Source organism: Desmodus rotundus, chromosome 4, assembly GCF_022682495.2.
Source record: "Desmodus rotundus isolate HL8 chromosome 4, HLdesRot8A.1, whole genome shotgun sequence".
Lineage (NCBI taxonomy): Eukaryota > Metazoa > Chordata > Mammalia > Chiroptera > Phyllostomidae > Desmodus > Desmodus rotundus.
In genome coordinates, this window is record NC_071390.1 from 148,920,671 (window position 1) to 149,209,028 (window position 288,358).

The 288,358-nt window shown below is 39.8% G+C and overlaps 3 protein-coding genes, 1 non-coding gene and 2 pseudogenes across 15 annotated transcripts; 2 read left to right on the plus strand and 4 right to left on the minus strand.

Moving 5' to 3' along the window:
* Positions 1-16,591: 16,591 nt before the first annotated feature.
* Positions 16,592-139,630, minus strand: ARHGAP12 (Rho GTPase activating protein 12). Of its 10 annotated transcripts, XM_024573863.4 has the most exons (19): positions 139,494-139,629; positions 118,862-118,896; positions 116,298-117,044; positions 81,591-81,854; positions 74,828-74,968; positions 73,271-73,351; positions 63,553-63,678; positions 60,187-60,261; positions 53,220-53,281; positions 46,599-46,680; positions 40,434-40,535; positions 37,631-37,729; positions 34,654-34,756; positions 33,275-33,391; positions 31,509-31,607; positions 30,159-30,236; positions 29,921-30,055; positions 29,588-29,690; positions 16,592-28,739 (listed from the first exon to the last, which is right to left on the minus strand). In XM_024573863.4, the coding sequence occupies exons 3-19, from the start codon at positions 116,973-116,975 to the stop codon at positions 28,565-28,567; spliced, it is 2,520 nt and encodes an 839-aa protein (XP_024429631.1). In that variant the 5' UTR covers positions 116,976-117,044; positions 118,862-118,896; positions 139,494-139,629; the 3' UTR covers positions 16,592-28,564. The 10 variants fall into 10 exon arrangements, with proteins under 10 accessions (XP_024429631.1, XP_045038994.1, XP_045038996.1 ...); XM_045183059.3 differs by lacking the exon at positions 33,275-33,391 and having other exon boundaries at positions 139,494-139,630; XM_045183061.3 differs by lacking the exon at positions 81,591-81,854.
* A 42,097-nt stretch (positions 139,631-181,727) lies between these two features.
* LOC112316783 (uncharacterized) lies at positions 181,728-186,310 on the minus strand. The gene is made up of 4 exons (XM_053923109.1): positions 185,785-186,310; positions 183,656-184,528; positions 182,420-182,560; positions 181,728-181,811 (listed from the first exon to the last, which is right to left on the minus strand). The coding sequence occupies exons 1-4, from the start codon at positions 185,961-185,963 to the stop codon at positions 181,766-181,768; spliced, it is 1,239 nt and encodes a 412-aa protein (XP_053779084.1). The 5' UTR covers positions 185,964-186,310; the 3' UTR covers positions 181,728-181,765.
* Positions 186,311-186,321: 11 nt separating this feature from the next.
* On the minus strand, positions 186,322-211,500 carry SRD5A3 (steroid 5 alpha-reductase 3). Of its 3 annotated transcripts, none has more exons than XM_053923110.1 (8): positions 211,201-211,500; positions 206,193-206,335; positions 203,881-204,078; positions 202,590-202,724; positions 198,296-200,820; positions 195,819-195,901; positions 194,962-195,231; positions 186,322-187,868 (listed from the first exon to the last, which is right to left on the minus strand). In XM_053923110.1, exons 1-5 carry the CDS (start codon positions 211,419-211,421, stop codon positions 200,561-200,563), a joined length of 957 nt encoding a protein of 318 aa, XP_053779085.1. In that variant the 5' UTR covers positions 211,422-211,500; the 3' UTR covers positions 186,322-187,868; positions 194,962-195,231; positions 195,819-195,901; positions 198,296-200,560. The 3 variants fall into 3 exon arrangements, with proteins under 3 accessions (XP_053779085.1, XP_024429463.2, XP_053779086.1); XM_053923111.2 differs by lacking the exon at positions 186,322-187,868 and adding an exon at positions 191,259-192,532; XM_024573695.3 differs by lacking the exon at positions 195,819-195,901 and having other exon boundaries at positions 186,323-187,868; positions 194,962-195,161.
* LOC128780723 (10 kDa heat shock protein, mitochondrial-like) lies at positions 201,337-201,877 on the plus strand (annotated as a pseudogene).
* A 1,855-nt stretch (positions 211,501-213,355) lies between the features above and the next one.
* On the minus strand, positions 213,356-213,482 carry LOC112316953 (small nucleolar RNA SNORA25). The gene has a single exon (XR_002976055.2). It is a non-coding gene; the product is annotated as a small nucleolar RNA SNORA25 (small nucleolar RNA).
* A 687-nt stretch (positions 213,483-214,169) lies between these two features.
* Positions 214,170-215,651, plus strand: LOC112316780 (bifunctional phosphoribosylaminoimidazole carboxylase/phosphoribosylaminoimidazole succinocarboxamide synthetase pseudogene; annotated as a pseudogene).
* Positions 215,652-288,358: the final 72,707 nt, after the last annotated feature.

A 288,358-nucleotide genomic window follows, 5' to 3' on the forward strand; every position in this document is an offset into this window, starting at 1 on the left:
ACAAATATGTACATATATGATATTATGCAGCAATAAAAAAGAATGGACTCTTGCCTTTTGGGACAACAGGGATGTCTCTAAAAGGATTATGCTAAATGAAGTAAGTCAGGCAGAGAAAGACAAATACCATATGGTTTCACTTGTATGTGGAATCTAAAAACAAAACGAAGCCTTACAGAAACAGAGACCAGAGGAATGGTCACCCGAATGGAGGGTGGAGGACAGGGGAAAAGGGAGGAGAATACGGTCGATAACGGAATAATCGTGCACGGTGGCAGATGATTCCTATTGACAGAAGTGGTGGAGCAATCACATTATAATTAAAAATATATTGAATCACCGTACTGCACACCTGAAACTAATATAACCAATACAAGTTTATATACCAATTATACTTGAATTTAGAAAAAATTTTTAAAAGCATATTTTCTGATTAAACATTTCTACTTTTAGGAATTTAATCCCAGAAAATAAGCAGGGATGTGGCAAAAGGGAAAAAATGGGAAACACCCTGAGTGCCCAATAACAGGGGATTAAATAATATTAAATAGTTTCTTGTACTTTGAGTCAACAGATACCTACCCCTATGAAACATAAATTTTGAGTACACATCCTAATAAATCAATGTGTGTATTTATTTTTAATAAGTTATATATGGGTGCTGTTGGAATATAAATGTTATATGCATTAAAAACATACAATAAGGATATTTTAAGGATTATTTTAAATTTTTTGAATTTTATTTTATCCACTAACACTACAGAATTATTTAAGCAAGGAGAGAGCAATGTGATTTTGACACTGCTCAATTATTTCCAAAGTCTTAGCCAACATTTGCTACAACGGTTGAAAGTTCAATATATTTGTGTACTTGCTTGTAATAGTTGCCATAATTGAAAACCATCTTTTATAAAACAAAGAGGAGAAAAGCATAACTGGACATACTTAATAAATCGAATTAATTTTTCATGCTCATATACTAAGTATACAGAGATTTTTATTGAAATTAGACTAAGTAAATTTCTCCTTCTATGATGCCAAGCACAGGTCTTATATTTTTTATTGTTAACAAATGTGTCCAAAACACTAAGATTTTTATTGAAAGATGTTTAAAGAACTTAGAAAATTCTGGTTCTAATTTTAAATGGGCCAATATGAGAGTTTTTCTCCTGCACTTTTTCTCCAGCAATAAGATCACATAACATTGGAAGTCAAAATTTCTCTCAAAAAGCATTATCTCATTAATTGTTGTTTAAAAATGTCACTATAACTTGAAGGGACAAATCCCACGTACTTATTTTGAAAGTTAAGTAACATTAATATGGAAAGCCACAAAACTTGCAAATCATCTTTATATCCCTCAAGTCTTTAAAGTAACTTGCTATATCATACACGTCCAGCTTTTGTGTATGTAAAAGATTTTTTCTCATCCTCTCTATTCTTAAAAAAAATATTATAAAGATTCTAGTATAGCTTTAAAGCTTCATTTTACAAATTAAACCGCATCACTAACATTTGCACTGCCTGTTTCAAATCTTTGCTACAGCAATTTGTAGATAAATTTCAAGTGTGGTGTCAATTGTCAGCTGGTACATGTTGAGCACTTATTACGTGTCAGGCATCGTTTCAGCACTTCACATACATTAATTCACTTAACTTTTGCCACTACCCCTCATGTAGGTACAGTGACTATCTCCGTTTTACAGGTGAGGAAACTGAGGGACCCGGAGGTTGTGAGATGGCTTGCCCAAGGTCACAGAGCGAGCGCGCAGCAGGACTAGAATCGGGACTGCGACGGTATGGGTCTAGAGACAGTGCGATTCCCCACCAGGCCGGACCATTCTCTGTGGGCCTCTATCTGCTGACGCTCAGGGAACTTGTTGTAGCCAAAGCAGGCATCATGTAGCACTGAGAATATATACCCCCCCCATTAGCCTTCCTGTAGTGGCTTAGAAGAACATAATTCATGTGTTTTGTTTTTGAAACAGAATCTAGCAAAGGCCGTAACTGAATCAGGTTGGAAACATACGTACTTTCATCCGTGGTATGACAAAACGCCCACACTGTGTTCTGTGTTCTAAAGAATACTTGTTTCTTCAAATATTTGGCAATTGCTTTCTATGCATTTTCCAATCGAATTTTCTGACACAAGACTACATTTGGTCTACCCCCACGTTTTTTCCGTGTGTTCTCTTGACCAGTTTTACCATGGTATGGGGCTTTTAAGCTCCGAAACATTTATTAGTAGTAGTGTGGTAAAAAAAAAAAAAATCTTTAAGTACTGAAAGATTGCATGACTTTAAACATTGGTGGGAAATATTGAAATCTGTCTTTATGTTCTTTTTATATCACATTTTTAAAATGTCTTGTCTCTGGTGACATTCTCATTAGCTCTTAAGGTAGAATATACACTTTCGGGTAAGGTCATTAAGAATGAAATGGCTAATATATCCATTATTGTTTCAAAGTGTTAATCTTCCCAAGATGCTAATCCAATTTTGGCTGACTTCTTTCCAGATCTGATTACATTGTTGTTTTAATATGGAATAGGAATTACAATGCACTCATCCAAGAAGCCAAAGAAGAATCCACTCTGCCATTTTGTTGTTTTCCACTCATGTTCTGCATTTTCTTTGCAGGATGCTTTTTAAGCCACCTGTCCATTTTGTGAGGCTTATTGGTTAGAAGAATGCAGTCTGGAAATATCTTTAACCAAAGCTCATAAACTGCAGTACATTGCAATCCGTAAAAGCACACAAATTATCAAACTCCCACACCCGGGGCAGCGCCGGGGCGAGCACAGGCATGAGAACGTCAAGAAAGCTTGATTTCTTTCGTACTTTTGGATAAAAAGCAATGTGAAAGGAAGTTGCAATATTTTCATCCTTCACCCCAGTGGATTGTCTTGCAGGCACCTCACATCGGGGACCACAAGGGGATACTTTGCAGTCATTAAAAATTATATTGTAGAAGGACCACATACAAGGACACAGGAAAGCAGTCACAATATGCTGAATGGTGAAAATAAGGTTCAAACCGGATATATAGGACAATTTTTATTTTATATGTAAAAGTATACACACACGTAAATGACATTCATTCACATGCATGCCATGTGCCAAATCAAAATGTATGTCATGCTGTCACCCTGTGACAGTCTGCACCCTTTGGGGCTGAGGGGGTGTGGGGTGCACACATCACCTGGAAGAGTGGGAGAACACGTCTGGCCCTCAGCATTGACACAGCAGCAGAGCTGAGCTTATGCCACTGGGGGCTGGGCAGGCGAGGAGGGGCTGCAGTCAGGACTCCCATGTAGGTGAGCAGCCCAGGTGAGCCATGAGCTGCCGGAGGGTAGGCACCAGGTGCCTGGGGGGAAGGGGATAGAAAGCAGGTGTGTTTCCCAGCTTCTGGCTGTGTCCTGGGGCAGGATCTCTGGCAGCCTGTTCTTAAGCAATGACCTGTGTTATTTTAACATGGTTCTTCCACAGGAACCTCAAAGGCTTCATGTCCTGTCCTCCTCACATGCCAGGCAACGTGGTTTGGGTCCTCACACCAGGGAGAGAAAGCTGCTCTTCACGTACTACACAGGAATGAAGCATCAGGTGTCTGGGAAACATTAGGCCTTTGGCCTGAAGCTGTGGGTCTCAAACTCCTTGTTCCCTCCGGTTCTGCTCAGCCCTTCAGTCCCTGTGGCCCTCATCTCCACATCTCTCTCCACTGGGGCAGCGGCTTCTTTGTTCTCTTGCCCATTCGGACACCAAACAGCTGCTCAGCACTTCTAGCCTCTCTGCTGATATCTGTTTTAGCAGCTCTTCTAGGCCTGACAGGCACCCAGGGCAGACCCCTGAGGTGACTCAGGACTGACCACAGGCCCTTGGCCAGCACGGCCATAGCCATTCAGAGCCCCACGTGTTTCTTCTCCTCCTGCACTGGCCACAGTCAGACACCCCAGGATCAAAGGGGAGAACAAGGAAGCCCAAAAGATTAGGGAATGAGCCAGAAGCCTGAGTTGCCCGTCATCACTGCACCCTGGGGCTTCCTTGACACATGCAGAAGGTGAGGCTTTCACTGGCTGCTGCTGAAACCAGAGCTGGGTGCATCAGCATTTGTGCTGATAGGTGTCCCCTCTCCCTGGGGTCAAAGCCTTGGCCCAAAGAGAAAAGAAAATAATATGTATTATAGCTGCTGTGTATTGAGCCCCAATAAAGTAACAGGTGCTAAACATGAATTCTTTCTCTTAATCTTATCAACATTCACTAGAGGATACACTCTTTCATCTTCATTTTTAGAGATGAGGAAACTACGGCTCAGAGAGGTTAGATAATTTGCCCAAGGTTTCATAGACAGGAAGTATAGAAGCTAGGACCTGGTGACTCTGTCTGGGAACCCTGTGTCCCTTCCTCTAGGTAGCACTGCTCAAGTCTGACCAGCCAGCAGGTAATTTTAGGGCCCTGTTTAGGGCCCAGGTAAGTTTAGGGCCCTCTGGTGGCCACTGAGAAAAGCAGCAGATGGTATGGCGCTTGCCGGCCAGGGTCTGACTGTCAGAGACACTGCCAACCCACTCAGAGGTATTCCACTCTACAACCCAGCTGCGGCTTCCAGCGCAGATGTCCCTGGACCAGGCCTAATCAAATGCTCAGAACTTCCCTGACGTCTGCTAGGGGACTGGTAGAAGGCGCAGATTTGAAAGTAGAGGGAAAGCCGTGATGGAAGGAAAGGGGAGGCCGAGGCCTGGATAGAAGCATTTCTGAACACCCAATCTGCAGTGGCCCCTTGGAGCTGACAAGGCAGTTTCCTAGGACCCAGAGCTCAGCCTACTGAGGCCCAAACTTCAGACGTGTATGAGGGAGTGTGTGGGCACACATGCACCGTGAATGTGAGTGTTCATGTGTGGGTGAGTGTGCATGCAGGTGTGTTTTGAGGGGAACACAGAGTCTCACCGGTGAGTTGGGGTTTGTACCCAGAGACACCAAAGGCCAAACACCTGCTCTGTGCTCTAGCCAGCTCTGGGGCCTCTGTCTAAAGCTGCCTCTTTTATGGATGAGAACAAAAGCCCCATGCGATTTAAGAGGCCACCAGGAGAGCTGGTTATGATTTTTAAGAGCTAATGCTACCACCCATGACTCGGTGTTTATAAATGACCTTTGCTTACCATCACTATGTAAACTGTGCATGACATTGTATCCACGTGGGCCACCGAAGCCCTTGGTGGGCAGGGCCAGGCAACACTAATCCAGGTGTGGGAGGAGAAAGCATCCCACCCCACTGCGCCAGAGGAGATGAGAGCCGGGAAAGCAGCTGCTCCTGTGCGAAGCTGTGGGGCCTCTATTGAGGAGACAGAGCCCGTTAAGTTCTGCAGCCAGGCACACACCGAGGAGCCGGCACCCGTAAATCAGCCACAGGCTCACATGTTCTGGAAGACTCCTGCAAGCCTGGGGGCTCAGACAGGCCGGCTGCCTGGGTAAAGAGGAAGAAAACAAAGGAAGAAGGGGTGGGGGGACCAAGGGTCTGAGCGGCAGAGGTGGGATCCCTGCAGACTCCTGCTCCAGAGCCCTGAAGGGTGCAGGGCGCTGGAACCCTAGGGCTGCTGAGCTGGGCCCAAGGCTGCCCGACCTGGTGCAGGGAGTCCTGCAGCCTGGAGGGGAGATGAGGGTGAGTTTGTTTCTGCTCCTGGACCTGCCTCAGCTAAAAGGCACTTCTGGTCAAGAGCCAGATGGAATTTATCTGCAAAGTAAAGCCCACCCTTCAAACTCCTCCTTCCAGCTCCTCCAATGGTCCAGAACATTGAGATAAGACTCCCCCTGACTGATGGAAGGAACAGGGTCCCTCCACTTGGGGCACCAAGAAACCTCAGCAGGCATGGAGCCCCCCTCCTTCAGAGTCACAGACACACCCTGGGTTAATGAGGAAGCTGAGAGCAGGGTCCCAGACTCCTGGTGGTCGGCCCAGCGCCCAGAGCAATGAGATGACGCACTCAGGGCCCTGCTCTGCGGCTGCAAAATTCCTGAGAGGCACTTGCTGTCTGAAATGACGATACTGAAATACAGCCTAACAGGTTTATAGCCTAAAATAGTGTGTTTGGTTAAAAAAAAATTCGCCGTCAGCTCCAGCTCTGTATTTTGCTTTGGCTCCCCCACCCCCACAGCCATCACCCACGGCAGACAAAAGCAGGAATTAATCACCGTTATTCACAGAGCAGCACGGGGCCTGCGGGCGTCATCCACAGACACTCATTCCTCTGGGAGGAGGTGAGCAGCGACAGCGCGTGCGGACTTTCAACACTATGGAAACAGAGAGGGGAGTGAGGGTAGAGGAAGGAGACAATGACAGGGAAATGGACAGACAGGCTCCAGTTCTGCAGCTTACATTCTCTCTCCCACAGCCCACGGTCGGCCATGTCTGTCTGTTTTATTTGCAATGCCATGAAAGCTTACAACAATCACAAACATTGGGGAACAGTCGGCTTCCTTAAGGTAAAACTCCTTTTAGTATTAAGAAAGTCATAATCTCTTTTGGCTCTAAATAAAGATCTTTTCAACACTCATGGGAACTTTGTGCCACAATGTTAATGAAATGATGTCATGGAAATGCTCTTACAGATGGTTAAATGGTAAATTTTATGTTTATATTATGTATATTTTACCACATTTCTTAGTCTTCACCCAAGAGAGAGAAACACTGATGGGAGAGAGAAGTGCTGATTAGTTGTCTTCTATATATCCCAGACCGGGGATTGTGTGAGCCAGGATGGGAACCGAACTCACCGACCAGGCGTTGCCCTGACAGGAAATCAAACCCACAACCCTTTGGTTATGGGATGATGCTCCATGCAACTGAGCCACACCAGCCAGGGCTTACCACAACTTTGAAAAAGAAAAAAAAAGGCCCTGATGGGAATGAAAAGAAAAGTGAACACATCTAGCCTCTGGGAAGATTAGATAAGCTCTCTGGTGCTCATCAGAGCACAGAAAACCCTGAGCTCCTAGCCCTGGCACATGATAGTGCCCAGAGGGGGCACAACTCACTTTTGGGCATCCTTAAAATCCAGGGCAGGTAGATCTAAGGCTCTGGTGTCCACAGAACTAGGGTGTGGGTGTGGGTGAGCTCAGAGCATTCAGTCCAGTTTGCTTCTGCACTAACTATAGGAAGGAGACAGGCCAGTAAACCAGGATGAGTGGAACAGGGAACCCGAGACAGACAGCGGAACAAACTGGCCGAGCAATTCACAGCCAGATATGCAAGGTCAGCCCCCGAGAGAGAACATGCAGGCCTCAGTCATGTTTCAGTTCCAGGTCCAGAAGGGCAGCCAAAACCAGGTGGGCAACACCAGGATCATTCGCAGTGACTAAAAGCTCTGTCATAGACCTATCAGTGGGGACCACGACCCTGAAACAGCACACCTGGAAAACTGATGGACATTCTACTGAACCACCCTCCCCCCCGAGACCTCCCCTAAGATTCCCGCCTGCAAGACAGATAAAAGCCCCAGGAAAAGGTGCCCAGCACACGCCTGCCCTCCTTGTGGGGAGCAGCCCGAGGTATTCCCTTCCCCCACTTCTTCCCCCGTAGGCACACATGTCCTAAACTCTAAGGGTCCCCACAAGACTTGCAACCAGGGGAGCAATGGGCAGCAGCAGCTTGTCCCTGACTAACCCCTGAACCTGTCGCCAAGAGCCCCTTTCCTCTGACTTCCCAAGAGGCTAAGGCAGCCCCCCAAGACTCATTTCTTTCCCGGAGTATTCCCAGAGAGCCAAGGAAGACCTGCTTAGGCTCCCCTGTTGCTTTTTCTATGCTAAGCCCTTCCGTGTTTCACTGTCCCCGGCTTTAATAAAAGTACCCTCGTGGTCACCTGGACTCGTGTTGTGAAATCTTTCCTGCACTAAGTCAAGAACCCACAGACTAGCGGCTGGCCATAGGTGGGCCCGCTCAGCGCCGGGTTCCCTGACTGGGAACAGGTGAGGGGGGAGCTGATTCTCAGGGACTGTGTCCCAAGGCCACACCCTGCAGGGCAGGCTGTAAACACACTCCTCAAAAGGTGGGTCACACAAGACACAGACCTTCCCTCCTGGAACCCCTGGGAGATGCATGTAAGTACAATCTGTGTGGTCACAGGGCCAGGGAAGGGGTTACCGGAGCACACAGTGGAGACACTGTCCCAGAGAGAAGGAGGTTGGAGGACCTGTGCTGGTAGGGGCCCAGGGGCAGAAAGCTCATGTCCTAAAAAGTGACTTCAAAACATACATGATTAGTTCCTCCAAAAGTAGAACGCAGATTTACTATATGACCTAGCAATTCCACTCCTAGTTAGAGACCCAAAGGAACTGACAGCAGGGGCTCAGATACCTGGACACCAATGTTCACAGCAGCATTATTCACGACAGCCAAAGGCGGAAACGACCCACGTGTCCATCCGTGGATGAACAGATCCCAGAACTGATAGATGTGGAAGTAGATGTGGATGCAGATATATAGTGGAATGATCCCTCAACCATAAAACGGATCGAAATCCTGACACAAGCTACAGCGTGGATGAACCTTGAAAACATGATGCTGGGTGAAGCAAGCCAGACACACCCTGTGTGATTCCCTTTCCGTGAGGCCCCCGGAGGAGTGGAACTCACAGAGACAGGGATCAGAGGTCACCTAGGATAGAGGTTACCTAGGGCTGGCAGAGGGGAGTGGGGGGTGATGAGAGGGAGTAATTGTTTAAATGGGGACACAATTTCTATTTGGATGATGAAAAAGTTCTAGTGATAGTTGCAGGACACTGTGAACGTACTTAATGACACCGAGTTACACAGGTGAAATGGTTAAAATGGTAAATTTTATGTTATGTATCTTTTACCACAATAAAACTTTTTTTTTTCAGTTACTTCGCTCCCGAGAGGAAAGACCCCGCGTCACTCCCAGACGACGTAAGGTTCCCACAGGCTGAGGGAGAAGACACAGGCCTAGAGTTCGGTGGACTTTGAGGCCTGCAGCGGCACACCAGACCTAGACCAAATTGCCCCCTGGGATAAACAAATACTGGACAAAATACACGCAAACTCCCTGAAAACATCAATAAGCTGATCAGAGAGTAACTACCAGGTTAGAGTCTAAGGGGACGTGGGAACCCCTTAGACTCTGGGAAGGTGGCAGAACATCAAAGCATCTAAGTTGCTTTTATTCTGAAGGCTGTCGCTAAAATGGGCAAACTAAATGCGCTTTATTTTTAACCATCTCTGGAGCAAAGCAAGAGAAAGCAAGCCCTGGGCCCCCACCAAGATGGGGAACCGAGCAGGACACTTTTCCACACGGAGGCCCGTCGCCCCTTGGGCCTGCACCCACCCTCTTTCCCACACTCACACACGCCCGAGAGCTCACAGGGTAAATTGGCGATGCTGCTTGCAAGGCAAGGAAAGCAAGAAGGAAAAGGAAAGGGAACAGCACATCCCTGGCCACAGGCCCCGGTGTGGATGAACCTTGAAACTCCACAGGGAAACTCCAGCTAAGGATTTGGTGTACGTGGTTCCTGATGGGCCCGGCCTGCTTGGCGTGCACAAGGTCAATAAATGTTAGCCACCCCCATCACCACCTCCACCCTCCTTTCTGCCTTTCCTGTCCTCCCCCACGCTGGCTTCCGCCAGGTTCCTGGAAGAAACCATGCTCACCTGCCCCTGGCCTTCCCCTGGGGCTCTACATTCTCTCAGTGACCAGCTAGCTGCCATTCATCCTTCAGGCCTGACTCCTGTGTCATTTCCTCAGGAAGTTTGCTCTGACCCAAGTCTAAACTAGATCCTTTTGTAAATACACCTTTTCAGACCTTTTGTCCTTATGTTCAGAGCACTTAAACCAGTTTTGAATCACACATTACTGGGGTTATCTGATTAACATCCCTCCCTAGACTATAAACACCCTGATAGCAGGAAATATGTCTGGCACCATTCATCACAAACTCCACCCAGTCTAACCCCACTTCCGTGGCGCCCTTCATCAAGCACTGATCTTTTGGAAAATTAGATTCTCCTCTTGTATGATGGAATAACAAGATCAACCTACCTATCTTCTAGGCCTTTTATAAGGGCCAGGTAAAAGCCAATATATAAAAAATGTAAAGAGGTTTTTGAGGATTGTAGCTGGAGTAATATCAAATTTTGCTATTTAACTAACACCAGGTTCTTATTATAAAGCAGGCACAATGAAAAGTGCTTCAAACACAGTATCTCATTTAACTCTTATTTTAAAAACTGTGAAGATGTTGTCTGAATTCTACAAAGAAACCAAAGTCCTAAAAAGTTCAAGAAATTTGCTTTGGCTCTAATCCTGGAATTAGGGATCTGAACTCAGGTCTCTCTGACCCTGGCACTCTCTTAACCCCTTGCTTCGGTCTCATCCCAGTGCTCCGTGTCCCCCAGCGCTGCTCTGGGGCAGCAACTGCCACTGAGGATGGTGTGGTTGACTAGCAATAAGGGAGGGGACATCAGAAGTCCCCTTATCCATGTTCTTCCCAACTCACTGAAATAGATTCAGAGTTACCCAAGCATAGCATTCCCTAGTACAAAGGCAATTTGGCAAGAATCTGCATGTGCTGGGGAAACCCAGTTCCACAAAGCATCCCAACACCTGCCACCTCACAGAGGCCCCCCTAGACTATGGTGATGGAGCCACCTGCCCCGTCTTGCCCAAGATCTTCAGCGCATGATGGCTTCCTATTGCCCCCCACCTGCAGGCAGCGCTGAGTGTCCTAAAGATCACTGAAGGAGAGGCTGACGCTAGAGGAAGTTCTTTTTCAGTTAACAAAAGGTAAAAAAAAAAAATATTTTTCAACGTTAAGACAAAAACCAGCTTTAAATTTTTGCCACTGTCTCCAGATCCAAAAGTAGTGTTTCCTAAGTTCTTGAAGAGAACTGCACTTCCGTCTACTCTGGACCCAGAGTTTCCATTTGGTTCTTTGGAAGGCCTTCCTGTATTTATGGCCAAGCTGTTTTCCACCCCCGTCTCCAGGAGCAGCCTCGTGTTCGGTGCCCCGCCTGGAGATGTACGCCCTTCAGATCTCTGGGTCAAAAGATGAAGAGCAGCACAGCTGCTTAAGTTTCAATTTACACACCCTAAGTTTACTTTCTGCAAAGAGGCATTTCCAAGGAACTCAAACCACCACCACACACACACACACCCATCCCAAACGTATTTTCACCAAAGATAATGAACAGAGCAGACAAGTCCATCTGACAGGTAATTTACCACTCACAGTTTGACTTCATCAGTCCAGCCACAATGCATCGTGAACCACGAGAACTGAACAAGTCAAAAGGATGATAGTATCAGTGCTTAATGCTTATGTTCCATTACCTAGCAGCACAATTATTCTCAATGAAATATAACCATTTTCTCAGAGAAAAACTTGAAGCAGTACAGCTAATAAGAGAGTACCGTTCAAGTTTCAAGCAGATTCAGCTACTTGGAGAAAGAGATCAAGTGCCTGTTACTGACAACAGGTGCGACAGCTCAACAGCCCTGCTGATTTATCCCTTTGTTCGGGTGAAATGGAGGGAAATGGCACTCTCCGGACGGATCACCTCTACATTCACTAAATGAAAGATGTTTTTCTCCTTCCCTTTGAATGTCATACAAAATGCAGTCATTCATAAAATGAGCTGACAGGTCTGTGTCCATTACTCTCACCCAAAGCAACCCAGGACGAGCTGTTAAAAACGCATGTCAGTATGAAGTAGATCAAGCATGTCACGCACACGCTGGTACGCTAAGCCCGGTGTAAGCTCATCCGAAAATGACTGAGGCAAGAGTCTTAACAGACCCCACTGCCTATCAGAATTTTCAGAAACCGAGTTTTCCAAAACAGGTAGGTTGTTGGAGATTAGCCTCAGATACAAAGACAGCTGTTGTATGGGGAAATTTTCTTCCCAATGATCGGTCTGGAAAGAATACTGGAATAAAACTTTGAAAAAATTTAGATTCCTTAAACTTCAAATGTAATTTAAAGGTCCCCAATGTTACCATTGTGTCTCCTTTAGCCAGGCATCAAAAGCAGGCATCAAAGGGAGCAGCTAAGAATCCAAGAGCAGCATCATTTCAGGATAGTGTCTTCTCGGAAGAGGAAAGATAAAAATAACAGCAATGCCTAAAGGATGTAAAATGCAGTTTCTAAAACTTACAAGGTCGGTCTTAGCTCCTTCTACCAAAAAGAAGAATAAATTGAGGGCTCATATAAGGGGAGGAGGAGGACTCGCCATCATCACCACCACCACCACCACCATCATCATCTGCATGGAGGGCTACAGTCTACAGGAAGCAAAGCACATAAAACTGGAAGGGTCAAAAGCGGGTGGAGCATATATTCTCATTCAGCTCTCACCAAATAGTTCAGCATCCGTCAGATGACTCTTGCCTGAGTCATTTATTACTTTCGTGGTTGCTATTCCCTTCTTTCCTTTGTTCATTTTTTAACTGTATTGTTGGTCTTTTATTTCTTAATTTCTTAGGGGTCTTTAAACATGAGGAAGATTAGCCCTTTTTCTAGAACACATTCTCTTTGCTTTCTTTTGTGTCAGTCTTGGAAAGTTTTTTCCCCCTGGATTTTGTCCATGTTATCTGAATTTTCAAATTTATTGGTGTATTTCCATAGAAATCCTATTACCTTTTAGATACCTCTAAACGTTCTGATGATGTCCAACCCTTGTTTTATTCTTAATATGGGTTGTGTTCTCTCTTTCTCCATAGATGTATCATCAGCTTTAATCATTTATTCAAAGAACCATCTTTTGGCTTTACCAATTCCTTCTATATTGCATTTACCTTTTACTTTTTTTTCATTTAACTTCATTATTTTCTTTCTTTTACTTCTTTGGGTTTAACTTGCTCTTCCTTATTAATTTACATTAAGGTGAACAGTCATGCTTTCATATCATTCAGTTAAAGTATTTTTAAATTTCCATTTGATTTCTTCTTGGACCTATTGAGAAAGCAAAGGGATTTGGACCCAGGAATAGAAAGTACCAGGTGGCCAGGAAGCCAAGTTAAGACCAGGTGGTCGGGAGGAACTCAGGCAAAACTGTCACCCCTCCTCCCTTCCCACTCAAAAACACAGAGAGAGCTTATCTTCTCTCCCTTCTGTATATTTCTAAGTTTTGGTTTTGTTTTGTTTTCAGAGCATCTTTATGGCTCTGAAGAGATTTCAGGAACTGAGGGCCAGAGAACAAATATTGTGACAAAAGATGCTTCCATTGGTATTATTGCTTAGGAAATTCCAAGGGTTTGGGGAGCTGTGAGCCTGGAACTATAAACAAAGACCAAATTTTCTCATAAGTGACAATATCGCAAGTGTAGAATTCCAGGTTGGCAGGTTACGCTCACCACTTTACTATTTTTGATGATAAGTCAGCAATTTTATTGCTCCTTTCAAAGTATCATGACCCCTTTTTGTCTTTATTTTTGGCAGTTTCCCTGTGATGTCCCTAAGGTGTGGTTTTCTTTATATTTATATTGTGTTTGTAGAGCTTCCTCAATCTATGGCTTGCTGTCTTTCAACCTATTTTGGAAAAATTCCAGCCATTATCTCTTCAAATAGTGCCTCTGCCATATTCTCTCCCCTTTCCTGGACTTCCTACTGAATATAGGCTAATTTTTTTCATCATGTCCCATATAAACTTTATGTTTACTTTATTTTCTATTATTTTGTCTCACCAAGTTTCAGTCTGGACATTTTCTTTTGACGTATCTTCTGGAATAATTCTCTCTTTGGCTGTATCTAATCTGTAAACTCATCAACTGAGTTCTTAATTTCAGTTAACTGTATTTTTCAATCCCAGAATTTTCATATGAATCTTACTATAATTCCTAGTTCTCTGCTGAAATTCTCAATCTTTTCATTTAATGTTCTGAACATACTAATCACAGCTTTTGTAAAACAGGGCAATTCTAATATTAGGAGCTCACATGTAATTCTATTGTCTGGGTTTTTCTTGTACTGATTTGGTCAATTATTGCTTTATTTTCTGGTTATTTTTTACAAAATGACAGACATTGTACATAAAAAAATTGTGAGTTAGATGTTCTGAATGACACATAGTCCAGCAAACTGAGTTTCTTTCTTTCTTTTTTTATTGTGTCATAATTTACATGTGACAACACAGAGATCTTAAGTGAATAGTTCAATAAACTTTGACAAATACATCAAAATATGGCACATTTTAGCACTCCTCATGCCTCCTTCCCAATAACTTGCCTCTCCCCACAAAATTAATTTCAAGAGATGAATGTATACACAAATTGTGGTATAGACACACCATAGAATACTACTCAGCAGTAAAAAGACTATGATACACACCTGGGTGGATCGCAACATTATTCTGAGTCAAAGAAGTTGGACAGAAAAGAATATATGCCGTATGGTTACATTTATGTGAACCTCTAGAAAAGTCGAGCCTAGTCTGTAGTTACAGAAATCCCGTCAGTAGCTGCCTGGGACCAGAAGTGGAGGGTACTGGCTGAAAAGGGGCACGTGGAACTTCTGAAGACGACAGAATGTTCCTTGTCGTGATGTGATAGTGGTTTTCACAGGTGTATATATTTGACACTACTAATCACAATCAAACTCAAAATGGGTTCATTTTATTGTATGTAAATTATGAGTCAACAATATTGACTTTAAAAGTGTTAGCTTCTCTAGTTCTTAGCAGGACGGTTCACCTGATCAAAGTTAATCTGCTGCAGCCAGAAGCATGTCTATTAATATACTGTATTTTGCATATAATGCACACATTTTTGCACACATTTTTTAGTGAAAAATAAGAATATGCATTATACATGGGTAGTATCTGAAATGCCTTGTGTTTAGTAATTCTTGTGTTTAGTAATTGTTACGTAAAATTTCTTGCACCATAATGTTAAAAAATAAATGCTAAAATTCCTTTATAATACAAAAACCAAGTATCTAAATAAAAATACAAAATTGAATTTAAAAATTAAAACAAAGGATTTTCCCCCCAAAAGTTTGGGCCAAAAATGTGGATGTGCGTTACGCATGGCAAAATACAGTAATTTTGCATGTGATTATGTCAGCCATATTGGTTAATATTCCCAGTTCCATATTATCTGCATATTTTATGCTTTAAGTTATCAATAAAAAAACTTAACCACATGGTATGAAGACAAAGCTCAGGTCGCTCCAAGATCCTTGTGGTATATCACTAAGCTACTTTAAGTAACACTCACTATTTAGCAGCTGGTTGTTTCTCTACAAGTACCAGACACTAAGTTATTTCTCTCTCTATCCACAGGATATTGTGCGCAATTTTGTCAAGGTTTTGCTCAACCCAGGATTGTATTTATAGCATTCCTTTCATTGACCTACCCATTTTTTCCTTAACTTGGGGAAAAAATGTCCATTTTGAGACTTCTGAATATTGTCTCTATTATGTATCAGACATAGCAACATATGTTCTCGAATTCCACCTGCAAGTTTTTCGGGAAGCAGGAGCATACTGGGATGTGGTTGGTCTGGTCCTGGAGCTGGGTCATTTAAGACTTTTCATGGCTTTTCTGGGTTGTCTATTTGAAGATTATTTTACTTGCTGGGGATAAAAGCCTTTCTTGTGTTGTACTTCTTGATCTGCATATATTTTAAGGCATTTTTTATTAACTAGCACTTTAAAAAAATTCATTGGGAATTTAAACCTTCTGATAGTTTTATAAACTAGAACTATTATATGATCATTTTGATTATATGCCCCATAGTCAACTTTAGTTCATCGTTTGGACTCTTGTGTTCCTCAGAGGGCTTCCTAGGCAAGCATACCAGTTTCTTTAGTTTCCTTCTCTTCCCACTTTGCCTCTCAATAACTGTGCACTTGAAATCTCGTATTTTTATACTTTCCCAGGAATTCATGGGACTATTCACTGTTTTTTAATCCTCACCTGAGGATATATTTATTGATTGTAGAAAGGGAGAAACAACGATTTGAGAAACATCAATCGGTCGCCTCCAGTAGGCTCCCCGACCGGGGATCGAACTCAAAACCTACCTATGTGGTCTGACTTGGGATGGTACCTAAAAACCTTTGCTGTACAGGATGATGCTTCCGACAACTGACCCACCCTTCCAGGGCTGGACTGTTCACTTTTAAACTCTCAAACCCTAAGATGGTTTGGCTATGTGTTCTTCCAAGAGGAATGAAGTTATCTAGTTATTTATCTTTTCATGATGCTAGTAGCCATTGATGCTTAACACTTATATTAACTCAATGGGGGCATAAAATGGGTATTATATTTATTTTTTGAATTATAATTTAGTTGGAATACTTCTTTATATACTTTCCCTATCTGCCATTTACTCACCCAAGTGCATACAGAAAAGACAAGATAAATGCTTCCTTCCCTTTATTTGCTAGCCTGAAGGAAGATAATTATTGGCCCCTTACCTTCCTGTTAAGGCGATTACCTTTTTAAATATCATTTTGATAAATTAACGGGTTAAAACATATTAATGGATCTCAATTAACTGCAATCATTCTCATCATTGAAGTTCACGTATTCTGTATTTGGCCAGCGGGAATCCTTTTCAAGTTGCTTCCAGATCCTTTTGACAATATCCTTGCAATATCTGATAGTTTCCTTGCTATACATAGCAAGATCTTGCAGAGTCACCATGTACATTTCCTGTCCCAGACCTGGAATCAGCCATATCTCTAAAAATCATTTATTTTTTTAAATTAAATTTATTGGGGTGACATTGGTTAATAGGGTCATGTAGATTTCAAGTGCGTAATTTCTGTGATACATGACCTGTGCATTGCATTGTGCGCCCATCACCCAAAGTCAAAATATTCTGTCACCATATATTCGACTTCCTTTACTCTTCACTCCCCTCCCACTCCCTTCCCTCTGGTAACCACCATACTGTTGTCTGTGTCTACGAGTTTCAGTTTTATATCCTACACGAGTGAAATCATATGGTTCTTAGTTTTTGTCTGACTTATTTCACTTAGCATAAAATTCTCAGGGTCTACCCATGTTGTTGCAAATGGCAGTTTCATCTTTTCTCATGGCTGAGTAGTATTCCGTAATATATAGGCACCATATCTTCTTTATCCAGTTCTCTCACAAAGGACACTGTCGCTATCTCCATGTCTTGGCCACCGTGAATAATGCTGCAGTGAACATAAGGGTGCATAAATCCTTGCAAATAAATGGTTTTTAGTTTTTTGGGTAGATACCCAGAAGAGGGACTGCCGGGTCATGTGATAACTAGTTTTTTGAGGAACCCCATATTATTTTCCATAGCAGCTGTGCCAGTTTTCTTTCCCACCAACAGTGAATGAAGGTTCCTTTTCTCCCTCTCCAACACTTGTTACTTGTCGGTAATACCCATTCTAACAGGTGTGAGATGGTATCTTATTGGAGTTTTGATTTGCATTTTCCTAGTCACTAGTGAAGTTGAGCATCTTTGCATATATCTGAGTCATTTGCATGTCTTCTTGGGAGGGATGTCTGTTCAGGTCCTCTGCCCACTTTTTTAATTGAAGTTTTGGTGGTGTTTTTAAGTATGTTTTGGATGTTAACCCCTTGTTGCCACTGTTGTTTACAAATATTCTCTCTCATTCAGTTGCTTGCCTTTTTGTTTGGTTGGTTTCTTTTGCTGTGCAGAAGCTTTTTAATTTGATATGGTCCCATTCATTTATTTTTTACCTTTACTTCCCTTGGCCTTGTGATCAAATTTATTAAATGTTTTCTACGACCAATAATGTTTTCTTCTATGTGCTTTATTATTTCAGATCTTATATTTAGCTAAGTCTTTGATCCATTTGTACATGGGGACAAACTATAATCTATGTTTATTCTTTTGCATGTGGCTTTCCAATTCCCCCAACGCCATTTATTGAAGAGGCTTTCTTCTTTCTTTTCTCCATTGTGTGTTTTTGGTTCCTTTGTCAAAAATTATTTGCCCGTATACCTGTGATTTCATTTCTGGGCTTTCAATTCTGTTCCACTGGTGTGTTGTGTTCTTCTGCTGCCAATGCCATGCTGTTTTGGTTATTATAGCTCTGCAGTACAACTTGAAGGCAAGTAGTGTGACACCTCCAGCTTTGTTCTTTCTCAAGACTGCTTTGGCTATTTAGGGTCTTATGTGGTTCCAGACAAATCTGATGATTTTTTCTTCTATTTCTTTTTCTTTTTTTTTTTTTTTTTGAGTGCGAGGTCATCTTCTATTTCTTTAAAAAATGACACCGAGATTTTGAAGGGGGTTACATTAAATCTGTTTATTGCTTTGGGTAGTAGAGATAGTTTAACTATGTTGATTCTTCCAGCCCATGAACACGGAGTATCTTTCCATTTGTGTTTGTGTCTTTTAATAATCCTTTGCAGTTTTCAGTATAAAGGTCTTCCCCATCCTTTAAGTTCATTCCTGGGCATTTTATTCTCTTGGTTGTAACTGCAAAAGGAATTGTCGTGTTTCACTCATTTTCCTGAAGTGTCACTGTTAGTATATAGGAAAGCAGTGGGTTTCTGTTCACTGATTCTGCACCCTGCAACCTCACGGCACGCGTTTGTTGTTTCTAATAGCTTCGCTGGTGGACTCTGGAGGGCTTCCCATATGCAGAGTCATCGTCTACAAAAACTGCCACACACTTCTTCCTTCCTACTTTGGATGCTTTTTATTTCCCTCTCTTGCCTAACTGCTCTGGCTAGAACTTCCAGAATTATATTGAATAAGAGTGAAAGTGGGCATCCTTATCTTGTTCCTGATTTTAGAGGAAGAGCTTTCAGTTTTTTCCTATTGAGAGGATATTGGTTGAGGGTTTGTCAAATATGGCCTTTCCCTGGCTAGACTGACTAAAGGAAAAAAGAGAAAAGACCCACATAAACAAAATCAGAAATGAAAGAGAAGCTACCACAGACATCACAAATATACACAGAATCAGAATACTATGAAAGGCTATACGCCACCAAATCAATAACCTAGAAGAAATGGGTAAGTTCCTAGAAATATACAACCTTCCTAGACCGAATCATGAAGAAACAGAAAACCTAAATAGACTGATGAACAGTGAGGAAATTGACACAACCATCAAAAACCTCTCAAAAAAATAAAATTCCAGTACCAAAAGTCTTCATTAGCGAATTCTGCCAAACATTCAAAAAAGATTTGATACCTATCCTTCTCAAACTCTTCCAAAAAATTGGAAAGGCAATACTTCCTAACACATTTTATGAGGCCAACATAACCCTGATACCAAAACCTGGTGAGGACAACACAAAAATAAAACTACAGACCAATAGGAATGCAAAAACCCTAAACAAAATACTAGCAAATTGACTATAACAATACATCAAGAAACAATACATCATGATCGAGTGGGGTTCATTCCAGGGGCACAGGATAGAGCAACATATGCAAATTGATCAAGGTAATCCACCATGTTAACAAAACAAAGGATAAAGATTATACATATGATCTTATAAATAGATGCAGGAAAAGCACTTGATAAGATATATCCATTTATGATTAAAATAATAAAATGGGTATGGAAGGAAAATCTTTGATGAGAAATTACATTTCAAGGTCAAAGTTTAGGTACCAGAGATGCTCCTGGGTCGGTCATTCTCCTAGGTCTTTTCAGTGGGCACTTATCGAGAACACACATCTCCCTACACACACGTAGATATACCGCCTCATGACTTCACACCAATACTCCCAATCCAAATTAAGACTACAGTGTCTTATTTATTACAGCTGTGCCTACCGTTTTCAAGGATCCTGATGCTCAAGGGCTCAAGGGATAGAATACTCCATAAATATTCATTTGCTTGATTTCCTATTACATACACAACAATCGGAATACCACCCAAAATGAGCACTGGTAACATGAAAACGTTTGCATGTTCTCATTCTTCTATTGTAAATAAAATATACTAAACCATCAGTTGTAAGGGCATATATGGCCACTAAGGACTGTATATTCTTTGTTGGCCCTCATTTAGTCTTATTTCTCTAAGTAATTAAATATTTAATGCTCAAACAGCAGTTACTATGTTGATGTCTCTAATACATTTCAATAGCCTGAAACTGATTCTGTATAGATTTTTTTAAAAAGATTTTATTTTCAGACAGAGAACAGAGGGCGAGAAACATCAATATTTGAAACATTGATTGGTTGCCTGTTGCTCGCCACCTGCTTGCCCACAACCCAGGCATGTGCCCTGACAGGGAATGGAACTGGCAACCTTTTGGTTTGCAGGCAGGTACTCAACCCACTGAGCCACACCAGCTCGGGCTCATTCTGTAACAGATTCTTAAAGATGGGATCATGGCAAGTAGTTTTGAATCCATAAATGCTGATAACAATTTGTACCTTTTATACTTGTTGGAGGGAAAGTCCTTGAGTGACTTTCCTTGAGAATCTTAAAGCACATTGCTCCATTTTCATCTGGTAGAGTTTTATAAGTTCTGATAATCTAACACTTTCCCTTACAAATCACGTGCTCTTTTTAAACAGATGCCTGAAAGATTTGCTTTTCCTTCACAGTTCGCTAATTTCACTGGCATGTCCGAATATTGGTCATTTTAGGTCAGTGTTAATTAGCTGGTGTGCTCTTACTACACATAATTTCTTTTCCCATTTCAGGAAAGTATTCTAGTGTTTTGCTTGCCTTTTCATCTTTACGAACCCCTGTTAATTTTGTTTTGCCTATCTTCAACATCACTTTTTAATTTAAAAAAATCTTTAAACTCTTTAAAAATTTTTAAACTTTCTGCTTCTTTTCGGGCATTATCTAATTTGTCTTATGTTTCTATTTACAATTCTGAAATATTTCTAATTCTTTCCTGAGTTTTGGCATCTTATTGTTCAGTTCTTATAACCAGATTTATGTTCTTTCATATTTCTTATAGACGTGGAGCTCATTTTAACAGATTCTAGTTTTTTGTGGGCATGTGTTTCTAGCAGGCTTCTAGTTTCCATAGGAATGTTGCTTGTTTCTATACTTTTATATGGAATTTGGCCTTGATACTATTACTTTACTCTTTTTTATGTAAAATTAACTTTCCTGAACTTTTGGAACCAGACAGAATTCAGGAAAGCTTCATTAACGTCAGATTCATTCCTGTTTTTACATTGTGTTAAAAAACATGGCAGCTTGATTCCCGGGATTTCCTGGCTCTACCTACCCTTCCCCACTCTGACCCAGATGGTCTCTCTTGTCTACTGTCTGTATCCTGTTCCATTTTGATTCCACTCTTAGCAACCTTCCCATGTGAGGCGTTGTCCTGGAAGGGAGCTGTGCAGTTGTGACAAGTCCTAGGGCCTAGTATTCCAGCCCCTTCATTTTTGATCATATTGCAGTTCTCCCGTGTCCAGGTCTCTCAGAGGCTACCGTATTGCTTCTCTCTTGTCCCTCTCTCACAGACACCAGTGTCATCGGAGCTGTTGGAGCTTTGCCCCACCTGCTCATATTTCGGGGGTTGTGAGGTTACCTTGTTACCTAGTTTTGCTGTCATTGTCATTATGCTGTATTAATGTGGAAATTAAAAAAACTATTGTTTCACCACGACTATGTTCCCAGAACCCTCCATATATTTAACTTTAATACAGAAGTATGATGTTGGTTACTTGTGTGGCCATTACTAATTGTCAAATCCATGCTTTTCCCGATACTTTATTGAGACTGTCCCATTCCACATTCTATTGCTTCATGCCAGGATGTTCCATCTATTTAAAAGTAGGCCTTCATCAAAGCCTTCAACATTATTTTGTACTTGACAAACCCGCCTTACTCCAACTCAACAAGTACTCAAGAATTATGTCACTCACATGCTGCTCAACTGTGTAGAATAAATCTTAGCCCAGTCTCAGTAGGCAGGCATGACCACAACATGAGTGGCTCGCTTGAAAGGCACACTAACAAAACTACTGAGATTGACCATTCTGAGTTCGCTTACTCAATATGGGTATGTCAGAACTGAATTTATACTGTTTGACATATTACCAATCTCAACACCGTAAACATAAAAGCAGGAATTCTGTTTTGCTCACCATTGTATCCCTAGAAGTTAACACTATGCCTGAACACCTAAAACGAATTCACCACATTTGTTGAATAAATGGGACCTTAGCAGACTGTTTATATTAAGTCTCTTTCCAACCTTTCTTCAGTGGGAGATGTTTCCATACTACCCATTATTTAAAATAGTAATCTCATATTGTCTGATGCTGTTTTGGGGGAACCATTAGTGCCAACAGCACAGGCACTTACGAGAGTGATAGGACGGGCAAGAAGGTTCATTGTTACTGGCAATGCTCAGGCAATTAATTTGGTTTGTATGACAGGTCAAGAGACAGGGACATAATCAGAGTGGGCAGTTAAAAAATGTAGTCAGATGTCAGACATGACATCAGATCAAGGGTTGAATTCAGGGAACCTCATAGTCAGAACTTGTCATCCAAAGATACTGGATTCCCTCTTAGAAAAGATTTAGTTTCCTTCTCAGCAGAGCAGTGCTGGCTTCCTGGAGGCCTCTGATTCCTCTTTAAATTCGCCCTCTGTGGGAAACATGGCACTTTGGACATGAAGGCCTCAAGAAGTCCCAACAAAGTCTCTGTGAGTAGCCAGTCATGTGACTGTCTAACGTAACCATTAACTGCTGAGCTGGGAGGGGAGGGAAGATAAAGGGAAGGCAGAAGATGACACGACACAGAAGTATTTCATGTTTCAATGAGAAGATGGGAGGAGAGTCTGGGAGTTCATTTTACTGGACTGCAAAGCTTCTCCACCCTAGGATTTGCTTAAGTCTGAACTAAAGCACTTAGTGTCAATGGAAACTACTGTTCTACCTGCCTAGGAATTTTAATAGAAATTATTTTAGAAATAGAATTTTAACAGAAAGCCTTTACAACAGGGTTGAAAATACATCAGCACCATCTTCTTCAATGTGAGCATTGCATATGTCAACAATGCATAGAAGAGCTCTGAAAAAAAAAATAAATAAAAAATAAAAAAAAACTGGCCTGGAACCCTTACAATAAACAATCATCTTGATAAAAAACAGAAACTGCTAAGTCATCATGGACTCTATGGGATCTGTATACCATGTCCCTTGTCCTTACTTTAGCAGGCAGCTGGTGAAATCATGTGAGACCTACTGAAGTGCTTTGAGACTACCAACCATTTCCCTGTATCTGTGGCTGTATTTCAGTTCCCATTTAAAGGGAAATTTTGTATGTAGCTCTTCAAGACCTTCTCTGCTTCGTATGTAGCATCATTAGAAATCAGGAGTAAATACAAGGTGAAGTAGCTTGGATCCCAAGGGAAAGCTCTAATAAGAACCATTTCTTTCATTAATTGTTTATAGACGGTTTCTAAAATAGGATTTCAGAAGAATCTTTCCCACTGAACTGAAAATTCCTGGAATCTAAATGTAGGAATACTGCCACATAAACCTCGGAAATGTTATAGGACGGCATTCCTAAGTGTCCCAGAGCGCGCTATCAACTGAGGCTTTTTTAAGCCACAGTTCTGAACCGGTTTACAGCAAACTGAAAGCATCCTGCCCGGAGTGGTATCAAAGTCGTCACATTTACCATCCTCCCAACCGCCAACGTGAGAGCCCACAGCAGGACAGATAATCGGCTTGGCAGGCCTGTTATTGGAAATCTCTCTCTCCTTGCTTTTAAACTCTCCCAGGGTCATATACTTAAGAGACAAGCATGAGAGAGAGACCTTTTACAGCATGTATTCCTCATAACCAACCTTCTAAACGGGACTGTCCAGAATTTTCTGCGAGGATGGAAATGTTCCATAACTGCCCTGTCCAATATGGTAGCCATTGACTCCACGTCACTACTGAACATTTGAAATGCGGCTACTGTGACTAACTGAATTTTTAAGATTTATTTAATTTCAATGAAATTTAAATTGCTACAAGACAATTTAATTGGTGGCTACAGTAATGGAAAGCATAGTTCCAGAACACGAGTGAAAGCAGATATCCGTATTAAATAAAGATTAACGTACGCAGTGGCCTGCCCAGATGTCAGTGGGTAGAAACAGAAGCGTTCACATCTGATTATTTGCCCGGGAGGGAGAAGAATGCGGGCTTACTATCTATATAACTAGAACTTCAGCAGAAAGCAATACCAACCCTCTGCCAAGCTCTGCTTTGTCAGAGATATACATGATATATATAAAAGAGAAAACAGAAGTTTCAATATGCCACATAAAAATTAGCTTAAAAACAGATGCCCATAATAGGTAGACAAATTGCTAGTTTCTTCTTCAAATGGTATTATTTTAACATGCCAGACTATGCCTTACTTAAATTGATCACAAACTTAAAATAAGGTAACCAAGATAATTCTTCCAGTCAGCCTTAAGCTTATCATTTTGTACCACTGACCATATGGCCTTAAGCATTCACAATAATTCTGGGCCTCCCTAAAACAGAACTGTGAATGTGAGGGTTCCTGTTGGTCCTGCTTTATCAACTGATGAGACTCAGTTTTACTTCAGTGTCTAAGATTCCCACTTCTCTTGCCAGAATATAAATAATCTTACAAAATGCCCAGGAGAATAAAGGCGGCCTTGAATGCAATGCTGCGTCTACCCCAGGTACTCTACCGTGACCTCATGGTGGTTCTGATTTCTCCCTCTGCAAAGGCCCTGCTGATAAGCGCTCCTGCATAGAGCACCACTGGCTGTTCTGACGGCACTGTGGGTTTAACCAGCATTACAAGGTTTAATGCTATTGCAGTGTGAGCCACAGCTATCAGGACCATGGAAAAGATCAGGCTACCAGAATTAATGATTACAAACCTTAACTGAAACTCCTTTTCTGAAAACACTGAGAAGTAGTAAAATAAAAGCATGGTGGTGTGGGGTGAGGGTAGGGGGGCAGTGCGGGGAGACAGGGGAGGTTGATGTGAAAAATTGAGGAACCAGATTTTTCTAAATCCATATTGCAGTGGTTTATTAACCAGCTCCCTTAGTCTATAAGTGCTCTGTTTATGAGAGTACTATGAAAGTGTTCTTTTCTTTCCTTTTTTCCTGTGGGAGAGGGAAGCAATGAAGGAAATGAAAGAGTTCATTTAAGTGCCATAGTCACATAAAGCTAATTTGTAAAAGCTCACTCCAGCTGAATATATTTACAGCCACCACTGGTCCACAAAACTTCAGTTGAGAAGACTAATTGAGATTCTTCAGCAGAACTGCCTTGTCTGTAGCAGTGACAGAATGTCTCATTAGGCATCTGTGCCTCCCCTTCTCCAGAATACGGGTCTGCCTCCGCTTGCCTGGGTTTACAGCGTGTGTATTTCCCGTAGATCCGGACGCTCCGTTAGTGTAAGACTGTGGATTTTGTTTGGCAGCACTTACACTTTTTTTTTTTGGTTGCCAACTAAAGTTGCATTTAATAGGACTGTATTAGTTATACTGCAGTACTGTTTAAAAAACATAAATAACAACTATGCCCCCCCTCCAGGACTGTAACTGTAACATACAGGCTGCTCAGGTCCCTATTTACCACCTTTTCTAGCTCACATCAGAGAAGTGCTTTCTGCAAAAAGAGAATCATTAAAGCTGATGGCTGGAGTTCCGAGACTAGCAAACTCCATAAAATCTTATTTTCTACCCATTTTCAATTCTATATTTAGATACAGTATTTGAGCATTTGACTTTTAGTAGACCACGAGAGTGTGACGCCCATCTGACTGTTTTTATTTTCCCATTTGACTATTTTCTTCTTTACTAAAATGACATGTGACAGGCTTCTCTGTGTACTTTTTTAAAAAATGCGTAAAAAGGGAGAAATTCGTGTCATGGAAAACCACTTGTTTGCTTTAAATATTTAATTAGAAGCCTCTCCCATAAGGTGAAAAAAATCTCCTGGCATAAATATGGAATAACATTTTTTCCCTTTCACAGCTGATATCTAGTATCTAATATTACAGGCTTACAAAAAAAGCATGTGATGAAACAAACTAACACAGTATCAAAGTCTCAAGGTCTCTGCCCTTACAGTTATCAATGAATTTTCATTTGCACGAAAGCCATGGCACGCGCACACACAGCCATTTACATACGTGTGTGTGTGTGTGTGTATGTGTATATAATGCCTAAGTCTCAAGTTTGGCTTCATTATTCCATTTGCGCTTTTCATTTAAGAAAAAAATATCTATAGACTTGCCTCTGTCTGAAAGGTAACATCATTTTTTAGGAAATATTTCATAATTAACTTTTTCAAGTAAAAGGTGAAATTTCTTACTGCTTTAAAATGTAAATTATTTTTCTTCCAACTGGAATGTAATAACACTTCAATACATTTTTTCTTTCAATTTCTAACTACCTTTTTTTATGACATGCTAAAGTAAATTTAGTAAATGAAATTCCACTGACAATTTATTTCAGCCTTTAATACAGTTTCTACTAAAACTCAAGCTGTTGAGACAGGAAAACATTACTGGTTTTGTCATTACAAAAAAACAAGTGAGAAATTTCAATTCACAAGGATGGAAACACAAGACACTGACCTCACTGTGCATACAATATTCCAGCACGCTGGTTAGCTACAGACTGGTAAAACACTGAAGACCACATACACACATATGTACTTTGAAACAAGAAATACAGGACAGTATTAATCACTGATACATCTGTAACTACTGAGAGAACATCGCGGATTCTAGTCTAATTGTTTTCCTGGCACACGATCACTACACAGGACAGTCCTAAATCATGTATTGGTAAGGATATCTTTAGGCAAATATAAACATTCTCTTTGGGGGTTTATTCTCCCTGCCCAAAACAATTTGCTTTCCCATAGCCTGGTTTGTCATCAATTGAACAAGATCACAACAACTAACAATAGTTTTTATCACAAACTCAGGTGAGAGGTTTTTAAGATAGATCATACAAAAAATATTTGTTCCCAAGGAAGGCAATCTATAAATTATAAATGCGATGCTAAGAAAAGCAGACTTTGTTATAAATCATTCACTTTCAAATACTGATGAAGAAATAAAAAACTGGGGTGGGGAAGGCAAACAAGGCATTGTTATGGAGTGGGTAGGAAAGATGTAAAATGAGGAAAATACATTTGCCATAGAAAATATAGATTCAGTTGATTTTTAAAATGAGGTATGCCAGTAAATGCAAAAACAAAAACACTAAAAACTAAAATAAGCATTTCTAATGGAAAAAATCTCTACACCTCGTATAGTTTTCTTTATTCAGATTAGACATTTCATATACAGCAGTTAATCTAGAAAAATACATTTTAAAAAATTTTCAACAGACCATGCTCTCTGTAACAAAATCTTCCAAACCCTGTTTTTATTGTACAAACCAGTCTACATTAGTAATGTAAAAAGAAATTCTCAAATTTAGCAATGTCATTTTCCATCTGACATATACATCTAATTTGCATATAGGTTTCCACTATTCATACTGCAGTTAGAATTCTGTAATAAATTGTTTTCTAATGTATTCTGTACATATTAAATAACCTAAAAGGCTCCTCTTGTAGTGCATTTACCATTTAGCAAGTCTATTCAGTATTGTTCCAGTACCATTTGCATTACAGTGATTTGCCTGTAAATGTAATTAAAAGCTAAAAGTGCACACAGTTAACTTTCTCAAATAGTGACTTATTTTGGAAGGAAACCTAATATTCACAGAAAAGATTGCCAATATAATGATTAGAAATGTAGGGTCAGAATGTACTGTGAGGCTATACAACACAATTATATACATACACTGAAGGATATTAAGTCTTCAGCCTATATTTACATAAGATAACGACTGTTTCCACAGGGTCATACCAAAACTTCAGTATGGCACTAGATATAATTACGATTGTTAGCTAAATCAGTGTTAGCACAGACAGCCCCAAAATACCCTGAACTGAACTATGCTAAACTAAACTCCAGTATATCACAGTGTTTTAAGTAATATTAGTGTGCTGCTCAAACAAGCAACTAAGACAGCCCATAAGGATGCTGTGCAACCCGGGAAAAGACAGCAAGCCTCCATCAAGGAGTTATGTCTGGGTTATGATCAATTTTAGCACTTAGGCTGCACTGCATGCAAAAACCCTGAACAAGAAATACACAGTTTTCAGAACAGATATACTTCATTTTGTTTAAAATGCCCAGGAGTGATTTCAAAATAACTGATAGTAAATATTGATCTATCATGTGATGAACCTAACAAATCACGAGAAGAAGTTCTACATTATCCAATTTGAGGGGAAAAAATGTAGATTTCTTACCAAATTATCCAGTGTATATGACTGGTTAGAATTGCAAGTTTTGATTTTTACTGAAATTCAGAATATGAAATGCAAACATTCAGGATAAAATTAATTGAAAATTACACACAGTTATATGACCTTGCAACAAAGCAGCAAATATGAGGGCCTAATACCCATCTTGACTCTTCCAGTCCCTTCTGATCCCTCAAAAAAGTGCAAAATCAAAGGGTCACTGCTTGGTCCAAAACCAAAATACGACATGTATAAGGATTTGAAATCTGATAGAATCCGGCTCCTATTCCACAGGTTGTCTTCAAAAAGAAATCAACGTCCGAAGATGGAATTAATTTCCAGCAGAATTAATTCTACAATCTGGTTCTGGTAGACAGTATGAACTGCAATATTGCCAGTTTCCTTCTCTGGCTTTAACAGAGTGGGGCCAAAAACAATTGCTATACTCTGACAGGTCATTCGGTTTTTTTCTCCGTTTTCTATAACTCTAAGGGGGAAAAAATACATTGTTAAAAGAGAAAACTTTTCAAAAGCGGTAAATTCTTCAAACTGTATTACAAATATAAACACTTTGCATTTAGAAATGAGGACAAGTGCTCATTTCCCTAAGGTACACATAAACTGTTTAGCCAAACAGAACACAGACCAAATGTCATATGAAGCTTGCTTCTGGACACACACAGCTGGACGATGTAATTATACATACTCTAACAGATTTAAAAGTGTGTTATTTTGGCTTAGTGTTTAAAGTAAGACAAACTTAAAATCAGTTATAATTCAGGTAACAATGCTTACTCCACTAGATTGACAGGGACAAAAAATTTCATTAGGGCACAGAGACCAAACTTGGAATTTTACCCATTTTATAGTTTATTTTAAAAATCTCTTCCACTGAGTCATTTATTTTAGTGTTCTAGTGGTCTTTCAGAAGGAAAAATATCAGTTATCAAGGTAGCTACGTAGGTAACTTAGAGCAATGATGGCTTTATTTTAAGGTGACTGAATAGTCCTCGTTTAATAACCAATCTCATCTTCACATTAACTTTAGTAACAACTTTTGAAGACCTACTACATGTTTGCTAGGCACTATGTAAGTACTACACACATAATATCTACTTTAATGTATTCTTTGTACCAAGCCATTTTCTCCATGAGAAACTGAGTTGGCTCAAAGGAGCTATCTTTTTCAAGTTGCAAAGACAGTAAGTAGCACAGCTGGGATCTGAACCTGCATCTGGCCCCATGGATACACTACATCATGTCTCGTAACTATGCAGTTCTCTTATTTTTTGTTTTCCCAAATATTATTTCTCTTTTGTGCTGAGACTTTATTACCTTTTCAGATGTCTAAAAAGGATCTGCATTGTATCTTGATTTGGCTTTGGCAACTGTTTGATTAGGTCCTTAACAGCAGCGACTCGCTGTCTTGGTTCTTGCTCTGCAAAAAGATAATAACTAGAAATATTGCATGGAAACTAAAAGCAGTGACATAGTTTTGAACCTGATATTTGGTGATACACAGTGACATCTGGTGGTCGCTTTTATAATTTCTGGAGTAAAACAATCCACTGAACAAACTTAAAAAGATGAAACAGAATGTAGTGACTGAATCTGTGGAGAGGATTTTCAACATCTAAGAAAAAAATAGAAGTAGAATTACACACTTACTAATTGCATTCACAAAATCATTAAAGTGAATAAACGTAAAAAGAGGTTCTGGTAATTCTCGAAAAAACATTTTGAGTGCTCCAGTAATGACATGAATATCTTCCCATTTACTATCATTCAAGTCCAATTTCTCATCTGAAAAAAACAGTAGAGATAGAAAAAAATTTATATTACTGTAACTAATTCTAATAGCTATGAGTGATTATTCTGGATATAACAACAGGGAATGTGATCTTACCATGATTGACTGCAAATCTCAGCTTCTGAATGACTGCAAGGTTGCCACTCACTCTGTATATCCCATCGACATCCAGACCTAAGAGACAAATAATATTTTTACACTTAAAGTACTTGTTTGCCTCTTCTAGAAACACGTCCATGCTTCAGAATTCTTATTAATATTAGCCTACATCAAATGGGCAAATATTCTTTTCCTCTAAACAGCTTTTTCCAGAAGCTTGACACAGAAAGGGGTAAAAATTCACTCTGAATTCTGTTTAATAAATAGCAACAACTCTATTTTATCATCAAGGAAACTACCTCATTAAACTTTAAATGCCAACAATTGAAGATAAACTTCTGTAGACACCTGGGGATGGTTCTACAAGAGAGCCAGCAGATAAAATCAGCCCACCCACTTTTTACATGCCTTCTTATAATGTAAATGCACATATTAAAGTACTCTCTTAAAAATGTTTTGAGAGTATTAATGTCATATTAATATTGATTATGATACATAAATTCATATGTGCTAGCAACTAAAATAATGGTTCTACAAAAACAATCGATAATTTGAATATTTAGCAACTTCTTTTATGTGTGAAATAGAACCATTTGAAATTCACACAATTAAGCCTAAACATTTAAATATTCATTAGATAATAATGTTGGACACATTCGACAAAGCTATTCATTGAACTTCAAATAAAGGCGAGCAGCAGGGCGTCTGCACCGCTGCACTGACAAGCAGAGCAGGGAGATCTGTAACCGGCAGAAATGACGAACAGAGCAAATAACTGTACAAGATGTTTCTCATAATACACAGGTATAAGTTAATGATTAGTCAAGACTTGTTAATTTACATAAAACTAGGATAAATATTATAAACATTTAAGAATTAATCAAAATATAAATTAGTTTGTCTTATTTTATAGTAAATGACATAAAAAGGATTGGATAACTTTCTAGTTGATTTAAGTTTTAAAATACCTCATTTTTATTAAAAACAGAAGAAACTTTCTCTTAGTGAACACAATCTCCTCATATCCTCTACATTGTCAAATAATTTCTTAATAAACTCAGTTTCACAATCACTACTTGTTCATTTTAAGCAAATAAATGCCAACTCCAAATGGCTTAAAAGAATACTCATCAATCATAAGTGAACATTTAATAGATGCCTACAAAGGTCTTAATTAAAAACAAGTACAAACAAGTATAAGTTTTTTGCAAACAAGATGGTTTTCTTAACATCTTCCAACTTTAAGGAACTTTTGGTTGCATCACTCAAAATCATAAAATCCTAGGGATTTTGATGGCAAAATGATGGGCTGGTATGCTTAACATTAAAAAAAAATCATTTTCTTACCATACTCTTCCACATGTTCAATGCATAACTTCACAAATTTCGGCACTGTGCCATTCTCTCTCTGACAAAGATTAGCAAGGTTGGCTCCAAATACCTGATCTGAAAGAGATTTGTTTTTTACAATGAACCACTTTGCTAAAATTTAGTTCACAAAATAGCTAAACCATTCACACTGCAACAGAAGCCATTCAACGCATCCGGAATTGCTTACCATAACTTACGTTTTACATGACCTGCCCTCTGCCTCCCCCCTCCCATCTCATTTCAGATAATTCTTCTTCTTTACTAAATTCCATGAGCCCCCCAACTTATATTTGCTTGATAACCTTATTATCTTCTACCCCATGTGCAGAGATCAACACGCCCCTAAATTCAGCTCCTCCTCATCTCATTACTGCTGGTCTCAGCTAAATGTCATCTCCATTGGAAAACCCTCTGAACACTGTATCTATCACCCAGTCACTCTATTTTATTACAAGGTGAGATTCTTCATAGTACACATCACGCTTTTAAGTTATCTTGTCCATCTCTCATTTTTATATGTTTCCTGAGGGCAGGGACCTTGCAAGTCTTGAACACCAACAGGTGTTCATGCCTAGCACTTAGATACTCGAGTACTCAAACAAGCATATGCATGCTCAGGTGTCAACACCTGATTTCACAAAATATGTTTCAAAGGCTGTTCTATTAATTTTTCAACCCAAAGTTTTGAAATGCCACATCTGTGCTAAGCATTCAGGAAAACAAAATATGTGAAGTGGTGAGTAACACCATAAAATGGCAACTGTTTCTATTTTTCATTGAACAGGCCCCGCGAACAAACCAGTGGCCATATCCATTTCAATTAATTTGTCAGCTGTTTTCCTTTTTAAGATTCCAAACTCAAAATGCCAAATTTGTATGATTATCTGGAAGTACTTGTTTGTCTATAACTCTTCAGGTTGTTAATCTGAAACACTTCACTAGCTGAACTCTTCCTAGAAGTTTTAAATATCTTTTAAATAAAACCCACTTGTGTATTTTAATTTAGATGCTTTCCAAACAGAGGTTCCAATGATGGTCTTTGTCATAAACTGTGCAATCAGACACAAAAAGATATATATCTTTTACCTGTATCTTTATTTACAAATAACTATCACTGTTTTGAGTCATGAGTCATCTTTGGACTTAAACATGCTTGTGAGAACTAAAGGTATACCCGCGTATATTGTGTATTCTTTAAAATCCTATTTTGTATTTCTAAAGAATGCCTTCTTACAAAGACAAGATCTCATTATGGTGCTTTTGAAATAAGCACATGTATAAATTAGGGAAAAACACCTTATACTAATTTTTAAATTATGTTAAATGAGAACTGAAAACAATCAAGAACAAAATTGCTTGTTCAATATTTTTCTTCTTTCTACTATGTTAATGATTGTTTATTTAAAATTTCTTCTGATCAGTGCATCTCAAAACTAAAAATCAGGTCTTGTAAAAATCTGCCACCCATCTGACCGAGTTCATGCAGTTAGTCCCTCTTGCACAGGGTTCCTAAAAACTCAGTCTGGTATTTGTGTCTGCTCAATGCTTTAGTTAAAATAAATTCTTCATGTACATAAAAAACTCAATTCTAATTACTCGAATATATTTTAATCACTGAAGTTATTACAAACTTCATGAATAAGGAATAAGAACATTTTTACAGTTTGAAAAATTTTCAGGTTTTAAATGTCTTATTTCTGATTATGGCCAAGTTCATTATCACAGACATCACTTCTACCTACCTTTAATATAACCCTTTTCACGAACAGCTTGCAAAGTGGGGCGCCGTGTAAGAAACTTCTTTAAGTTTTTCTTGGTTTTTTTCTGTTCTGAAGAATCAATGCTAGACACTTTCATGGCTTAAAACAGATATTAAGTACTTCATAAAATAAAAACTTTTTTGAAAAAAGTATTTTCAACTAACTCAAAATATATTAATCTCATATGTAAAAGTCACAATATAAATTCAGTTGTTCTAACTTTAATATGGTTTAGAGTAACATGAAAGATCAAACAAATGCAGACCCAATTTCAAAGTGGTAAATCAAACAAGACGTTTTTTTGAATCACTAAGCACTGACCTCATACTATATGCCTTCTATGGTGTATGTATTAAGGCATCCCTAAGTTACTCTAATTTATATTCACTATTTCATAAATGATATAACTTATCTTCTTTGACCCTCCATCAGTTTTAGAAGGTTAAAAAAAAAAGACCAACAAAAAGAATCATAAAACATAAACAAAAAGTCCCTATTCTTCCCTATCCTTACTGAACTAAGGTGGGAGAGAGAAAGACAAAGATCATAATTATTTGTAGTTTAGACTAAGTCTCATCATAATTATCTGTACTCTGAACTAAGAATACTCTGGAAAATGTTCTATGTTGCCTTTAGTACTGATTTCAATTACAATAACAAAAATTCAAAAAATAAATTTCTTGAAAAATAACTACATTTGAGGAAATGATATATTAGTAAAGAATTACAATGATAACATTTTTATCTGTTTACATTGTTATATGGTGACAATGTCAGCAATCGGCCTGAACTTCATTGGAAATATGTAAGTTTGTTAAAGTAGATTAAACAAAGTTCAGAGGCAGAGCTAACAGCCTATTTAAACAGTGTAATTCACAAGGGGCCCACATTAGACAATGCTATTCTTAAAAGTAGCTACACTTGCAGAGACACACCCTAGTGCAGAGGAAGCTGCCTGGTGTCCACTGTATACATGGAACCATCGTATATATCCCATGACTTTGGACTTTTTAAAGTGTAAGATTCTACCTAGAATCATAAACAGTAATTACATGTTTTTAAATCAATGAAGTTCACCTTTGTAGAGACCTCAAAAGAAGTATATCCTAACATGTTTTTTTCCTCTTGAAGTATCACAGTATTTCAAAACTAGTAGGACTCTCTAGGGATGCACACGATGAGGCTGAACAGTAACACTGAGTTAACAAGGAGAGGACTGAAATATTGAGATTGCAGGTACTTAACCTTATAACTTTCTTGACACACTGGAGATTTCACTCAGATATTTATTTAAAATGTTTGAAAAGCAAAGAGAATAAGCTCACTCAAACCAACAGCCAAATAAAGAAAGAATAACTTACAACGAAGTTTTTTAGGATCCTTATGGTCCTTTTCTTTATCATGCTTTTCTATTCCTGGTGAATCCGGTATCTCCTCTTCAACTGCTTCTTCAGCTTCTACTGTCTGTGGGTTAGAGATTTTCCAAACACATTACTTTGATATTACTTTAGATTTAACACACAAGATCAGTGACTAGCTCTTCCAAATGATTTTAGGGAACTAAATAGCATATATACAGCAGGTATGATTTAGATATTTGATGAATCATTTAAAATATTCCTTTTCCCCTTAGATGGCATTAATTCTGAATTCCCAATAATAAAACATTACTGATAAGTCACAGGACAATGGGTTTACATTGACAGCGAAGCAATCTTGCCTCACTTTTGATCGACTACACATTGAGTGACAGAAATAACAGTTAAAAGGCCAGGCTACAGTCTGTGTTGACAGAACAGGATGAAGCTACATACTGAGAAAACAGTGTAAGATACAAGAAAGTCGAACAGCCAATGGTGCATTAATTTTTCACACCAACGAGCTTTTTAAACTTTTTCAGTTACAGTTTGGGCCAATAGTTCATCCTTGCTCACAGACTTGTGAATGTTAGGCACTGAAAGAAACGCTAGAGATCCTTGCCCACAGTCTAACCACGATCACTTTTCCAGGTTAGAAAACTAGACTGAGGTCCCAAAGCCAACTTGGCTTTGCCTTTCCCACAGAGACATTTACTCCACTAAGGATTTACTTTTGTGTGTAATGTCAGGGAAGGTTCATACTTCTTTTTGCATGTCCAGTTGACCCAGCCTCATTTACTAAAACGTTTCTTCTTCCGCACTGTTCTACAGCGCTCTATCCGGCATAAAGTGTCCAAAGGTACGAGGGTTTATTCCACAGATCTTTGTATCTATCCTGGTATGGACACGGCACTGCATGAGTGATCTTGGTATATGCTAGATCAAGCTGTTGTGCATTCTTCTTCAAAGAAGTCTTGGATATTTTTAGCCCGTTGCGTTTCTATATGAATTTTAGAATAAGCTTCTGATGTTCCACCAGAAAACCTAATGGGATTTTGAATGAGATTCAAAAATCTCAAATCTATAAATTTATAAATCATTTGGAAGTATATTATATATTTTTACATTATTGAGACTTTTAGTCTCAATGAACATAACAGTCCATGAACATGGTAATACTTCTCATTTAATTAGGTTTTCTTTAATACCTCTTGATAAAGTTTTCTAATTTTCCCTACAAAGGTTTTGCAGGTCTTGTATTTATTCCTCAGTCTCTTTTGCCACTCAGTAAACAGTACATATTTTAAAATTTCATAGTCAGTAACACATTCCTCTCTTTTACTTGGTTTACTCCCAGACCCTAAAGGGTTAAATTTAAGAAAAACAAAACCAAACCCACTTTTTCTGCAAGGTCTTCCCTGACCCCTATACTAAGTTAGCCCCTATTTCATCAGTGTTTTTATAGTATGTTGTACATCCTGTAACATCATGAAAACTCATCACATGTCATTATATGAACTGTTCAGCTGTCTGTCCTGAGTAGTCTTCTGTCTTTACTGGCAAGCTCCACGTAGAGGTGTAGCATCTGGCTGTGTGCTGCTCTATCACCCAGTGTGCACGGCATGCACGCATTTGTCAAATGAATGCAGCCAGACTTGCTTTCGAGAAACAGCGAGCAGATTACTGTGACTGGAGCTGAAAGCCCATATTGGGTAGAGTGGATGGCACAACTAAAAAGACAGATTGGGTTCAGGTTGTTGAATTTTAATGGGAGTCACAGAAGGTTTCTAAGCAGGAGAGGACTATAAAATTGACATTAGGAGGTTTCATATAGCGATGGCATTGTGGAGGGATTGATGGGACATGAGATGAAGTAAGGAAAACTGTTTGTCGGTTACTCTTAGTATAAACATATAAAGGCCTGTGCTGGTTTCAGGAATAAGTGAAAAGGAAGGAACAGGATACAGAAATATTATAGAATATTATAAACTACAAAGGAAGAATATATATACTGTAGACAGACTGATGAGTCATGTGCTAGAGGAAGTAAAAGTTAAGAGGAAAAGTTAACTATACTCAGATTCCAAATCTGGATGTTCTGAACTTGAGTGAATCACAGACTTTGGAGCTTGAAAAGATACTTAGAGGCAATCAAATCCAACCTCCCTACTTTATAAGTGAAATGCTGGGGCCCATGGTGGTAGAAAACCTTGATAAGATCACAAAATATTAACTATGAGGCTTCACCTATAAATTCTCTCAAAGACATCTTAATCCCTACTAAAGCCAGTCATTCCTAACTTTTTTAAGTCTTCACTTAGTTTAAAAACCACAACGCAAGCATTTTTGTCAATGGCATATGGTCCTTATTTAGGAGCCATGCCCCCGTACAGTGAGCAGCTAAGAATATAGTCTAAGAAGGTAGAGCCCTGAGTATAATCTGAGGTTCTTTTTGGCTGCTATGAATGCAGGAAGATGTTTACCAGGAACATGAGGGCACTGTTGGGGGAGGGGCAGAGCTGGACACCTGAGGACCCCTTGGGGGACGGGTACAAGAGAAGTGTCACTAGGAAAGAAAAAGTACTAATTAAGAGACTATAGCTTTATTCATTTCACAATTTTGCATAGGACCTGTTTCCGCCAAATAGTACTATTTCCAACTCATTCAGACACTGAATAAATACTATGTACTAGGCACAATCTGACTGTCTCTTCTTATTGAAATATTTCTTTTTGGACCAATGTCTCATGGGAAAATTAATTAAAATGACTTAAATATTTTAAGCAGTTAAGCACTACATAAATGAAGTTAAATCATTTACCAGCCCCTAGGAATTACTAAGGTGACCATCATCTTCCCCACCACTGTAAAATGTGTTTTTTCATATAACTTGGAACCTAGATATGCAGCAACCAATGAAAAAGCCAAAGAGAAAAGCTGCTCTGAAGTAAAAAAAATTTACCTAAGTCAAACACATACCTGATTATTGATGGTAGTACTAAGAACTTTAAACCAATCATTAATAAAAGTGTCATTATCAGACTGAATTAGCAGTTCTGTTCCTTGACGGGTTTTCAGCTTTAAAGAAAAAGAAAAAAAGAATGGTTAGTGCTTTCAACCAGATAAATGAATACATTTATATTCAAACTCTATAAAACCACCAGCAGAAAATTAGATGCCATATATTACATTATGTGATGAAAGGTTCAAGTACTACACAGCAATGGAATATCTTTTATTTTAGTATAAACCACGACCTGAATTATTTTATAAAACATGAAGTTTTTCTCACAGTAAATTCTCAGTGAAAATCCAGTACTTTAGAATCCCAAATTCCATCATGTAAATGCCAGAAAGTGCTGAATCTAATACTTTATCACTAAAAAATATGTTGGTAAGTATCAAAGAAAGCTATACAGTTTAAATTAGAACTGAAACACACACAATTCATTTATAAAGAAATAAAACACATGGTATTTTTACATAAATCTGAGAACTTTTTTCCCTCTGATTAAAAACGTAGGAAAAGAATGTATTGGGTTGGCCAAAAAGTCCATTTAGTTTTTTTCTGTAAAATAAAAGACAAATTTTTCATTTTCACCTATAACTTTATTGATTTGGGTATTTTGAGTATGTTGGCTATGTCCTGCTATTGGCTTCTAGCCGGTAGAGGCCAGAGGTGCTGCTAAACGTCTTCCAATGCATAAGACAGCCCCATGGCAAAGAATTATTTGGCTAAAATGTCAAGAGTAACAAGAAACTTCGCAAACCACTTTTGATACATTTAATCAATGACAGCATCTTTTCCATACACTGCACAAATCTTTGTGTGTTTCAGTTGTTTTTACCTTTCTTGAAATAATAAAGCATAATATGTCAAAAAATACTGCACATTATCTTCCATCTTCAATATTAAAATGGCTGCAAAAAAATTCACCAATTTGGTGTTTTTTTTTAATGCATGCTGATACAACAACTGTCACAATACAATCTAACAAAATTGTTTTGAATGGAGACAGACAACTAAGCACTGCTAGAGACACTGTATGGAAAAAACTAAATGAACTTTTTGTTCAACCCAAAACAAAGAGTTAGACCTTCCTTATCCCCAATTTAATAGGCCAATATAATGACTTAGTACAGAGAGAGTACAGATAATATATGTCACATCCCTTTGGGGCATACACATTACTAAATTTACTAAGTAAAGTGTCAAATCATAAGCTAACTCAAGTAAAGATACTACTGTATTATGCTATATGAAAGTAATAATCAATTTATGTAAAATTTCTTTGGTTCAAAGTTTCTTATCACTTGATTGAGGAAGAATTTCAAGGTAGTTGGAGAAAGCATTTCCCCTATTTTCTGGTTGATAACTGTTTTTATTTTTTCCTACAGGAACACATGGCAGTGTTTCTCAAACAACATTTGGAGACATATGCCTCAAACTCAGTTCCTGAAGTGATGTTCAGAAAAGGTATCTGACCATGGAACCCTTTACATTCTGGAATCAGTTACTGACACTGCAAGACTAACTGAGGAAACAGCGACTTTCTCATTTCTTTCTAGAGTGGGTCAAATCAGTCAACTGATACCCCACATTCAGTGCACATAAGATAACTCTGTTAGAGGTTCTTACAGATAAAGAAAAATATAGTGTCTTTGCTTAAAAGGACATAAAAAACCCCCTTACAAATGATGATAACTCAAGGTACTCTAAAATAAATGCTATTTAAAAGCATAAACAAAGAAGCAGCAGTAGTGTTATGGTAACGTATCTTATGGGCTTGAAAGATCCGTAACCTTTGACAAGCAGAGACTGGCATGGGTCAGCACCCAAGGCAAAATAATAAAGAGTGAAAACCATAGAGGGAGGAAAAGAGCAACTAATCCAACCTGCCTAGACAACAAGCTAGGAAAAGACTAAAACATGGGTAGGTTAGGATCTGGAAGACGGTCTGCAAAGACAGCCTCAAAAATTCATCCTATCTCTATATCCGTACTAATCTAGAATGTGACTTAGCTGCTCCTTAATCAGCGGGTGGACTCCAGCTCCCCACGACCCTGAATACTTGGCTGGCCTACTGACTTGTTTTCACCAACGGATACTGACATGTGACTTCTAAATTTAGTCCTCAAGAAGCCTTGCAGCTTCTCTCCCCCACTCCTGGAACCCTGATACCATCAGGTAAAGAAGCCTGGGGTAGACTCCTTGAGAGTGAAAGCTCTTCTGGAGAAAGAAGCCTAGCAAACAGCTGGCACCAATACCAGACATGAACTAGACCATCCAGCCCCAGTCAAGCCACTGGATGACTGAAGCCTCATGAAAGCTTCCAGGTGAGATCAGAAGAATCACTCAGCTCATTACAGGCCAAACAGAGCAAATAAAATGATTCCTTTCTTAAGCTGCTAAATTGTGGAGTAGTCTGACTACAGCAATAAATAAATGATGCAGAATCATATATTATTGGGGAGAGTTTTTAATGACAAAATGTATTTTTTAATATTAGATTTTGTAGGTAAAGGAAACCTTACCCTTTTTATTGTTGCTGGGGAAAAGCAAGATTTGTGAAACAAAAGCTTGTAATATATAGTCTGAGATCCAATAATTTATGCAAATAAGCCCTGATATTCATATTAGCTTTTTAAAAAAATAAAAACTGACTTAATGACCAAATTTGCCCAAACTAGTCACATTAAAAGACCATTTTCTAACATAACTCAAAAAGATCCAATTACTACAGTTAAGAATGTGTATTATACTTAGAAAGAAATTTATTACCTCCAATACATTCTTTTTGCTGGATTTATCCTTTGAAGCCATCTCAATCGTTGCCCCCTTAAGGTCCACTGTGAACTCTGGTTTGGACTGATTACTCCCAAACTTCATTCAGAAGAAAGGAAAAACCTTTATGTGATGTTCACGTACATGTGTACATTCAAAAAGACTTAAGAATGGTTTCATATTATTAACAGTAAATCAAACAGGTGATTATCTCAAAGACTTCTTTCTCTATTATAAAATAACAATTCCAACCTTAAAATTGAAAAATATCTGTAAGATATGAATATGGAGTCACAGAAAAGGAAATGAAATGGCTCAACTTCTATCATAAGAAAAATACAGCTGTATTAAAATCTTTTCACCCAACAGTGTAGCACAAGAAAGAAAGAAAAGAAGGAAGTCCCAACATTTGATGAAAACCTAGGTTGGTGAGGCCCTCCTATGAAAGCGGGGTATAAATTGGAACAACTCCTAGAGAGGGAAAACTGGTAATTCTGTATTTACAAATTTACAAACATATGTATTCTTTGGCTTAGCAATTCCATTTCACTTCTTGGCATTTATCCTAGACTTAACATGAATATAAAATAATGTGTTCAAGAGGTGAGGCAATATATGTATAAATAATATCTGGCAGATATTCAACCTAATAAACATTCTCTGAATCTTGATTTTGTGATTTCAAGAGTTATTTCCTTATCAACTATTTATGTTGTCAGCAACCAACAATAATTTATGAAATAAGAAAACTCTAAGCCCCATGTTCTTTTATTCAACCTTTGTTAGAAATTATAACTAGAGCCAGATGCTATAAAGCCTTAGCAATTAATTTAATGAGGAACCATGAAAAGAATAGGAAGATAGTTAACATAGGTGGTTTGAGAAGAAAAAGCACTTAACTAGCTATTTAGTAAAGCATGTAAAAGAGAGAAGAGCAAATAGCAGAAAATCTATGTTAAATGTAGTCCGACACTGTACTTGCTATCATTAACTTAAATTTTTGTTTAGTCTGTTAACTAAGAATAGAAAACAGCTTATTAAAAGATTTGGAGGTTTTAAAATCTCTAAGGGCTGATGACCTGTATGTAATCTTAAAGTCATAAAGATTTGTTAGAGGCAATTTCATTTCCTTAAATATTTTTAAGTCAAATTAGGTTTGTCATTGGAAATGGATCTTACCCACCAACCTTGTGATAACTTATTCACTATTCGTAATGTCAGTGAGTCTACTCAATAGCTTCACATTTAATAAATGGTTCACTTCATCTTTATTCTTAATCCATCTTTGTAGCTAGCAATGTGACATAAGTACTTGTTACAACAAAAATTTAAGATACTATATGGAATTTTTATTAGTGTACTCAAAATAAAAATGATAAAAATTTAAACTATTCTACAAATTTTTGGCTCTCTTAAGTACCTTTTGTCATTCAAAAGACATTCAATTAACCATAAAGCTTACAATGGACATAGATAACTTTCTGAGCAAAAATGATAAATCTCCGAAGTTATTAAAACTTAAACGTATATACATTTAACAAAATGATAAAAACCAATTTGCCATTACATGCTCTGTAGATGGTTTGCTACATATAAACTAAGGTATAAATAGCTAACCAAATGAGAAATAACAACCAAATAAAATACAGCAACATGACAAGGAATGCTAGCAAGATGCATTCAATATGGTTGGCAAAATCTTGTGTTTGTTATGCGTTCTTTATGAAAATCTAGTCTCGGTTTTCTCCACTGTAATCATCCTCTACTGTAATGAAATTCATGGCAAAGAATACAATTCCTGTGGCAAGGGGCATGCAACAAGAACACACAGAGTGAGAGCTGACACAGGACCAGATATTACATGATGTGACAGCAGACCGCTGACTGACAGAATTTTTTCCAAGAAGGAAGCAGCGAATGCAAGAGCTCAGAGGCTGAGCCCTGGTGGCAGAATGACTTGATGGAAAAGGGGAGAAAATGACGAGGTCTAACACAGCACAATGGCAAAATGCCACCCAAGAGAAAAGCACAGTGGAACCAAATTAAGACAAAAATACAATTCTACAAGCAGACACAACATGGAAAGCTGAACTTCCAAATACTTCTGCAAAGGTCCTAATTTTATCTCAGAATATTTTATGATTTTGTTGTTACATACATTCACACTTTATTTTTAAGATTAATGCTTGATAGAACATTGTACATTAAACAGACCTGTCTTGGCTATAATCACACCAAAGGCCTTCTGGGGTAACAGAAGTCATTTCTGGTCCTCTGCCATCTTGCTCAGTCCCCTCCTCAGAAATTCCTAAGCTTCCTCCTCCTGATCTGGTCAATGGCCTCTGGTAACCCTTTCTACGTTTTGGATGGCCCTATCATCTAGGTTGCCTTCTCCTTCCTCTAGGAAAGTAGTTTCATACAGAGGTGATTTTGTCCCCCAAAGCACATTTGGCAATGTCTGGGGACACTTTTAGTTGTCACATCAGGAGGGATGGATGGGACGGATGGGTGCTACTATCATCTCCTAATTACCCTGTAATGCATAGGACAGCCCCTACAACAAAGAATTATCAGCCCTCAAAGGTGACTATTTGTAGAAATTTGAATAACACTACCTGTATAATTTGTAAGAGACTCAAGGAGCATGATGAATGTTATCTGAGATAGAGCACATGACACATTGTATTGAATCAATACACTCACAGTTATAATACAACTGTGAATGTGCTGATTTTCCCCATTATAATGTAAGCTATGGAAACAGAAACCATGTAATTTATTTCCAAACCCCAAGGTTCAACTCAATGCCCAGAACATAGCAGCTTTTCATGTGTGTTGAACAAATGAGGTGAAACGAGGTAAGAAAAAAGTATAATTTATATTACTGATATAACTAGCAAATAACTAATATTTTCCAGAAAACTAGTGGAATGTATCTATCCTTATGGAGAAGAAATAGCTCACTGGATGTTTGGATGCTTCAGCATCTATGCAAACATAAATCTTCTATAGTGGAGTTGCATCCACACATATACATTTCATTTGTTCAATTTTAGCTATCCATGGAACCAAAAATAAGCACAAAGCATGAATGAGTTTGATCAGCATTCTATCAATACCTGGAGTGAGTATAAAATATGAACCTACTTCTTCATGTAGATCTTGGTTTAGGTTTTTGCACTGGGTAAATCTAATTTTCAAAGAACCATTCTTCTATAACATGACCCCTAGCATAAACCATCCAAATTCAACTAAAGGAAAATCTACCTATTCCAACATTAAAGGAAAAATTTAGCTTTGCTAGAGACTGAGTTCTAACACAGTATTTTCCAAAGAGATGCAAGGGCAATTTTTACGATAGGTATAGGTGATTTTTGTCTTACACGATAGCATTAGCATCTCATCCTCAGGTAAGAGGTTACATTCTACCTACAACAGATCTAACTGGTCTGAGCAGAGAAACAAAGGGTTCTTTGAAATCTCTTTTGTACAATCATTATTACAGAGTTAATAAAGAAGCATCTAACTGGTGCTCTGTAACAGAAAAATTAGGAAACAACCTCAATGTCCAACCTTAGAACAAATTATGAAACATCTGCATAATGTAATATTATTTAACCCTAAAAAAGATTGAAGAAGATTGTTATGGGCTGAGTGGAGTGATTTCCAATATAAATTCCTAAGAGAAAAAAGAAGCAAAGTACCAAAGTATACATAATGTGACAGCTTTTGTCTATAAAAGAAAGAAAATATAAGATATATATTGTATTTGCTGATTTTTGCATGAAGAAACACAGAAAGAATTAACCAGAAATTAATAAAAATTGCTACAAAAAATAAACATCCTGCATGTTGAATCAATTTTTTAATACTTACGAATGTTGTATATGCCGAAATACATTATACACAGACATTTTTATTTGAATAAACTTACTTGCTTTTACTAAGGCCATTTAAATTAGTTTTTATTCCCTTAATATGTGTTACATATAGGAAGAAAAAAGCTAGGAACTCTGAGATTTTTATATTTGCCATAAAATAAAAATTAAGAACTGACTGCATAACCAAGCATTTTATCATATTCCAAATCCGTTTAGCTTTTATTGAGACTACAAAACACAGTGTAACTGTATTTTATTTAATTATATTGATCTGAAATTATTATTATTTATTATTTTAATCCTCACCCATATGAGACATACTCATTGATATTTACAGGGGCAGGGAAGAGGGAGAGAGGGAGAGAAACATCGACATGAGAAACATTGACTGGTTGTCTCTCTTACATGCCCCGACCAGGGACTGAACCCACAACCTAGGCATGTGCCCTGACCAGGAATCAAACCCATGACCTCTTGGTTTACAGGATGAAGCTCCAACCAACTGAGCCACATTGGTCAGGGTGATTATTAGATGATGTCTGTCCAGAAAATGTCCAGCCACTATTAATGTAACGAGAACAGTTTGTATGACATCAATGTAACCTGGCAGCCAAGGAGAGTGGGCTAGAATGTACATGTGTAAACAATGATGACTTCACTGTACTAGTCAGTGGGGGTAGTAGATGGCATTGAGTGAACATGTGTACTGTGTGGCCATTGCATTCAAAATGGCTGAACAAGTAAAGCAACGAATCTGCATCAAATTGTGCGTTAAACTTGAACATTCCTCCGTGGAAACTATTTGGATGACTCAGAAGGTTGGATGATTCAGAAGGCTGCAACTGTGGGCAACTGGTGGTTGGCAGCTTCATCATGACAACGTGCCCGCTCATGTATCTTGTTTTGTGCAGAGTTTTTTGGTTAAACATCATATTACCCAAGTGACTCAGTTCCACTATAGCCCAAATTTGGCACTCTGAGATCTCTGGCTTTTTCCAGAACTAAAATCACCTTTGAAAGGGAAGAGATTTCAGACCCTCGATGAGATTCAGGAAAATACGACGGGGTAGCTAATGGCAACTGGGAGAACTGTGTGAGGTCCCAAGGTGCCTACATTGAAGGGGACTGAGGCATCACTGTCCTATGTACAATGTTTTTTGTATCTTGTATTTTCTTCAATAAATGTCTCTATTTTTCATATTACATGGCTGGATACCTTTGGACAGACCTCGTGTATTAACAACATAGTAATAAAATTTAAATAAAGGCAAAAATTCAAACAGTAAACCCCTAAAGGTAAAATTTCATTAAGAATTCTACAATTTCAATATTGACTAAGTCACTGAACTTTAAACTGTGTTTCTCGAATTGCACTTAATTATACCTAATACAAGTAATGGTGATATTTCTTTTTCTTGTGAAAGCTGGCTGATATTATATTAGACACAAACACCTGAGTCATTGGCTAGTATCCAGGGGTCAGATCACAGTTCAGGGTGGAGTTTGACACAGTCTGCTTATTTTCTGACTAAAGATCTCAAATAGCAAAGTCACAAACATAAGAGAGCTTTAACATCCTGAAAATGGATCAGGAAACTTATTTGTTTTATCATGCCTAAGTAGTAAGGTCATCTTTCAGTTCAATGGATAAAACAGAATTTGTTGATTTTAATACAACTACTAACTAGACTTTTCTAATTAGCCCTCTTATTACTCTGATGAGCCAAAATGCATCTTTTACTAAGAAAACTTTCATTTAGTTTTTCTTTAATTTTATTAAATTTATTGGTGTGACACTGGTTAATAACACTGTATAAGTTTCAGGTGTGTAATTCTATTATATATCGTCTGTATGTTGCATTGTGTGTTCGCCACCCAAAGTCAAGTCTCCTTCCATCACCATATATTTGGCTCCCTTCACTCTCTCCTACCTCCTCCTCCCACCTCCCATTGTCTCTGGTAGTTACCATACTGCTGTTTGTGTCTGTGAGGTTTTATTCATTTAGCTTGTTTGATTGCTGTTTTCTCTTTTATATCCCACATGTGAATGAAACCATGTTTGGCTTTTTCCATCAGACTTACTTCACTTAGCATAATATTCTCAAGATCCAGCCATATTGTTGCAGATGGCAGGATTTCATCTTTTCATTTACTTTTATTGTCACATGAGCTATAGCTACAAGGACTGTGGAATACTTCATGAACTTCAGGAACAATAAATAACATCCACATAACTTAAGTGTATTGCAATATAAAGCCTCCAAAGAAAAGAAATACTTACCCAACTTGTGCTACTTCCTTGAGTTTTGGTAAAGAGTAAAGATGAACCCTGCAAGACGGCCCAGGAAGACAGCCAGTTCTTTCTGTAATTATAAAGATAACCAGCAAAAGTTCAACTCCCCAGTTTTTCCAACTAAACTTTAAAAATTAAAGGCTAGTCAATGGTTATCAAGGTTGACCACAAGTCACAGTCATTATTGAGATTCTAATTGTTTTTACTGGGGACATAGGCTTATTGGAAATCAGTAATTTTATGGTCCCAGCCTGACCATAAAGGCCCCAAAACAAATGAAATTAATCAGATACAAGTTATCAGAATAACTATATACCTAATTATTCTTACATGGTACTAATCCAGCACTCTGAATATAAAAATGCATAAAGGAAAAGTCCATTTATTCTCATTCAATCCACAATCCAAAGGTTACCAATGTTTACCCTTTAAGGGAAGTCAATTGCTGGCAGACTAAAATTGATGTCAAATATGTGTACTACAGGAATTTATTAATGCTTACATTACAGCCAAACATGTGGCCAGCTTTTGAAAACTCTATAGGCACTCAAAAAAAGGTTTATTCTCCATTTGTAGAATGCAGAATTTAGTATCTATCGATTAGACCTACATTATTATTTTATTTCTTTTTATATCTAAACTTCAAGTTTATTAAGAAAAAATAGTTTATTACTACTCAAATAGTATTTCACAAGAATACGCAATGGAAAAATACAATCTTTTCAATAAATGGTGTTGGGATACCTGGATATTCACACTTAAAATAATGAAACTGGACCCATATCTTAAAATACTCAACAAAAATTAACTCCAAATGGATTAAAGACCTGAATGTACACCCTGAAACCATGAAACTCCTAGACAAGAACACAGAATAAAACCCCTTGACATAAGTCCTGGTAATACTTTTAAAAATGACACTTAAAGCACAAGCACAGAGTAAAAAATAAACCAGTGGGACTACATCACACTAAAAAGCTCTGCATAGTGAAAGAAACCAACAAAGTGAAAAGGCAACCTATGAAACGGGGAAAACATTTACAAACCATAAATCTGATAAGGGGTTAATATCCAAAATACATAAAAAAATTATACAACTGAACAGCAAAAAACCGAATAACCCAATTGAAAAGTGCATGAAAAATCTCAACAGGCATTTCTTCAAAGAAGGCATACAGAAGGCTAACAGGCACATGAAAAGATGCTCAAATCACTATAGCAAATTAAACCGCAATGAGATATCACCTCATACCTGTTAGAAAGACAAAAAGACAAGAAATAACGAGTGATGTGGAGAAACTGTATGCACTGCTGGTGGGACTATAAGCTGGCACAGCCACTAGGGAAAACAGTATGGAGGTTCCCCCCAAAATTAAGTATAGAACTACTTCATGATCCAGCAATTCCACTTTTGGGAATATATCCAAATGAAACAAAAACACTAACTCGGAAAGATATTTGCACCCCCAAGTTCATAGTAACATTATTGACAATAGCCCAGACAAGGAATCAACCTACGTGTGCTGACTGATGGATGAATGAGTAAAGAAGCTGCGGTTTATATACATATAATAGCATATTATGCAGCCATTAAAAAAAAACAAAAACAAAAAACAAGGAAATCCTGCCATTTGTGACAACATGAATAGAACTTGAAGGCATGTGCTAAGTGAAATATGTCAGACACAGAAAGACAAATACTGTGTAATTTCACTTATATGTGGAATCTTAGAAACAAAACAAAACAAAATAAAACCTCATGGAAAAAAAGCAGAGGGGAGGGGAAATTGGAGGGGAAGTTCACAGTTGTAACATAAGTAAGTACTAGGCATATGATGCGCAACAGGACGATTGCAGCTAACACTGCTTTATGATCTACAGGGAAGCTGTTCAGAGTAAATCCTGTGAGTTCTCATCACAAGGAGAAAACTTTTCCCCTTTTTTCTTTCCTTTTTATTGTATCTATATGAGAAGATGGATGTTAACTGACCTACTGAAGTAATCATTTCACAATATATGTAAAACGAACCATTATGCTGCATGCCTTAAATTTATGCAGTGATGTATGGCAATTATTTCTCAATAAAATAAGGAAAAAAGAAAAAAATTTAATTAAGAAAAAGTTTACTACTAACAAGTTTCTCTTTATTTTTCTTGTTATTTCCTGTTCTTTTTGCTTATGGTTGTTCCTGCATCTGTTGAATGGCTAGTCTTAATGATTAATATTCACAGTAGATTTATTCACAGTGCTTCATCACTTTAAGTACTCATCTTGTGATGCTTAATGCTTTTACCCTGAATTGAATTTGCCTGGTATTAAGTTCCCTATTCCTGCTTTTGCTCCAGCTACCTTTGACAAGTGTTGTTTTTTTAATTTTTCTGGATCATTTTAGATGTCTCTTTTGTATATAATATTTACTGGGGTTTTATTTTGTGCTTCAGTCTGAGCACCTTTTACTTTCAATAGATGAGTCATTTACATCTGTTGATACTGATACGAGAGATATGTTTGGCATTTGTTCTGCCATCATTTTGTTATATTTTCATTTTATTTTACTATTTTGTTTTGTGTTGATATCTTAAAATATTTTGGAAAAATTTATTTTTATTTTTAAATTTTTATATTCAATCTCTCCCCTTAAATAATGTCTACTGAGTCCCTACACTGAAAAATGCTAATATGTATTTCCATTTAAAATAAACTTGTTTAATTTTCAAAATAAAAACTATAAAATAAATATATATATGTATGAGAATATTGAAATTTGAACACTGATTAACAACAGCTGCCTCAAGAACTGAAGCACTTTGTGTGAATGTGTTACAAACAGAATTAGTCACATTTTTTTCACGGGATGCAAATTTTTGCCCGAAAAAGACTGATGGACACACTATGGTTATTTAGACTTGACTATTTGGCAAATAGACATTTCCTCAAAAATAAATAAAGATCTCAAAAATAAATCTCTTTCATTTCAAAGACAATAAATAATAGTGTTTTTTGACATGTTAGATGTTCAAGCAGATTCAGGAAAAAAGGCACTCAAGATCTAATTGCTAGTATTCACTGGATGCTGGAGTGCCACAGTGAATTTCAGAAGGTTGGTCTACATTTTACAGATCCTTCGCGTGGATCATGAAAAGCTCTGGGTTGCTCTAAAAAAAAAATGGGTGTGTGCCTCAGTGCTGGACTGTCCTGATGTGTAACCTGTACTGTGGGCAGGAAGATAAATGTCAGCACAGAATGGTTTCCTACAGGAAAATGTGTCCAACAAGGATACATTTTATTTCCCTATTTGTTTAATTTGTATGTACAATGTACCATACAAAAAACTAGGCTAGACTCAAGAGGAAGGAGAAGTGAAAATTGTGGAAGAAATATCAGTAATGTAAGATAACAGTAAGATATGCAGATGACACCACCTTACTGGTGGAAAGGAGCAACGATTTGAAACATCTGATGAAAGTTAAAGAAGAAAGCACCAAAGCAGGACTGCACTGGAACATTAAGAAGACAAAAATCATGCCTACAGAACAAATACACAATTTTAACATAGACAACGAAGACACTAATATTGTTAAAGATTTTGCTTACCTTGGTTCACTCATCAATTCAAATGAAGAATGCAGCCAAGAAATGCAGAGAAGGCTGAGACTCAGAAGGGCAGCAACGGAAGAATTAGGGAAGATCACTAAGAGCAAGGATGTGTCATTAGAGACCAAGGCTAAGATCATCCACACCCTGGTATCACTAATTACTAGTACAGATGCAAAAGTTAGACAGTGAAGAAGGCTGACAGGGAAAAAATGGATGCACTTGAAATATGGTGTTGAAGAGGAGCTCTCAGAACACCACAGACTGCCAGAAAGAAGAACAAGGGGGTCCTAGAGCCAGTCAAGCCTGAAACACCATTGGAGGCAAAATCACAAAACTTAAACTGTCTTACTTCAAGTTAAAACATTATGAGAAGGCAGGGTTCTCTGGAAAATACAATAATGCTGGAAAAATTGGAAGGCAGCAGGAAATGAGGAAGACCAAATATGACATGAATTGAGTCCATAAAAGAAGTCACAGGTGTTGAGTCTACAGGAGCTGAGCAGGGTAGTTGAGTACAGGACATAATGGATGTTACTCATTCATCCTCGGTGGCCAAGAGTCAGAGCTAACTCAATGGCATATTATAAACTTTTGTTAGACAACTAAAAGTTAAAGGTTACAAAGAAAAAGTAGATTTCAGAAAACATGGCTTTATCTGCCACTGTTAAGGTTGGCAATTTTCTAATATTTAGTGACTTTTCTGACGATATTTCTGATTTGTGATTCTTTGATATTATAAAATAAAATGTGTCAACATTTGCAATCAGCAAACTTTGTAAACTGATATTTTTCAAATGACCTACAATACAAGATGCTACAAAATTATGCACAGGTAAAGATTCATTCAAAGTGCAACCCAGACCTATGGATTTTAACGTAACTGAGTCTGAACACTTCACTGACGGGTTTTTAGATTCTTCACTGCAATTACATTTGTGGGGTTTCAGTGCAGCAGGAAAAATAGGCACAATTATCTCAGAAGGCTATTAAAATATTCCTCCCTTTTCCAACTTTATCTGTTTAAGGGAGGATTTTATTCATATAGTTCAACCAAAATCGTATGTCACAACAAACTGGCTGCAGGCAGAGACGAGAATCCAGCTTATCTTTCTCCATTAAGACAGATATTAAAAATTTGTGAAAATGTAAAACAAGGCTATTCTTCTCATAGAAATTGTTTTTTTTATTAGAAAATGGGTTTTTCTTCATAAAAATGTTATCCATGTTAACATGTAACAGATCATTAGTTTTAAGAGTTAATAAATATTCTGAAATTTCTGCTTTAATTTCTCATAGTATATATATCTGTAAACTATATGAACAAAAGTCCTTTGCAGTGATTAACGATTTTTAAGAGGTTAAAGAGGTCCTCAGATCATGATATATGTGAACCACTAATACACTGGAAATTCAAAGCCTATTTTGCTCAACTCTATGTAAATAAATTTGAAGATGATGAAATGGATGATATTCTTAGGAAAACATAAACCACCAAATATATTCCAAAAGAGGCAGAAAATCTAAAATTATCACAGTTGAAACAACAATAAAGACAAAGTGGCCAAAGAATTATCTGCACTGTATACATAAAAAAGAGAGAAAGAAAAGTAAAGACCCAATTTACAGGTGACTTCTACTACAGAACAGTTCAAGGAACAGATAATTGCAGTATTTGTGAAGCTATTTCAGAGCATTTAAAACTTCTAAGTACTAAAATCTAACAAAGTTCAATCAAAGCACAGGTTTGATTGTTCACTAACATAGATTTGAAAGCTCAACTACATTAGATTTTAAACTTTCTTAAGCAGACTGATCTCATTTTGATTATAAAACCTCACAAAAAAAATTTACCAAAATAACTGACATCCAATAGAACAAAGGGCATGAGCTGACAATTCAACAACAAAAAAAGAAATACAAACGGCTTACAACACTCTACACCCCCCCACACAAAGGCAAATGAAAATACCATTTTCTTTCTAATCTCTATTAGCAAAAATCAAAGAATCTGACAACATATTAAACTGACAAAGGTGTGGAGAAATCCACTGCTATTGGGAGGTAGGGACTGATTTAATGCTTCAGAGAAATATTTGGAACTCTCTATCAAAATGAGCACTGCTGTGGCTTAGCAATTCTACTTTGGTAAAATTTACTGTACAGGCCTAGTTACATACCTGCAAAATAATCTATGCCAAGATACTAGGTACAGTTTTCTTAGTAATAGCGCAAAAAAAAAAAAGGTAAACACCCTGAATGTCTACCAACAGATAGGCACAATTACATTTTTGCAAATAACTAAGTTAAATGAACTGTGATGCAGCCATACGTATATAACAAAGCAGCAGTTAGAAACACTGTGGCAGCTCTACGTGCAATAAAAAAATGAACCATTTCCAAGACAAACTGTCAAAATTGTGTTTAAAAAATTAATCTATGCACACACAAACATAAATATCCTATCTCTGAAGGAAAACACTGTATTTCATCAGATTGCTAGGTGACTGAGTTTTAATTAGATATTGTGCATACCTTTGGTTTTTGTCATGTGCATTTATTACTTATTGAAAAAAATTGTCAGTTGATGTCAAAAATAGTGACACAGCTTTATCATCAAACCCTGTAAAGGCAAAAGTCACTATGCTCAAGTTCAACGTTTTCTTAAAATTCTTCCTGGTGGAACTAAAGAAGCACTTTCTCATTGCTTCAGCTTCCTATATATTCAAATGAATTTAATCCAAATCATTGTGCCTATAGTAATCATCAACAAAGTTAATTCTTGGTCAGAATCCTCTGCTTTTTCACCTCTGAATTTAATTTCACCTTAATATGTCAAGACACAAAAAAGTTTTCATACATTTCATGACAATCCTACATACACTATACTAGAAAATATATTATTTGAAATTCTTATGAAGCTTCTAAACATTTATACTAGAATATAATTATATCTATAGTTTTTATTGCAATCAGATGAAGCATGTCAGAAGATTTATGATTTGTGTACTTACCGAACCTTTTTTCCATTTTCTGTAATTTTCGTTACATTTAATAATCCATATTTCTCTTGACCCTATGGAACAGAATAATACTGGATATATATATCATTCACATAGACAATGAAGTCCAAAGCCTTACATGTAACTGAATCAAAATGATCTGATACTTTAAAAATTAGCTGAAAAGATTAATATGTAATGTAATGTGTTTAGTTTTTCTTAGAATATAATTTCCTAATATAAGGAAATTATAGTTTCCTTGTATGTAGTTTCAGTAATTCTGTAACTAAAAGCTTAGCTCCAGTTTCAGTAATTTAGTTTCAGTAATTCTATAACTAAAAGCTTCCTCTTTTCAAGTCATAGCAGCCATAAGGTATTTTGCTATCAAATTAGATTTCCATATAAATGCTACAAGTCAGCACTGGAAAAAAAATTACTTCCTGTTCAAAGAAACTAATACAATGCTATTATAAATACCACAAAAAATGAATTATTTATTTTGTTGTTACTTTACAATACAGTCTGAAAATTATTTAAGCTACTATCCCACTTTGTGAGAATGCAGAAAATAGAGTGAACAAATGTAGTGATGTATTTAATAAACTATTAAAAAGTAATGGTACTGTGCATACAACTGGCCTTAATCTGGCATAACAAATTGAGTATGTGTTTCATTAAACACACTATCAGATGGTAAATTGGGCTCTGGAAAAAAACTAGATATATTTATTAGTCAGTTGATGTCAAAAATAGTGACACAGCTTTATCATCAAACCCTGTAAAGGCAAAAGTCACTATGCTCAAGTTAAATGTTATCTTAAAATTCTTCCTGGTGGAACTAAAGAAGCACTTTCTCACTGCTTCAGCTTCCTATATATTCAAATGAACTTAATCCAAATCACTGTGCCTATAGTAATCATCAACATCAGGAAGTACTGTAGGTACATGATGGAGCAGTCAATTTTATTTCAACTGAAACACACATATACATACAGAAAAGATTACTCCCAATCCAGAATTTATTTCAGACTATTTAATTCACACCTCAGCTATTTTCTCCATGTACTTTCATTAGAATAAATAAATAATTTATTTTTCTTGTATGTAAGATAATATTAAATATTTTCTTAATGTCTAAAAAATAATGCTTGAAAGTTTTACCTGTCTGATAAAAATTCACATCTATAAACAAAGCTGACGTACTGTTGCTGATCCACATTTTTGATATACTGAGAACTTGGGAAATACTCACATGAAGTTTTTCTACAATTTTTTCATAAACCATAGGTTAGATCTCCTTAGATATGCAAGTCTGATACATTCTATAAGAGCTCTTTGTTGTCTCTCAAGAAAAACACTGAGCACACAGTCATAAGTATGCACAAGATGTTCAGTAAGAACATTCCTCCATTTACTATCCAAAGCAGGGAGGAAAAATAAAAACTTTCAATGATGTAGGAACTAAGTAACAACATTAATCTGAGAGGATGGAGACTGGTTATGTGAGCATGGGAACTGCAAGGGCAGAGAAACAGGAATCAAGCCTATAAATTTTATGCCCAAACTGAAACTCACAGGGCAACAAAGCAGAGGCAGAAAGGAAATACAGGTCTCAAAATGTAGAGGGACAGCCACAGTAACACACAACCTAAGCCTAAGGATGAGAGAGAGACTTTAAATCAGGGATTCTTAGCTAAATCATCAGGTGGACTGAAACTGGTACTAAATTGTGTATGTATATGCCTCATTAAAGGAAAGGGTCCGAAACTTTCACTAAATTCTCACAGGGTCAAGGCCCAAGAAGTATTAAACACTCTAACTTGAACATAAAGTAAGAACAAAACCTGCCATATCCAAAATGTGCAAAGACAAAAATGATTACCATATAATGTGATGAGTGCTATGAGAAAGATGGATCTAATACAGCCTGGGAGAGAGAAGGCTTCCTGGAGACTGATACTTGAGCTAAGGAGTGAGAGTTGGCTAGATGAAAACAGGAGATGAAAAAACAAAACCAAACAAAAACAGACAAAAGCTAGAGAGAGCATATCACAGTGAGGCCCTTAAAGTTTACTGGGTGGGGTGGTAGCAAGCAATGAGGCAGTGGAAAAAATAAACTAAGAAAGGGTGGCAGACTGGGATCTACTAGAATACTATGCTACTGTAGTAATTTCCATACGAGATGTTGAAGACCTGAGCTAGGGCAGTGAGAGAGTGAAGAGGGCCCAAATTTGAGTGAGATTTAGAAGAGAGATGGGCAGGAACTGAATGTGAGGGTGAGAAGGAAGATCTGAAGGAAACTCCCAAGCCTGAGCAAACTGCGTAGATGGTCATATCTCAATTCAGTGACACCTTTTAAGAGCAGCATTCCCTGACCATTTGTAAGTAGGAGCTCCTCTGCCTCCCCCATTATTTACTACTGCCTCCAGTTTGTTTTTTCATTGTACTTAATGCAAAGTACAACTACATAACTATTATTTATTCACTGTCTACTCCATTAGGTTGTACACTGGGACCACATCTATTATATTAATCAATGTAAGACCAGTGCCTAGTACAGCATCTAACATTGTACTTCAATACCTATTTGTTGCAGTAATAAACTAACAGATTAGCAGCGCTATCACAAGAAAGAAATATAAGCTTTAACTTTCAAACACTGAAGATTCTGAATCTGACAAAAAAGGCCAAGTGGGATAGATGAATAATAGAGGTTTGGTTACACAGGTGAGAGATTTGTGGGAAAAAAATTAGAAGTTTATTTCAAACTACCTGATGTACTTTCTCTACTGAATATAATTAAAAATTAACTAATGTTTTTGTGTTGATTACTAAAAATAACTTCATAAAAATATCTTTAATCCAGTAAAAAAAATCACTCATTTTCATAAATGAATATATCTTAGTCTAAATATGGTTGATACTCAAAACTTCATAAAAAAAAGCAAATGTTTTATTAAGGATTAGCAAAATGTGGTTAAATTTTAACCAAAAAGATTGTAATAAGATTATCCTATCCCAGTAAGGCAAGGAAATAATACAATGTCAGTTCTATTAAATAATTTGAGAAAACTTCCACAGGTTCATAATCACTTTGCAGCCTCCAGAAATTGTGATCAATGTGGCATTCATTTAGTAAATAGGCATTTCACACTTCCGGCTTCTAAGTATTATGCACCCAAATCAATACTGTCTAGTTCTGGCCAAGTGGCTCTGCTGGCCGGAGCATCATCCCGCACACCGGAAGACTGTGTCTTTGATCGCCAGTCAGGGCACACACCTAAGTTGCAAGTTTGATCCCCAGTTGGGGCGTGTATAAGAGGCAACTGATCAGTGTTCTCTCTCAAATCAATAAACATACCCTTGGGTGAGGATTTAAAAAAAAATCAATACAGTTCATCAAAATCCTTATGTTCGGTTAATCATATCATAATTGTTTAATACTAAGGTTCTTATAATACAGAAAAAGTAAGCTTGCACAATGACACAGTGTTGAAAAAGCGCCAGAAGCTTCCAGAACATGTAAACCCACAGAGATAGAGGGCAAACTAGTGGGGAAACCAGTGGCCGCCAGGAGGAGAGGGAGGGAGATGTGGAAACGGATGTACACTGACTGCTTGAGTGTGCGAGCTTCCCCGCAGGGACGGGGATGTGTGAAACCAGGTAGAAGGGATAGCTGTACGCTGCAGATATGTGAAATGTCACTGAGCCGTGCGGTTTAAGATGGTTCATGTTTAATTTTCTTCACGAATTTCACTTTAATAAAAAAGTTGAAACTAGTGTTATTAAAACTTAGATATTCAAATTATGTTTTTTAAAAGTCTTTCAAATAGTATTATTCAATGGGAAAAAACACCTATTTTTTCCATTAATACTTTCCTTAAAGAAATGTTGAAAATGTCTTTTACTCTAATACCATAATTGGGAATACAGGTTGAAAAGTGCAAGTTCCAAACTGTATATTCTAAAATTTTATTCAGAATTTAGCAATTTAGAACTTTAAAATGCATATTCTAATATGCACACTGGGACAAAGAGATTAGGTTCTATATCAGCCCGTAAAATCATATTCAGTCCATACGGTAGTCATATTGTAGAAAATACACTAACTTTTTAAAATGTATATACTGCCATTTCCAAAAATGATATGCAGGAACTATGAAAAACAATGCATTTTAAGATGAAATGAAATAAAAATGAACATGTTTAAAATTTATATTAAGAAATGGAGTTTTAAATCTGGTTTGATTAGAAGAGAGATGAAAATACGTGAGCAAGGCCTGTCAAAAAAGATGTTTTATATGATTCTATTCATATGAAATGTCCAGAATATGCAAATCTAGTGATCGGAAAGATGACGACTGGTTACTTAAGGATGCGCACAGACAGGGTTTCTTTCTGAGATGATGAAAACCGTCTCAAGTTGACTGTGATGATGGCTGCACATATCTGCATGTACTAAAAACAACTGAAGTACACACTTTAAATGGGTGAACTGCATGGTATTAAATTACATTTCAATAAAGCTTTGATTAAAAAAAGAAGTTTGAAGAGGTAGACGGGCAATTTGCAGAGATTGTAAGATGCCATCAATAGCTAATGCTGATTATTATATCATTTTCATCTCTTAAATTTGTAGCTTCCTTTTTCTTACCACTAAAGGCTTTATACCAACCATATTTTAACGCACAAAAAAAAAGGGGGGAGAAATCTCCTTGTATTAACACAGTAAGAGTGGGAAAGACAGACAAGACTAGGTGGAATCGGGGCAAAAGGAGAACATAGAGCAAAGGGAGAGGCAGGAAGGAGAAGTCAAGGAGAGCAGAAGCCTCAGTGGGGAAGGGCTGACAGCATCCATGAGGCACGTTTCCCAGCATTCCCCATTCCATGGGAAAGGAGTGGCTGTGTGGAAGACAACTGGCCTCAGGTAAATTAACTGAGTTGTTCACTGTTTCGTTTTTTTGTTTTTTTTTCCACTTGAAGATACAAAGAATGAAAAAAAGAAACACTGGTGAGGCACTTCCCTGTGATGGCCATCAGAGGGTATCATGAATCCAGGATGGTCTAGTTGCTTTCAAACTCTTCAGAAAATGGCTAATACATGGAAAAATAATTTGCAAACAGTCCTTTGTACCTCTATATAGAACATTTACGAAGTCCTATTTCTAAGGTTACCTAGAAATTCCCTTTTACCAAAATAGAAACAATTTATAAAAGGTCTTATTATAAATTATTACCTATATTTAAAATAAGTTAAAAAGAGGTTTCTGCTTTTTTTCTAGATGGACTGATAAAGAGTATGGTAGTAATAGCACCTTAGATCCATACAGTAATTCTTTACAAATCATGCGGAGATCAGTCTGGACACTGGAGATAGGGGAACACCTAAGCAATGTCGGAGGGAAACATGTACAACAAGTGACACAAACCATGGATGACCTGACAAGGTTAAGGAATGGAGAAGGAGTTAGAAAAGTAAAATTCGGCGTCTGTGGAAATCCTTGCCTTTGACTAAGCAATTGGAAGTATCCTAATAAATAAGTATTATAGTTTCATAAAGTAAGAAAGTAACAAAGTTTGTTTTAAAAAGCTTTAAAGGTTTCATTTATTCATTCAACAAGCATTTAATATACACCTACCACCTGGTGCTGCAATAGGTATTGGGGTGATGCCGCTCCTTCTCTAATGAAGCTTTTCTTTGTATGATGGGGAAGATAGGTTATTAACAGAGGGTTCAGGACTCCACTCTTACATAAGAAACGAAGAGTTACTCAATTTCACGTAATCAAGTATCATATAATTAAATGACATGAAGAGTTTTACAGGGAAACCTAACCAAATATAGAAGATTTAAATAAAATTCTCTGAGGAAGCATAGTTTCAACTGAGCTCCAATGAATAAACAGAAGTTAATCAGGCAAAAAGATGTGGGAGAAAAATGTTTCAGTGGGCAGGGGAATGACAGTGCAAGGACCTCGAGCTGAAAAGCAGGCTCCTTTGAGGAATGGATAGAAGGGCAGTGTAGTCTGAGGAAAACAAGCCAGGAGAAAAGATGAGGACCAAGAAGTATGAGGTGAGGCTGGAGAAGCAGTCAAGAGGCAGAGGATGCAAGATTTTGTAGTCCTCATTAAAAATTGCAGTCTTTATTCTAAAAGAAAAGAAAAGCCACTAATGGGGAAAGGCAGGGTCAACAAATTACAGAAAAGACTGGGAGGAACTTCAGATACAGAGATCAAGTACGATTTCATCTCAGTTAAGACAGGTCCCTAGAGAAAGGTCACTTGGAGGTTTGTCAGTTTAAGGAAAATTTAAAGTTGAGTTTCATCTCTCCAATACTCAGCTAGCATAGACTGAGCAATGTATTTTATAGCATAGGAAAAAAAAATGGCATCTATGCTCATTAAGCAGGAGGGAAATGCTTCTTACCTTTGGACTGCTGGCCTGAGGGGAAAAAGGTCAAGTATAATTTGATAGGATTCTCCAGGGATCTTTATATTTATTTTTAAAAACCAAAGAAATGTCACTTACAAGTATGGCATATAAATTAATCATTAAAATACCATACTTTGCACAGAAAGGGGCTTTTAAATCAATAAAATCTGATTTTGAATTTAAACCTATTTCAATTGTAATTATTACTCTTTTTTTCATCCTCACCCAAGGGTATGTTTGATTTTTTTTTTTGAGAGAGACAGACAGACACATTGACGTGAGAGAGAAACATATGGGAGACTTGATGCCTCCCATACAAGCCCCTACTGGAGACCATACCCGCAACCTTCTGGTGTACAGGGCGGTGCTCCACCTAACTGAGCCCCCCACCAGGGCTAATTGTAATTATTTTTAAAAAGAAAAAAAACCAATGAAATTTAATAGAAGCCCAAGAAATATTTAAATATTATACTTAGAGAAGATTAATTTATTGAAATTGATTGAAATAGCTAGACTAAATTTTACTACAAGCTGCTATCATACTAACTGTATCTTGGTGCTTTGGTGAAGAGGGAGAAGACTCATTTTCAGGAAAGCAGGGTTTTGAGGCAGGTGGAGATTCCTATAAGAAATAAGTAATGAAAAATGTTACTCTATTTTATATAATTATATTACTCCTTCTACTCACAGTGGGAGAGCTTAATAGGGGAAGCTAAGAAAATTATTTTCCTAGTTATTTTCCTTCTATATTGAGCTCTGAAACTAATATGGTACTGATTTGAAAACTATAGATATCATAAAGTTTATAAAATATGGCATATTTTACCAATTACAGTTAAATTTAAATACTCCATACAGAATTACTCAAAGAAATGATGCATGTTGAGTTAAAATTGATGTTATATCAGCTTGAGTTAACCATATTTAAAATATGTAAAATCTAAAAACTGGATAAAAATGTATAGTTACCATACTGACTTGCTCTTGGTATGGTAAGTATGAATATCCAGGATTAGGCAAAGAACAGTCACAAGAATTACTTGACAACTGCCAGAATGAGAACTTTATTTTAATCAACAGCTATGTAAGAAATTAAATTACTATTAATATTTAAAATAATTTACAGCTAACTTTCCAATTATTAGAAGTCAGATTTTTTAAAAGCAAAAAAGACACCTCAGATTTAAAGATTAATAACTCACCAGAAAAAAATTTTAACATCTAAGCCTACAGGAATAAAACAGGGACAAACCAATAATGTGCATTTCTAAAGCAATTATTAAAACATGGTTTGTGATTTTTAACACCAATGTTTGTAAGAATATTCATGAAAGATAAGGCTGAAGAAACAGTTTTTTGGTATCAACAGCCAAACTCCATTTAAATTTTCTCCATTCCCCTAAAGGCTTTGAATAATTCCAAGAATAGAGAATTTTAAAAATCATATAACAATACGTATTATTAATTTCCCTATAAAACCAAATAATCTCTTTGAACATTCATCTTCACATCTGTATCAGTCTACTCTTCTATGCTTATGAAACTGGATAAGGTACTGTTAACAAACTTAGAGATTTCTATTCAATCATAATGCAAAATTGTTAACATCCATTCAATTGGGGGAAACTCTTCAGATTTATTATCTTATATAATATGTAAATGGAGAAACTAGGCAGTAGTGCAAGTTTACAGGAAAAACCCTTGAAGGGGCAACCTTCTAAATCAAACATCCTTGGTCTATACTATTAATACAGAAAATATTAAAATCATACCAAATTTATCTTTACAAAAAGAAATTATACTTAATGTCCAAATTTCTGTTTAGCCTAATTTTTTCTGACAGCCTCAGATGTTTCCCTTGTCAATTTCTTAACTTCTAAGAGTGTCTAATATTAAAATAGTCTGAGAAAACGAGGAAAGATTTGATGACCCACAAACTAGAAAATAAGCAAATGAATAAAATGAATGGTAAGTATAATTAATTTTTTCATAGCGTTAGTCCTACAAAAATAAAAACCACATCAAATGGAGTAATTATGTGTAACAATTTTAACTGTAACAAGAAACAATTTTGCATTTACACATTCATCCATGTATACTTATAAATGTATATGCACATATAAATATACACTGGAGTCTCCAGACAGCAGGTTTTGGTAAAAACCATACACAGGCAGAAACAAACAGATGCACCACATACACACACACAACATACACATATCTCCCTCCTCCAAGGTTGTCTCATCGTAACATTTGCTACACAGCAGGTTTCTATGATTACATTTCAAGTTATGCACACTTTACCCCTTTGTATCAGTGAGGTAGTCTGTTCTGGTTTAATTCCTCTTTCATAGCCTCAAATCTTAAAAAGGTATTATTAGGCGATGATAAAAAGAAAAGTTTACTGGGTGAAGCAATTATCTATGATTCCATTTATAAACGATAGGTAGGGAAAAAAGACATTTCTACCAAAAAAGGGGGAATATCTGGTCTCAAGACAATCATGTCCTTACAACTCTGAAACAACCAGATGAAAATGGAAATATAAGAACTTCATGAAAGTTATTCTATTTGACTGAAAATAAATTTCAAGAAAGATTAAAAAGGAGTAAGAAACTGTAAGTCTATATTACCAAAATAATCATCCTTTTTGCTCAGCCTTAAGAGGCAGTGGAGTTGGTTCAACAGTGGTTTTTACATTAGAGCATTATATACGGTATTTAGCAGGTTTCTCTATACCCGGAATTGTAATCTGGTTCTTGGAGTAAAATGAGTTTTTCTATTAAAATCTCTAGAAATCTTACCCCCTCAGGTTAATCTCAATGCTAATATATTTTCAAGCATTCTTCAACAGCACAAACCCCAGCATTTCAATCCTTTAATATGCCCTCTACATTCAACCTTACAAAACAAAAATCAGAAACTCATCTACTACTTTCATTGCAGTTCTATTAGTCCATCTCACAATGTGTGTAGACTATTTCTACAGCTCCACAAAAATCCTCCTTTTAATTAAACAAAGATGAATTTCAGTCACTTGTAGTACTTTAAAAAACCACAAAACTTGTCTTGACTGATGGATTGACATAATTTATAAAGGAATTTAAGACAAAGTATCCTAATACAGAGAAATATGCCTTAGGAGAGTTCATTGTTTTCAGTAACACACCTAAAAATGTAAGAAACCTGTAAATTATGTCAAAAGAAGAGCCTGATAGTAAATTTTTTTAAATTCTCATTAATAAATATCTTTCTAAAATAATTTATTTAGTATTGGGATTTACCGCCACATTTTAATATTTAGTATGTATGCTTATGTTCTGTGAATTTGTACTGATTTCCTACTCCATGCCCAAAATGAAGCTACATGAAAAGATGTAACTAGGAAGTTAAAAACTTTATGACTTTTCCATTCTGAAGTTTCCATCAAAATTCATTCCCTGTATGAAATAGAGACTATTACTTCTCTGATAAAAGCAGCACTATATGCAGAGAGCATTTAGGGAAATAAAGGGCAATCTTTAGGATTGCCCTTTATTTATCTTTAAGATTGCAATCACAGGATTGCAATCTTCCCCAGGATGGAGAAAATTAATTAAATGTATGCACTATAAAACCTCCTACAGACTGAAGACAATTAACAGGTATGTGACTTTAAAATAGGGTTATCCAACAAAACAAAACCTGTCGACTAGTAGGCTCAAATGTATCAAGGTATATTTACGTCATTAAGCTACAGATGAGAAGGTCTACTGTGCAAAACTCCACTTCAAAACCAAAACCTACTCCAAGACCAACTGATGCAACATATAATAAAACGCTAGTCACCAAGGTTATGAGATTCAACCAAGGAGAAAATAAAATAATAAAGAATTTGCCAAAATTCTCAACAGATTTTCTCAGAAAGTCTTACCTTGTCATTGGTGTCCAGGACAATGGTGCTATGTCTCCACTTTGTTAATACTATTGGTTCTTGTAGCCTCCTATCCAGGCTTCTACTTTTAATTATTTCTCTTTGTTGCTGGGATGAAGCATTATACTAAAGAAAAAAAATGTACTTCATAAATAATAGAAACAAAACCAGAATCTAAACATGCTGGCTCCCAATGACACATAAGTTTAGGTCAAGTTCATTATATGACACTAACGTGAATGTTCTGGCCTCAGTTTTCTCACCTCTGACCAACACTTTTGTATTGGATGGACCAAGTTAATACTATCTTTGGCAAAATATTAAATCTTCCTAAGTTTCACCAACTGTAAAACAGATATAACAGAAATATCTAATTCACAGAGTTGATATAAGGATTGAACAAAGTAATAGAAGTAGCAAATATTGCCCTGATAGTAGATTCTCAATAAATATTAGTTATCATAACTTACAAAACGAAGTCATCAGACAACTTTTTAGGTTCCTGTTACTTCTAAAAGCCACATGAATTCAAATTTCAGTTTAGGTTTTTGCTTACATACACTGTAAAGTACTCTTCACATTTAAAGGGATTTTTGTACATTTGTTTTCACTTCTGTTTTTACTTACAGGCCAAACACACTATTATTTGTTTCTCTGAAGTGGTAAAATATAACCAGGTTAAAAGGCAGAGGTGGTCCTAACTCTAAAGAACATTCCTAAATCTATTAGTGGTGAACAAATGATGAACTGTCAAGAAAATTGCATATAAAATAAGGCATTAAATCACTTAAATGTTTGAAATGTCAAGCATATCACCAAGCATAAACATTTCAGAAATGTGAGGTTTAAAAGTTATGCTGTTTTATACAGGTAATTTAGTAAATGATACATTATAATAAAGTAACAAAAGAAATCTTCTTTTTAAGGGTTACATTCTTCTACTGAAACCAAAAGATATCTAATATATCTATTACCTCTGCTCCTAAAAAGCCCAGTAAATCTTAAAATTTAATGACTGGCTGTAATTTCAATTAAAGTATCTTTGGTACTTTTTAATATTTTAAGGTGTTTTTAATGTTCCAATATCTTTCTCCACAATATGCCACTTATTCTCTCCAAAATGAATCCATACAGTCCCCTCTCAAACTGTCTCCCAAAACTGTTATTTCATTCTTCACATTAAAATTTGCCAAAGCCAGGTAATCAAGGTAGGTGTTTGTTATTAATTCACTGTGGCTAATCTTAAAATTGATCACAGTTCACTTAGGGATCATTTCTAGAATAAACAAGTTTAAAGGCTACCAAAAAAATTCTGTGCCAGAAATCTCTAAGTGAAAAGAGACCCAATTATTAAAGAGTGCTATATTACCCTTTCAAGATAACCATCGTTAGCAATAATGAAAATTAATACTTGTGTGAAAGCTTACACATGAATATCGTTACTTATCCTAGCTTTTGACCTTTACAATTATCACAACTATTTAAAAAACCCTTTCTATGTGGCAACAAAAATAATGTAAAGTTAAACTAGGTAATAATCACAATTTTAAATGTGCTAATTGTTTTACTAGGCAATAGTATGTTCATAAAAGCCATTAAAAAGCATATATGAAACATAAAATCTAGTGTAGACAGAATACAAAAATAAAGTGTGATAATTAGAGAAACGAAATATAAGACCCCACAACACACACACGCACACCCCTACTTTAACCACATGGCTAAAAAACATTTTCCTAATCCCTTTAAAAATATTTTTATTTAAAAAAATTTAACTGAAATTTTATTTGAATTATGTCAAACTTATACAAAACAATAGAGACTATAATGAAAATCTACCATCAAGCCTTAACATCTCTAACATTAAGACATTTGCTTCAGGTACCTTTTAAAAAAAAAGAAAACAAGAGACTAAAGCCGTATTAGAGGCTCTACATGTCATACAGCTTCCAGATTCCATTCCTCTCTCACCCTCCCCAGCAGTAAGTACCACGTAATTCAGTGGTCATTATTCTCATGCATTTTATAATTTGATACATACTTATGTATATGTAAATGTATGTATTACTTGTTTTAAAGTTTATATAAATGGAATCATATACACGTATTCTTCAACTTGCTCTTTTCATTCAATGTTTTCATTTTTAAAAATGTATCCACATTAGTGAGTATGCAGGGCTAACTCATTTACTTTTATTTCTACAAAATGGCTATAAATGGATACGCCCACGGTGGTAATACTAATTTACACTCTCACCAGCAGCATATCATGCATATCATGCTGCTGGTGAGAGTGTAAATTAGTGCCTTGCACTGCTCTACTTGGTATTGTTGAACTCATATGCATTTATGTATACAAAATAAATGTATGTATATTTGCAAACATTTAAAAAATCTATCTGAAGGGTAAAATGCTCTCTCAGTGTTTTAATTCACATTTTCCTAGGTACTTGTAAAACTGAGTATCTTTTCGCGTACTTATTTCAAGTACCTCCTCTTCTGTGTATTGCTTAGTCATGTACTTGGCCTATTTTCAACTGGATTATCTTTCTCTTATTGGTAGGTATAAAAGAACAGGATGTTCTCTTGGGATCCTAAACCTTTGTAGCTGAGTTGAAGACATCTTTTCCTAGTCTGCAGCTCACCTTTTCTCCTTTGTGTATTGTGTTTTTTACATTAGAAGACATTTCGTTTAATTTTGATGCAGTCACATATGTTAATCTGTCCTTTCATAGTTTTTCCTTATCTAGTATTGTTTAAGAAATCCTTCCTACTTTGAAGTCAAAGATATTCTTTGATAAATCCTTCTATAGCCTTTATGTGCCTATTATATTTATATCTCTAATCTACCTGGAAGTGTTAAATCAGGTCAAGGTTTACGTTTAGTTATTTTTCTCTCTCATGTGAATAACCAATAATCCTAGCAGTTTATTGCACAGTACATGCCTAACCCGCTGATTCGTAATGCCACATCTGAGCTTCCTATTTTGTTCTGGTCTATTTCTCTACACATGTCCCCATACTACCGCATCTTAATCACCGCAGCTGGAATCCCATCCCTCCTGTGTACCCCACCCAACACACACACATTCTCCCTACTCAGAAATATTTTGTTTCTTCACAGAACTGTTTGCAAATAGAATTTAGCACGAGTTGCAAAAAGATGGGGAGGGAGATGGTAAATGGAAATGCAGTGAATTTTACAGACTAACATGGCCACTATTATAAAATTAACTCCCAATGCAACATCATAATGGTATACTGCACCATTTATTCAGGTCTTCTTTTGTCCTTCACTTCTGCTCTGAAGTTTTACTTAAGATCTTACAAACTTTTAACAGGCATCTTCTTAGTCAAGATTCTCCTTTAGCTGCTGCTGCGGCTAATGCAAAGAGGAACTTTATTTCCATCACATTTTCAAACTGACTACTTACTAGAGAAACGAGTAGTTTTTACATTGATTTTATACCCAGCAATTCTACTGAACTCTCATCAGTTGTTAGTTTGTGGATTCTCTTAATTTTCTAGTAATCAAAGAAAAAAAAAAAAAACCAACCAACTGTATCTTTCTTTTCAATTCTACTATAGGTATCCCCTACTTTCCACAAGTTTGTATTATGCCACTTCCCTTTTATAAAAGACCTATACTTGTTTTCACCAGCAGAAAAAAAGATCCAAAGAAAAATTTTGCTTTTCATGAAAAAGCTGTCATGTACTCTATTTTATGCCACTTTGGCTTATGGAAGGTTTCATAGGAACGTTCTACTTTCTGAAAGCAGGAAAAACTAGTATTTCTTTTTCTTTCTCTTATTTTATAGTTGACCAGAGGCAGTGATAGAGAAGTTCTAATCTAGTTACTAATTCTAATGGAAAAGCTTCTGTAATCTCACCACATACTACGAGATTTACTGCATATTATTTGATAACCTTTAGCATGATGTAATATATCATTACATTTGAAGTGATTTTTCTTGTAGAAGCATATAGTTGGGTCATAGTTTTTTATCCATTCTGAAAATCTTTTAACAGATATGTCTAGGACATTTATATTTAATGTAATTATTTATGTTAGGATTAAGTCTGTTTTCTGTTCTGTTTACATCCCTGTTTCTCCTTTTCTGCCTTTCTGTGGGCTACTGCTATATTTTAATTTATCTATATAGATGTTCCCAGACTTACTTACAATGGGGTTACTTCCCCAAAAAACCATCAGAAGTTATAAATATTGGAAGTTGAAAATGCATTTAATACACCCAATCTACTGAACAGCATAGCTAAGTTGAGCCTACCTTAAACATTCTCAGAACACAATACCCCCCAAACAAAAAAACAAACAAAAACTGCTGGCAACACAGCACACCGTGGAGTATCTGTTGTTTACCCTCATGATCACGTGCCTGGCTGAGAGCTGTACTCCAGGCAGGAGCCCCGCATCACGAGAGAGGACTGTGTGTGTATCTCTAGCCCGTCAAAATGCAAAATGTGAAGTACGGTTTCTCCTGAATGCCAACCACTTTCACACCATCATAAGGTAGAAAAACCGTAACTCAGGACCATTTGTAGTTTTTTTCTTTCCTTCTTTTAAGGATTTTATTTATTTACTTATTTTCAGAGAGGGGAAAGGAGAGAGAAAGAGAGGGAGAGAAACATCGATGTGAGCTACACGGGCCAAGTGTAGTTTCTCGAATTTATCTCTTGTTATGGTTTTTAGTGCTTGCTCTAGGGATTACACTTGACATACTTAATGCCATCAGTCTACTACTATCAGCATTTTATTCCTTCAAGTGGAATGTAGAAACCTTACTCAAAATTACATTACTCTCCCCTCTTTTTGATATAGTTGTCTTAAACATCTCTACAAGGGGGCCCCCAAAACCAGTATATGTAATAAAGAGTGTATTTATTCTTACATGTTTAAACTTCAGTCACCTTTAAAGTACTCTCCATTTGATACAATACACCTAATTGAGATGTTTCTTCCACTGCTGAAAACAGTTTTTGGATTTGTCTATTTTGATGCCTTTTTGTTCTGCTGTTTTTTGTTTCATCTCTTCCACATTGGCAAAACATTTCCCTTTAAGGACTTTTTTCAATGGGGAAACAAACAAAGTGTCACTCAAGGCAAGATCAGGTGAATGTGGAGGGTGGGCACAGGGATCATGACATTTTTGGTCAAAAACCGCTGAACACTCAGTGCGGTTTGAGCAGGCGCACTCACAGATCACCCAGCATGAGACTGGCCAACGCAAATGCACTGAGTCTTCAAAAAAAAATTCACCGAAGCTGAATGCAGCCTCTCACAACAAGGCTACTTAGTGCACTGATACAGATGGGCTCCCAGAACCCTCACCTGGGGGGGAAGCCTGTACTACAAGGGGGGAAGTCTCCAGAAAGGTAATTTTTGTTCTGAGTATCAAACATAATTTTTGAATTCAGGACAAAGTCTCCTCAGATATTCAGCCTTCCAACTGTTTCTCCATTCCCGATGTTCCAAATTTTCGTCAGTTAGCATTTCCCTTTTGTTTATAGCAATTTTTTCAGAAAAAGATGGCTAGTGCTAAATCTCTCAATTTACTTTCATCTAAAAATGTCTTTATTTTATTTGCATTCCTGAAGGAAATTTTTGCTGGATACACAATTATGGATTAACAGGTCTTCTCTTTCAACACCTGAAAAATGCTATACCACTTCCTTCTGGCTTCACAGTTTCTAAGAAGACTGCCATTCAACTCATTATTACCCTACAGGTAATGTGCTGTTTCACTGAGATGCTTTCAAGATTGGAGGGGGCCGGGGTGACGGTAGTGAAGTCCTTAAGTTTTCAGAAATTGGATTACAATGCTGACGTGGATTTCTTTGGGTCTATCCTGTCTACTGTTTCCTCAGCTTCTTGAATCTGTTGGGTTTGCCTTTTACCAAATTTGGAACATTTTCAAACAGTATTTCTTCAAATGTTTTTCAGCCTTGCACTCTTTCTCCTCTCCTGGAACTCCAATAAAACAAATGTTAGATCTTTTGTATTTTCCCACAGACTCTGAGGCTTTGTTTATTTATTTATTTAAAAAAATCTATTTTTCCTGGGACCAGTAGCCTGACCTGGCATATTCTTCTCATGGCGATGGCAGAGGTGAAAGAACAAGCCCTGTACAGAAGCCCATCTCACTTCGATGCTTTCTGATAGGTTTGCTCACATTCCATCAGTGAAAGCAAGTCACATGACTGAACTCAGTTAACAGAATGACAACATACCCCACCCACAGTGGGAGGCCACTACACAGCAAAAGGTGCACAGGAAAGAGCACTGATACAGCAGTGGGTAAAGGACGGCCTCAGTGGCTCAATGATGCAATCCACCCAGGTAGGTAATCTCATCTTTAACCCTTTGATGGCTTTCACGATGGTCTCCCTATAATGATGTCCTGTAGACCCAGTAAACTTTGTCAACACATGGATTTCCACCTATCCTTCCTTTAGCTTTAGAAAACACCTGTAAGTCATATTTCTATATATTATTTCTCTACCATTTCCTCCATTTACTTCCTAGTATGAGTATAGAAAACTCTACCTATCTTCCATTTCCCTTAACTATGCATTAATGTTACCTTCCTCTGTCTCTTCTGTAGTTTATGCTACCCACTGTACTTTTTATTTCAATGACTATCTTTTTTATCTCAAAAACTTCTAGTTTATATGAACAGTAAAATGACAACAAACTTACAACTATCAACAACTGACTCTAAAAAACAAAAACTAAGCAAACACGTAGAACAGGAACAGAACCGGAGAAATGGAGATCACATGGAAGGTTATCAGTGGGGAAGGGAAGGGAGAAAATGGTGGGGAGGTACAGGGAATAAGAAGCATAATTGGTAGGCATAAAATAAACGGGGAGAGGTTAAGAATGGTATAGGAAACAGAGAAGCCAAAGAACTTATATGTACGACCCATGGACATGAACTAAGGAGGAAGGAATGATGGAGGGTTGGGGGGTGCAGGCTGGAGTGGGGATAAAGGGAGAAAAAAAATTGAGAAAACTGTAACAGCATAATCAATGAAATATACTTAAAAATAAAAAAACAAAACATAAACCTTATTTAAAACAAACGAAGCAATTTCATTTTAAAAAACCCTTTTTTTATTCTTTATTCCATTTACCTGTTCATGTAACATTTGTTTCGATTTTTTTGGTTCCTCATTTAAATCTTTGAAAATCTACAACATATAAAGTCTTTATCATCTAGAGTACAATGATCTCTTGATTTTCTCATGTCTATAATAGCATCAGTTTTTTATGTCTTTTTTAAAAAAAATTCTAAATGGCATTCATTTTGAGAGATATTTTGTTTCTTTGCTCTTTATTCATCCCTCTTTATTTTTCCTTACCAATCCTTCCTCTTGTCTTTGGGCTTACATTCCCTTCACCTATGCCCAATCTAGAACCAGATGTATATAATGTGTGTGTACAAGTTCTATCTTCCTTAGCTGGCATATGAACATGTTTCTCCTTTCCAAATTTATAACAAAGTCCTTGAGGGGAAAGACCAGGCTCTATGCATTTGTATCTTGTAGAACACCTACACAGTACCGAGCATCAAAGATGTATTCAGAAAATAGTGGTTAAGTTTCTAATCTCTGTATTGAGGGTTACAAATCTGCCTGACAGAACTTATTTAAGACTTACTTTCATTGTTAGATTTCTTAGGATACTGAATTTAATCTGTAATTTTCTTTATCTTATATTAAGAATCCATTAAATAGTGGTTCCAAAACATTTTTCCTTATTCCCGCTGTACCCAACTTGAGCCTCCTCTACATATCAAATTTAATTGGAAATTCAAGAAATTGCCTAGACCTTCTGACACTTTATTCTAAGTGGCATATGGCGGCAGAAAATAAGATAATATCACAGAACTAATAACACTGGTCACAATCGGCATCCATTTCCATTTCTGTAAAACTAACTACCCTTTAAGGTTTTGATATAACTCAAGTTCCTTGCCTCTCATCTCCCTTTCACCCAGGGCATCTCCAGAAGTTAGTTTCCTAATATTGAGCCTATATATCTTCTTAAATACAATACTTAAAAAATACTTAAAAAAACAACACTTAAAAAAACAATGATACTGTCTAAATGTAAACTTTAATATGACTTCTAATTAGAAAATGTTAATTTAAACAACACAGTGGTTAAAAATATGAAATAGTTTTAGTTCTGCTGAGATGGGCAAAAAAGAAAGTACCTATGGAAAATGCGTGATAAAGTACCCAAAAATGCTTATTTGAAGACTTTACAAAGCTTTTTTAACTACAAGAGAATTCTAGGGCTATATTTGACAGCCAAATTAACCAGTAAGAACCAATATTTCCTTCATCCCTCTCTCCCTAACCCCCACCAAGTTTCCATTATAGCAACCTACATTGTTCCTTGAGATCCGTGGAGGTTGATCAACATAACATTTTAAAGCCATCAGAATTATAATGGAGCTCTTTTGCTACTGGCTCAACACAGATGCACAAGGCATGTTCTTAGAAATGAACTACAGGCTGTATATATCATCTTATTTCATGAGTATCAAGCCAGATAACACTCACATAGGAAAAAAACTACTGTTAGCACCAGTTCACTAGATTAGTAACACCTAGTAATTTTTTTCTATATCCCCATGTATTTATTTATACCAAATATTTTTTCTTTAAATGGACTTATTTTAGGGAAAAGAAATTTCTTTAAAAACTAAAGTCTATCTGATAATTGATGCCAGACATGCTAATTATAGTTGTTTTCTAAAGTATTAAAGTAATGTACTAATTAAAATCTAAGTGTTTGCTCAGATATCATTCAAACTTAGCCCTGATGTCAGTCTGAAGAGAGATACCCCGCCCGACGACACCCCAGCAGATCTTATCACTGTGACACGCTGCCTCTCAGCCAGTAACTGACTGGGTTACAACACACGCTGCATGAATAAACTTGAATAGTGAGTTGATTTTCTTTCTCTTCAAAATAAAGATTAAATATAAGACCAATTTCAAGTAGAAAATTTAATGTATTCAAGATAACTAGATACAAGATGGCACTATTGGCAATGAAGAGAAATCTTATTCCAAGAATAATTAAAAACAAATTTCACGTTAAACCAAAACAATTTTTAATAGGAATAATCAATAATATCTACAAAAATAATGTACGTTTTAGAAAATTTTAGCCAATCACAAGATTCTTGATGAATTCTGAAGAAATTAATTTTGTTGCTTTTTAAAAAGTTGAACAGATTAAGCAAAGAAAAAAAAAACTTACAGATGCAGACAACAGTATGGTAATTACAAGAGGAAAAGAAGGTAAAGTGGGAATAAATGGTGATGGAAGCACACCTGACTTGGGATGAACACACAATACAATATGCAGATGGTATATTACAGAACTGTATACCTTAAACCTATATAATTTTATTGACCAATGTTACCCCAATAAATTCAGTAAAAAATTAATAAAATAAAAACGTCGAGTATGTATGAGGGACCCACGGACAGAGCCAAACGAGTGTGGGATTGAGGGCGGGAGGTGGGTGTGGGAAAATGGAGACAACTGTATTCGAACATCAATAAAAAAAAGTAAAAAAAAAGTTGAATAAAAATTTAAAAATAAATCTACTGAAACCATTTTCATATTATTTCATCCACTATTTTTAAACAGAAATTCAGTGTTAAGGTTTATTACCTTTGGCAATTCCCACTCCGACCTAGATCCATCGGCACTGTAGTAATATTGTCTACCTTGATCATCAACATGCTTGAGCCACTATAAAAACAGAACAGTGGTATCTTTTAATTTAAGTAAAAGAGAGTTTAGGCTTTTATAATCAGAGACATCAGATATTATTCTTCTAAGTTCTAGTCTACTTGCTTTAGAAAGCTGCAAAAAACAATTTATCAACCTGAGGCTAATACTTACATTTTAAGTTTAGAAAGAGTAAATGAACTCAATATTAAATGTAAGCTTATTTTCCCTCCCTTTCATCCAAAGTCAAGCTAGTAGTTCAAGTACCACTGAAAACATAAGAAATACTCTTATATAACATAAAGATAGAGATACATGTGCACTGAACACAGGGCCACACCCACCCCCAAAACAGGATTGAAAATTTAACAGAAGAGGATTTTTCTTCAATCTTTAAGTAGAAAACTACTGAACAATTTAAGCCAAACTTCATGTAGCCAACATATCTTACTCACTATGATTAAATAATCATAGCAAAACTATTTCATACAATGTAATACAGAGAATGTGAAGAGGGAAAGCCTACTGCTAATACAAACATGTGATCTTGACTGTAATATATGTGAATACTACCATTTCCTCACATTCAAATAATTAAAGCAGAAATGGGGGAGGGGGCGGGGGTAAAACCCTACCTCCTCCATTCTTTCCCAAGGGCCTATCCTCTAAACCAGCCCAATCAACTCAGTTACTTTCTCTGATGATCTGAGATGCAATACACACATAAAACTTCAATATGCATTTCCAAACTAGTTAATTAATCATAAGATACTAGATTCATCATGACTGTTTTTTTTATATAACTTGGTTATAAAAGAAAAAGGAGTATAGGAAGTGAGGTAGTATGTCATAACAACAAGCTAAGAAAACTAGTATTACCAAAAATCTATTCCCCAAGAAAAATACAGTCAGTCCTTTGTATCCTCAGGTTTCCCACCCACAGATTTAACCAACTGCAGACTGAAAATATCCCTCCCCATTCCCCAAATCCCAGAAAGTTCCAAAAAGCAAAATTTAGATTTGCCACATGCCAAACTCTACACTGAATCCTGCGAACGAAGTGATACGTAGGCAGACTCTGCTGTAGGCCATGTGCAAACACTGTACCATTTTACATAACCCAAGGACCTGAGCACCCTTGGATTATGGTATCTGTGGGGGGAAAAGAGGGTCCTGGAACCAACCCCTCAAGGATACTAAGGGATGACTGTATAAAGCAGTATGTTTACTGAAGAAGTCTAAACAGAATGACACTCAACAAGCCTACTCTTAAAAAGGTCTGTCTTAAGTTCTGACGCCATAAAAATCAATGTAATTGGGTGCAGTTCAAAACCATGAGTCAGTAGTTAGACACTGAGTTTTCATGTTGTCAATCTACATGACTACAAATTACAATGAAAAGTATTTTGAGTGTTTTTTAAATACTAATAAATTTCAGTACACGATTTTACAAGAGGATTTAACCAAGAAAACTAGAGGAGAAAAAAAAGAATGTACCTTTTCATTAGTATAGTCACTGGTATACAAGGTATGCCCACGTTCATCCAACTCTTCTGACCAACCCCTTGGAGGAGAACCACACTGCCTATCTGACTGGCTGTAACAAATGCTGTGGAAGTTTTCTTCTGATGAAAGAAGCTACAAATAGTCAGAAATATAAGGATTTTTCTTCTTTGACAATGTAAGTATGCAGTAGTTGAAAATCTAAGAGATTAAGCAACTGTATTTGACTATAAATACAAAAATAACCTGAATATATTTTAATAATTTTCAAAACAAATAGTTCACTCTTTTTAATGGTATACTGTAAGTGTTAAGGTGAAATTAATAGTAGTTATTTCATCCCATTAATGCAACCCTAGAAAAGTTCACCACCCTGGCAAGGTAGCTCAGTAGATTACAGTGTCATCCCAATACACCACGGTTGTGGGCTCAGTCTCCAGTCAGGGCACATACAAATAATCAACCAATGACTGCAAAAATAAGCAGAAGGACAAATGGATGTTTCCTTCTGTCCCTTTCTCTCTCTCTAAAAAAACAATAAACAAATTTCAAAGAAAAGTTCACCATAATAAAATTGAAAACAACGTTTTCACAGAGACAAAAATGCTACCTTTTATTTAATGCTGCCTTTGAACTGAAATCAGGTTGAAAAATGACACAGGAGTGTACGCACAAACACGCCTCTGTACCAGCAAAGCAGGTGATGAAGGGCACCGAGTATCTTCACATTCTCACTCACCTGTGAGTCTGTCACAAGTTCCTAGTCAAATGCCTGGCAAACAACAGTGCTCCATCAGTGTAACTTAAACTATTTTTAAAAAGTGTGTGGGAGACATGGGAGAAAAGATACTACCTTGGTAACACTATTTTATGTTCTAATTTATTGGCAAGTTTTCCTAACTCACTCAACCAAATGCTTATTAAAGACAGTTGGAAACTAAACTTTAAAACAAAACAAAAACAAAAAATCAAGCACAAAGATTAAGAAGTTCAGTGTACAAATAATTTAGGTATGCTTTACTTTAAAAAGCACAATAAACTCCAGACATATAAGACACTGAAAAAAAAAAGACTGAGAAAAGTTAATCTCTGCTTTTTCAAATACAAGGCACCATAATGTGGCTAAGTAGCAATTTGGCTGCACTTCACTCATTCAATAAATATCTACTGGGTTAATTCTCACGTGCAAATAACTCTTCCAGGGTCACTTTCAGGTAAAAGGGTTTTTGTAATTAAATCTTAACCATGTATTTTCTACCACTGTAATTTGATCTGTAACACTAAGGTAGATTCTAAATGTTGCAGAAGTAATTTAAAAACAAAGAGCCTAATATTAATACATTCACAAGTACTGACAAAGATAATGCTGCAGAAGCCTTGCAAGTGAGCTGCGTATGTTTTAATAGTAACATTTAAAAAAATTGGAGTCCTGACTGGTGTGGCTCAGTGGGTTGGGTGTCATCCCACAAACCGAAAGGTTGCATGTTCGATTCCAGGTCACGGCACATGCCTGGGTTGTGGGCCAGGTCCCCGGTTGGGGGTGTGCAAGAGGTAACCAATTGACATTTCTCTTGAACATCAATCTCTCTCTCTCTCTCCCTTTGTTCCCTTCTCTCTGAAAATAAAACCTTTTTTTTTAAAAAAAGGAAAACCTAATTTAAACATCAGGAATTTTTTCAATTTAATAGAGACCACTTAAAATGTAAGCTCAGGTATGCAAAGGGCAATAAAATCTTTTAGCAACAGAATAAAAGGCAATCTAATTAATAAAATTAATCTAAGAAACACTGAATATTTTTCATAAATATGATTTTTGAGTTGACAAAATGCTCACCACAATTTCCCAATTTTTGAGCAAAAAAGAGACTCCTTTCTGCCATAAAAAGTAAGAAACAGGAGTAGCTTTAAGATCTTGATATTTATACTGTTAGGAAAGAGCCATTTAATGGCAATGAAATAAAAACTAAGAGTATTTTTGGCAAGGATTCTCCAAACATTAACTGCTCTATACTAAATACTTCTACTCAACAGGATACCTGGCTCAGGAACTTTGGGGTATATACCCTGCAGCACATGTAGCCTAGCAGATATGTGAGAGGGCTTTAAAAATGTTCCATTTATAGCATACTAAAAGGTAGGTACCCAACTGATCATCTGGATGAAACATTTTTAAAAATCATTAATGAGCGAGAGGTTAGTTAAGTAATACCTTGGAGGACAAAAACTAAGTAGAAGAATCCAAAAAGATAAGGAAAGACCAGCTTTCTCCTCGAAGGCGTTTGCCAAACCTCGAACTAGAACGTTAGTTTTCAAGGCCATGCAGAAGTATTAAGGAACAGGACTCAGGACCACCAAAGACAGGGACTCTAAAAGGACACCCTACAATACAAAACTGGAACCGCCAAGAATTAAACCCACAGACTATGGGTGAGCCAGAAGGAAATTTTGTCCCTTTATTCAACACTAGGGAAATCACAGGAATCCTCCCCAGTAATGGGGGGAAATTAGGGAAATCCTTAATCACAAACCCATCTTCAAGTAATACAAATTACCTACCTAAGTGGCCAGTAAAGACTAAAGCTACAAACTTAGTTTCAAATGTTCAGAGGATACTAGTTTGCCTAAGCACCTGGCAGACACAACAGCAAACACTCTCTAAAGGAAGAAACTTCCAACCCCAGCATTAAAGACTTCTTATACATGATACCCTGGCCAGTGTGGCTCAGTTGGCTGGAGCATCGTCCTGGTATCCTAAAGGTCACAGGTTCAATTCCCGGTCAGAGCACATACCTAGGTTGTGGGTTTTATCCAGTCTGAGAAAGGACGATCCCCTGTCTCAGCACATAAGATCCCCCATCCGGGCACGTACCAATGCTTCTCTCTCTTCTTTTCTCTCTCTCCCTCTCTAACAGTAATGAAAAAATGTCCTCAGGTGAGGATTAAAAAAACTTCCTATATATGAATTTCTAAGAACTATAATCTCATGTTAAGACACACACACACACGCCTGTGCCATGAGGTGAAGCAACACACCATGAGTGACAGCAGAAAAACAGACAGCATGCTCAGATTTTCAATGACTTTATATACCAGAATTATCAAAAACAAAAATATAAGACTAAAAAAAGATATAACAAATAAATGCAACAGATGACCCTTCACTGGATCCTTCATCGCAGGAAAGAAACTATAAAGGACATTACTTAAAAAGTCAGAAACATAGGATATTAACTGCATATTAAACAATACATTAGCATTAAATTGTTTCTGTGATAAATCTATTTTCACCAAAAAAGAGGTTTTACTGGAAAATGTCCACATACTTAAGAGAATTAAAAAAATTATGTTGTCTTCTCCAAATGGTTCAAAATAAGTTACTAGAAGATGGAAGGAGGGAGAGAAAAATCAAGCAAATGTAGCAAAACACTAACAACTGGTAACCTATGTGAAGAGTCTGGTACACGGATTCTCACTATACTGTCTTTCTAGTTTTTTGTAGGCTTAAAACTTTTCAAAGTAATAAGAGGGGAAGCTACCAAACAAATAAAAATAACACATTTTTAAAATTCAAGGACTGGTTTATCATCAAGTAAAAATGTAGATGAAGAAAATAGTGAACAGGAGCTACATCTAGCAGTCACTGAGAATGAATCAAAGAGCCATAGAGATAACAGTTTTAAATATAAGGGAAATCAAGAGACATGACAGAGTGAGCAGACAAAATGTTCATCTACTCAACATTCCAGAACAAGAAGAAAGGGAAAACGGAGCAGAAGCTGTAGAGAGATAACGGCTAAGAATTTTCCAAAACTGATCAAAGATAGGACTCCTCAAATTCAGGGGTCCCAACAAAGCCCTGGCAGGAAATAGAAAAGATACTTCGTCTAATCACATGGTGGTGAAAATGACAGATAAGTCTTTAAAAGCTGCCAGCATGCAGCAACAAGCTGTCCTTGAGATGAAGACCATCAACTGACAACTAAATTGTCATCACTAGCCATGGAAGCCTGGAGACATGAGAATAAAATCTTTAATAAATTAGGGGAAAAAACAAACAAGTAAACATTCAACTTAGATCTGTATACCCAGTAAAGACATTCTTCAAATACAAGGATGAAATAAGTAAATTTCCAAATAAACAAAAGCTAAGACTCTATCACTAAGCGATCCTCACCAAGGAAATTTAAAAGTATGTACTTAAGACGGCAGAAAAGTTATCCAAGATAATCTAATTTTTGCAAAGAAATATGACTTTAAAAGGTGGTAAATCTGACAATTAATTTTAAGAGTCACCCTGTACAACAATAACAAGGGGGCTAAAAATAGAAACAAAATATAAAGACAACAATGGCACAAAAATATGTACAGTTCCTGCACAGCTTTAAGGAGCAAGAAGATACTAACTTTAGAATTTGATAGTGTGCACGTCAAAATTTCTAAGGCAGGCTTCTCAACAGCAGCACCACTGACATTTAGAGCCAGATACTGTGTGTGGGGGGTGTCTTGTGACTCACAGACTATTCCACAGCATCTCTGGCCTCCATCCCCTGGAGACCAGGGGCGCTCTCCCAGCTGCAACAACCAAAATTGTCTTCACATCGTCTAACCCCTACCCCTCAGGCGAACTGTCCCCAGTTGAGAATCTTTGCTCTAGTGTGAACACTGAAATAATAAGCCTCAAAGTTAAGATGAAAGACTGAACACTTGCTCAATTTCAAACCCCACTAAAATAAAAATAGTATGTTTTAAAAGACCTAAACCCACAAGAAGAGTCACGAAACTCTGAAAGCTGAGCAGAACAACAAAGCAGAATCTAAACTGGTGAGAGTGGGGAGTGGAGTTGTGAAGGGAAGATGAAATCCAACAAGTTTATAAAGAATCTTCAAACGGCGCAGGAACTGAAAGTATCATGTATTCCCGGAACTGGAGGTGAATGCAGGGGTACTAAAGTAAGGACTAAGATTGCCAGAACCCCCTTTTTCACACCTAGCTGCTGGACGCTCACCTCTCCCTTATACCAGAAGCACAGTATTTGTTCCCTCTCAAGAGGGAAAAACGGTAAGATTCTGAGCTGGAAGACAACAACTCAGACATCATAATTGAGACAAGGGTACTAAACAGAAAGAGGAGACACCACGGATTGTACGCAAAATTGAATGCTAACTATGCACACCCTCGCAGCCCTGACTTTCTAGAGAGATTTTAAAACTTCTGTGGAAACTTTGGTTAGTCTAAAAGGAAAGGCCTAATGATTCTAACACTAGGAACTCCCCAACAAGTAGCTGACCCAGCCTGCCAAAAAGTAAAGTTCAAAATGCCTTACATTCAGGAAAACTAGCAATTATATATGAGAGCACAATACAGACATTTTCACAAAGTCTCAACTTTGCCTCCCATGCACAACCCTTCTCAAAAAGTTACTGGGAGATGTGTTCCAGCCACTTTGGAAACACCTATTTTTACGATTTGTGCAGAGACTGGCAGTGTAAGCTGAGACTCTGATATACAAATCACTCTTTCATTTATTGAGATAGAAAGCTAAAAAACATATTGTTAAAAGTTCCTGTGTGTCCTTTAAATTCCTTTAAATCACTCTATAACTTAGTCCTTTCCCCAACTCTCCCAAATTACAAGATTTTACTTTACTGTTGATACACAGGATAATTCATTTTCAAATCTTTCTAGATCTACATTTCAAATTAATCTTCCTAACACCTTTCTTATTACAGTAACCAGAAATAATTTCTCTCACTATTCTCAATCTCATTCTTGAACACTAAAGTACAAGTTACCACCACACCAACGCTATAAATAACCAACCAAAAAATGGGACAAGAAGAGGGATTATTAACACAAAAAGCTTTTAGAATCTGCTAAATACTGGTGTTACCTGATTTTTTCAGCTCCCGTTTTTTATTGTACAAGCCAGCTGCTCTTTGTAAGAGCAGGGTGTCCTATGCAGGCCAGGACCCTGACTATGGAACAGCAGGATTTAGCACCAGTATGTCAACCCCAACCAAACTTTCCCGGCATATCTAAGACAACCCCAGGAATCTCTACAGGCCTCTGAGGTAAGTATGTGTCAAAACAAAGCTGGCCAATTCACCACACCACCCTTCATCAAGAAGTGTGGGGAAAGGTGAAACCAAGGCAGGGAGGGGAAAGATAGTATGAACACCTGTCAGAGAAAACAATGACCGTAGAACGCATTGTCAAACTTACAGGATGATCCATTTTTAGCACAGACGTAAGATTATATTTATTTCCCTTCCATGTAAACAAAAAGTGATCTTGAACATATGACTGACAGGAACTGAGAAGTTATCCTGCTCACAGACCAAATCAATCAAGTGTGTGTTTGAATCAGTTAAATATCTGCCGTTATGTATTTGGCTAAGACACATTATTTCTTTCCATCTTTTTCTAAAAAAAAGTCACTGCTTGGGCAATAACAGTGATTTAACTATCTTCTAGCACATCAGCACATGAAGGAAATCATTGGCACCATGCAGCTTTAGTAGAGTTAATTCTGCAACTAGTAAGCACACTACAAGGTTAGCTACTGTCTACTAGTTAAGAGATTAGGCAGTAACTAGCATTAACATAATAAAATTTGGAAAGAAGATTTGGTATCTTAGAGATTTCAAGTGTTCTATTATTTCAGTACAAAGATACAAACCTATTCCCTCCTTTTGTCTCTGAATAATGAAAAAACCAAAGTTCGGTAACTCACTGATGGACTTCCTGATTCTCATACCTCTGGTTCTCCTGGACTTTGAAAATCTCCTTTGCCCATGCTCGTATCACGAGTCCATCGAGGGGGTTTCCAAGTTCTTTCCTGTGTTCCTCTGTTATAGTAATAACTACGTCCTGAACTATCTTTATGAGTTTCCCATTCTCCATTAATCTGAATTGCTGGGCTCCCAGGAAGTGGAGGGAGAGCAGACTGGGATAGTTTCAGTTCTTGAAGGTTAGCATACACAGGAGAATCTGGACGTCCTTGATTTGGAGGTGTTGTTGCCTGTGAAAATTTTGAAATATTCATATTTAAACTGGCATAAAATAAATTAAAATTAAGTAACACACAGGATATATAAACATATATACTAAAATTCATTTTAGAACATATATAGGTATATATACTCTATCTGAGGAAGTAACAGTTTCAATATTCAGAGTTTGAAAAAAATTAAAGATTCAAATAGAATCCAAAGTGTGATTAAAAACTTTCCCTCACCCTGAAAGAATATACGACTAGAAGTCAAGAGGTGTGGGTGCCAGTCCACGATCTGGCAATAACCAGTTGTGTGACACTGGATCGGATCACTTCACCTCTCTAAATACGGATTTTGTAATAGCTCTAAATGAGAAACCTGGGTTAAACAACCTAGGTCTGCTTTGGCTCTAAAATTCTATGACTTTAGACAATTTTTAAAACACAAAAAGCCTCATGAGTTACATGAGTAACTCAGCAATTATTCAGAAAACTATCAAAAGAAATATTTTTATATTCAAAACTTTAATATTAAATCGGGAATATAAATGAAAGATCTTTAAAGGAGATAGATTACTTCAGCTAACAATTTATTACATTCTATTCCTTCTCAGTTATGATTTCTTAGTGGTCATAAACAAATCATTTAATTTATTCCTAGTTCCCTTAATTGTGAATTTCCTAATAGTGGAAAAATAAGAATGAGCAGCAACTCTGATTTACATGCTTGATCTTAACCTACATTTTTTAGTTTTAAATGTTTCACTAGATGTCAAGAGCAGAATACTCTTCACACACTTTGCATAAGGACATTGTAAACTGTTATAATTTAGTTGCTGGAAAAAAGCGCACGTCTACGAATACCTTTTTGTATTTGTGTATTCATAGTTTTGTATGTATCTTTCTTTTTATGACAGGGGTTCTCAACCTCAGCACCTCTGCATTTTGGGACAGATCATTCTTTGTTGTGGAGCCTGTCCTGCACGTCACAGAATGTTCACCAGCATCTTTGGCCTCTACCCCCTACACAACGGTGGCATTCCCTCACCCTCCATTAGGACAACTACAAAGTCTCCAGACACTGCCAAATGTCCCCTGGGGATAAAACTCTCCTTGGTTTAGAACCACTGCTTTATCACATAAATCCTAGAGTTACGTTCATATGTTCAATACCTCAATAACATACCCATTATTGTATGAATGCTTAAAAATGTTGAATTAGAAAGGGAAATGTAGAGATATACTGAACCAGTTTTACTGAAATTAAAGTACTGTAACTTCTGAAAAAATTATTTGCCTATAAAACAATTACAACGAATCTAAATTACATAATAAGCTTTGAAATAGAAAACACTAAAAATAATCCACAACTTGAATACATTTGTAAAATGTTTACCTTTGGTCTTTTTATACATGGTAATTATGGCCAATACAGTTTACTCAATGATACAAATTAGACTGATACAAATTATAATCATACAAATCAACATATTTCTAAAAATGCTAGCTTTGACTTTAGACTACTGCTGAATGGCATCTTCCTATGAGGAAAATCTATCCCCAAAGACAAATTTCCATGTATTTCTCTTCCAAACTAATTATGTATCCTGTTGAATTCACTAGGATAACAATGCTACTCTGACTAAAATAAACTGTTAATAATTCTATATAGTAAATCATTTCCCAGAAACGTATCAAGAGACTATTTATTCAACAAGTATTAAAAGAAAAAAGCTCTTACTTTGTTCCTGATTCTTTTCCAGACTTGGGGAAATAAAGATACCAAGAAACAGCCTCTTTCTAAATGTTGTTTATGGACAAATTCTACTACATTTTAAAGAAACAACTAGTTCCTGTTGTTTAAAAAGTTCAAATTTAAAGTTTTTCTAATTTAAAAATTAGACTACTTAAACACAGTTTGTAAAGTTAATGTAATTCTGAAATAAAAGCAGGGAAGAATTAAATGTGAGAAAATTATAAACCAATCTCACTTATAAATGACAATATACCAAATAAAACATTAGCAGTCAGAGTGGCCATCATAACCAAATCAACAAACAAGTGCTGGAGAGGCTGTGCAGAAAAGGGAACCCTAGTGCAGTGTTGGTGGGAATGCAGACTGGTGCAGCCACAATGGAAAACAGTATGGAATTTCCTCAGAAAACTAAAAATGGAACTGCCTTTTGACCTAGCAACACCACTACTGGGATTATATCCTAAGAATCCTGAAACACCAATTCAAAAGAACCTATGCACCCCAATGTTCATAGCAGCACAATTTACAGTAGCCAAGTGCTGGAAGCAACCTAAGTGCCCATCAGTAAATGAGTGGATCAAAAAAAGATGGTACATTTACACAATGGAATTCTATGCAGCAGAAAGAAAGAAGGAGCTCCTACCCTTTCCAACAGCATGGATGGAAATGGAGAGTGTTATGCTAAGTGAAATAAGCCAGGTGGTGAAAGACAAATACCGTATGATCTCACCTGTAAGTGGAACCTAATCAACAAAACAAATAAGCAAGCAAAATATAACCAGAAACACTGAAATAAAGAACAAACTGATAGTAACAAGAGGGAACAGGGGAGAAGGATAATGGGGGAAAATAGAGGAAGGTTCATCAAGGAACATGTATGAAGGACACATGGACAAAGCCAAAGGAGGTAGGTTTGAGGGTGGGAGGTGGGACAGGGGCCGTGGTGGGATGAAAATGGAGACAACTGTACTTCAACAACAATAAAAAAATAATAATAAAATAATACTAAATAAATAAATAGAAAACTTCTGACTTATATGTGGCTGATATAAGAGGTAAGGGTGCACACAAAAAAACTGGCAATCAAATCCAGAACTGCATTAAATAAATCAGGAAAAGAGCAGGTATGTTAAGAAACTCTTGTCTTTAGGAAATCTCTCACTGTAATCCTTTGCATTGACAGACTAACATGGTCATCTCCACAGACCAACAAAGTATTTGGTAAAATTCAATATGGATTCAGGATAAAACTCAGCAAGTGAGGAACAGATGATGTCTCCTCAATTTGACTTTTAAAAATTATTTAGAATAAACATCATTCTTAGCATGACATTGATGGAAAGCATTTTCATTAAAATGAAGAATAATACTAAGATGCTTTTATTCAACATTGTACTGGAGTTCCTAAGCAATGTACCAAGATATGAAAAATGAAACTTAAATAAATACCAAAAAGAAAAACCCTGGTATATGTCATTGATATAATCAATATCTGAAAACCAAAGTCCATGAAAACTACTAAATTTAATTACGTGGCCAGATATAAGATCATTTCATCAGTTTCCCATATGTGAGCAATAAGTTAGAATTAACAGAATAAAAAAATCTCATTTATAATGGGAGAAAAACTGTTTAACACAAATAAGCTCTAACAAAAATATAGAAAACCAAGTGAGGAATACTTATAAAACTTTCCTTAGGCCCCGAAAAATATATTTGAATAGATGAACTTGTGCTCCCAAATGGAAAAACTGAACTTTGTAAACATTACTGCTCCAAAAATTGATCTATAAATTTTATAAATTCAATACAATGTTCAGCCCATAACATGGTCAGTACACTGCACCTAGCGCACAGTCACACTTAATGAGATTTGTTGAATGGACAAACAAACGAACAAGTGCAAACACATATGCCCAACTAAAAGCAAAATTAAGGACTCTGGTTACATGTGAGGAAACTAGGAAAACACCCACATTTCCAGTTTGGGAAATAGAATGAACAGTTGTGCCAGCACCTAAGATAGAAACTACCTAAAAATGAATTGAGTGTCAAGTTCTCAGCTAGGTGCTAATATTAAAACTATGAATAAAAAAATGTCTTTTGTTCTAGGACCTCATAGGAAAAGAAAGTGTAACAAAAATCATTTAAATGCATATTAGACACAATGCTAGAACTACACAAGGGATACCATAGAGCAAAAAGGAAGAGACCTGGAAACAAGTAACTACACCTCAGAAATTCAAAAGTTAGCCAGGTAAAAGCTGAGGATACAGGAGGAGCACGAAAAAAGTTTGAGGTGATAAAAAAAGCATGGTACAGTCGGGAATGATGCTGACTTACAGAGTAGGCAAAAGGAGCAGCAAGAGAAATATCTAAGGGGAAGCAAATGACAATAAGGAAAGTTGGCATGTCATGTTAAAAAACAGCCATATCCAGTAGCATTTAGGGAACCAGTGAATACTTTAAGTCAGAAGTACACTCTGATTTAAAATTTAGAAATATTACAGATTTTAGAGGGACACAACTAAAGGCACAGATCATTTAGGAGGCTGGAAGAACAGGACAGACACAAAAATGCAGAAAGCTGCAAGAGGACAAGAGTAGAAGGAATGGAAAAGCAGGGCCAGAGTCGAGAATAATTAGAAGGTTAAATTAACAGACAGATTGTATCTTTGTTTATGTGAAGCATATGTTTTGTTGTATGTGTTTTTAACTATAGATTAAATAACGTCAAGATGAAGAATAGGATAAAAAGAGAGAAGCCAAGAAGAGTTCCATTTAGACTGCATTTAGACACGCCTTTTGAAAATCCAGGTGAAAATGCTCAGACTGTTAGATACACAGATTGGGAGCTCAGCACAGAAATCGGGGCTGAAAGTATAAATGTAAAAGTCATTATCCTATAGGTGGAGCCCTACAGAATGAGAGCAGGAGGAAGACAGAACCCTGAAGAACACTGAGCAGCTGTTTCATGAATTAAAGTTATAACGTAAGTACACAGCACAAGGACTGGCACGGTGACTTCTACTATTGTTATCATTGAAATTAATATAATTAAGTTATCAAAGTAAGAGGATGTAGTAAAGGAGGCAAAACAGGAAGTCTGAAGTAGAAGGTATAACCGGAAAAAGTATTTAGAAGTCAAGGAGGAGGAAAATTTCAAGAAGGGGGGAAACCTGATGGTACCAATCCAAAGACTTCACCATAAAGGCTCTGAAACCACGACCAGGTTCAGCGATTAAGAAGTCATTAAAAGACTTCAGCTTCCAGCCTCAAGGATCAGAAATTATCTTCCTTCTGCAAACAACTAGAAAAGTCAATAAAACACAGAAAATTATTTTTACGTATGTACAACAAGTAGCCCAGGACTGTGATTCCTGAGAAGAAAAAAAGGTGGGCGCTGCCACTGCCATCCTTTTTGCCTGGAGGTGGTTTCCAGAGGCAGCCCAGGGATGAGAAGGCCAAACGGAGTCTAGCAAACTCAGTAAGTGAACAGGACAGAAACACACTTATTACACGTATTACTCAGAGTAACAAAAATAATAGAAGAAACAAAACTAATTAGATAAATATCAAGCACTGCAGAAAGGAAAAAGGGAAGAGAATGGTCTCCTTTTTTAAAAATCAGGAAATTTTCAAGTGTGGTATTCTTCAAAATTGATAAACCAAGAAATAAAGGCAGCAATGATGATGTCTGATCAAGATATACAAAGTAATCCTAAGTAGAAGAACATGTAGTTAGAAGAGGTTTATTGGCAAGGAATGAATGGTTAAACTTTATTTAATATTTTACCTTCTCCCTTTCCACCAGTTAAATTTTTTGATGGTCATTTGAAATATTGTTCATTCACTATTAGAAAGGGTTTCTTAATGAATTTGTTTTCTTTAATGAACTCAAAATCAGCTTCAACTTTCAATTCCAAAGTGTATGGAAGAAACAGGTGAACCCTCAGTATTTTTGTTAATAATCTCATTTCTGGCAAAAGGGAACTGTCCATGCTTATTACCAACAGCTCCGACCACTGAGAAAACTTCAAGGTACTTACCATTGATTGATCACTAATGATTTTTTTCCTCAACAACTTGTGAAAGGATACATTCATGGTAGAAAAAAACTTAATATAAAATATCAAACTAATTTTTACATATATACAAAACATATTTACAACAAGGGATGGTTAAGCAACTATACGCCATTTCGTCTAGTGAAGCAAAAATAGAGTTTTTTTTTTTAAATACTGGATGCTGGTAAAGGTACAATGTAACAATTTTAGTTTACTGGTAGTAATTTTAATTAGCTGAACCTTTTTGGAAAAGTTTGGCAGTATGTTTCAAAGCTTTTAAAAATATTTGGACTCTCAGCCAAGTAGGGGAGGGAATCTTAGATACAGGAAAAAAAAGGTTTTCTCCCACAAAGACGATCATTCCAATATTATTTATTAGATCTAAAAATCCAACAGAAGAATGGTTAAGCAAATAAATATCCAATATATGAGGCAATACTATACAAGCAATGAAAATGTCAATGATTTTTAATAACATAATAAAAAATTTTATGAGGTTAATGAGAAAAAAAATATATGAAACTGCTTTTAACTTCCAACTAAACTCTAACTAAAAATTTCTTTTTTGGGATGATTTTTAAAATTGTTTATGCTATTACAGTTGTACCAATTTTTCCCTAACTAAAAATTTCAAAGTATGAAGAAAAACAAACTAAAACATTCTCAGAGTTCTCTGGACAATGGGATTATATATGATTCTTTTTCTATGTGCTTTATTTCCCAATTTTTGTTACAATGAGAATTATTACCTTTGGAGTTTGATTAGGGGAAGAATCTGGGGCACATGCCTAGCCCACTGACTCATAAAAGTGAAGGCAACAGTATTAACACTAATTTCTTAAGGGGTGGTAAATCGATCATCTATATCAGACTCACCTAGAGATGCTGACTAAAATTCTTGGGTCATATCCCATCATATCCCAGAGTTACCGTGGTAGGGACAGTGGTGGGGGCAGTTAGTCAAGAATTGGTATATCTTAAGTAACTTATGTGATTTTTATGTACACTACTGTTCAGAAGACACTACCTGAATGACTTAGGGCTAACTGTTCACCATGCCTCAATAAATTTGTATTATAAAATATATAAGTATTTAAAAAGACAATTCTAAAGTCCACACCACCAGTTGCTTCTTACTCTGAAAGTCAAAGGAAGAAGAGTTAAAAATGTTTAAAAAACAACAAAAAGTGTTTTCATAAATGAATCAAATAAAAATTAGTTTACTAATTATTTTTAAGTATTCTGCACTTAAACAGAACAACCTTGTTCATGAATTGTCACCAACAAAATCAAGTGGATTTTTCACGCCCTCCCCCCCAAAAAAAGACCTTTTAAAAGAACAACAAAAAAGTTAATTTTATGGGCCACATCTGTCATTAATTAACAACTGAATTGGGACTAGTACCTCTGCACATGACCTAATTTTGTATTTAAAAAAAGACTTGGCCTGTTCCACTTTATCTATACATAGACTAGCACAGCCCTCCCACTATTCATGGAAAGAAAAAATAAAGAAGGTAAGTTTAAACTTAGTTTGTACCCGAATCCTTACTTTTTTAACAACAACAAGATTGAGATTTGTCCCCTTTTTACTTTTGACATTACGTAGCTCAAGAACTGCTTCTAAAATAAACTTCAGAGAATGTCAGAATACATAATAACTGAGGAGCTACACCTCTTTTCTCAGCATATGCTACTTGGGACTAATATTTAGGTATCTACTGTACTCTAAGTGTAAGATGATAGTTATACTGAATGATTAATATAAGTCCTTACAGCCTGTAATCATAACTTTTAGATTTATGAAGAAAAAAATTTACCGAAGTATCAGACTCCATATTAAAATTATTTTTAATTTTATTTTAATTCATTTGGAAAAAGACATATATGTACCTTCAGTAACTTATCTGCTTAAATTCTGCCTTATTGTAATGGTTAATTATTATAACATTGGTGAACACAATAGAAGACAAAAAGAAAAAAACTGTCAACCAGCCAATATTCAGTAAATAGAAGACTAAAATTTTAGTTTCATTGCTAAAAATTGCATATCAATGTTAACTGAAAAATGTAACTTTCTAAAAGGCCATCTTTCCACTAAAAGCCAAATTTTAGGGGGAAAAACGTATTACCCTTTAATTATTTTAAAATATAAAATCTGCCCCGGCTGGTGTTGCTCAGTGGGTTGCACATTGTCCTGCAAACCAAAAGGTTGCTGGATAGATCCCTGGTCAGGGCACACGCCTGGGTTGTGGGCCAGGTCCCTGGTAGGGGGCGTGAGAAAGGCAAATGATGGACCTCTCTCTCGCATATCAATGTTTCTCTCCCTCTTTCTTCCTCCCTCCCCTCTCTCTAAAAATAAATAAAATCTTAAAAAAAGAAATAAAATATAAAATCTTACAAACTATAGTGTTCACATCTTAAAGCATGACTGCATTAGGAGTACAGTGATATTTTCTATGATTTACCTGTTTAGCTAACATTTAAAAACTAATTATGAGCTAGGTGGCAGATGAAAATAAGAGTCCCTGTCCTTAAGAGTGAGCAGCCTAGCATAAAGAGGAGGAGGAAGGTAAGAAAATGATTCCAGTGGCATGAGCTAAACACTACGGAGAGATGTGTGTACAGGTGGTCTGGGAGCATAATAAAAGAGGCACTGAACAGGGAGAAGGGTGGGACATGGTGTTCAGAAAGGGTTCACAGCACAGTTTAACTAGATCTGTAAAGTAAGGCAGGAGGAAGCCCAAAGAGCAAAGAGTAGTGATGGTCTCTCGAAGAACATTCAAAATCTATTTTTAGCTGATATAACACAAAAATATGAAAAGCAGCCTTTCAATAATGAAACTGTGAAAAGCTTTAATAGCTATCATTTTCATGGTAAATGAATTCTTTTCCTTAGTTTTTTTTTCAAGTGGTTAGTTATTGCAGCTCAAGGTTGCTCAACTCCTATAGGGTTTGATACCTTATTTTTATATACTAAAACTTCTCCAGTGCCAACAACCTGAGCAACTGCTTCACACCATCATAGGCCTGTCACCATTTCTGCCTTCTCCCCTGACACAGACAGTAACAAGGCAGGTCCCAAGTAGGAAAGCTGTGAAACTTAGCAAATGTTTATCTGTAGAAAGCCATACACAAACGTACTGATGAAGTTATTTCCATGCTACCTATCTGCAGTAATAGCTGCAAACAGACAACAGTACAATCATGATAAAAAGGGCCACACTATAAAGTAAAAACATTGGTAGCTAAAGACTATCTGTACTCAGAGGGTGGGTAGGTAAGAGGTGATGCACGCCATAGTGAAAAGCCCTGGGGGGAAAGGGAAGAGCAATACACAGTCAAAAGGGTGTGTGCAATTAAAAAAAAATGCCAAAAAGGAATAAAAGACAAATTTACCCATCAAGGCCAAGCCCACACCTTTGCATAGTCATTTTCTGTAAGAACTCAGTATGTCCCGAGTACTCCCTTCTCTCTCTCTCTCTCTCTCTCTCTCTCTGCCTTTCCCATAAGACACGGCCCTTGCATATTCACCAGTTCTAATCAACAGCATCATAAGCTACTTACTTGGAAATTTCAACGTTATCTTGTGTCTCTTCTCTTTACCCCAACAAAGTTCTACTAATCTTCCTCTTAACACCCCCTGAATACGTTAGGGACGCTACCTTTTTTTTGCTGAATGGTTAATGCCTCTATTTCTTCACCTTGTCCAACTGATCTTTCAAGTACAACAGTTATTCTCTAAAAACACAAATCGGCTTAAAGACATCAAAAAATACTTCATTGACTATGAAATGGCTCAAATATCAAAGCAGAGATTTTAAGGCTCTTGATCACACCAGTCCCAAAAAAGTTTTTCTGCCTCATTTATTATCCTCTCTTTCTCTTTACATTCTTTGCTTCAAAGCCCCCATATTACTCACAATTCTACTATTAATGTCAGGCTACCTCTTTCTCCCAATTACCTTCAAATCTTTTCTTTTTCCTTCTGTCTAGGACAGGGGTGTCAAATGCCTTGCGGTTGCCTTCAAAGGGCCAAATGTAATTTTAGGGCTGTATAAATGTAACTACTCCTTAACAGTTAAGGGAGAGCTCGGAGCTGCCACTGGGTAGAAACAAGGTGCCTGCTGGATAAAACAAGGTGGAGGGCCCACGGGCCTTGTGTTTGCCACCTGTGATCTACGATATCCTTGTCCCCAAACAGCAACTAGTAAACCACACATAAAACCACGTAAAGCTGGTTCGAAGGTCACCTTCTCTTTCAGATGCTCCTCTATTCTTAAACAGCAGAACTCATACACTTCCTGTGCATCTAGAGCAGCACTAACACAAATACTAAACTAAGCCAGGAAACTGCTTTCCCAATCCATAAAATATTTTAAGAAATATTAAGTAAAGGAGACAGCTGCTATAAACTAGTATTTATTGATGAAATCTCATTACTAATTTGTGTTGAAAATATTCAACCAGATGTTTGTCCTTGGTCAGTGAAACTAACAGACTTCTCCAATTGAGACGTAATGCTGAGATAGCAAGACTCAGTTACTATTTTATGCTGATGAAGCAACATGCACAGGCCTGGTATACTGCCGGTTACTCCAAACCTCCCTCCCTCCAGACGTGAATGGTAACTGTATGATCAGCATTCAGAGGATGAGTAAAGATTACTCTGTTGCTAAACTTTCTAGAGACTAAAAAGTTTACAGTAAAATTACAAATGAAAAAATGCATCTGTGTTTACTTGTAGGAAACATGTATGAACAAATTTAAGCTTAGAACTTAAGGTTTCTGGCAACAACAAAAAAATAATAAATTTCAGAAAGATACAAATATTAATCCACAGTAATATGGTACACATTTACACAGCTGACATACTATCCTTCCTCTCATTTTCTGATAAATGACTATTCTTTTTTGTTTTTTCAAAAATAAGATTCTCACATAGTATTTCAAAAACCTCTAACTATCTAAGGAAAAGAATTTATAAATTGTCACTTCAAATGAACACAACCCAATAAATGGGTTTTTAATTCACCACATGTACCAATTCACTAACAAGTCTGCATGCCCACACTGTAATACAGTTGTTTGGATAATCTATTATGTTAATTCCAAACTGGGTGCATAGTTACAAAGTTTAAAACATTTCCATAAAGCGGTATTGAAAATCTCATACAAACCACATAAAAAGTAAATGACTGTTCATTGTTTCAGAGGCAATTCTACTCTAAAGCAACAAATAACTAAGCCTTGAATTCCATAAGAGATATTCAAAATAGTTAGACACAAATGAGTCAATAAATATAAAAATATACTCACACACACACATCTATGCATTAAAAAATCAAGACTGAAAGTTTTTGTAATTTACTTCATGGAATTAGAGCTGATTTTGTTTTGCTTTTGTTTGTATTTTCTAATTTATTCTCAATGAGTACACTTATTTTGAAGTGAGAGAAAAAGAAAAGAAATTGTGGGGAAAAAAGACCATTAGTTTTAAAACCATGTAACAATTCTAGAACGGTATTTAGTAAGTTCTACAATCTAAGCTACAGAGGCAAGAACATGCGATACCCATGGAGGCCAATATTAAATTCAAGTTTACCCAGAAAATACAGAGTAGGCAAGGAGGAAAAGCTGGTGCAGTCACAGATATTTAGGGTTCACTGTAAGTCAGAAACGTAGTCACCATACTTAAAATTATAATCCTCATAATAAGCTACAATGTGAATAGCCACTCCTATTAGCAAGATCTCCAAATTACTAATGGATAAAACAGTAGGAAAAGGAAAGGGCAAAGACAGGTGAGGTAGAGTGGGGCTGTGCCATTATGACAGTGGTCCAAAGTCTAGCACCTCTTTGAGTGAGCTGTTCATCCTAAAGCTTCAGAAACGGAGGCCTGTCCTGACACCAGCTAATCATTCCAGACCTCCTCTCCTTGCAAGCATCACCACTATCCATCTCCAGAACTTTTTCATCTTGCAAAACTAAAACTCTGTACATGTTTACCCTATAAACTCTCCATCTCCCTGTGCCCCAGCCTCTGGCAACCAACATTCTACTTTCTGTCTCTATGAATCTGACTACTGTAGCTGCCTCATATAAATGAATCATGTAGTATCTGCCTCTTTGTGAACGGCTTATTTCACTTAGCATATTGTCCTCAAGATTCATCCATGCTGTAGCATGTGTCAAAATTTCCTTCCTTTTTCAGGCTGAATAAAATTCCACTACATGTACATACCACATTTTCTTTATTTATCCAATGATGGAAACTTAGGATGCTTCCACCTTTTGGCTATTATGAATAATGCTGTTATAAACGTGGACATATGAATATCTGTTCGAGTCACTGCTTTCAATTCTTTTCCGTACTGTGATGATTAATGTTATGTGTCAATTTCACTCAGCTAAGGGGATGCCCAGATAGCAGGACATTGTTTCTGGGTATATTTTAAGGGTGTCTCCAGAAGAGCTTAGTATCTGAATAAGTAGACTGAGTATAGAAGATTGTCCTTACCAGGGGGGATGAGCACCCTATAATCCATTAAGGGCCAAAATAGAAAAAAGAGGCAGAGGAAGGGCAAGTTCATATTCTCACTTGAGCTGAGACATCCACCACCACCTGCCCTATGACATTGGCTCTTCTGGTTCTCAGGCCTCACGACTCAAACAGGAAAGTATGCTCAGCCCACTCCAGTTCCCAGACCTTCAGACTTGTACTTTATCACATTACTGGCTTTCCTGGTCATCCAGGCTACAGACGACAGATGGTGGGACTTCTCAAGCCTCCATAAGTGCGTGGGCCAGTTCCTACAATTAATCTTCTTACGTATCCTCCTATTGGTTTGGTTTCTCTGGAGAAGGCTGACTTACACAGATTTATACATTTTTGAAACTCCTCAAATGTAACTTACCATTAGCACTAAAGGTCATCATTTTAAAAATCACAGTTGAGTTTACATGCTTCCATTCCAACATCTTACATACTCACTAAAGACCATTAATCCAAAAGAGGGGGAAAATCAGCAGCTAAATTTAAAAGCAATTTAATTTTGTTTCTTTCAACCTCCTCCTATATCCCTAATTCCCAGGAAGAAAACTGTAAAACATCTACTTATATTTTGAAGTGCAGGAGACAAAATCATCTAATAAACACTCTTGAATAAAACTGTAGCTTGTTTTCCAACATTCTTAGTCTCCTGTTAGGACCCTTCCCAATACTCTTTCTCATCAAAACTAGCTCTCAGTTCAGGATTTTTAGAAAAGATTCTTAAATACAAAGATACATTGCCCGTACATATTAACACCTGACCCCACTCTAAAGACTCAGAATTACTCTACATTGTTCTAAAGCTCACTTGAGACATGCCAGCTCCCTTTGATCCCAAGTCAGTTATTTATATGCTTGTTACTTTTCATTGGGTATCTGAACATTCACGGGAGAAATAAAAATGTTTTCATTCAGACTTCAAGAGTCTCTACATATAAAACAGACAAATGAGAAAATCTGTGACAGAGATCTAAATTCAGTTAAAATTTACTAATTTCTTAACTAGTGTGTCCTTTTAGGATACTGTTACTCTTCAGAATGAGACATACTGAAAGTGCCATAAACATGTCTGGTTCCTTTTAATAGAAGTGCTAGCCATAAGAAAAGCAAGTCTGGTTATCACACTTTTCAGTCTTCATATTCTATTTTAGTAAATACACTAACAAAAAATGATTATGTATCAATAACGATATATCAGAGCAAATAAGTACTGTAGGAGTATCCATACCATTTTTATAATTACATTTAGTTACTAGAGAAACATTGAGATTTATTAATTCCCCTCTAAATATTTAAATCTGTAGCTGAGAAATTAAAAAGATCCCATTCTTTCCCACTTGAGTATGTCTAAAGAAAATCTGGTTATTAAGTTACATAACTGATAAACAGATTTTTCCATAACTTATTTAAATTATAGTAACTAAAATGTTGATAAAGAAAAAATTACTTTAACTGATATATGGAATAGTTGTTCTTCATAAAAAAAGTTCAATCCGGATGTACGCACTAGCAATACTATCCGCCTAACATGAGTGCGTAACAATGCTTTTCAATAAAAAGCATGATAAATCAAGTAAAGGAAAACTTGACATTCCTAAGGGAGATATTTAGCAGATAATAAAACTTTAAAACCACACTTTACTAACTAGAAAAGTGATGCAGTGAGTTGCACAAAATGTTAGATTTCCTCTTCTTTAAATTATAAAATATACCTTAGGTAAAAGAGATCAAAAATAGTAATCTAGTTTTTTTAAAAAATTGGAAAACAGAGAATAAGGCTAAAAAGAAAAAAAAAACCCTCCAGAGAAATCTACTACTCCAGTATAATCTGTTGATATCTTGAATGAAGTTTTAGTAACAGATACAGGCTGTGGACCCTTACTTAGAACTTTTACCTTTCAAACATCTTGCACTTCCATATTGTCATAATGAAACTCCTGAGCTTCCTTTAATAGAAAAATATGAACTGGCTTATACCAGCTGATGAACTTTTTGAGAAATCAAATAATGGCAATGTGCACAAAAAGGGGCCACTTACCAAGCCTGACAAGCTCTGAGGGGGCCTGGGTGCAAACTCACCTAAAGAAACCACATAGGATGGTCTGAAATTAAAAGCTTTCTAACTAAAATCAGGTCATGGCAGTCAGTCCTGTCCAAGGCTAGACTCTTCCCTGACAAAAGTCAATCTTTACCTTAATTGAGCCTGTCTACTGTCTTTCTGTATCTATGATAACATACCTTTGGAATGTCAAATTTCTTTTTTCCAGAGTCTTCAAAGCACAGGTACCACACCAGAGTGAGACCACAAATCCCCTCACTGTTGTTGTTATCCTGTTAGTTGTTGACTCTTAGCTGCCTTATTTTGCTGTGCATAATGTGCACCTGTTTTTGGCACAAACTTTCAGGAAAAAAATCTTTAATTTTAAATTTTTAATTCAATTTTTTATTTACTTGTAATTAGAAACAAAACCTATTATTGTATTCCAGGATATTATTTGGGACACAGATAGCATTATTGCTTCCTAGAGTTACATTTTTTACACATAAACATAAGTAAAAGAATTAAAACATTTATAAAGATATGGAATAAACACTGCCCATATATAATGTGCACCGCCATTTCCCCTCAAAATTTGGGCAAAGTGTGCATTATACAAGGCAAAAGACAGTTTGTTGTACCCACCTATATAAAAGATGTGTCTATCATGTTACTTTTTACCCAATCCCAGAGGTTCCCCCACCCCTGCCTTGCCTTCTCCAGGCTCCCTAAACTATCACTAATGGCTTTTCATGTAACCCACTTAACATCTTCTCTTTTGATTGTAATGCATAATTTAAGGGACAAAACTGCCATTTTTCCAGAGTATTTTCTCAATTCGGTCAGGTTTTGCTTCCCTGAAATTGTCAGTTTGGCTCAAATAAAATCATAAAAATTATTCCAGGTCTGGGTGTTTCTTACATTGACAGCAACAATTCTCTCTCAGAAGCCTGAGGCATTATGTGTATGGCAATGCCTGCACAATTTTATATTTGAGCATTTTACTGTATTTTACACTCACTAAATGAGGCAAAAAAACGAAAAGTGAAAAAAATAGTACAGCACTTCCGTATATTTCCTCTTAGTTAAAGGGATAAGCAAACCCTGGTTCAAATGCAGCCTGTGGCCTGTTTTTGTAAATAAAATTGTATTGAAACATAGCCATACATATGCCTCTGTTTGCCTATTGCTGAAAACTTGTGAGAGATACCATTAGCTCACAAAACCTAAAATGTCTACTATCTGGTTCTTTACAGAAAAAGTTTGTCAACTCTTGTGAAAATGCTCTCCCCATTTTACGCTACATTTTATGAAAAGCACACAAGACTTAGATGAGTATTATACTGCATCCTTCCAAAATAACTACTTCAAATAGTTACAAAATTTAGATCCCTTCAACACTGGCATTGTCCTATAAACCTCAGAAAAGATGAACAGAAAATGCAATCTTCAGCTTTGTAAAAATGTTTTTTTGTTAACAGTAAGTTTCAACTGATTTTCTTAAATGAGCTGTATATTTTAATACCTATTTAAAAGACAAAATGTTTCTTTTGCTTAACTAGGGAAACAATTATCACAAAGAACATTAGTGGTTTCCTTTAACAAAGCAAAATTTTATTTTAAAAATGTAACTTTATTAGTACCTAGCCCAAATAGAAGAGACACAGAAATTAAATGCAAAATCTCTGGCTTTAGTAACTGTTCAACTTACTTAACTTTTTCTTCCCAGCATATTTTTCCTCTGACCTCATATTTTACATTATCCTATTTACTTTCTTATCATACTATTACCTAAATCCCAAGAAATCACCTAAAATGCTCACACTTGCTCTAGTCTGGAAGAAAAAAAGTCAATACAGATTAAAAGACTGACACTAGGCTGGCAGTTTTCTTACCAAATAAATCCCGTAAGTAAACTCATCACCATCTATACTACCAAAGTCATGTTAGAATACCCTATATAATTCCCTAGTGGTTACAATAAGGGCTTCTACATGCTTCTACAAGGTTTTTGGCCATTCTCTGCAGGTGCTTTTAGCAACACCCAGAGGTCAGGGAATGCCCACATTTTTTGTTATGAGACGTAACAGAGAAGCAGCAGAAACAGTCCTATATAGGTGTCTAGTAATCATTCACAAGGCATGGTTCTATTACAAGACATATTTGTTCACCATCCTATCTCCAGAACCCTGCACATACAAGGTACACAGCTGGTGGTGCATATTTATTTAATGAATGCATAAATCAATTATTCAAGTAAATCTAAAGTCATAATTTTTGCTTTATTTTATTCTTCTCTATTGGTGTTTTTTTCTTCCTTTCCAAATAAAAATGATTAAAATAGTTTAACAAATGTTATGAAAAAATGTAACAGTTCTTTAAAGTCCCTAGTTCACAATAAATATTTAAAAACTAGACTTCCGGCCAAGGCAGAGGCATAGGAAGATACACTTTGCATCCTCACACAACAAGGAGGAGGACAACAACAAATCTAAATACAAACAATAACCAAAACTGCCAGAAAATCAAACTGTATAGAAGTCCAACAACCAAGGAGTTAAAGAAGAAACATTCATCCAGACCAGTAGGAGGGACAGAGATAGGCAGCTGGGTGGAGAGCACTCTTGGCAAGGCGGTGGTCCCATATTTACATGCAGATAACCAGGAGGAACAACCACGGAGTGAAACAAACCACGCAACCCAGGGTTCCAGCACAGGGAAATGAATCCTCAAAACCTCTGACTGAAAAAACCTGTGAGTGTCTCAGCAGATGGAGAAACTCCCAGCCTCCCATGAGAGTTCACTGGAGAGACCCACAGGGTCCTAAAACGTACATAAAACCACCCCCCTGGGAATCAGCACCAGAAGGGTCCAAGTTGCTTGTGGGTGGCGGATGAAGTAATTGAAAGCCGCTCTTGGACCCCTCTCCCACATACAGCACCACGAAACAGCGATGTGGGTTGCCCGGAACTGGTGAATACCTAAGGTTCTGGCCCTTACTATGTAACAGGCTCCCAGAGTCAAAAAATATGGTCCATATGAAAGAATAGATAAAAGCTCCAGAAAAAAATAAACTAAGGGATGAAAAGATAGCCAACCTATCAGATGCAGAGTTCAAAACACTGGTAATCAGGATGCTCACAGAAATGATTGAGTATGGTTACAAAATAGAGGAAAAAATGAAGGCTATGAAAAGTGAAATAAAGGAAAACGTACAGGGAACCAACAGTGACAGGAAGGAAAATGGGATTCAGATTAACGGTTTGGACCAGAAAGAAGAAAGAAACATTCAACCAGAACAGAATGAAGAAACAAGAATTCAAAAAAAATGAGGAGACTCTTAGGAACCTCCAGAACAACTTTAAATGTTCCAACATCCAAATCACAGGGGTGCTAGAAGAAGAACAGCAAAAAATTGAAAGCTTATTTGAACAAATAATGAAGGAGAACTTTCTTAATCTGGCAAAGGTAACAGACTTCCAGAAGTCCCGGAAGCTCAGAGTCCCAAAGAAATTGGACCCAAGAAGCATGCACCAAGGCACATCGTAATTACATTACCCAGGATTAAAGATAAGAGAAATCTTAAAAGCAGCAAGAGAAAAGGAGAGAGTTACTTACAAAGGAGTTTCCATAAGACTATCAGCTGATTTCTCAAAAGAAACCTTGCAGGCAAGAAGGGGCTGCAAAGAAGTATTCCAAGTCATGAAAGGCAAGGACCTACATCCAACATTACTCTATCCAGCAAAGCTATCATTTAGAATGCAAGGGCAGATAAAGTGCTTCCCAGATAAGGTCAAGTTAAAGGAGTTCATCATCACCAAGCCCTTATTATATGAAATGTTAAAGGGACTTGCAGACAACTGTACTTGAGCAACAATATTAATTTTAAAAAAAGAAAAAGATCACAACTATGAATAGTAAAATGACAATAAACTCACAACTATCAACAACCTAAAAATAACAAAAACAAACTAAGCAAACAACTAGAACAGGGACAGAATTACAGAAATGGAGGTCACAGGGAGGGTTATGAGCAGGGAGCTACAGTAGGGAGAATGGGGGAAAAGGTACAGGGAATAAGAAGTATAAATGGTGGGTACAAAATAGGTGGGAAGGTTAAAAATAGTATAGGAAATGTAGAAGCCAAAGAACTTGGAAGTACAACCCATGGACATGAACTAGGGGGATGGGGAAGTGCAGAGTGGAGGGCAATAAAGGGGAGAAAAAAATGGGACAACTGTAGTAGTATAATCAACAAAATATACTTAAAAAAATAAAAACTATTGTTTAATTTGATGGGTTCAAGCTTCTCTGAAATAGAGGAAGTCAATGCAGATTCTGTTTTCAAATATTTGTCTTGTCAGTCACAGAAAAATTCTTATGTAGAAAACAGCCCCACATCACTTCATATAAACATCCACATCAGATTATCCCCAGTGATTAAGTTACACCTTTAATACTTCAACCAGATAGATCATATACTTCTATTCCTTTTGTAAGTCATACAGTCACTTGCTAAGTAAATTTTAATTTCCTAAGTATTAAAGTAGTCTTAAGCTATTTCCCCTTTTTTCTCTTTTTAATTAAAATGTCAAAAAATATATAGTGCTATCTGTATGGCTGATATCAAAGTAACCCAAGTACATCCATACATAACCATTTATATACTATATTTTGTGAGCAAGGCACTATTCTAAGTACTTATACTAATTCATTTAATTTTCATAAAACCCCTATGACATATTACTATTATCATTCTCATTTTACAGATGGAGAAATAGTTCCAGAAAAATTTGAGTCCTGTCCAGCCAGGGTCAAACAAGGAGAAAGTGACCAATCTAGACTTTGAATCAAAGCAAGCTGGCTTCAGAATCTGTGTCTGTGTTCTTTGCCTCTCTTATACTATGTTACCTTTACACTTTATTAATGGGTAAAAAAATTATTCAAGTTATAAATGTAACATAGTAAGTTTTTAGAAAGGGTTAACAGTTATATGATACAGAAAGTAAACCACAACAAAATTCAAGTCCTCTTTAGAAGTACATTACAGATTAAATTGGAAAAACAAGAAAAGGACCAGTACCAGTAAAATATATACATATGTATATATTTGTTTTACAATGTATACTATATTATTTAGGAAATAGAACTGAAAAGTCATATTCTTTAATGTCCAGGTCTTTTGAGTTCACTGGTAGTCTTTTATGCCCTCTTTCATTCATTTTTATACTCAGGAAATATGCAATAAATATATACATTCCTGATTGAAGGGGTAGAAAAAGTAACAGACAAATCTCTGTCCTTGAGAAACAAGACTCGAAACAGTAAAGTGGGCTTCCGAGACTAGATCACAAGTTCCCCCAAAACTTATGATACCAGTTTTCCATAAGAATATTAAAATTGACAAAGTATTAGAAAACATAAAATAAATGTAGTGAGCAATGCCCTGTTAAAAATTTTGTTTGATACACCTAAACTATTATCAATAAGACAAGCAATACCAAGTGTTGAAGAGGATGTAGAGAAAAGGGAACCCTTGTACACTTCTGGTGGGGATATAAATTGGTGCATCCACTATGGAAAACAGTATGGAGGTTCCTCAAGAAATGAAGAATAGAATTAGCATATGACCCAGCAATCCCTCTTCTGGGTATCTACCTGAAAATTCTGGAAACACTTATTCATAAAGATGTATGTACCACTATGTTCACTGCAGCTTATTCACAATAGCCAAGACATAGAAACACTCTAAGTGTCCTCTGACCAATGAAAGGACAAAGAAGATATGTTACATTTATACAATGGAATACTAGTCAGCCATAAAAAGATGAAGTACTGCCACCTCCAACAGCATGGAGAGCTCTTAAGAAATTAAACTAACAGAAAGAAGTCACACACAAAAAAGGACAAGAACCATATGATTTCACTCACATGTGGAATATAAAACAAAAGCAACAAATACATTCATAGACACAGACAACAGACAAGTAGTTACCAGAGTGGTAGAGGGGTGAGGGGAGGATGAGGAGGGTAAAGGGGGTGAAATTTTCAGTGACAAAAGGAGACTAGACTTGGAGCAGTGAGCATACAATGGAGTATACAATACAGATGTTGTATTATAAAGTTGTACACCTGAAATTTATACAATGTTATTAAACCAATGTCACCCCAATAAATGTAATTTTTAAAAAACTTGTCTAAAGCAATGATATTGTCCATACAAGCTGAAAAACAAAAATAAATGCTATGGGCCCCCAAATATATTACAGAGGCATAATTCAGTACACAAATTACATGAAGCACACAGCCAAACAGATTCTAATCCAATATACTAACTGTACATTAAAAAATTTCTGCTTGCCTACTTAGAGGTTAAGAAAAGCTCTTCTGAGAGTCTAAAATAGAAATTCACAGTTGCAAACTGTCTTCTTTTCAATAAAATTTTCCTTTGGCAGTAACAAAAATAAAATATAGCAATTAATATTGTTCAAGCAAACCCACTGTTTGAGGCTGTTGACTTTACTCATCTCGTTAATCTCTCACACCCAGGAGTTAATTATTCCTCCTCATAAGGAAGTTGCTGAACCAAGATTCACAACTACATCTATTTGATTTCAAAGTTCAGGCTATTACTCACTACCTATGTTGTACCTACCAAATAGAACTGTAATAATTTCTTAAAGCTTTGTTTAATAAACTTTTTGGTTACCACAGTGTAAAATAATTTTCAAATTTAAGAACTGGCACATTTTTTCTCCCTGAAGCTACATCAGAAAAACACTAAACAAGAAATATTGTGTTATCAACTTTAATTTCAGTTTGCCTATTTTTACTAAAAGATTTGAAAATAATGTCCTGCTTCCTAAAATATGCATAGCAGAGCATAAGTAATCAATAAATATTTTAAATAATTAAATAACATGATCCACTCTATGAGAACGGCCACTATCCAGCTTACTTCAGATTTCAAATATTGCCCCTCACTGTTTCCAGAAGTACATTCTCACTTCTCACAATCATCAGAACAAATGTTCTGATTTTTGGTTCGGAAAGTATAGTCATCATATCTATGACACTATCCAAAATCCAAGCTCAAAATGTTTCTAACTCTCCAACTGATTTTTCTGTGCAAAATAAAAGCAAGATGGTCAACAGTGTAAAAATGCGTTCCACTAGGAAGCAGGTTATTTGATCCAACACACAGAATCATCCAACTTACTGAGTGCTAATAAGTTTGGGGTACTAGGTAGGTTTAAGCAGGAAAAAAGAAAACTTTGAACATTAATTTTCATAGTTCTTCAGTATTCTAAAGTAATAAAAAAAATCACTCGAATATTAGAAAATAACTGCCAAGACACACCCACCGAATTCTTTTAAAAATAAGCTTCAAATACATTTCTGACTAGAGCACTGCACTTCTGAGGGCTCTCCAAAGTAAGGGACTGGACACCCTCCCGTTTAATTAGTTTCTCAGAGAGAGGGAGACAGAACAACTCCCCCATTATGAACCTTTCTGCTAGATTACATTCTTGGGTGTTTATGAGATGTTAACATTTTCTATGGTCTTCATCTGTGAAGAAGACACGAGACAGAACAATAACGAAGGCCACATGCATCCTCTGGGCGCTAAGAGGCTAAGAATGGTAAGTAAAATTCAGAGGGTACAGTTGCTAAAGTAAAACTAAGCCTACATCTGTAGGACTTTAAATGAATGTCAGAAATAATAAACACTCTTAAGACTTCACATAGTAGGAAAAACAAGCATTTCCAACTTAGAATGCAGGGGAAACAAGTTTTCTTTTTGTTTAGATGTATTTTCTTTTATCATATTTTAAAAAGTGTACATTTACATGTTTAAAAAATTAGAACCTACCTACGCAAAACTATGACCTAGAAATTTTCAGTATCTTCATTTTAGGCAAATTAGGCAATGATACCTGATAGTATAATTTTTTGTTTCTCTCTAAAGGTAACACTGAGTTATGTCCTGGAGATACTACAAACAAAACTACTATGGTAAAGACAACTAACAGTATTAATAATGATAAATAAAAAAGTCTGAGTCTTTTTAAAAAGGTTCAATAATCTTTCGTGTTACTTGTACTAATACTGGAGAGTGAACTAAAATACCCTAAGCTATAAGCTCATTAAAGACAGAAATTAGGTAAGTCTTTGCATTTTATCTAGTAGAGAAAGCATTTCGTAAGTGGGAATGAAAAACAGATATTGGGTGTCCCCGTCTTCAGACTAAAGAAATTTCAATTAGGCAAAAATGTAGTAAGTCCCCCCAGGAAAAGTGACCAAGGTTTCATTGCATTCAGAAATATTTATTCCATAAGACTTAACATTAATCATCCCCTTGCCCAAACTTGCTTCAAATTTTAGTTCAACAAGCTATACAGATGAAACGAGAGATGTAAGATGAATTAACACAATTCATCTTATATCAAAGTATTGAAAAATAGTTCTGTCACATTAAGGTATCTCTCACACTGTATACTATGCTTAAGGAAGAATCAAGCTAGTAGGCAGCCTTTATTTTTCTTGGTAAGCTTTCCATTTTCTAACTTCAGCACAAAAATATTTAAAACACTCCGAGAACAGGAAATGTTTCCTTCCTCTTTTCTATCCTTACTACAGACGTAAGTCTTTCATTTCTTGTCATTTCTATTTCTGCAAATTCAAGGTTTTCAAATCTTGAAACTGAGCATTTTCACATTGTGCCTTCCTTGTGGGAATGTGACTTTATGTACAATAATTTTCGCTATAACTCTTTCCAACGCAAGAAATTTCCAACACTTTAATGTTATTATAGTTTATAATACTGCATATATGTTTACAAGCAAAAATTAAATTTAATTCTATGTATTGTTAAGATCACTATGTGTTTTCCAAATTAACTGATACAAAATTTTAATGAAGAAGTCATCTACCAGTTGCCTCTCCTCAAAGTCCTTAGCCAAAAAATATTTAGCCAAATTTTAAGACATTTTTACCAAAAAGTTTTATTATCATCAACCACTAACATATGCCCGGTATGTACCTAAGGAAAAGAATGTTACAAGGCATCAATTAAATAGCACTTTCATTAGCCAAATGTAGACCCTTTCACCAAAACAGCAATTTTCAAACATTTTGGTCACAGAGCCCCTTTTACACTCTTAAAATAAATCACTGGAGACACCAAAGAGTTTTTGTTCATGTTAAGTTATCTACTGATATTTAGTATGCAAAGTTAAAACTAAGAAATTTTTGTATTTGTGAAATTCATTTTTAAAAAATAATCATATGACATGTTGACATAAACATATATTTATTCAAAATGATAGTCTCCCCCAAAAACATTACTGAGAAAAATGACACTGTTTTACATTTACAATATACTTTCTAATGTCTTCTAGATTCTCATATCAGCTTCTACATTAAGTCTGTTACAATTTGTTCTTTTGGTTGAGTACATAAAGAAAAAATGGCTGTAGGCAGACAAAAAAAGAGAAAGCTTTTCAGGTAATTGTAAACATTCTTCTCTGACATTCCATCAAAACTCGAGTAGCGGGTTCTTAAGTATCAGTTGCAATGTAGAACCTAAAATCACATCAATTAACTCTATTTGTTCTTTTTCACATTAAATTCATTGGTCTATCTTGTCTTTGAATGACTCTTGCACCCATCATGCATTGGCCATTTGAAAAGCATTACTTCACAAGTTTATGCTTATCTTAAAAATACCAAAACATTTCATTATACAATATAAAAAACATCAAACAAAACAAACATCACCACTGCTTTCATCAAAAAAGTCTTGGGATGAAGTTGTAAGCTCATGGTAGCAGATCAAAGTTTTCAAAATTCTCACTTTCACCTGAAAGCTTGGATTTTATCATTTTAACAACAAAAAAATCAATTGTTTTCCTAAAAGTGGTGGGCTTATTTTGTTCATGCTAGACAAAAGGTCTAACGCCCTACGGAACACCCTAGCACGAATAATTGGTTTGTCAGTCACACTTTCAAGCAAAACCAGTGTTCCATTATAAAAGTGAGTAGTAGTTCAACTCAATCCAATGGGAATGTCAAGAATTTTTAATAATTATTTTTTAAAGTGCAAATTTCTCCCCTGACTTTGTAAACCAAGACTATGAAATTGCTTCTTCAATGCAAAAAGGAAGTTATCTCTCCCTACCTTATAAAGCAATTGTAGGAAACCACATATGTAAGCATCTATTCAAATGTTCCATAGTTAGTTCCTTTCGCCCTCCTCTCTTTCTCTACTATATTGGTTATTCTGATGAATCCTGTTTTTTTATTTTTCTAACTCTTATTAAAACCAAGTTGTCACTCACCTATTCGCCGATCATTTTTAAGTGAATGAATTACACTCTGCTATGAGACAGAAAAAAACAGACAAATAAGTAGTATTCAACCATACGTTACAAAAAGAGGGCTTCAGAAGTCAAGTATTTTGTAGAAAGGCAGTCACACATCTCTCTCTCTCTGGTTTAAAAGCCTATTCTTGCACCTTTCTTTTATGTGCCAAGTTACGCTCATGATTTTTCAGAGCTTGAGTATTATGCCACACTTCAAAATAACTGTGATGTTATTTGAGTAGTCATTCCGAGTTTAAACCATCTGTCTGAAGCATTTACTGAAGCAATTGCTAAAGATATTCCATGCATACAGATGAGAGTTTTCTCAATGAAAATGAAAAAGATGTTTCCACATCTGTTGTTTTTGTTGATGTGTCACCTAGATTTTCAAATTCTTTCCCAGAACAAAAACAGGGTGAAAACACAGAACATTTATAATGTACACATTTTTTAATGACTCTATTAAGATTTTGTCATCTTTTCAACCATGTCTACTATTGCTACTCTACTACAATCATAAAACTATATATATGTGTGTGTGTATATCTCCATATGCATTACAACTTTTTACCTCCAACTCCATCTCTCTAATAACATTCTTCATTAAAGCCTATGTTGCATGAAGGGGCTTAGCACTTCAAGATCAGGGGACCCCAACCCCTGGGGCAGGGACAGGTACTTGTCCTTAGCCTGTAAGAAACCAGACTGCACAGCAGGAGGTGAGCAGTGAGTGAATAAAGCCTCGCTCCCATTACTGCCTGAGCTCTGCCTCCCGTCTGTGGAAAAATCTTCCACAAAACTGGCCTCTGGTGCCAAAAAGGTTGAGGACCGCTGTTCTAAATTACTGTTTTTTCATACAGAAACATGCATCTTTGATGGGACATTAATCAAGGTTTCCCCTTCCCATGCTTATGGCTAAACAATGATCATCATTCAAGAAGCATTTAGCATAGCTACTATATACCAGGTACTATACCAGGTACTTAATACAGAGATAAGCAACATAGCTAGCACAACCTTAGAGATTACAGACTGACTAGTGAGAAGAACACAATCTTAAATGTAATAAGAACATGGGAACAGTACAGGGTGCCATGGAAGCTTGTAAGAAGATATCCCACAGTGGCTAAGACTAACAAGATCGTTAAGAGGTCAAGAAAACTAGTATTTAAAAACCACCATTAGAAAACTTACCAAGCACTTCCAATTCTGGGAAAAAGAAGTCCTCTATACCTCTAACTACAGATAAAAACACTGGATAAAATATATAAAAGATACACAAGACAAGTCTGAAAGTTAGAGTATACCAACTAGTAACTTCAGGACCCAATGAACAACATGCTGGTGAGTTCCCTGGATGTACTTCTGGCTTCATATATCCCAGGTTTGAAGGTAGAAGTCAGCACCCCAGAAACACCAACAGGCACAGGCCAGGAAAAGCCCAACAAATCCCTGTCTATGTAGCAAAAGGACCAAAAAAGGGGAAGACTAGCAAGACCAAAACCTTTTAGTATTACTATGCTATTCTGTGCCAAATGCCACAGAAAAACAAACAGTTCCACCCACATACCACTAGCAATAGTGAACAAAGAACCTAGGTGTCCATATGTGCCAAACTGTAATAAGGCACCCCCAAACCTCACCAGTGTGCTATCAGAGAAAGCAAAGGAAAGGACAAGAGAAGTCACTTCCAGACAATAACAAGACGGCCTGCACGTGCTCATGCGCACACACACACACGCACGCACACATACAGGAGGCCTAGTGAAGCATTAGAACTTCCACCACTGTCAAGTGGCAAGGAGGCCATCACGAACCAATGATGTTAGCAGAGGTCATGTGGCCCAAGCAATGAGGCAGTTCAACAGCCAGAAGAGGTAACAGGGAGATTTAGTGGGACACCAGATGCTAATGAGGAAATCTTGGAAGCCAAAAACACATATACTTGAAGAATTTAAAGTCGCTGATACTCACAACAACAGCAAACATTAAACACAGTTCAATTTACAATCATATTAACCTAACACCTCCCACTAGACACTTATTTACTTCTGTTCCTATTACCCAATATGACACGTCTGGCTTTCAACAAAAAATTACAAGGCATGGCAAAAAAAACAAGAAGAAACAAAATGAAGAGCGAAAGTAAGCATTAGAGTCAAGCTTAGATATGGCACAAATGTTGTGGATATCAGACAAAAATATTTTAAATATTATTATATCTTAAGGGCTTTAAAAGGAAAAAGCAGACAACATTCAAGAACAAATGAGTAATTTAAGCAGAGATGAAAAAATCTAAGACAATCAAATTAAAATACTGTAGCAAAAATGAAAAATTCCTATGATATGATGATGCATAGATTGAACATGGCTGGGAAAAGAATCAATGAGCCAAAGACATGTCAAAAGAAATTTCCCTAAGTGAACATGCAGTATCAATACAAAAAACGTTTATAAAGGTATAACATAAATCAACTGCAGAAAAACCAAAGATGAAGGGAAAACTTTGGAAGAAGCCAAAGGGAAAAAACACCTTAACTACTGGAGAACAAGAATAAAAATAACAGCATTTATCTCACCAGAAACCACACAAACAAAACATGCAAGCAGAAAATATTTTACCCACTTTGGTCAAAATATTTAAAGTGTTGAAAGAAATAATCACCAATAAGAACTCTATATCCAAATAAATTATCAATCAAAATGGAAGTTTCCTGAACAAATAAAACTGAGGGAATTCAGCACTAACAGACCTTCCTGAAAGAAATGTTAATACTGTTAAGAAGGTATTACTTCCCAAATCTATCTACAGACTTAACACCAGCCCTATCAGAATTCTAGCTGGTTTCTTTGTATAAATTGACAAGTTAATTCTAAAATTCAAATGGAATTACGAATGAGCCAGAATAGACAAAACATTCTTGAAAAAGAACAAAATAGAGAGAAGAGTACATTTTAACTTTTAAACTTACTACCAAAGCAACAGTAATCAAAATGATCTAGGACAAGCATAAGGATAGACGTGTAGATCAACAGAATAGAATGACAGTCCAGAAATAATCCCATATGTACATGTCAACTGATTTTCAACAAAGGTGTCAAAACCATTCAACGAGGAAAGGAAATCGTATTTTCAACAAATGTCCTGGACAAGTCGATAGCTACATACAAAAAATGAAGTTGCACCCTTACTTCACACCATACATAAAAATTAACTCAAAAGAGATCAAAATTAAATGTAGGAGCTAAAACTACAAAATCGTTAGGTAAAATATAGGATTAAATCTTCATGACCTCACTCAGATTTGGCACCTTAGAAATGACACCAAAAGCATGAGCAATGAAACAAAACATTAGATCAATTTGGACTTCAAAATTAACAACCTGTACTTAAAGAGACATTATCAAGAAAATAAGACAGCCCACAAAATGGGAGAAAATATTTGCAAACCATATATTTGATAAGACTATATAAAGAATTCATAAAATTCAGTCATAAAACAACAAATAGCTCAACTTAAAATGAACAGAAGATCTGAACAGACATTTCTCTAAGAAGATAAACAGTCAATGAACATATGAAAAAAATACCCAACATCCTTAGTCATGAGGGGAATGCAAATCAAAGACAATGTGATACCACTTCACACCCGCTAGGGTAGCTATAATCAAAAAGTTAAAAAACAACAAGAACTGACAAGATATGGAGAAACTGGAACCCTCACACACTGCTAATGGGAATATAAAATGGTGTAGCCACTTTGGAAAAGAGTCTGGAAGTTCCCGAACAATTAAACAGAGTTACCCTATGAGCCAGCATCTCTACTGCTAGGCATCAACGCAAGAGAAAAAATCACATATCCACACAAAGACTTGTACACCATGCTTACAGCAGTATTATTCATATTAGCAAAGAGGTAGAAACAACCAAAATGTCCAATAGTGATAAACAGTGATTGATACATGCTGCAACATGGATGAAACTTGACAAGTGAAAAAAGCCAGTTACAAAAGACCACATATTATGTAATTCCACTAAAATGGAATATCCAGAACAGAAAATTTGTTGAAACAGAAGATTAATGATTGCTTGGAGCTGAGAAAGATAGCGGGGCGTTAGGGGCGATAGCTAAAACTACAAAACTATGATGAAAGAAATCAAAAGCAACTCTAAATAAATGAAAAAATATTCCTTGGCCATGGTTTGGATATCAACAAAGTGAATCTAAATTTTATATGGAAAGACCAAAGACAGAACAGTCAACACAATACTGAACAACAAAGTTGGACGATGCACACTACCTAGTTTCAGCACTTATGATAAAACTACATTAATCCACATAGCTTGCTATTTACAAAACAATGACACACGGCTCAACAGAACAGAACGGAAAGTCAACAAATATACCCAAATAGTCAACTGATTACTGACAAGAGGAACAAGGCAATTCAATAAAGAAACATAAATCTTTTCAACAAATGATGAGGAACAATCGGACATATACATACCAAAAAAAAAAAAAAAAAAAAAAAAAAAAAAAAAAACCCACCAAACACAAAAACCCTTGACAAAGACCTTTCATAAAAACTAAATCAAAATGAATCATAGATCTAAATGTAAAATACAAAACTATAAAAAACTGAAACAAAATCTAGATGACCTTGGGTTTGGCAATGAGTTTTTAGATATAATAATAAACACATGGTCTGTAAGAAAAATAATTAAGTTTTGAACTTCGTTAAGATTAAAAACTTCAGCTCTGTGAAAGTTGCTCTTAAGAGAATAAAAAGACAAGCCACAGATATAAAGTATTTATAAAATATATATCTAATAAAGAATATGTATCTAAACACACAAGGAACTTTTAAAACTCAACAATTAAAACAATTTAAAAGTGAGCAAAAGATCTAGACACCTCATCAAAGCAGAAACAAATATACAAAATAAGCATATGAAAAGGTGCTCAGTATGAACTTTTATTCAGGAATGCAAATTAAAACAAGGTACTACATATTATTTGAATGGCTAAAAATCCAAAAAATTGACAGTACCAAATGAAGGTGAGAAAGTGGAAAAGAGAAATTCTCATTCACTGTTGATGGGACTGCAAAATGGTACAGCCTCTTTGAAAGACAGTTTGGCAGTTTGTTACAAAGGTAAACAATAGCCTTTCCATACTATTGAGCCACCTTCGATGTTTACCGAAGATATTACCCAAGTGATTTTAGGTATTTACCCAAATGATCTGAAGTTTATGTCTACACAAAAGTCTGCATGCAAATACTTACAGCAATTTTATTCATAATAGCCAAAAACTCAAAGCAACCAAGATGTGTCTCAATAGATGAATGAATAAATTAACTGTACATCACTACAATGGGTTACTCATCAATAAAAGAAATGTTATCAAACATGAAAAGGCATGGATACATCTTAAACACATAATTGCTAAGTGAAAGAAGCCAATCTAAAAAGTACACCTACTATATGATTCCAATTAAAAGACATTCTGGAAAAGGCAAAACTACACATGAGGATGAGCAGCTGCAGAGGACTGGAGTCTCCAGAAGCGGAGGAAGGGTGAACAGGTGGAGCTCAGGGGATTAGGGCAGTGAAACCATTCTGTACGATACTGTAATTGTGCAAACACAATACTGTGCATGTGTCAAAATCCACTGAACTTTACAGCACAAACAACAAACCTCAATGTATGCAATGTTTTTTAATGTAGAAATTCGATGTGGGATAGAGAATCCCAGAAAAGAATGCAGAATATGAGGGGGGGGGGAAGCCTAACTTTATTACAAATGTACAAAACAATCTCATTAATCGGGTAGGGATAAAAGGTACTAATCAAGTAAACCCTGAAAATAAGTGCAGTGTGTAAAAAAACCCCAAAACATCGCACATGAAATATCAACTTTTCTAGCTAATAAAGTTGTACTCCACAAGGGCATAAGTTAACACCTCTAATATTCCTATACGTGTATACTTAAACTGAACAATTATGCAGATGACAGTGGATGGAAGTAGGTACATTTTTCAATTTTGGGGTGACAGTTCATAAACAAGCAATGATCTATGTAGTTATAGATTAGAATTGAAGACATCAATATGAACCTGTTTAACAGAGATGCAGATGGTTACACATGGAAATACTTTTAGATATGGATATATACACAGGTTAGCATACCAATGTGTATTTTCCTGCTTTATCACCTGAGAAGGCTTTGAAGCAATGACATTGAAGTAGCAATGAGCACACTAGCACAGATCATGGTTTCTAATACCATTCTCCAATTAAGAGAAACAGGAGTCCTTGGAGAAATGGCTGGTTCTAGACTGGGGCATAAAATATGCAACATGTACATGGATGGAGTACCTCGTAGAGCCAGAAAGGAGGGCAGTGCTCAAACTGACAATACAAGTTCTCCATTGCCAAAGCTGAAACACTTGAGCAGCAAAATATAGTAATACTGGATTATAATCCAAAGTATAAAAAAAGACCTATGAGTTCATACAGACATAAATAAATGACTGGATAAACAAATGAAGTAAAATATAAAAATCTTCCATACAAAATAATTCCAAGTGATCCATGTAGAAACTACACCTTCAGTGGGGTATGGTATAACATCTATTTCTTAATATGGACCATATATAATGACTTCTTTCCAAAGACCATTTGGAAAGTTTGCCTGTGTCTTCAAGAAATAAATGTGCAACTACCAAATGGCAATTACACTCGTGAGCATTTATGCCAGAGAAATAAGAAGTTATGTTCACACAAAACCTTGTGCAGAAGTGTTTATTATAGCAGCTTTGTTTGTAACAGCCAAAAACTGGAAACCCAGATGTTCCTTAATGGGTGAATGGTCGAAGTATGGTACATCCACACCACAGAATTCAGTTAGTCACCAACAAAAAGAACACTGATACACACAACCACCTGGATCAGTCCCCAGAGAATGATGCTGAATGAAAAGGCCAATCCCAAAAGGTTATATAGCATTTATATAACATTCTTGAAATAACAAAAATTTTTAAATGGAGAGTATATTAGTGGTGAGCAGGGGTTAAAGAGGAGTGGGGGTGGGAGGGAACCACGAAGGATACTTGTGGTGTTGGAAATGCTCAGTATCTCTACTGTACCAAGGTCAATGTCCTGACTGTGACATCATAGTTTTGCAAGCCACTCAGGTGGCACGGTGGAGTCACAAGACATACTACAATAAGTTAAGGAATGAGTGGGAAATGAGCAAATGCAGAGAAGCAAACCTATACAACTCTTTGCATAAGGTGCCAGTAAAGGGAAAAGATAATAAGTGATACTCAGTGGGAAAGGTACACTAAAGAGCTTTACTAAAATGGGAAAAACATGAGGAAACTTAAGTGCTGATGGGAAAAACTTGGTAAATAATGACTCTAAAGCCATATGAGCACAATGCTATATAATCTTCAGTGAAAGGTTTATGGAAGAAAGCGAAAAGCAGATACAAATAGACTGCCCTCTGATAGGTGAGACAATGCTTACATCGCACTGCGGGTAAAGATGATCGCTGACACAGGTGCACTTACAGATCAGAAGGTGGCAATAATGACAGAAACAACAACAACAATAATGACATCTATAACTAATGATTGCTTACTGTGCTAGCCAACCTCCAAGCTGGCCTCAATGTCCTCATATCCTGATGCTGGTACCCAGTGTACTCTCCTCCCACAGAGAATAAGGGTGAACTGTATACTCAGTAAGATATGACTATGTGTGAACTCCAAGACTCAGGCAAAAAAGACAATGCAGCTTCTACCTCGTTCTCTCATGCTTTGCTTCTTCAAGGGGAAACCTAGTCACAACATTCAAGCATACGTGAAGAGGCCAAACTACCACCATGTGAATGAGCCGTTTTAAAAGCATCCCCAGCCAAGCCTTCATAAGACTGCAAATTCATGAGACCCTAAGTCTTCAAAACTACCCGACTAAGCTACTTCTGAATTACAGACCCACTGAAACAGTGAGATAATCAATGTTTACTACAACAAGCCACTAAATTTGGGAGTAATTTATTAAGCAGCGATAGGTACCTAAGGTACTAATGTGCCAGGTATAGTCCTAAGCATATTAGATCTAGTAACCCACTTAATCCTCAACCACCCGATCTGCAATTTAAGATAAGAAAACTGAAACACACAGAAGTTAACTAATTTCCCCCAATTATCACACAGATGGTTAAGTGATGGCATTATGAAAACCATAAAGTGAACCTTTATGAACTCCAGATTCAAATCAAAACCCATTTATTGGTACTAGTAACCTCCTCAAAGCTGAAGGAGGTTCTATCCCATGGCTTTTATTTTTGCTGTGAAATAGAAGGAAAGGTTACCTGATAAGACAGCAGGGAAAAGCAGGTGAATCAGAGAACTGAAGGTAATGGAAAAGGTTTGAATAGTTGCCATGAAGAGTAAGAAAAAGGAATGGCTACAGAAATCGAATAGAATTTCAAAACAGTGTCAAGATCCCAAGAGAGGCTAAGAGCTATGAACCTGCATGCCATAAATTCAATATGGCCATAATGAACAGAACACCAGCCGGCCAGGGTACCTAAATAAAAAAAGTAATCTGAAGTGTCAAACAGTGGTGATGGCGAGATGAAAGAGAAAAAGCATATCTTTCCCAAATCCACTAGCTCAAAAAGGAGTCATGTATAAAAACAGCACCAAGTAACACTGTATACTCTATGACATGATGATAATAACATCATGATAAACTGACTAGGATTCTTTACGTAACTGTCTTGATCTCAAACATCTGGAGTTTTTCTAGAGAACATTCCCTTTTTCCTATTTCCATTCAAAATGTCACAAGAAAAATTAAAATCTAGAAAAATAACATACCACTTCCATTATAATCAGACCACACCTAACAACAGTCATACAATTATTCAATGACTTAACTTGATGATTAAATTTTACAAGAGTTTTAAGACGTAAATGTATCATTTTTAAAGTTCCTTTAAAATTGGACTTTGCCAAATACATTTAAGTTTCCGTTTCATGCATGTGCTTTTCAAATTACTTCACTTCACCTGACCGATAAACTAGCATAAACTAATCTCAAAGTCAGATAATGAAAAATTAGGAAAACCAAAGCACACACAAAATGTTTTCCCTGCAATTCAAGTAAGCATACATACTGAAGAAACTTCAGACACAAAAGTACGTGAATGGAAGTAAAGGTCTGTGAGCTCTGTATTTTTTCTTACTACTACTCAAGGTTAACAAGTAAGTTTCAAAGAACACAAGTTAGTGGTTAATAGTCCAGTGACATCTTACCCCATATATCCACTGTTACCTGGAGACTTATTGGAAACAAGTCAAAATGAGTACTGCTGGAAAACAAACTTTTTCTAATAAAATAAATAGCACTGGGTAAATTAAGTCAGTCCTTTCTACATCATGCATAATCAACTGAGGAAAATTTTTTCTCACACTTACTTTCTAAACCATTAAGTGAACTCCACAAGTTATTTCACACATTCTCTATTTAACTCAGGAGAGAACCCATGTAACCCGAAAACATAAGGCAAAACAAATGATTCCTAACTCTTACAAAAAACTTTTTAAGTAAAATAAAACCTGTAATTAATATTTTTATTAAGCTGCAAGTGTTTCGTTCTACAGTGAATCTTACCCTTATCTGTTCCGTGGAGCTGCTGCTGAGTTCATCACCAGACTCAGAATCCTGATGTACCCTTTCTGAGCCTTCTCCTGCTGAATCGCAAGACTGTTCCTGGGAGAAGCTAGTTTTCTCTATGTCCAAGAACTCTGGACCGGGAAAGTGACCAAATAAGCGTGTCGTGTTCTGGCCAGAAACTTTAGGAGAATGTGAGTCAGTGCTAAACTTCCCATTATTGTGGGTGAGGTCCAGGCTTAAGTTGACAGTTTGATTTGGATTGTAATTGGGTCCAAAATTCTGATTGGCATCACGAATAAGACTTGTTCCATGAACAGATGACGATGGCTTTCCAAAACTTGAAAGCTCAGGCAATTTGTTCACATTTTCTGTTGATCTCTGAAGATGCAGACTCTGTGTCATTTTCATAGAATTATTTGGCAGTCCAACTGCCGGTTTAACAGGTGGCATCAGAGCTTTGCGGGTGACTTCCTTAACATACTGGGCTGGCACATAAAACGTTTTGGAGTTCTCATCTGGTTTGACTTGCCACCAGTCATCATTGGTCTTTTTTACCAAAATGTATCGTTCCCCTTGTTTTATCACAATTTTTCTGTCCTTTGCTTCATATTCGTAATCATATTCCACTTCGATATATACTTGTCCTGGAACGATCTTGCCACTTCTGTCAGCCATTTTTATTCAATACTATTCACCTCTCAAAAAGGATGGTATGCCACATTATGGCTTGTTGGATTAATATAGCTGTTTTTATTTACATGGAAGAACAGAATGAAAAAGAAAGTTAAACACAATCTGGATTTTTAATATTTACTTACAAGCATCACATAATACAAGCCATTTAAAGAACATTACCTTCAAATCTCAAACTCAGAAAATAAATAGGTGTCTAATGTTTTTCTATTGTCTCACATTAAAAAACCCATAATACTGTAATCTACATTTTTTAGTCATTTATGTACATTAGCAAACCAATGACTGTAATAGTAAATACACGAACCAACCAGACACAAGGGTATCAAAAATAAGAGGCGAGAAGAACTGTCCTTCTTTTCATGACTACCTCAAACCTCTTCACGTTCTTAGAAAGGCTCACTAAAAATAACAGCTAATGTGGATTAAGTACTTCCCACGGGCCAGACACTGACCTGAATTCCCTGCATGCCTTACCTAAGATCACATCCGAAGTCAGAGCTGAATTTCAATGACCCTGTACTCTTTTGATTTTTAAAAATGATCAAGAGCATTAGTGAGCTTTAAAAGAAATTATCCAATTTATACATTTCATTTCCTAATATAAAAAATACAGCATTGTTATTGTTAGGAAAAATACACTGATAAAGAGTTTACTTTGTTTCCCTATTCTGTCTACCTCAGGAGGGTCATGATTCTTGTTAGGTTGAATCCCACAAATGCCAATACATAACCAGTGTTTATATTTGTAAATGTTAAAAATCCACATCTTGCCCTAGCTGGTGTGGCTCAGTGGCCTGTGAACCAGGGTTGCCAGTAGTTTGATTCCCAGTCAGGGCACATGCCTGGGTTGCAGGCTGGGTCCCCAGTGGGGGGGCATATGAGAGGCAACCACACATTGATGTTTCTCTCTCCCTCTCTTTTTCCCTTTCTTCCCCTCTCTAAAATAAATAAATAAAATCTTTTTAAAAAATGTACATCTATACACCCCCACATGCAAAGTCTATTAAATAGTCCTAAACTGGCTTAAGACATCTAGTTTTCACTTTAACTTCTATACCAATTCCAAAGTATTCTGTACCTCATAGAATACAGCATTCAAGTTTCAAAATGATCATAGCATCTCGACACTACTACAACTCATGTCAAGCCCCAACTACTGTGAGATGAAGTGTGTTCCCCCAAAAAGGTATGGTGAAGTCCTAAGGACCTGCAAAGACTTTATTGGAAAAAGCATCTGTGTAGGTGTCATTTAAGATGAAGTTATATTGCTTAGGGCAAGCCCCAAAATCCAATGACTGGCATTGTTTTAAGGAGAGGAGACACAGGAAAGAAGCCCAAGAACAGAGGCAGAAACTGGAGTGATTCAGCTATAAGCCCAAATGCCAAGGATGCTGGCACAACCAGAACCTAGGAAGAGGCAAGGAAGGATCTTCCCGGAGAGCCTTCAGAGGGAGCACAGACCAACTGACACCTTTGTTCTGGACAGCTATCCTCCAGAACTGAGAGAGAATGTTTCTGTTGTTTTAAGCCACCAAATTTGTGGCACTCTGTTACAGCAGCCCTAGGAAACTTAAACACTTAACACAATGCTCAAGGATCCTAAGGCAAACCTAAGCAATTCTGAATAGTCAATATACCAAAAGTGTTTATCAGCACCCAAGTACTGGGCATGCTATTACTGTATGCCATATGTGCAGTAACTAACAATCAGTCCCCTAAGGACCACTCTTTTTAACAGATAAACCCATAAGCCCAATGATAAATCAATCAGTGATACAACTTCAGTAACAGAAATTTACTTTCTAGACAAACTACTTGAATAATAAATTTAATATAATATTTTTAAAAATAGAAATAAAACTTACCTTAGAGAAATAAATATCCAGTATTACATTTAAACCTATTTAAAAGAAAAAAAGTTCATTAACTCTGGCCAGAATTGCTTCAAGAAAGTTATGAATACAATGTTGCTCACATTTTAGAAGCATAACTTTGTTGCTCTAAGGAACACAGTACAGTTTTGTGTATCACACTGTGTTAGCACCACCCTCCAAACATAGGCATGCTTTACCACAGCCTCTCCTACTTCATTTCCACATTGTCTCAATTTCATTTCTTCCCCTTATTTATATTATGACAGAATAGTCTTTTAAACTTCTAGTAACATGAGAAACAACTTTTGTAAAGTTGTTAAAATGACAGAACTGTTTTTCAGGTTTATGGTATTGAGTGGGTAAAGAGAATGAAAACAAATGTTAAAAGCTGTTGGGAGCCCTAATACAATTCCCCACAAATCACTTACTAAGTGTAAGTGGGGAAATACACCTTTACAATGGAAAGATCTGTTCAGTCATGAGCTTAACTAAGGGGTCAAACTCAGCATCACCAACAGTATGACAGACAACCTGATGATACATGCCTCCTGATGGGATGTACTAAGATGTTACAATGTCACCTATGTTGTACTCTTGTCAAAAAAAAAAAAGTTTAACCTTAGCTAATTATTAGGATGCAAACAAATCCAGAATGTGAGACATTCTATTAGACAACAGACCTGAACGCATAAAAAATGAAAAGGACAAGAAGATTCTTCTAGATTAAAAGTGACTATAGATACACAAGAAAGAAGTCCATGTGATATTTTAATAGATACCTAAAACTTACAATATCAAAATCCACTTCCTGTCTCTAACTTCCTGACCCCAGTCCTGGCAAATCTACACGGTCTTTTCCATCACAGGAAAGGCTGAAACCTCCTGAATGTCCAGCCTTTACCTTCATGCATTGCCAGGACATTAGTCACTATGTGCTTTAAAACATAAGTTTTTCGCTATAACTTTTCAACATTCCACACTGAAATACTTCTCCTCAGTGATTTTTTTCTTTCTTTTCAGGAAATAATATAACTTAAGAAATACCTTTGAAGATAGTGAAACAAGTAAGGGAATCTGCAGAAGGTTACAGTAGCTCAGACATACTATGGTCACTTATCCACAGGAATAGACAAAAGAAAAATATGAAGAATAGTAAGTTAAATTGTGTGATTTTATGCTAGTCAGAGAAGGGCTGTGGGGTGGGGAGCAACAAAGGCTTAAAGACCAGTCCGTGTTCCATCTCTTTCACTGCCAGGATTTATGAATACATCTTCCCCAGTGACCAGTAGTTAAGTATGAAGGAGGCATTAGCGAAAAAAAGATAAAGTCGTCAGTTTAACCACATTCCACATGAAACATTCTATCTAAAGTTTTAAAGGCAATGACAACTGGGATGACAGAGAAGTAGTCAAAAGACATCTATACAAAAAAAGGTATTTAGATATCAAGGCAGATGGTACACAAAAGTGGGCACAATGTAGTTAGAGAACAGGAATTGGGGTGGGGTGGAGGATGGCAAGTGAAATTGGGAAGCTCCTAAGAGAGACTAATAAAATTATAAACTACTACAAAATCACATAGCAGGAACTGTGTATTACAATCCAAGGTCTAGGAAAAGTTAGGTAAAAGATAAATGAAAATAAAAGCTTTATTATACACTATGGAGTCAAAGAAAATTAAAATAATTATGGAGTAGCTCTAAAAACTTAGATTTAAGTGAAAATTACCTGCAAATGTGTGAATAATTTATGCTGCCTATTTTAACTTAAAATATAAGCTGTATTAAAACAAATGTTAATAGTTTTAATTTTGGATTGTTTCTTCCTCTCTTCCCCAAACTTGTGGGTTCTTCTGTTTAGATTAGGTAGGTATTAGGTTGAGCACTCTTCATCCAGGTATCCTCTCAAGTATTTTGGTCAGAATGTTATTCGTTCAACTACTAATTGAAATACATCCTGTACTCATCGCCACACTCCCGCATCCACATTTATCACACACACAGACACTACAAAGTACCTAACCACCAATACATTCTAAGTTTTTGCATATCTAACGCCCAGTACCAACCAACTGCTTTTCTTTGCAGCTTTAAAAATATCCATGTAGGCTTTTCATACATCTTACCAGTCTTCTTCCTCATGTTTCAACAAGAACAGATATATAAGCATACAACTGCTTACATCTTTAACTCCTCTTCCTCCAAATCAAATTCAGAACTTTCAATCATGCTATTTTAAAATCCAGAAACTACGGTACATTTATACAATGGAATTCTACGCAGCAGAGAGAAAGAAGGAGCTTATACCCTTTGCAATGGCATGGATGGAACTGGAGAGCATTATGCTAAGTGAAATAAGCCAGGTGGTGAGGGATAAATACCATATGATCTCACCTTTAACTGAAACATAATCAACAAAAGAAAAAAGCAAACAATATAACCAGAAACATTGAAATTAAGAACAATGTAACAATAGCCAGAGGGGAGTGGGGAGGGGATGAGGGGGAGAGGGGTCTATAGGAGCTACTATAAAGGACACGAGGACAAAATCGAGGGGGAGGGTAGAGGTGGGGGAGGGAGGTGGGACTGGCTGGGGTGGGGTGGAGGGATGGGGAGAAAATGCAGACAATTGTTAACTGAATAAAAATAATAAATAAATAAATAAATAAATAAATAAATAAAATAAAAATAAAATCTAATAGCCTCCTCCTTTCCATCTCCCAATTTTTTTCATTTTCTTTCCTACCACAAATTATACAGCTCTTTAAATGTTATCTTCCTCTCCTAGGACATCTGCTTTAATCAACTACATCTCTAAGTATAGTATCCTTACTAAGTGTATCAAAAAAGTAAACAAAATCTTAACAGAAATATAGTAAGTGTATCCATAATTAGTAAGTTTAAAATTAAGTCCAATATATATGTACAACCTACTTAGCACTTCTAATACCATGAACAACAAAATGTTAATACAGCCCTCATGCAAATGTTAACCAACTTAATAACACAATTTAAGCACTGTCCTACAAGGAGTTTTAAGAGTACTTGTTTAAAATTAACCCCTAAACAGCCCTCTGCTAAAGAAATCAGTTAATGAGCACGACAAAAATATTAAGAACAATTCCAATAAAAGAAATTACTCAGCCAAACAATTCTGTAAATTGTACACCTAACAAGACATCACAGTCATTAGGGAGCACTTAAGAGTTTTTTCTTAATGCATGATCTGTTTTCTAAATTAGAAAGATATATAAGGCATATATTTGGACCTAACAAAGTAAAGAAAAATAAAGTGATTAATACTATACTCTGGCCACATGAAATAGCAAAACTGGAAGAGAAGAAAGCAGACAGGAAATAACTGGGTAACTGGAAAGCACAGAGAACACAATCAGCTATAAACTGGTAAAGAAAACTCAAAACCAATATGTAAATCTAAAACAAAAATGAGGAAACAGCCAAAGATATTTAGGGAAATAAGCATATTACAATAAAAAAACACATTTCCATGAGGTGTTTTAGAAAGATTTGTGCCATGAAGTCTTTCTTAGTGAGAAATGGGCGAATACAAATTTTTCTTGGATTATTACAAGAATGGAGAAAACATTCTAATTTAAAAAGGAAAAAATATGACTGTAATTGGCAATGAATTTTTAGGGGGGGGTTAAATTGTATTTTTTCCATTACCATTTAGCCCTCCTATATGCTCCCTCTTTCACCTCCACCCATCCCCTCCCCACAATAATCACCACACTTGATCATGTCCATGAGTATACTTTTCCTTTATTGCTGAATCCTTCCACCTGCTAACCAACCCCTCTTACCTACGAGTCTGTCTCTATTTTCCATGTTCAGTTTGTTCACTAGATTCCACATATGCATGAAATCACATGGTATCTGTCTTTCTCTGACTGGCTTATTTCACTTAACATAATGTTCTCCAAGTACACTTATGCCGTTTCAAAGGGTAAAATTTTCTTTTTTATAGCTGAGTAGTATTCCATTGTGTAAATGTATCATAGTTGTTTTATCCAATCATCTGCTGATGGACACTTGGAATGCTTCCAGATCCTGGCTATTTTAAGTAAGACTGCAATGAATAAAGGGGTGCTTATAGTCTTTCGAATTAGTGTTTCAGGTTTCTTCAGATGAACTCCCAGAGGTGGAATTGCTGGGTCAAAAGGCAGTTCCATTTTTTTTTTTTTTGAGGTTATCTCCATACTGTTTTCCACAGTGGCTGCACCAATCTACATTCCCAACAATGCAAAAACGGTTCCCCTTTCTCCACATCCTGGCTGACACTTGTTGTTTGATGATTTATTGATGATAGCCATTCTGATCAAGGTGAGGTGACATCTCATTGTGGTTTTAATTTGCTATTACAGACGTTGAGCATCTTTTCACATGTCTACTGGCCATCTGTACATCCTCTTTGGAGAAGTGTCTATTCAGATCCTTTGCTCACTTTTTAATTGGACTGTTTTTTTGAGTGTTTATTTTTGTAAGTTATTTATAAATTTTGGATATTAACGTCGTATCAGATGTATCTGTAAATATATTCTCCCATTCAGTGCATTGTCTTTTTAGTTTGTTGATGGTTTCCTTTGCTGTGCAAGAACTTTTTAGTTTGATGTCCCATTTTTTTTTCTTTTGTCGTCCGCATCTGAAGAGAAAAATCAGAGAAAGTATTGCTATGAGCAATGTCTGAGATTTTACTGCCTATGTTTTCTTCTAAAATGTTTATGGTGTTGGGTTTACCATTTATGTCTAATCCATTTTGAATTTATTCTTGTGTGTGGCATAAGCAGGTGACCTACTTTCATTTTCTGCATGTACTGTCCAATTGTCCCAACACCATTTATTGAATAAACTATCTTTAGTCCACTGTATGTGCCTGCTTCCCCTGTCAAACAGTAATTAACTATAAAGGCATAGGTTTATTTCTAGGCTCTCTAGTCTGTTCCACTAATCTATGTGTCTGTTTTTATGCTAGTACCATACTGTTTTGATTACTATAGCCTTACAGGATAGCTTGAAATTAGGTAGCATGATTCCTCCAACTTTGTTCTTATTTTTCAAAATCACTGTTGTCTTTTGTGATTCCATGTAGGTTTTTGAAATACTTGGATCTAGTTCTGTGATATCTTGATAGGAATTGCACTGAATCTCTGGACTGCTTTGGGTAGTATGGACATTTTAATGATGCTAATTCTTCCTATCCATGAACAATGTATGTGCTCCCACTATTTGTATCTTCTTCAAGTTGTTTCTTCAGTGTCACATAATTTTCTGAGTACAAGTCTTTTACATCCTTGGTTAGGTTTATTCCTAGGTATTTCATTCTTTTTGAAGCAATTGTGAATAGGATTGTTTTCTTAATGTCCCTTCCTGATAGTTCATTATTGGCATATAAAAATGCAACTGATTTTTGGATATTAATTGTGCATGCTTCTACTTTACGGAATTCATTTATCAGTTCTGTAGTTTCTTGGTTGAATCTTTAGGGTTCTCTATGTATAGCATCATGCCATCTGCAAATAAGGACAGTTTAACTTCTTCCTTTCTGATCTGAATGCTTTTTATCTCTTTTTGTCTCACTTCTATGGCTAGGATCTCCAGTACTATGTTGAACAAGAGAGGTGAAAGGGAACATCCCTGTCTTCTTCCCAATCTTAAGGTGAAGACTTATACTTTTTGCCTGTTGAGTATGATGCTGGCAGTGGATTTTTATACACAGTCATCATTATATTTAGGTATGCCTCCTCTACTCCCACTTTGCTGAGAGTTTTTATCATAAATGGGTGCTACACTTTATCAAATGCTTTTTATGCATCAATTGATATGATCATATGGCTTTTACCCTTCATTTTGTTTATATGGTGAATCACATTTATTGATTTGCAGATGTTATACTACTCTTGCATCCCTGGAATAAATCCCACTTGATCATGGTATATGATCTTTTTGATGTATTGCTGTATTCAATTTGCTAATATTTTGTTGACAATTTTAGCATGTATATTCATCAGGGATATTGGCTTATAAATCTTTCTCTGTAATGTCTTCACCTGGTTTTGGAATTAGGATAATGCGTTTGTGAGTCTCAAAAAATGAGTTTGTGAGTCTTCCTCCTCTTGAAGTTTTTGGAATAGTTTGAGGTAAGGTGTTAGTTCTCAGAATGTTTGATAAAATTCACCTGTGAAGACATCTGATCCAGGGCTTTTATTTGTTGGGAGTTTTTAATTACTGCTTCAATTACACTAGATATAATCTGTCTATTCAGATCCTCTGATTCTTCCTGATTTAGTTTTGAAAACTGTATGTTTTGAGGAATCTATCCGTTTCGTCCAGGTTGTCCAATTGGGTGGCATGAAGTTGATCATATTTTCTTACAATCCTTTGTATTTCTTTGGTAGCAACTGTTATTTCTCCTCTTTCATTTCTGATTTTATTTATTTGGGCCCTCTTTTTTTTTCCATGAGGGGTTAAAAGTTTGTCAATCTTTTTATCTTTAAAAAAAAAAAAAACACTCTTGGATTCAATGATGTTTTGCATCAATTTTCAGACTACATTTAGTTTATTTCTCCTGTGATCTTTAATATTTCCTTCCTTGTACTCACTTTAGGTTTTGTTTGTTGTTCTTTTTCAAGTTCCTTTAAGTAAAAAGTTAGACTGTTTATTTGAGCTTTTTCTTGTTTCTTGAGATAAGCCTATAATGCTATGAGTTTTCCTCTTAGGATTGTTTCGCTGTGTTCTACAGATTTTGGGTTGTCATGTTCTCATTTTCATTTGTTTCAAGGTATCTTTTTATTTCTTCCTTGATCTTGTTGTTGACTCATTCATTGTTTAACAACATGTTATTTAGCTTCCATGTCTTTGTGACTGATTTCTTCTTGTGATTGATTTCTAGTTTCATAGCATTGTCATAAGAGAAGATGCTCAATATGATTTCAATCTTCTTAAATTTACTGAGACTTGGTTTGTGTCCTAACATGTGGTTTAACCTAGAAACATTCCATTTGTACTTGTAAAGAATGTGTAATATATTCTGCACTTTAGGGTGAAATGCTCTGAAGATATCAATTAAATCCATCTGACCTAGTTTGTCACTTAAGGCCAATGTCTTCTTGTTGACTGTCTGCCTAGAAGATCTATCCACTGAAGTCAGTAGGGTGTTAACATTTCCTTACTCTGAACGTAGTTCTGTCCATGTCTCCTTTTCTGTCCATCGAGATTTGCTTTACATATTTAGGTGCTCCTTTGTTAGGTGCATTAATTGTTTACTAGGGTTATATCCTCTTGTTTGTTCCCTTTATCATTATTTAATGTCCTCCTTTGTTTCTTACTATAGCCTCTGTTTTATAGTCTATTTTGCCAGATTTAAGTATCTACCCCCAATTTTTTCCCTTTCCATGTGCGTGAAATATCTGTTTTCCATCCATTTACTTTTAGTATGTGTGTATCTTCTGTTTTGAGGTGGGTCTTTTAGAGACAGCATATATATGAGTCTTGATTTTCTTATCTACTCAGCTATCCTGTGTCTTTTCATTGGAGCACTTAAACCATTTACATTTAAAGTGATTATTGATAGATACGTATTTACTGTCATTTTACTTTTAACTTATTTTCTTTTTCCTTTTTCTTTTTCTTCTTCTTAAAGCAAGCCCTTTAACATTTTTAGCAATACTGGTTTGGTGGTAACAAACTCCTTTAGATTTTTCTTGTCTAGGAAGCTCTTTTTCCTCCTTCAATTTTAAATTATAGTCTTGCTGGGTAAAGTAGCCTTAGTTGCAGGTCCTTGCTTTTCATCACCTTGAATATTTCATGTCAATCCCTTCTGGTCAGAAATGTTCCTATTAAGAAATCAGATGATAATTCTAATGGGAGCTCACTGGTAGGTAACTGCTTTTCTCTGGTAGCTTTTTTGTCATTTTTATTATGATGTGCCTTGGTGGGGACCTCTTTCAGTCCATCTTGTTTGGGGCTGTGTTTCCTGGACTTATGTCTCTTTTTCCTTCTTCAGGTTAGAAAGGTTTTCAGTCATTATTCCTTCAAATAGGTTCTTGATCCCCTGCTCATTCTCTTCTCCTTCTGGTATCCCCATGATGTGGATGTTGTCATGCTTCATGTTGTCCCAAAGGACCCTTAAACTCTCATTTTTTTTTAAGTTCTTTTTTCTTTTTGCTGCTCTGCCTGGGTGTTTTTTTCTACATTGTCTTACACATCGCTGATTTGATCCTTTGCTTCATCTAACCCACTATTTATTCCTCCCACTGTATTTTTTAACTTCAGATACTGTATTCTTTACTTGCAGTCCTTTTTTATGGTATCTATGTCTTTTCCATGTTGTCCCTAGTTCTTATAATCATTAGTTTTAACTCTATTATCTGATGAATTGCTTGCCTCCATTCCATTTAGCTCTTCTTCTGGATTATTCTTGTTCTTTCATTTGGGTCCCATTTCTTTGTCTTCCCATTTTGGCTGCCTCTTTGTGTTTGTTACTATGTATTAATTAGATCTGTGAACTCTGGTGCTGCCTGTGACTAGCCCTGGGCAACCTGTTTGAAGCTATCAGTGATCCACAGTTATGACTCCCTCTTCTGGGCCCGGGTGTGTGTAGAAAGAACCAGGCTGCACACTAAAGCCAGCTTTTACCAGCACAGGGCCCAGAGAAGGGTCAGCTAAAGTCCCCAAGCTCCCAAAGATCTGCTTTCATCTGCAGGCCTCTGTTAGGCTTTATCAAAGAAACTGCCTCCAACTGTACTCCTCAGCAGCCCTGCTTAAGTTCCACATGGTGAAGTGAGAGGGATTACTGCAAGTGGGGCTATTGCTTACCCCCAGGCTGATGCCACATAGGGCTGGTCTGCCTGAGAAAGATGGCTTCTGCAATGTAAGGAAATACTGAGCACAGGAATCCTGGCAACTAACCCTTCAGCTCTCTCCCCAGAGCCACCAACTCCAGACTTCCCTCATGTGGCTGTACTCTGCTCTGCCCTCCCTCTGCCGGAGCCCAGGGTAAGTGGCTGCAAATGAAATTTTGTGTGTTGACCCTTTAAGACCCTCTCTGTGTCTCTCCCTGGAAGACAGAAATCCCACTGTTTTACACAGCTAGATATTATTTGAGTTTCTTTCCAGGTTCTGATGCTCTGGCTGTGAAGCCCAGCTTGGGGTTTAGACCCCACTCTTCTCAGGGGGAACCCTCTGGGTCACTGAAAAATCCCTCTGGAACTTTAGCTGCTGCTTGTGGGAGCCCAGCCAGCCCTCTCATGCCTCCACACTTCCTACCGGTCTTGATGTGGTTTCTTCTGTAAGTCCTTGGTTATAAAGCTTTTCTCCAGCTAGTGTTCAGTTGGTTATTCAGGATGGTTTCTCTGTAACTTAGTTGTAATTCCAGTTTGGAATTACAGTAGTATATTCTGTAATTCCAAAAGTAGTAGGACAGTAGTATAGCTTCCACCTACTCTGCTGCCATCTTTCCTCAGAAGAGGCAATAAATTTTTAGATACACCCACCAAATGCATGATCAATGAAAGAAAATCTTATGAAAACACAAACTGCATAAAGAGGAAATATTTGCAAAAGACATTTGATGAAGGACTTGTACCCACAACATACAAAGAAATCTTAAAGCTCAACAAAATGAACCAAAATTTTTACATGGAAAAAGGATCTGAGAAGACACATCATGAAAGAAAACATGGGAAATAAGCACATGAAAAAATCATCAACATCATGTCATTAAGGAACTGAAAATTAAAATGAGATACTACTGCATACCCATTAAAATGGCTAAAATCCATAAACTGACAACACCAAATGCTAGTTAGGATGTAGAGCAACAGGAACTTTACTCATTGCTTGTAGGAACGCAAAATGGTACAGCCACATTGGAAGACAGTTTAGCAGTCTTGTACAAAGCTAAACAAACATGGTCTTACCATACAATCTAAGCAATCACACTCCTAGGTATTTACCCAAATGAGTTGAAAATGTATTTCCACAAAAGTCCTACAGCAAATGTTAACAGCAGCTTTATTTATAACTGCTAAAAACAGAAAGCAAGTTGTCCTACAATAGGAAATAGGGTAAACTGGAAGATTTCTTATAAGGGAATATTATTCAGTGATAAAAGGAAATAGCTATCAAGCTAAGAACAGACACAAATAGAGCTTACATATATTTTGCTAAAGTGAAAGAAGTCAGTTTGAAAACCCTCATACTGAATGATTTCAATTATAAGGCATTCTGGAAAAGTCAAAACCAAAGAGACAGTGATTATTTGGAGTGGGAGAAGACGAGGGATTGTTTCACAGGTGAAGCACTTGTCAAACCCATTAATCTTTACAACACAAGATGTGAAATTCAATATACACGAATTTTTTAAAAAACTGTTAGGTCAGGGGAATCCCAGGAGGGAAAGCAGGCATGACATGACGGGATAACAGGATTACAAATACATAGAACCACCTCACTGAAAGGGAGGAAGAGAGATGATGACCTAATTTTGGATATAAGTGGGGTCTATAAAAATATAAGCAAAGGAACTGCACGTAAGTACTTTGCTGCAATAATAAAAACATAAATAATATATTCTGAAACCGCTATACACGTATACTAGAACTGAATAATTAAGTAAATGGAATACGGGTGGTAGGAGCCAGATTTCTCCATGTTGGAGTGAAAGCAAGAGTTGAGAAGGCTAGAGTGATCCATGTGGCAATGGATTAGACTTGGAGACATTGGTATGAACTCAATGAACTCATTTTTAGTTCACCACAGCTACAGGTGATTACATTTTGAAAATTACAGACACGTCTATACACTGCTTAGTACGTGTGTTTCTTTGCTGTCAGTAAAAAGGACACCCTAGCAGCAACAGGCACACCTAACATCCAGATTTGGTTTCTAATACCATTCTCCAAAGAAAGGAACCAAGGCTCTTTGGTGAAATGGCTGACTCTAGAACTGGGGTAAGAAATATACAAGATGAGCCCGAAGCATCTTGCAGTGCCACACTGACCCTCCTCCTTCCCTGATCTGGATTTTAACTATATAGTACTTGACTTAAATGCTTATTATTAGGCAACTTTCTTTTTTAAAAAATCCTTACCCAAGGACATATTTATTGATTTTAGAGGAGGAAGGGAGAGGGAGGAGTGAAAGAGAGTGCAAGAGAAAAATATCAGTGAGAGTGAAAAACATGTCATCTGCCTCCTACATGTGCCCCAACCAGGAATCGAACCCGAAACCTTTTGGTGTATGGATGATGCTCCAACCAACTGAGCACCTGGCCGGGGCTAGACAGCTGTCTTAACTTTATCTCAAATTTAAAGTGACATTGTGCATATTTGATATTCAGATGAACATATGTTACAATGCCCTACATTTAATTTAAATAAATTCACATTTCTTTTGTTCTTTACTTTTAAACACCATATTTATAGAGAATTTCACACTGCCTATATTTCTCACCAAAACACAAATTACAATTATATAAGAGGTACTAGGGTTTTCCATTACCTGTGGTTGTTAACCTTTAAAATCATTGTAAAAAATGATCTCATATATGGAGATGCAAATACTGACCCAGTTAATATATAACAGACCAGAAAATGAGAAGTCCATTGCATTCAAAAAAATTTCGCAAGCTCAGTACTTTAGTAAAGAACCCTGATCAAGCTCCCTTTCAGACCAAAAATGAGTAAGCACTAAACTAGGTTTTAATCCCTTTGAGAGCCACTTGCACAAACTAAGAGTTTTAATATGATGATGTAGGATACGAAGAATCCTATGAGGTAAAAACAAAAAGAAAACCAAAAACCAAACCAAAACAAAACCCCTCAAAATCAGTAAAAAGTCTGAAGAACAGAAAGAATTTTTTTCTTGAGCAAAAAGATTAACTTTCTTTTCTTTCAGATTCTATTTCACCAAAAACTCCTACCTACATGGACAACAGCTTCACAAGAATCTGTAAAACTACCCTTTTATGATGATCATTGTGCTTCTACAGTTTCAGCTTCCTCTTTATTTCCTCCCGAACGCACTACAAGCAATGGATTCTTCCTTCTATATCTCAATACTTGGGTCCCATATTTCAATTTCTTAGTAAGAACTTTCTTAAATAATTGGTTTAAAATACAGAAAAATATTAACATTTTTTTAAACAGTTCATATAATTTTGATCTTGCCTCTGTGGCATCTCACTCGTCCCCCCACCCCTTGAGGTAAAAACACGTTGATTTTCCTCTGGGTAAATACCCACGTCCAGTCCAGTCTCAGTCCATGTCATTATACAAAGTTTTATATATTCATAAGAAAATCATAACCTTTATCTTTATAAAGTTTAATAAGATTTCTAAACCTTTAATAACTTACTCTAGAAGAAAAACTTCATTCATGTCACAACTGCACAACTCTATTGGTTGCTCTGGCACAACCACCCTCCAAACCCACCCATGCAGATATTCCTCTGAAACTACACACATTACCCTCGCAAAGAAAAACCTCTGGAATGATTACTTACATTCAACCACTTTCAAATGTTTACATAACCCCATGCTTTAAAAGAGATACAACCCATAAAACAAAGGTGAATACATATACACATGTAGTGATTATTAACGTTTCGCCCTCACAAAGTACTAGTCAGACACCAGTAACTTACTTTTAAAAACGCATATTCTTTGTAATGGTTATATTATGCCAATCTACTTCAAATTAATATTGAGGTAAGAAGCACCACTATAGGCAAAGGACTTGAATATACAGATATACAAATGGCTGGTGAGCACATGAAAAGATGCTCAGCATCACAAGAATTACAGAAATGCAAATCCAAAACACGATACAAAACCACTTCATATCCATTAAGATGGCTGCTGTAAAACAAAAACAGTAACAAAAACCCAGAAATAACAAGTGTTTGTGAGGAGAAAAATTTCTGTTTTCTTCATTGCTGGCAGAAATGTAAAACAGTGCAACCACAGAGAAAACAGCATGGAATTTTTTCAAAACATTAAAAATAAAATGACCATATGATCCAGCAATTCCACTTCTGGATATACATCCCAAAGAACTGAATGCGGGGACTTGAACAGATACATGAACACCCATGTTTGCAGTAGCAGTGTTCACAATAGCCAAAAAGGTTGCAGCCAATCTAATATCCATAGGAGGATAAATAGCTAAAAAAAAAAAAGGGAGGGTTTTATATATTTGAAATATTACAGGTATATATTATCACAAGAAAGAGTCATTGGAAAATAACATTTAAATCATCTACACCTGTCTACCCAAAGCCCACAAAGGTCACTAAAATCGTCATACAGCTCTTACAGATCCTCCTTCAATGTAAATACAGGGTGGAGCAAAAGTAGGTTTACAGCTGTTAGTACATGATACACTGCTTATTCTTGCATTATTGTTTATTAATTATTGTACCATTTTCCATATGAACTGTAAACCTACTTCTGTCCCACCCTGTATTAAGAAGCAAATAAACACAAACAATGAACTATACTACAAATCCCTCAGAGCTTCCTGTCCTCTACTGGAAAAAAGAAAACAATCCATGATTATTAATTTTTATTCAAGTTTAAATTATTTTACAAAACATTAAAAACCTAATAATGCAAGTTAAAACCAAAACAACGTATCACCACAAGCCAACTACAATAGATAAAGGTTTTTTCTTTAAAGACCATACAAAGTGCTGACAAGGGTATCAACAACAAGAACCCTCAAACAGTTCTAGTCGGAGTGCTAAATGATACAGCCTGCTCTGTAGATTCCTATAAACATGTATTTTCCTTAGACTTCATATCTTGGGCCATGAAACAAATCTCAATACACTTTAAGAAAATGAAATCATACAAAGTGTTTTTTCTAATAAATTATAAATTAATAAAGATATCTTAAAAACCCTAAATTTGTTGTTAAGAATCTAAAAACACTTTTCTAAATAACTCAGTGGTCAAAGCAGAAGTTAAACAGGAAACTTGAACTGAATGAAAATGAAAACATGAAATCTCCAGATTTTGTTGGATGCAATTAAGTAGTGGTTAGAGAAAATTTATAGCACTAAATGCCCATACTAGAAAAGAAAAAGGTCTCAAATCAATGGCATAAGCTTCTACTCTAAGAAACTAAATAAAGAAAAATAAACCCAAAGCAGGCAGAAAAAGGAACATGATAAAGATCAGAGTAGAAATCAATAAAAGAGAAAACAGTAAAATGTTAGAGGAAATAAATGAAACCAGAAGCTGGTTCTTTGAAAAGGTCAGTAATACTGATAACCCTCTAGCCAAACTGATCAAGAACAAATGAGAAAAAACACAAATTACCAATATCAAGAATAAGACAAAGGACATAACTACAGATTAAGACATCAAAAGGAAGATAATGTCATGATTTTTATTCCAATAAACTCAACAACTTAGATGAACTGGACAAATTTCTTGAAAGACATTACCAAAGCTTGCTTAAGAAACAGGTAATCCAAAGAGCCCTATGTCTATTAAAAATATTGAATCTGTCTTTAAAAATCTTCCCAGAAAGAAAACTCCTGGCCCAGATGGCTTCACTGGTGATTTATCAAAAGTGTAAAGAAAATAATATAAATTATACACAAACCGCTCCAAGAAAACTGAAAGAGGGAAAGGAAAACATCCCAACTCATTCTATGAGATTAGTGTTATCACAATGCCAAAACCAAAAACATTGTAAGAAAGAAAATCTACAGCTCAATATCCCTTGTGAACACGAATCTCCAACAAACAACTCATCTTTAGAACATACAAAGAACTGTACATGTTGATAACACAAATAATCCAATAAATATGGGCAAAAGATACAAACATCCAAAGAAGATAGATAATAAATAAGCCCATAAAAAGATGCCCAAAATCTTCAGTCATTAGGAAAATGCAAATGAAAACCACAAAGAAATACTACTACATATCTACTAGAATGGCTAAAGTCTAAAAGACTGATAACACTACTGTTTTGGAGAATGTGAAGCAACTAGAACTCTCACTGCTGGTGGAAATGTAAAATAGTAAAAGTACTTTGGAAAAAGTTTTGCAGGTTCTTTTTTCTGTTGTTATAAAAGATTTTATTTATCTTATTTTTAGAGAGAGGGGAAGAGAGTAAGAAAGAGAGGGAGAGAAACATCAAATGGCTGCCCCTCGCACACCCCCAAGTGGGGACCTGGCCGGAAACTCAGGCGTGTGCCCTGACTGGGAGTCAACTGGCAACCCCTCGGTTCACAAGCTGAAGCTCAATCCACTAACCCACACCAGCAAGGGCTGTCAGGTTCTTAAATGTTTCGATATATATCTACTATATGATACAGGCATTATATTCCTAGGGACTTACCCAAAAGAAGTGAAAGCACATGACAACACTAACACTTGTATGTGTATGTGAATGTTCACAGCAGCTTTATTTGTTAACAGCCCCAAATTGGGAACAACCCAAATGTCTATCAGCAGGTGAGTGAATAAACTAATTGCAGTACATCCACGCACAGGTCTATCACTCACCAGTAAAAAGAAACAAACTACTGATACACACAAAAAACTGGATGAATCTCAAAATAATTTTGCTGGGTGAAAAAAATCCAAAAAAGATAGAGTGCATACTATGAAGATTCTGTCCGCATAAAATTCTAGAAAATGCAATCCATAGTGACAGAAAGCAGATCAAAAGTCACCAGGGAACAGGACAATGAATTACAAAGGGGCTCAAGAAAAATTTTCCTTTTGAGGGGAGGTGATAAATATGTCATTTTAATAATGGTGATAACGGTATGTATTTCACAGGTATATACATATGTGAAAACCTATCAAATTTGGACACTTAAATATTATACAGCAATTATAACTCAATAAAGCTGTTAAACAAAACCCTAATAATACAAATTAAAATTCCCGGATATCAATGACTACCCCCAAGCTAGAATGGAGTTAAACCTATATATTTGTATTTGGTAAGGATAACTCCAACTGGAACTCCCATTCACTGCTGGTGGGAATGTAGAAAGATACAGCCACTTTGGAAATAGTTTGGCAATTTCTTATAAACATACATTTACCATTTGATCTAGCAAATCTTCTTCTAGGTATTTAGCCGAGAGAAAAAAAAATAGTAAGTCCGTGCAAAGGCCTTACAATGGACATTCATAACAGCTTTATTCATAAGAGTAAGAAATTGGAAACAACCCAAAGGCCTATCATCTGGTGAATGCCTAAACAAATACATCCATCTGTATGACAGGAAACAATACAAACCCCAAAAGATCCTTGTGAGAATGTAAAGAGCAAATGTGAAAAAAAAAGTAAGCTATAAAGCTTGATAGAGAGCATAACACTAAACATTACTTACTCAAGGAAGCAAAGTTGTGGCAGAAAAGTACTCACAAATCATACTTGTAGCTTTCTGTATCTGGTTTGTTTCACTCAGAATAATGGTTTTGAGACTCATCCATGTTGGCTTAGGAACCTGTACTCTTTATTTCTGGTTTAACGTATTTCAGTGTATACATTATACCTCAATAAAATTGACTTTTTAAATAAACCACTAATATATATAGCAAAATAGAGGTAATTTTCAGCAAACTTTTAGAGATACCCCTTCTAAATTCTCCTGTAGTAACTTAGTGTCAGAGGCCTGAAATTTGTATCTAGGATTTGCCACCTATCAGCTCTCAGACTCTGACCATCTTAACTTATTTGGAAAACAAAGCAAAGTAAACAACTTCAAAAGATCCTTGTGAGAATGAAAAGAGAAAATTACTTTATAAACTACAAGGGCTGATACAGAGTATCCACACTAATCATTGTTTACTCAAAGAAGCAAAGTTATCAGAGCAGAAAAATACTCACAACTACCTGATGGCTTATGACATTACCACCTCCTCGAACATCCCTGTTTCTGCCTCTTGCTAGCTATGTGACCTCTCTGAGCCTGTTTTTTTTTTTTTCCATTTGTGAAACAAAGCTTATTAATAGGACATTCCACATACTGGAAGAATTAAAGTCGGTATGTGTAAAGTCGGTATGTGTATGCCTGGCACATGGTAAGTACCTTACAAGTTTTAGCTCTTATTACAAAAATACTATCATTACCCTACCCAACATAATGCTAGCCTCCACATCCTGCCACCCAAGCTGCAGTAGCGTAGGTCATGTTACTGATCTAAACCACTCCTTCTCAAAAAAATGTTTTAATTTTAATTTTTGATTTTAGAGAGAGGAGAAGGGAGGGAGAAAGAGAAGGAGAAAACATTGATGTGAAACATCAACTGGCTGCCTCCTGTATGCGCCCCAACCTGGGACTGGAACTACAACCTAGGCCTGTGCCCTGACCAGCTTCCACACTGCAAGTGGAATCACCTGGAGAACTATTTTAAACACACACACACACACACACACACACACACTTTATTTTCAATAAGTCAAATTTACAGAAGTATTGCCCAGATAGTACAAAGAGTTCCCCACCTACCCTGTCCACAATTTCCCCTACTATCTTACATTAGTATGGTGTGTTTGTCATACTCAATGAACAATACTGATAACAATGTTGATACTTTATTCAGATTAGTTTTTCCCTAAAAAACTTTTTTCTGTTCTAGGATCCCATTCATAATACCACACATACATTGTGTAGTCATACCCTGTAGCTTTCAAAACACAAGTTGCTGAAACCCAGATATTCTAAAACGAGTAAGTATGAAATAGGGCCCCAAAATTTACATTTCTAACAAATTCCGAAAGGGTGCAGATGTGGCCAGTCTAAAATTAACTTAATATAGCACTGATCTGGATTCTAGACACCAGACCTGTGCTACCAGTTACTAGCCATATGTGGCTATTGAGCATTTGATGTGAAGCTAATCCAAACTGAGACATGCTGTAAAGTGCACATGCAATTTCGAACACCTAGTCCAAAAAAAAAGAAAGAAGAATATAATATCTCATTAATAATTTCATGTTGATTACATAAAATGATAAAAATTTATTGCACTTAGTTTTTTTCACTTTTTTACTTTTATCATGTAGCTACTTAAAACTTCAAAATTACACAGATGACGGACAGCAGAGATCTGTGTTCTGGGCAGAAGAGCAGCATGGGTATCACCTGGCGTCTTGTTAGAGTTCAGGTGATTCCCATGCACATTTAAGTCTGAGAAGCACTAGATTACCAACAGGGGAGGGGCACATAGAGATGTCAGCATTTGCAGGTCAGGTCAAAGGAAAAGTTGTATCAACAGCAAACTGGAACTGCAGGATATTTATTAAGTCAATAAAGTCAATAAAAGTAATAGGAAAATGGCTGAATCACTGCAAAGCCATCCACAAATGAGGAAGTGGCACAATCAGACCTGTTAACAGTTGAAAAAAAGACAAACCACAAAGATAGTGGGGCCCGATGGGTACCTCAAAAGAGCACAATTTAAAAAGCAGGATTGCAAGTACAATGATGCTATGTGGTAGCATCATATCTTTTCACATCTGATTCATTCCACAAAACAGTGCATGTTTGCAATTTTTGCAACATATAATTAAAACTGTTATATAAGTCATAACTTCACTTTTCTCCCCCACTATTTATCACAAAATTATAATGCCTGATCTAGGCAGATTCACCTTAAGCTGCTTTTTCCTAGTACCAATTTTCTCAGATAAGCAAGATATTAGTACTATTATTTAATAATTTTACAAATCATATTCACCGTTTTAGTCAACTTAAAAATTTTATTAGCCTTTTATTCTCAGAAACGTCAACTGAGTAACTTAAAGTACTTAAATTTGTAAAGCCCACTTTCTGTCTACCTTTTACAAAAAGCACTCAACAGATACTTTCCAATGGCACACTTCCAGATACTAATGAAAGAAAAGCCAATTGATTAACTACAAATAATATGCTGTTTTTCTACAGCATTTACATGTTTAGTTGTGCATAACAACTGGTGTAATAAAAATATAAAGTTACATAAAATGTTGACTACATACAGACACTAATATATATAGGCAGCACTAAGAATGAGTGAGTTACCAATCTTCTCTGACTCCTATGATTGACAAAGTACAAACAGGTACCTATCAACAAAGACTGGGGTGTATACATACACACACACAATCTGTTACAGTACTTTTCCCACAAAGAAACACCTCCAAAGCAGCAGAGCTACATGCAACCATGGGTCACACATATGTGCCCAGCCTGTCTGACTCTTGAGGTTGCACCGCTCGGGGTCAAATCTTCACAGCCTACTTTTAGTCACTGCTCTGGGATCCTAATTCCTGCTCTGCAATGGTTCCAGGAGCATTTTTAAAACAAAGAGAAAGAAAAATACTAACAGCAGCAGCCAGGCCAGAAAACGTACAGAAAGATGACCTATTCTCTGATACATCCTCCTGAAGATCATGTAAGGAGTGAGTACTGGTTATGAACAAATACATCTCCAGGCCACCATTTCCCAACTTTTAAGTCTGAAAGAGGCGTGGCTAGGGACAATGTACTTTTTAATAACCCTTCACTGTAATATTTAATCTTCCAAGTTTTCACCTTTAGAAATGGGTGAGAGAATCTGAACCAGAACGCAAATGACTCCTCATTCAATGCTCCTCCACATTACCTCCCCTTACAGCAATATGTGCATAAATGATCAATAAAATCTACTTCCATATGTCATCATTACCCATAAGGCAATAGGACTGTTAACAGCCTATTCCCACAACACACACTTCACTTGAAATATTAGAACTTCCATAAAAATATGCTTTAAACATTTTGCTTTTTGAGCTTTTGCAAATGCATTTAAAACTGCTGCTGCATCCAGAAGGAAACCATCACACGCCTCTTAAGCTAAAGGCTGTGCCTATTTCTCTAATGATGACCGTGTGCACACTCCTTCTCAGAAGGTCTGCATAACAGAAAATATAGGGCAGTTAACTGTCTTGGAAAACAATCAGTACCCTAAGATAGAAGGTTTGCAGCACGCTTGTAAAGAGGATGTTTTAAATTCAAGGACTTTGAGGAGATTGCTCCCAGAAGAGTTGAAGAGTAGCAAACATCAAGTCAGCAGGGGTGGGGCACCTCTAAAGACTGCAGAGATGAAAGTGCCCAGTTTAAGGTCAATAGTCCAGGAATGGAGGCCCCAGGTGGGATCCCTGGATGGACTGAGGTTTAAACACCCTACAGCAGGTAGGGAGGGGCACACGCAGCAGCAGAAGGCAAGGAAGGAGGGCGGCACCAGCCCGTCTTTTACACACACACACACACACACACACACACACCCAACTCCCTCCTTCTTGGGGGCGGGGCGGGCACTGCCCTCACACAGGAAGTCAGGAAACCGGGGGGCTAAGGAGCCACAACTTCTAGCTATTTAAACCCTCTCGCCTACGTCAGCCCCTAGGTTAGCAATAGCCCCTTTAGTGCCCTGAGCCCACTTTCGCGCCCCGACCCCTCAGGCAGCCCTCTCGGCCTCACCTCGCGCGCACCTCGGCACCCCCAACTCCGCCGCCCTCGGACGACTCAGCTCCGGATCCAGAGCGCCTTTGTGCAGCTCCCCACCAACCTGCCCTCGTACGCGGGGCCCCGCGCCCACCACCTTACCGAAGGCACGGTGGCCTCTCGGAGGCAGCAGCCTCTTCACTCAGCAAGGGGGCTGCGGGATGCCGAATCCAGCCCGAAGGCAACCGCGTCCGGCCGGTTCCCGCAGGCTAGTCTCCGCGGGAGGGTAAGTTCCAGGGCACGTCGGAGCGCGCCGGCGCGGAGGCGGGGTGGGGGCGGGTCACGTGGCGGTGCGGGGGGCGGGGCTCTGAGCACGTGACGACCGGGGAAGCGCGAGGTGAATTGGACTCGCTGATCCAGGAGAAGGAGGGGCCGAGGGCCTGGAGCCTGAGGGAGCTGGAAAGTGAGTGGGCGTAAGCACTTGGTAAACATGAAGTGGGAAGTGCTGAGAAAACGCTCGTGGGCAGAATGAGGGAAGGGCGAAATGGAAACAGACCGAGCGCTAAGGTGGCAGGAACGGAGCCCAGGGAAGATAGTGGGGCGGTGGGCCCTACGCGCTCCCGTCCTCGGCCCACTGGCCTGCTGGGAGCTGCTGCTGAGCGAGGCCAGCCGTTCACGGGCCCCGAAATCCCCGGGGAGACTCGGAAAAAGTGCTACCTCAGAAGGACGAAGCGGAACTCTGGAGTCATTGAGTCCATTACCCCAGTCATGCGGAGCTGTCCTTTGCCGGAGCCACCCGAGCAGACTGCTGAGCCAGCTGTGCACACTCAGCGCGGAGGGGGCCCCTGCGACCCAGTAGCATCCGCTCCTCGGACTGGCGGCTGCGGAGCTGCTGACCGCTCACCCTCAGCGCTCAGCCATTCACAGGGCCTGCTGTGTGCACGCCCCGTGGGGGCTACAGTGTCATTGCCCAAAGTCATTCCAGTTTGCACTGTTGGCTGTGTGGCAACCCAGAATCTGGAAGGCAGAGCGTTAAAGGTTTTTCTTGGTGGACTAAAAATCTGGAAAGAGACTTGGATTCTACCATTGCCCCTTCACCCTTCCCGACGTCAGCAATTAGAGGAACGTGTTGACGAAACTCAAAAAGTTTTAAAATTCAATGACTGAAAAACATAAGTGATAAGTATTAGGACTTCAGAAACCACTCATTCAGTAACCAGTTGTTGATTGTGGCTTTTATGGTGCCGAGATGAAATTTTAATAATGAGGGAGCTGCCAAAATGTGATTCAAGAGCCACTCAATGGAATTGGCTCTTCTCTGTTCTTCACCTCATACTTAATGCCATTGTGTCGGGCTTCCTTATCTTAAGTGGACCTCCCAATTGTTCTTTAAAGGCTGCTAAGAACCCACTAGGATATTGGTAGCACTTAAAGAGTTGTAGTTTACCACCTTCTTATAAAATTAAATCTAACGGAGGCCTAAAGTGTTAAGATACTCTTCTTTTAGAAAGGAAAAATACTCAAAATAAGCCTGAGACTATTCTTTCTCTGTCACTGTACTTGCTACCACCTTTTCCTTCCACCGATGGTCTTTTCTGTCTCCCTCAGTTTCTAACGTATTGCCATTTCTATCCCCTTATTCAGCATACTGGGCATTGCTGCTGTATGTTTTGAATATTTTTTATAGAATCTCTTTTGACCTCTTTCTAGAACCAAAACCAGGACAGACTGCAAAAGGGAAACTGCACTGATGGGAATGTGCTGATAACCTTATCTTCCCTACTCTCCAAACCTGAATTGGACACTGGGTTTCAGCAGCAGTTTGCATATACTTGCTGATCTGCCCATAACTCCACTTCCTATTTCACAACCTAATCTCAGATGATACCACACTGCCCACAGTATGCTGATCACTACCAACAGCAGATGGAGTCAGATAAAAAGAGCTCTCACTCAAGTGTGTAGTTTTAAAAGAGCCTGATGGGGAGCTGTGAAATCATGTGCAACATTGACTGTAGTTAGTTTTTAAATAACAGTGGCAGCATATGCCTGGCTGCTTTGCTCAGGATATCAACAGTTCATTTTCAGGGTAATTACATTTAATTGGCTTCTTAAGAAGTAACATAGAATTCCAAAATGTATAATTCAAATGTAAGCTCCACAAAGGGAAAGGTTTTGAATTTGATTTGTGCGTGTGTGGTGTTTGATTATATATCTTCCAAGTGTGTAAAAAGCACTTGGCATGTAGTAAATGCACAATAAATTTCTGTTGAATGTGTCTTTGAGTGAAAATGTATTCTATAAATTGCTGAAAAACTTGTCCTGCTTTCTTTCTAATTCTTTAATAGGTAACCCATCTTTCATTGTGCATTTCTAAATGAAAAAGCATAAAATTGTTCCTGGAATTATTGCTTTGTCTAAGCTATTGAGAAACAGGAATTGACAGTATCTATCAAGATTTCAGATGTATATGTATGTACTCTGAACCTCCAATTTCACTTCTAAGGATTTATCCCACAGATAAATATTCACATATGAGGAATGATAAGTAAGGTATTTCTTGTATTGCTGAAAACAGCAAATGATTGGGAGCAACCTAAATATCCATCAGCAGGACACTAAATTATGATATATCCATACATTTGAATTGATATGTAGCTGTTAACAAAAAAATACAAAGTTCTTTATGTTTTCAAATTACTATCTTCAAGACTTTTGTTGAATTAAAAAAAAGCAAGAAAATGGTGCAGAATAATGTATTGACTTGTAGATGCATTAAACTAACACTAACTGTCGAGGTATGAGAAATCAGCAGATGGAAGACATGGGAAAGACTTTTCACTGTATTCATATTTAAACTTTTGATATTCAAACCACGAGAATGATTTACCTCTTCAAAAAGTTAAACAAAAATATTAACTTAAATTTTTTTCTGGTATCTTTGTGATTTAAATGTTCTGGCTTCATCTATTTTATCAAATAATTTGCTTGATTAGAGTATCATGTTTGCCAGTACATATGAGGTCAGTCTGGAAAAAGTCCAGCCATTGTTAATATAATGAGAATGGTTTGCACAACATTGATGTAACCTGGTAGTCAAGGAGAATGGACTGGAATGTACGTGTGTAAACAATGACGACTTCAATGTACCAGTCAGTGGGGGCTGTAGATGCCATTGAGTGAGCATGTGTACTGTGTGGCCGTCACATTCAAAAAGACTGAGTGAGTAGAGCAATAGATCCATCTCCAATTTTGGGTTAAGCTTGAACTTTCCTCTACAGAAACTATTCAGATGATTCAGAAGACTTTCAGGGATGATTCAATGACTGCTACACAAATAAAAGGGTGGCATAAATATTTCAAAGATCATCAATAATCTGTTGAAAGTGATCCACATTCTAGAAGGTCTGCAACAAGCAGAACACCTGAGAATGCTGAACATGTACGGGCTGCAATCAACAAAGATCGGCAACTGACAGTGCGAGAACTAGAAGCTGATCTGGAGATTCCAGAAACTACTGTGTCCAAGATTTTGATGCAGGATCTTGGCATGAAACTTGTGGCAAAATTCATTCCATGGCTTCTGCTGCCAGAGCAGAAGGAACATCATGCTGCAGTTGCTAATGACTTGACTCAAACCACTACAAATGAACCAGATTGCTTCAAGAAAATCATAACTTTGAAGGGGACTGTGGCATCATTGTCCTATGTACAATGTTTCTTGTATCTTGAATCTTCTTCAATAAATTTCTCTTTTTCATATTGCATGGTTGGGTACTTTCTGGACAGACCTCATAGCAGGTAAACTTTTTCAAAATTCAGTTATTTTTATTAAATTCAAATTGAACAATATCTATTCCTTACTGTAATAACTTAGGATCCAAGAGCCACATTTGAGACTTTGTATAAGTTGTATCAAATGTATGTAAATTTTCTAAAGTATTTTTCTTGAAGTAGAGACTTACTTGAACAAGTTTCAACAGCTCAGATCCTCTGTTTTAAATAATAAAATTAGAATTTCATGAACCATTTGTTCATCTCCTAATAAGGTGAAGAAAAATATACTTGGGCCCTGACTGGTGTGGTTTAGTGGGTTGGGCAACTTCCCACAAACAGAAAGGTCACTGGTTCAATTCCTGGTCAGAAGACATACCTAGATTGCAGGCCAGGCCCCCGGCTGGGGTGCATTAGAGGCAACAAGGCATCTGTTTCTGTATGTATCTGTCCACTCACCTACTTTGTAATGTCAACCACCTCCCATTTACATGGGTTACACAGATGCCCTGAAAATTATTTTACCTAATATGTTTCAGTATTTGATTATATTTATTTGTGGGCTTAATTTCTAGAAATTTCAAAGGGAAGTATAGTCATAGATTGCAACCACATTCAGATTTACATAACACCATCCCTTTTAGGATTTTAAAGGCTTTATTGTTTTCTTGTGAAATCTCACTATTTTTAGTATATAAATTTACATGATCAAATTTTTTACACTGTTATTAAAGATAAGTGCTGGCATAAATAATTAGGATTAAAGGAAAAATTGCCACCTGGAGCTTTTTTTCCCAAAATTTGATAGCCATGGCTGCCTAACACAAGAAAATCCGTAATTGGCCTTAAAAGTTTATATAAATCATCCAATCAATAATTCAGTTGTATTTTAATTGTTAATTTGTTCTGCTTATATCCTTTAAATTAAATAAGCATTCCTTTCAGTTTTGTCTATAACTCAGACTTAGATATAGGCACTAAGGAAATGACCCTAAAGTAAATAAAAATCAATAGTCCACAATTCATTATTTAGCCTATTTATACCATGAAAATCCATTAGTATTTGTCACAGTTAGTAGTGCAAAGTTTCCAGGTAAAACCAAGGTAAGATAAAAATAATATTTCTTGATTTAAAAATAAAGATACTTCCCTAACTTTGGGAGTAAAACAAGGCTATCTGCTTTCACCACTTTTAGTCAACATTGTACCGGCAGTTCCAGCAGGTATCCAGCAGATAAAACTTTATGTAAATTTATGTAATTTAGTACAGTAGATACAACATCCAAACAAATCACGTTATTGAAAACCCATGATTGGTATATCATGGTGGTTTGGGAGAACGAGAGAAAAGCACCTAGCCTAAAACCTTACATTTGTTAGGTAGTCAGTAAATGATAAAGTTGAAGTTTTATGAACTTTTTTCAACTCTTAGTAAAAAAAAAATTGTTATTAAGTAGTGGAAGGTAGACCTCTACAGATTTATGAAGGTAGGAAATGAAAATATTCCTCTTTCTTAGTTTTGTTTCCTCCAGAATCTGAACTTGAGGCAAAGATTAAAGTGCAAGAAGTTTATTTGGGAGGTGATGGGAGTGAGGAAATAAGACAGGAAAGAAGACAATTGCTGAAAGGTGCTTCATCGAGCCACTGTGGGCAGTTGGAGGTTACTCCCACTAAGGAAATTCTGGAAGCAGGAAGAGAATAACCTGTCTTCTATTTTCAAATAAAATTGAGCATCCCTAATCTCAAATACTAACATGATTGTGGGATTTTCAAAATATATATGTGCAGGATGGACCTGGCCATCATAGTCAGTTTCCTGAAGATGCTGGATGAGTCCTCCAGCTCCACAGTAACAGGAGTCTATAACCCTTTCAGTTGAGCATGTGAAATTTAGATGGTTTGCCAACTCAACCTAATTGCATATAATATTGATTTGAGGGATCAATACTAGAATTTTTCTCTGTTTCATACTTAGGAAGAAACATTTGCTTTTGTGTGGTCAGAAATGTGTTAAGACTATTAGAATGTTAGAATGCACGGTGCCATCTTTATTGCTACATAAAGTACAGCCTTGTCCTTTCCCAATATTAATCCAAATTTGATGATATGACCACAAAACTGTGTCAGATCAACTGCAAATCAGGTACCTGCCGATAGAGACTATCCAAATACCTAAGACCAAGAAGTAACAACAACAACAAAACAGCAACAACAGGGATTTAGTGCTCAGATGAAGCCTATTTCTTCTAGGTAGAGTTCCTTATATTTTTCCAAATCCATTTCTTTAGAATCTGGAGAAGCTTTTGGAGAATTCAGATTCTAAATCTTTAATTCTGATTTCCAACTGACTTCTTATTGCAGCATAATGATTCTCTCTTAAACTTCTCTACATTTTCTTGAGATACTGCTTGTGTCTAAAGCAAATAAAAAGGATACATTTTTAAAATAAGTATAATCTAAACAATTATATTTGTTTCCTTTAGCATTGAGTCAATGATTCAGAGAGCAGCTTTAAACATGAAAAAAGCTGAAGTTCAAAATATTTATTATCAATGTCAACTAAATTAAATCTAAATTATAAAAATAAAATTAAATCCTTCTCTTTATTAGTACTCATGTATTTGATAATTTAAAGAATGACTATCAAGTTAAAAATTTTAAAACTGAACAATATAACAGTAATGGTACACAGTCATACCTCGGTACTCATCAGCTTCACAACTTGTCAAACCCTGTACTCATCGCATTTTGACAAGAAAAAAAGTTTGAACACTCCGTGCTTAGTTGGAACTCATTGCACTTTCGGAACTTGTATGAGTCACCACACTGCCCTGCAAGAGAAAATGCTTCTTTGTTCCGTACTTGATTTGGGTACTCCTCACAAGTTCTGGAACAAACTAAAAATAAGTACTGAGGTACTACTTCTAATTTTTAAATGACAATTTTTTCTTTTCTTCCTTATAGCCTAAAAATAATATGATCCTCTAGAATCATTCTGAAAGATCAATTTAGTGATAATAATGATGAAAATGGTAATATTGGAAGGGGAAACAAATGCCTCCTTTCTTCCAGAAATCTACCAAATTGCTATTAAGGGAAGAACAGGAAACACATACAATGTATATATCCAGAATGTAATTTGCAGTGAAATGAATTAAGGCAAATTAAAGATCAATAAATAAACCTGTAAAAATAGATTGACTTCTCCTCATTTTTTTCTATATCCTGTCTTGCTCTTTCTTTGATCTTTTGTTGATTCTGTTCTACTTCCCTGTATTCTGCCATATTCATTTCCATACATCTTTTGAGCTACACTACTTTTTGTTTCCAATTTTCTTTGTCATTCTTCAGCTTTTTACATTTCTTTTGTGTTGCTTTCATTGATAATAACTCCTGTTGAAGAATTTTTTTCACCCAAAAGTAAACATTTTGAAGATGCATTTTCCAGTTTTGCTGTAAGATCATCATTCTGCATGAATAAAATAATACATTTGGTTATGAAGGAAGTAGCTGCGAATAGTTGAAGTCAACACCAGTATCAAATTTTGAAATAAATTCAGTTGCAATAAAATGTTACCTGTACTGTTAGTAGTCTTAGTATTTGGAACCTTGAATTACTCCAAATCAAGAATGAAATTAAAACCACCAGGAGTCACAAAATATATATTTACTGTCATCATCTTTGCCACACAACATCTGCACTTGATTTTATATTCTTTTTTTATGACTCATGTCTTCCTCCACAAAATGACTATAAATCATCTATTAGTATTAAGTCTCTTACCTCTTCCCCAATATTAACTCTCCATAATTTTAAAAGAGGTTTTAGGAATATCATATTGAGTTTTTAAGGCCTTAGTCAATAAATACCTCCCAAAATAAGACTTTCAAAATAATACTCTAATTAATGAATCTTATAAATATGATTCTATTGCCATAAGCCTTTTACTGAACTACAAATGTTTGATGCTAATTTCAGTTGCATTCCAAGAAGAAATGATTCCCAGGGTTAAGGAGAAATCACATCTTCCACTGTAAAAGTTTAGTGAAATGAACTGCATATTTTTTAGAACAAAAAAAAAGTTTTAATTCAGTAGTGCTATCTCGTAATTCTTTGTTACTTCCCACAAAATATGAAAACATAGTAAACAATAACAAGAAAAACTTGCTGGAAATTCAGTGACACTGACTTGGGAAAAACTACTTTCCTGTAGACAGTGATTATTTGGTAAGACAAGGTGAGTGATGCAGAGTTTTTAAGACATGTCTACAAATTCTCTGGCGCACCCCCCATGAAACAGGTGCTGGCCTTAGTAAGTAACGGTTCCTGGTGAATGGAATATGATGGAACTGCTGTGTGACGTCCCTGTCTGGGTGATACAGCTTCCATCTGGCTTTCTCTCCCCCGGGAAGGCTCACCCTGAGAACCCAGCCATGCTGTCAGGAATGCAGCAGCCCAGGCCGCACAGAGTCAGGCAGGCCTCGTGCAGGTGTTCCAGCTGGGCCTGCCCCGGCTACCGTCCCAGCCAAAAGCCTGCTGCAACTGACAAACACGTGAATGAACAAGATGATTCTAGTTCCCAGGTTCAAGTCATCCCAGCTGATGGCAAATGGTAAAGAAATGAGCTGGCCTCACTGAGGCTGGTGTAACTGAAGGTGTGTGAACAAGATAAATGCTGTTTCGAGCCAGTAGGTTTGGAGGTGGTTTATTAAGCAGCAATAAGTAACTGGCACAGATACTGATTTTAAAAAGAGTGCTGCCACTAAAAAAAAAAACAAAAACACAAAAATCCATGCACATGTAGGAGTGCCTTGAAACAGGAGGTAGGTGGAACCTGAAATAATGTACAGAAGCATGAAAATAAAAACCAAAAGGGCCTCCTAGAGATGGTTAGTGGAGGCCTGATGGCCCCTGAAGAGGCTGCCAGCAAGGGCTGCCAGGCCAGTGAACAAAAGTCCCCTGAAACCTGGATGAAAGGGGACTGTTGCTATGAAGCAGCTGAAAGTAAAATAGATGAGAAAAATAAGCTAAAAAAGACAATTAAATATAAAAGAACCAAAATTTATTGGTTTCAAATATTTGTTTCCCGTTTATAACTTCTCTCACATGTCTGTCAAGTGATGCTAAAATAAGGAAAAGACTCAGGGGCTAAGATCAAATCCAGGCGCTTCCAGGAAATTTTTCTCATATTTCTTTGTAAATTTTTCTCATATTTACAAAGACCACAGAAGGATTTCTTGCTTGATTAACACTCATCCAACTCTAGAATATTTTACACTACTGAATTATACAAAGTAATTAGTCATATTAAAATTGCATAACAATAATAAAGAAGGAAACATGCAAATAATATTACTTTATAAACAGACTTCTGTAAATTGTATAATATGAAGTCACTTGAAAATTTTGGTGTGCTGCATACTGAAATATCTTCTCCTTAAAAAAAAAAAAGGGATAAAGGTATGCAGGATGCCTTTGCTGCCTGCAGGCCAAGTCCAGCCCATTGTTTGTTTTTGTAAATACAGTTCTATTGGAACAGAGTCACACCCATTAACTCACCTATTGTCTATGACATTTCACAGATTTGATGGTCCCAAAGCCTAAAACGCTGACTACTGCCCTTTTACAGAAAAGGTCTGTCAACCTCTGATTTAGCAGATTGATCCCTTGATGTGTTTTAATATATTTTACTCAATACACTCAAATATTTATATACGATATGGAACAAATTGCTTTGTGAAATCCCTCGACTTTCAGATTAATTTGAGCACTCACATATTGGGAACAAAACACAAAAATCGAATAACTAGCAATTTTCATGGTAACAAACTAGAGTATCAGTGTAGCATATAACTCCCTTTTGTAACTCAGCAGATATTAAAAGTATTCCAACAAAATTTGCTTAAGACATGAGATCAAACCCAATGCTTTAAACACACTTCAATTTTGAAATAATCAGTGTTGTGTAGACTGGAGCTAACCTCATTTTTCCCAGTGTTTTCATACTACATTATTTTATGGGTATAACCATTTACTTCCTTATTTATAGGTATTTAGACTACCTTTAGCTTTCTGGTGTGCAATACTGTAATAAATGTCCTTAACATATACATGCGTATATATAACATATTTACACTACGAGGTCTGTCCAGAAAGTATCCAGCCATGTACTATGAAAAATAGAGACATTTATTGAAGAAGATACAAGAACAAAAACCACTGTACATATAGGACAATGATGCCTCAGTCCCCTTCAAAGTAGGCACCTTGGGACCTCACACAGTTCTCCCAATTGCCATCAGCTGCCCCGTCGTATTTTCCTGAATCTCATCGGGGGTCTGAAATCTCTTCCCTTTCAAAGGTGATTTTAGTTTTGGAAAAGCCAGAAGTCCAGGGTGCCAAATTTAGGCTGTAGGGGGCTGAGTCACCTGGGTGATTTGATGTTTCACCAAAATCTACACGAGACATGATGCATGAGCGGGCACATTGTCCTGATGAAGTTGCTAATCACCAGTTGCCCAGAGCTGCAGCCTTCTGAATCATCCGAGTATTTTCCACGGAGGAATGTTCAAGCTTAACACACAACCTGATGCAGATTCATTGCTCTACTTGTTCACTCATTTGGAATGCGATGGCCACACAGTACACATGCTCACTCAATGCCATCTACTACCCCCACTGACTAGTACAGTAAAGTCATTGTTGTTCACACATGCACATTCCAGTCCACTCTCCTTGGCTACCAGGATACATCGATGTTGTGCAAATCATTCTCATTATATTAATAATGGTAGGACTTTTTTCAGATAGACCTTGTATAAATATCGTATATATGTATATTATATATCCTTAACATCTATGTCATGTTATGTGTATATAATAACATATAGTGATCTATTGTATGTTTTATATACTTAGTATATATAATAAATGTCCTTAGAATGTGTGTGTGTTTATATGTCATGTTTTCCTGTAGGACCTAGTCCTAGAAGTGAAGTTGTTGGGATAAAGGAATGACACATTTGAAATTTTGAAACACTCTGCTAAATTACCCTTCAAAAAAGATGTACCAATTTTATCTACCAACAGTGGATGAGAATACCTTTTTCCTCCCATTTGCCAACCCTGGTTGTTGTTTTTTTTCAATTTTTATTTTTTATTTTTTAAAAGATTTTATTTATTTTTATGTTTAGAGAGGGAGAAAGGGAAGGAGAGAGGGAGAGAAAAATCAGTGCGTGGTTGCCTCTGGTGCGCCCCCTACTGGGGACCTGGTCCACGCCCCAGGCATATGCCCTGACTAGGAATCAAACCCCCAGCATTCTGGTATACAGGACAACGCTCCAACCAGCTGAGCCATACCAGCCAGAGCAGGTTGGTTTTTCTTTTTAATAAAATAGTTATCATTGCAACTTCAAAAAATTGTATCTTTTTGTTTGTTGATTTGCATTTTTCTGATTGCCAGACAGGGTTGAATATCCCTATTAAAATTATAAAATTTGTTTGTCATGAATATTAGCTCAAGTTAGAGTTTGATTCATAGGAAAATGATAATTACAGTTAAATATTGCTATAGGCTTACCTATCAGCATATTCATTCTCCACAATAGGAAATTGCTGGTTATCAGTTTGTTCACTCTTCCTCTTCCTTTGTTGAATTAATCCATCGCTGTCATCATCCACAGTAGCATTAGATGTTTTCTGTTACCTTCGTTTTACTAGTCTTATGCTGCTTTTTTTCTTCTTCAACCTTTGATGAAAGTTTGATATTAAGGATAATTGTTATTACTTTATTCATTAAAAAAACTTGTGTTTTCATTAATTTTATCATTTGACTCTTAGTTTGCCATGAGTTTAATCAATACAAATATTTTTGGGGTGTTTAATTTAATCATTACAAGTCATTGAATTGTTGTAAATTCTGCTTTATTTTTGTTTCAGTAAAGCACAATTTTCCAAGATTTCAAAAAGGGGTTTCTTAATTCTGTGCTCTTATTCACATCCACTCTTTACTACCTAATATCCCCCCTCCATTTGTCCAGTAGAGACAGAGAAATAAGAAGACAAAGACAAAATTTTCCTCCACTCTTTCCAGCCTGGGTTTTTGCATTACACAGCCAGTAAGAGGAGGTGACATGGTGCTTCAGTAACAAATAAACAGCTTCCACTCTTTCTGCACTAAGCTATTCTTTCCCCCATTGACTTTGCAATTCTTTTTTTGTTTTTTTTAAGATCCTGAGGGTATACATGTGTCACTCGCAGCGGGTTGGGCGTCCTTCGCCAGTGAAAGGTGACCATTAGGTTCCCTGTTAAGGGCACATTCCTGGGTTTCAGGCTTGGTCCTGGGTTGGGGTGTGTGCAGTTGGGATATGTGCATGAGCAACCCATGCATCAGAGCTTCTCTCCCTCTTTTTCTCCCTCCCCTTCCCTCTGTCTAAAAATAAATAAATAATACCTAAAAAAAAAGAATCTGAGGGTATCGAAAGTGATGGTATTCATAAAATATATGAACTAAAGTTTACCATAGGAGCAGAGTGAAACTGATGCACTGTTAGTTAGTGTAAAATTCTGGATAATCAGCAATGCTCCCAAATTTCACATTCAATAACCACAAGGTTTTGTAGCTAGAGGGTATAGAAGTATTATCTACTTTAGCCCCATATTTACTGATAATGGCAATAAAACCAAGGTTAAATGATGTGTCCAAAGCTCGCCAGGGGTGGGAGAGCTCGAGCAAGGATTGCTCACCACCTGCAGACCAACCGAACTGACCTGCGGAAGACCAGGTACAACGGCGGTGGAAGAGGACACCAGAGCGAGGGGAGGCAGGAGTGGGGGACTGACTTCTCAACAGTGGACAAATGGACACAAAAATATGGTGGAAGAAAAAAAAAATGCATTAAAAAATTTCCCCTGATGAAAACTCCCTCATTTTACCTCCAGAAATTTTGGTAGTCCACCCTATTTTTCCACCAGATGGCAAAAAATTCATAATAGGTGAGCAGGATGAATGGAATGTGAATACACAGGGCGTGAGCATTCAATGTGGTAATGTAGGAAAAATGATGCATCCTAGGAGAAGAGGATAAATAATGGATTGCTCAATCTACATGCTAGGAGCTAACAACAACCATCATAAAAGGGATCATATCATTCATCTTTAATTTATGAGTATAAAATTTAAGAATAAAACAAGTTTGTACCATTTTTTGACATTTTTTTGTTTTCAGAATCATGTGTCAAAGAACAGCTCATGGAGTGGAGAATTTGTTGACATTCTAGTAGAATTAATCAAATTCAGATCAAGGAGGCATTGTATGGTCCTAATACAAGTCACAATTCAGAGAGTGTTTTAAGAAAAAACAGGGGTAAAGGAGTCAGCAGGGATTGCGGGGCCATTTCTCTTCCCCTCCACCGTGACCTGTTGAGGGATCCCAGGGACACCTCTTCACTGGTCTTGCAAAATCTGTTTGATTGAGTATAACTACTTGGTTTCAATTTTAGGTGTTATCATACAAATTCAACCCAATGCTGTGCTGCCTCATGCATATCATTCACAGTGTGCAATAGTCCAAAATTACTGTACAGTTCTATTCCTGGACTGGTTTTATGAGAAAAGTTTACTTTTTTCCCCAAAATATATCCATCATTTTCTCCTCTGGACTTTTTTTTTCTAAGTACTAGAAATTCCTCTGATGGAGTCTGTACTGTTCTTTTTAAAAACTAAGTAGTACCAACTTTCATCAATTTTTTTACCATTTTCCAATCTTGAAAAATAACAATATGGTCACTCAATTAAATTTCAAAAGAAGTTCTAGCTTGCCGAGACAGAGATTCAAATTTTAAATACAGTTAAAGTAAACCAGAAAGAATCTAAACAGAGTTGTTTATTAGGGCATATTCATACTAAACTTCTAAGAAAGCTATTAGAAATATTTCCTTTTGTTTTGGTAAATAGATTAATTATCTATTTAATATAGGTGAAGATAGAATGTAAAATAGAAAGACAAAGATAACAGTAGTGAAAGATGAAATCAGGTAATTCAGTTTTTTTCTTTAGAAAATATTTTTAAAAGGAGACTATAATGAAAAAGTTTAAGCTTGTCATTTTTACATCTTTGTCTTTATTATAAAAGTCTTAAGTGATCAATAGAAATATATTGAAAATATAGGAAAGTAAAAAGAAGAGTTACTAATCTGAAGCCAACTATTAACATTTTAAAATACTTTTATGCACCCCAATGTTCATAGCAGCACAATTTACAATAGCCAAGTACTGGAAGCAACCTAAGTGCCCATCAGCAAATGAGTGGACCAAAAAACTATGGTACATTTACACAATGGAATTCTATGCAGCAGAAAGAAAGAAGGAGCTTATACCCTTTGCAACAGCATGGATGGAACTGGAGAGCATTATGCTAAGTGAAATAAGCCAGGCAGTGAGGAACAAATACCATATGATCTCACCTTTAACTGGAACCTAATCAACAAAAGAAAAAAGCAAACAAAATATAACCAGAGACATTGAAGTTAAGAGCAATCTAACAATAACCAGGGGGAAGTGGGGAGGGGACAGTGGGGAGAGGGGATTACAGGAACTACTATAAAGGACACATGGACAAAATCAAGGAGGAGGGTGGAGGTGGGTTCGGCTGGGGTGGGGAGGAGGGATGGGGAGAAAATGCAAACAACTGTAATTGAACAATAAAAGCTAAAAATAAATAAATAAAAATTCTGTTTTAAATCTAAAAACAATTAAAATAATGTTAAGGGGAAAAAAAAGAATACCTTTTTCCAAAGGGTTTATTTTTTCCCAGGGATAAGGGGGAGTTTTTTGATCTTTAAAAAAATCTGTTTGTTTTCATGGTTGTTTCATGGTTTTTTAGCCTGATTTCTCACATTATATGATAACATGTATTTTCCTTTATGATTAAAAACACTTAAAAAATTAACTGCTTCACAATGTTTGGGCAAGGATGAGCCATTTGTTAACATCATGTTGGACATTAATCTGGTCTCTGCTTTTTGGTGTGAAGTAGCCCTGTGATGAGCACGCTGGTTTGTACTACTGCCAGTTTTCTTTTTAGCAGAGTTGAGTGGCTTTGCAAATGCTGCGAGCAACATGGCAGAAAGCAGCTTTCACACTGATGCCGTTGCTGAGTATTATCACAAAAAACAAAGAACCAAGCGCTTTGCCAAGTAGCCTCTCATCAGAGTTTTAATTTGCATATATTTGATAACTAGTAAAATGAAACTTTTTCCTACCATTCGTTAACCGGCTGAATTTCCTCTTTTGTGAACTATTTACTTCTGTCATTTGTCATTCATTTCTTGGGTCTTTGTTATCCCAATTTACCAAGGGCACTAATGAGCACAGCCCAGAGAAAGGCCTTCTGTGTGGGAAGCTGTGGAATTCCTCCCCTTTTAGTCATTCCAGACAACATTTGGACACCAACGTGAAAGGGCAACCAGGACGAGTAGGAAAGCTAAGTGATACATTTCTCTCTGTGGAACGAGTGAGATGACAGTTCATGTTACCATGTAAAATGGCGCGCTGTTCCTTAACTCAACCCAGTACTCATTTTACTACTGCATTCAGTACGTTTTGACCACTTTTCAAACTACATGTTAAGTATCATATAATACCAGGAATACATCCCGACATGCGTCACTGGGAAGCCATGGGAGTTCCACAAAATGTTGCCATTCTGCGGTCATCTTTTAAAATGATTTAATTGGATGTGATTTGATTTAATTTATCTTGGAATGCCTTTCTCTATTCTGGTTTGCTTCTTGAAAGGCTGGCATGTCTATGTATAATTTTTCTTATGGATACAGCAAGAGCAAGTATCAGAAAGACACTTAAATATAGTCTCCCTGGTGGATGAGCTGAACTGTCTTCACTCTGCGCTGGTGACTGTCCAGACTCCGGCTCGCAGAACTGGCCGTGGCAAGGCTCGACACCAGGAAAGAAGACTCAGGGGCTCTGTGTTTGTTCCATTTGGTCAAATAGTGAAACTCCCTTTATGTCCTTATTTGAAAAACGGGGATTTTAATAGTTCTGCCTCTTAGCCAAGGGATATTTTAAAGATTATATAATAAGAAAAAACATTTTGAGGTTGAAAGGAAGAGCATTAAGTATCACTATATCACAGTAAGTGTTATTTTAAAATATGTCAGAATCCCAAACTGACTTCCTGTGTCAAATATCTTAAGGCCATACAAAGAATCAAGGACTATTGAGAATGAATGGAATTTTAGGATTATCCAAGCCAGCTCTCTCATTTGACAGAGAGAGAACCTGAGGCTATGAGAGGTGTCATCCAAGATGACACCTGTACAACATGACGCTACTAATTAATGACAGAGTAGGAATGCTAGCGTGGGAGTCCTGAATTCCTGCTGCCTCCCTCCCCCCATCCAGTGGGTAGAAACTTACTAAGCACCAACAAGGAAAGAGTTCAACTTTATTTCCTTAATACCTTTAATAGAAACTATTTCCAATGCTCCCTTTATTCTATGAGTTAAAATTTTGTTTATAGTAAGAATAATTATGTTAAATAAGCTGAAGTATATACATAAAGTTTTCTAATAGAAGAATGTGAATTTAAACGTAAAACATTGTAGGCATCACAGGGCAGGTTTCAATCAAACTGAAGGCCTCCACCACTTGCAGCGCCTTGCCTTTCGCTCCCAGGCTGTACAGTGCTGCAAACACACCGGGGAATGAAGTCCACCGAAATGAAGTGGAACCAGTTTGACAGAGAGTGTGCAATCTCATATCCAGAGATTGATTAATATGAGAAGAAATAAATTTGTTAGCCACTAAGAAAGAGGGCTCTGGAATCACTGTGATTTTAAAGCACTCACCCTTCTTTTCAGCTAAGCACAAGTGTGTAAACTTTCTGCATAGTGTGTTTTGCGATAAAGAAATTGAACATGAATACCTCAGAGAACCTTCTTTATCAAAGACTGAGAAAACAAGCAGCAAGTTGGTTTATTTGTGAAACTATTGGAAGCTGTATTAGTAGATACTTTCAAATGATCAAGAGTTCAAAAGCAAAATTATAAGTGGTGCAAGAGAAGCTGAGACTAACTTTGCCAAATCAAGGGAGAGGGTTTTCCTTTCCTCCAATATTTTTTAACTATGAAAGAACTTTTGCTTTCTTCCATATATTTTTACCCAACCTCCGTAGCATTTAATATATATTTAGATAGACAAATTTCTCTTCTCTTTTATTGACACACACACACTACACATGAAACAATAAGAAAGAGTTAAACAGAAAAACATACTAAGAAAGGTTTACATGGCAAAAACTTTTCTGGTGAGTTTTCAAAGTAGCCATATTATTTGCCTGTTTTTATTCCTTTTATTCAAATAAATCTTTGAACTTAGCACACTGTGGATACTCCATGTTTCAGATCATTAGGCAGTTCCTCCTGATTTTACAGATTTTACGCAATATGCAAGGCAGAGAGGCTTAAACCACAACTCTGGATTTGAAGTCCATAATCCTAACAATTTTCGATTCTGTGATATTACACCAGGAAATGAAGACAAAAACAATCTCATTTAGTCATTAATTTCAATCTGTTCTTTTGCTTTCAAACGAAACTGGTAAGGCAGCAAAAAAGCAGTGTTCTACTTTCTGATGAACCTTGCATCCTAAAGATGAAAGTGAAGAATATGTTGTAAATTGCCTAAAAGATAAAAAGAAGAGAAATAAAGGCTGCACAATAACACAAAGTAAAAAACTGTCTCAAAATCAATGACAGTAGATTTACAGGAATATTTAACGAAGCCAACGCCTTGCTCTTGTGGAAATTGTCACAGATCACACAGTGGCTGTATTTTATGTCGCATGCAATGATGTCTCCATAATGCTGAGTGAGAGCCTTGGCATTTTCCTGACTCACACAATGGGAGCATGCTGCCTGATGAATCATTCTCCTTGCTTCCTGGAGGGCCTGGGTGTTCCAAGACATTAATGAAGGATTACATTATGGTTGCCATGACAATTACCTAACCCCCTACTATAACATCAACAGCTGTAGTACAGTGTTCCCTGGAAGTAGAATTTTTTCCCTTCCAAAATCTCAATAATTTTAATCCTTGAAGTTCTTCAATAACTATGCAGAGTCGATTTAAAGAATTGCTAATGTCTTTCTTTTAACTAGATAAATTACCATAATAAGCCACAACTCATCTTTTAAAATTTATTCCTCCTAGTGAATGGTGATTGACCTATGATGTTGCTTATTGTATTCTGAGAAAATAAAATGAAAAATATCACAGTAGAAATAACAATGATTGGTTTAATCAATTTTCTTAAAGTTATAGAAACTCAAATTTGAGGAAACAAATCTGAATACCTACACATTAGCTGGCATTTTGTGGTTAACGGTCGGTTTCACAGGGGCAGTGTGTATGCAAACTATGACATATAAGGACTTGCCTACAGAGGGTTTGGATCTGGTAGGAAAAGTGTTCTGTCCCTCTGCTCTCTCTCCCATGATTAGACCCAGTGAGAGCTGAGAGGCAGCAGCAGAGGTTCCTAGTAAACCTGTATTTTTATTTAAAAATCTCACTTTGGGGAGGTTTACAGTACCTTTCAGGAGGATTATGTGAAGCTTCAGCTACCAAGGAGCACTTAGAGTCATCAAAATGAACATCAAAAAATTCAATGACCTTGAGGGTTCTCGAAATGACTTTATTGTGTTTTCATAACTGGGTTCAAGCATTTGTTGCTGGTTTTTATATAGTGTTTTTCTTCTTTCATTTTACTTGCCCTCAGGATGTTGGTTATTATTCTTTTCCTCAGGTGCTCCTTGGAATCCTTCTAATCTCAAGTATGCACAAAAAATTATCAAAGAATAGAATAATCTAAGTTGTAGGCCCTTGCTTTTCAGGATACTCTATCCAGCAAAGCTATCATTTAGAATGGAAGGGCAGACAAAGTGCTTCCCAGATAAGATCAAGTTAAAGGAGTTCATCATCACCAAGCCCTTATTATATGAAATGTTAAAGGGACTTATCTAAGAAAAAGAAGATAATCAAAACTATGAACAGTAAAATGACAACAAACTCACAATTATCACAACTGAACCTAAAAAGAAAAAAAAAAAGCAAACAACTAGAACTGGAACAGAATCACAGAAATGGAGATCACATGGAAGGTTATCAGCAAGGAGGGAGAGGGGGGAGGGTGAGGGGAAAGGTATGGGGAATAAGGAGCATAAATGGTAGGTACAAAATAGACAGGGGAAGGTTAAGAATAGTATAGGAAATGGAGGAGTCAAAAAACATGTATGACCCATGGACGTGAATTAAGGGGGTGGGAGATGCTAGAGGGAGGGGGGTGCAGTTTGGAGGAGGATAAACAGGAGAAAAAAATAGGACAACTATAATAGCATAATCAATAAAATATACTTTAAAATTTTTTCAAAGGCCTGTCTATTTCTAATCTGCTCCTGGTTAGGAAACAAGTTAAATACATATATCAGTCAGGGTCATATCAGGAAATGATTCATTTAGAAGAACTTAATGGAAGCAAATTTAATGATGTCCACCGGGATAAGGTAACCTTTAAGGGGATGATGGGCACTCAGAGATGAGTCTAGTCTGAGGCCATACCCACTCATAGGCATCTAGGTACATCACAAAAAGATCAATGTTCCAGAGCCTGGAGGGAGAGGGAACCATAAAATACAAACTATAAAAGGGAATTGCATTTGTGGAAGTGAGCAGCTACCTTTCCATTAGAACCTTGGCAAGGCAGGGAGTGGAGGAGAATAAATATCCCAACCTTTCTCTGTTTCTACCTTTTTCTTTGGTTGTCAGTGCCTCACAGCCAAAAGCTACACAGCGAGGGTTTCTGATTTTGATGCAACTTCCAGGGGGTTAGCAGCTAAAGCCTAGAACAGGAAAGAGCTGAATCTGGGTCTGGTGATTGGGAAAATGGAGAAAAACCAGACAGACTCATCAGAACTTCAAATTCAGTAAAAGTTTTTGAAAAGAAAATAAGTGCTTGAAAAACAAGAAAAAGGTAGAAAGTCAATGGCAAATAAACCAAACAAGTAAGTCAAAACAAAGAATGAGAGAAAATAAATTTACCTCGTTAGTTTCTAAAGCATAATTTTTATCGAGCAGGTTCATTAGATTAGTAGGCAGTGGAAGCTAACTAGATAGTGTAATTCTGGAAATGATAATAGGGAATGAACATATTGTTCAGGTGTTCATCCAGGACAGTTTGCATCTCTCCCATTCTTTTTTTTACATGACTGTATTTTTTCCTGTTGATATTTTCATACCATTAACCTGATCTACTAGTCGTTAGGCTGTTTTTAGATTTAAATTTTGGACAGCGATATTATTATAAATCTGTTTGTCAAAATTCCTATACATAGAAATATTAGTGAGTTTAACTATTTTTTGGAAGATATCAACTTACTCCCAAAAGGTTTAGTATTAGGCACATTCTGGCCCTTGGTAAATTTAAATGCAAAGTCGGAACAACCTGTCCGTGGTCGGGGGGGTCCTGCCTGCCGAACCTCGCTCCCACTGGCTTTTCTGAGTGGGAACTGGGCTTCATTTCCCACGAGTGGAACAGTTCCCTACACTCTGGCATGGCTGGAGGTCCCTGGCTCTTCCCTTTTACACTCTGCCTTTATGTGGGTGGGAGACATGCTTGGAAATGTGGTCTCGAGGAACAAGTGTGGTCCTTGGGACAGTAGGGAAATCATCCACTTCTCTGAACACAGTCACAGTGACCCTGTGAACCTGGAACGATGACTCAGGGGTGGGGGACATTGTCCCTGGGAAGGGAGACATTGTCTCTGGCGTGGCTTCTGGTCTGAGAGTCCCATATGTGGCCCTGGGCCTGCCTGAATTGAGCTAGCTATGTCTCTGATTAAGCCATCTCCTCAGAGCCTCCTCTCTTTTTCCATCCATAAGGGAGTTCCCTTATGGATGGAAAAACACAGCGATCCTCACAGTGGTGAGGACTGGAGTGGCAGATCTGTAAAGCTGCCCTGAAGTGAGGTGAGTGATGGGGATCCCGGCCAGTGGGACCCGTGTGCTATGGCAGACAATAGAGCAATTCTCATGGACTGCAGAAATCCTGTGGAAAAAAAGGGATGGCATGGCCACCCACTAAGTGAGAGATGGCGTAGGGCCAGAGAGGGCCCCTGAGAAAGCCCCACCCCTGCCCGAACAGGCTTTTATTGCTTTTCTGGTCACCTTTCATCCGGGTCAGTCCTCATTCATTATGCACAGGTTCACTGCAGCTGATTACCTTTTCCAGACAATCAAGGGCAGAATGCTGCAGATTACTTCCAAGAGAAGGATGTTAAAGCTCCTGGGGGAAAGTGGTTGAGCTGGTGACACTCCATACTTGGGTGGTTTAGCACGGACTGTAGGAAGTTAAAGATACCCATTAAATTTTTGCCACCTCCATCCAGGCTGAGGGAGTTTGTAGTGAAAGCAAGTCTCATAGCAGCCTAGGTTCAATGCAGGCCTGATTCCCCACGGGAGAACCTTCCGGAAGCCCTGGGTACTGCCTGCCGGACCTCACTCCCACTGGTTCTTCTGAGTGGGAGCTGATCTCCATTTTCCACGCGTGGAAATTTTCCCTATACTCCGTCTTGGCCTGAGGTCCCTGGTGCTTGCTTTTCGCACTCTGCATTTATGAGGATGGGAGACATGCTAGGAGATGTGGTCTCCAGGAAAATGTGTGGTCCTCTGGACAGTAGGGAAAGCATCCAGTTTTATGAACACAATCACAGTGACCCTGTGAACCTGGAATGATGACTCAGGGGTGGGGCATACTGTCCTTGGGAAAAGAGACATTGTCTCTGCTGAGGCTTCTGGTCTGAGAGTCTCATACGCAGTCCTGGGCCTGCTTGAATTGAGGTGGCTGTGTCTCTGAATAAAGCCATCTCCACAGAGCAATCACTGTTTTTCCATCCATCAGGGAGTTCCCTTATGGATGGAAAAACAAGGCGATCCCAGCAGTGGGGAGGCCTGGAGTTGACTGCCCCCCGCATTTCCCGCAAGTGAGGCGAGTGACACGCACCCCGGCCCCAGGGGTCAGAGCTCCTTGGAGGCAGAGGTCCGCTCCCCTAGTTCCACAGGCGTCCTGTGGAGGAACAAGGGTCGGCGTGGAAACTCTGGGCGAGAGAGGGCGCCTGGGCCCCAAGAGAGCCCCCTGGGAAAGACCGAGCCCTGGCCTCAGAGGCCCCTGTTGCCTCCACAGGCTCCTAACAAGGGTCCTGGTCCTGCTCGCCCAGGCTCAGGTTCACCCCAGGTGAACGCCTTTACCAGACACCAAGGAGAGGGGGAGCCGATTCCTTCACAGAGAAGGGTGTTAGAGCTCTTGGGGGACCTTGGTCGAAGCGCTTGCACTCCCTTCTTGGGTGGTATAGCACAGACGTTAGGGAGTTCAGGAGGCTCTGTCAACGTTTGCCGCCTCTGGGCAGGGTGGGGGACTTTCAGCCAAAGCAAGACTCTTAGCCCCCCTGGCAGAGCCCGGGCCTGATTCCCCATGGGAGAACCCGTCCGTGGGAGTGGGTCCTGCCTACCTGAACCCACACCACCTGGCACGGAACCGGGGCTGGCACCCCGTCCCGGCCCCAGGTCGCTGGTTCTTCTCTGGGAACTCTGCCTTTGTGGGGGTGGGAGACCTGCTGGGAAGTGTGGTCTCCGTGAAAACACGTGGTCCTCTGGATGGCAGGGAAAGCATCCACTTCCACGGACACGGCCCCAAGGACCCTGTGAACCTGGCCAGATATCTCAAGTGTGTGGCACGTTGCCGCAAGGGAAGCTTCTGGTGGGAGTGCCTCCCACGTGCCTGCCCGGCCCCGCATCCTGGCCCGAAACCAGCTAGCCGCAGCTCTGACAAAAGCTATCCCCTGGGGGCCTCCACCCTGTTCTTCCATCCGTAAGGGGGGACCCCCTTAGAAATGGAAGAACAGGGGGATCTTAACAGTTGGGAGGACTGGAAGGAGGATCCAGCACATTTCCCGCAACTCAGGCCAGTGTCTCGGACCCCGGCCCAGGGGCCCGAGCTCCATGGAGGCAGAGGGCCGCTCATCACGAGATGCAGGTGTCCTGCGGGAGTCAGGTATGGCGTGCGAATTCTCTACGCGAGACAGGACGCCTGGGCCCCGAGAATGCCCCCGGGAGAGCCCGAGGCCTGGCCCCAGAAGCTCCCGTTGCCTCCCCGGGCTCCTACCATGGGGCCTGGTACTGCTCGCCCTGGCCCAGGTTCACTGCAGGTGAATGCCTTTTGCGGACACGAAGGACAGGAGGCCGCCGATTCCATCACAGAGAAGGGGGTTCCAGCTCAGGGGGATCAGCTCAAAGAGGTCACACTCCCTTGTTTGGTGGTTTAGCACAGACTTTAGAGAGTTGAAGACGCTGGGTCCAAGTCTGCCGCCTCGGGGCGGAGTAGGGGAATTTCCGCCAAAGCCAACTCTCAGCTGCCAAGGCGGAGCGCAGGCCTGACTCCCCACCAGAGAACGCATCGGTGGCTGTGAGTCCGGCCACCTGGACACACTCCACCTGGCGAGGAACCTTGGCCGGCACCCCGTCCCGGCCCCAGGTTCCTAGTTCTTCCCAGGCACTCTGCCTCTGCGGGGGAGGGAGACGACGTGCTGGGAAGTGTGGTCCACAGGAAATCGCGCGGTCCTCTGGGTGGCAGAGAGAGCTTCCAGTTCCATGGACACGACCCCAGGGACCCTGTGAACCTGGCCTGATATGTCCAGGGTGGGGCACATTGCCCCGAGGGAGGCTTCTGGTGGGGCTGCCTGCCCCGAGCCTGGAGGCCCTGCGTCTTGGCCCCAAACCAGCTAGGCGTGTCTCCCACAAAAGCTATCTCCTGGGGGCCTCCCCCCTGTTCTTACGGACCCCCTTACGGATGGAAGAACAGGGGGATCTTCACAGTGGGGAGGACAGGACGGAGGGGTCTGCGGGTTTCCAGCAACTTAGCCCAGTGCCTCGCACCCCGGCTCTAGGGGTCCGAGCTCCATGGAGGCAGAGGGCCGCTTATCGCAGGATGCAGGTGTCCTGCGGGGGTCAGGGGATGGTGTGGGCACTCTCTAGGTGAGAGAGGGTGCCCGTGCCCCGAGAGAGACCCGGGGAGAGCTAGAGGCCTGGCTGCAGAGGCTCCCATTGCCTCCCCGGGCTCCTACCATGGGGCCTGGCCCGGGTCGCCCAGGCCCAGGTTCACCACAGGTGAATGCCCTTTGCGGACACCAAGGATAAGAGGCCGCCGATTCCTTCACAGAGAAGGGTGTTAGAGCTCTGGGGGGACCATGGCCGAAGCAGTTACACTCCCTTCTTGGTTGGTTTACCACAGACTTTAGGGAGTTCAAGGTGCTGGGTCACGTTCACCACCTCAGAGCAGGGTTGTGGAGTTTCAGCCAATGCAAGACTCTTAGCCGCCCAGACGGATCTCAGGCCTGACCCCCACGGGAGAACCTGTCCTAATTCACTCCTTAGGTTAGGGATTGCTGCTCTCTTGGTAGTGTAAGCGTTGTTCTCTTTTGAATCCCTAGTGTCTAGAATAAAGTACCCGCTCAATAGATATTTAATAAACAAATGAGTAGGAGGAGTGATAAATGAATTCTGTTTTTTTTTCAGGCAGCCTAGCACCAAACACATACGTATAAATATTCAGTGAATGTTCATAGAGTTAATGATAAACTCTTCAACTTAATCAAATTAAACATCAACAATTTAAAATTAAAGAATCAAGTCCTTGTTAACATCAGAAGAAAAATTCTCACATTATAGTAAGATTGAAAAATCGTCAACCTTGGAAATTCAACTATATTTCAGATTGATCGTCTGATAATTCAATTGATTGCAGCTTAGTGTTCCTGTGAAAGAGGTCCAACTCTTTTCCACTCTTCCTCCGATCGCCAATTTAGAACAAATCCTAGGAATGTTTTGCCCAGTGAGCCCCGAAAAGGATGAAAAAGGAAGGACTGAAGTAACACCGCACACAACACGTGCAATTCCCTGGACCTATGGACCCGTTAGAGCAGAGTAATGTCCCCCTGCACGTGTACGTGGTGCTGTGGCCCGGAGCTCCTGAGGAGCAGGTAGGTGAGTGTGGCAGCAGGGAGTGCCTACCAGCTGTCCTAGCCCTGGCTGCGCTTACAGAATGACAAATGGTGCTGGGTTGTGTCCACCAGGGCTCAGAAAGGCACCACTGCTTGCACTGCACATGGCGCACCCAAGCTCCACGTTTGGGAAAAAAGCGTCCCCATGTGCCAGGGGCCCGAGCAGCTCGCAAGGCCGTGAAACAGACTGTCCTATATGGAAGACCGGGCCTCTCCAAGGTCCCCACTGAAGAGCCTTCTATGTTTCCTGTGGTGATAACTAGTAAGCAGTAGGATATGAAGTGTGATCATGATTAAAAACACAACTTCTAGTTCATTTTTGGCTCTAAGGGGTTATGGCACTGTGTTAGTACAAATTATTTTCAATGGTTTATATTTTTTAATTATTTTTAGCTACTGAATTAAGAAAAATATGGGCTTAGGAAATGTGATCCACAGAGGTAGGCATAGGAGAGGATGTTCGTTTAATTTCTAGAAGTTGAGGTGCCACGTGTTGGTAAGCAGGAGGGAGCAGAGCCTGCTGTCCCGGGCTGCCCTCTTCCAGGTGCCTGGCATCCAGGGTCCTGCCTGCCCAGCCAGCTGCTGAGCACACACGCAGGCAACGTCCATTTGAACATGTTGTGCCTCGTCATTGTTATTCAAAAAATGATGGCAAATGAGCATGTATTAACCCCTAGTGCCTTCACGTCATCACATGGTAGCTTCACACCCGGACGGTGGAAGGGGTCCGGTCCATCTCTTCTTTGATACCCAGGGGATGCAGGTTCTACCACTCGCCCTGCTCTCACCTGCTGGCCTTGCCACTTGTGGGCCCCGCCGTGATGCCTGCCTCGGTCTGCGTATCTTTGTCCATTTGACAAATACATTGTTAAATGTTAAATGTTCTCAAATGTTGAAATAATTGAACATTTAACATTAATGTATTTTTAATGTTTAACATTAACCTTGGTCCACGTATCTTACTATGAATGAAGGCAGCAGAGGTGGTGGGCTGTGAGCAGAACTCCCCCCAAGGATGTGGGGAGAAGCATTTTGGCTGCTGGATTGACCACATTTCAAGTGAGATGGTTCCAGCAAGTCTGGCAAGGAATGAGCTCAGGAATGGAGGGAGGAAAGGAGGAAACAGAAGAAAACATACAAGAGCACCAGCCTTTACATCTGACCTATTCTTTTTTCCAGCCATCGCTTCCATCTTTGTCAGTGTAAACGGCTTCTCCCAGTGTTTCTTCAAAACCATGATGACGGAAACATCTCTAAGTCCATGGACATGAAGGTGTGTTATTGACATAAGGTAATTCATATGCAAACCCCGAAGAATATTTGTACTCTGAAAGAGCCGGTTCCCAGAGGAGAGGTCTGTGATCGCACTATTTTTGATATTGGTTGAAGTTTCTTGGGAAAATGGGTTTGTGGCAGGAAACACTCAACACCCCTGAAATCATCCAGAGAGATGACCACCTTCTTTACCCATGTTCTGGCCAACTCAGCCACGGGTAAGTGACATCTGGGAGGGCTGGCACCAGACATGGGGTCACTGGCATTGGCATGAACTCTGAGGACCGAAGGCCAAATGATTCATATTTTCACATCGTTGACACCCTATAGAAACTGTGCATGGTGACAGCTCTCTCGTAGGGCAATTTTCTCTGTGGATTTCCAAAGATCTATAGATTTCTGGCCTTAGTGTTGGGTTTCATCATGCAGATGGATGCATGAAAAAGGAGGTGGTGATAGGACTTATACCAGAGGATGGTGTTAATATCCAGTTTCTCTGAGCACATTGGAGTTATAGAGAAAATCTAGCAAGATAACTTTTCGTAGGGAGTAATGGAAAGCCGAAGACTGCTTCCAAAGAAAATAGAGGTATGCTTTCAGGATTAAATAAGGATAAACAGTATATGAGCATAGATTAAATCTGTCAGAAAATTGTACTGGCTATACCGTGACATATGTTCCTTGTCCTTGAAGTTGTCCAAACAGAAATGTAGGAATGTGAAATCTATGGTTTTTAGTATTTCATCTGAGGCTAAGAATCTGTTTCTTTCTGATCCAGTTAGACCTGGGGTAGGGCTCTTTCATTGTGAGACATAAAAAAATAATAATTTAAATATTACACACCAACATTATACATTTGGTTATACCTATGAGTGTAAGGTCAGAGGAAAAGGCGAACTTAACATGTACTAAAATAAAAGACTGAGACGAAATGGGAAGATTCAGGGATAGAGGTCTTCGGGAAAGCGGAGGACAACACAGTTCCGTTATCACTGTATGGACAGAAATGAGATTGCTGGACCTCACAGGACCACTGTGAATTGTGGGTAGTTCCTAGATTCATTTGTGGGGAAGCACCCTCTGAGGCCACTAAATCCTCAGAAAGTATGTGGGGAATATCCTGGAACGTCTCTCTCCAGAGCACTTGAAAACAGGATCCTTAACTGCATCATTCTCTCTCATTGCTGTGGGAGTTCATCTGGCTAAAGGAGAGGACTGGAGCAAATAACCATGAAATATTCCATGTGCTCGCTCGGCTCTTGGCTGGCTTTACCCCACTACGTGCAAGCAAATTGGGCCCTGCTATTGCTGATTCCCAGGTGGGTGGGTTTGTGTATGTGCTAGGACCCCCTGGGTCTCTCCAACGAACTCTCCTGTGAGTCTGGGAGTTTCTCCCGCCGCCGCCACCCCCACAAGTTTTTACAGCCAGGTGTCTGAGGCTTCCTTTTCCCATGCTGGAACCCTGTATTGAGTGGTCTGTCTCGCTCCCCAGCTGTGCCTCCCATTTTATCCTCACTCAAATGTGGCACCGCCTGGCCCGCCAGCTGCCGCCTTGCTGTGGCCTTACTCTGCGCCCTCCCTTCTCCAGCTGCCCATCTCCGCCCCTCCTACCAGTCTGAATGAATGTTTCTTCTTTAACTCCTGGTTGTTGGACTTCCATATAGTTCGATATTCTGGTAGTTCTGGTTATTTTTTGTTTTTAAATTTGTTGTCCTTTTGGTTGTGCAAGGAGGCAAAGTAGATCTACCTACACCTCCATCTTGACCAGAAGTCTCCTGACCATTCTTAAAATGATCCTGATTTGGTCATCACATATTTGCTAATTTCTATTTATCCCATTTCTTTCTATATGTTCATAGTCACATTTAATTTTTCAAGTCTATTTTTACAGCAAACAAAATATTTGCTGCTGTCCCTTTGAGTCCCCAGGGTAGACCCATGCCTTCTTGCCTTGTAAGTCACCTGGTTGGTCATGTGGAACTCATTTGGAATTCAGATTCTCAGAGAACAGGGGTTCAGCACCTTTAGGAATACTTGGTTCCACCAGTACCTCTTTCCTTGCCACAGGGACATTTTCTTAGTGTAATTCACAGGGGTCCTTGCTATTATGCACATCCTAGAAAGAAACAGCATTGGCCGATCTGACAGATAATGCCTCACTCACCAAAAGGCCTGACTTTATCTTTTCCACTTTCCTCAGTCCTCCTGCATGTTCCTTTGTGTGTGAGGGGTTCGTAAATCTAAGCCCTCGATAACCCCATAAAAACAGTCAAAACTTCAGTCTGTTTGCCAAAGTCCCGTGTCCTATAGCTGCCGGTTTCTGGGTGACCATCACCCTTCCCCCGAGAGCCTCTCTTTCTCACAGAGTGAGGCCCCACATTGTGTTGCAGAGGAGATGTGACCTTTCGCATCAGGGCAATCCATTCTCCAGACACTGAGTGCAGACGCTGAGTGTCAGAATTTCAGGGAAGCAGAGTGCTTCCCATGGTAGACCACACCAATGGGATGCGCATTGATTGCTGATGTTACAGATGCTTGGTTTTCCTCCATGGGTGGGCAGCATGAAGTCTGCATGCAGAGTGGGTGAACATGCAGGAAGACAGCAAACAGCTACTAGAAACACTGTCTGTGCCCATAGGGAGCATCCTCAGGAACCCAAGGGCTTGTCTGAATGTGCACGAGTGTGATAAACACTTAGTTGCTCATTTAGTTCTGAGAGTGCAGAGGGGGTAACACCAGACAGGGAGGTGAGCCCCAGCACAAGCACCCCACGCTGCCGCTCCTCAACCACAGACAGCTTTCCCCATGCTGACAAGGCCAGTGGTCCCCTCCTGTGGCCTCGAGCCTCACTGCCTCCTTCACATGAACCCACGCCTCCCACAGGGGCATGCTTATGGTCATCTGCTTGGGCTCCATCACAAGCATCCACAGACTGAGGCTTAGCCAATGGAAAGGTATTTCTCTCAGTCTGGAGACTGGCAGTCGGAGATCTGGGTGCTGAGAGGGGTGGTTTCTTCTGAGGCCTCTCTCCATGGCAGCCACCCTTTCGCTGACCTCACACGGCCTGCCTCTGAGTTCCTGCAGGCTTCCTACCACCTCCCCTCCATGAAAGGACACCAGGTGGATTGGGTCAGGGCCCACCCTCAAGGGCCTCATTTTAAGTAAATTGCTGCTCTAAAGGTTCTGTCTCCAAATAGTCATATTCTGAGCTGTTGGGGGTTAGGGCTTCAACCTGTGAACTTTATAAGGGGGCCACAATCGGGACTTAGAACCCACTCTTCCCCAGGGCTCCTTACATGCCCATGGTCACGTTCCCACCTGCCCAGGGCGAAACCGAGCTCGCACTGTCTTCTCGAGGAAGTCAAAATTTGCCTATGTTCAGTGTCTAAGTGAAGTTTCTTTTACTTCATGAACTCTTCCTGGACCACACCAGTCATGCTGAAGACACCTCTCTGCTCTCAGAACAAATGAGACCTGCCGTGTTCATCTGCCTCATGTGTGTTTGCTTTGCTTGTTTTTATAATTTTTACCTATCTCTGTTGACATTCTCATTGGATTATGTTTTGTTTACTCACAATAATTGCTGATGGATTCAAGTAAACATAACTCAATAAGCCACAAAAAGATGCTGTCACTGTTCAATATTCTTTTTATGCATCTGCCATTTCCCTATTAAACAGTGATCTAATGGAAATATAAGTAGCATATATTAATGTTTACATATTAACTTTATTAAGAACCTAAAATGACCTTTTCCAAATTGATTGAGTGCTTATGAATTTGAGAAGTAAGCCACCATATATCGATCAAGCAATCTTTAACTTCCCTCTTCATGAATTTCTAAATTTCAATATGCTTGTTCATAGGAAAATTATTGGGGGCTGACTCTTTCAAAAGCTCAGTGATGACTTCATTTTATTTGTGGTCATCTTGCGCAGTTGCTACAGGAACACGTGGATCCCATTACTGAAATTTAGAAATTCACCAAGAGAGAAGGGAGAGGTCAGTCAATATCTGCTGAGTGAAAGTGTTAAACTGAAAGGAGAAGCAACATTTCAAATTCAGAAGCACTCATACAATTTGAAAATGGTCTGTTTATGCTTTTTCTCTATGAATTTGTAGAGGTAATTCTTTCTTTTTATAATTGTATTTTTTGCCATTACCATTTATGCCCCCTTTACCTTCTTCCATTTCCCCCTGCACCCTCACACCCCCATGTACCACACTGCTGCCCGAGTCCATGAGTCCTTGTCCCTTGATCCTTCCATACCCCAACCCCCCAGAGAGCTGTCAGCCTGCTCTCTATCTATGAGTCCGTCTCTACTTTGCTGTTAGTTCAGTTTGTTCATTAGATTTCATTAGAGTGAAATCATGTGGTACTTGTCTTTCTGACTGGCTTATTTCACTTATTTCAATATACAGATGATGCATTATAGAATTGTACCCTTGAAAATGTTATATGCGAAAGCGAGATCTCTCGTTCCAGGAACTGATGGACTCAGACTCTTAAGAGATTTATAGATGGTTTATTGGCCAAACAAAGTTTTTACCTGCGCAGGGGCGAACTCTCCAATGAGAGCCGTGCCAAACGCTCACAGGCTAGCTCTTTTATAGGGTGAGAAGCAAGCAAGCAAGTTACAAAAGCGGGAGTTGTGGTTATCTCTGCATAGCTCTGGGGTCAGGAGGAACTTTGCTCTGGGGTCAGGAGGAACTATCTGTCTGTCTCCTGTTGATAAGAACCATCTGTCTGTCCCACTTAATTTGTACCCTCAGTTTAAAGATAAGGGTCCAGACCCGAGATGAGTCTGGCACCTAAAGTTTCATGGCCCTCTAACTGACCCTGACTCAGAATAAGCCCTCTGCAAATCACGTATTGTTTACCCTTACTTTGGCCGACAATGTTGTTTCTCTCCCCTATCTATTCTGGTGACCTTCAAGAGGTTTTCTGCTTAGCAATGCCTATAATTGCCTAGCTCTCTTGCCTAGCTCTCAACAGAAAACACTTAGCATAATATTCCCCAGGTCCATCCATGCTGGCACAGGGTACAATTTTGCTTTTTTTTTTTTTTTTTTACAGCTGAGTATTCCATTGTGTAAATGTACCATTATTGTTTTATCCACTCACCTACTACTGATGGACACTTGGAAAGCTTCCAAATCTTGGCTATTTTAAATAACACTGCAATCAACATAGGGGTGGCTATATTTTTTTGAATTCGGGTTTCGGGTTTCTTTGGATAAATTCCCAGAAGTGAAATTGCTGGGTCAAAAGGCAGATCCATTTTTAATTTTTTGAGATATCTCCTACTGCTTTCCACAGCAGCTGCACCGGTCTGCATTCCCACCAACAGTGCAAAAGCATTCTTGTAACCTGCCTTGGGACAGCAGTATTCAGCGCTAATTTTCATCATAGAAACAAGCTTGTCATCTGATATGAAAGGTCATCTTTTCTGACAATCCACAATTCTGCTTTGCAGTCTATTTTTCATGAGATACTTTTTAAAACCCTTCCCTGAGCATATGCTTATTGATTTGAGAGAGAGAAAGAGAGAGAGAGAGAGAGAGAGAGAAACAGATGAGAGAGAAACGTCATCAGGTTTCCTCCTGTGTGCATGCCGATCTGGACGGAACCCACAACCCAGGCATGCGCCCTGACCAGAGATTGAACCCACTGTCTTTTGCTGTGCAGATGATGCTCCGACCAACTGAACAAGCTGGGGAGGGCATGGCATACTTGTATTCTCTTTCTATAATGTCTTCAAAATTCTGAGTATATTTGAAGATTTTATTTATTTAAACACAACAATCTTCATTGACTTAGGACACTGTCCCTTCATGAGGTTAGGATCTGAACAGAGTCTCCATGTCATCCTCCCTGCAGTCCCAGAATGGTGGGACCCTCTGCACCCTGTGCAGTAGCCTCCCGAAGAAGGGGTGCTTGGGGGTTGCCGACCTCAGGGTGTGTTCTGGACTCCCAGAGGTGCCATCTGACTACTTTCCCTGACCCCCAGGGCCAGTCCCCTTGCTTAGGGCACAGGCAGCCTCCCTGGTGTCAACATGACCAGTGGGTCTCTCCCCGCAGAGGGAGGCGATGGCTTCCCCGAAGATCTCTGGGCCATTTTCCATAAAAATGGTAGCAGAGCAATCTGGAACACCAAGGGCAGAAATGGCGTCCCATTAGTCACACACACGTGACATGTCATCTGTGCACCCTGGATCTAACAGAATGGGAATGAATTCAAGAAAAACTCACAGATGAAAAAAAAAATTTAAACCAGTTTTCTCAGAGACATAACTTTCAAGTGAAGTCTGGGAACATATTTGAAAATACTTTTAATCAGTGGACTAATTAAAGTTATAATTTGTGGCCTAGTCCAACAACTGACATTTTATGTCAACATCTTTAAAACTAAGGTGATTTTCACATAACCCACATAGAATGTTTGGCGTGAAATTATATACTCTTTTATTAAGGTGTATTTATTTATTTTGATCTAATTTTGAATTTTTCCCCCAGATTTATTGAGTTATCGATGGCATATAGGACATCTTATTCAAATTTACAAAGCATTCAATAGAAAAAATCTTTGAACTTCACTTCTTTTTTTTTAATTTTAATTTTTTATTGTTACTCAATTACAGTTGTGTGCCTTTTCTCCCCATCCCTCCACCCCATACCAGGTGAACCCCCCTCCCTCCCCCACCTCCACCTTCCCCCTTGATTTTGTCCATGTGTCCTTTATAGTAGTTCCTGTAATCCCCTCTCCTCACTGTCCCCTCCCCACTCCCCCCTGCCCACTGTTAGATTGTTCTTAACTTCAATGTCTCTGGGTATATTTTGTTTCCTTATTTCTTCTATTTATTATGTTCCAGTTAAAGGTGGGATCATATGGTATTTGTCCCTCACTGCCTGGCTTATTTCATTTAACATAATGCTCTCCAGTTCCATCCATGCTGTTGCAAAAGGTATAAGCTCCTTCTTTCTCTCTGCTGCGTAGAATTCCATTGTGTAAATATACCATAGTTTTTGGATCCACTCGTTTGCTGATGGGCACTTAGGTTGCTTCCAGTACTTGGCTATTGTAAATTGTGCTGCTATGAACATTGGGGTGCACAGGTTCTTTTGGATTGGTGTTTCAGTGTTCTTAGGGTATAATCCCAGCAGCAGAATTGCTGGGTCAAAGGGCAGTTCCATTTTTAGTTTTCTGATGAAATTCCATACTGTTTTCCACAGTGGCCTCACCAGTCTGCATTCCCACCAACAGTGCACTAGGGTTCCCTTTTCTCCGCATCCTCTCCAACATTTGTTTGTGGATTTGTTTATGTTGGCCACTCTGACTGGTGTGCGATGGTACCTCATTGTGGTTTTAATTTGCATCTCTCTGATGGCTAGTGATGCTGAGCATCTTTTCATATGTCTCTGGGCCCTCTGTATGTCTTCCTTGGAGAAGTGTCTGTTCAAGTCCTTTGCCCATTTTTTAATTGGGTTGTTTGTCTTCCTGGAGTGGAGTCGTGTGAGTTCTTTATATATTTTGGAGATCAGGCCCTTGTCTGAGGTATCATTAGCAAATATGTTTTCCCATACTGTTGGTTCTCTTTGTAATTTGGTGCTGTTTTCTTTAGCCATGCAGAAGCTTTTTATTTTGATGAGGTCTCATTTGTTTATTCTTTCCTTTATGTCCCTTGCTTTAGGGGACATGTCTGTAAGGATGTTGCTGCATGGAATGTCTGAGATTTTCCTGCCAATGTTTTCCTCTAGGACTTTTATGGTGTTACAACTTATATTTAAGTCTTTTATCCATCTTGAGTTTATTTTTGTGTATGGCGTAAGTTGGTGATCGAGTTTCATTTTTTTGCACGTAGCTGTCCAGATCTCCCAACACCATCTGTTGAAGAGGCTGTTTTTGCTCCATTTTATGCTCCTGCCTCCTTTGTCAAATATTAATTGACCGTAAAGACTTGAGTTTATTTCTGGGCTTTCTGTTCTGTTCCATTGGTCTATGTGCCTGTTTTTATGCCACTACCAGGCTGTTTTGATGACAGTGGCCTTGTAATACAGTTTGATATCAGGTATTGTGATCCCTCCTGCTTTGTTCTTCTTTCTCAAAATTGCTGCAGCTATTCGGGGTCGTTTATGGTTCCATATAAATTTCTGAAATATTTGTTCTATATCTGTGAAATATGTCATGGGTACTCTAATAGGGATTGCATTGAATCTATAAATTGCTTTGGGTAGTATGGCCATTTTGATGATGTTATTTCTTCCAATCCATGAGCATGGTACATGCTTCCATTTGTTTGTGTCTTCCTTAATTTCTTTCTTCGATGTTGTGTAGTTTTCTGAGTACAGGTCTTTTACCTCCTTGGTTAGGTTTATTCCTAGGTACTTTATTTTTCTTGTTGCTATATTGAATGGGATTGTTTTTTTCCTGATTTCTGTTTCTGATGTCTCATTGTTGGTATACAAGAATGCCTTGGATTTCTGAGTATTTACTTTGTGTCCAGCTGTTTTGCCAAATTCATTTATTAGGTCGAGTAGTTTTTTGGTGAAGTCTATAGGATTTTCCATGTACACTATCATGTCATCTGCAAACAGTGACAGTTTCGTTTCCTCCTTTCCAATTTGGATGTCTTTTATTGCTTTTTCTTGTCTGATTGCTGTGGCTAGGACTTCCAATACTATGTTGAATAGGAGTGGTGAGAGAGCGCATCCTTGTCTTGTTCCTGATCTTAGTGGGAAAGCTCTAAGTTTTTGTCCATTGAGTATGATGTTGGCTGTAGGTCTCTCATATGTGGCCTTTATTATGTTGAGGAATGCTCCCTCTACTCCCACTTTGCTGAGTGTTTTTGTCAGAAATGGGTGCTGTATCTTATCAAATGCTTTTTCCACATCTATTGATATGATCATGTGATTTTTGTCTTTGCTGTTGTTGATGTGATGTATTATGTTTATTGATTTGCGAATATTGTACCATCCTTGCATCCCTGGGATGAATCCCACTTGGTCATGGTGTATGATCTTTTTAATGTATTGCTTGATGCAGTTTGCAATATTTTGTTGAGAATTTTAGCGTCTATGTTCATCAGCGATATTGGCCTGAAGTTTTCTTTCTTCGTTGTGTCTTTATCTGTTTTTGGGATTAGGATGATGCTGGCTTCATAAAAAGAGTTTGGGAGTCTTCCATCAGTTTGGATTTTTTCGAATAGTCTGTGAAGGATAGGGGTTAGCTCTTCCATAAATGCTTTGTAGAATTCTCCTGTGAAACCATCTGGTCCAGGGCTTTTGTGTGTTGGGAGTTTTTTGATGACTGCTTCAATTTCATCTGCTGTTATTGGTCTGTTCAGGTTTTCTGCTTCTTCTTCACTCAGTTTTGGAAGATTATATTTTTCTAGAAATGTGTCCATTTCACCTAGGTTTTCAAATTTCTTGGCATACAGTTCTTCGTAGTAATTTCTTACAATCCTTTGTAGTTCTGTGGTATCAGTTGTAATCTCTCCTCTTTCATTTCTAATTGTGTTTATTTGGATCCCCTCTCTTTTTTTCTTGATGAGCCTACTTAAAGGCTTGTCAATTTTGTTTATCTTTTCAAAGAACCAGATCCTGGATTCATTGATCCTTAGAATTGTGCTTTTAGTCTCTATGTCATTTAACTCTGCTCTGATCTTGGTTATTTCCTTCCTTCTGCTTGCTCTGGGCTGTCTTTGTTGTTGTTCCTCGAGTTCTTGCAGGCATAAGGTTAGGTTGATTATTTGAAATGTTTCTATCTTTTTAAGGTAGGCCTGTATTGCTATGAACTTCCCTCTCAGGACTGCCTTTGCTGTGTCCCATAGGTTTTGGGTTGATGTGAGTTCATTTTCATTTGTTTCCAGAAAGTTTTTGATTTCTTCCCTAATCTCATTCTTGACCCATTCATTGTTTAATAGCATGCTATTCAGTCTCCATGATTTTGAGTGTTTTGGGTTTTTTCCTTTGGGGTTGGTTTCTAGTTTCAGTCCCTTGTGGTCAGAGAAAATGCTTGATATGATTTCAATTTTCTTGAACTTGCTGAGGCTTGCTTTGTGTCGTATTATGTGGTCTATCTTTGAAAAAGCTCCATGTACACTTGAAAAGAATGTGTATTTTGCTTCTTTGGGACGAAAAGCTCTATATATATCAGTTAAGTCCATTTCATCTAGGGTATTGTTAAGTGACACAATATCCTTGTTGATATTTTGTTTGGAAGACCTGTCCATTTTTGACGGTGGGGCGTTAAAGTCCCCTACTATAATTGTGTTGCTGTCAATATCTTTCTTGAAGTCCTCCAAGATTTTCTTTATGTATTTGGGTGCTCCTATGTTGGGTTCATATATATTTACAATGTTTATGTCTTCTTGGTGGATTCTTCCTTTGAGTATTATGAAATGACCATCTGGGTCTCTCTTTATGGCCCTTCTTTGGAAGTCTATTTTGTCTGATATGAGTATTGCTACCCTGGCTTTTTTTTCCTGTCCATTTGCTTTGAAAGTTTGTTTTCAGCCTTTCACTTTCAGTCTGTGTAGGTCTTTTGTCTTCAGATGGGTCTCTTGTAAGCAGCATATGTGTGGGTCATGTTTACTTATCCATTCAGCTATTCTATGTCTTTTGATTGGAGCATTTAATCCATTTATGTTTAAGGTTATTATTGATAGGTAGTTATTCATTGCCATTTTTTCCTACCTGTGTTCCTCTCTCTTTGTCTTTTCCTTCCTTTCCTTAAAGCAGTCCCTTTAGTATCTCTTGCAGAGCTGGTTTGGTGGAAGTGTATTCTTTTAGACTTCTTTTGTCTGGGAAACTATTTGGCCTTCTATCTTGATTGAGAGCCTTGCTGGGTAAAGTAGTCTTGGTTGCAGACCTCTGGTTCTCATTACTTGTTATATTTTTTGCCATTCTCTTCTGGCTTGGAGCATTTCCATTGAGAAGTCAGTTGCTAACCTTATTGGGGCTCCCTTGTATGTTACTTCCTGTTTCTCCCTTGCTGCCTTTAAGATCCTCTCTTTGTCTTGGAATGTTGCCATTTTAATTATGATGTGTCTTGCAGTGGGCCTCTTTGGGTTCCTCTTGCTTGGGACTCTCTGTGTTTCCTGGATTTGGGTGACTTTTTCTCTCATCAGATTAGGGAAATTTTCCATCATTACTTTTTCAAACAGGTTTTCTATCCCTTGCTCTTCTTCTCCTTCTGGTATTCCTATTATACGGATATTGTTACATTTCATGTTGTTCTGCATTTCCCTTAATCCCTCTTCATTCTTTCTGAGCCTCTTTTCCTTTTCTTGCTCTTTCTGGGTGTTTTTTTCTACTTTGTCCTCCAGCTCGCTGATCCGATCCTCTGCTTCATCAAGTCTGCTTTTGATCCCTTCTACTGTGTTCTTCAATTCAGAAATTGTATTCTTCATTTCCTCTTGGCCCTTGGTGATAGTTTCTATTTCCTTTTTCATGTTAATATAGTTTGCAGTGAGTTCATTGTAGTTTCCCTGTAGTTTCTGGTAGTTCTCTGAGCTCAGTGAGCTTCCTGATAACCATTGCTTTGAACTCAGTATCTGATAGTTGAGTTGCCTCTTTTTCACTTAGCATTCTTTCTGAGGCTTCCTCCTTTCCTTTCATTTGGGAATTGTTTCTTTGTCTTCCCATTGTTTGTGAGACTCTTCTTGTTAGCCTCTGCTTCTTAAATTGATCTATTCTGACTCCCTGGGTTTATGGTATGAACTTCTATGGTAGAATGCCAGTGGGATTCAGTGGTGCTGTCTCCTTAATCTCCTGTGCTCACTGGTCTTGAGCTGATGTTTATGGGTGTAACACAGTCTAACTCTGGTCTTTTCAGCACTCCAGGTTTTATTGTCTCACCTGTGGGAAAAAGAGAAAGAGGGGGGGAGAAAAAAAAAGAAGGGAAGGAGGGAAAAAGGGAATAGAAAAGGAAAGGAAAGAAGGAAGAAGGAATAAAGAAAGATCAGAGGCAAGATAAGAAGGAATTTTAACAAAAATTAAAACAAAAGAATAAATAAAAGAAGGCAGGAAGAAGGAATAAAAAAGGTAAAGGATGGAAGGAAGAAGGAATAAAAAAAGAAAGAAGGACAGAAAGGAAGAAGGAATTCAGGGGGAAAGGAGGAAAGAAAAAAAAAAAGTCTGCTGGCTTTAAACCAGTCAGGTGAGTTCTACTGGTCTACTGGTCTGTGGAATGGGAGGGGGTGGTTGGAAGGATTGGTTTCACTTTTCTCCCTTCCTGAGCCACACTCTTCGCTGTTGTTCAGCCTCCAGTCCAGTTCCTCAGGGTCCTTCTGCTCCCCACTAGGCCTTTAGTTCATCAGTTGTGCTGTCCTTGAGTTGCACCAGTTAGGGGCCACTCACACTCCCCCTTCTTGCTCTTTGCTGTCTTAGATGCTAGGGGCTCTGGGTGCTGCTGTGGGGTAGTTCAGCCCTCCTACTGGGTCGAGTCTTTCCGGGGAATGCAGTCTCCCCTAGCCCTGCAGCTCCCCTCTGCTGGGTGTTCTGCCTTAGTCCTAGAGAGCCAGTAGGCCCTGCAGGGCTCTGTGCGCAGGGGCCAGGTAGGAGTTGTTCAGAACTGGTGCTTTTAGGTGTGGTCCCTCGCAGGCAGCCAGGCCGTTGATCAGCCAATCTGCTGCTTTGGGCCTGGGTCACGCACAGCCAGCTGGTCAGCTGCTCTGGGCCTGAGTAGCGTGGGGCCGGCTGCTTTGGGCCTGAGTCGCTTGGCTGGCCGGTCCGCCACTTTGGGACTGAGTCGAGTGGCCAGCCAGTCTGCCACCTTGGGCCTGTGCATGGGGCAGCTAGCCTCTGCCCCCGGTACGCACCCACCCGAGGTTTCAGGTGTGGGCCCCCAGTCCGCTAATCTGGGTGTGCGCAGCCAGGCTTCAGGTGAGTGCCGGGGCTGTTTATCCCGTGTTCACCGTCCAGGGGCTGAGGTGGGAGGGGCGCCAGAGGCTGCGGCTGCTGCGGAGAGTTCTCTAACTAGCCGCTGTGTGCCTCTATTTTCTTTTTCTTTTTGAGAAATTCTTCCTATTCAAGCCCCCCCTGGTCCAAACAAGCACCTGGCTGCTCACACAGCCCAGCCTGGCTCTCTCCCAAGAATCCTGCAGCAGAGCCTGCGCCCAGGCTTGGGCTTCAGCCACCCAGGTCCCTGCGCAGGTCCCAGGGACCTTATTGTCCTTAAGCGCTCTTCTTACCGTCAGATCTTTCAATGTCCTCTATCTTTGGTCTCCGATCTTCATATATGCTGGAATACTGTTGGCTGTTCGCTCTGCTCCTCAAATCAGCTAGGTGTTTCACTGGTGCTGAGGGGAAGTGGACTCCGCTCCCACCTATCTCGCCGCCATCTTCGCTATTTAGTGAACTTCACTTCTTAAGTGAAGAAGTTTCTGAAACTCAGGAAGCCCAGACTACTGGGAATTTTTGTGAGGACAGACACAACCGTTCCTGTAATGGCAGTGGGTCTTCACACACTGGCTGCTGCACGCGTGCTCTTGGGCTGAGCCTGGGCAAAACCTGGCATTGTCTCAGGCCTGTCGTGGTCCATGAGGAGCTCTAGGCTCTACACCTGTCTCCTCCCCCATAGTAGAGGAGAAGGGGAACCCATGTCTTTCTTAATGGGCCGCACAGGCTGGAAGGGCTATGGGAGTGAAACCATGGTGCACACATCTCCCAGCCACCGCAGACGTGCTAGGAAAGAACCAGAGCAGCTCGTGCTGTCACCACTGTGCCCTGGTGACACCAGCCCTTGGACACTGGGCTCAAGGTCGCACATCTCTCAGTGACTGGGTTGAGAGTTGCAGCTGGCTTGTCAAATTCCAAAGCCCAGGGGCTTTCTAAGGTGCCTCAACAACCTTATCTCCATATTGTTGGGTTATCTGCTGAATCGCGTTTTGGGTGGGAATGGAGAAGGGACTCAAGGGCTGTTCCTTTGCCCTTAAACCAGTCACCTTCCCCAAGCCCTTAGGGCAGGCTAAATGACTCTGCCACTGCAGAGACCTGGGACTGAAGTGTGCAGTTCACAACACTGGTCCTTCCAGGTGAATGCCATCAACTGGGGCTCCAAGGGGGAACCCTGCCCCCAGGGCATCCAAGTGAGAGGTCCCCTTACATTTATGGTCAGGTTGCTTTGTCCATAGGAGCTGCAGGCCTTGGGCAGACAGAGCACGCCACAGGCTCCAGGCAAGGCCAGGTTGTGGGCTGACATGCCAGGGTAGAGCCCTATGGCTAGAAGGGGGTGCCAAAGCCCAAAGCCCAGGTGGTACAGGAGGGCGACATGTGCTCCAGGTGGCTGCTCCAGAATCCTAAGGACAGAACACGCACTTTTTGTAACCAGTCCTCTTGCTTAGCAAGATGGAAGCAGAGGCTTCCTCTGTGTATCATGTGCAACGCCTACTGAGAAGGTAAAACAGTGTATTTCCTGAGGTGCCTCTCATGTTTTTCAGGGGTTAGCTTATTAAAGTATGAGATTTACCATAAATACACTTTAAAACTCTGAGAAAAGAGAAAACATTTCACTGAAGAGCACGGTTTCAGTCCCCACTTCCCTCACAGCCCCTCCAGCTGTGACCCCACAGTGATTGGGGGCCCAGCTAGACACTGATGGGCACAGCCACAGACTGTGATCCCACCATGGTCAGTCAACATTAGGAAAACTCATGGTGTCTAGACCTGTGTCCCCAGGGGGACAACCCTTGTTAGTCTGTACTTGTAGTGTGGAAATTGGCAAGAGTCTGCCATGGGCCACCCTGCTAAGTGCAAAGGCAGTTCCACGTGGGGGCTTGCCAGAGGGCAGTACCACCTGCTGGTGCCTACCTGGCATGCATCACCATGGTCCCGGTGTCCAGGGGGGAACCTGAGTTGTGTCGGCCTTGTCCGGATTTATCACAGAGCTGAGCACTATGGTGCTGTTCAGCGCTCTTCACAGGGCCCAGAGCACTTCTGCTAACTTTTTGGAATTAAAAACCCTTCGACACAAGTTAAAAACTCTCCCATGAAATCTTTTGTGAAGTAAAAAATAATTTCAGAGATAATCATGAGCACTCTCTAATTCATCTGGTCAGTAAGAGAGTCTTTTTAAATGGCATTGTAGGGAAAAGAGAAGTATCCTGTGGAAACAACCCAAATCCCTCTGTATCTAAGTAGCAACATTGGAAAAAGTGTTTGGTACTAGAAGGCAGTATCCGCTTGGGAAAATCACTGCATCACAAACCACTGTCTTCGCTGTTAGAAGGATCCGGGGAAACGTGGTCCATGCTGCACATGCACCGTCCCTTCTGTGCTGAAGGGCTGTGGCTGTCATGGACCCTCCCTCTCCTATTGCCCAGGATGCACTTGTGTACATACAAGGTCGCATATGATTCCAGAAAAACGCTTTTTTCCCCGTGGTGCTTTTAAAATGTTCTCTCTATTGCTAGGTTCGTTGCTTCTTTCTCTCTCTGTCTCTGTCTCTGTCTCTGTCTCTGTCTCTGTCTCTGTCTCTCTCTCTCTCTCTCTCTCACCCCATCCCCTGACCCCACTCCTTCATTCTGCCTAAATCTGGAACTTGGGTTGATGTTTGGTCTCAACATAACTTACAGGTTCACAGTTTTCGTGGCTGAGGGGAGCGTTGTCCTTTCGTGCCTCAGCGATGTATCTAATCCCATTCAATATAGACCCAAAACAGAGTAGAATGCATTAGCTCTTTGGTCATTTCTTACGTAAATCTATGTTTGCTAACGTTTGTGACATACTTTGCAGTTTTTTTTAATGGCATGTAAATTAACTCAGCAATTAAAACATGCGTTGGAATTAAATGTGCAAAACTATTTGAGGAAAATAAGAAATGACTCCCCAAAATGGGTTGCCCTGGTCACGTGAGTGCTGGGCAGCATGTGTGGTCCTGAAAGCCTCCCTGCCTAGTGGGAGGGCCCCACGCTCCAGTCTTCAAAGGGGGAAGCAGCAGTTGCTTTGGGAACCCATCAGTGGTGTAACCCGCCCCTGGGGAAATGGAATGTATGTGTTGGGAACAACTTCGGCTCTGCTGCATAGAGATGAGAGACAACCACGACTTCCTGCGAAATCAGTGAGCATGCTTGTCAGTCCGAGCACATTACAGGCAGGAGCAGCCAGAGTCAGTGGGAGCAGACAGCTCTGAGTGGATACAATGGTCTGTGGGTGTCTCCAGAGAAGACAGAGGGTGATTTGGGGACAATGCTTTGCAGAGATTTGCATTCTTTCATTAGGGCTTAAGGATTTAAAATATGCATAGTGGTAAAGTACTTACCTTTCAAGGAAAGAGGTCCATTTCCTCTTTAGGTCTTCTGATCTGCAGATGAAAAAGAAGAGAAAAGGTTACTGATGTAAAATATGTAAACTAACATGTATGGCTGTCACTCCAGATGAAGATGATGCAGTAGTTAGGGATGTGGATGTGTGTGTAAGTTGTCTCTCCTCAAAAGGACTGTCCATGGACACTGCTGCTTTCTGGCAGTGACACAGTGAGGTGACGTAGATTGTAAAGTGCAAGAGCAGTTGCTTTTGGAAATGTAAACACTTGGCTGCATGAGCTGATGCAGGCTGGGTGGCGGTGGGCCAGTCGGAAATCCTGTGAAGCGCTCTGAGCTTCAGGGCCCAGAGCTGGGAGAGGGCCGGTCACGTCTCAGAGTGGTCCCAGACCCTTGTCCTCTCTCCCACGTGGCTGGTGGAGCCCCTGTGAAAACCACTGACCCAAACCAAGGAAATCACCCCTAAGGGGCCACCCTGTAGCCATCTGCATATTTTTACACCCAGGAAACTTTGGGGGGAAAGTACAAGGTAGACTGATGTCATTATGGGTGCTCACAGAGTGAGTGAGTCCCTGGCTTCATACACAATCACATGAAAGTGGCTTCCCTTTGGCGGGCATGTAATACAGGAGCAAGCTGTGGGTCTTACTGAAAGGTGGCCAGCACGCTCCCCGTGGGCCAGCCCAAGACCAGGGACCTCTTGGCCGCTTTGGCCTTTCCCTTCGGGTCATCAGTAATCCACATGGTGGTCAGTGGCAGTTTCATCCTGATCTTAAAGATCTTCCTGTACCTAGAAAGAGAAATGGAAAGACCTTCATTAGCTTGTTTCTCATAACATAGGGGACCAGCTATGCTCCCAGTAAGGTGCTGGTCCTCACAGTCTTGGGCCACCGACCTCCTCTCCCTCCCTCTCTGCTCCCAGCACAGCCTGGGATGATGTGGGCGAGGCCTGGCCAGTGAGGCCTTGAGCATATTTCATCCATGGCGGCAAAGACGGTCATTGTGAACGGTGGATGTTGGGTTTGACCGTACTCTACATTGTCGACTGTCTTAGCACCATTAATCAATTTCATATTTGTTTAAACATTATATTGTATGTTATTATTCTTTTTATTATTTACTCACATTTTCGTTATGTCTGAAAGTATTTGAGGGGCTGAACAAAGATACATGATTTATAAAATATTTATACCACCTTTCTTAAGAGAGACAAACAAAAAAATGGTTGGATTAGATGGATTTCAAATACAGCTTCACCCTTAACCTGCAAAAAATGTTCTTTGGTCTTTATTCATAGATTACATTAAATTATTTTACTTAAGATTTAGCTCATACCGGTGTCCCTTAGATTTTGGCTAAGCCCCAAAACAGTTAGTCCACCAAGGGAACCCAGGGTACCACCAGGCAATCGAATCATCCATCCAGAGCACCCCAGGGGCCAGCAGGATTTCTCAGGCAGTGTGGGCATCCTTCCCAGGTGTCTCTGGAGACTGAGGAAGTGATCCACTGTGTCAGCAGGGACACTGCTCTCTGACCATTTCTACCTCATCTGCCTTTGACCTGTAACTCGGAAACCAGCGTGTGTCTTGGTTAATTCAAAACTTGAACTCCACGCTGGGCTCTGGGTTCCACAGCCACTGGCCCTGTGATGGTGCCCAGGCAGGTGGGCTCCCGCTCTGCAACTGCCTGCCCCTCAGAGTCACGAGTGCACACCCCAAAGCCCCAGTGAGATGCGAGAAGCCCGTGAGCAAATTCCTGACTCCACCGAGTGAGGGGCAGTTACAGCGGACCCTGCCATGGGGTCAGGAAAGGAATGCTGCTTTACACGGAGGGTGTGGAACATGCACCTGTGTGGTCACCAGGACAGTGTGGAACGTGGACCTACTTTGCATTGGAGATCAACAGCAAATCTTTGAAGAGGAAGAAGTGCCGCCTCTTGCTCTTCCAGCCTTTCCCGATGACCACTGGACTGTGGAGCAGCAGGGTGCGAGTGGGTGGTGAGGGGCTCTGGAACCTGAAGTGCAGGCTGCTGCTGTCCATCTCCTGTGGTGCAGGGCCCTGCAGGCAGCAGTCGAGGCTGCAGCAGTGAACCTCGGTTGGTGGGAGGTCTTGAAGGCCCCAGTTCAGGCTACAGGTGGGGACCTCGGATGGTGGGAGGCCCTTGAGGCCACAGTGGAGGCTGCAGCTGGGTACCTCAGGTGGTGAGAGGCCCTGCAGGCTGCAGTTGAGGCCACAGATGGGGATGTCAGATGTTGGGAGGCCCTGGAGCCCACTGTGGAGGCCACAGGTGAGGACCTCAGGTGGTACGAGGCCCTGGAGGCCAGAGTAGAGGCCACAGGTGGGGACCTCAGGTGGTTGGAGGCCCTGTAGGCCACAATTGAGGCCTAAGCTTTGTATCTGAGAGGGTGGGAGGCCCTGAAGGCTGCAGTACTGGCTATAGCTGGGGACTTCGGGTGGTGGGAGGCCCTGAAGTCCACAGTCTAGGGCGCAGCTGGGGACCTCAGGCGGTGGGAGTCCCTGTTGGCCACAGTTTAGGCTGTAGCTGGGGACCTCGGGTGGTGGGAAGTCTTGCAGGCTGTAGTCCAGGCTACAGCTGTTGACCTCCGGTGGTGGGAGGCCATGTAGCCCACAGGCCTGGCTGCAGTTGTTGCCCTCAGGTGGTGGTGGGCTCTGGAGTCTGCAGTCCAGGCTGCAGCTGTCGCTCTCTGGTGATAAAGAGCTGTGGAGGGTGGTGTCCAGCTTCGGAGAAGGGCTTCTCCTGCAACACAGCAAATGCCACAGAACGGGCCGTCACTGATCCATGGTACTCTAGGGTTTTATACTAAAGGTCAAGATTCACACTAAAGAAAAAATGATTCTCTGTCCCCCACCCAGAGCTTCAGAGCTCCAATGCGTGAGCCACCCAGTTACAAATAGCTGTTGACAGACAGGAGGAGGACACTGTTTCCAGGACAGGCCTTGGGCCCGCCCTCTACAAGAGGCTGGCAAGGAGAAATCAGCACAACAAGCTGAGTCAAAGCTGCTGGAAAGGGAGGCCCAGGAGGCCAAAGGTATAGAGAGTTACATGAAGGCAAAACCCAAACAAAACACGGCAGTCTGTGGCCTCACGTAGCCAAAATGAAATAAAACAGAGATTTGTGTACAAGTGTTGGCCGTTTGGTTTCATATTACTGTACAAATCTAGATGCCTGAGGATTCTGCAAAACTGACCTGCGTCTTAGCTAAATCAATAATCACAAGTGGAGGCAAATGCTCAAGATCAGCATGTAATACTGGACACATCACAGGTTGTCAGTATTCTGGACACATCCTGAACCCACGACACGCTTCCTCATCGTTCAGTTGGGCCGTGAGGAAGCGCTAACGGGACTGGTGGGGAGAACAGGTAGGGCAGCAATGTTGGACAGAACATAGAACGCCTGATTATGTCAGAAGTATTTTCATAGTTGTATAGAAATGTTAATCTCAGAGCAAAGATTACCCCCTCCCTGAGAACTTAAAGCCTGCTCTCTCATTTTCAGCAGCAGTGAATAAAATAGCTTTTCCCGAAACCAGTGCTCAAGTGAAGAATTAGCCCATCTGTGCTTGAAGAAACAGAGCAGAACAGTTCCGGGGGCCCTGCGTCCATTTCCGTGACCAGAAGTAGTGTATACCAGCCCGTAAAGAAAAAGCAACTTTTACCTGTTCGACAGTATGGGTGCACCTGGACAACATTATACTAAGTAAAATAAGCCAGTCAGAGAAAGGCAAATACCATAGGATTTCTCTTGTGTGTGGACTCTAATGAACACACTGAATTAACCAGGTAAATGGGACCATCTCCTAGGTAGAGAACAGGGTGTCAGGTAGTCTGGGGGAGGGGAGGGGTGGAGAGATTGAGCAAAAAGGAAAAAGGACTCATGGGCACAGACAACAGTGTGGTGATTGCTGAGGGGAGGGGATATAAGGGGACTAAATGGTATGGCAAAAACCCATTACCGATTGAATTTACAAAGTAGTATATTCAAAGACTACCTTTTGCTGGACAGCCTCGAGTAACCACCAAAACGCTTGAACCGCTTTTTGATGGACCTGAACATCCTTTGAGTCTTCAGTCTCGGCAGAGGAGTGAAGCATGTCTTCAGCCCTTGGCAGAAAACTGTCAAGAGCTCCAAGAAGCCCGAGGGTTCCACGGTTGTCTTGACCACAGCCATTATGACACCCAAGGTCAAAGTTTCGCGCCAGACGTGACCCACGGAGGGACTTGTTTCCCTGACATTGCCTCCATCTTTAATGTTTTGAATTCATTGTTCGATTCTGGGGCATCTGTTGATGCGCTCACAGTTGTAAGAGAGGAAAGCAGAATCTCCACCCAGCCTTTGCCCACTTTCCCCCAACGGTGCCAGCTCTCCCAGGTGCAGACCACTTCACAACCAGAGGAATAATGTTGGCAGTCCTCGTCACCCCACAGGACCCTTTGTGTCACCTACTGCCGCCACACACGCGCCCCCCCCCCCCCGTCCCCCTGTGCACCTCTCTCCCCGGGGCAACCCTCACCTGTCCTCCCTGTCTGTAATTTTGCCCTGTCATGAAGGTTACAGCAATGGGGTCATACTGTCCGGAGCCTGTTCGGGTGGGCTCTTTCCCGGGGCCTCCCTGTGGTGCCTCTGCACTGCTGAGGTGAGGACAGGTCGTGACGCGCACCGCTGGGCGCTGCTCACACCTGGATGTACCCAGGGTGTGAGTCTTCTGCCATGCGGGATTTCTGGGGGTACTCCAGTCTGGGGATGTGGCAGGTCAGAGCGCCACCCGCAGCCGTGCTCAGGGTTTCGCGTCCCTGACAGTCCTACTTTCACTGTGTGAAATGTCCCAGCGTGGGTACGCCAGGCTGTGTGCTAGCTGTAGGTTTGTTTTCTTGACACTGTCCCACTGTTTCCCAGAGGGCTGTAGCATTTGACAGTCTCCCCAGCAGTGTACGAGTAACTCTGGTTCCCACACCCACAGCAGCGCTTGGTGTGGGCACTCTCACTGTAGCCATCCTCAGGGCTGCGTGGTGAGACCCCACTGTGGATTTAACTTGCATTGCCCCGGGGTTGGTGTTGCCGACATGTCTTCGTGGGCTGCTTGGCCATGTGCTCGTCTTCCTCAGCGTCGTGGAACCGCCAGCAGGCTGCCCAGAGCCCTTGCTGTCAAGGCAGAATTCCTTCCCAGCAGGAGACGGACACTTGTACAGAAGAGGGGCTGTCCGCGTCGGAGCGACTTTTCACCAAGCAGCCAGGACACACAGGAAGGAGTCAGGCCCAGCTGTCTCGGGAGGTCCCACTGCCCCTTCTCACAGGGACATGGCTCTGTGACAGCCAGTGGGGACCGAATCCCGACCCTGCTAACACAGTCTGTGGTTGCCCTGCTGGCCTTCTGCAACTAGTTCCTTGAACACCTGTCTTCTATTTTCCACTAGAGTCTCAGCACCTGGAGCAAAAAGTCTGTGTCTGATGATCCCTTAATTCTCACAGTATTGGCACATGGGAGGAACTGACAATTTTTCCCTGAATGACACAGACCCAACTCTCAGAAAACCTGGTTTGGATTGGGCCGAGTGTCTCAGCTTTGTCTAGAACGGGCAGAAGTTAGCCCCTGATCCTGCAGGTACACGGTGTTGCTGAGAGTCGTCAATGCCCAGCCTGGAATGGGGAGGCCGCTTGGGATTCACCGGCTTCCAGGTCCATCAGAGACACCAAGGAAGGAAAGAAATTCCTTTTCTGCCAAATGAAAAATATCAAAAAACCAGCAGGGTAAAAATGCATTGGATTTTCATGCTTTTAAGAAGGGGGAAAGAGAACCGAAGTAGAAACTAAAAATGTGCCAGCTGGCTTTCCTGAATAAGTCCTTAAGTATGTCCACCATCACTTCAGAGTCACTGCCCCGCTGAAGTGACCTCGTCTTTGACACGAAGCCACTCTCCTGAGCCATGTCCTCGCTCTTCCTGCTGCTCTGAACTCCGTCTGGACTTGGGAACAGAGTCTGCCCTCACCTGCTGGGCTGTCTCTGAGTTCAGGTGCCCTCTGTTCTTTTCTGTGGTAACTGTTGTATCGTCTGCTCACTGGCAACATCACAAGATGCTGTTAAAAGGAAAACACAGACAGTGAGATCATTTTTGAAATATTTTTGAGATCTTGCTTCTTTTCTCCCACCGTTTTCCCTCCCTCCTTCCTTTATGTCTTTCTTCTTCATCTGCTTCCCCCCTATCCTCGGTGTGAGGAATACCAGAGAATTCTCTAGATGTGCTGGCCCTGATTTGCTGCAAGGCAGTAACACAATTTTCCATAACATTCTGTGGTTAAGGAGGAGGGACAGATGGCTGTGTCATTATGGACGGTGGTAAGCAGTTGATTACTTGGAATCAAAGGTAGGAAATTTCATGAGTTGTTAACAGCGAACTCTCAGACCTCTGTTCTCCTTACAGCAATATGCAACATTTTCAATTAATAACTTTATTTCAGTTAACAAAGTATGCCAATCAAATTGGCACATTCCACGAAGCTGTGAGAAATCACATTTATGTTTGGATCTTCTTTTAAAGAGTTCCAGCAGGCTCGACAGGGGCTGAGGCCCGTCTGTGGGCCCAGTGTGGCCAGTGACCACAGCAGCCGAGGATGCGGGCAGCTCATCCTCAGGGTAGAGGGGGAAGCTTCCTGAGAATTACCCATCAGGAAACTGTGAGAGGACACACATGGGGACATGGCAGTTACTGTCATGGTCACATGGGGAAAGCCAACCTCAGAAGCCACCTGCACCGAGTGTCTGCAGGGACCTGCCTTAGCTGGAGGAGCAGGTGAAACTGAAGATGCTTCGCGCTCCCTGAAGTGATGCCTGAGTGCGCCTGCCGAGAGGGACAACTCCGTCTCTCCTTGCTGCTCCCGCTCCTGGGAAAGGTGAGCCGGGACGCAGCTCAGAGCAGGTGACAGGGAGAGGTGCTCAGGATGGAGGAAGACCAGGTGGCGTGAGCCCTGGCCGGCAATGAAGGCATTTAGTGCACGAAGCAGTCCCCTAAACGTGAGCACATTTTGCTTCATGAATGACCTTACTGCAAGCACTCGGATTGCTCCCTGCCACACAGGATAGAACCGCCCTCCCAGGGATGTTTGGTTTGTTAAATATGGAGGAATTCTTCTCTGTCTCTCTCTCTTGTTTAAGATGGAAATCAACACACCAGCGCGTACCCAGAAGAAACTGTCCACGGTCATGAATGTAATTCTTGCCCCGGGAATGGGAGGCTCAACTGCACTGAGGTGTGTGTGTGTGGGGGGGGGGCACCCAGGAAGTTCCCCATGGAAAAGGACACCGGAGAGCCTGGCATCTGGAGTTCTCCCTGTCACCTCCTCTCTCATCCTCTCGCTAGAGTCGTTCATCCTGTGGAGCCACGGAAACCTGCCCTCCGACTGCACAAGCCGCCTGCCGCCCAGCTGCTCACACCCTGAGACCCTGCCTGCCCTGCTCCCCATCACCCTTGGCCATCTGCTGTTCTCTCAGCTTCCAGTCCCTCACCTGCAACAAGGCCAGTGATCGCAGCTTCCTGGTTGGGAGCATGAGTTTGTGGGCACAACCCCGTGAAGCATTTCAGGCCAGTTTCCGGCACTGACACCAGGTGGTTGTGACGCTGTGGTTGTCATCACCATCGCTCTTTGGATGGAGAAACCAGTGAGGGTGAGCCTCAGGGTGTACAGGGGAGTGTGGCCGGGAGGACAGACAGGGAGCGATGGTCGGGTAAAGCTGTGAGGGTGTGACGGCTGGTGCCCTGAGCCTGCACTGTGACATCAACTCTCTGGCCCAAAGATTTTTGTCTGTCTTGTGGTTTTAAAAATATTTATAATCTCATTAGAAATCTGAGTAAATGAAAAGGGACCCTCTTGCTGGGGTTTTTTTTTGGCCACATTTTTTCCCCCAATTTACAGAGGACAAATCTGCTATCTCTTTTTGCCAAGCCCTCTAAAACTGAGATGACAGAGATGCCCGCCATGGCTACGCACACATCTATGGCTCCTTATGTTTGCTCTGACAACCCTCCATCGGAGGAGTCACCGTATATTTTATTTTAAAGAGAAAACACAGCTTCAAGAGGCATGAAGGAATTTTCCAGAAGCAGAGCAACACGAAGGCCCATGGAATGTGGTCCCAGTGGGAGAAGAGAGCTGGCCTAGGCTAGCTTCACCATCAGATGAGAAAATTTGCCAAATCAGCTCACAAAAAGGTGGCAACAGGCTTCAGTTCTATTTTGCTTCAGGCACATGTTTGTGTGTCTGCAGGTGAATTTCTGGTGCCCACTTACCCCATGGCCATGCACACACACACACACACATACACACACAGAGCTGTAAAGTGGGTGGTCTCTGTGAACAAAAGGTTTGCCCACAAACCTCAAAACTCACCCGTGCGGAGTTTGGCGCGTTGATGAAAACCGACTTTTGTCAAAGTCCTCCAAGTCCCCCTCATTGCTTAAGAGAATGTATTTTTCCTGCTTGCCTGCCTCCTCATTCTTGTTCCTACAAGTCTTGATTGGATAATCTCGGAGAGTCTGCTCACAGTGCAGGGTTGCGGTAGGACTGTAGGATCTGCGCCTACCACAACAGGACGGGAGAAGCTTCGGGCAGGGGGCGGAGGCCTTAGCTCCCCCACTTGGTGTGGGGTCGAAGCCCACTGCTGCGCTGGCCCTGCAGGGAGGGCTCCCGGTGGGTGTCAGCGCACCTGCGCAGGCTGAGGAGGGCGGGAGGGAGAGAGCGAGCTGGTGGCCGGAGACAAAGGACTCCCATGGGGGAGGGGCATGGAAACCACTATCTACAAATGTTCACGCTGTTTGGTGACTTTTCATTGAAGTTATTCTTTTATCTGAAATTGTTAGTTAAGAAATCTCAAAAAGGAGAATTGTTTAAAAGGGGGAACCACCATGGCATCTTCAGATAACCCACCCTGAAGACGGATTTAATTCTGTAGCTGGGTTTCTGGGCTCCAGCTCAGGAGAGCCCAGTCTCCTGGCTCTGGGACGACTTTTCTTCAAGTCAGAAGGCAGTTCTTCAGACAACGCTTGAACTCCTTATTCTCATTGTCTCTCTGGGAAGAACTTCTGTCCCATTGCTCCTTGATCTTTTTAGAGGGTCACGGTGACTGAAAAATTTCAAGTGTCATGGATACAGTTTTTAACTCTTTCCTTGTAAAGCCTTCCTATCCTGATCTGATCTGTAAATTCACATCAACTGTGTCTTGGTATCTTATCGGAAACTTGAACTTTAACATGTGTTAAAGCACCACTTTGGAGCCCTCACGTTTCTGGCAGGCACTGTGAGAAGGGCTTCACGGGCCGCAGTCCACCAACTCCTCGCGATGCCCCCGAGGGGAAGAAATGACCGTTTCGTGGTTCATGTGAAAGTAACGATGGGCTGAGCTGGGCCCAAGGAGCAACAACGTGTCGAGAGGGGCTATTAGAGAAAACAAAGGGGAAAGAGCCAGAGAAGGAGAGGCAGGGAGCTGTAAGGACAACAGGCGAGGATCGTCTGCGTGCACCTGTGAGAAAACGAGCAGCAGGAGGACGTCCTGTAGGCAGCGGCCAGGCCAATGGCGCAAGGATTGAAAAGGCTCCTGGAATGGGAACCAGGAGGGTCCTAGAACTCTTCGCAAGAACAGCTGATTATAGAAATGAGGTGGAAGCCAGACCACGGTGAATGAGAACTGAACATTGTATTTATTAGTTAAGATCCTTGCAGGAAACATGCTTGGTTCAAATCTGGGTAACGGGAGGAGAATTTCATGCAGGGGAATTTATAAAAATGAGGTGGGGAGTAGAAAAGCTACAAAGGCTAATACAATAGCTTAGGACCTAAACGCCAGGCTCCGTCACCACTCCAAACCCCCGGTCAGGACAGGACTGGTCACCAGAAGCAAGAGAAAAGAGAGAGAGGCAAGCATTTTGTCAAGACGCTCAGCCAGCGAGCAGCAACCCGGAAGGTTGATGGACTTCTTCATCTCTCTTCCCTTCCGCCACGTCCGCCTGAGGTTCACGTGGGCAACGCTCACCTGGACGCAGGAGTGAGGGGAGGATTCCCTCCGCAGCCATAGGACGGATGGTAACATCCGCCCCAGGTCTAGGAGAATTCATCATCTTCTCTCTTTTGTACTGCCCGTCTCAGGGATTAATAGGTAAAATTATATGAGACTGTATGATTAAATGACAAGTGGTGTAGAGTTTTTGACTGGGGCGTTTAACGAAATTCTCTTGGATGCGCTACATACTTTCACAGTCACACTTATCCTTCAGGCTTCTGACAGAAGCTCCTCACTGCGTGCGCATGTGGCAGATGTGGATTTTCACTGTCGTCGGTGCTACGGAAGTTGGGCCTTTGGCCCAAAATGCTGAGAGTCATTAGCTGGAAGACGAGTCTATACATGTTCTTAATCTCCCAAGAGACATGTTTCCCGGGCTGAGAGCATGTCTTCTTTCCTGTGATCGATTCCTCCCAGGTTCATGTCAGTTAACGAGACCTCAGCCAGCATCCCAGAATTCCCAGAATTCCCCGGGAGAGCAGACACCAAGGCCTGGCTGGGATCCATGAGGTGCCTGCACCCCAGCACTGCGCACAGCCCGCACCTCGGGCAAGTGAAGGGAGGGTCCGGAAGGCAGTCGAAAGTTTCACTTTCTGACAGAATCTGTCTGTGGCTCCTGAATTTAAATGATAGATTTTCAATTCCACTTCCAAAAAGCTGAGACAGATTTTTGTAGTCGTCACACAGGAAACTGTAAAGATTAAATAAAGTTTGCAAATTGCAGGTTGAGAGGATGACAGCTGCCCTTAGTGCTAACGGGATACACAGCCATCAGTGGGACCCCAGCCGAGCCAAGCAAAGAAGCTTTGAGCGCAGTTTCTCTAACACCTTCAGGGCACCTGTGGAGTCCCCAGCAAATGGAAGCTCTAGGAGAGGGGGTTGCCTGCAGGCCTAGGAAGAAACACAGCCCCAGTTTCCACCCACAGTTCAGTGCCTGAACCTTCGATGGGAGAAGCAGCACACTGTAGAGAGCTGGCGTGGAGGGAAGTTGTCTGACCAGAAGTGGCTCTCCTGAGAATTACACATGAGCTCAGCAACCCCTTCTTTCATCTTTGGGTTGAGACTACCTCTGATATTATGCTAAGGCAAAGAATAAATTTACAAAGTTGTAAAGGCCAGGATGAAGGGAAAAGAAGGGAAGGGGTGGGAGAGCCTGATGAGAAATGAGACATTTGTAGATTTTCAGCCATTGAAGATCACACACGAATTCCAAAACCCTTTCCTGGGTTAGCAGCAGAGCACTTCCCTCAAGCAGGGAACGTAAGAGGCCATCACATGTAAGTAATTGAGATAAATAATACTGTCATGGAACGCGAAAAAATGAAAATTAATGCCAAAACATGCACGATGAACAAAAGATCAAAATTCTAAAGACATGAAATGACCTTGCACTTGCAAGTCCCTGAGAGGCTCACGGAGGAAGAGGGCGCGGTGCAAACTGTCTGCGGCCAATTTCACTCTGTCTGCAGAATTCTAACCAAAGGAACATGAAAGGATACGGCCTGCTAAGTGTCCCCAGCTGCTTGCTTACACACAACGCTAAGTTTTATTTCGAACAATATCGGCGAAGCGAGGTCCTGTGAAGACATTTCGGTAATGTGAAGTTAAAGAGAAATTATTCAAAACTGCCATGCAGTCACGAGAAGGTGTCCAGTGTGGCAATGCTGTTGGTTAAAAACAAGCAATCTTGAAATTACTAATGTGTGTGTTCCCATTAAAGCCAAAAAAGTGCCATTTAACATTACATTAAATTTGCTTTGGTATAAATAAAATACAGTTTAAATGAAGTTGAGGTTTAATACCTGCTGTTTCAAAAGTCTGGATGTTAAAAATTAAAAATTTTTAAATTTTACACTGATGTTAAAATGATGTTTCAATGTTAATATATTTTTAATTCTATATATACATTTCATATTAAAATATTTTAATATTTTAAAAGGTTTAAGGAGATGATTTTTAAAAAGATTTTATTTATTTATTTTTAGAGAGACGGGAAAGGAGGGAGAAAGAGTGGGGGAGAAACATCAAGGGTTTCAGAAAAACATCACTTAGTTGCCTCTTGCTCGCCCCCAGCCCAGGACCTGGCTCGCAACTCAGGCATGTGCCCGGACCAGTAACAAGCCAGGCACCAACCCACGGAGCCCCACCAGCCAAGGCAGGAATTCCTGTTTTAATGTTCCCACTTTTGAGTTTTACTATACTTTACTCCACTGGTGAACACTGTAATATTGAAAAAATCACCATAAAAGTCAACAAAACCTGTATAGGGGCCTCTTCCTGGCTTTGGGGCCCCTTGATGGTGGCACCCCAACTCACTTCCACAGCGACCCCAAAAGGTCCAGTGGCACCCCATCCTTTCTGTGCTCCCCTCTCTGAATCTGACAGCATCTTGTGCAGGAACTATCCTGAATCTATAAAAACGACCAAACACACTCTAATTCCCAGCTTCAAAGCCCTCAGTAAACGGATTCTTTGTAAAAATGGCTTCACTAGAGTTTTTGTGCGAGAGTAAAGCAGAAAACTTGGGGGAAAGTGTAAAAAAGGCAAGGTTCTGTGCTTGGTACCTAAGGCTCCGGCAAGGCCCAAGCAGAGCTCGGCGTTCAGCACGCAGGGCCACCAGAAGAAGGTGTTTTGCTCGCTATTAAAGCAGCTCAAAATTGCTCAGGGGGGCCACGATGCGACTGTGCTTCTGTCTTGAGGCCCAACACACTGAAAACGAAGGCTTAAGTCTGCATTTCCCAAACCCGACCTTCAGAAAAGGCTGCCGGCGCGCCCTCTTGCGGCCAGCCTGGGAATGGCGCATTAAGGAAGAAGCGAACGAAACTTGGCAGTAATTGTGTCCGCGACGCCCCCTGGTGGCTGTCGCCTGGCTTACCGGAATTCTCAATGACCCAGTCTATTGATATTCCTGGCTAGCGGCGGGAGAGATGCTCTGCTCCCTCACTGCCTGCTCTCTTGCAGGGACCTACTTTGGATCCATAGCTGGGACAACCGGAGAATCTTTAATCTTTGGAGACAGCTGAACACTATCCCCCTTCAGTCATGCCTACGTGACAGAAAGGACTGCAAATTTCCTTGGAAAAGAGGGACTATCACTCAAGTGCAGAAGACAAATCGCACCTGTTTCCACCATCTGATGCTCCAGCAGATCTTCCAACTTTTCGCAGCACAACACAGCCATGCTGCATGAACCCTCCCTCGTCCACTGCTCTGTAGCCCGGTCACAGCCTCGACACCCAGATCAGACAGAAGAAGAAAATCTGGCTGGTTCCTGCTTGGGAATTCTTGTTTGGAAGTATGTCCAAAGGGTGCAAAACTACCTGAAGAACAGAAACACAGCTCCTGGGCCCGGGAGGTTGTCAGAGTCGAAACCGAAGTGTTCCTTGCCTCCTGTAACAATCATCAAAGCAAAGTCAACAAAGGAACAAGAAAGTTATATTCGTAACTGTCTCTACTCAATGCACTGCTCCCTAAGCCCCAGACAATGTCGACTCACATGTCTCTACCAGCTGAGATACACGTGAAACAAAAGTCATGGGGTTATCCTAAAAACATATAATAGTAAGTCTTGAATTTGCAAAATTATGATTAGAGTGAAGAACATGATCTACTTTCTTAAATAAATAATATAATGACATAATTTTCTTTATCTTCTTATGTTTTTTGGCAGAGTTCAGGCGGAAGCACACACCTGAAAGGTGATAGGTAATCAAAGGAAGATACATTAAAGTTCAGAATTGAAAGCTTTTCTCCTTCTTCTGAACTGCGCCACCCAGAATTAGTAGTAGAAGAGAAAAAGATAAAGGACAAAAATGCATTGAAATACTACCCACAATTTCTAGAAAGACACATTGAAGCATTGGTGAGGTCCTCTAAGGCAAAGAGTCACGAAATGCTCCCACACTGGTCTCTCTCCCTGCTATCTGAGACATTCACACAGCTCACACGCAGTGAGGAATTAAGCTGATTCCTCTTACCTCAGCACCTATATCTTCATTGTAACAGTGGCATTTGCTCAGAGCCCCAGTATCCACATCAGCACACATAGAAACAGACCCACCTGCAATGGTTTTGAAAAACAATGAGCTTCCACTCAACTTTTGCTCTATCCCTTTGGTTTTGTGCTCTGAGTAGAAACCTTGAAGCTGAACCCACAACAGAACCAGGCACCTGTGCAGGGGGGTGGTAACGGGGCTGTACAAGGGGGTAAATGCAGTCAGTAAAGCAGGGCTGGGGAGAGGATGGGAGGGAGAGTACCAGGTGTCAGGACCAGGCAATAAATAGCGCGTATCTTTCCCACGCCATGCTAGACGGCCCTTCTCAGGTACTCCTACCCACTGCTCTCGCTGCCTGAATATAAAAACCAGTTATAACTCAGACCTAAGTACTGAACGCATTCCATATTCTCCAGGGCTCTTTTAATTCTATGGATTCTCAACTTTTGAGAGGCATTTTCTGGCTAGTGGTGGAACTTCTTTGAGGCTTAGTAGACAAGTACTATTCGGAGATAGATTTATATAGAAAAAAATAAGGATTTAAGTTTCCAGAATAAATGAACCAAGAAGTTTCCTTTGATAAGAATTTCATAAGTAAAGAAAAAAAGCAAATTTGGTAACAGAAAAACTCATTTCCTGGGACTCATTTCCCAGGAATTGAATTTTGTAACATTTTCTTACTTAATACTCTGACGAAAGATTTGCTGAATTGAATTAAATAAATTCTATGGCTGAAGCAGAAAGAAGAGCTATTTCCCACGCCCTCAGCCCTATGTGCTGGAGGGATCCAGCACATTCCCCAGTGAGAACTGTGTCAAGGAGACCCCAGGTCTCTATCCTCAGTTCTTAATCTTTCCTGCAAAGTTGTCACTAAAGACAAGGATCTCGTGATTTCCACTCAGACACCTTCCCAGGCACAGTCACTGTGTTTCTTCTCCTTCAGGTAGAGACGGATACCCTCAAAGTACCTCCTAGGGCGGGGCAGTTCTTGCCTCTCCCATCTCCGCCCCAACAGGGTCCAGAGTCCCGGATGTCTACAGAGTCCCTTGTGCAGCTGGCTCAGCAGGGTCGTACCCAGGAGGCGGAGGTACACTCTGTGAGCACAGGTTGCAAATCTGCTGCCGGTGTCCTATGTAGGACAGAGACGGCCTGGGCCTGCTGGACCTGCCTGCCGTGCACCGGTGCCTCGGGGAATCTGAAGTCTTTTCCATTCTTAAGAAAGAAGGACGGGGAGCTTCCCCTCATTAGGCTCAGAAGCAGCAAGTCCTCCCTGCTGAGCAGATGTGGTTGTGTGAGGCAGGCCTCCGTGTTACCAGCCAGGGCTTGGCCCTGAGGGCCAGATGTAAAGGGGGCTTGGGGACAGGCTCAGGGGCTCACCCTGGGACAAGCTGCTAGGCGCCCACTGCCTCAGAGTTGAGGAGACTGCCTGTGAAGAACAAAGTGAGGGGAGGGGATGAGAAAGGGAGTGAAATGGCGCCAGCCGCCCCCAGGGGGAGAGCCCGTGCTCTGGGTCCTCTGTCCGGAGGCTTTTCTCACTCTCTTGCAGGTGGGAATCTAGGGGAGGTCTCAGGGGGTTTCAGGAGAATAGTCATCGGTTCTCCAGGTACGCCCTTTTCAGGGTCATGGTCTCCACTGATCGGTCAGTGACAGGGCCGGGGTCTTTAGTCAGTGCAGTTGGTTCTGGTGTTGCCCACCTGGTTTTGCTGCTTTTCTGGGCCTGGAACTAGAACACATCTGAGGCCTCGACGTTGTCTCCAGGGAGGAAAGGCCAGGGGAAACTGGGGGTGAGGTCCCCGTTGCCCAGTTTTGGCCCCTGCCCGGCACTGGGGCCTTCCGCCCTGGGGACCATCTGCATCTGGCTGTGAACTGTGGCCATTGTGCTCAGCCACCTGTCTCAGTTTTCCTGTCCCACCGCCATGGAATTGTCCTAGTTCCTCACTATCCTGCTTAAACAGCCCAGACATCCACAGGGGCCACAGCTGGTCACCACCAGGGCCGGGAGGGAAGACAGTGGGAGGGCCGTGGGCCTGGCAGGGCTGGGCGTTGGGTCCACAACCTCCGACCCTCGGTTCTCTGATGACCATCTTTCTAAGCATGGCCATTAAATTGGGAACACAGTACTTTTCACTTTCCAAACATTTCCTTACACTTTTCTGTCCTGTTTGCTTTCGTTTGCGAGTTCCCCGTGTGGTTTGAGAAGCCACCGTCCATGCACACCATCGATTTCGCTGTTTTAATTTCCCTACTGACCTTGCGACATGTCGGCACAGACAGACACGCATCAAAGGGGAAACGTGTGTCCCACAGTCAGAGACGCATGTGGGTGGGTAAATACTCACACTCACACACAACTTTTCTTACATAAATATCGCTCTCCTCTGTATCAGAAACAAAATCGGGCCTTGAACCTGGGCCACCAGTTGCCCTCCTTTCTTGGGTATATTCCGCGGGGCACTTACCAGGGCATCTACGGTCAGTAAACTCCTTAGAACCAAGGACTGCGTTTTGTTTACAGTTTCATTCACAGCAGAGCCTGAGATTTTGTAGTGAATGAGCTTCTGGGATGTTTCTCTTCCTTCTGGCCTCACTGGTGCAGGTCCGTGTGGTTATGCTTCACTGGGGCCACTAGGTCAGGACTTAAGATAGGCAGTTGAAACATTTTATATTTTAGAATTCCATGAAGTTTAAAATATGCTTTGATCCCCAAGTTAAATTCCCTTGTCTTCTCTTTATTGGTACATGCTATTGTTCTTGTTTTGTTTTGCTGATTTTTACCTACACTTTACCTATGTGGGAGATAGATTTCCTGATTTAGTTTTAGTTCTCAACCTCAGGAAGTAATTGTCCCTGACTATCATACTCAGTGCAATTTGGTTACCTGAGCATCCCAAAAAGCTTGTGATTTTCATGAAGTCGGTGCTGTCTGTAATGCAGATGAAATATCAATTTGATCAGGAAGAACGCAAATAATGTTAAAGCAAAATGCATTTTTCCCCAAGTAATTTGCTATTATTATTCATGTCATGTCAGTGGAATTTAAGACCAAACTACAGTGTGCTTTACATTTACAGTGTAGAAGTTTGAACCTGGAGTCCTGGTCCTGAAAATGGCAAATCTAAATGATAAATGAAATACGTATGTCATTCATTTGAACAGACTGAGCAACTGATTGAAGTGGTATTTGATTGATGGGACGGAAAATGCTACAGCGGAGTTGTTGTAAGAACGTTAGCCCCGGCCGGTGTGGCTCAGTGGATTGATCATGGGCCTGCAAACTGAAGGCCCACCAGGTTTGTGCCCTGACTGATTCCCAGCCAGGGCACAAACCTGGGTTGTGGGCCGGGTCCCCAGTTAGGGGTATGTGAGAGGCAGCCAATTTATGTTTCTCTCACACACTGGTGTTTCCCTCTTTCTTTCTTCCTCTCTCTCTAAAAACAAATTTAAAAAATCCTTTGTTCAAAAAGAAGAACTTTAGCATACACTTACACTGCGGGTATTAAAACGTGGAGTAAGAAGAATCTCAGTTTAGCAGCTTCGGGTTAGGACTTCAGGGCTGAGGGAGGGGAGGATGCACTGAGACTGTGTGTGGGATATGCACCTGGTTAATAACTAGGTCCTTTCTTCCACAGCAAGGGACATATCGGCGCAATTATTTCAGTACCTAGCAGACTACAACATTTTACCTATATAACAGGAATAAAGTTAATACCTCAGTCAATAAGCCAGTAAATCTTATGTTGGATGAACCTGAAGTTCTGCTGCATGTTCAGGCTATAGAATTATCTTTCAAGTTTATATATATTTTTTCCCATAATGCATTCATTTCCCTTTGATTTAATCATGTGTATTTTAACATAAGCTATTTTAAGTGTAAACTTCACTCCTAAAGAGCATCGGGTTCATTCCATCGGTTCAAACGAACTCAGACAGACATCAACCCAAGTTGAACGACTATCATACACATGAACAAGGCGACGGCACTACCCGACCCAGAGTGCAAGTCAGTTCCATCCGTGAAGGCTTTTGATGCACGAACATAAAAATACTTTATTTTAGATGCTTTCATTTTTAAGGTGTGTCAAAAAAGTATTAAATGGAGGACATTTCCAACTTCCTGTTGGGCTATGATATGAGGGGTGGACAAGTGGAAGTGTGTAGTGGTGGCTTTGTAACCAGAAACCTTTGTGGTAACATGTGAAAGTATAAATTAACTCCAACAAACTCATTATTCGCTGCGTCCTTTGGCGTGAGATTATGTGTTGTTATTTTCAAAAGCTGTTCTGTCTTTATTGACATGGAACAGTTACTGGCACCGATTGTATTTCTTATTATGAAGCCCAGTTCACTTGTCCCTCACGAAAACAAAGCCGCAGAGGATCTTCTCTCTCCCTCTGTGTACTGTACACGTCTGAAGCTGCGTGCGTATTTTTGGTCAGTCTGCTCTGAAGCAGATTCGAGAGGCCTCACCCAGTTTTCAGCACTTGGTTGGTTTTATAAAGCATCTCAGAAAGCAAACACGGCACTCCGGGGTCTGCCAGAAGTGGTTCTTTGACGTTTCATTTTCCTGAAGGGAACTGCTTTACTCATTCAGTGAAGACTCTTTGGTGCAGAAATAGAGAGTTTCCAACAGTTCTGCAGAAACTGCACTCTGGTCTCTAGACTTTGTTGCCCGTAAGTTAATTGAACCTGTCGCCCAGCTTTCACTCTTCATGACTGAGGTGATCTCAGAACAGAAACGGGAGGTAAGCTTTCCTGTGCTTCGGGTAGGAGACAAACTTGCTTTTGTAAAATCTGTGGCTGAGGAAAGCAGACAGGGCCTGGCTGAAGAAGACACATGTTACCACCAGCCACCAAGTTAAGTTGTGGAACCCAAAGATGACAGCCATGGAAATGTAGATCATCAGCTCTGCTAAGTAGTTAGGGGAGGAAACATACTCGAACCAGTCTCCGAAAGGGATTCGGTGGTTACAGTGAATGACCGCTCCTGAAATGAAAAAAGAAAACCTCCTGAACAGGTGATGTTGCAAAAAGGAAGTCTGACCATCACTCCCTACTCATTTATGAGGAGTCTTATTTGGAACAGGGTATGACAGACCTGTGTGCAAACCACCCATCTGTCCCACTCCCACTGTCTACTACGCATGAAAAAGCCACGTGCTCAGGCTACACTACCAGCCGTAAATAAGCACTAAAGGAAAGCCCATCACGCCATCCATCCTCCACAACAGAAATTAGGAGTTCAGGCTTCAAAAAGCCTAGAAAGGTCTCCTCTTTTCTTCCCCCTCCCAGTCTTCCCATCAGCGGTCTGTGCAAAGCCCAGGGGAAGAAAGGCCTCCTGGGCCAATGAGGTGGAACGTCCCCCCAACCCCCCACCTCCCTCCCACCAGGGGCAGAAGGCAGGGGTGAGTGTGCCTGTGGGCTGGGCAGTCCCTCCCGAAGCTCTGGGGCCAGCACCCAGGCTGCAGGTGGCTGGGCGCCAGAGCAGAGTGCCAAGGGCACCATGGCAGGACGGGCGTTTAGAGAGGGTCATTTGACAGAGTACTAGTTGAAAGGAGTGGTGTGGAAGTTATAATCAAAGGAGGCATTGTACTTCCAGAAAATTTTCAAGGAAAGGTATTGTAAGCAACACTTTGGTTTGGACCCTTTGGTTTGGGCTCCAGCGGAACGGCTGAAGAGGTTCAACCAGTCGCTGTGAAAGTTGGAGATACAAGTTCTCCTTCCGGAAGATGGAGGCACCAAAGCAGTTCCAGACAACAAGGATTATTTCCTTTTCTAGTCTTTTTTTTAATCCTCACCTGAGGACACGCTTTTATTGATTTCCGAGAGGAGGAAGGGAGACAGAGCGGAAACATCAGTGTGAGGGACAAACATCTATGGGTTGCGTCGGGTTCGCACCCTGCACCCTGGGTCTGTGCTCTGAACTGGAATTGAACCCGCACCTTCTGGTGTCCAGGAGGCGCTCCAACCACCTGAGCCACCGGCCAGGGCGGGATTATTTCTTACTGAGAGATGATGACATTCTTGGAAAGTACGTGGACTGAAATAAATCACTACAGAAGTGGCATCACGCGAAGTTGCTCATTCCACTGAAATTCTGAAACTTTTCACCATGAAAGTAATTTCCATATCTCTTTTATAGTAAACTAATGGTATCCAAACTAATGACATCCAGTGTCTCATAAAATTGAGTTTCACTTTACTGATGTAAACGTAAAAAAAAAAAAAGCGCTCAGACTCCAGAGTGAGACTGCACAAGTTCACCTCTTGGCTCTGTACTTACTAGTTACATAACTTGCTTAACCTCTCTGTGCCTCAGTTTCCTCACCTGTAAAATGAGGATGAGACTATACCCACTTCAAGTGAGTACTGTGAAGCTGTATGAAAAGCACTCAGAATAGGGCTTGGCATGAAAAGTCAGGTTTTTTGCTTTGGCTATAATTATACTAACTCAGCATAGTCATACTAGTGCTCATACATCAGTTAGACACGTATGTGCAAAGCAGGCCCCAGAATGTGGGCACAGAGTAGAATCATCAATGCTAGGACTAGTGGGGCCAGAAAGATCTTTGAGTATAATGCTCTCATTTCACAGACGGGAAGATCAAGACCCAGAGGGGTGTCTTACCAAAAATGAGTATTTGGTGCATTAGTCAACTAGTTCGGGCAGACAGGAAGGGAAAAGAATGAAGGAACACGGACAACGAACTTCTGAGGATTAAAAGCCACACGCAGTGGCTCTGCAAGGTATCTTACCTGCTTTATTTTTCCGGAGATTGCCAAGAATGGCGTGGCACTTATACTGATGGGCAGATGACCAGATGAACATCATCATCCCCAAGACATGGAACCACCGGGCTTGCACCGAGAGGTCTTTCCCTGTCACAGAGACTGCGGACAAAGAATTATCCCATTAGCCAGAGCTGCCCAATTTCAGAGCTCGGGGAACTGAAAAATCAAGCAGTCAGAACATAATTATTCACTCATTCTGTTCCTCATGACTATAAAACTATCCTGACAGAATTCCCCAAGTACAGGAGGAAGAACACCAAAGGAGAGTCACTCCTCAGCCAGGGAGGCTTCAATGGCCCCGGGCAGAGAACTCCACAATGACACACTCTCTTGCTCCTTCTTCAAATGCTTTAAGCACAGAGTTCAGCTCTGTCTCTGACTCCTGTGCGGGGAGATGGCTTTGAGCTTTTATTTCTTAGCCTGGTCTTGTGCCTTCTTTCTTACATTCTACTGTCAGGAAAACACTTTCTAAAGCCCCTCCCCGAGTTATTATCCTAAGCCATTGTCAGTGAGAGCCTGAAGGCGGAAGCTGACTTGATGGGCTCTGCCAAGGAAGGAAAGCACTGGAAGTGGAGGGTAAGGGTGGGGCTTCTCAAACAGGGGAGAAATGTCAGCTCCCAGATGAAAAACAAAACAGCATCCCTTTCTGATTAGACGGGACCTAGTCAGATTGATTTAGCTGTAGGAAAAGACCTCCTCAAGGTATTATCTTCCTTTTCCTTATCCAACTATCTGGAAGAAGGGAAGAATAAATTTGCATTCTTTGACCTACATGAACCTATTTCCCCCTCACTCCAGCACCTGGCAACTAGCATTCTATTTTTCTATGAAGTTGGCTTTATTTTTATTTTTTTTAACAAAAAATATTTTTATTATTGTTCAATTACAGTTGGCCCCACTTTCCGCCCACTGCTCTCCCCTGTCCAGCCCACTCCACCCCGCCTCTCCCACATTCAATCCTCTCCACCGCGCTGTCCTCATCCATGGGTCCTTTATAAGTGTTCCTCGACGTGACCCTTCCCCTTCAACTCTTGACCTCACTCCTCTTTCTCTTCAGACTCATTCCATGTGAGTTCTCCGCCTTCACTCCCATTGAGGGGAACCTCACATCCCACTTCTCCATCCTTAGACTGGCCCTTCACTTTACCATCTTCAGTGAAGACATGACGGATGGGGCAGGTCTACTTTCAAGCTTCACCTGAAGAGCACCTCCCACCCCCCAAGACTCAGGTGACAGCCCCCAGGGACCACTCACCATTCCTGCCATCCATTGGCACCTGGCTCAGCACCGTTAAGCCGACGAGGACATAGTAGGCAAGTCCAAAACAGTACTGCACGACGTGCATCACGCTGCTGGAAAAGACGCTGACGTAGAGGCACTCGAAGAGCCGTCGCCAGCTGTGTAGCCACAGAAACACTAACACTAAGAATGCAGACAGTGCCAGCTCACCACCTACGGTTCAGAAAGCAGCGCATTCAGCATTTGTCTTGTCAGGATTAATCCAACGTTTTGTTTTTATTAAACAAAATTAGAGCTAGGAAAGGACCCTAGAAATCATCCAGTCTAACACCTTCCTTTTTTTTTTTTTTTTAGCAGTGGGGAAGTGGGCCAAGGGAAGTTAAAAATTTGGCTCAAGGTTGCATGGCAAGCTGGGACAAAGCGGGGTCTCTCCCAGACTGCGTGGACTTGACTGGGAGGTCTGTGCAGGTCTCCGGTCCCTGGCACTAACACTAATGAAGGTGGTCAGGAAGGGTTCCGGGATGACCTCTGAGAAGCCCCACCTGGTAGGAGCCCCGGGGTCAGGGCAGACTAGAGACACAGGCACCCACAGAGACATAAAGGGGGACAGTAACTGAGACGGGGAGAATTATGCATTCCTTTCCATGTCAAAAAAAAAAAAAAAAAAAGAAACTATACTTTTCAAGGGCTGTGATTCCTGAGCTCTATCTTCCTACCTGCTCTGACCCCTCTGACCCCAAAAGTCAGAAGACATGCTGGATTTTAAAATGACAAAAAACTCAGATTTTTAAAATGGGAATATCACACACATACACACTCCATAAAGATACAATAAGATTACAGTTTGATGAATTGTTACCCAAACCACCCAAACCAACCCATCCCACCCATGTAACCAGCACCCAGATCCAGAAGCAGAATGCGGCCTTGTGTTCCCTTCCAGGTACTGCCCCTCCCTCCACCCTCCCAAAGGTAAGCCCTGTCCTGACTTCCAACAGCTTGCATTAGCTTTGCCTGCTTTTGTATTTTAAATATAGCAAAACCTGATTTAAACTCCTTAGTAATAAGTTAAAACAAACAACCAAACAAAACTCACAACCAACCCTCCAAATACCAGAACCCCGGCAAGTCCCACAAAAACACCTGAAGAAATGACTCCACTTAACTGATTTCACTTACAGGTGGAATCTAACAAACAAAATAAATGAACAAATAAAACTGAAGCAACGGAAACAGACTCACATGCAGAGAGCAGACTGGCATGTGGGACTGGGTGGAAGAGTTCACGGGATTAAGAACTAGAAATTGGTAGTTACGGAATAGTCACGGGGACGTAACGGACAGCACAGGGGATACAGTCAGCAATACTGGATGTATAACTATGTGTGGTGCCAGGTGGGTGCTGGAAATATCAGGGGACTCACTATGGGAAGTAAATGATTGTCTAACCACTATGTTGTGTACCTGAAGCTAATACAAAATAATCATGAATGTAAACTACAATTGAAAAATAAAATTTAAGGAGCTTTAAAAAATTATCATCAGAAAAACAAAACAAATGAAGAGATGAAGCTTGCATGTGTTAGGTGGGATCCCCTCCCAAGCAGGATTTGCGCCTCTCTCCCTTCTGCCTGTCACCTTTGCGACAGGCTCCCCTGGCTACGGAGAAAAGCACTGCTCCCCGGGAGCCAATGGTTTGCCGCTGGACAAAGGGCAGAGGGAGCACTGGAACGATTGGTTTCTAACTCTGCCCCTCACCTGCTGCCTGACGTTAACGGAGACCACTTTACTGCTTCCACCTTCAATTCCTTATTTTAAAATTGTTCTTCATCTGAGACAAATTTAACGACTGCTTTGCAATCATTTGGTCAACAACTACTTACAGTCAATTTTATCATAAAACCAAAGCCTTATGGCATAACATTTTTAGCGGGTGGTGAAGAAGTCATTTTCTATCAAATTTCTGGAGTTCTGAGACATGATTTTGGTTGGTCTATATAAATGATAAATGCTTCAAGGCAAACACGAGGGAATCCTCAAAGCTTTTCCCCTAAGTCTAAATTTATCAACAGTATGAAAAATACCAGAGGGAGAACAGCCAGGCCTGTGTACAGCCCAACTTGCTGGGAGGTCAGGAACAAAGAGCTAACTCTTAGCTCTGCCCAGATCTCCATAAACGACTTGCGGACGTCCCCTTGGGGATGACCAGGACCTGTGCAGCACTCCTTTCGCTCTCACCTGCAGGGAGGAGCCTGAGAGTGGCTGGAAAATAGAGAGCAGCTTCCTGCAGGCAGGAAAGGCAGGAACAGGACCGATGCTGTCATTACCTTGGGCCTGCGCAGCCCCGAGAATTCGGAGTAGCGTGTGGAGCCAGTGTGGAAAAGGCACTCCCAGGAACAGAGACTGCGTAAGGCACCACAGCAGGAAGCCGTTCCACAGCACGGAGATGATGTAGAAGTGAGAAAAGTACCTGCACAGGGAAAGCAAGGTAGGTCACCATCAGGGCCGGGCCACTTGTTATGCAGACAGACAACTCTTTGGTGTCCGCCTCCTCTTTTCCCCATCCCCGAAGTCTAGTTATGCTTAATAGACCCCATTCCTACAAGTATTCAGATTTCAAAATTTCCTTTAAAATGATGGGACCCATTAATTCATAGGAAAAAGAGGCCCCCTAGGGTTAACAAGAACACGACTGATCCTGTTAAACATAGATGGAAGTTCAATGAGCAATCTCTCTAATGTCTGGGTAACTGTGTTGGGCTCAAGTTCCAAGAGAGGGGGCTCCAGGCACTGGCAGAGAGAACCAAGACTGCTAACACCGGCCAAGTCTATGAAAGACTCCCAGATCCTGGGCAGTCCTGCTGCAAGAGCCGCACAACTGTTCCACAAGACAAGCGCAGTGCCCGGCTCTCAGGGACGTGCGAAACCTACAGGTCTTCCAATGCAGAGTTTTTCTAGCGCTGACCTAAAGTACCTAGATGACAAATATTAACTCATAAAACCAGGCATCACTCCTGCCGGTTTCAGCTCTCCTACAAGTACAATGCCTACTTTGCAATCAACACAGTTACAAATGAAATAAAAATAAAACCACAAAACCACTGACAATTGCAATTAGCAATGTTAATTCAATGTGAAAGATGTTGGTTTGCTGAAACAAAATCACCTAACAGGGCACAGAGGTTCATTTGCGGGCCACTTACTGTTTTTCTCTATTCAAACGAACTCAGAATCATTCTGACTTTGCAAAGTGCCTGGAAGTCATTTGGCTTTTCCTGGTCTTCAGTGCATCATACACATATTAAGCCACCCCCGGTCTCATTAGACTGTGACAAAGTAAGATGGCCTGGAGTCAGAAGGATTAAATATAAACGCTGGGTCTCCTCTTCCAGATGAGCCAGATTTCTCTTGTACCAGAACTCAGAACACCCCCAGCCCAAGCCCACGACCCAGTCTATCACTGATCGAATCTGGACATTCCATAGTAACCTCCCAGCTACTGTTATAAACGACATCGCCGGATCTGCCCTCTCTGAGCCTTACTGTTATTCCTAATTCTGATCTTCTCCAGGCTCAAGAGCATAGTTTCTTCAAAAGTCCATGCATCAACTAACAAAGAGACTCAGACAGACAGAGAATACACTGACAGCTGTCAGAGGGGAGGCGGGTTTGGGGGCTGGATAACAAAGGTGAGTGGATTAAAAAAAAACAATATAAATTGCATAATGCTCCCTTCCCCATCCTGAAGCCATAAATGGCTTTCCAGACACTCAGAATAAAATCTAGTCTCCATCAAGGCCTGAAATGCTCTGGTGAACAGGGAACTCCTCTCCTGCCCCACCCCTCCCTACCCATCCTTCCCAGCTGGGTCACTGCCAGCACCACCGGTCTTGCTCCTGATCAAGTAAGTAACTCTGCCGGATTTCCTCTGAAGCACTTACGAGTACCTGAAATTCTTTTGCTTGTTTTACAAGAGTTGTTTATGTGTTTACTGTCTGTCTTACAAGAACAAAAGCTCCAAGGAGCCTAGACGGGCTCCTGGCACAGGGCAGTACCTGTGAACACTAGTTAAAGGTGAGTGAAAGAGAAGACGTACCACCTACAGTGACTCTCAGAGTAAGCACTGAAGTCAGTTAATAAGCCGATTAAAGCTAAAACCTTTCTAAAAATTTCTTTGAAAAAATATTGATCAAGACGTTATTATCTGTCAGGCACTGAACCAGGAATATGGTTAACACAAGACAAGCAAGGGTTACCGTTTTTCTCCCGTGGACTGACTCCTTCGGCAGTGTGGCAAAGGCTATGGGCTCCTTTACGGAGGAAAACAATTGTACTGGAATACAGGTAACACCACTACTAAAAACACATTTGTGATATAGTTATACATGTGTTTCTTAATTCATGTATCAAATAACAAGACCTAGTGGGGAATAACTATAGTAGTCTTGCTGTGATGGAAATGTTTTGAGGTCTCCAGTATTTTTAATGTATTGGGTTGGCTAAAAAATTCATATGGTTTTTTTCGTCAAATAAAAGACACGTTTTTTCATTTTCACCAATAATTTTATTGATTTAGATATTTTGAGTATGTTGGCTATCTCCTGCATGGTATAATATTGATTGTTCTCAGTTAATGTCTCGATTTGATCGCTATCAACTTCAACTGGTCCACCTGACTGTGGAGCATCATCCAGCGAGAAATCTCCAGCACGAAACTTTGCAAACTGCCTTTGACACATTCGATCAGTCACAGCACCTTCTCCAGACACTGCATAAATCTTTTTTTGTGTTTCAGTTGTACTTGTATCTTTCTTGAAATAATAAAGCATAGTATTCTGAAAATGTTGTGTATTTTCTTTGATATTAAAATAGCTACACCAAAATTCATCAATTTTGGTAAGTTTTTTTTTTTAAGGCACACTAATAAGATAGCTGTCACAATACAATCTAACAAAATTGTTTAGAATGAAGTCAAAGACAGCTAAGTGTTACTAGAGCTATCTCACAAAAAAAACAAACTCTTTGGCCAACACAATTAATATTAAAAAAATGTCAGAAAATTGCAGGTAGTGCTAATTCTACTGTGGTTTGTTGACTATACTCACCATTAAAGAAATGCTGAATTTCAGTTAGAGGTTTGAGAAATACAGATGTACTTCTTCCCCAATTCGAGTTTGCCCTAAATGCTATCCACCAACTCACTGGATCACTAGCTAGAAACCCCGGGCCCCAGTGGGGAAAGTCTGGACTGTTCTCTTTGCCTCTGGAGCGCAATTCAATCGCGATGTTTCCGTAACGTTTTGAAATCTTAGAGACAGGAATACTTCCATATACACTATGCCAGGCAAGAGCACTGTGCTTGACGTTACATATTTATTCAGACTTTCTGGGATATCAAAATCCTAGGAACCAAGACCGAAACAAAACAAACAAACAAAAGCATCCATTACTTAAAAAAATTCTAGCAGACAGCGTAATGGGATCAAACATGCATTCCATGAACTGACTTAAGGTTTTATTCTTGCCTCCTCAGCGGGGCGAAAAACCCAAACAAAATTACCTAAACATTCTTTATAGGTGCAGAAACCTGACTTACAGCTGCCTATTTCTAAGTGTAAAACTATAGGTTTATTTTCACTTTTAAGAGTAGTATTGAATTCTGCACAAGGAAAATATGTAAATAAAATATCTTGGCATTTTTGCCTTTCGTGATTGGCCTGGATTTGCTGTACCTTCTAAAAGAAATGTTTGTTTAAACTTAGAGAAAAAGCAAAACAAACTTCCACTCTAGAATTCTGGGAGAAAAAGGAGTAAATTATCTAATAATCTAGTAGAAATTACAAGAAGCCCAAAGAGTACTAACTGCTGCAGTAATAAATGAGGGACAGGTACACTCTCCGTCTTGGCTGTGACATAAGGACGGACGGGAGTAGTAGCAGCTGGGGTATAGGAACCAGAGAAATAGGTAACTGCAGAGAATGACTTGAAATGTGTCCTTTAATCCAGGGACACTGGTACGTCTTTCAAAATTCAGAAAAGAAATTGTTGGCATTCAAACTCTCTAAAAACATTTTTTCCTCACTTATTATAACATTAAAAAATGACAATCTGGGAATGCTCTGCTAGAAAGTAGAAAAGGACAGGATAACAGGTAATCTTCACTTAAAAAGAGCTTTTAAGAACTAGGAGGTTTAACCAACTTGTCTTGAATACTTTTTCCTAGGGCCTCATTCCCTTTAGGGTGCCTCAGAAGGATCGAGGTCTCCCTACCCAGTGTAACACCTCATGCCTCTTTCTCCCACACTCAAAAGTAGGGGCTTTATCCCGTCTCAGAAGCCCAGTTGCACTTAGCCCCCTTGTCTGCGGACCTCAGGCGCGGCCTGTGAGAGGATTAAGCGATAACTAGGGTACTTTAACACATCAGAAGCGGCATCACATTCCTCCAGATTCCTTCCTAAATGCCAATTTAAGATGTGTCTTAAAGATTAAAAAATAAAAGCCACTGCTATATTCCTACCCTCTCGAAATGTTGGCTGACTCCTACTAGCTATGTTCTGAATTCAAGTAAAAAAATAAAATCCCCAAACCCAAACTGTAACAACTCTGACAATTTCTGAAAGAATTCTGCTTAGGCCCTAATGGTTTACCCTTTCGTTGGTTTTGGTTATGAGATCTGTTTAAAAGTCAAATGGAGCTTCGGGATCGAGCTTGCCTAACGTGTGCCATCATCAGCAGTATGCTCTAGGGTCATCTGCTGAGGTCGTTAGGAGGGTCCGTGCAGCCCAGGAGGTGGGGCCAAACGTGGGACCAGCATCTCGCCCTTTCTTCTGACTGGAAGGGTCAAGGATCCGGGAGACAAATAAGGAAACACAGACGCAAAGGGCGAGCCTGACTTTATTTCTGTGAGTTCTGGCTACTTCAATTTAGATTATGAGCCCCTAGAGTGCAGGGAGGGGAAAGGGGAGAATTTGGAGACAAAGGAGACTTGAATTTGCCGCCTGGAGACCAGGCCTAAATTCAGAAACTCATTTCCGCCGAGGGAAGGACTCCATATGGCCACAAGTTCACGTTCCTGCGCGCTTCATAGAGCGCGCGGCTCAGCTCTTTGATGACCGCGGGCACTCGGGGCATTCCACCCCCAGGGCCACGAAGCACACGTGGGCATGGCTATGCAACGCGGCGCACCCGCAGCGATGGAGAACCCGCTCCGGTCAGCCAGGCCCGGTGCGTGCAGGCCCCGCGCCCGCCTCTGCTGCCCCCTGCCGGTAGCACACGCCGGGCGCCCCGGGCTCTCCGTGCCATGGCAACCATGACTCACGCCCCGGGAGCAGTTACCTCTTGGGGACCTCAAAGAGCCTGCAGACGGCCGGCCGCGGTGGCCCTCCAGACTTGGTTTTCCCATAGCGGATCAGGTCCTGGAAGAGCGCAGAGCTGGGGAGCACGCTGGGCGGCACGAGCTGCAGCAGCAGGCTCAGCAGGAAAGCGGCAGTCAGTGTGAGCCACACCGCGTGGAGCGGGCTCAGCGTGGACAGCGCAGCCCCAGCCCACACAGCCATGGCGGAGCGCCCGCCGCCGCCGCTCCCCGGGCCTGCCCCGGCGGCCGGCGCAGGGTCGGCCCCGCGCACGCCGCGCACGAGCCCTAGGCCGGCGGGACGTCGGTGACGCAGCGTGAGGTGGGGACGCGCTCCGCCCCTCCCGGGACTCGCTCAAGCCTGCAAGGGAGCTCCCGGGGCTGCTAGGGATCGCGGGCACAGGTTTCTCCGGCGCTGGGCTGCCGCTTTCTGTCCCCAGTCTCACTGTGGGATTCCTAGATGGAACCCCGGAATAAGATTCAAAGAAGCGAAACTGACGAGACCACGTGCCTTCCAGTCTTTCATCGCCGCATTTTTTTCCCCAATGGAAACAATCTTAAATGTTCCATTTTAGGGCATTTAGCTACATTATGGTACAATATCACCTTGGAATAACATGCAGCCATTAACGTGATAATTAGGAAGACTGTAGAAAAAAGGAAAACTGTTTATGACAACTAAAATGGTAGGTTTAGTGAAAAAATGCTGACTATAAAATACATAGCTATGATTGCAAATAAGTCTATTAGTACGAATGTGTGTATGTATGGATGATAAAGGCAAATCATACGAAAAATGAATAGGATGTTGGGAATGTGTGTAACCTAAAGGTAGAAAATCATCAAGTCAATTTTAAATGCCACAAAAATGAAAGTGGTGAAAATTGTATTTCAAAAACATCGGTCCTTTTCAACTCTAGCAGTTAAGGAGTAGTTACATTTATGCAGCCCGGAAATTATGTTGGGCCCTTTGAAGGCAACCCCGAGGCTGATGTGGCCCCCTGGTGGTGAGAATGAGTTTGACACCCCTGCTCTGATGACATAACCCTCCAGCAGTGTTGAATAGCCCCAAGGAACTGAGTGATTTGGATTGTTAAGTGTGCCAGTTTTTTAGCGTGTCGCTTTTTTGCGCAAGGTCACCTAAGGCTTTACCGATACCTGGGAAGACAGGGTGAAACTCGGGGTCCATCTAGGAAAAGAGGCCTTTTTGTATGACCAAGGATCTCTTTTGCTGGGGTCACCCATTTGTTGTTTCTTCACTGTTCTTAGGTTAACCCCGCAGAAATGCAGCTGGCCTTTCTAGCACATCCTTGCAGACAAGAAGCTTGTAAGTGCATTGCAGGAACCATGTTTTCTGGGTGAGAGATTCTCTTATAGTTATCTGACTTGGGGCAAGATTGCAGAATAAGACAGGCAGGTGTGTGTGTGTGTGTGTGTGTGTGTGTGTGTACTGGAGACAAGAAGGATTAGGGCTGGAGGGAAATAATTATCCCAATTTTTTGGTCGGATTTGGTGCACAGCTCTCTGACAAGCCCTATAGAGGGCAGTGGTTGAACAGGAAGTCAGAAGTCAAACCCCACTGAGAGCACTGGTATATGTTTAAATCCTTCCTTGAGTGAGTTATTTCAAAATTGAAAAACCAGCCTAAAATCTGTTAGAGAGAGCATTCGTTGCCGATAAGTACCAGTTTTTGCTTTTCTTCATTGAATTACCTTCACTACATGCTCAGCAAACCTCTGGCCTTGTCTGCAGTAAATGACAGTGCCGTTCTTCCAGTAGGTCAGGCTAACAACCTTAAACTCAACCTTGATCCCTGTCACAGTCTAAACACAGTTTGTCAGCAAATCCCATTGACGGTACCTTCAACATATGAATCTAAAATTCAGTCACTCTGGAGCCAGCGCCTTACTGAAAGCCCTAGCCAGCTCAATAAATAGGAAAAAGAAATGAAAGACCTAAGGACAGCAAAGAAACAAACTGTCATTGTCTGAAGATAATATGAAAGTCCAATAGAGTCTATAGAAAAGCTATCAGAACTAACGGGAGAATTTGGTAAGGTTAGTGGATACAAAAATCAATTTACAGATATTGATTATTTCTATTTCCCAGGAACAAACAGAAAGTAAATTTTTTTTTAAATCTTGTATCTTCTCAGGAAAGCATAGCACTATCGAGTGTCTATTACATCCTATGGAGAACTTCAATCTTAGGTCACAGCATTAAGAGTTCCTGGTTTTGATCGCCTAAGCGCTCTCTGAAATGACCTACAGAAAGTAAATTTTTAAAAGGTACCATTGTCAATGGCATAAAATAGTATGTGTCTAGGAATACATCTAATATAAGGTGTGTAAGTTTTATTCAAGGAAAATAAACCATTACCAATATTAAGGAAGACATTTTAAGGGAGACAGATACTAAGCTCAGAAACTGGAAGACTCGATGTGGTTAAGACGGTCATTATCCTCGAACTGATTTATAGATTAAATGAGATCCAAGTGAAGCCCCAAGTTTTTGTGGAACTTAAATTGATTCTAAAATTTACATGGAAATAGGAAGAGCTAAAGATGGCCAAGGCACTCTTGAAGACGAAGGACACGCGTGGAGGACTTGATCTTTGAGATAGGAAGACTAACACAGTGTTAGACCTGTGCTGTTCGTTTCGTAAGGTACATAACTGTCTAGTCACTATGCTGTACACCTGAAACTACTATTTTATGTCAACTATAATTAGAAATAAATTTTAATAAAAGAAAGAAAAAATGGACTAACAGAGCAATAGTAATTATGTCAGTGTGGCATGGAAACAGCTACAGAGAGAAACAAATAGACAGTGGAAAATGACAGAGAGTTCAGAAACAGACCCCCATGGATACAAACACTTGACATATGAGTGAGGTTGCATGATACATCGGGAGGGGAAGAACGAACTTTACCATGAATGGGACTAGGTCAAATGAGTAAATCAGAGATAGAGCAGGGGGGGAAGGAAAGGGAGATAAAGAGAAAGAAACAGAATCCCTTCTTCACTCCACTTACACAAACAAATTCCACTCTGAACGCTTCTCTTTTTCGGAGTCCTGCATCTTTTCCTAGCTTGGCTGCTGCCTCCAGCCCACCCACGATAAGGGTGACAGCTGAGGTACTGAACATTGGTAAAAAATCTCTGTGCTGGTAAAGTGAAAGAAGTCTATGGATTGGCCCTGACTGGTGTGTCTCAGTTGGCTGGGCAATGTCCTGCAAAGCAAAGGGTCACTGGTTGGATTCCTGGTCAGGGAACGTGCCTGGGTTGCGGATTCCCTGGTCAAGGCACATGCGAGAGGCCACCGGTCAATGTTTCTCATATCTGTGTTTCTCTCCTTCCCTTTCTCCCTCCCTTCCCTCCGTCTCTATAAACAAACAAACAAACAAACAAACAAACTTTTTTAAAAAGTCTATGAAGTGTTAGATTGTCCTGGAAAAGTCCTCCTGCAGCCCAAGGACCAGATTACAGCAGGAAATGCAGTAGAAAGAGTCACCTGGAGGGAAAAGCTGCAGTCTCAAATAAAGTTACTAATTGTATTTTCCAGTTGTTACAGGAAGCAGGTATCAAAACTCTTTTTACCAGAAAACTGGGGAGACAGCTTTCATTGCACCTAAGGGAAAAATGATTCCAACTGAATGGGTTTGTAGAAGAATAGCAACTGGTTCTTTCCTCAAAAGACATCCTGGTGTCAAGGAAGGGTACAAGTTTTACCCCCCTAAAGTGGAGAAGTTTCTGCAGGATGGTGCCAATAACGATCCACAGTGGTCTGAGGAACAGCTCATTGCTGCAAAACTTTGCTTTGCTGGACTTGTTGTAGGGCAGCTGAGGGGGACATCATGAGTCACGCTATGCAGGCTGTGTTTGAGATACTGGAGAAACCCTGGTTCCACTGCGCACTGGTTGATAAAAAGACTCAGTTTGGTGTTGAGGTCACCACCAAAGAATTTGTTCTGGCTGACGTTATTAATAATGATTCCTGGAGACTCTGGCCATCAGGAGATAGAAGCCAACAGAAAGACAAATAGATGCATCGTGACCTCAAGGAAGTAACTCCTGAAAGGCTCCAGATGGTAAAGAAAAGTTGTGGGTGGGTTGCTGACGGTGTAGGAGTTGCTTCTGAAACCAGAAAGTCCGTGCAGGGTTGGAGTGGTGATGGGCTTGACTTCTGATCTCAGTCGTTGTGGAAAAATCAAGACTGTTTGTGGAAATGCAGGCATTCCATGTGAACTTCAGGTAACCTCTGCCCCTAAAGGACCAGATGAAACTCTGAGGATTCAAGCAGAGTATGAAGGAAACGGCATTCCTACAGTATTTGTGGCTGTGGCAGGCAGGAGCACTGGAGGAATGCAAACTCCTGATTTCAGAACCCTCATATACCTCTGGTTGGAATGTAAAATGGAGCATGCACCTTGAAAAGCAGTCTGGAATTTCCTCAGAAAGTTAAACATAAAGGTACGATTTGACAATTTCACCGGTCGGTATAGAACCACAAGAATTGAAAACATATATCCACACAAAAGCTTGGCCATAATGTTTGTAGCAGCATTATTTATAATAGTCAAAGGTGGATACAATCCAAAAGTCTGCAAACGAAACGTGCATACCCTACAATGGGAGGTGGTGGGCCATAAGAAAGAATACAAGACGGATGCATGCTACAATACGGATGAACCTCGGCAACAGTGTGAGTAAACGAGACCAGTCACAAAAGACCACATTACAACACACTGAGGTTTGAGGGCAGATAATTTACACCCCTCTCTTCCTCTCCTAGCCCCTAGACAAAATCTTAGGACTTCAAAGCTATCTTCTGGGAAAAGCAAGAGCCCATGACCTGCTGGGCTCCCAGTCTCCATTTCCTTTCCCAAATCCATCAAGCAGGTGAGTCATTCTTTCTCCCACGGGGAGGACTGAGTGATGGGGATTGGAAACGAAGCCAGGTGCGGTTTTTCCATACTTTTTCTTTCTTTATCTCGGTAACTCCTCCAAACAGTGCTTGGTACTAAGTAAGCATTGACTTTATTCATTTATTGAGTCAATGAATAAACATTGAGTCAACTCAGACATTTATTGAGCACATTTCATGGACAAAGTGTAGACTGAGGAAGACATAGACTGGGCTATAGCCTCAGAAGCCAGCATTCGGGTCGGGGGATGACAACACTAAACATCTGGACAGTTAGAAACAATCAGCCCCTTTCAGTGTGGGATATTCCCAGTCCAGCCCTGAAACTCCTCTCGGATCCATTCCCACTCACTTCTTTGGTCATCTCCTGTCTCAGGGGCTAAAAGAAGGATGCCAGCCTCAACCTCTCCCTTGAACTCTATACTAGTCTATCTAATTTTTTAAAATATATTTTATTGATTATGCTATTACAGTTGTCCCATTTTTTTCTCCCCTTTATTTTCCTCCACCCTGTTCCCCCTCCTCCCACCAGCATTCCCCAACCTCAGCTCGTGTCCATCGGTTGTACATACAAGTTTTTTGGCTTCTCCATATCCCATACTATTCTTAACCTCCCCCTGTCTATTTTGTACCTACCATTTATGCTTCTTGGCCCTTGTACCTTTCCTCCATTCTCTCCCCTCCCCTTCCCCGCTGATAACTCTCCATGTGATCTCCATTTCTGCAAATCTGTTCCTGTTCTAGTTGTTTGCTTAGTTCATTTTTGGTTTTTTTTTTTAGGTTTGATTGTTGATAGTTATGAGTTTGTTGTCATTTTACTGTTCATATTTTTTATCTTCTTCTATTTCTTAGGTGAGTCCCTTTAACATTTCATATAATAAGGGCTTGGTGATGATGAACTCCTTTAACTTGACCTTATCTGGGAAGCATTTTATCTGCCCTTCCATTCTAAATGATAGCTTTGCTGGATAGAGTAATCTTGGATGTAGGTCTTTGCCTTTCATTTCTTTGAATACTTCTTTGCAGCCCCTTCTTGCCTGCAAGGTTTCTTTTGAGAAGTCAGCTGATAGTCTTATGGGAACTCCTTTGTAAGTAACAGCCTCCTTTTCTCTTGCTGCTTTTAAGATTCTCTCCTTATCTTTAATCTTGGGTAATGTAATTATGATGTGCCTTGGTGTGTGCTTCCTTGGGTCCAACTTCTCTTGGACTCTCTGAGCTTCCTGGACTTCTTGGAAGTCTATTTCCTTTGCCAGATTAGGGAAGTTTTCCTTCATTATGTTTTTAAGTAAATTTTCAATTTCTTGATCTTCCTCTTCTCCTTCTGGAACACATATGATTTGGATGTTGGAACGTTTAAAGTTGTCCCAGACGTTCCTCAGACTCTCCTTATTTTTTTGAATTCTTGTTTCTTCATTCTGTTCTGCTTGAATGTTTATTTCTTCCTTCTGCTCCAAACCATTGAGTTGAGTCTTGGTTTCCTTCCCTTCACTGTTGGTTCCCTGTACATTTTCCTTTATTTCGCTTTTCATAGTCTTCATTTTTTCCTCCATTTTGTGACCATACTCAACTATTTCTGTGAGTATCCTGATTGCCAGTGTTTTGAACTCTGCATATGATAGGTTGGCTATCTCTTCATCCTTTAGTTGTATTTTTTCTGGAGCTTTGATCTGCTCTTTCATTTGGGCCATATTTTTTTGTCTCCGCATGCCTGTTATGTAGTAAGGGGTGGAGCTTTATGTATTCACCAGGGTGGGGCAACCCACATGGCTGCACTGTGGCACCGTATAGTGGGGGAGGGGTCCGAGAGGGAGCAATGCTGCTTGCTCAGCTCTCTGCCAGTTTTCAGTCACTTCCCCTGCTACCCACAAGCAAATTGGGCCCTTCTGGTGCTGATTCCCCAAGTGGGTGGGTTTGTGTACATTCTAGGACCCTGTGGGTCTCTCCAATGAACTCTCCTGTGAGGCTGGGAGTTTCTCCCGCTGCCTCAACCCCCACAGATTTTTTCAGTTAGAGGTTTTGAGGCTTTATTTCCCCACACTGGAACCCTGGGTTGTACAGTCTGTCTTGGTCCTCCATTGTTCCTCCCAGTTTATCTGCATGCAAATGTGGTACCACCGGGTCCTCCAACCATCGTTTTGCCATGAGTCCTCTCTGCCCAGCTGCCCGTCTCTGCCCCTGCTACCTGTCTGGATGAATGTTTCTTCTTTAACTCCTTGGTTGTCAGACTTCCATACAGTTAGATTTTCTGGCAGGTGTGTTATATTTTGCTTTTAAATTTGTTCTTGTCCTTCTTTTGGTTGTGTGAGGAGGCAAAGCATATCTACCTAAGCCTCCATCTTGGCCGGAAGTCCTAGTCTATCTAATTTTTAAGAACGCATATTTTAAAACCATCTTCAATTTATCTCTAAAAGCAATCTTTGATCTTTCCTCCTTCACCCCTCCACTCAATTGAATCTACTCATGTCTCGGTTTCATTAGGAACAGGTATCTCCATTGCTCAAAAAATTTGAAGCCTTCTAGTATACCACCTCTAATCCACCTGAACATCCAGCTAGTTTTACCTCAAAATAAGCCTAAATTTGATTCCATTTCATTCTCTCCACCACTATTGACCTGGTCCAAGTCACCTTCATTTCTTGCATGGGTTATTATAATAATCTTCTAACTCCCATTTCTGTCTGGTTTCCTGAGGTCTTCCAACACAGCAGCTCAGTGATTCCTTCTAAAGGCTAAATTGGATTATGTCACATCTCTGCTGCACCCTCTAGTGGCTTTTCCTTGTACTTAGAGGCACATGCTAAGTCATACATGGCCCTACCTGGTCTGGCCCCTGCTACCTCTTTTACTTCATGTCCTCCTGTTCTTGCCCATGTTCATTCCACTCCTCTGTGTTATTCTTCAGCCTGCTAAGCATGCCCCTGACTTAGGGCCTGTGTATTTCTGTTCCATTTGACCAGGCAGCTCTTCCCCAGATATCTGGCCTCCTCCCTTGCTTTTTCAGGTTCCCACACAAAATTCTATATAGAGACCATTCTATATATAATAGTCTCTCCTCCTTAGCATTGCCCTACTGAGTGTTCTCCATGTCATTCATCAGGATCTGATGTATCATATATTTCATCATGTGTATATTTATTGTTTGTCTCTTCCATGAGAAGAAATGCTCCAGGAGGGCTGGGATTGGTGTATTGGTTATTATTTTTCTAGTGCCTCTGTCAGTGCCTGGCATATAGGTGCTTAATGAATATTGTTGAATGAATGAATAAATCATTCTGTATCTATTCAAGGCATTGATAGAAGACATGTTGTAAGGCCATGCATAATGTTATTGCCAAATTAATGATATATAAGTTAATGTTTTGGCCTATTACTTTTATTATTGCCATCCCAATACTTCTGTGCAACAGTCATTGTTCATTATTATATATGACAAGCAGGATTGATGTCCTATTATTTTATTTAGGTTAATAACAAAACCTGACATGAGTAATGGATAAAACATGAGGAAATAGGACAATTGAAAGGAAGAGAGTGGGAGTTAAACTTTCCTTCCTATATAACTTACATCATTAAAAAAAATCATTTCAATAATGTGCTTCCTAGTCTACTTAGTATATTCAATTCATATAACCCAGAAATTCATTTCCTAAGTAAATCTACATTTTCCAGTTGGCACAGAAAAAGATCTTTTAGGAGAAAAAAACATTTGGACCATATGCACAGTATACTGGGACTTGATTAGGCTTGATTAATCTGAATGAGTGAAAATATTTTAGCAACTTCTGCTCCTTGGAATTGTTTGTTACTATTAATTTACCTGAAACCTCCTCTTTCTATGCAATGGGTTATATTTTCATGACTGAAGTTAGTATCTATTTGAATTTTTTCTTAATAATATGCTTAATTACAGAGAAATTTTTAACATAAAAGCAGCACTAATTTTAGCTATAGTTCCTACTTAAGTGTTTTCCTGAATTTCTTTACATTGTTGCCAGACAATGAAAAGCAGGGAACATTTCCTCGGGTTTAGAACCTAATCTATGGAAGCTGATCTGTGCATTCAACCTGTTTATTCAAAGGCTCCTGTGTGCTAGACATATTGTGTGGAGCTGGGCGTTCAAAGAATGAGTAAGACCCACGCACAAGGAGCTGAATTACAAAACTGAAATTCCTTTTCTCACCTTCTTACTTATGTTAAAGGAATCAGTCTCTATGTTGTTTTTACCGACTCAGTGATAGGCACATTATTGATTACAAATTCTGGCATTTTTTTTCACAGGCCAAGGGGCGTTTTTGTAGGAATGGTTTAGAAAGCACAGGTTTTCTACATTCGTATGGAGTGACTTAGTTGCACAAGTGCTAACGAATACCCTAGAATTCTGTTATAAGTATCCCTGAGGACACAATATTTTCTTATCTTTTTACAGTAATATGTTTTATTTATTTATTTTTTTTGCTAGTGAAGCAGCAGTCTATTTTATTTTTACTTTAAGAGATGGAAGGGTCTGCAGTGGAGGGTGGGGTATTTGGAAGTTCTAAGACCACTGGCGAGTCAGGCTTTAGTGCGACCAGCTAGAGAGCCAGGAATGAGCCCTGTCACCACTCTGGGTCTCAGTTTACTCACCTGTTAAACAAGGTGGTTGGATTACATCAGCAAGTCTCCACCTTAACATACATACCAGTCACCTGGGAATTTTGGTAAAATGAAGTTTCCTTTTCAGTAGGGTGGGGAGGGAGCCCGAGATTCTGCATATCTAACAAGCTCGCAGGGAATGAATGGATACCCATGCTGCGGGTCCGTGGTCTACGTTGTGAGCGACAAGGGCAAGATCAGCACTGGCCAACAGAAAGATAATGTGAGTGTATGACTGACCCATGAGCATGGACAACAGTGTGGGGATTGACTGTGGGAGTCGGGGTGGCAGGGAGGTAGTGAGCTGGGCAAAGGAGTGTAAAAGAGGAAAAACTGGGACAACTCTAATAGAATAAACAAGAATAAATAAATTAAAAAAGAAAGATAATGTGAGCTACACATGTAATTTTAAAGTTCTGGAAGCCACATAAAAAAGATAGAAATAAAAAGTTAAAATTAATTGTGATAATATTTTTGTTTAACCTCATAATAAAGAATATTTTAATGTCATCAATGTAAAAATTATGAATGAAATAATTTACATTATTTTTCCACAGTAAGTTTTTGAAATCTGTGTTTTACACCTACCGCACATTTCAGTTTGGACCAGCCACATTTTACGTGCTCGCTATTCACGTATGTCCCACCTATGACCACACAGGGCTAGACCACCTCTACCGCCCATTTCAGTGCTAGTAACATTCTCCCCCAGCATGTCACCTTTCGTTCCAAACAGACTTCTGCCTTCAGGTGGCGCTAATGTTCTTTGTTTCGTCCTTGCAAATTTATTTTTTTTTTTGCTTGGGTGAGAGTAGTACAAAAGGCCACTTAACATCATTTTTTATTCATTTAGTCCTTTTCCTTAATTCAGTCCTTCCTTAATTTGTGTTTACTGGATATAATAAATGTTGAGTATACTATATTCTCGGTAATTTTGTCCAATAACTAAAGCCCAATAAAATTCTTATTAAATTATAGGAGGAACAAAATCATTGTTATCCATTCTTGGAGGGAGAAGCTATGTAATATTGATCTATGGTTATGTAATATTTTTAGACACAGGATGGTGACTAGCTATTCAACAGAACAAAAGTGGAAACAGAAAAGCTGCTGTTTAGTATATGTCAGATTTAAATAATAACTTTGTGACACAATTATGTTATGACTGCTACCTTGTATGGACGGTTTATGTGTTGAATTTTCTAAAAGAGAAATGATGAATATAAAAATTAATCTGTTTCAACTCTGTAATTTTGTCTATACTCCAGACATAATATTCTTGAGAGATTATGGAAGAATAATTTTAATGTGCTTCTTAGCTTTAAGAAGGTATGCTCACAGACCAATTTTTTAAAAGCTTGATATTATTTCTTTTGTCCAAGTGTGCCTCTGATGACAGCAACAATGTGTCAGGTGTCGTGAACAAGTGGCTTAAATGTGCTCACTTAGCCTCGGAGTAAACCAATGCGGTAGTTTATTACCCCCACATTTCAAGTGAGGGAATGGATGCTTGAGAGATTACGTAACTTGTCCTGGGTACATGACCTTTAAGAGGCAGAGTGGAAATTCACATCCAGTCTGTTAGGCCCTGACGTTCATCCCTTAACTATTCCACTGCATGGAGGAAGAGTCCTTCCTCTGTTTTAAGCCGAATTTGCTGATCGGTTGACAAAATAGTCAACAAAATCTGCAATGCCTATGACATCTAATCTAGAATGTCCCTGGTTGGGGAGGGGGTTGTCTTTTGTAATGAGAAGCCATAACCCATTAAAAACAAGGCCAGAGAGCCGAAAGCTCCGGTACTTTTGGTGTGAGTCGTCTTTTGACCAGTGACGCTCTAAGCCAAGCCACCTGCACTCTGTTTTATTCGTCTGTAAAACAGAGCGAAACAGGAATCTCTTTCATGAATGCGTAGGTTGCATACATCACATGATTTCATGACAACTCACATCACAAATGCCTCATACATAACCGTTGTAAAAGTGTATTTATTATATGTATCACACATGAGTTTACCAGCAGTTTTTATGTGCTCCCTTTTTGATGCATACAATACAAAATGCATCAAAGGGAGGGAGGGAAGGAGGGAGAGAAAAGAGAGAGAGAGAGAGAGAATTATAGAACTGCATTCAAATCCTTCCCCCTGCCCACTGACTCTATTATCTTGAGAAGCTGAAAATCCCTTCAAGAACATCAGTTTTCTCAAACAGAAATAAAAGTTATTTTTCTCTGAGGAAGTGTCATGAGAATTAAATGAGGTGATATATGCAAAGTCTCTAGCATACAGTTAAAACTCAATGCTGATTTTGTGAAACAATAAAGTAGAAATACCCACAAACTACAGTACGTCCCTACCTGCTTACTTTACTTTCTAAAGGAACTTAATATCCAGTGATAAACAGAGCAGAAGAATGAGGCTACTCCCCAGGCAAAGAAAGTTGACTTCCCCCAACTCCCCAAATTCTTAATTTTTGGATGAAATTGGGCCAAGTTCATCTAACTTATGCAGCAAACTGCTTTAATTCTCTGCTTTGGCAGTGAAAACCAGTCTCTTAAGTAGTCTCGTTGAAAGACTTATGAAGACATTATGGCATTTGGCTCCCTATCTTATCCAAGTCCCCTGGATGAAAAATTGGTCTTTCCTTCCCCCCTTTCAGACAAAGGATTTATAACTATTTTAGCATATTATTTAAGCAAAAAGACGTTATGGAAACGTGACTCCAGGCTGACTTTTCTAGGTCCTGATTTGGATGTGTTGCACAGGTAGAAAAAATACACTGTTTTTTAATATGTCAACATTTTCTGATGTAGAAGAGATTCTTTTCTTTTTTCCCCTTTCTTCCCTTCTTCTCTTTCTCCCTCCCCCCTGACCTTCTTCGTCCTCCTCCTCTTCCTTTTCCATCTTTGACGGTATGTGACAGCATCTGAGAATGTAACAAATCTTGAAACTTTTCACTGGGTTCTTGAAAACCGGCCCAAATGTTTTTTCCTCAGCAAATTCCTTCTCTTCTTGCTGGCCAGGAACAAAGCCACCTAAGCCAAGTGGTCACAGTTCACTTCACACATAAGGAGAAGGAAAATCTATTTAATCCCCCAAAGATTAAGGGACAGTCTGCTTCTGACACTGAAAGGGGATCTTGGAAAAAGTACAATTCCTGGATGGAACGTGATCTCAGAATATCCTCCAAGGACCCAGCGGTGCCCAAACAAATATGGAGTATAACGACTTCTCGTGTCACGTGTTTGGAAAAGGAGAGGAGAGTCGCAGAAAGGGGAAACTTTGTCAAGGAGAAAGAGCAACAGTGGCCTGGCATGAATGGCATCTCAAAGCAGATAAGGGAGAGCCAAGCATGACGGTTTGGGGTTATACGCAGGTTGAGGGAACGGGGAGTTTTCCCACAAAGGCAGCTGGTGTCTGCAGTCCTTTCTTTGGAGCTCAGAGTAGGTAGGGATGTGTGGTAAACTGGTAGTGGGAGACAGTGCAGAGACTCTTGTCCGTTAGCCCCACTCCATTCCCCCACACTCTCCCTTGCCCACTCTACCTGCGTTCATTGCTCATACTGTTGAAGTGGCCAACAGTGAGGTGGCAGAGGCTTTGTAACCACACAATACTGAGTTTGAATCCCTGCTCTACTCCTGGTGACCCTGGCAAATCACTCGGCTTCTCTGAGTCTCCCCCCTCCTCTGGAAATGTAAATATTACCTGCCCGGATAACCTAACCAAGTTGTTGTGAGAATCACATTAAGTAATGGAAAGTGCTTTGTAAATTATCGTGTGCTGCAAATGGGAAGTCCAATGACAATGATAACCTAAGGAATGGATGGATCTTATATCTGGATTTCTGCAGATCTCAGGTTCAGGTTCACGGATGAAATCTCCTTCCCTCCTTCTCTCTGTCAAATAACAGACAGGACGACTTGGTTAACCTTCATCTGATGGTCTAATCATATTTCAATGTAGAAGAGCGAGCGCCTTGCCCTCGTGGCCTCAGCTCCTAATAAGCAGCCCTGTCAGAAGCTCTATTTTCTTTCTCCCTACCATGCACCAGACACCAAGTCAGCCAGCTTACCTAAGCTTGCTTACTAACACTCTCGTGTACAGAAGAGAAAAACGAGGGTCCAAAACCAAAAACACTCGCTCCAGTTCACTGGGGGTTAAGTGGGAGGGCCAGGATCTTAAGGCAGGAGCCCTTCCTTCTCAGGGAGTGGAAGGGTGAGTATGCTTCTCTCTAGCTTCCCCCACCTCACCTTGCTCTTTCTCCTCCTGTTTTCTCCTCTTCATCCTCCTCCCTCCCGCTCCCTCTCTTCCTCCTTCCCCCTTCTTTTATTTGTTGAGATGTAAATGTTTCTTTAGTAAATAACCAGGAGAAAGTTATAAGGAAACTAAAATACAGGCAAGCAAACGTTGGAACTCTTTGCTAAATGTGGTTTACTCCAAAGTTCTCAGCGAAAGCACCAAAGAAGTAAACCCACCGTACAGTGTCCTTGGGGAGTCCATGTGGGAGTCCAACCTACGTGGGTTTGTGCCCACCTCCCCAGGGGCTTCTTTCTTTTAAAAATATTGTTTATGTTAATTGCACAAGAAATACAGTAATTCCTCACTTAACATCATCAAGGGGTTCTTGGAAACTGCAACTTTAAGTGAAATGACCTACAACAAAACCAATTTTACCATGACTTAACTGACATTAGCAAGAGTTAAGTTCCTATGGCATATTTCTGGTCACAAAAATATCACCAAACTTCTAAGAAAAGATCCTAAACACTTCTAAGATTAAACATTGAAATAAATGCGAGCTATACATACATTTACAAAAGATTAATAAAAATGAGTAAAATCATTCTTTTCCAACCCACTTATTCCAGTTCAGGGCACAAGGTGAGACTGACCCTGGACAGGACACCCTTCCAACTCAGGGTGCACCCACCCCCACACCCACTCAGACTGGGGCAAGTTGACACTCCAGCTCACCACACACGCGCGGCTTTGTGAAGGGGCTTAGGAACCTGAGTCCCCAGAGAGAAACCCATGCAGACCTGGGGAGATGTGTGAATTCCACACAGACAGTGGCCCTGGCTGGGAATTGACTTTTTTCTCATAATATGTTATAATGAAACCACTTGAATGAAATATTATGCAAGGACCTGCTGCACACAAACACATTTTCACTGTAAATTCTAAAAGCTGAACATTACAGACTAAGTTAAAGTCTCCTTTGACTGTGCCCCCCTTCTTTATTCCATCCCCTACCTCAGATGTCACTACTGCTGTGGTTTTAGTGTATACAGTCACGCGTGGCATAGAGCCCTGGCGGCCGACCATACATAGACTGCACAGGTGAGGGTGGTCTGGTACAGTCATTATATGGTGGACCTGAAAATTCCGATTGCCTAGTGATGCCGTCGTCATGTTGCAAAGTGGTAACGTCACAAAGCAACGTGTTACGACATGGAGGTGATGCTGGTGTGACCCTGCACTGCCAGTCACCAAAGTACAGTCCACACAGCGACATAGAGTAGGTAGCAACTGATAAAGATAATCAACCACTGGTTATGTACTTACTGTACTTTATAGTTATTTTAGACTGTACTCTTCCTACTTATAAAAAAGAGTTTGCTGTAAAACTATGCCGTGTTACACCGGCAGTAGCCCCACACACCTCATGTTTATCACTTCTCTTGATTGTATCATCTTCTCCTGTGCTTGGTTTAATCTCCTGTTGTTTTGTACAGTAACATAATCTCATGTTGTTCTGCACAGGCTGGTAGCCTAGGAGCGGTAGGCCATACCATCCAGCCTAGGTGTGTAGTGGGCTGCACCGCCTAGGTTTGTGTAAGTGCATCCCACGATGTTTGCACAATAAAAAGTCCCCCAGCAATGCATTTCTCAGAATGTATCCCATTGTTAAGTGACATATGACAGTTTTTCTATAACTTAAAAAATTAATTTATACACATTTACTGAGATGAATACATATATTTAATTTTTACATGAGTGGTATTAGTTGAACTTATCATTCGGCACCTTGCTTTTACAATTTTTATTTAATAAGATATCTTGAAGGAATTCCCATGCCTGGACATACACATTTGCTCCATTCTTTTACGGCCTCAGAGTACGTCTCTAGTGTAATTTAAGCACTCTCCTACTGAAGGACGTTTAGGTGGTTTTCTCCCTATTGCAAACGGCGCTCCAATGAGCAATCTTGTGCTTAGATGTGAGTGTTTCTCTAGGGCAGATACTATAATATTATGGGTCTGAATATAACAAAATTGGTTGATTGGCTTCCATCCCCCACCTAACCTCCATTCTCAAAAGGCAGTTAGTTAAAGACCTCTTACCATAATCCCTTGGGATTCTCTCAGGCCAGCAGATTATCAGTTTTGTGCCATATAAGTTTCATGACCTTTATTTTTGTGCTTCTGTGATATCACAGACTGAGTGAAAAATAGTGTTTACATTATTCTTGCACAAGAAATTACAACCTTACACTTGACATGGTTGAGTTGAATGTGTGTGTGTCCAGTTCATGGATTAATAGTGTGGTCACCCTCTATTTGGAGAAGGTGATCCAAATCACCCTCTCAAATGGCTAAACCAACTCACACTCCTGACAGCATTAGACAAGGAGACCTTTTTCTTTTAACCCTCACCAACACCCATTTTTGAAATCTTTTTCATTATTTTCAAACATTAAATATTTTGTCAATTTTGTGGGGTGAGGGAAAATGGTATTTTATTGTTTTAATTTCTATTTTCATCCTAATTTTCTTCTAATGGCAGAAGTGGCCTTCTTAGGGAGCTCTTATGTCCTCATTACGCAATGGTGGTCCCTTCCCCATATCTACCCCATCCGAGCACCCCAAATATAGGCTGGAGACCAGGCCCAGAGCAGGGGTGAGGTCCCGAGCTCCACACACAACCTCACTCTCCCAGGGCTCTGGATTCTATATTGGAAATTCTTACAGCATCTCAGCCATGATCCACCTCTGAAATGTTAAGCTATGTTTAGTTCTTCAGAGATGTAAAATAATCACAGGCTCAGTTTCCCCTTGTTGTTTATTTTCCTATCATAGATGTTGTGTTTTATTCCTAATATGTCAATTGTTTTTACATATGAGTATTTACACTGGGGACTTTTAATAGTATATATGTGTTGATTATTTAAAACTTGAAAAAGTTTAATGAAGTAAAAAACTATCTTCTAGTCAGACGTAACCATTATTAGTAAGGTGAAAATATATGTTTCAGAGAAAATAAATTTGCAGATACAAGCATATTTAGCTTCTATACCGATTTTACAAATGTCTGCTATACTAATTTTTTAGCCACTTAGAGAGACAATTTTCTCTTTATTTCCTCTATTATTTTGTTTGTGACTGTGTTCCTGTGTTGTTCACTTGGAATATAGCATGTCTTCATACTGTCTTACTGTTTAAACCTAACCTGAGAAGGTCACTCCTTTTACATGCTCACTGAAAGCTTACTGACCTATGAGGCTGTGTTGGCTGGGTGGGACTTCAGGCCATGAGGTGCTGTGTGTCCTCAGGGTAGACAGGCCTCTTAAACTAAGCTAGAGTGGAGAACACCTCTTATAATTAGGAGAGGCATATCATGTAGAAGCTTTTTATATTTGTATTAAAGTACTTAATATAACTCTACATCTGAAATGACTTGCATTTAATATTAAAACAAAAAGAAAACCCAAACAAACAAACGAACAAAAAGAGAATTACCCTGGACATCATGATAGGGTAAGTTCACAATGTTTCACAGTATGCTCAGAAACACCCCATAATTTATACAAGACCCAAGAACCTCAATGGGCAAGAACACAAACCCTCTCCATGACAGATGTCAGAAAACATAGACCTAAGGACAGGCCCAAGACACCTGGGAGGAAGTCTAGCCGCCTGGGCCAGCCTGAATGCCAGAGAACGGTGGCTCCAAATTGAGTAGGAGCCCACGGCCGCCCCATCTCCTAGCTCTTTCATTGACCATCTAGATTGTGCCAGCTGGGCAGAAGAATGTACCTCTTACCTCTTGCTTTCCATGACCCAGGGCAGCCAAATGGAGAGTCAATTGGCTGTTTGGCACACCAAATTCTTCCATAAGCACAGAAGAATATTCTTCATTATGGCTAAAAAAGATGCATGCAGCTACATCATTTTTTTTACAGTGGATCAAGAGAAATGTTGAATTAAATGCTCTGATTCATTTCAGTTCTATTGTGAAAATTATTTGTTGGCTGCTATTCCTTCCTTTCTTGATCCACAGTTTATTTAATTGACTCCGAGCATTAAGTGATGATTGAAATGGTTTGCTGCGGAACAGATGGTTTCATGCCATTGTATAGGAAGTGCTTTCTCAAATCCCCTGCTTGATGAGCTGGGCCTGTGATTCCTGGCAGAAATTATTTTAACAATAGAGACTCATTTCCCAACATTGGTCGTTATTTACAAATGCCGTTATATCTATGGGTTGATTGGCTGAAAGCAGTGGTTCCCTGCTGGGCCCAAGCATTGCGTCAGGAGTGGAGGTTGGTTGCACAGGGCAGGGCTAGTCTTTGGGAGAGCTGGTGAATTCTTAATTTGCTTGTGATTTTGGCAGCATTTTAATGGGAGGACTCAACATTTGAGACTAAGATGCTTGTGCTGAATTAGAGCCCTCAGAAGGGAGCTGTATATTCTAGGGGTGAGCACGGTAGAATAAGGGTGGGCCAGTCAACTAGATGCCATGCCTAACTGCGGTCTTGGAAGGGCCATCCTAAAGCCAATGGGGATGTAAGGGGAGAAACAACTAGAGAGGAGAAAGGGGGAAATTATCTGAAAGGGAGGAGGAAGAGAGAGAAAAGGGGAAAGGGTGATGAAGTTCAAAGTCAATGTCTGCCTAGCACCAGCAGAGGCCTCTGGTTTGGGGCAAGTGGGCCCTGAGGTCACAGTGTTTTCAATCACTAACTCACTGAGACACAGGGGCACCTCAAGCCCCCAAGAGCCTCTTCTAGTTCTTAGTAAGGTGTCATTTAGATTAGTGCAGCCCTGGAGGGAGGAGCAGTGCAGGCCCTGGACACCAGATCGCTCTGGGCTTCACTGCTGAGCTCCTTGGTGGAACGAGAGAGTGACCAGAAGCTCAAAGAAGATCTTATTCTTTTCTCTTACAGGCAGTTACACAAGTATGTGCAACACTCACATCGAAAGTTGTTATACTTTAGGTGCTATCAAGGGAACCCTTTAAAGGGGAAGTATATTTTGTTCCCTTGGGTCAACACTTCCCTTCAAACAGTCCAAGGATCTTTTGGCTCTAGAATATTTGAGTTCAGACCCCAGAGCTAATGCTTTCTAGTAGCGAGGCTGGGTGAGTTGCTTGAACTTTCTCAGCCTCATTGTCCTTGCCTGAAAGTGGAAAATATGAGAATTAAAGTTTGAGGGTATGGAAGCACTTTGTAAAGATATTGCTAGTAGCAGACCACCCTGTACTCACCACTATATGGGCACACAGACACACACACAAATATATGTGTGTGTGTATATATATGTGTGTGTGTATGTATGTGTGTATATATATATATAGTATATGGACATGAATATAAATATATACACAGAAACTCAAGGATATGAATGGAATAGTAATTACATTTTAAAAGTATATTTTTCACATCTAATTAATTATATAATACACATTCGGGCAATATAAGGTATTTCTTCAGGTACTTTATTTGATTTATCCTTTATGCCCTGTATTAGTCAGAGTTCTCCAGAGAAACAGAATTTTACACACACACACACACACACACACAAGGTCTGGTGCAAATAACACCCATTTTTATTACAAAATCTTTTATTGCAAAATCATAAGCATGTACTTCTGTAACATAACAATATCACACTCAAGCACACCATATGACATTTTAGGTGAAAGATAAATTATTGCACCCATATTATTACCCTACCAACCACACTCAAGCAAGCCTTACTTCCACCGGACCCTGTGTGTGTACGTACGTGTGTTGTGAGAATGTGAGTTTATTCTTGTATAAGTATTTATTAATTAGTATATTATTTTCCATAGGAACAACTGTAAACCTGCTTTTATCCCACCCTGTCTATGTATGCGTATGTAAGTAATTTGTTTTAAGGAATCGGCTCCTGCGATTATGGAGGCTGAGCAGTTTAGACCCCGGATGTCCAAGGGCAGGAGAAAACTGATGTCTCAGCTCTGAAGCTGGTGAGGCAGGAGAGAATTCTTTTTCACTCAGCCTTTCCTTCTATTCAGGACTTGAAAGGGTTGGATGAGGGCCACCCACAGTGGGGAGAGCAATCTACTTTACTCAGTTGATCAATTCAAATGTTAATCTCATCCAGAAACACCTTCCTAGACACACCTAGAAATAACATTTAACCACAGATCTGGGCTCCCTACAGCCCAGTCTGGTTGACACATAAAATTAACCATCACACACTTCATTTAGGGTTTCACTCTAAACAGAAGATAAAATCATGTCTAGGGAAGAGAAATAAATATGCATTCTTACTATCAGGATTAGTTAACATAGACAGTGGGGGGACTTGACCTTGGTGAGCTTTCTGGAAGCCAAAGCACAAAAGAAAATACCATCAGTGACATACACCTCATTATCAAAATGGTGAGAGCATCCCAGTTTTGGGGGGGGAGGGGGAATAAGAGGCTTTTCTGGTACTTATCGGATTAGTCAAAGAACATGAATGAATGACCCGTGGACATGGACAACAGTGTGGGGCTGGACTGCGGGAGAGGGGGTTGGGCTGGATCGAGGAGGGTGGAGGGGGAAAAACTGGGAAAACTCTAACAGAATAAACAAGAATAAAAAATAAAATAATAAATAATTTAAATGAGATTTATATAGGGAATACTGAAATCGGTAGTACGTAATGACCTTAACAATATTTTTGTGGTAAAAGCAGTAATAGATATTTCTTCATAAAAGTCAAGGACAGGACCTTAGAACACAATCCAGTGAAGGTAATTATGAAAAGGCCTAAGGTAACGTGTTTCAAATAAGAAATGTTCCGTGCATTTTGCTTTATTCCAAGCCTGGAGTTTAGAGGCCATAACAGAATGGATACACTAGAACTCTTAAAATGGCCTTTTATACTTCACTTTTTGGCTGGTATTTTGATGGGTTGCTCAGCTAACTGTTTGAGGTAATAGTGCTGGTGAGAATGCTGTTGTCCATATCACATGGACTCATATGTGTAGCCCTCACCACGTGTGAAGAAAATACACCCTGCGGGAGGGACATGGCATATGGATCAGAAGAACTACGTTTGAGTCAAGTTACAAAATCTTGGATTTTATACTAGTGAATCTTGTGTTGGACTGACTTGTGATACCACCTTGAGAAAATCATCGCATCTCTTTGAAAAGTTTTCTCATCTGTAGGTAACGAGATGGCGAGAAAACCTTTATCATCTCAATGGCTGTATGAGAATTCATTTGTAGGGATAGACCAGCTGTGCCATTTAGAAGTCTTTTACTGCTAGTGACAAATACGCTCAGCTTGAAATAGCCTAAAAAAGGGGGGAGGGGTTATTGGCACAGAAAATGAAAAGTCAGGGATAGGGTTAGTGTAGTAGTTTCCGGATCGCTACAACCTTCGTGAATTTATTGTCTCTCAGTCTTGGGGGCCTGAGGTCTGAAGTCAAGTGCTGGCAGGGCCACACTCCCTCCGAAGGCTTTGGGGACCCCACCTCTTCTAGCTCCGGTGGCTACCTGGCATTCCTCGGTGTTCCCTGGAACCACAGTGGGAGTCCTTAAGGCCGAGCCACTGCAATCTCTGCCTTCATCCTCCGATCAGCTTCTCCTCGGTAGGCCTGCACTTTCTCTTCTGTCTGCATCTAATCTCCCTCTCTCAAACGCAGATGCATGTGATTGCATTCAGGGCTGCATAATCCAGGATAAGCTCTTCCTTGAAAGATTCTTAACTTAATCACATTTTTTTCTATGTAAGATAATATTCACTTTTTGCCATAGAAGGTAACATTTGCATGTTCCAGGGAATAGGATGTGGCTATATCTTTGTGGCCACCATTCCTACAGTTGGCTTCAGAATTGCTGACATCTGGCCCAAATTATATCATCAGAACTTGGTTCCATACCATCTTTCAGCTATCTTTAATGTGCAGCCTGCGTCTCCAGCTTTATTTATTGCCAGATGGTGGCAGCAACTCTAGATTTTATATACTCTCAGCTTCATTTCTGACTAAATCAAATCCTCTATCTTAGAGGCCTCCGCTGGCAGTCTCATGGGCTTCCTTGCATCTGAGGAGTCACTCATCTGATCCTAAGCCGATCACTGTGACCAAGGCAAAGTGAGGCTCTGATTGGCTTGGCCTGAGTCATATGATCATGGTATCAAGTCTTCTGGGACCGCATGGACTGGGAATTGGGGAGGCATGACTCAATGAAAAATGAGTGCTGTTACCACGAGAAAGGGAAGTGGATGCTGAGTGGCAAAATAAACAACACAAAACAAATTTTAAAAGTCCCCACAAATGTCTGAAACATCAGCTTTGTTGATAAGATGCTTTAATAAGCTCCTTATTGATGTAAAAGAAGGAAGCTACTGTTATACAGGAGGGAAAGGAGGATTATTGAGATTGCGGGCGGATCTGGGGAGGGGAGTGGAGGAGAGACTCAGGAGAAATCTAACTGGAATTTTGTAGAGCTGTGTATTATGTGAGATGACTCGCCCAGGGACTTCATGAATTCAATAATTAAAAAAAAATTATGACCTGCTTGATGAAGTTGGATTTCTCACTGGAATGGTGAAGGGGTTGAGCTTGCATCAAGCTTGAGGTTTGGCCAAATACAGTCAGCTCTTGTAGATAAAGTTGAGAGTGAGATTCGGATTATATGTACAGTAGGGCTAATGACCTCTCTCTCTTCACAGAGCCGCGGGGGGTCAACTGAGATCAAGGGTGTGAAGTGCTTTCTAACCGTAAAGTCATACAGTCCTGGGAGTTTCCCTCGTGTTATTTTCATGACTTCCATAATGAGTTTGTATCTATGAAGGCCTGGAGGTTTTCCTCTGAGTCATTCTCAGACACTCATCAGGGACTCAGTCAAGAATGTGGATAAAATTTGCTGAAATTCATCTTCCCACCAACAAGGACCTCAGAGCACATTGCTTCTGACTGGAAGGCATCTTGGCAAAAACTGCCATCTATAGTTTATCATGTACCAGGGGGGTCCAAGCTTTTGGTGTCTCTGGGCCACACTGGAAGAAGAAGAATTGTCTTGGGCCACACATTCAATACATTGCAACATGTAATCACAAAAATATCTCATAGTGTTTTAAGCACATTTACAATTTTGTGTCGGGCCACATTCATAGCCATCCTGGGCTGCATGTGGCCCATGGGCTGCCGGTTGCACACCCCTGGTAGACAGTAACACCACAGATGGAGCTGAGCTTCAGCAAACCAGACAAAAGTTGAGTTCTTATGCTGTTACCTTATATCAAGGGCCTTTTACCTGGGGCGCATCCATAGGTGTGGTTGCGTCTGTCAGTCTTCTGCAATTGTGTGCAGAATGTGTGCATGTGTGGACGTGCTCATGTGTGGACATATACATGTGCTTCTTGCAATTGTCTTAGGAAGAGGGTCCATGGCTTTCAACAGATTCTCAGAGGAGTCATGACCCCCCAAAGGTTAAGTACCACTGACGCACACAGTTTCTGGCCGTGAGCCTTTGCTAAAAGGTGAGTGAAGAAACTTGAGAATTCTGTCCCCACTCAGTTGTCAGCTCTCTCCACTGGCGCTTCTCCGAGGCTCTGCTGTGTCACTTGGACGCTCCACTTTAAGAAAAAGCAAAACATTTTGTTTGTGTTTGGATGCTTGTTCCTTTTCTTAAAAATAAAAGTATTCTGTGTGTATGTTTTTAATTAGAAAGGTAATAACTACTTTTAGAAAATTTAGAAACTATAGAAAAGCTGGAAGATATTTTAAAAGTCATTCAAAAACTTGAGGAATAAGTTTCCTGGGGGCATAGCATAATTAGCGTGGTCTTTGGTGTCAGGTACACCTGAGATTGTGAAATTCTGGGAAAGTTGATTAATTTTCTTAAGTCTGTCTTCTCATTAGTAAAATTGGAATAATTACAGTTACATCATAAGGCTCTTGGGGATTAAATGAGAAAGTGCAGGCCAGCGCCTGGCGCGCAGGAAGCACTTAGCACACAGGTAGTGTTTTGTCGCGGCCATTGTTGTCTTTTCAGTTCTTTTTACGTACTTAAGATCATACTGTGTCCACAAGTTTGTCTCCTGCTTTGTTTCTCTTTTTGGTGTACTAATTCTCCATATTATTTCATATCCTTATAAATGTTAGTTTTGATGGTTTAATGTGTTTGATGACATTATATTAAACACAGGGATATATGCAGCTTTACTTGACAATTCCCGTATTGTTGGATATTGGAGGTGTTTTTTTTTTATTTTTAACTACTATAAATATATGTTGTAATGAATAGTTGGGAATATTTGGGGTCAGATGGTCCCATCAATGTATTTAGCCACATGCTTTCAAAATCAGTCTGTTCATGCAGAACAGATAGAATACTCGGGAAGTCACCATGGAGTATTGTAGGTCTCCATAGAGAGAGGAGGCTTTTCTAACTAGAGTGAAGATGAGAACTGCCTAGTAAAGTTTGTAGAGGTGGTGCTAGAACCGAATCTTGAAGAGTGAGAGAAGGTGAGGAGGAGAAATAGAATGAAGCATGGAAAAACATTGAATCGTGATTGTAAAAAAAATACCAATTCTTTTGGATTGGTGTTTCAGTGTTCTTAGGGTATAATCCCAGCAGCGGAATTACTGGGTCAAAGGGCAGTTCCATTTTTAGTTTTCTGAGGAAATTCCATATTGTTTTCCACAGTGGCCTCACCAGTCTGCATTCCCACCAACAGTGCACAAGGGTTCCCTTTTCTCCTCATCCTCTCCAACATTTGTTTGTGGATTTGTTTATGTTGGCCATTCTGACTGGTGTGAGATGATACCTCATTGTGGTTTTAATTTGCATCTCTCTGATGGCTAGTGATGCTGAGCATCTTTTCATATGTCTCTGGGCCCTCTGTATGTCTTCCTTGGAGAAGTGTCTGTTCAAGTCCTTTGCCCATTTTTTAATTGGGTTGTTTGTCTTCCTGGAGTGGAGTCGAGTGAGTTCTTTATATATTTTGGAGATCAGGCCCTTGTCTGAGGTTGTGCACCCCAATGTTCATAGCAGCACAATTTACAATAGCCAAGTACTGGAAGCAACCGAAGTGCCCATCAGCAAACGAGTGGATCCAAAAACTATGGTATATTTACACAATGGAATTCTACGCAGCAGAGAGAAAGAAGGAGCTTATACCCTTTGCAACAGCATGGATGAAACTGGAGAGCATTATGCTAAGTGAAATAAGCCAGGAAGTGAGGGACAAGTACCATATGATCTCACCTTTAACTGGAACATAAGCAATAGAAGAAAAAAGCAAACAAAATATAACCAGAGACATTGAAGTTAAGAACAATCTAACAATAGCCAGGGCGGGGGTGGGGGGGTGGGGGCGGGGATAGTGGGAAGAGGGTATTACAGGAACTACTATAAAGGACACATGGACAAAACCAAGGGGGAGGGTGGAGAGGGGGGAGGGAGGTGGGTTCACCTGGGGTGGGGTAGAGGGATGGGGAGAAAAGGCATACAACTGTAATTGCATAACAATAAAAAAAAAAAAAAATTTTAAATTTTACCTGAACACGTTTTAATACATAAAACAAGATGCATACAAGTGGAAAAAAAAAAAAAAAAAAAAAAAAAAAACCAAAACCAATTCAAATGAGCTTAAGCATAAAGAGCAAATTTGTTGGATTGCACAATGGTGAAGTCTACGGGGATGGGAAATCCATGCCACTGCTGAATCAGCTGGATCCAGGTGTTCAAAGGATGCCATTAGGCCCGGCCTTCTCGCTTTTTCCAGGCGACGCCGCCTTCTCTGTTGGCTTTGTTTAAACAGGGTCTTTACATGAGGTGGCAGAGATGGCCACAAACACTTGGGTTTCAATTCAGTTTCTGAGGTGCCTCAGTGGAAAGGTAACTTGTTTTCCCTAAAGGTTCCAATGAAAGTTTCTAGATTATTTCTGATCGGACGGACTCGAATCACAGGCCCAATCCAGAGCACAGACGTGGTGAGGCAGCCCCAACCAAACCACGTAAACCGAGGATGGATTAGGTGTTGTTTCCTGAAGGGTGATGGGTGGTGTTAGCAGGAGAAGGGAAAGTGGAGGTTGGGCAGGCAAAAAACAGTAGATAAACATGACAGTTTATTTAGGGAACTCGTAGTAATCCAGAATGGGTAGGGCAAGAGACCAGATGATGGAGGACTTTAGATGTTATGCAAAGCATGGGCTTTACTTGGTGTGCAGCAGGGTGCCACTGAGGGGTTTTGATCAGGACTAACACGGTCCCTTGATACATTAAAGCTCATTCTTTGTGTTGTACATTCTGACAAGTGTATATTCTATGGGCTTTAACATGCATCCCCCATTACACTATCATATAGAGTAATTTATTGCCCTAAAAACACACCTTCATTCTACCTATTCGTCCTTCCCTACCTCCAACCACCACCCCCTGGCCCCCCAGCAACCACTGGTCTTTTTTACTGTCTCCCTAGTTCTGCCATTTTCAGAATGTTAAATAGTTGGAATCATATATTATGTACCCATTTTTAGATTGGCTTCTTGCTCTTAGTGACATGCTTTTAAGTTCCTCCTTATCTTTACATGGCTTGCTAGCTCATTCCTTTGTATTGCTGAATAATATTTCATTGTATGGATGTACCATATTTTGTTTATCCATTCATCTATTGAAAGACATCTTTGTTGTTTCTAGATATTGGCAATTTCATAACTACCAATATATATGCGGGCTTTTGTGTAGATATAAATTTTGTGTGGATGTAAGTTTTCAATTCATTTGGGTAAATAGCAAGGAGGGTGATTTCTGAATCAAACACGGTCCTTTGATTAACCCTTTTTTATTTGCAAAGCATTCTCACATTCATTAACATACTCAGTTTTCATAGGAGCTCTCTGAGGTAAGTGAAATCTGTATTATTATTTCCACTTTTAAATGAGAAACAGAGGCTCTAGGGTTTAAGTAAAACATATAAATTCACACAGTCAGTGAATGTGTAACCCAGGCACTTAATCTGGCCTCTTCACATGGCGTGAAGTTTACAATAAAGCAATTAGCTATAGCCAGAATAATTCTTATGATCTCAGCCAAAATCACTCCATCGGTGGGACCAGGGCAGTCGTGGAAGAATGGGGTAGCAGTAAGGTTCCTTTTAAGTCTTCCTGGGCCCACACCCAGAGTCTGTTTCAGACAAACATCTTCTAGCCTTTTCTTCAGGATCAAAAGGCATCTTTACTATTGGGAAACTGCCCAGTCACTGGCTGGGTTACTAGATGAAGTCATTCAAGTAATTGTTATTATTAATGACTTAATGTGCTACCCCTCCCAGATAAAATGTGCATTTTCATAGTAGCTTTTGATGTCTTCACTCACAGAAGTAAAAAAAAAAAAGTGGGAATTTTCAGCACCAGGCAGGGCTTAGGGGGTGGAAAGAAATGAAGTGAGATCTTCCAGGGCTCCTCAGGGTAGACCCCACATTTGTTTAGTTCAGACTCAATGTCACACCCACGGGTAATGGCATCGATTCTTTCATTGCATTCCTAGGTACAAAAATTGGTCCTGCAGAAAGTGAAGAGGATATCAATGGACCAAGCAATTTAGGTATAGTCACATTTCCTCCCAGTAGTATGGCCTTAATTTCCCATCATTCATATTTACCAATCTCATAGGTTAATTATCCTTACTGAAATACACACATTTGTTGTTGGGCAGTGGTGGCAGGACAAGAGAGTAGGTAGTTCAGGAGTATTTTAAACCCCCTTTCTTTAATCTCCAAGTCATTACAAATAAACATACGATCTGAATAAAAACAAATGCAGCTTCAGGACAAATCTCTTCCAAACTCATAGCTTGGCCCTAAGCCCCTCCTTTGTAGAAACTCCGTAGTTGCGACTGAGAAAGTTTTCTCATAGGCTTTTAGCAAATAGACATTTCTAGCATGAATTTTGACATTACCCCTTGCCATAGACAGAGCAGCGTCCTGATTACTACAATAGGTGGCTGGCTTCCTTCCAGCACACTCTATTTTTACCACCTAAAATGACTCAAATTCCTTCCTTTCGTCTTTAAAATATTAGTAATCAACTGGCAAAGCCCTGGCCTTGGGCATCTCTGATTTTATCATGTGGGTAATCTTGGGAATCTTACGGTAAATGAAAGTGTTGCTTGCCTGAATACGATTCCTGTTTTTACAAAGAGGATTTCTGCATTTCAGTCTATCGGAATGAAGTTTTAAGTCTTTGTGGGACCTCAGGAAAGCCATTGCCTAGCTCTGTACTGCTGTTGAGTGAGGATAAGGCAATTTTGAGCCAGCAACCCCTGCCCCCACATATAATCCTTGGGTGGTAGTAATTTTGCAAGGGGAGGTTTTAATTGAGTTCCCTCTAGGTGCCAGAATGTGGATGGGATATTTGGGCTTCATGTACATTGTGAGCATTGGACATAACACTGGTAGAGCATTTGACTTGATACATCTTTCCGTGGCTCCCTCAGAATAAAGTGTAAACTCAGTCACAAGGCTTCGGGGCCCTTCATGTCCATACCCTTCTGACCATCCCAGTGCTTCCTTAGCCCAGTGCTTAAGACTCAGGTTGAACTCCAGTCTGCAGTGTAAAAGAGCTATTGACCATTCTATGTCCCCCGCTAAGCTGTAGGCTCTGGACTCTCATTCCCGAGCGCAGGGTGTGGAATTCTGTAGCAATCCATAAATATCTGCTGAATGAACAAATGACAATTTATAGGTGAACCAACACTATGGGATGAGCTATAAACACTTCACTAAACAGCTTAAGCAAATGTCTTAAGCAAATGTCTTAGCAAGGTCACATAGCTACCAAAACGAAGGCACGATATTAAGTATGTGACGAGGATGGGCCTGGTATTAACTCGTCATGAACTGAGTAACCGCTTCAGTGGAGAGAGGCCAGGGAAATCATTCTGTCCTGGCTCTGCGTGTCTTGGCTCATTTTCTTTCCGGGTCCTGGCTTTGCATTGTCTCAGAGGCTCTGCTCTGTGCTCCTGGTCTGCACCCCATGCTCGTGGGCACTGGAAGGCACTCTTCTTTTATCAGGGTTTTAACAGAAATTGCTAGGACTTCTCAGTCTGTCTGGATGCAGTTGTAAAAAGTCTAAGAAGGATGCTATTTCTATAACCTGGACTCTTGCTGTTTATAATTTACTCTTGTAGAACTTCTGCATGGCCTGACCTTGAAGAAGCCTGGTGCTATACTATATGTTGGTGTCTCCCCAAATTCACACGTTGAGACTCTAACCCCTGATACCCCAATGCGCTTGGGAGGTGTGAACCTCATGAATGGGATTAGTGCCCTTATAAAAGAGGTCCTAGAGAGCTTCCTCATCCTCGCACCATAGAAGGACACATGGAAAGGGTGATTGTCTATGAAATGGGCTTCTCTACAGTGGACTCTCAACAGACACCAAATCTGCCAGTGCCTTAATCTGGGACTTTCAGCCTCCAGAACCGTGAGAAATAAACATCTGTCATTTGAGCTACCCAGTCTGTGGCATTTTTGTTCCAGCAGACCCAAGGGACTGAGACACCTGGTTTCCTTCAGTGTGCCCTCTGCAGAATGCAGAGGCCCACTGCCTCTCCCTGGAGCACGCCGTTCTCTGCTCTCTGCCACCACCACCACTGCCACCCCCATTACCACCCTCACGGCTACCACCACCACCATTACCACTGTCACCACCAACGTTCACATGCCACTTACTTGCTCCAGCTACAGTGCGAAGTACTGCATCCATGTTCATTCACTGAGTCCTCACAACGACCTTATGGAGTAGGTGCCATGATTATATTCTTCCTTTTGCAGAGGAGAAAACTGTGGCACAGAGGAGTCTGATTTGCATAAGGTCATGTAGATACCAAATGACCCTTGGATGTAGTCTGGCTCCAGGGCTGGTGCATTACACCCACCTGGGTTTCTCTTGGGACAACCTCCCCTCTGTATTCTGTGTTATGCTAGCAAATATCCTGCACCCCCTACAACCTTAGCTCTGGCTGCCAGAATTTCTGCACATTATACTCACCCTCATGTGGACCTTATCGGGCAGAGCCAGGAAAGCAGGGTGTTTTCCTCTCACGTGTCTTCATTTCTTCTATCTGCCTTTCTTTGCTGATGACAGTCAGCTCTTGACCTTGTGCTGAGTGGTCCTTGAGTACGAGGCCCTTTTTCCAGAAATGAAAGAATCCTGCTGGAGGGAGGATGAGGTGATAGTAGGAAGCAGTGGGGGTCAAGTTTAGGGTGGAGCATACTGGGGGAAATACAGGGAAACATGTTTGAGGCCCTTTGTAAAGACTGAAGCAGCCTCCACACCTTCCGTTTCTATCACTTTTCAGAATTTTCAAAAAACAGAAATTCATCTATCTTTACAACAGCTTTGTGAGCTAGGCAGGGTAGGAATTATTGTTTCTGTGTTTCTTTTCTTTTTCTTGCCAAAGAGAAAGCAGCGGCTTAGAAAGTTAAATGTCTTGCTGTAAGTCACCCAGCTACTACTAAGCAGTGAAGCAGGGCTAGTGCTTCTGCCTCCTTGTTCTGTGTTTGCTGCAGCGCCCTTTTCCCTAGCATCGTATGAACAGACAATAAATGAAAACAGACATACTCCACCTTTGTAATTTAAAATTTTCTTTTCTTGCTTCCACAGAAAACAAGAATGAAAAATGAACTAGGAGTCCCTGTTGACTGGCTTGGCTAAGGCTACTTACTGCCTTTCCTCCTCTCGTTGACACATTCCAGCAGGTTGTGGCTGGAATTCATGATGAGTGACTTCAGAGGGACCAAGGCTTTGGATGGTAAACCAATGATGTTTGAATGATTTTGTCTGAAACCCAGGCTGACTCTGACACTAGTCTGGATTTTTTGAAGCCAGCTGGCTTGTGTGATTGTAAGAAAGTCTCTTTATCACTTTGTTCCTGTTTCCATCTCTATCCCAGGTGATGGGAAAATTATTATACTTGAAGTGTAGAAAAGTAGGAGGAGAAAGATTTTTCTGGAACTTCCAAATGATATAATTGCATTTGATTCCAACACTGAACATATCGCCCTGTGTCTGTGTGGTATTCACGTTTGTCTCTCCCTTTCCATCCTTCACCAGACTTACTTATTTGTTTTTTATTGTGAGAATGTACTATTCTTACAATAACAACAAAGAACTAATTTAAAATGACCAGGAACCAATTAACTTTATTTTAATTTTGCCTTAAGCCTCCAAAGTAAAATGAATAATGAATGCAAAATTTGCTTTTTTTCATATAAGGGAGAAAAAACCTACCCAGCTGTAAGTATTCTTTGCTTTTTGTCCTCTACGCATTTGCATGGTCTGGCTATTTTACGTAAATGCAGGTTCTTCATATTCCCTTTAATTCAACAAAACTTTGTTGCATGCTTACTTTTGGCTAGCTACTGATTTGATTCCCCAAATGAAAGGACACAGTCTCTGCCCTTAAGAAATGATTAACTGGTGGACGAGAAACAGGGTACCAACACACAGAATTGCAGGCAGCTGTTCCCCTGCTCCCCCTGTGGTGGTGGGTCGCTGCTCATCCCAGATGCTCTGATTCTGTCAATGGTGATGTCATCTCTGGATGCTCAGCTTATTTAAAAAAGAAAAAGATTTTATTTATTTATTTTAGGGAGAAGGGAAGGGAGGGAGAACAAGGGGGAGAGAAACATCAATGTGTGGTTGCCTCTCGCACACCCCCAACTGGGGACCTGGCCTACAACCAAGGCCTGTGCCCTGAGAGGGAATTGAACTGGCAACCCTTTGATTCACAGGCATGCACTCAGTCCACTGAGCCACACAAGTCAGGGCTTAAAGCTCAGCTTCTTGAGCCAGTTTTTGCCTGAGCCTCCCTTAACTTTCACAGCAACAGGGAAAAGCATCATTTCTCCTTTACCCTGTTGAACTCTCACACTCAGACCACAGAACAGGGTAGCCTTCTATTCTCTCACTTGTATGTGGATTCAAATTGCAAAAGTAAAAAGTAAAATTATAAAAATATTTTTAAAAAATAAAGAAAGCAAACATAAAGCACTCAGTTTTCAGATTGCAGTGGCCCTCTCTTTAGAATTTCCACTACGCTCTAAGTTAAGCTCCTTAAGATCAGGGAATAGGTCTGTCCGCTCACTCATATATCCCCAGTGCCCAGTACAGAGCCTGACCCAGAGTAGGCACCCACTCGATGTTTTCTGAGGGCAGATGGATGACTACATGACTCAAGCACGCATCCCTGTGAACTTGGCTAGGGACAAGCTGAGTGGCAGACACTGTGCTGTATCAAAATGATCCCTTCCTTGGACCCTGGCTGATTGTCCTTGGAACATATTTGTGTGAATTGGCCCTCTCTTCCCTCAGGATGAGTTCATTTCCCAGGAGGCTTCTCAGGCTTTTATGCAAGTAGAACTTCGGTAGACCCACCCCTGGGCTCTCCAGACTTGCCCAGGCCCTGTCTGGATCCTGGAGTAAAGGCAGCCTGGGCTCAAACCAACCTTAGCTACATAAACAACAACTGGAATGTCAAGTGCAAGCACAAGACTTGTGAGAGGGAAGAACAATGACTTTTGATTGGAAAGGCAAAGGGAGACTTTTAACAGGTGATCAGAGTGAGGAGCCAGCTGCAGGAGCAGGGTCACAGAGCACCTGAGAGCACAGTGTTTTGGAACCATGGTTGGAAAGCCCACTGTGGAGAATACTACTGGGAGGTGATGAAATAAAGATTGTTCGGAGACAGTCATGCGCTTTATTCTACAGGCCAAGAGAAGCGACTTGACCTAAGTCCTATGAAGTACGAAGATGACAGATGGATTGCAGGGCAGAAAGATTGGAAAAAATGCTTAAGAAGCTCCAACAATAATCCAAAGAAGAGGACTGAGGATGACCAAAGGCAGGGCCAATGGGAATGCAAAGTCCCCTCCAGTGGACAGCATTTGGCCTTTGCTCACTTCTTTTTGTATTCACAATACTTCCAAACCCAGGGGCAGGCCCAGAGACAGTGGTAAATAGCTGTAGAAGGAATGGGTAAATAAAGCACAGATGGAAAAGACACTGGGTCATAGAATCAATAGGTTCTGAGGGAGGGGGCTAGGTTGGTGAGAGAAAGGGACAAGATGAAGATAAGATGAGTTCTTAGGTATTGTGTCTGTGCAAGGGAAAATGAAGGAAGACCGTGTTAGCCACGTGGAGCGCATTTCCATTCTGCTAGGAGCATGTGAGTTTTCTGCCTGGCCCTGACTTGTTGGGCAACGGTGAACCCAGGCAGCCAGGAGGGCCCAGAGTTAAAGGCCCATCACAGCTCAATCTGAGCATCAAGTTACTCTCTTTCCTTTTAATCAATACACTTAGATTCCCACATGTTTTTTTATGTGAGTGTTTTTGATGAATATTTATTGGCCTGGGTTATATTACCTCTCCCCTCAATATATATTTATTCTGGGGCTAGCACTTTTAAATTCTCAGAAACTACCGCAAGTAATGACATTTATTTTCTAGGCTTCAAGAAAACATTACCTATGTCATTTGGAAAGACATTATTTGGTGTCTGGTTAGTTAAGAAATAAAGACATGGAAATCTAATCTTAGTTTAGGGTCCTCAAATGCCTTTCTGAAAGTATAATTTTTTCTGCATATAAGGATATTTTTAAAATAAAAGTATATTTAGGCTTTACATAGTACTGTATAAACATGAGTTCATTTTGTGTTCTTATAATGCTATGCAAAGTATAGTCATATTTTAAGTGGAGTCAGTAAAACACTTAAAAGCATAAATTGGCCTAAATTACTTGGTGGTCAAGCCAGGAATTAAACCCTTGTTTCCAGATTCTCCAACCAGGGCACCCTGGGAGGTGGCATAGGTCTGGTTGACATCCTGGGAGGTCTGGTGGGAAGAGTATTGACTCTGGAGTCATGGGTTCAAATCTCTGATTATCAGCTGCATGAACTTGGACAAGTTACTTGATATCATTGAGCATCATTCACCTCATTGGCTAAACATACATCCATCAGGGGTTTGTTGTGAGCATTAAATGAATCAGTGTCAGCGTCCAGCGCAGAGCACATGTGGGACGTCTGTGTCCTTTCCCTCTTGCCCTGGTTAGAAATCACATGTGTGCTTCTCTGATGGAGAATGATCTTTCTTACTCTGAGCACCCCCAAAATTCTGATCACAAGCTAAGAAAAAATGTTGAATCACTATATTGTACACCTGAAATATGATGATTATATTGTATACCGACTACGCTTAAGTTAAAAAAAAAAAAGACATGAAATAAAAAAGCCTACTCATTGTGTGGCATCCTGTCACGGACTCAGTACAGCCACGCGCTGCTTACCAATGGGGATAATGCATTTGAGGAAGGCATCTTTGGGTTATCTCGTTCCTGTGTGAACGTCATGGGGTGCACTTACACAAATCTAGGTGGTACCACCTCCTATACACCTGGGATATGTGGGATAGCCTGTTATTCCTAGGCTACCAGCCTGTACAGCATGTCGCTGTACAAAACAACTTGAGATTAAATCAAGCACAAGAGAAAATGATACAATCAAGAGACACAGTAAACATGAGGTGTACGAGGCTGCAACTGGCATAACACAGCACACTGTTTTATATCAAACTGTTTTTTTTACAGTAGAAAGAGGATGCTTTAAAATAATAACAAAAGTAAGTACATAAACCTGTGTTATAGTCATTTATTATGAGGTGTTATGTAGTGGACGTAATTGTACGTGTTATCCCTTCACAGGACAGGCAGCACAGTAGGTTTGTTTACACCAGCGTCCCACAGACACATGCATAATGCGTTGTACTATGATGTCATGACAGCTATGACATCACCAGGCAATAGGTATTTTTCTGTTCCGTTATAATCTATGGGACCACCATTGTATATGCGGTTCATTGTTGACCTAATTGTTGTTATGTAGCACATGACTGTAGTATATTCTGTGGCATTATTTATAAAATACCTCGAATCACACCTCCTAGAGCAACATTCCTCACTAAACAGCAATGCTTGTTTTCTGTCCTTGGTAAGGATGGGGCATGAATTCTTTTTTGTCCTTCCTTCTCTCTCTCTTTTTCTTTCTTTTTTTTTTTTTTTTTTTTTGGCAACTAGGACACACAGGGGTACACAAGGGATAATTTATTTAGTTTATGTTTGGTAAATTATTAGATTGGGATGGGAAACACTGATAAACAGAATATTGAGAGTTTGGTGATTATTCTAAGAAGCAAAGCAGAGTATGAAGAGTGTAAGGGAACCAGAGAGGAGGTACTTTCAGGTGGATGTGAATGAATCTGGATATGCCCTATCATGCCAGACATATGGAATGAGGAAAACTACCAAAATAAAATAACTACACTAAAGTTTTATTTAATAATAATATCCACCATTTACTAAGTATATACTTAGTACAGGCACTATGATAATCATTTTCCATGCTTTAACATGTCAAGGCAGGACAACTATTATTCCCGAGGTACACATGAGGGAAAGGACTTACCCCAGCCTGCACATCTTGTAGTAAGTGGTGGAACTGGGTTCAAAATCAACAACTTTGTCATCTGTATTCAAGTAAGAGGTACCATTCATGAAGAGCTGATGATATTACAGTCCTCGTGCGAAGAGCTATTCATGCATTATCATCGTATCCCCATGGAGTAGGCATTAATATCTACAGTTTAGTGATGAAGAAACTGAGGCATTCTAATCATCAAAATGACAACTTGTACTTCAACCATTTGTCATCACATTGATAAATGATGTTCATAATTGAGACACTGTTAAATCTTCAGAGTATTGAAACATAAAGTAATCAATGCTCATGCTAAAAGAAATAGAACAATAAGCTTGTAATAAAAAGTCACGGTTCTTGGCTGCACTTCTCCTAGTCCATACTCACTCTCCAGAAGCAATCATTTTAAACAATTTATGTTTTGTTTTCTTTTTTGGGTAAGTTTGCCCATAAACCTAGAAAAATTACTTTTAGAATAGTTCTTAGTTTATCCAATTTAACATTTTCCAGTAATAACAATTTAAATCAGTTACACTACCTACTTCATGCATGCATATTCTCTTCTCAGTATAGTTATACCTGTATATTCAACTTCAAAAACGATTAAACCTTTGTTTTGTTTTTGTTCTCTTCTTTTATGGGGTATAACTGAAGCAACTTAAGAAAAAGGGTTCTTTTCTTTGATGTATCAATGGATGATTGAATATGGCTTTTATTCTTTTTTCCTGATTGATTATTTGGCTGGGTATAAAATTCTAGGTTGAAAATGGATTTCCCTCAGAAATTAGAAGGATTTGTTCTACCATTTTCTAGCCTCCAGTATTGCTGATGAGAAATCTGATGCTAGTTTGATTCTAATTTTTTTTAGAGACCTCTTTTTCTGTCTGAAATTTATGTATGGATAGTTTTAAAATTTTATGTGGATTGATCTAGTTGTCAGGTTTTTTCACTGATCCTGCACAGAACATGGTGCTCCTTTCAGTCTGAATACTTGTGTCTTTTCCACTTATGGAAGGTTCTCTTCTTTAATATCAATGTCTTTAATAATCACATGCCCTTGTGTTTCTGGAACTTGTATTCATTGCATAGTGAACATTCTGGATTGATCACCATATCTCATATTTTCTTTCATATGTAGTCATATTCATGTATATTATATGTGTGTTTGAAATACCTTCTGAAAGTTTTCTCTACCTTCTGAGAATTTTCTTTGGCTATGCCTACCAACTCCTGTATTTAACTTTCTATACCAGCAATCATACTTTAAGCCCTGGCTTCTACTAATTCTCTGATTATACTGTTTTCTTCTTTCTAACAGCCTACTGTTCTTCCTATGTTTAGAAGATACAGTATCTTCTCACATTTGAAAACATACCAACACTTAAAAAATGGTCTCACTCCCTCCCACACACACATACAAAGGCCTCCTCTTTTTGTTCTGGGTTTTCTCTCCTACTCTTTTCCCTTCTTCTCCTCTCTCTGCCTCAATATGTGTATTTTTAATCTTGCAGGCTTTTCTCGAATATGTAGACTGAAAGGCTGTCTGAGAGCACCTTTTATTTTAGCATGGTTCCTTGACTGGCATGCTTTGCTTTAGTGTGAGTCCCTAGAGAGTTTGCTGATCCAGGGGCGGAGAGTAAATGCACATTTGGCAGGCTCTCATTCTGGAGCGCTGATGTTTGCACTAGTCATCTTAATTCCCCCCTGACAGTTTGTTCAATTTTCTTGAAGAAGACTGTTCTCATTTTTGCCTGGGTTAAGCTATAGGCAGCTTTGGGGGAAGGAGTAGGAGAAGAGTGGGGGCATGTGTTAATTGCTCTATTGATCTTTAGTTATACCTCATTTTTAGTGGCACTTCTCACTTCTATATCTCTTGTACCTGCCATCATTGAATTCAGAGTCTCCTTGGAATTCTGCCAGACTGATTGCTCCCACCCCAGCTGGAGCATAAATCCCAAACTGTAGATTCCTTTCTCTCCTTCATCAATTATGAGATTTGCATGTATTTTTCATCTTCCAGAAATTTGCTGAACTCTCGTGGGTGCTCATGATCTCTGCAGTGTTCTTTGGCTATTGAGAGTTTATATCATTTTAATACTTTTTTCTGTCATTTTACTAGAGTCCAAGAGGGAGAAGAAATAAAATATTCTTTGCTTATTATCTTGAACTGGAACCCTCCTCACTATCCTTTGGAATTTATTCATTCACCAATGCTTATTGAACATGTTGCTGTGTACCAGGTGCTGGGTTAGGCACTAGAGATTCAAGGTTGAATCAGACATAGTTTTTAATGATCTAGAAGGAGACAGATGTTTAGCAAGTAGTTGTGTTACAATGTAAGAAGTGAGCAATAGAAGTATGTATGAAATGCTGAAGATCACAGCAGAAAGAACAGTTAATTCTCTATTTTTGCTTTTTAAAAGATTTTATTTATTTATTTTTATTTTTTTAAATTAAATTATTTTATTGTTGTTCAAGTACAGTTGTCTGAATTTACCCCCCACCACTCCCCCTGGATCCCAGCCATCCTCACCTCCCTCCCTTGATTCCACCCCCCACTTGGTTTTATCCATGTGTCCTTTATAGTTGTTCCTGAAAACCCTTTTCCCCTTTCCCCCTATTATTTCCTCCCACCTCCCCTCTGGTTTCTGTCAGATTGTTTTTTAATTTCAATGTTTCTGGTTATATTTTGCTTGCTTGTTTGTTTTGTTGATTAGGTTCCTCTTAAAGGTGAGATCATATGGTATTTGTTCCTCACCGCCTGGCTTACTTCACTTAGCATAATGCTCTACAGATCCATCCATGCTGTCTCAAAGGCTAGGAGCTCATTCTTTCTTTCTGTTGTGTATTATTCCATTGTATAAACATACCATAGTTTTTTGATCCATTCATTTACTGATGGGCACTTAGATTGCTTCCAGCTCTTGGCTATTGTAAATTGTGTTGCTGTGAACACTGGAGTGCATAGGAAGAACAGCTAATTCTATTGACAGCCCCTTTGCTGAGTTGGAAAATAACCAAGTGTTCCAGGTGACATTCAAGAAGTTTCCATATCTCTCAGGCTACATCAGTCTGAAAATAAAGTGGTGTCATATTAACAGGAACAAAATAAATCATCACTCTCTAGCTGATATAAAGCCTTGGTTGAATACCTCCAGTGGCAAAGTCTGAGAACAATCTAGGGTGCAGGTAGTTTTGAGGAAATAATCCCAGGAAGCACATGAGGAACTCAGAAGATGAGATAGGGAACGAAGAAAAATCCAGTGAAGGTACTTTATCGAGCTGGTTTCTGCAGTGGGCAATTGGGGCTCTGAAGGACTTTATAGAAGGTACCTCAGAATTATCCTAATGAGCAGGAAGCTGGGCATTTATCCCCTAACTCTTGTACCCCACTGGGTAAAGATGCTTCTGGGGAGGGGTGCTAGTTCCCTGTCTTCTGGACTATGGCTATATGCAGGCTCAGTAATAGTGTTCCTTGGCTTTAGAGGAAATATATGAACAGAAAACCTGGAGACACCTTGGTAAGAGCTTGAGTGAGAGCCAGATGTTTTGTGTGAAGCCGACAGTCATAGCTGTGTTGAAAGGAGGTGGGTTGAAGAGGATGGCAAGGGCCGTAAAAACTATTTGCTGCAGACCTCTCTGCTCCTCAGCAGTTTCTGGTAATGTGCAGGGGGGCCTCATGTATGATTGTGGTCATGTGGCTGGAGCAAAAATGTCTGGGGTAAACAGCCCTAGGCCCCTCTGAACCCTGCAGAGCTCTTCACCACTGCCGCGGCTCTGGGACTAATGTGGCCCCTCGGGCTGATGCCTCCTCCATCTGAGCCTTCTCCCTCTGAGGCCTATCACAGCCACGCTGGGCCAACCTCAAGCCACCGAGGTGGGGATAGTCCCCTTTGCCTGGCTTTGTACCCTACACTCTGACTTTGAACTCAAAAGCATTAAGGCATTGAGAGTATGGAAAACCTGTAAAGCTGCAAATGTGGCCTGGAAGGGGAACCACTGGATCCACTGTGACTTCTTCCTGCACGATCTTGGGTCAATTAATGTGTTTTGTAGCAGAACGCATAGAGTTGAGGAAACATGAAAGCAGATAGGTAGGTTTTGTTGTGGGTCTCAAGAGTCTAGATGTTTCTAGGAGGAACTGGGTACTTCATTTTCCTGTTTGAGGTTCCAGAAGGAAAGGAAAATGCTGAGGGGCTTCTAAGTGGTAGGCATTATATAATATTAGATCTCATTTAGTCTTCTTTTTTATTGTTCAGACATAGTTGTCCCCATTCCCCCCCCCGCGCCATTATTCTCCCCTGCCTTACCCAACTTCACCTCCCACATTCAATCCTACCCCCCCACCCATTGTCCTTGTCCATGGGTCCTTTATACATGTTCCTTGACTTGACCCTTCCTCTTCTTTCCCTCTTTATCCCCCTCCTTCCTCCCTTCTGGTCACTGTCAGTTTGTTCTTTCTTTCCATGTCTCTGGTTTTATTTTGCTCGCTTATTTGTTTGTTGATTATGTTCCACTTATAGGTGAGGTCATATGGTATTTGTCTTTCACCATCTGGCTTATTTCACTTAGCATAATACTCTCCATTTAATTTTGATAGCATGTCACATTACTATGAAGTAAAGGTTATTATTTCCAAGGCAATCCAAGCAATAAACGTTCAAAGAGAATAAATAATTTTTCCAAGTTCACAGAGTTATAAAGAGGCAGAGGTGGGATTTGAACCTTGGTCTATCTGGTTCTAAAGTCTGATCAATCATATAGCAGCTGAATAGAAGAAAGAAGAAAGAAAAATCAGGACTTAAGTCAACTTAATTGGAATAAAGCACTTAAAGTTCAGGTTGAGCCACACATTTTGATTTCATTTCATGCTTTCAACCATCCAAGCAGTCCCCCAGATAAATTCCACAGGTATGAGCAACCATTCATGTGAACAAGGCCCAGAGGACTGAGCTGACCATAAGTTCACTGAGCTGTCAGGCAGCTGCTACCACTAAGAAGGAAACGTGTCCTTAGTTTGCATAATAGAATTACAGAGTGATCATAGGAGGTCATAAACTTACTGTACTTGGTTTTGTTTAGAATTTACCTGGAGGTCCATTTTTTGCTCATCACATTTTAAGGGATACTAGGAGACTCTCAAATCAGAGTGCTTGCTCAATGAACCAACAGGATGTCGAGCGGTTTAGAGAATTTGACGTGTGAGGTGTTGTGAGCAGGTGATGTTAGCTAGAGGGTGAGAACACTAAGACTGACATGGTGACTGTTTTCAGATATTTAAAGGGTTTGTATGAGGATTTGTAGCCCAAGACAGTGCATATAGAACAATTAGGAAGGAAAGGAAGCACTTATTTATTAAGACCTACTATGTGTCAGCCTCTGTGTTTAGGATAAGTATTTCAACTCAACATAAGGAAGATGAGAATAACAGCTGAAACGTCCCTCAGTGGGATAGAGCCAGGAATTAGACATTTCAAGCAGAGACTGGGTTACTGCTGGACCAAGATATTGTAGACGGGATTTTGGCGTTACCTGAGCAATTTGAATAGAAGATGAATGATTTCTCAGATCTAGTCTCTGTGATAAATTTACAGATGATCTCAGCCCCTTATCATTCTTTGAGATCATTGAGAATTATATATGTTATTCAATTATATATATTAAAGTGAAAACTAAGATCCTTAAAGACAAAGATAAAAAAAATTCCAAGATCTTTCGGAAAGAAAAAGTAGAGCACATACAAAGGAACATGAATCTTGTTGAAATAAAAAATGCAAATGAAACAATGAAATGCCACTTTACGATGGTAATTACCAGAAAATCACAAGGTTTGATAATTCTGAGTGTTGGTCAAAGAATTCCATGTGGGTAAGGAGAAGCCCTCGTGTGCTGTTGATGGAAGTGTGGGTGGGTGCAGCCATTCTGGGCAGCAAGCTGGTGCTCCTTAGTGAAAGGGAGAAGAATGCTTATTCTTTGTTACCCATCGTCCATTTTCTAGTCATAGGCCCCAGAGAAATCCTTGTGCAGGTCCGTAAGGGGTCACATAGGAGATATCCAGTATGGAATACTATCCAGCAGTCACAAAGGAATGAACTAGATGTAGCTATGCTTTAACAGGAATAAATCATAAGAAGAACAAGAAATTGAACAAGATTTATATGTCATCTTACTTTGTAAAACAAAAATATATATGAAAACATTGTTTATTTTTTAATCATACCAACAGGCAAAAAGACATTTCTTATAAATGTTAAGGTGGGGCAGGAGATGAAAGTGGGGATGTGAAGAATGTGAAGGGGACAAAGAGGCACGCCAGAATAAAATACGGTAAGAGAAGGACCGTGCACAGAGAACATGACAACTTTCCTATGGCCAATAGTGTCCTGTGAACTGAAAAGCTTGCACAATTTTTAAAGCAGCAGGAAAAATATAATTTGTGCTTTTTATAAATCTAGATGAAATTATGTGTTGGTCTGCTTGCCAATTTCTCTTTTAAAATTGCATATTTGTTGGTTTAATCATTGAATACATTTTTATTGAGTGCCCCCTCTATACCTGGTACTGTTCTAAGACTCTAGGCACTGGGAATACGGCTATGAATGACATGACTACAAGAGAATTACCTAGAAAGGATTGCTGGGTCAGAGGGTTAAGCACATTGAAATCTTAATAGATTTTGCTAAATTGTCCTCTAAAAGTCTACACCAGATGGTGTTTTTTCTTAGCTGGGGTATTTTTGATGAGGTATCAACAGGGGCACTTTCCAATTATTTGTTTCTCTACATGTGGGTGAGGGGATGGAAAGGAAGGGAGGTAGGAGGAATCCTAAGGAAGAATAGGATTGGACGTGTACAGTTTGTGTGAGCTGAGTCCAAGCTGGGTGGAGAGATGGGAGCTCAGAGCAAATTCTGATGTGTCTCATAGGCAGATGCTCCCCAGGTCTCCTTATCCCAGGCTGGCTTGCTGTGACCTGGGAAATTTCCCTCTTGGATCATTTGGCAGTGGGCTCTGATATCAAGCACCTGCCATGGCAGGAGGAAAGGAAAAGCCACCTCGTGATCATCACTTACCCATTGTAACCCTTTAGCAGGAGGGTCGCATCTGTGCCCATGGACCAGCACCCCTGCTCGGCTTCCGATGAGCTTTCCATCCAACTGCCACAGCCCCACTCAGTGGCCTTTGGGCTCCACCCAGGGCCCTGGGCGGAAGCAGGATGTCATGTTTCCAAGTGGGTGAGCAGCAGCTGCTTATCTGCAGTGGTCAGTAAGGCAGACAGAAACATTCTCTGTGACCTTCCTTCCTTGGCGTGTTTGAAAACCATGACCCTACTCTCCTTTATGGGGGAGGTAAGCATGGAGGTTTAACTAAGTGAGGGTATAAACATGAAGTGTTTGTATTTTTTTTCCAATTACCGATTTCTACAGTGTTCAGCTGAATTTCCACTTCCTACTCTTTAACATCTTTGCTATCTTTCTGCTCTTTTTTAGTTATAAAAATTTCAGTTCATTTTGGTTTAAAGTGTCAATCTCTGATTCAGTTTAAATCTAATCTACCTCTTCCAAACCACAGCTTTGACCCTAGGGGCCTGGGACATCTGGAGTTTATAAACTGCCTTTTTACTTTTTCCTCAAATCCAGCACCTGGGAACAGGGGGCAGGAGGTAGTGATAAGCAAGAGGTAGGGAGATAGAGGAGAAATAATCTACCCCAAGTACATGCCTCCTCCTTCTCCTGGGTTTACAGATCTGTTTCTCCATGCAGGGTAGGGGTGTGGTGCCATTATCACTTTGGATGGGACAATCCTTAGGGTGGAACTACTCTGCACATTTGCACATTTGAGAATATTTAAGTTTCTTCTCCTCCATCCCCAAAACAAATTCTCACAGTGCCTTTCAGTCTTTTGATGAGCAACCCCACTACCACTTTTTCAAACACCTCCCAGGGGGATCTTTCTGCCTTGGCTGAGAACCACTGGAACCTTCCTCAGTTGGGGACAGGGAAAAGGGATGGGAGAGCAAAATCTTAGACTGCTGGGCAAGAGTCAGTGGTGGACAAGTTGTGCTTTGATTGGGTCTGGTTTCATCTGGATCTTTCTGCTGTTGTATGGTAATCTCTGTATAGACAGTGTGGTTGGATTTGTAGAGATATTGTTTATCTTCCTCTGGACCTCTCTATTGCTGAAGATCCCTTTAGAGAGGGTAGCTGCATCTTCCTTTGTCTCTGCCAGTGATCCATGCCTCCAACAGTTTCTCTGGGGAAGAGGTAGCTTCAAAGTAAATGGGGGGTTCACTTCCCTTTACCCAAAAGCCCCTTGGACAGCCTCCAAATTCTGCTCCTCCTTCTAACACCATGTCCCTCTGACTCCATGTCCCATGTAGTAGGCATGAGAACCACTGGAGTTTTCTTGTGCCTCCTCCATTGTTGTCTCCATCTTCTTCCAAGAGCTACTCAGCAGGGATTCTGCCTTCACAGATTTCCAGAAAAGCAGCAGACACCAGGCTGTACGTTCATGGATATTTCCAAACTCTTGGAGAAGCATGTTGAACTCTCCTAAAAGACATCTTATCACATTCCACTTGAATGGTAACCCAAGTATGGGACTTCAGACTGTGCAATTCACTGAGCATCCATCCAAGTGTGAGGTGCCAATTTCCTCTTTTTTTTTTTAAAGATACCCTTAGTCTCCAAAAGCGATGATCTTGCAACACTGTCCACCCCCTGGCTTTGTGAGGACTGGAGAAGCACACATCTCCAGTATTGTGTACAGTGTGTACTAAGGAGGTTGGGAGCTCTCAATTCCAACTATCTCCTTTTTTTTTAAATTTTTAGCTTATACTGAAAAAGATTTTATGTGTGTGGGGGTAGGGTGATGGTGGTGGTGGTGATGGTAGTAGGGCTGGTTCTGCTGACTTTCAGAAAGTCCTTGTGTTGTGGCTCACTTTAGAGTGGGGTATATTTAGGCTCTCACTGTCTGGAGCCAGGAGCCCTTGACTCTATTCAAGGGTAAAAGGAAGAGTCCTACTCCATGTCCTTTGACGTAGGAGCAGCATGCTGGGGAAACACTTCTGATGTCTTCTCACTAGTCCTGATGCTAGGTGCAGAAGCTGAAGGATAAGACTACATTGTCAGACTTAAGTGAAGAAGAAAGAGAAGCTTCCCCTTCACAGGCTAAGAGCTTACAATTGTCTTCCTTGGCTGTTGAGCTCTGCCTTTAGCTGTTGTACGGCAGGTGGGGAGGAAAGAGGAAAATACAGGTTGAGAGGACAAACTGAGATAGACAGAACATTAGCAAGGAAGGGAGAGATAATCTTCGCTCTATTTCTGATTAAGGAGTATGGAATGGATAGGAATTTCCCAAGGTAGAAGTGAGAGTCCATCTTTTGATATTGGTGTGAAGAAAAAGATTTGCAACTAAAACCCATTCATCTGTCTGTCTGTCCATTCGTTCATTCACCTACCCACCTACTCAATAAGTGTTACTGTATCCCTACTCTGAGACAGATACTGTACGATAAAAATAATCTTTGTGCTCTTCTTTTCTTGCTCCTATTCCTGACTCACATGGTCTTCCTGCCTAGATATGGAAATACTAGGACCATGTGGCCCTAGGTACAGGACCTTGCTGAAGAAAGGCCCCATTTCAGACCAGCATCTGCATCCCTAGCGTCTAAAGTTTTGAGGGTGTTGATCTGATAAAGTTCTTAGCAAGTAATTTAATTCCTTCCTGGTTTTCTTCTTTATAAAGTGAGATATGAAGGTGACTTAGTTTTTGTTGTTGTTGTTGTTATTCTATTAGGTATGATGAGCTATATAGGAAATTGAACATTGATATTCCCTTTGAGTATTGAATTAAAGATGTAATGTTGTATATCAGTAACATAGAGAGACAGACATACACTCAGCTGTAGCTGCAGATATTAGCATTCCTGTTATTTAGGTGAGGACACAGAATGTCCGAAATGTTAAGTCTTACTTAAGGACTCAGAGTTCTGGTAGGAAATCAGGCCTCTGGTTGAATTCAGGCCTCTTTGATTCCAAAGACCCTCCCCCTCTTTCTACTTATCCTGTAATGCCTCTAAATCAGTAGGCTGTATGAAGGAAGGATTGGTAAAATGGAAGAAATCACACGTATGCCAGGAAATATATGAGGCCTTCAGAGAACTACCTATAGGGCAGGGCTCTGGGAAGATGCCGCGGAACTCATAATTTGTGGCAATAAGTGGTTCTTTCTGCAGAGATCACAGGGAGGGCTAGATTTAAATTGGTGTCCATAACTGGTATCTGCTTTTCTTGCATTGTTTTCAGATTTGCCTCTAAGTAAGAAGTTGCTGAATATTTTTGTAAGAATTTCCCTACTCCCAGAGCCTCAAGGGGCCAGACTCCCTTCTCTGGCTTCTCCCCAAGAGGGGCGCATAAAGACTTGTACTTTACAGATAAGATTATGGTAGTTACTCTCTAGAGATCAACCCAACACCTGCTGGAATTTATGCCCTTTAGAGGCCCCTCCACTTCAGTCTGATTGTGCCTGTGACTCACTGTTGTTGACCAATAGGATTTGGTGGAAATCGTGCTGAGACTAGGTCATAACAAACCTTGCAGCCTCTGCTTGGATCTCTTGAAATGTTTGCTTGTAGAAGGTAACCTTCTCAGAGTATTACCTCTTGGAACCCAACTGCTGCGCCATGAGAAGCCCAGGTCATGTGGATGGCCTTGTGTTGGTGCTCCGGTTGAGAGCCCCACCTGGGCACTATGCTGACAGCTATCACCACCTGGCAGCCGTGTGAGTGCCCCGCCTTGGACATTCAGGCCAGCCCAGTCATGCCCTCAGGTCACTCTGGGCCCAGTTGTCATATATACGATTGTAACTACATGAGAGACCCTGAGCAAGAACCGCCTCACCGAGCTCATTCAAGCCAAAGAACCAGGAGAAAGAAAAGCCAAGGGTTTAAGCCATTAGGTTTTGGGGTGGTTTGCTACATAGCAATAGATAAGTGGAACAGTTTCTCTGGGAAGAGGCTGGACTTCCAGGTGAGCGTTGACCAGTGGGGCTTTGGAGTCAGCCTTCTTGCTAGCCTTCTGACCGCATGTAGGGTCCTTCACACCTGTGTATCTCAGCTCATCTGTGAAAGGCAGATAATAATAATACTACATTCTTCATCAGATCTTTGTGAGAATTAAATATATGACCTCTATAGGGCTTACCACGGTGCCTGGCATTTACTAAGTGCTGACTAAATGTTAGCTATGATAATAATTATTGGCATTAGTGACTGTGTGGAATTGAATAAAGTTTCTCCTCAAACACAATCATTTATTAACATTTTTCTTTATTTTTATTTTAGTCTCTTTTCTACCAGCCCTAACCTACCAGCTCTCTTGAAAGTCGAGGCATACAAACTTTGTGGTGAAGCTGCTCTGTCCTCTTCTGCTGCATGTTCCAGCAGAAAGGCAGATTTTCTAAGCTGACCTGTTTATTTTTGGGGTTGTGGGAATGTGAACCTTCCATTCACCCACTTTCATTTCTTCTTCAAGCGCCGTACATGTCAGTTTTGCTTTTTCTTCAGTTTCCTTCTGGGAATTGCTTTTCCTTACTTGAGGGTCAGGGGAGCTCGGCAGGCAGGCAGGCAACCGATGTCTCAATGAAGATGACAAGACTGAGGGTCATTGGGACAGAAATGAAAACTGACACTTAAGTTTTCCTCTGTGACCTCTTACTGCCTTCTTGTGGCTCAGAGCATTACGCTGTTTCCATAAACGGGAACCAAACATATACTGGGGTTTGTTGAAATAGCAGGATAAATGAAGCTTTTCAGAATAGCAAACATTTTCTATGGCTTTACAACTCCTGTGATTATGTAAATGCAGGGGAGAGTACGCGGGGGCCTGGGTTCCTCGTGACCACCACCACGAATCCCATCTCCCCTCATTCTCATATTTTAGACCCCAGGCTTCAGATACAAAGTCGTATTAAGACTTCAGCTCTCTGAGCAATGATGTTGGGTTTACCTAACCCACCTGTCACGTACCTGCTCTTTTCAGTCAGAACATGTTTTAGAGAGAGAACCAGGGGACTTACATTGGGAATATGTGTCTACTAGAAATCTGCATGTAGGAGTGAGGTAGGAGTGAGGGGAAATATTACTGTATTTCATTTAACTTATTTTTCCTGTAGGCTTAGTACAAAAATATCTGGTTTAGGTCTTCAATGTGTACCTGAAAGAAACCTAAATCACAGAAATCTTGAAGATATCAGGGGGGAAATGATCTATTTTCGGAGTCATTTTAGAACAGAAAGACTCCACTTTCATAGAGAGGGACCAGTTATTAGGAATCAAATGTGTATTTGGTACCACAACATTTTTTTTTTCAAGTTGCCTGAAAGTATGGTTAGGTCTGCTCAGCTCCACATGAGCTTGGCATGCAGTAGGCACACAATAAGTGCCTGATAATGGAATTAAAGAATGATACAGGTCTGCCAATTAATTGCTCAGGCTGTCTGTGAATCCTTCTGCTTAGCAAGGTGGTTTCCACCAGGAGTTTGCTTATGTTTTTAAAATTGCATCAGCCTCTGTTGCTCTTCTCTTTTCCCCTCCATTTCTGGGAGACAAAGCTCACGCTTCTCAGCCAGTGAGTTGCTTTCGTACCTGTGAGAGAGGGCTGAGTAAAATGAATTTCATGGGCTGTGGCCTGGAAGGAAAGCTGAGTCCCGACTCTTAGTTCATGAAACTGATCTCTGCTTGGTATTAAATATAATTCTGTTGTATTTTTCAAAGATGATCAGTATTTTTGAATTCTTGGTGATCTGTGATGGTGGAAAATTATATATTTTGAATAAAAAATTTGAAACTCTAGATTCTGAGTAATAGATTTTGGGGAAATCAATAACTAATTTAGTAAAAGGTTTGTGTTTGATTTAGTGGCTGTAATTAAGCTTTGTTGATTAACATGGAAAAATCCTTACTCACGGAGGAGTGACTCCTCACTAGCTTTGCTAGAAAAGGGCTTGAAGTCTTAGTGCACTTCAATCAAATCGATTTCCTTATCAGAAATAAGCCTGTTTGAGCAACAATTGTACCCAAGAACTTAAAGACTGAACATAATGAGATTTCCTTTTTTATTTTTTTGTTTTAAATTTAGAAGGAAGTCTTCCCACCCATTGTCTAGAGACCAGCCAAGTCTGGCCTTGCTTTGCGAAATCTGAGACTACCACTTTGTGAAATGTATAGGAAAAAGCTTGGCTTATCTATGACCATCTCTCATTTTCCAACACTCAGTGATCAAGATGAAAGGTTGCAGTTCTGCCTTTGGAAGCTTCCGTTGCCACCTCCTGCTCTATTCCCATCATACTTTTAGGTGATTATGGAATATACTAGTTCTCTATTTTCTTTATATTTCTGCTGTTTTTTCTTGTTTTAAACCATTTTTCTTCTCCCCTCCCTCATCTTCTCCTGTCCCTAATTCTCTGAAGTTTCACATGATAACCTGGCAGTGGCAAAATTGGCAGATAAATAGAAGGAAACATGAATACAATTTACATTTTAAATATCAAGCTGAAGCTCCAAAACTAAGGAGAAATACCTAAAAGAAATGGAGGCTTTCAGGTAAAAATATATCACTTTTATTATTTTTAATGGTGATAATAATAATCTGTGACTAACAGATGTTGAAAACTACATGGGAAATGCAAAGCATGTCTTCCTGTCAGAGGAGCAAATTTGAAAACTGATAATCCACAAAGTCACACCGCTTGTCACCTCGGTTTAGTTATTGTCATGCAGGACTGGGTCACCTTTGGCAAGTGGCCGGGATTCATGTGCACTTCAAAGGAGCTTTCAAGTCTGAGAATAACATCATCTGAGATACTATTAGTTCCTATGAGACAAAGATTATCATAGGATCTGTAATATAACACATCTAATTTCTCTGAACTTCACATTAAAATGAACTAATATGCTTATAGCAAATAATCTTAAGAACATTTGGCAAGGACTTATTGTCTGTCAGGTACTACAATAAATGCTCTGTTTGTGTTATTTCAGCTAATTATTTCAATAACTCAATGCCATGGGGAGATATATTGTTCCCTGAAGTTACCCTGCTTTATAGATGAGGAAACTAGGGCTCATCCGCACAGGTTGTTATGAAGTAGTTCACTTTTACTATCAAACCGCTATTGCTCTCATCACTGTCATTAATCACCAGGACTTGTGTGCTCCGATCTGCATGGCGCCGATGATGCACGAGAAATCATTCTTCAACTCTCCCTTTACAACTTAAATTTTTAGTGTCTTTCTCCTGCATAAAAGCAACACATATTACTGTATAAAACTGAGAAAATACACATAAGATAGCAGCAAAGCAAAATAAGAGCAACAACAAAAAATTGTTTGGGATCTCACTACTCAAAGATTATTCCTGCTAACATTTTGATATATACTTTCTTTTATTTTTTACTAGGCATACATAAAAATATTTAAAATACAGCATACCGCACATGGTTTTTTATAACTTACCTTTTCACTCAGCAATATAACTTGGACATTTTTTCCATTGAATTAAATATTCTGCTACACAGTTTTGTAAATTTTGGGAGGTTTAACACGTTGTATCAAAGTTAGAGTCTCTTGCTTTGAAAAGTGACCACGCACACGAAGTGTTGCATACACATTGTCTGTACATTTTCTGTCCCTGTTCATACCATTATGGACCGCTATACAACATTCTATCCAATGTTTAAGGTAATACTATAACTTATTTTTCAATTACAGTTTACATTTAATATTATTTTGTATTAGTTTTAGGTGTACAGCATAGTGGTTAGACAATCATATACTTTACAAAGTGGTCCCCTTGATATTTTCAGTACCCAACTGACACGTATATAGTTACCATGTAGCTCAAAGGCTTAACTGTAAATGACCAGAGTTTACCCATCTAGAAGAGTGAGGACGACCTTCGGAAGACTTCACCTTTGGGAGTGTTGTGCTAAATCTAGGGACGCTGATGTTTGGGTTGGTTTTTGGAACACCGCTGGTGCAATGGTTTCTAGTGACATATTTTTAAAGATTCTCAAAAGTGGTAATTTTCAACTTTGATAGTGAATTTGATTTTCAAAAATAGCCCAAAGTCTTTGCAGCAAATTTATTTTAATAATTTAATGACATTAACTAATTAATAGCATTTTGGCTATTTTAAAAAGTTACTATAAGCAAAGGGATTTATTTTCTTTTTTTGCTTTAGAACTAGCTCTGTGACTGGTACAACAAAAGACTTTCCAAAAGAGAAAAAAGAAAGTATCAATGGAATGAGCGTATAACTTCCCAAGGGGACTACTTGGAATTAGAAATTCACTTATACAAATTTTGATATGCTTGTTTAAAAGAAAATCTGTATTATTGGTAGATAGTTAGTTTTATGTGTCAACTTTGCTAGGCTATGGTACTAGTTTAGTCAAACACCAGTCTAGATGTTGCTGTGAAGGTATTTAGATGAGATTACTATTAACATTTAAATGAGATTATTCTCATTTAGATGAGGTTAACATTTTATATCAGCAGACTTTGTGTAAAGCAGACTGCCCTTCATAGTGTGGGTGGGCCTCATCCAGTTAGTTGAAGACTATTAAAGCAAAGACTGAGGTCCCCAGACTGTGACACAGAAACCCTGCCTTAGGTTTTAGCCTTTGGTTTCAAGACTGCAGCATCAACTCTAGTCAGCATTTTCAGCTCACAGCCTGCTCCATAGGTCTGACCTGTCAGCCCCCACCGTCATGCAAACCAGTCCTTAAAATAAATCTTTCTACATGTATTCTATTTGTTCTGCTTCTCTGGTGAGCTCTAATTCAATGACCAATTGATGTTCCCCAAGTCTTCAAGTAGTATCTCCATTGTGTGTTAGTCTTACTGCTATCAATTTGAGAAGAGATGCTTGCTGACCTTGTGTTAAATTTTGGACTCCATGCCCCTTTTGGGCTGATGGTCCTCTGTATTTTGCCTCCAACTGAAATATTTCAGATTTTTAAAATCCTTGAGAGTGGTATTTTTTTTAATCAACTTTCTAAATTTGCATTGGGACCCTTGACTTATTTTGAATTTTGTTCTTACTGTTTACAATGTTGATAAAACACATGTAATAAAACTGACCATCTTAGCCATTTTTAAGTGTACATTTCAGTATTGTTAAATATATCACATCACTGCGGAAAGATCTCCAGAACTCTTTTCATGTTGCAAAACAGAAACTCTATACACATTAAGGGACAAATTTCCATTTTCCTCTTCCCGCCTGGGCCCTGGAAACCACCATTCTACTTTCTGTCTCTATGAGTCTGATTATTCTAGATGCCTCAGAGAAGTGGAATCACCCAGTATTTGGCTTGTTTCACTTAGCATAATGTCCTCCAGTTTCATCCATGTTACAACATACGTCCGAATTCCTTTCCTTTTTAAGGCTAAATAATATTCCATGGTATGTGTATACCAAATTTTGTTTGTCCATTCATCTATTGATGCACAGTTGGGTTGCTCCCACCTTTTGGCTATTGTGAATTACGTTACTATAACCATGAGTGTACAAATGTCTCTTTGTGGACCAGCTCTCACATCTTTTGGATATACACCCAGAAGTGGAATTGCTGGATCGTATGGTAGTTCTACTTTTGAAATTTTGAGAAGCCACCATACTGTTTTCCATAGTGGATACACTACTTTACATTCCCACTAATAGTGCACAAAGGATCTAATTTCTGCACACCCTCACCAACACTTGTTATTTTCTGTTTATTTTATAATAACCATCCTAATGGGTGTGCAGTGATATTTCATTGTAGTTTTGATTTACATTTCCCTAGTGATTAGTGATGCTGAGCATCTTTTCGTGTGTTTATTGGCCATTTGCATATCTTTCTCAGAAAAATATTTACTCAAGTTTTTGCCTGTTTTTAAATTGGGTTGTTTGTTTTCTTGTTGTTATTGAGTTTCAGGATTTCTTTATTCTGGATATTAACCTCTTACCAGGTATATGATCTGGAAGTATTGTCTTCTGTTCTGTGGCTTGCCTTTTCACTCTGTCGATTGTGTCTTTGGCACAGATGTTTATACTCTTACTGGGGTTTATCTGTTTCTTCTTTTTTTGCCTGTGCTTTGGTGTCATAGGGACAAGTCACTTTTTCCCCTAAAATCACACCATACTTATGCACATCACACCATATGAATTGTCTATATTTTACTCCAATAATACACATATTGTTGCCTTCAGTAACACTCAACATTTTCCCCATCAATACTTTCTCCCAGGAATCCTACCAAAAATGTCCCAGGAAAGAGATTTGGGCTGTTTTCCTGTGATCGTGGCCAAGACTTGGTCATCATGACTCCCCAGAGCTCTGAGGGGAGTGAGGAAGACACTCGGAATCCACTCCGTCACAGCAGCTGGCACCAGGTACACATGCGGGTCGTATTTACTGAACGACTGAATGATTGATTGTCGTGTTCTCTGGCATCTGTAAGTATTTTCAGAATTTATTTATGTTTCTTTTAATCCTGCTCAGCCCTCAGACTGAGTATATGCAATTTGCATGACTGGATTATCAACTGAACAGGTTATTGTTGCAACAGAAGTTTTGAAATTGTTGTTTTCCTTTTTTTTTTTCTTCATTTTGGCCAAATTCTAGTTTTTACCTTTAGTTTTTCATTTTAATCATTTTTTAAATTAATGTTTGAATACAGTTGTCTCCATTTTTCCACCACCACTTTCCCCTGCCCCACCCACCCCAACCTCTCACCCTCATTGCCACCCCTCTTTGGCTTTGTCCATGGTTCATTTATACATGTTCATTGACGAAATAACAGGGGGAAAGGAGGGAGAGGGTTGTCAATGGAAATTGTTGTTTTAAAAGACGCATCTCTCTAAGGCAGGTTGAAGTGATAGAAAAGTTGAGGCTCAGAGTGTTTAAGGGCTACTTTCAGGTTCCATGCTGAGTGGAAAACAAAAGAGCCAATTGTGGAAGCTGAAAACTCAAAATTTTATGTGATGTCTTTGCACAGTGAATGCATGGCCTTTTACTATATAAACAAAGATTTCCAGAGAACATCATGTCAAGCAAATCAGCTCTAAAGTGTAACTACTAGATTAAGAGCTCCTTGAAGGCAAAGAAGGGCCATGCCTGACAATCCTGGTGTTCTCAGCAAACACACATGTGTACACACAAAAACAATGGGTAAAATTCACGTGGTATCTTCTCACCTCCCTGTAGCTACAGTTTTTCATGGTTGTTTTAAAAGGACGAAACAGAAGAAAAAGAAAAAAATACATCTTAAAGAGAAATAAAATTTTATGTCAGTTGCCAGTTCTTTAGAGTTCCAAAGAATTCATTAATGCCTGTATAATTGAATTCTATACATATAGTAAATGTGTCTAACTATAACTTAATGTAAATGTTCAAATTCACAGATATTTTATCATGCTAAGACAATGCTGACAAATTGATAAATGTGGTTTAAGATGTATGAGAACACATTTTGATTGGGGTTGCAAGCTAACTTTTTGAAGGGAAACAAATATGATCTTTTCTACATTTTTTTCTGGATCAAAATAAGAAACTAACTGGGTTCCCTAAAAATAATTTTTGTTTGTGTCTTTCTCTTTGGAGATGGTAACTTGTTTCCCTTTGTTTTTTTGATAACACCACACTGCTTTCCCCAGGGGACGTTGACGTTGACAGAGAAAGACCAAGGGAACGTTTGTGACTTCATCCAAATGTCATAACAAAAGTAAGTCTTAGCATGCTTCTGGGGGATCGACTTTCAAGCAGGAACTGGGTTGTTTTGGAAACTCAGCTAATGACACTGTTATTATTTCTCATGAGTGATTAGGTTGATAGATCAATCCCACTTGCATTTAATGTAATCCCTACAGACCTGAGTGGTGAGCCCCTCGGTACAGAAGCTGTGTGGCCCTGATGATTGGTCAAAGCTCTCTTCTCTGCAAGGAGGTTGGGGCACTTGCTTGTGACATTTTTGCATTGGCTGTGAACGCTACCTTCCCCAAATAACATTTTCTTAATTAGTATGCCTTATGATTTTGAACCACCTCTCATCCTGAGAATATTAATAGATTTTGAAAAATTTAAAGGATAAGTTTGCAAAGCATGACTGACATTTGTAAAAATTCTGGCAAGACACAAATGTTACAGATATTAGGATTCATCTGACTTGCACATTTTAGCTGTGCCCTGCACACAGGAGGAGTGCAATAAATATTGACTGAATGCGGAATGGGTGAAGTGAGCTTGGAAATAAGCAGAGAGTCTCTCTGGTATTGCAAATCATTGCAGAAGTATGTTTTTACAAATATCATTGGAACACAGTCTTAACTTCTTGACCTCCTTATGCTTTTATTGATGTGTTTTGACTATTACTAAGAAGATGCTAGTTTGAAAGGAGAAGCCTGTAATTTAAAAACATGATTTTTACCATCTCCTAACACTTCACCAAAGGTCAAGAGGGTAGATAAACAACTTCCTACAGCTGCTGCTACATCTGGCACACGCCTGCAGCAGAAAGTGTGCGCTGAAAAGATAAACACATCAGGTTGTATCTACTTGCACGCCTATGCTTTTTGTGTCTGAACTTGACCCTTAGCAATTAATATTAAAACCAGACTTGACATTAATGAATAAAAATGTAAAAGAAGCTATGCTGAATCGAAATTACCAGCATTCCCAAGAGGATATATTTCTCTGATGGTTTTGACGTTAACTCTGATTTTGTAATCCTGGCTCAACATCTTAACTTTGTTGTTTCCTTCTGGGAACAATCTCCTCTTGATTTCTGCAGTTTCAGGTCCCTTAGGATCCCCTAGTTGATTAATGCTGAACATTAATTGTTCTGTCTAGGCCAAGTTACTTATATATGGGTATTTGCCAAATAGTACTTCATTTTGTGACTTCTTGAGTATGCTTCCAGCTCTGAGATTCTGGGACACTCCTTATAGATCTAACATTATTAGCAGGATAATTTTCTTTTAAGAAGTCATCACACAGAATTCTCTACTAGCTTTCGAGTGAAATACTCTATTGGTTAACTATCTTATATACTTGCATAAATATGAGTGATGACTCAGAACCTTAAAAAAAATCACTCAACCTGGATCCTTTCATGGACAACCCTAAAAAGTAAACTGTAGGAAGGAGGTATGACTTTATAATGCTTACTCAATGCATTCGTGGTGAAGTTGGCAGGGCTCTCTATAAACACTGATTGAATCAAACAAAGACCTCTCAATTCCAAGTTGGTTTTCTATCCACAAAACCATAGCAACTTTCTAAAAAGGACTGTCAGACATAACATCATTGATTATCTTACTCACTAAGCACCCAGATGCCATTATTCACAATATTTGGAAATGTCCATATATTCTTACATCAAACATTTTTCACAGAACCAGGTTATGTCTCTACATAAGCCTTACAACTGTGAGCTTTGTAATTTCAATCCTCCCTCCTTTTTGTTTTTTTGGCACAAACAACCATTGATATGTGTATTGATTTTATTCTTATTGATGTTATTATCAAAAAATGTTTAGATATTCCATTTCTCTTTGCGGTGGCACACACAGCCTCTGTAGCGGTGATTACTGTGTTGACCCTTGACGAACAAATGCAGGTATCCAGGCCTGATATCTACACTCTGTTGTCACCGAATTGCTAGGTGGACACTGCAAGATTACAGAGTGTTCTCTATCTCCTGATTAGCATTTAGAGAACCTTAGCAACTGGGATGGAGCCATAGGAGGAAACCAGGCTGCTGTTTAAATGGAGGGAAGTCACTCTGCGACTGATAAGCAGGAGGAGTGATAAATTGCAAAGGGCCTTCCAGCCTTAGGAATTCACAGTGAGGGTCTATCGTGAACCAGGTCTGCATCTGATGAACTTTGCTTTTCACAGCATCATCTGAGGGCAACAATAGAGGCAAAGAAATGTCCTCCCATAGTCTTTATTGGATACCTGTCAGCTGGTTTACAGATAATCTACAGATCACAGAGTATTTTGCTGACGTGGTTAGGACCAGAAACACAGCAGGAGGAAATGTTAAGTTCAGGAGGCTTCTAGGAAAAGGAGACGCCAGTCTACAGAATAATATTTCCGCTTTCCGAAAGGCCAAAATATTGTTGATAAACACTGGGTTTTACACCTGAGCAAAGCCCTATAAATGCATGTTTTTACGTTAACTTAGTAACGTCACACCTATTGATATGATAAACACTATTCAGTAATAAAACTCCAGGGATGAGCTGGGAAGCTCCTTCATGTGCAAGGGGAGGGGGCATGATTTGGGAGAAAAGGGATTCTTGACCCAGCCCAGTTTCATTGGTACACATTTGTGACTCATGCATGGCCTGTGTGAGACCTTCAGGGCTGTGATGGTGGAGAGCATCCCCAATCTAGCACAGTGCCTGAGGGTACATCATAGTTATTAAGTATATGTTTGTGAATGAATGAAAGGCTAGATATATGCTTTATTGAGTCACATGCCTGACTCATGAGTCACACACCTGGCTATTTTCACTGATGCCTGTTTCAGGTGAGGTTGTTGTGATTGATCAGCTAGTACCCAGCATGACTATGAATGAGTTTATATGGCTTTTGGGATTAGGCTCACATTCCGATGGCTATTATGCATTAAACCCTGGGCAGGGGCTGATGAAGAATAAGAGGATGCACGGCCTCTGTCTCCAAAGAGTTTCTGGTTGAGCAGTCACCCCTGGAAATGTTCAACAATAGCATATTCGTAAGAGTCTAAATGATACAGGGCTACGTTTCTACCCTAGATTGTGACAGTGTAGAAGCTGTTGCTCTTATTCTCTGGTTTTATTCATGGCATTAAGGAAAATGATAGAATGTTAGGGTGAAATGGGACTCTTAGAAACCTTTGATACCTTTTTATCCAACTCATTTCGTCTAGATGAGAACACTGAGAAGTTAAATGCCTTGCCGAAGGTCACGTGATCACAGGCAGTGGCAGTGGTCCTGCATTTTCCTAGGATTTCAGTTCCAAAGTCTGCCCCAGGCTCCTGCCAGGAGTTTGCTTTGTTTGTAAATGAGGCCTTGGTTCTGTGATGATAAAACCCCTATTGCATGGGTCCTAAGAAAGATGCAACTTATACTGAATTCTACTTCTTAGCAAATATGTTGAAGTTAGTTTCTACCATGTCTGTATTTTCTTTCTTCTCCTTCTTTTAAACCCTCGCCTTAGGATAGTGCCCATAATCTGCACAGTGTAAGAAATGTTGGAACTCATGAATGGAATCTGATATTTAACAGTTAAATTTCTCGAGCCCAATGGCCCAAGCCCATGTTCTTCCCTCACTTCATTGCCATAACCACAGAACGAGGCGCACACGGAGGCTTGGTATTTAAGGAACTGTCTAAGCTCTCAGAGATGGCATGTGCCAGGGTTATGCTGTGACCCCAACAAGTCAGGCTCCAGAGCCTATGCCAGTAACCACAGCTCCACGCTATTTGTGTACATTAAATGCCTAACAGCTGGCATGGTGGGCACCTACCGCATCTCTGAGCTACTGGAACATCCCAACATCCATCCGAAATCTTGTCTGTGTCCTCCAGCTAGACCCCCTGCCCATGCTTTTTCTCTTCAAACGTTCACCTTTTTTCTGAAAGGGAGATACCAGCGCTAGACCTAGCTCAGTGCACCACTGAGCCAGTTGAGAATTTAAACATAGGAGTTATAAACTTCCAGTTCTTGTGTTTGCCATGACTCACTCACTCTTTGTTTTTACTCCTTTTTTTCCTTTCTTTTTAATTCTTCTCTCTCTCTCTCTTTCTCTTACAGTCGAATTTAGTGAGAAATCTGGAAGGTTTAATTTGATTTGAAAATGTTACAATGATAGACCCTGGCTGGTGTGGCTCAGTGGATTGAGTGCCAGCCTGCCAACTAAAGGGTCACTGGTTTGATCCCAATGAGGGCACAAGCTGGGGTTGCAGACCAGGTCCCCAGTAGGGGGCGCGTGAGAGGCAATCACACCTTGATGTTTCTCTCCCTCTCTCCCTCCCTTCCCCTCTGTCTAAAAATAAATAAATAAAATCTTTAAAAAAAGGAAAATGATACAATGATAGAATTTGTGGTACTTAGTAGAATTGGTGATTTGGTGAAAAGGTAATTATTTTAAGTGTTTCTCCTTTTCCTTGGTGTACTTTTTTTTAAAAGTAAGAATGGAGGGAAAGGACGCCCCCTCCACAAATTCAGTGCGGCTCACTCGCTGACCCTTTAGGAGGAGCCTGCTGCCCCACAGGGCACTGTGGGCTAGGACGCCTCCCCCACCCAGAGGGGCTTCAGATTTGATTAGCCTCGGAATCTGGCTTGCAAAGTAAGCTGTTAAAAAGTCAAGGCAAACCAGAGAGTGGACCCCTGACTCTTGGGGTGGGATGGTGGCCTCTCTGGGCAGGAAGTGTTCTGATGTGCTGACAATGAGGAAACAGGCCATGTTTTTGTTTATTTTCTCATAAAGTGCTGATGAACAAATGAGGGAGTTGCATTAAGGGGCTCTGAAGGCAAGCTGTGAAAAGAGATTGGGGTTTATCAGCCTTTTAGCCTGGTTTCCTTTGGAAAGAATGCTATGACACGGCGGGGCTCTGCAAGCCTGCATGTCCACCCCCCTCGCCTCGCCCCTCCTCCCCTCATACCCCGTGATAACTCTGAATGCCTCAAACTCACGTCAGCCCTTTTTGGCAGACACAGAGAAGGTGGACCTCATGGATTGCTTAATAATCAGAAGCAAATGCATGAGAGATAAAGTCAATTTTTACACTAAATAACCCCTTTTTTGTTTTTCGTGCTTATGTCTGATAGTTCTAAATTTAATTTCTAGGCTCTTTTAAAGAGATCCCTAAGAAATCAGTGGGGGTGGGGAGTATAGAGGGATTCTGTCTGGAGGAACATTGGTATTTTTTTTGGATCTAAGACCTTACCTGACACAAGAATGGAGGAAAGTTGGAAATATGAGGGAAGCACTGCCTGTAGCTATGAATAAATCTGTCACTTGGAAGATAAAAATTCTTAAGCAGCATATCGTAAAAAAAAGGACAGACTTGAATCCTTGGTGGAGTAAGGCATGGAGTAAAGAAATAAATGAGCAAATAAATTAAAAAAATTAAATCATCCAGAAGCTTGCTTTGCTCCTAAACTCGGTGTTCTTACAAGGTTCATAAAGAGTAATTATAGAGAGGCCATTATTGCTGCTCCTTAGCGGCAGTTACATCAGCTTCGAAGGTCACTCCATCTTCTTCTGGGGGAGGAATGAAGTCCGCTTCCCCTGAGCTAGAGGTGACACCGTAGGAGTAAGCAAGTGTCTGGTAAAATAACTCACTAACACTCAAGTTTGACCAGTGTGCTTCTGAGTCAAGGGATTTAAAATGTTTCACAGATGATAGCAATTTTAACCAATGTGACCTAGAGTAATTTCAAGGAATAAAAAAAAAAAAAGCAATGAATACTTCAGAATGAATGTGGTCCAATACCAAAGGTTTTTTCAGATGTTTCTTTTTTAAAAAAATTTCTTGCAGTACATGAATATAAAATGAAAATAATAATGGGGATTTGGAAGTAATTGCATTATGCATTAAAAGATGAAATATTTGATATGAAACTCAATCTGCTCAGAAATAAAGATTAGCCTACCTTTTGCTCTTCTGGCAAAGACGTGAGGATTAGATGTCTGAGCGTTGAATCTTTTAACGTCAGATACAACGGATTGATGCGGTTCCAGTGGAGTCTTCAGCTGGTACTCACTAAAGGCGACGAAAATGTCGCAAGCTGGCCGAGCCGGTCAATAATGCTGCTCGAACACGTGATTTCCTCCTGGAGAGGGTGAACGGGCGGTAGTTATGGTGTTGTGAGGGAATGGGAGTTATGTGCAAGTGTTTGAGTTACTATTTTGATAAGCCTCAGTTTCCCCACGTGCAGGTGGTGGTGACGATTGTGTGCTCTGGAGCCAGACTGCTTTTAAACCGGGCTATTCCCTTCTCTATGCCTTAGTTTCCTCATCTGTAAAGCAGAGATGTCACAACCTACCTTCTAGAGTTGCGAGAGTTACGTGAGTTAACACCAGTAAGACACTTAGAATGAGGCCGGGAACAGAGTAAACACCTAATAAACGCTTGTTACTTGTACTAATAAACATCACAGACATCTGGGCTCTTCCTTCTCTGACTTGATTCAGGTTTTCTACCTGGAAAACACACAGGATTATGAAACATCATTTAAACCCAAAAGGCGCAGTACTCCTGGGATGTAAGGTACAACTGAAGCAACAACTGAGTTTATTATTAAAAGTCATTGTGGCGCTTTGAAGCGCTCCCGTAAAATCAGTGGTCTAGACATCCTAGTACTTGGCTGTGACATTCCCCCCAGTAATAACACATGTGGCTTACAAACATACCGTCCAGGAAGGCCTCAGATCAGAGATACTACTTAAATGTGAAGCACTATTATTTTTATTTTTGTTATTACTCAGACTTTCCTACATAAGGAGAAAAAAATATGATTTTAGTAAAAAAAGGCTTTTGTTTTGATATAAGCTAACTACAGTAAGATCAGTGTTATGAAAACTAAAATTACAATAATGTATGGTAAATATTACAAATTTCCTTGAAAAATTTCAGTCTCGGCGTCTTTAATCTTTTTTCCCACATCACATTACTTAAAAAGACTGAAGTATATGATACCACGTATCATAAAACTTTAATTTTATGATCACAATTTAAAAAAATGTTTGGTCTTGAGTAACAGCTGAAAGCACTGTTCCAGATCATCGCGTCCCAGCCTCGCAGGCAGGGGCGCCAACGCCCGGGGAAGCAGCACTGCACTTGGTTGGGCGATGGCAGAGCCCAGATAAGAGCCCAGGCAGGCCTCCCGATGCCCAGTTCTGGCTTCCAGTCAGCATTTCATTCTACCTTTTTGAAAGGTGAGTACAACTGACCCTTGAACAACTTGGGGGTTCAGACCTTTAGCACAGTTGAAAATCCACATATAATTTTTGACTCCCTCCAAACTAAAGTTGTTCCTCAGTATCTGTGAGGGATCAGTTCCAGGCTGCCCCCCACCCCCACCCCGGGAATACCAGAATCCGTGGAAGCTCAAGTCCTTTATGTAGAGCAGTGTAGGTCAATGCATACAGCTGGACCTCACATCTGTGGGCTCTGAATCACAGATGGAAAACAGTACAAGTACTTATTGAAAAGAATCCACCTGTAAGTGGACTCCCGTATAAGTTCAAACCTGCATGGTTCAAAGGTCAACTGTATTTGCAACAACATCCCTGCTCCCCCTAGCCCCTTCTTCACCACTTTTATCTCCTGTGCATTTCCAGTCCGTCTGGAACCCTCAGTTAGAAGCTTCTCTGGGCCTTGGCCTCCTCACCTGTAAGACAAGATTGTTCGAGTGTAGTTTGCAGACTTGTTGTGAGGTCCAGGGGACGTAACACATTCTGGAGGTGCCTAGCATAGGACAAGCTCTCAGTAGTGACACTGATTATACTAAATGGTCCCTAAAATCTATTTTTTGGGGGAGAAATATTTCTATCCTGGGAAAGGCAAGAGATTATTTACAAATATTTTGAGGAGTTTGGACATAACAGAGAAGATAGCAATGCTGTCTCTCATTCAGAATTGGTGGACATGTAGTGTTTTTAGTTTACAGACTGGTAGTGCCGAGTAGTAGCTGAATGTAGGAGAGAAGGAATAGATACTGAAACCCATTTGGCTATGACCACTGCTTCCTTCCTCCAGGGATAGGAAACATTTCTGAAGATGGAGAAGTGATGACGATAGATAATGATGATTGCAGCTACACTTTACTGAGGGCTTCCTATGGGACAGGCACGTGCTAAGCTCTTCACAGGGCTTCCCCTCTTCAATCTCACAGCCATCTTAGGAGGTAAACTAAGGTGATCTCCCCATGTCTGAAAAGCTGCGGCTTTGAGTTTAGAAGTTTACACAAGGTAAAGTACGGAGTTAAGACTTTCTGATCCCAAGTCTCAACTTTTAATTCAGGTCCCTATGCCCATATGGTTGGTGGTCAAATTCATCAAATAACTACCCAATTTTCTTCTTTACTAGTGTAGATGCAGGTGATTCCCATCAGCAGGTAGTTTCCCTCTCTCTTCTGGTGCCAGGGAAAAGGCAGCCATGGCGTTGGACTGGTTTCCAGGTTCTGCAGTGAACAAAGTACCACGAACTGGGTGGCTTCTTATGGTTCTGGGGGCTAGAAGTCTGAAATCAAGGTGTTGGCAGGGCCCTGCTCCCTCTGAAGGCTCTGGGGAAGAATCCTTCTTCACCTCTGCTACTTTCTGGTGGTCCCCAGCAATCCTTGGTGTTCCTTGGCATGTATTGAATCGTTGCACCTCTCCAATCTGCCCCTATGCCCGGTCTTCTTCCCTGTATTCTGTGCCCGTGTGTCTGACTCTCAAGTCATTGAATCTAGGCCACACCCTGATCCAGTATGACTTTATCTTAGCTGATTACACCCGCCAAGACTCTATTTCCACATAAGGTCACATTTGAAGTTCTGGGTGGACACGAAGTTTTGGAGGGGCACTATTTAGCCCTCTACCACAGTTATCTTTGGAAAGAATATTACTGGGGGGAGAATCCACTCCCAGAAAGGACACACTTTTGTCTTTCCCAGCACAAAACACAGGCAAAACATAAGGCATCTTTCACTTTATATCCCTATTATTTCTATGATCAGGTATTTTTCTGTCACAAATTGCAGTGACACATAGTTAGTCTGGAATCTATTTCATAAGCCTTGTGAAATTTTAATGAGCTGCAAGCAAAATCTAATTTTTCAGAAGAAATAATGCAGCAGCCCCTTCTGAAGCAGACTCAGAGAGTTCGCGGCCGTGAACCCTTGCAGGAGTCACCCCGAGAAATGTTTCAAGGCTCACGTCTCCTTCTCTCAGAAGCCCGGGCCCTGGAAAGTAGGGCCATTTGTCAGGAAGCCATTTATCTGTCTTCATTGCTGGTGGGAGTGAAAAGTGACAAAACAATGTTATCGGAGGCCGCGTTCACAGTTGTGATAGGCGTCAGGGAGACCCTGACTGGTCCTGCATTTATTTATCAGAACCTCCAATAAGATCCGTGCGCACACAAACAAGTACAAGTATGCATCATATTTATGTCACGATTCTGGTTGAACTGGAAGGAAAAATTGGCCCCTTCTTAAGCTGAATTTTTGAGCCTCCTTTCATGTTGAAAGCAAATTATTTCTTTGTCGATTCTCTGGGATCCAGCCCTGCTGTTCTTTTTTCCATCCCTGGGAGATGCCAGGCTCGTTCCTGCCTTTGTGTATCTGTTGCTCCCTCTCCTTCCAAACTCCCTTTCTCCAAACCCTCCTGAGGCCAGTTCCTGTGTCTCACTCCTTTCTGCCCTCAGGATGTCTTCCCTGACACTTCAGTTTCGGTTGCGCTGTAGCACAATCTTAACCTCACTTGTGGTTATTAATATTTTGTCTAATTGTGTATGTATTTGTCCTTCCCACCCTCTATCTAGAATATAAGCTCCACGAGATCAGAGACTTCATTTAATTTCCTGCTACATCCCCCGAACCTAGAGTAGTACCTGGCACAGAGTAGCTCGCAATTAGTATTTGTGACTGAATTCCCCGACCTAGACTGGATTCAGTCCTCATCTTCGACTAAAGGGACTCCAGAAACTCCATTTAGGAGAACTCAGTGTCCAGTCTGTCCACTGAGACAAGCAAGGGGCCAGGCCACTGGACACAGGCTGCACCCAGCCCCGCTGGAATTTCGTGGCTAGGTCCTGGGAAGGATAAGAAGGACTATCCAGGGCTGCAGAGCTTATTGCTAAAGGTCCAAGATGAAGTGAAATAAGCCCAGAACGCAGTTATCAACCCAAAGGGAATAGGCAAAGAGGGAAAATCCAGATTCAAGGAAACAGGAAGGAATTAGGGAAACCAGACCAAAACAATAAGGTTCAAAGTAAAGAATGGGAGGTGGAACCTGGAGGAAGTCCCTGAACCATAAAATCGTAGACACAGCTGCTTATAGGGTCTTTGACCAAGTGCACAGGTGGAAAGGAAGCTATTAAGGGTAGTGACTTAGACTCATTCACTCAGAATCAAATCAGACTTTCTACTGGACCAGTTCTGACCTTGTACACTAATTCCAGTTATTAGACCTCGATCTTATCCCCCAAACACAGTGTTCTCTATGGAACCAGGTCCTATATGTCAACATTAGTCTTGTTCCCAGTTATGGAGAGATGAGGTGAGCAGAAGGTGGAATTAGGTATAGGATGACAGATGTTCTACTGTAAACATATTTGGCAAGCCTGGTTTCTGACTATTAAGTGTGAGCCTTGAAATGTTAAAATACTTATGAAAAATAATTATTAAAAAAAGGAACTTAAAGTGAGCCTTGGGGAAAAATAGGGGTCATATGTTGCTAACCAGCTAGTTATTCCTATGGATAGGCACTGTTTAATCTTTAGCCAGAGCAATACTGAGATGTTTATGAGCTGATCTATAAAGTTTTAAGTGTGCTTTGTTTACAATGAAATCTTAAAAGTCTGAAGAGTGATTATTGGCTGGGATTATATGGGGTAAGAGTCTACATGGTGTAGAGAAACACTTGGAAGAAAGAGAAGCCAGGGCCCTAGCCCTGGCATTGCTGCTAAGTAGTGGCAAGACTTTGGTCCCCTTACATCATCTGCCAAGTGAGCAGATTTCTAACGTGGTTGCTTCTCTGTTCATCTGTAATGCGTGTAAGATCAGAATTCATATGACAAAATGTACATACAACTATGTCTTCAAGATATGTGTGCAGTTAGGTCTGAGTCTAAAAGTAAATTTGCCTGGCGATATTACATCATCTGCTTACATTAAATGTAGCGTCAAAATGCAGCCTGGTTTCTGGATTAAGTTTCATGCGTTAAGGCCAGGACTCCAACTGGCTCATATTGCCTCTGTACTTCTGCCACAAGGCTATTGTGGACTTCTCAGTTGTTTTGCCATCTCAGCATCTATTTTTTGTTCTTTGGAAACAACCTTAAGATTTTCCTTGGGGAAAATCTCTCCTCTACCCATAGTCCATGTTTAAGGAGACTGTATGAACTAGAATAGGTCTGTATGCGAATTATCTTCCTGAGGCTGTGGTAAGTGGTTCCCATCAGAACCAACTGGTCCTAATGCTTAAAAAAAAAAAAAAAAAAAAAAAAAAACTATTGGAAAGACAGCATCTGCATTTCTGCGGGGGCTGTTAAGGATTGTGGGCATGAGTCTGGAGTTGCTGATGGCCATCTTGTCACTATCAGAACAGCCTGGCTGACAGTGGAGCGGTCACAAGGCAAACGAGGCTACAGTGTCGTGAGTTGTCCAGTTCTGAAGATTCCAAGTAATCCAGCCAAGTGTGAAGTTGTACTCAGGGACTTCAGTTTCGTGACCTCTTAAATTTTATTTTTTGCTGAAACAAATTTGAACTGGATGTCGTTATTTGCAGCCGAAGGAGTCTTAATATAAAGGCACTTTTATCTTCCCCACTGATTGAACAATAACAATGAAATCTTTTAAATATTAAGTCTCATGACAACAGGGGTGTTGGCTTTTCCATGACCTAGATCAGTGCCTGGCCCATAGTAGGTGCTCGACGAGCATTTGTTACAGTAATTAGAGCAAGGAGGCCCATGGACCTGGTCTGTTTTTTAAAAATACCCCCTTTTCTTATTACAAAGTAAATGTTTGTTATAGAAATTTTCTAAAGAAAGTAACAGAGGAGTAACTATCACTAATTACCTTGCTATTAAAAGACAAGCATGGTTAACTTTAGTGTACATGATATGCTTTTTCTATCATGTATCATGTATTTTTCAAAAGTGGTATGTATTTCATACATTGTTTTGCTCACTAATTTTCAATTAATGTATAATGAACCAATTTCCAAGGCATTACATAATGCTTTGCAGCATGCTTTTCAATGGCTACATAATATTTTATTGTATGGATGAACCAAAAGTTAGTTAAGAAATCCCCAGTTATGGACTTTTGGACTAGTTCCAATTTTCAATAATATAAACAAACTCAATATTTACAAATATTAAGGATTATTTTCTTAGCACCATTTCCTAGAAATGAAATTGAGCCAAAGGGTATGAATAATTTTAAGATTTTTGATACATATTGCAAAATGACTCTGCTCTCATTAACCTGGCAATTAAAAGTTTTAAAAATCTTTGCAAGATAAGTAGGTAAGAAATGGTATCTTTTTATTTGGTTTTCTTTCTTAGTGAGGTTTGTATATTTAAGAAGTACTATCGGTCATTATAGTTCTCCTTTTGTGAATTCCAGAATAGTTCTTTATTTAATCATCTGTTTTTAAAAACATTTATTGTTATTTTATATTTGAAGATTCTGCTCCAGGCCTGTGGAGCAGAATGGCTGCTTCCCCTGCAGGGAGTGGGTCCTCGGCCCTGCCATTAGCAGCCACGTCAGCCTTTTAGAAAGCAATCACTGTGGATTTTGCCTTTTAGTCCCAGGAGCTGCAAAAACATTTTGGGTCCCACTGCCATTCCTGTTGGAGATGCTCATGACATTATTGCTTGATTTGATCACCTTTCAAGGTCTCTTTGCTTATTCCAGACCATCAGTGTCCGTCGTAGCATCGTCAGATGTTCCTGTTTCACTAATTCAAATCACCATCCTCTTTCCCCGGATTATTGCAATACTCTCCCAAATGGTCTTTCTTCCTCCACCTCCTCCCTGCTTGGATCTGCCCCCTGCCTTCTCACCTGGAAAATAAACAATCAACCAATCAGAAAAATCATCACTTGGATCACATTACTGCCCATAAACCTTCAATGGCTCACACTGCTTACTGAGAACAGACTGAGCTTCTTGCACTCCAGGCCTACTGAGCTCGAGGCCTCTCATGCTTTGGTCTCAGCTTCACTTCCATTCCAATTTTTCATTACTCATATAACTCATGAATCTTACCCACCAACCGAACTGAACTGCCTCCTTGCCTTTATTCACATTGCTTTGTTTTTCTTGAGTGCCCCTTCACTTTCATCTCTGCTTGTCAAAATCCTTGAAGACACAGTCCATATGCCCCCAACCCTTTCGATGAGGTCATCCCCACTCCCCCAGCCAGGAAAGTCTCCCTCTTCTGTACATCAAACACATATTACATATAAATCTTAGAGAACTTACCTCCCCCTGTTGCCTCCTATGGTTATTTTTATAGATGACTTATCTCCCTTAATGAGAATGAGAACACACATCTAAATATATGACTATAGCTCTGAAAGGATTGGAGAAAAAAGATCAGTCAAAATATTTAAGAGCCTATGTTTTTTCCCGCTTATATTGCCGATCTCATCCTTGACATTTCCTGTGTTTGTATGTCAGCAACCCTCTTAACCTGGTAACTTGTTTATTTCTCTAGCTCTGGCCCTCTCTGATTTTCATCCTGAAATTTGCATGGGGTTTTCTGAAATGTACTTCAGGATTCCACTTTGTTTTTCTTCTGTGTTTAGGAGGAAGAGAGGCTGGCAGTTGGTAAACACAGCCTGGAGACCTACCCTAAACAGGCAGCCAGATACTTTGATCACAGTTCTGTTAAGCGTCTTCCTTTCTGCTGCCTCGTGAAGATCTATTTTCCAGGCCTGTTTGGAGGAAGCAGGGAGCCATGGGGCTGTTTAACAGGGTGTTTGTTTCTTGTGAACTTAATCACATACAGTTAAAATTCTACAATCTAGAGCAGAAGTTACTCTTTCCCTTTTACACTCAGAACGAGTTACCTGGGCAGAGGGGCTTTTTATGCTTAGTGCCATATGGTTGAGAACCACCAGTATGACTATAATTTCACTTGGCTTTGACCTGTTAGAAATCCTCTCTTATGTCACACTGATTTTAAGAGTGCTAAGATAAATACTACTAAAAGAATCACAATATGTTGATACAGTAAGGAAGGTAAAGATACAGTCATGCCTCAGTACTCGTCGGCTTCAGAACTTGTCAAACCCTGTGCTGTTTCAGCACTCAGCGCTTGCTGGGGACTCATTCCACTTGCTAGAACTTTATGAGTCGGTTTCGGCACACTTCACAGGTTCCAGAATGAATTAACGAGTACCGAGGTGCCACTGTATTCCATTGCTCCAAATTGTCTTTCAACCTCCTTTTTGCTCACTGAAACTCATACAAGCAAGATATGGTGGGTGGTTGAAAACAAACTTAATTTTGCTCATGACTTTGAATCCATTTGGTTCTGGCAAGGGATGGCTTAGCTTAAGCTGGGGTCTAAGTCTTTGGCTTTCCAGGAGTCACCAGAGGCCTTAGGGTCTGGGCTCAGGAGCCAGGCACAGAGTCAACCTTCCAGTGGATGTTTCCACAGCTCATCAGCAATCACAAAGGAACCTCCGTTGGCCTCTGCTCTCTCTGCCCACCTGTCCTGGTTTCCTCTGTGATGTCCAACGCCTTCGTAATGCCTTCATTTCTGTCCAGCATTTCTCGGGGTATGTTGCAGCTGCGTTGGTGCCTGGCACCGGGATGCTGAATTGTTGTGGAAAACCCTGAACCCTTCACGCAGAACCTCTGGGTTTGCAAGTCACTGCTGACTGGGCTTCAGGTCCAGGCTGGGGCTGGGCCCAGTGTTTATTAGGCACCTTTCATGTGCCAGGCACTGAGCGAATTGGGCCAAGGGCAAACATAGTGTAAGGTAGAGGCAAATGGAGGAGAAAGCAGCCTGCTTTCATTACACAGTTAAGGGGCCCAGCCGTAAGGATGAGCTGTCATCTTCACCAGGACACACTTTTCCCTTATTTTGAGCAAAATGTATATTTTTGGTCAAACTCATCTATTTGCTTTCTCAGCCCTAAAGGGGCTGAGCCAAGTGTTCTGATTCAGACTTTCAATGTCTCAGTTCATTGATAAAGAAACTGCTGATGGTTCACTGACAACATTATGACATTTACTCATTCATTTATTCTTTATTTATTAATCTCCTACTCTGTATAAGGCCCTAGGCTCATGACTGTGGAAGAAACAAATATGAATAATATATCCTTGAGGCTTGCATTCAAGAAGCTTCTGGACTAGCAGCCGAGACAACCACTATATAACTGTTACAGAAATATGTAGAAAATAAGTATTTATTAGTGGTGTATAGTACAATGGGAACCTAGAAAAGGAACAATGAACTACACTGGGCGATCTCTGAGGTGGATTTCTAGAGATGAGAAACTGAATTTGGGTCTTCGAGAGTGAATGGGACTTTGGTAGATGAAAACCGGGGAGAGAGGCAATCTTCTAGGTTGAAGAAGTGGAAGAACAGGGCAGTGAGGCTTGAAAATGCAGGGCATGTTCAGGTAATGGTCCCTTGAGCTTGGGGAGTGGGGTGGATGGATTGAGCTAAAGTGTTGAGATTAAAAAGATAGGCTGGTGTCGGACTTTGAAAGTTCTCAAATACTATAGCAACGACATTGGAACTTTATTATGCAGGCAAGAAAGACCCATTAAAGTTTTCTGAAGGGAGGAGTGACCTAACCAGGTTGTATTTTAGCAGCACCCTTCTGGCAGCAATGTAAAGAGTGAGTCGAAGGGAAGAAGTTGTGGGCAGAGAAACCAGGTGAGAAGCTTGTCCAAACAAGAGATGAGGAAAGCCAAAACTAGGACAATAAAAGGGATGCAAAATTGTTTTGTCAACCTAATTTACTCAATTCTTTCCTTTATTTTAAAACAGGTTGACTTCCAGTAACATTTGAAGAATGAGGATGACAATTTAATTTTTTAAAAGCAGGCCTGAAGAGGGCATTTCTAAACTCTGTGTTAGACGGCCAGTATCAACGAAGAATTTGCTGAAGCCCTAGAGTTTGTAAGGCCTTCCTGGGGATACATGGGAGGAAAAAGACTTCACAAGACACAGTCCATTTTGAAGAACCAGACACAGTCTCATTAGAAAAAACCAAGGATACCAAGCACTGTGTACAATATGGGGTTCAGAAAATAAAATGCTCCAGGAAGATTGTTCTCCTCCACCAATTTAATTTTATTTCATTTTTGTAAGAAGAATCCAGTTAGCTTTCTTCACCCTGATGGCATCATGGCAAGAAGCCAAATGCAGAAGAGGTGGTTGGATATTTTCAGGTGTACCTGATTGAAAAGAAAGCTTGTCATAGCCAAGACCTTAAATCTCTGCTTTTACAAAAAATTCAATATGAACATTCTTCAGTGTTGTATAACCTATTCAGTTAAATTCAGCTCACTTTTGTGCTGTATCTGTAGTGTTCTTTAGTAGAAAGCGAGCAACAAGGAATTGTCTGTGTCTCTCCTCACGGGGTGGGGGGGGGGGGCGGGGGGGGCCCCCGAGGTGTGTACTCCCACAACTGTATGCGATCGGAAACCTTCTCACTGACCAATGGCTGCTGAGTTAAAGAAAATGAATGAGGGTCGAAGGAAATAGTGGTAGTAAGTCAGTTCTTTGTCTTCTTCTTTTTTGTGTTGTCAGAGACTTGGCTGAATTTGATTTTTTCTAATCACTCTGTAAAGTTCATGGAGTGACTTTATTTTCCTCATCTGAAGTACAGGAGTTACAACTGTAAATGCACAAGTGCCTCGTTTTGGGTCCCAAGTACTCAATAAGAGAATTTTACTTCCTTTTCCTGTTAGATCTGATTCCTCAGCATCAGAACTTCACCTCTTTCTCAGATGAATTTATTATTTTCTCTGAGGTTCTACGGTCATTTCTTTTTTCCTTTTTCCTCATTCGTTCTCTCTCCCCTCAGCCCCCCACCCCCCACAAGATGATTTCTTTTTGCCTCTGACTCTTCCCTTCCTTAGTCGACTTGCTGTTTATTCTTTCCTCTGTTTCTTGATACCAAGTGTCTGCATCTTTGGACTATAAGAGGGATTTAAGTTTCTGTTTTAAGACTCTATTGTATTTATTATATAAACTCTTATGTTTCTGATTCTAAACTTTAAAGTAGGTGAATGTGATGTTTCATGTTTATTTCGGAAAAAAACCAAGTGGTACTTTTTATTGAGCCTTGTCACTTCCCATTCTTTATGGAGAGATGACCTAGGGTAGAAAGTCTGTATCCCAGCGTCTGTTGGAGATAAGAATTGCCCTAGTACGCTTTATAACTGGATTAATCTGTGTCTGATTATTGTCTTAGATAATTGGCCAAGCCAGCTTTTGCCAAGGTACCTCACTGTTCATTTTTCACTCTCATAAGCAGCCAGATTTCAGATCAGCTATTTTGAGCAGAGATGAGCTCTGGAATAAATTTTGAAAGGCAGTTCCAATGAAGTTGCTTTGCCTTTGCCTTTGCCTCCTAAGAGCACATGTTCTCTGGTTTAAAGAGGTGAACTAGTCTCCATAGATTAAAGTGAGTGTCTGGAAATCTACATATATTTTTCTTGCTTTACATGAAGAACAGCAGCATTCATTTGTTCACTCATAATGTGTGTCGATTTGCAGCCTGCTCTGTGCCAGGTGCTGTAGGTTGACCCTATCTAGTATAACTCCGTTTTATAGAAGAGGAAACTGAGCCTAGAGAGTAATGATGTCACCATGAGAAGTTCTCTGAGATTAGGACTGACCGTATGATTTCTACGCTTCCTTCCATTTTTTGAACATTTACCAAGTGCTGGCTTCTCTGCTAGGTGAGTTCATGGTTAGTTAACATAACACCAACTAGAAATAAAGATTATTAATCTGTTTTATAGGTGAGGAGCTTGGAATAATGACTTGAAATTAAGTACTGAAGAGAATGGTTTTAAGATAGAGTGGAAGGCAAGATTAGGAGGGCCTGAGTACGAAGTGAAAAAATATAGATTTTAGCTGAGAGGTATTGTGAATAGTGGAGTTTTTTGTTTTTATTGTTTTGCTTTATCCCCAGAAGAGAAATAGTATTCCCCCAAATTTTAAAGCTTAGAAGTTATTACAGAAATAAATTTATGTGAAAAAATTTTTTTCATAGAAAGGAAACTTCTTGAATTAAAGGCATTACTATGTTTTAATGTTTATAAAACATAAAGTATATTTTTGGTGAAATTTGTAAATGAAATAAATGAGAAGCTGGCTGTATGGATTGATAAAAATTAAAGTCAGAACAAAAAATAAAATATGAAGAAAAATGAAAAGAACTAGTCACTTGATATAAAAAATAAATCAATCTATTCCAAAGAAGGGCTTTACTTAGAGATGCTTCACCAGAGTTAGGCCCAAGGATATCTGCAAAATCAGCATTGAGAAAGGATGGAGCAATCTTACATGATTGGGGTTTTACTCTAAGCTGAAGACATTTTCATTAATTGGACACCATGGATTCCACATTCATAGAATTTTACTTTTGTGCTATGAAAAAACGTATTGCCAAATAATTTAATAACCTGAACAAGATGCCATGAAGATATTTAAAGTGCTTGAGAGCACAAATCCTAATTAAGTACCTCCAAGTATTTCAGAAAAACATTTTATATGCAATTTATTATCTGCTAAAATAGATTTCTTAGGCCATTTTCTAAGCCTCACTTTAATTAGTTTGGTTTTAGTATACATTTGAAGGTAAATGTTCATACTTATAATCTTTTAAAATATTAATTAGTGCAAGCAGAAGGTTTTTAATCTTCAAAATGTATGTGTACTTTTAACATATTATACCAAATAAATCAGGTAGGTTTCAAAATGTAAGATAAGTTATATGAGCTGTGCACATTCATTTGAAGAAATTGGCAGAGCCATTACTTAATTTTAGACTTGCAATCTGCTTAATATATTTGCAACTAGTATCTGATGATTAGAACTAGAAACTTCCTTTTACTAATGGTGCTCAGAATATTTTGGAAAATAAAGGGTCTGAATCGTATTTCATAAATTTGTGGCATATACTTACATATTACATATGAAAATAGTTATTTTTAATTTGACACAAGAACTAGGGGATTATATGGTCCAGGCTGAAAATATCATCATAAAGGAATAGTGTAATATGTACAGCTGACTTTAATCTTCATTTTTTTCCTTTGTAAACTTTATGTATGTGGGGTGGGAAGGGGATCTGAAGCTATTATCCTTAATAAACAAAAGCCTTCCATTATGCTCTATCTTCAATCACTTTTGTGTTTCAGGTAGAGGAAGTTTTTTATTTTTTGCCTATAATTTTTCAACATTTATGCAAATTTTCTATTTGTGTTCCATTGATACTTAACGCCTTTCATTTTGAAGCTGTTCTCAGACTACCTCTGCTCTTCTCAAGCATAAAGAACCTGTGTTTCATATACTTTGCATTTCCCCGAGTGCCTAGTACAGTGTTCTGCATACACTCAACCCTCAATAAAGTTTTTAAAACGGTGGTATTAGAGTTGATAGTGATGGTGATGATGATAGAGATGGTCCTATAGTGAGCACATTGCAATATCAAGATATCAACTTAATATATTTAGAAAACATACCGTATTTTTTTAAGTATAGCATATGGGGTAAGAGTATAGGCTCTGGAATTAGACTGCCTGAGTTAAAATCTTTGCTACTCTACTTACTAGATCTGCAACTTTGTGCAAGTATCGTAATTACTCTGCGCTTCAGTTTTCTCCTCTGTAAAATGGGGGTAGTGATGGTATTTACTTTTTACAGCTGTTACAAAGATTAAATGTTATAAGGTTGAGTATTACTGATATATAAAGGGTTTAGGAGAGTACCTGCCATAGAACAGACATGTGATAAGTGATAGTTGATGATAACTATCATCATGATGATAGTTGATGATAAGTGAAGTGATGATAATCATCATCATTATTATAAAACAGAGTCTTAAAATAAAAAAGTACGTGTTCATTACAGAGAACTTAGGAAGTGCAAAAACAGAAAGAAGGAAAACCATCCAGTGTGCCATCCCCCAGAGCAACCACTTATTAATAGTTTGACATATTTACTTTAGTTTTATATCAAGCTGTGCAACTTAGTAGTGTAGTCGTAGAATACATAAGATAACCAGTTTATACCAGTGATGGCAAAATTAAGTGAATTTTAGGTAAAAAACATTGGTCAGTCACACAAATGAAAAGGCATGGCCATGGGGAAACATGGGGAAATGTTTAGCATAATGTTAAGTGCAAAAAGAGAAATGTAAAATTAACATGCACACACAGTATATTCAATTTTATAAAATTAAATATGCAAAATAAAATTAGAGTTACTGGGGTAGAATAGTGTGTAATATATTATCATCATCATCATCATTAGACTTGTTATTAGTATGATTATTGTTACTTTAGCCTTTCTATATCAAATTAATTTTTTAAAACACGGTGCCTGGCTGAATTGTAATTGATCCATGGCTGAGTCATTGGATGAGAGTGTGAACTCTCCTGTCCCCTTGCACCTTGGGCCTGGAAGGGACATGTAGAAACAGCAAAGTGCTACTTGCTGGGTACTCACAAGAGACCAATGTGTCGGGTTGGTTTGAGCAACTGTATGGTCTGAGTTTGTTCAGGGGTATATCCTGAGATGTGTGTGTTGGGCGAGGAAAGAAGAGAGGAAGAGGCAGAAGAAGGTGCAAAAGAATGAGGTTAGAGGAAGCAAGATCTAAGATAAAAAGGGGTTATGGTGGTTCCTTGGGCTAGAAGTTGTGGAAACATTCACACAACTACGAACTATGTATTTTGTTTTATGTGATAATCAATGCATCCCCCAATGTCTGTATTTCCAGCTCCACTTTTTGATTTTTAAATAAAAAGGCATATTTGAGTTGGAGATTATATGCCATCTGTATTAAGGATCCTCAAGTGACATAGCGACTTGGCAGAGTGGATCACGTGGGACGTTTGTAAAACCTATAAAAATGTCCCTCAATAAATAACTTTATTTAAACTGCCGGAGGTTATTCTAAAGAACCAGCCAGATTATTATGCTGTGTGTCTTGCTCTGCCAATGGTAACTTGACCCCTGGCCCAGGATGAATGACAATGTTTGCCAATTTTCTATAGCAGTTATTTTCCTAACTGTAGCTTTGAAAGGGGGAGGCAGGAGGTGGAGGCTGGTGAAAACCCTGGGGTGTTCAGAAATACTTATTTGTTGGACTCATTTTAGAAGATGGAAGAACGAGGTGCTTCTATTTCACAGAATGGCTGCCTGCTGCCAGATTAGAATTTCCCCCCATAAAACCTCTCTGGTTGAACAGGGTGGCAACAGCAAGCAACTCAGACAGAGGGAGCTTCTCTCAACTGAAAGAAAACCCTTCTTTAAAATCAAAGGCACATTTGAATTTTACCTCTTGGAGTAAAAGAAAATAATAGCCATATATATTTTCCATTTTGCATAGTTTTATAAAACTTTATCCCTCGGGGCTTTATATTACTTCTAGCTCTCGGAGGGCTACAGTTTCGGTCTGGCAGTGGGCCTCTTTTGGAGGTGGTTGCTGATGCTGTGGGGAGGCAATGTTTTATTAAAAGCGACGTCAAAACACAGAAAATAGTCCCCGTGCAAAGGAGCAGAAAGTGGCTTGTGCCGTGACACTCGCCAAGACACGTATAAGAGCAGCGAAGCATTTAAGACTCAGAAGGAAAACAGGGAGGACAAGAAATTCACTTTCAGGGAGAGCCGGAGGACTTGGGAGAACTTCCTTCCTAACCCTATCTTCTGTCCGTGTGTTTGTGTAACTAACAGCCTCCATCCGCGCAAACAGACCAAGGGACCTGCATCCTTCGAGCTGTTTCACTGGGATCCGGGTCGAGGTGGAGGACTTTGGCACTAACTTTGATTCCACCTTAGACAGCAGGATGGATAGTTAATGGGCACGGTTTCCTGGGCACATTTCAGAAAGAGTTTCCAGCGTCTGCATGGGGGAAAAAGGAGTTGAACTTTGGAGGTTCTCTAGCCTTTTACTTTTCCAGCAGTTTAATGATTGACCAAATACTTATCTGCAAATTAAAACCTAGTAGCACCAGGCAGACAGACACAACTGGGCTTCTGGTCAGCAACTCAGTGGGGCCCAGTGGATGCGATGTCGGGAACTGATTTGAATATTCCACCTCACTTTGGGTGACTGAGGTGTTGACAGGACCAGGATAGGTGTGTGTCACCCCTGGGTTGGTAAACAAAAGTTTCTTAAGAAGGAAGGTAAACATAAGATTCTTAAACTCTCTTCCCCCACTTTGTTCTGTAATGCATTTAATGTTTTATTGAATACTTGTATGCAATATAAATATTAATTGTACCTATAGTATATATATTTGGGCGTATGGGGTAGGCAGCACAAGAATCTGTATTCCAAGCGCTCAAGCATGGTTGGGGAATGAACGCACAAAAAACTAACTATGCAATAGCATGACTATTGGAATAGTTCCAACCAGTAGAAGGTGATGAGTGCAACTACTTTGAAAAACTGTTTAGCAGTGTGTGCTCAAGTAAAGCTTCGGTGCGTATACCCAACAGAAATGAGTGCATATGCCGCCAGAAAAGATATGTACAGGAATGTTCAAGGCAGCTTTATTCATAGTAATAGCCCCTGAACCAAAGCAATCCAAATGCCTATTCACAGAAGAATAAACAAGCTGTGTTGTAGTCATGGAATAGAATACTACACAAAAGTGTACATACTGTGTGATACCCTTTATATAAAGTTTAAAAACAGAGGAGTTCATCTACTATCCCAGAAGTTAACATAGTGGTTACCTTTGGGTGGCCCAGTTACTGACGAAGATGGTGCACAAGAGTTTGCTGAGCTGCTGCAATGTTTGATATCTTGATCTGATTGGCAATGATAGGGGTCCCAACTTATAAAAATCAATCAAGCTGTATAGTTGGGATTTGT

Excerpts from the sequence above, each read along its gene's own strand:
- ARHGAP12 (XM_024573863.4), bottom strand. The coding sequence starts at position 116,975 with ATGGCTGACAGAAGTGGCAAGATCGTTCCAGGACAAGTATATATCGAA. Across the intron at positions 81,855-116,297 it reads GCTCCACGGAACAGATAAGG|GCAACAACACCTCCAAATCA; the intron begins GTAAGATTCACT and ends AAATTTTCACAG. Across the intron at positions 30,056-30,158 it reads GAGATTTGCAGTCAATCATG|ATGAGAAATTGGACTTGAAT; the intron begins GTAAGATCACAT and ends TGTTTTTTTCAG.
- LOC112316783 (XM_053923109.1), bottom strand. The coding sequence starts at position 185,963 with ATGGCTGTGGTCAAGACAACCGTGGAACCCTCGGGCTTCTTGGAGCTC. Across the intron at positions 182,561-183,655 it reads CTGTTGATCTCCAATGCAAA|GTACAGGAAGATCTTTAAGA; the intron begins GTAGGTCCACGT and ends TTCTCTTTCTAG. Across the intron at positions 181,812-182,419 it reads AGCGTGCTGGCCACCTTTCA|ATCAGAAGACCTAAAGAGGA; the intron begins GTAAGACCCACA and ends TTTCATCTGCAG.
- SRD5A3 (XM_053923110.1), bottom strand. The coding sequence starts at position 211,421 with ATGGCTGTGTGGGCTGGGGCTGCGCTGTCCACGCTGAGCCCGCTCCAC. Across the intron at positions 206,336-211,200 it reads CTCTTTGAGGTCCCCAAGAG|GTACTTTTCTCACTTCTACA; the intron begins GTAACTGCTCCC and ends TTCCCTGTGCAG. Across the intron at positions 200,821-202,589 it reads TCTCCGGAAAAATAAAGCAG|GAGCGGTCATTCACTGTAAC; the intron begins GTAAGATACCTT and ends TTTTCATTTCAG.